Here is a 288,358-nt window from a genome sequence, read left to right on the forward strand (position 1 = left end):
GTCCACTTGAGGAGGATCTCCTAGTGAGTAGAGGACCTGGAGTGTCTGTAACCAGAGCTCCTGTGGTTCTAGAGTCTGGCAGTACCGCTCCGGTAGGGAGGGTACAGGAGTCCAGAGTGAGGAGTGATTGGGGGAGTTCCCCAGTGGAAGGACCAGTGGGTCAGGGACTACCCAGTTGGGCTAGGTTCCCGTGTAGTGACCATGGTAACAACACTTCTGGTCTGGGGGATCGTCACGCACTGTCAGGTGGACAGAGGGCGGGAGATCTGCGCCAGACAGACAGTCACACAACAGATGTGACATTTGTTAGCCTCAGGGGGATGGAGTGTAAGTCCCCAGAAGTCCTGGAGTGCCAGGCAATTGTTCCACCGAAGGTTTTAGACCAGAGGTTGGAAGGCCAGGTTCAGGGTCAGCCTGACCTGAAGGGTAGGACGACTGTAACCAGTGTCCTGACCGGTTCTTCTTCCAGAGGAACTTCTCCAGGTGGGAGAGGGCAGACCTCTGGAAGGGGGTGCAGAGGGTGGGAGAGCCCACCTCTGACCACGGTGCAACCTGAGTGGATAAGTCCTGGGTTGGAATGGCGTTCTAGGGGTACCCCTCGCAGGTGGAGGAGGAACCCTAGAAGAAGAGGTAAGGGGAGGAGAGCCTTCCCTGAGACTCCTGGTCCGCCTGAGGTTGTAGGCCTTAGGCTGGAGAACCAGTGGCAGTCTAGTCCTGTCTTGCAGACAGGAAGAGTGGAGAATGGCTCCTATGTGCCAGGGGTTACTACCCCCCGCTCTGCGAATTGGCATGGACCAGTGGCACCTGGGTGGCCCAGGGCCTGGTCCTGGCCGCGGACAACTTGGGAGTACCAGTGGGGTAGCCCAGTTGGTCCAGACAGTGTGTTTAGAAGGAATCCCCTGGGTTCACCATGGCGTAGAACAGGAGGGTGTCCCTGCAGTTGTGGGCCCGCGTCCGTGTTCTATCGCCCCAAGCAGGGAAGTCCATCACGGTGGTGATTGGTCTCCCCTGCGTTTTGGCTGGAAGGGGGTTATGTTGGACTTTGGCCCTTAGGGCAGGTTCACCCCTAGACTTTTTGCTGGAAAAGGGTGACCTGGAGATGGTGATTTTGGGATTCTGCGCACTTTCACTGTGTCCCAGGGGAAAGTGCGTGCGCACTCTGAGTGCATGTGCTGAGCTAGGCCTGCCCGCCCATAGGAATGCATGGGGAATGTATGTGTCCCTGGTAGTTCCTGATGCGTGGGGTGTACAGGCTTGAGTCTGGTATGTGTGAACTCGTGAGAGTGAATGCTGCGCAACGGTGTATGCAGCATGTATGTGTCTAGTAGCGAAGCGCCATTTCTAGACATGGCTGTACGTGTGCTGTGAGGGTGCTGGCGTGTGATTGGCTGGAGCTGGCTGGCATGCCAGGCTCCAGGAAGTCTGGATGGGTCTGCCCGGTGGTGAGTGGGAGATTAGCATGAGTGATGTGTGGGAGGAGTGTACCTGTGTCCTGGATGGGCTGGGTTTTCCCCACACAATGCTGGCTCCGCCCCCCTGTGGTGTGTCTAATGACCCAAGCCCTGCCAGTGAATAGAGAGGGTGGTTGAGGTAAACAGAGTACTCAAGAACCAGCTGCGACTGGTTCCGCCCCCACTCTACACCCTTGAACAAAGGAATGCACTGTATAAAAATGGGGCTGTGTCCCCACTGAAGTTGTTCTCTTCCAGGATCCTGAGGGGGCTGCTGCTGCTGGGCCAGAGGACCGCCACTTGGGGTGTCTCCCTGCCTGGAGACCCAGTGTGCTGGCTCTGGGCCCAGCCTTGCCCCCCCTGCCTTGCTGAAGGACTGTGGGGGTCTGAACTTTCCTCTAGCGCTTGGGAGCGCTTGATTTCGGCCCCGAGCGCTTAATAGCGCTTTATTTGCATTTAGCGCAGGGAGCGCTGCACTTTTTACCCTGTAGCGCTTGGGAGCGCTGTGGTCACCCCTCTAGCGCTGAGAGCGCTTTGTCTGCAGAGGCCGGTGCCCACCCGGCATTGTCCGTCCCAAGCGAGTGCCACCTCGCTTATTTTTGATTAATTTGCCCCTGGCAGGAGCCCACCCTGCCAGGGTCCTTGCCGCTGTATTTGGAGTTTATCTCGAGGGAGCCCACTCCTCGGTAAACTCACCCCCCGCCTAGAAGTGCTGGACACGGGCCGCCGCGCTGCCCGCGACGACCCGGAAGTGTTCGGCGTGCCGGCCAATCACAGCGCGGCCCCGGGAGAAGAAACCGGAAGTCCCGCCTCGCCGCCGGGAGAGGAGAGCCCAGCAGCGAGGAGAGGCGGCGGAAAGGTGCAGGCGGGGCCCCGTGGCGGAGAGGAGAGCCCCGCCGCCCGCAAGAGGAGAAGTGTGGGAAGGGAGCCCCCGAGGAGCGGGAGCTCCCGTGAAGAGCCGCCGGACAGAGGAGGCAGCGCGAGCCCGGTGAGTGTCTGCAAAAGGGGAGGGGGCAGTCGGGGCACATTGACGGTGCCCGCCCCTCCCCTCCAGTACGAGGCCCCGAGTGTTTGTGAGCCCGTGAGGCTCCAGGCGGCACTTGTGCAGAGCCCCGAGGGGTTCAAGGGGGGCACTTGCGGAATCTCGAGTCCCCCAGAGGGGGGGACTCCCACCAAAGGCTCCCCACGTGTTCGCGGGTCCCCGTGAGGGACCCCTCTGCCCCGAGAGCCCTAGTGAAAGGCTCGTGGGGGCCTGACCTGTGTTGTTGAGCCCGGAGAGGCTCTAGAGACAGCGCACTTGTGTTGAGCCTAAAAGGCTCAAGGGGGCATTTTTGAGAGCCCACGAGGGGCTCAGGCGCCCCCATTGTTGCAGGAGCCCAGAGAGGCTCAGGGGCCATTTGTTTCACGAGCCCAGAGAGGCTCAGGAGACAGTCAGTTGGGCAGAGCCTAGAGAGGTTCCCACGTTGGCCCCATCCTCATCTCCAGCTGCCCAGCACTTCGTGGGCAGCTGCCACGTTTAGGACCCTGACATTGGGACACATGGACAGTCACAGGTGGTGACTTGTGAGATTGGCGCAATTATTATTGTTTTTACACCTCTGAATGTATTGTGATGCATCATGTGTTTTCATCTTACACCCCTACAGGTATTGTAATACATAGGTGGTTGTTTTCTCCCTAGTACAGGTGGTGCTAGTGAGGTCCTGGTTACCAGTGATTACTGGTTGTGTGCTATTTTGTGCTATATTCTATGTACTAAGTGCTATTTCTGAAAGTGCTACTTCTGATTCCTGACAGTGGTCCAGGTGGCCCTGTCTTGTACATATCCCCTGTAAATTCTGCCCGTGCCTCTGGCACATTGTAAAGTGTGTGTTTTATCTAATGTGTTTTGGTGTAATACAAAGGCTATTTTTATATAACCTTGTGTGGAGTTTCCTTTGTGGTGGGCCTTTGGTTGTTGTTGCTGGGGTGCGTGCGCAAATACTTAGCCTACATCGCCTCCAAGTTTAGCCTTGCTGCTCGCGCCACGTTACCTAGAGGGTGAGTAGGGGTTATCTTGGCGTGTAACTCCCTTGCCCTGACTTGGGGGTGGTGGTCTCTGACTGACTTTGGCGAAAGCCCTGGTCAGCCGGGGATCCCATTTCCAACAATCACTTTGAGGTGGAAGGGTCCACCGCTCATCTGTCGTTTTGATCTTGTTCCTATTGGACTGACGAGAAGCTCTGCAGAGCAAGGGTTGCAGGTTCCCTAAGTAGAGAAGTGGTGGGGGGCCCGGACGGCGACGGTGGCCGCCGGCCGGGCTGTGGCGGAGTTACAGGGCAATCCGGAAGCAGAGAGGTGCAACACTGTACTTTAGCGGGCACATAGGGGTGCCAGAGCCTAACCTAGAACCTCATGGGAGGTCCAGGAACCCGTGTCGGCGCCCCAGTAGTCCTTCGGGCGGTTGTGGGCCTGTGCAACCGGGGGTTTGCCTAGATACGCTCCGCAAGGGGCGTGAGGAGTGTGATTACCATAATGGTCAGCAGTTGGGTGGTTCGCCACTGTGCTGATTGGCTCATCAGGCGGGCAGGTGGTGAGAATGCGGCCTGCCCTTGGATCGCCCGTAAGATAACCCACCGTGATTACATAATGTTGTATGTAATAATAAACCTGCAGCAACTTTCCCCGATCTTAACACTTGTGTCTGTGTGTTATTTGCGGGATGTTGTATATGTTGGGGCGGGGGGTTCCTGTGGCCCTGAAGTGACTATGAGCACCGGTGCTTATCGCACCAGTTAGGGACACCCTCATTTGGAAGGCACGTGATTTCCCCCCAAATCACAGGATATTGAGCCACGCCGAGACTAGAACCCGCTTCCCCAGCTCCGAAATCATCAGCTCTAGGCATTAGGCTACATCCTCTCCAGAATAGTAAGTGCCGGGGCTCTAGTCAGGAGGCAGTTTGCACCTGCACATTCCTTCTGTTAGTGCAGCCTCCTGAGGGTAGCCCCGGCACTTTTTATTTTACAAATTAACCACTGGGCGTGCTTGTGGGTGGCTGACAGGGAGGGGCTGCAGCCCAGGAGGGTCATCATTGAGGTGCAAGCAGGGCTGAATGTGTCAGGGTAGTATGCAAATTAGAGGGGCCTCGCACTTTCCCTTTCTGACGGGGCCCCAATACATCTAGACCCGTCCCTGGCCTGGCATGGCGCTCCGTGCCAACCTGGGCAGCAGCTACTGGGGTGTTCAGGTCCCACCCCCTTGCGTTCTTTTTGTAACGCGACAGATCTGGAAACTGCTGTGCAAGCGATGACGTGTTTGCCGAGGGTCACACCGTGCAGGTAAGTGGTAAAGCTGTGATTTACACTCCGGTTCAGGATCGATACACTGGCGAGGAGCCCACGCCTCGTGCAGGGGCCCCTGCAGGGGGAGGGGTCCTTCTAAACGCACGCGTGAACGTGATCATTAACTACCCGCCACCCCCTGAACTACCCGGTGACCCTGACATTCCGTGGCCCCTCTGACCCCAGGACTCCCCGGGCCGCCCCCGCCCCCGCCCTCAGCGTCACTCAGCAATCATTGACAGATCGGCTCAGTGCAGGCAGGGGTCGCCCCCTCCCTGCGGGGGTCGGTGGCGGCTGGACTCTGGCAGTCTGTCTGTCAGTCCCTCACACATCAGACCTGGGGCCCAGGCGCGCGCTGGTGAGTCCCTGTGCACGAGCCTTCAAGTTAAATGTTTACAGGTGGTGAAGGTTGACGCCAGTGACGTGCCTGTGAATGGGGGGTGGGGGGGGGACTGGTACCTGCTGAATCCACGCCTGCCCAGCCAGCATAAGGGCGAGGGTCACACCGTGTATCAGATTACCTTTCAGCAGCTCTCCTATACACAAGACATGCCCCGGCAAGTGGCCCTTAAGCCTTCCATCACCCGCTATATTCCCCCAGGAGAGGCCAAGTATTGAATGGGCATCACCATTCCGATCTCTCTGAACCTTGACTAGGGTTTCCTACACAGAGGGGGTTTAGTATGAGGTGGACATGACGTTTGCTTCTCCCTAACCAGTTCCCTGAAGCCGGTCACCGCCCCCCACCCGCGACCACCTTCAGTCTGACCCTGTTTGCCCTCCTCCAAGGCTTCCCCACCCTCCTCTCAGCGGCACCGGACTGCGAACTGCTGGCTGCCTGCTGGGGCTCGCCCCAGGGCTCCGAACCCCTCTCCCACCCCAAGTATCAACACCGGCGCTTGACAACACACCCTAGTGACGTCAAATAAAATCTCACCCCTGACCCCTTCCCTCCCTCTCCCGGTATCCCCTGCTCCCCGTGGGTGCCCTCATGTTTGCTGTCTGTGTCTGTATCCGTGTTGTGTATGTGCCTGTCTTTCTTTCTTGTCTCTGCTCACAATGCGTGTATTTGTTTTTGTGCGTGGGTGGCTGTGTGTCTTGGACTGCTTCCACGCGTGTCCGCGAGTGAGGGTGGGTGGTCCGTCTGGACACTCGCCTGTACAACTCTTGAACCTGTGCCTGATTGTCTGTGGGTCTTTGTGTATGGCGCTGCCTACTGGCGAGTTGTTCTGGCTGCATGTGTGTTTACATGTGTGCTTACATGTGTGCTTAGATGTGTGTTTACATGCATGCCTATGCGTTGTCCGGGCCGGCTTTAGCGCTGGTGGCGCCCGGTATGACCATCTTTTTGGGCGCCCCCCCCCCCCCTCCCATGACCACCTCCCCAGATTCTCTCACTACGACCTGGGAAAAAATACCCCTTATCTCTCCAATCATAAGGTATTGCTAAACCCAGAGCCCCCCCCCCCGACCCCCCCTCTGGGGTCGGCGCCCCACTCTGAGGTCAACGCCCACCTCCCCAGGTCAGCGCCCTGTGCGGTCGCACTGGTCGCACTGCCTTCAAGCCGGCCCTCTAGTTTCCCTGTGCAAAAGACAAACCTTGGGGCATACCAACAAGCGGCAGCGATAACTGTCGCTGGCCATGTTTAGCGTGAACATTTCTATCGCCGGATTCTATCGCGCGGTTAGCGCGCTATCAACAACGCGCATCGCCGAGGCGATAGAAATCAGGCAATAGCGGCTTAAATTGGGAATATCGCTTGATTTCCAGCGATAAAGAACAGTGATAGGCAAATCATTGTTGATAGGGAGATGTGGATTTAGCTTCACTATCCACTTCCCATGATACATATAGGTAAGTCGGAAAATTAGTAGGTGTTAGAAACTGGCGATATAGGCGGTTAGCGCAATTTTTCATGTCGCTAGGCGGGTTAGCGATATCCTTGTTGATAGTGAGAAGCTGTGTTAGCGACTATTTTCGCTGAATTTCAGTAGGGAACGCCTACCTTGCATCTCATTAGCGAGGCGAGGCGCAAAGAACATGGCCGCTAAGGCATGGATTCACGTGCTAGCGTGACCTTGCTGATAATGCGATAGAATTATCGCCGCTTTTCACCTGAAAACAGACGCAAAAGCGGTGATGATTCTATCGCGGCCCCTTGATGATATGCCCCCTTGTCTTTGCCAGTGTTTGTGTCCCTCGCCAGGCAGAGGAGGACTGTTTGATGTAACTGCTGTGATCCCCGCTCACCACCCATAATCCTCATCACCCTGAGTCCGCCTCTTCCTCGCCCCAGTCTTTAACCCCTTGGCTGCGGGGCACATTCCCCTGCTGTGCTGGGGGGAGGAGGGGGCGCGCACAGTGCCCCGGTGCTCATGACGACCTCAGCTCGTCATGCGCCACGGTTCTCGTGTGCTCATGACGAGCTGAGCTCGCCACGACCACGCCCGTTTAATGGAACGCTCAGCACAGCGGGGGAATTAGCCCCGCGTGTGAGCGTTCCAATGGTCCTAGCTCATCATGAGCATGGGAGGGGTTAAGTACAGAAGATTACACCTCCTGAGGCGGAAGCCGGGAGCAGTACGAAGCGAGCACTTTAAGTCAGAGCCTCTATTCCGAAAAAAACTCAAGACCTGGCTCTTTTCCCTCATCTAATTTATCATCTCCCTACTTCATCCCACTGACCCTCGGTGAGGGAGTATCTTCAGCGCCGGGACACCTCCGTTGGAGGTAGCTGAGCGCTCTACAAACGACTAAATAAATAAATAAATAAGTACAAGGATGGCCAAGAAGGAAGGAAGGCCCTGGATGAAACCCCGCCAACACCACTACAACTCCTGTGGGAAGTGTTTCAGCAAACCTTTCACACACCCTTGAGATGATCGATCGAATCAAGGAATCCATCAAACCCAAAAAACAAACAAAATACCGGGAAATAGTAAGAGTTGTCCTCAGTGCAGGTATTCTAATAATATTTACATCTATTCAAGGGAAGTGGAAAGAGTTTCAAAACCAATAACACATAAAGCACAGTATCCAACGGATGTTTTACAATAGAAAAATCCCAAATCTTATCAAACAGTTGCATACAATTTCCTTGTAGGATCACGCAGAGGTTTGTAAATATTTCCATGAGTGTGTCTGAGAACACGTCTTGCATTATTGAGAAGAAACACTCAACCAAAGCACAAAGGACTCTGGGGCATATTTACAAGAAACAGGTGTGATGCGGCACCGTGAGCCAGCTTGCTGTGCCATAAGGAAAGTGCAGGGTTGCGTCATATTTACGGCACTACGACGCATCCCGGGCTTTTCCCCTGCGCTGGCGCGCAATTGGCTGCCAATTTTTGTTTTTGTGCAGGCTTCCGGCAAACAAAAAAAACCAAAAAACAATCAATGGAGGCGTTTTCCTCCTATGTGTGTTGTTTTCTCCTATGTGTGTTGTTTTCTCCTATGTGTGTTGTTTTCCTCCTATGTGTGTTGCAGAATGCAGCACTCACAAAAAGGAAAAAAACGAGGATAAATAATGAGATTGCTCCTCGTTAAGCCTCCCCTGGAGAGGCGCAGGCTTCTGACACATCCCCAGGTTTACAAGGCCTTGTATACCCGGATATGCGCCAAAATCCATGGGTGTTGCGTGTGAACACCCACCGCAACGCCCATAGAACGCCTCTTTGACGCAGAGCAAGGTAACACAGCGACTTGCGCGGCTTTGCCGTACTCCAGATCTGCCAGGCCATGAAAAGCCACGTCAAGTGGCTTTACATGGCCTCGTAGATATGGGTCTGCATTCTGCACCGCTGCTGCGTAAAAAAAAAAACGATGCAGCAGCGACGCAAGCTCCTTGTAAATATGCCCCTCTGTGCCTAGAGCATATGTGGTATTTTTGTCTGAATTGTAAAGATTGACCTGCGGGAAAAGATCGACATTTCGGTCTCCCAGCGGATCAAAGCAATGAGACCATCTTCCATTTAATAGGTCTGTGCAAAAAACAAATGTTTCAGTGGCATAAGCTGTGGGCACAGTTCCAGAGGTTTCTTAGATGGACAAGGTATGCCTCTAAATCAAATGGAAAGACCAGAGGGACTTCTCTTGAATACAGAGTTAACAGGCGCGTGAAATCGCTGTGGTAACCGGAGCTGAGTAGTCGGCTAACAGCAAGGCGCAGGAGTCAATGGATCACAACACAGTCAACGGAAGAGATGCTGCCCAAGAGACATAGTGCATAAAAGGAGGACCGACAACAGAAATCACACAGCGACAGAGCCCAGCAGAACCGAAAGCTGTACCAGGGCCAGATCTTGGAGCCGGGATAAAGTAACGAAGATCCCTGGAGAAGATCAGGTGAGGGTGAAGCAGAACAAGACGCACTCTCCCAGCCCCATCCGCAGAGGCAGACACTCTTCCGGGTGGGTAAGCCAGAACACAGAAGGGAAAGAAACACCCTCTTACCACTAGCCACAGGTTGGGGAATCAGCATCTGAACTCAGGGAACCAGCCCCACCATCAGCCACCCTGACCCAAAGTTGTCAGCCACGCAGGAGCGCAGTCATAGCCTAGTGGCCCTGAAGAAGGCAAGAAAGAGGACAAAGGCGAAACATGAACACCCAAAGGAACCCAAGGGGCAAGCAAGGGTTTGTATATTTACAACCCTCGAAGCAGTGGAAATGCTACTGGCAGTGGAACAAAGTCCTGGCATTCAGGTCTAACGTCAACATGAAGAAAGCTAGAACCGCGGAAACAGTAAAACAGGGTTTCAGAAAACACGTTACATACAACAGCACTCCTACAAGAAGGACGGACCAGGCCCACATAGAACAACCAGGAGCTAAGAAGAGAGCAAGACCACACAAATCGAAAGGAGAAGCAGGAGACTATTGAAAGCACCGGTACAGAAAAAAGCAGTAGACACCAGGGCGAATAAATGCCTAAATCACAAACACCTGCGCAGACACTGTGACCTAGCCACAGACTGCGCCAGGATACCACAGACAACACAGGGCAAAAGAGGGCACGCAGAACATGAGACCACCACCACACTAAAGAAGTTTATCCAACTTTAGCATGGCCAAGTGGGGACACAAGGATGTATCCAACCTCCACCCAAAATCATGGAGTTCAGAGGGCTACACATAGGAGGAGGTACCAAAGACAATTGGCCAGACTAAAGCCCCAAGGGACCAATGCCAAGGCCAGTACCATCACCAGCCAACACAGTCGGAAAACACCATCAAAGGAACAGTGGACAAAGTAAAGGGACTCCAGTGGAACCGGACCAAGCGAGCTGAAGCAAGAGACACTGTCAGTGGCAGGGGCATCCGAGCTGGAGACCAACAAGTGCATTCAGAGTGCAACCATAGCACGTCAACACACCGCTGCACGCCAACACACCGCTGCACGCCAACACACCGCTGCACGCCAACACACCGCTGCACGCCAACACACCGCTGCACGCCAACACACCGCTGCACGCCAACACACCGCTGCACGCCAACACCTCACTGCACGCCAACACACCACCGCACGCCAACACACCGCTGCACGCCAACACACCGCTGCATGCCAACACACCACTGCACGCCAACACACAGCTGCACGCCAACACACAGCTGCACGCCAACACACCGCTGCAAGCCAACACACCGCTGCACGCCAACACACCACTGCACGCCAACACACCACCGCATACCAACACACCGCTGCACACCAACACACCACTGCACGCCAACACACCACCGCATACCAACACACTGCTGCACGCCAACACACCACTGCACGCCAACACACCGCTGCACGCCAACACACCACTGCACGCCAACACACCACTGCACGCCAACACACCGCTGCACGCCAACACACCACTGCACGCCAACACACCACCGCATACTAACACACCGCTGCACACCAACACACCACTGCACGCCAACACACCACCGCATACCAACACACAGCTGCACGCCAACACACCACTGCACGCCAACACACCGCTGCACGCCAACACACCACTGCAAGCCAACACACCACCGCAAGCCAACACACCACCGCAAGCCAACACACCACCGCACGCCAACACACCGCTGCACGCCAACACACCACTGCACGCCAACACACCACTGCACGCCAACACACCACTTCACGTCAACACACCGCTGCACGCCAACACACCACTGCACGCCAACACACCACTGCACGCCAACACACCACTTCACGTCAACACACCACCGCACGCCAACACACCACTGCACGCCAACACACCACCGCGCACGTGACATGGGGGAAAACACAGAACACTCCAAGACTTCATACAGGTGGCAGGAAATGGTTGTAAGTCCACATTGACCATCGTCGACAGGAAGATAGCCCAAAGATGCAGTGGCGTCACAATGGTGTAAATGCCCCTATTGCAAGCAAGGAAAATGGGGCCCCCTGTTTCTGATTGGGTAGTAAAAGACAATCATAACTGGAGTTCAGGAGTCGCTCAAACACCCCTGCCCCGGTGCCACTGCACTTGCTGCACTAATGATAGCTACACCCCTGCCAGAAATAATACACAGATTTAGTGCTTGCGTTTAGTAAAAAGCATCCTCAGCCTCAGATACAGATTCCTCTCTCTCATAATCATAAATATCAAGGGCCGGATTCAGAGTTTGGCACACAGAGTCCACTGTGACAAGCGTAACGGAGTATCCTGTCCACCAAACCTTCGGACCGCCTGCTCTATTCTGAGTCAGCAAAAGATACACAAATGATGGATAGAATGCGGAACAAATCAAACATTCACCCCCCAGTCAAGAGATCTGGGTTAAACCCATCATTCTCTTGCTCACTCTGCCACCCCAGTTCAGACACAGCCATATGCAAATCAGCCTTGACCCTGTGCCTCATGGGAACTGTCCAGCCCGAACTGCCGGGCCATGTCCTCCCTGGACCGGAAACAAGCATCATGGGACCGGTTTCGGGGCATCACACCTTATCAGCCAGGCTAGCTTGAATTCAGTGGCACAGTGAGCCCTGAGCACACGTCTGGGCATATGCGGTGCACTTAGGGCGAGAAAGCAAAAGACAAATCAGAGCAAGAATACTGCACTTATCCTCCTGGACCTCTCAGCTGCCTTCGATATGGTTGACCTTACAATTTTGATCAACATATATCGGAGGTGGGGATGTGAGGAACGGCATCTAATGGCTTAGGTCATCCTAAGAAAAATACACAAAATCAGTGAAGGTTGGCAACTACCTCTACCTCGTAAGAGTGCACAAAAGGGGCTTGAATGTTGCGGACGAGGGGTGGAAGACCGGGCTTAAGCTGCCCCTGGTGGCCAGGTTGCTGTCCGTTAAGCCCACGGCCCAACCTCAGAAGGGCTGGGAGACCTCTTGTACAGGCGGAGGAGCCTGGCGTCGCCGAAATGCCAGAATTCTGGCATAACTCAAAAGGATGACATTGCTGAGCCTTTCAGTCGTCTGGAGCTGAAAGGACCAGACAGTGGGTCATTGGTCAGCTTTCCTTAAAGTGTCTTGGTCTGAGTCTGCCTTCTAATGAAACAAGCAGGAACTGTCGAAAGGCATATCTATCAAAGAAACCTGACATCTCCCAAGAAGCCAGTAATCCTCGTCTAGGTGTGGTGTTGAAGCACCACGCTAGTTCATATATCCATACCTAGACATTCCGTGGTGTACAGGCCAGAGTGGATGACATATTTGGCTGCATCCCGACCATCCTGAATAGTTTGGGCTAGAGAGGTACCTAAGCAGCGGTAATTCCTCTATAGGAGCATTATTCAAATTCTCCAACCCAGATGTCTTGAACAGCTGGGTTGGAGAGCAGGCACAAGCCTCCAGTGCCTTTCGGAGCTCTGAGGCAGCCTGCTCCAGCCAATCCAGACGCTTCACCTATGCATCATGACAGCAGCGCCTGGATTAGATAAGGTAGGTGGCTGATCTGACGTCACCTCGTGCTTGGAGTCTGGAGTCAGGAACTGTAGAGCATCATTGTAGTGCTGTAGATTTTTCTTTCTTGTAATTTTTTTATGAAATGTAATTTTATGAGGTAATGTAATTTTATAATGTATGTATGTTTGTTTTAATTTATGTTGCACCCACAGTTTTTTTAAGTCACCAACTGCCCCTGCACACAAGTCTTCAGGGACTGTAGGCAAGATCTCACCTACCATGCCCCACACTGCATGGATGTAGTGGCCAAATAAACAGCTCGTGTTGACCGGGCCCAAGGTGAAGCTGGCTGAGGAGAGCATATTTTTTTCCAAATGTGCATACTTGTTTTGACTCTGTCCGGGTGCGAGGTAGACTCTCAGGGGTTTAAAGCTGTGTGTAGAAGACCCCGCACATGATACCGGGTCTGGGAATCCCTGCGGATCAATGGGCCCGAAGCATGCCAGAGACGCTGAAAGTGTACCAAATATCGGCAGCATGGCCTCACAAAAGTCCTCTACCTGCAGTGAGGCTGCCGGTGGACCTGGGAACTATGGGTGCATCAGGACCAGAGATGGAAGCGTCTCCTCGTTGGAACAGGAGCGAGACCTGGAGGCACGGTGAAGCCCTCATGCCTTCTCCGGAGCTCGAGAATGGCGTGAAGGAACACAGTACTACTTTAACTTCTTGTGTTTCTTCTTCTACTTACTGAAAGAGTACGACTATGAGCCTCTGGAATGATTACGGGACTGGGTCCTCGCCTTCAACCTGGAACGTGACCGGTGGTTCCTTCCAGTGTTTCGCTACTTAGAGCTCTTCCTTACGCTTGCTGATGACCTCTGGTTCATTGAGGTGTAGTCGTGGTAGGCCTTGTATTTGAATTAAAACCACAGACACTACAGGCACACTTTGTGGGGAATTGTCCCAGACTTCTGTTTACGACAGTACTTACAAGGTCTGAACCCTGTTGTTTTAGGGGACTGGAATGTCGGGCTAGAAGTATCCATCAGAACAATTTGAATCTGAAACGAAGGGGAGAACAGAAACTATACAAATGAACTGGACTTTCAATATGTAAATGAAACCAGTGTATCCCAGCGTTTTCACCACTTACACTATCAAACAAGCATTGCCAAATCCAATAGGTCTTGCCTCTGCAAGAGCTGTATTGTTTTTGGCAATGTGTTTGAGCCATGTTGTATACCAGTAGGGCTGCTGTTCAGCATGGCTAAATGTTAGTGGTGTGCGGTTGGTTAGAGTGGAATGGGGTAGATTGGGGTAGAGTGGAATGGGGTAGAATGGAGTAGGATGGATTTGTGTAGATTGGGTGGTGGGTTTGGGTACATTAGCAGGGTAGATTGTAGTGGAGTAGATTGAATTGGGGAAGACTGGGGGAGTGGGGTAGACTGGGGTTAATCAGAATGGGGTACATTGGAGTGTGGTAGATTGGGGTAGAGTAAAGTGGGATATGTTATGGTAGAGTGGAGTGGGATAGAGTGGAGTAGTCTGGAGTGGAGTGGAGTCAGGTAGAGTAAAGTCAGGTAGATTGGCTTGGCGTAGATAGGAGTAGGGTAGATTGGAGTCTGAAATATAATGGTAGATTGGAGTGGAGTGGGGTAGACTGGAAAGGAGTGGGGTAGACTGGAAAAGAGTGGGGTAGACTGGAGTGGAGTAGGGTAGATTGGCTGGCCCATAGTGGGGTAGAATGGAATGGAGTGGGGTAGATTGGAATGGGCTAGATTGGGGTGGAGTGGGGTAGATTGAGGTGGAGTGGAGTAGGCTGAGGTAGATTTGAGTAGGAGAAGGGCAGATTAGAGTGGAGTAGATTGAGGTGGAGGTGAGTAGATTGGAGAAAAGTGGGGAAGTGGGCTATATATTTGGGTAGCGTGGAATGGGGTAGATGGGGAAGAGTGGAGTGCAGTCAATTGGGATGGAGTGGGGTAGATTGGAGTGAAGATGAGTAGATTGGAGTAGAGTAGGGTGGAGTGGGGTAGATTGTGGTAGATTAGATTGGAACGACGTATATTAGAGGGGGTAGATTGAAGTGGGAGAGTGGGGTAGATTGGGGGAGTGGAGAAGAGTGGGGTAGATTGGAGTGGGATATATAGGGGCAGAGTACCTAGCATGTATGTATGTGTATAGCCAAGAATACCCTTAGGATAGAGCCAACCCCATTTCCTGATGGAGAGCAAATGACCCCGTCTTGGTCTCGAGATGGACACCCCGCGAGGGATGTCAGACCACTGCGTACTGGAGTGTCTGCGTGCAGGGACCTCAGCGTTTCGTGTCAGCATGGAAGTCTTTTCTACTCTGGTTTGCCCAAAAGGTACCCTCAGGGGTTTCACCTAGAAGAGTACTATGGGCATGTCAGACAAGGATGACGACAGTAGTGACCCTTAGACAAAGTTATTATGCAGAAGATCGTAATCCTGCTTTGATACTGAGAATCCTCATGCATAATAAATGAGGCTAGTTTTTGGAGAAAACCACACAACACTTGTGTAGCACCAAACCCGTTATGTAGAACAATGGTAGGACAGCTGTAGGTAAAGGGTCGTGCAACTACCTAGGCCTATATTGGGGTAAATTGCGGTTCAAAACATGGGGTAGAATGGGAAAGAGTGGAGTGCAGTGGATTGGAGTGGGGTAGACTGGAGTGAAGAGAAGTAGATTGGAGTAGAGTGGGGTAGAATAGAGTGGCGTAGAGTAGGGTGGAGTGGGGTAGATTGCGGTGGTGTAGATTGAGGTAGATTGGAGTGCGGCAGTGGGGTAGTGTGAGTGCGGTAGATTGAGGGAGTGGAGAAAAGTGGGTAGATTGGGGTGGGTAAGGTAGATTGGAGTGGGGGAGATTGAGGGAGAAAAATTGGGGGAGATTGGAGTGAGGTGAAGTGCGTTGGATTGGGGTGGAGTAGAGTGGGTTGGAATGGAGCAGAAACTGGTGGAGTGGGATGAATTAGAGTAGATTGGGGTGGAGTAGAGTAGAGTAGATTGGGACTAAGTGGGGCAGATTAGGATGGAGTGGAGCAGAGTATGGTGGATTGGGATGAAGTAAACTGGTGGATTGGAGCAGATTGGGGTGTAATGGGGTAGATTCAAGTGCAGTGCGATAGACTGCGGAGGAGTGGGGTAGAGTGGAGTGGGAGATATTGGAGTAGATTAGAGTGGAGTGGAGTGCAGTGCATTGGGGTACATTGGAGAGGAGTAGATTAGGGTGGAGTGGGTAGAATGGAGTGGGATCGATTTTGTGAATTATGGTAGGGTAGATTAGAATGAAGTTGGGTAGATTGGAGTGAGATAGATAGGAGTGGGATAGTTTGAAGTGGGGCAGACAGGGGTACAGTGAAGAGGGGAAGATTGGAGTGGAGTAGGTTGGAGTGGAGTTGGATAGAGTGGTGTTGGATAGAGTGGTGTGGGATAGAGTGGTGTGGGATAGATTGGAATGGGGTAGATTGGGTTAGGGTAGGGTGGATTGAAGTAGATTGGGGTAGGTTGGAGTGGGTGGATTGGATGGGGTAGATTAGAGCAGGGTAGTTTGGGGTAGGGTAGATTGGATCGGAGTGGACTGGGGTGCAGTTGGTTAGATTTGACTGAAGTGGGGTAGATGTGAGTGCCAGGTGGTAGTATGGAGTAGGGTAGATTGAGTAGAGTACAATGGAGTGATGGAGTATAGTGAGGTAGATCGGGTGGACAGGAGTGGCATGGTAGAGTGAGGTTGGATAGATTGGAGTGGAGTCACAAACAGAGTGCAGTGAGATTGACTGGGGAAGAGAGGAGTGGGAAAGAGTGGAGTGGGGTAGATTAGGGGTAGTGGAGTACCCTGGGTGGATTATAGTAGGGTAGATTGGAATGGAGTGGGGTGGATTAGAGTGAGGTAGATTGGGGTGAGGTAGTTTTGAGTGGGGTAGATTGGGGTAAAGTGGGGTGAAGTAGGGTAGATTGGAGTGGAGTAGATAGCGGTAGACTGGTGGGTGTTAGGGTGGAGTTAGGTGGAAAGGGGTGGATAGGAGTGGAGTGGGGTGAGGTAGAGTTGAGTAGAGTACAGTGGGCTAGAGTGAAGTAGGGTAAAAGGTGGATTGGAGTGTGGTAGATTGGATAGGAGTGGGGTGGAATTGTAGTAGATTGGAGTGGGGTAGATTGTGGTGGAGTGGGGTGGAGTATAGTGGAGAGGGGTTGGACAGACTGTACTGGAGTGATAATTTGAAATGGAGCAGGGTAAATTGGAGTGAGGTAATGGTAAACTGGGGTACACTGGAGTGAGGGGAACTGCAGTAGATTGGAGTGGGGTAGACTGCAACAGAGTGGGGTAGATTTGAGTGGAGTGTGGTAAATTTGATTGAAGTAGGGTAGATTGGAGGGGAATGTGGTTGATTGGCGTAGATTGGAATGGGGTAGAGTGGAGTAGGGTAGACTAGGGTGGAGTGGGATAATCTGGGGTAGATTGGGTTAGATGGAGTGTGGTGGAGTGGGATAGATTAAAGTGGGTCAGATTGAAGTGGGGTAGATTGGTGTGAGGTGGACTGTGGTAGATGGAGTATGGTAGAGTAGATTGAGTGGGGTAGATTCGAGTGGGGTAAATTGGATTGTGGTGGAGTGGATTTGGGTAGATTGGAGTGTAGTGGGGTAGATTGGGTCAAGTGGGGAAGATCGTAGAGGGTGGGGTACATTGAGGTACACTGGAATTGAGTGGGGTGGAGTGGAGTGTTGTGAAGTGGGGTAGTGGTTGTGCAGTGCTGTGGAGTGTTGTGTTGTGGAGTAAGTGGCATTGATTGGAATGGCATGGAGTCGAGTGGTGTGTCGCAGATGGTTATAGGTGCCCCCTTCTCCCTGTAGAACCCGGGAAGTTCCAGAAGAATTGCTGGCAGTACTTTGAACCTTCACCCACGACTATTCCAAATCCAAAATGTGAACCCCTGAAGCAGACTCTACTTACCTTTTATGCATCCTTGACTTTTCCTCCCATAGGGTTGCATTGTGTGTAAAAGTGCACAGGTTTAAATGCTTTACTTACTTGTGCATTTTTTTTATTGAAAACCTGACTTACAGAGTTCTTGAGTTTGAAATCTATATAAAAAGAAGTGTTCTTTTTTCTAAATTGGTCTCTGATTTATTCTTCGAGTGTCTCTCAATTTATGCCTCTGTGAGTACAATAAATGCTTAGCATTACCCTCTGATAAGCCTAATTGCTAGCCCACATTACCACAAAAGAGCATTAGTATTATCTACTTTAGCCTCTGTAAACCAACTGGGGGCCCACTGGACTCCCTGCACAGTGTACTTTACTTTAGTACACTATATAGAAAGCCAGCTTCCTACTTTGGTGGATCAGCGGTGGGGTTTAGGACTTTACGTTTGCTGATACCACTTGGTCAATAAGCGACCACACGAGTAAATCCCAAAATAGTTTTTAGTTAAATTGTATTTCTTACAATTGGTCAATTTTTCAACATTTCTAAAATTACTCTGTTAGGACATTGGTTAAATCTCTGAAGTTTAAAACTGTTTACTATTTAAACACGTACTATAGTAAGGACTAAGAAAACTTGTGTCAGGATTTTTTTTTTGCTCCGGTTCCCAACGTTAGTGTGATAATGGATCTTGCAGGGGGTTGTGGCTAAACAGCTCAACCTTACCTCTTATCTGCAGCTTACCTTTAAGCAGCTAAGGACCCTCTGCAAAGGGTGCACAATAAAAGCTGGCTCTAACCCTACCACTGTAACGCTTCAGAAGCTGTTGGCAGAGTATGAGCTGGCCCATCCCAAGGATGTGGCCACCGACCCTGAGTCCCAGGGCGGAGCGAGTGAGGGAGAGGACACTGTACCTCAAAACTGGCCCAGTGTGCCACGGGCACCTGCCTCTAGCGAGCGCACAGGTTGCTCAAGGTACACTGAAAAATTCTCCAAAGAGGAAGCTCTTCTAGAAAGATTGGCCCGAAGACCCTGGAGGACAGGATAGGGTAGATTTGGGTTTAGGACCCATAAATGGTAGCAGCAATATTATTCCTAAACCTGTGACCTTAAAATCCCCAAAGGGATTGTTCCAAAGTATACAGAAGGTGACATCATCAGAAAACGATGCACGGCATTTGAGAGAGCCTGTAGTGCAAGGAAAGTCAGCCAAAAGTATTGGCGCTCTCTCCTTTGGGAAGTATCCTCTGGGAAGTGCAGGGCTAGACTCCGGACACTGACTGACTGACTGAAATATTTATAAAGTGCTCGAATGCCGCGGCGTCTTGGCGCTATAGTAACAGAAAGAGCTGTGAGAGCAGGACTTAGTGCAGAGAGAAAAGCCAAGTTTTCAATGCCTTTCTAAAGCACATTTTAGATATTTGTGAGCGCAGTACAGGGGGCAGAGAATTCCATAATCTGGAAGCTTGATGCGAAAAGGATTTACCGCCCCATCGCGCTCTTTTTATTCTTGGCTGACATATTAAGTCATGATTGGCTGATCTCAAAGTACGCGATGGCAAATATCGGGAAAGGAATTTGGTAAAGTCGTCTGGTCCCTTACCATACAAGGACTTGTGGCCCAGACAAAGGGCTTTAAACTGTATTCTGCACCTAATTGGGAGCCAATGAAGTTCCCGGATGACTTTGGACGTTGGGTGACGATGTGGTAGATTCAGCAGAACCCTGGCTGCGGCATTTTGGATTGCCTGCAGTTTGTTCAGCTGTTTTTCTCCTGTGCCCAAGTAGAGTGAGTTGCAATAATCCACTCGGGACATTACCAGGCCACTCATCAGAGTTTTTTTAACGTAGGCAGGATGTATGGTAGGACTTTTCTAAGAACCTTGATGGTATAGAAGCAGGTGGAAGTTACCTGGTTAATTTGCGCCCTACAGGAAAGATCTTTATCCAACAGGAAGCCAAGATTCCTAACCTTGTCTGGACTAGGGCAGGAACCCGCCTCAGGAGGCCACCAGAGGTCGCTCCAGACGGACGGTTTCTGGGCGAACTCAATTATCTCGGTCTTATCGGTGTTCAGTTTTAGAAAATTACAGCTCATCCAATTTTTTACGCCGAGAAGGCATTTCTTAAAACGCTCTGCTGTGGCTTCGATAGACTGGGATACTGACACTACAATTTGAGTGTCGTCGGCGTACAACACTAATTGCAGGCCGTGAGATTGAATTAAGGCAGCTAAAGGAGTGACATATAAGTTAAACAAAGTGGGCGATAGCGCAGAGCCCTGAGGGACCCCTCCTGGGAGGGAAAATTTGTCAGATTGAAGACCTTCCCAGTGCACTTGTTGGTTTCGGGAATCCAAAAAAGATGTTAAAAGGGTTAGAGCGGTGCCGGCAAAGCCTAGGGTTCTTAATCTGTTTAACAAGACCGAATGATTCACGGTGTCGAACGCCGCTGTTAGATCTAATAAAATCAGGGCCGTTCTACCACCCTCGTCCATTGTCGTTCGTATATTTTCAGTTGCCATAATCAGGGCAGACTGTTGAGTGGGAGGGACGAAATCCATGTTGTGAGGGATCTAAGAGCTTATTATGATCAACATATCTCATCATTTCTTGGTTCATGGCTTTCTCCAGAATCCTGGCTGTAGGGGCAGGCAGGATATTGGCCGGTAGTGCTTAGGTTCAGTGGGGTCCAGCGTGTCCTTCTTAAGGATGGGCCGAATACAAGCTTTCTTCCAGCTGCTGGGGAAATCACCAGAGATGATAACCTTGTTTAACAGGGGAGTCAGGACAGCTGCCACCGTCTGTGGAATCATATGCAGTACACGCGGCGGGCAGGGATCTAACGGGGATCCTGACTTCATCTGTATGATTAGATCCATCACCTGCGTCTCCTCTAACAGAGGGAAACAGGAGTAGCTGGAACCAGTCAGGGTGGCAGTCTCATTGTTTTCAATATGTGAGTCTAGTGCACAGGAGCTAAGATCATCGTAAACTGCCTGAAGGCAGCAATATTTGTCACAAAGTTCTGGTTGGGACTAAAGACAGTATCGCGGGGGCTCTTTGTCAAATGAGTAACGGTTTTAAATAGTTCTCTGGCGGTGTTGGAAGCTGCTTGAATTTTATTTGTAAAATAGGCTGATTTGGCCTGAACTATTGCTGTCTTATATTCCTGCAGGGCTTTGGTATATTCTAATTTGTTTTGAGAGCTTTAATCCGAACGCCACAACCGTTCCAGTCGCCGGCATTTCCGTTTTATAAGTTTCACCTCTGTAGACTACCACTGCGCAGTGGCAGACCGCCTTCTAGATTTTTTTATTTCCACTGGAGCCAGCTGATCAACTGCCTGACTAATCCAGTTTTGGAATTTTATCGCTCCATCTTCAGTGTTACCAGGCTCGAATGCAGGGGGATCCTTAGCAAGTGAGTCGGCCAAGAGAGCAGGTTCAAGTTTCTTCCAGGGGCGTATTTTTTTAGGAAGTGTAAGACCTCTTCGATGATTTGGTGAATTATTTAAAAGCAGGTTAAAAAAGATAACATTATGGTCAGACCAAGGGACTGATTGAGTCGAAATAACTTTAATATGACCATTGTTTGTAAAAATGCCATCACGGGTGTGTCCTGCAGTGTGAGTGGGATTTGAGATTAATTGATTCATGCCAAAACTAAGAAAATTGTCAATTAAAGTGGTTGAATCAGAGTCATTATTTGCTTCTAAATGAAAGTTAAAATCACCCAAGATAGTGTAGGTGACAGAGTCAGAATTAGATTCTAGATAGGTGTGTAATGCTCTAATAAACGGCGCTCTCAGACCGGGGGGGGCGATACACAAGCAGGCCCGCAAATATCAGGCAGTTATTGTCTTTAATTTTAAAGCTCATGGCTTCCGCTTCTAGGCCCTGTTGGGGAAGTGAGGATACTTTTAAGTGGGATTTATAAATAGTCCCAATTCCACCGCCCACTGCTCCTGATCTATTTACAAATTCTACAAAGTGTCCTTCAGGAACTGCATCATTCCAATCCGGTCCTGAGGCATCCGATGCCCATGTTTCTGTTAGAAACATTAGGTCAACAGCATGGTCAATGATCAGACCTGCAATTTCATGTTTATGTTTAACCATGGATCTAGTGTTCAACAGAATACACTTTAAAAATCTTGTCCCACTCGCCGGGCGACCTGACCCACAGTTATGGTTATTATTGGCCCACAGATGATTATTTACAGTAGGGCACTTACTCGTGGCTGGGAGCGAGTTACACAGTTTATGGGATTGGAAGGGAGGATTATTAAGTGTCTGCAGGCCACAGGAGGCGCAGCTAAAAGTTGAGGAGGGATCTGCTGGGTTTGCTCTTTGCAAAGGTTCACAGGGGTATTGGTACATCCCGAGCAACTCCGCTCTTGAGTACTGTATTTTTTGATAAAGGCCATAGTTTCCCGCGCTAGGCGTGGGTCTGGCGCGGACTGGCGCAGACAGCTTTGCCGCCGGCGCGCCCACTGCGCCCGTCCGCTGCGCTCCCTGAATGTGGTAGCCATTTTATACCCCCAAGGGTGTGAGGGGCCGAGCACTAGACTGCTCGTCTGCTCCTCGCCCAAGATGTCGGCGTCGGAAAAGGCAGTCCCCAGCAGCACCTTAATCGGATGCAGAATGTCAGCCAACGGAGCAACGAGCTCACGAGGGGCACAGGGCGTTCCGGTACTCAGGTACACAATAGTAGTGACAGAAAAAACAGTGACTATAATAAAATACAGGCGCGGTGAGTTTTTTAAAAAGTTAGATATTCTAACTGCACAGCAACTCTCTAGTCCCGGCTTCCGCCTCAGGACACATACACTCTAACAATCAGAGGCATGCGAGAGAAACGAAGGACTTTATACCCCAAGGGCGTGAGGGGCCGAGCACTAGACTGCTCGTCTGCTCCTCGCCCAAGATGGCGGCGTCAGAAAAGGCAGTCCCCCAGCAGCACCTTAATCGGCTGCAGAATGTCAGCCAACGGAGCAACGAGCTCACGAGGGGCACAGGGCGTTCCGGTACTCAGGTACACAATAGTAGTGACAGAAAAAACAGTGACTATAATAAAATACAGGCGCGGTGAGTTTTTTAAAAAGTTAGATATTCTAACTGCACAGCAACTCTCTAGTCCCGGCTTCCGCCTCAGGACACATACACTCTAACAATCAGAGGCACGCGAGAGAAACAAAGGACTTTATACCCCAAGGGTGTGAGGGGCCGAGCACTAGACTGCTCGTCTGCTCCTCGCCCAAGATGGCGGCGTCGGAAAAGGCAGTCCCCCAGCAGCACCTTAATCTGCTGCAGAATGTCAGGCAATGGAGCAATGAGCTCACGAGGGGCACAGGGCGTTCCGGTACTCAGGTACACAATAGTAGTGACAGAAAAAACAGTGACTATAATAAAATACAGGCGCGGTGAGTTTTTAAAAAAAGTTAGATATTCTAACTGCACAGCAACTCTCTAGTCCCGGCTTCCACCTCAGGACACATACACTCTAACAATCAGAGGCACGCGAGAGAAACAAAGGACTTTATACCCCAAGGGCGTGAGGGGCCGAGCACTAGACTGCTCGTCTGCTCCTCGCCCAAGATGGCGGCGTCGGAAAAGGCAGTCCCCCAGCAGCACCCTAATCGGCTGCAGAATGTCAGGCAACGGAGCAACGAGCTCACAAGGGGCACAGGGCGTTCCGGTACTCAGGTACACAATAGTAGTGACAGAAAAAACAGTGACTATAATAAAATACAGGCGCGGTGAGTTTTTAAAAAAGTTAGATATTCTAACTGTATAGCAACTCTCTAGTCCCGTCTTCCGCCTCAGGACACATACACTCTAACACTTACAGGAACAGAAGCGGAGTCCTAGGACCAGATGAAGAGTACCCTGATTGAGGGCTTTAGACTCACCACTGTAGAATCTACAGCTCTACATGCCAAGAACAGATGCTTACTGGCTAAGTAACATAATCCGTTCGAGGCATGTGTGCTGTAGATACACATGCTTTGCATAGAATATATAGCAGTATTCTCCCAAACGGTGGCTAACCAGTAGATGTTGCAGTTGTCTGAAAAAGTGTCTTTAGCACTGCTTGGGCTACATTGGCTGGTTGGCGTGCTAACACATCCACACAATACTGTTTGGTAAATGTGTGTGTGCTGTAGACCATGTTGCTGCCTTATATATGTCAGCTACAGAAATGTTACCTAAAAAGGCCACTTAAGCCCCAATTTTGCGAGTGGAAATGCTCTCTAGGGGGTATAGATAAAGTTCTTTTATATTTTGTATAGCAAGTTTGATTGCATTTCACAATCCATCTTGAACTACCTGATTTAGAGATGGGATTGCTTTTGTGATGTGGTGCAAATGCAACAAACAGCTGCTTTGTTTTATGAAAATCTTTTGTCTGTTCGATATAATACACTAACTCTCTTCTGACATCAAGTGTGTGAAGAGCTTGTTCTGCTACAGAATCAGGTTGAGGAAAGAATACAGGTAACTCAACTAATTGGTTAAGATGAAAAGCAGAAACTACTTTAGGGACGAATTTTGGGTTGGTGCGAAAAACGACCCTATCTTTATGAAGCTGAAGGTTACTGCCTGACGCTCGCCAACTCCCCTTAATGAATGATTGCAATGAGGAAGGCAATTTTCCAAGAAAGGACTGTAAAGGACAGTTGTGTAATGGTTCAAAAGGTAGACCCATGAGTCTCGCAAGTATAATGTTGAGATTCCATACTGGTGCCGGAGGTATTCTGGATGGTATTATACTTTTTAAGCCTTCCATAAAGGCTTTTATCACAGGGACTTTGAACAAAGATAAATGCTGTCTATTTTGCAGGTGGGCAGCGTCTGCTGCAAGGTGCAATCGAGGAGATGTGTTTGCTAAATTAGATTGCTGTAGGTGCAGAAGGTAACAAACAATGTTTTGAACAGAAAAATCCAGAGGATTAATCTTGTTGTTTTTACAATAAACAACAAATTGTTTCCATTTTGCTGCATGACAAGCTCTGGTAGTGGGCTTTCTTGCTTATTTTAGAATAGTCACGCAGTTTGGTGGCAAATTTAAGTATCCAAACTCTATGACTTCAGGAGCCAAATCGCTAAGTTGAGCTCCTTGGGGTATGGGTGTCTGATTTCTCCATGGTTCTGAGTGAGAAGGCTGGAATTGAGGTGTAGCCTTTGATGTGGGACTACTGAGAGTTCCCGAAGTGTGGTGTACCATGGTTGATAGGCCCAAGTGGGAGCTATCAACAACAGTGTTAGCGATGTTTGCCTGAGCTTTCGGACCAGAAACAGGAGTGGGAGAGGAAGAAAAGCGTAGGCAAATATCTTTGACCAGTTGATCCATAGGGCATTGCCTTAGGAGCGAAGGTGTGGGAACCTGGAGGCGAAGTTTGGGCATTTTGCGTTGCCCACTGTGGTGAAAAGATCTATTTGTGGGAATCCCCACTTTTTAAAGTATGGAAGAAGAACTTGGGGATGAAGTTCCCACTCGTGTATTTGCGGTCTCCTCCTGCTGAGATCGGCAATTTGATTGTTGACTGCTGGAAGGTGTGCTGCCAGAAGATGAATGTTGTGATGAATTGCCCATCTCCAGATGGTCTGAGAGAGGCGTGACAGCTGGAGAGAGAGTGTGTTCCCCCATGTTTTTATATACAGTACGTGGCTGTCATGTTGTTCGTGTGGACTAGGACAACTTTGCCTATGAGATGAGACTGAAAAGCTTTAAGTGCTAGAAATAGTGCGTGAAGCTCTAGATAGTTGATGTGGAGAGGTTGGTGCTTGTTGTCCCACACACCTTGAATTGTGTAATTGTGGAGATGGGCACCCCAACCTGTGAGAGATGCGTCTGCTGTTAGCATTATCTGGGGAACAGGGACAAAGAAAGTTCACCCTTTTGATAGGTGTTGTGGGTTCCACCACTGAGGAGCATTGGGTGCAGCTGTCTACCAACACTAGATCTGACAATTGACCCTGTGACTGATTCTACTGACGTACTAAGCATGTGTAGTCTTGTATGAGGCACTATTGCAATGCATGAGGCCATAATTCCTAGCAGTTTTGGCTAGCAAGGTTTGATTGTCTTGAAACTATAACAACTGAGTTTGAATATATCGAATTCTGGTTGTTCTGGGAGGGGCTAGAGCCGTGTGAGTGTTGAGAGTCGCTCCCAGATATGATTGTATTTGGAAAGGCTATAGATGAGACTTTTGCGTGTTGATGGTGTAGCCCAATTGGTGCAGTAGGCTTAACGTGGTTAGAGTGTGTTGTAAACACTTTTGGTGTGAGGCTTTGATGAGCCAGTCGTATAAGTATCGGAAGACATTAATTTGTTGTCTTCTGAGATAAGCTGCCACTACTGCTAGACATTTGGTAAAGACTCTGGGAGCAGTAGTTACTCCGAATGGGAGTACTTTGAACTGATAGTGTTTGTCTGCTATTACAAATCTGAGATATTTCCGATGAGATGGATGGATTGGAATGTGGAAGTATGCGTCTTTTAGTGTGGACATAAAATCACCTTGCTGCAGAAGTGGAAGCACCTGTTGAAGCGTTACCATATGGAAATGTTCTGACAGAATGTCAAAATTGGTCTCAAGGAACTGCCCTTTTTGGGGATTACAAAGTAGAGAGACTAAACCCCTGAACCGTGGTACTGTAACGGCACTGGTTCTATGGCTCCTTTTTCCAAGAGAGATTGGATCTCTTGTTCGAGTAACTGTAATTTGTCTAACAGTTTGAGTGCGGGGTGGAATATTTGGAAGATTGGTGATAAGCTCCAGGCAATAACCATGTCGGATAAGATCTATCACCCATTTGTCGGATATTATGGATTGCCAAATGGGGAGAAATTGTTGAAGTCTTTCCCCCGACAGGTGTTAAATAATCAGGGGGGAAGTATAGGCAAGTCACTGTTTGTTGGGAGAAGGGGAATTACATGCTGAGGAACCTGAACCCCTACCTTTGAAATTGTTCCCTCTACACCCTCCTCTATAAAAACTTCTAGAGGGAGAGGATTGGTTGTTGCCTTTACAAGAGGAAGCATTCAGGTCTGAGGATGTGGTCTCGGACCCTCATCTGTAAAAAGGAGCCTCTATTTGATGGGGATTGGAGCGCTCCCATGGACTTTGTCACTTCTGTGTCCTTTTTCATTTTTTCCAAATTCTGATCGACTTCAGGACCAAACAAGTGTTGTTTATCAAAAGGGGTGTTTAAAACAGACACCTGAACCTCAGGTTTCAACCCTGAAATTCTAAACCATGCATGCCTTCTGAGGAGTATGCTGGTATTTAACTCTCTAGCCGCAGTGTCAGCAGCATCTAGAGCACATCTAATAGAAGAGTTAGAAATTAGTTTGCCCTCTTGAACTAACTCTTGTGCTTTATTTTTGTGTTTGTCTGAGATAGTGGAGTGATTGCTCCATCTCATCCCAGTGTGCCTAGATAGTAGGCCCTGTGTGTTTGCGGTGTGCCAATGGTTAGCGGCTTGACTGGCCACTCGCTTCCCCAAGGCATCTATAAGTTTAGATTCTTTCTTCTGGGGGAGGTGCATCACCAGAGGTTTGTGAATTAGCTCTTTTGCAGGCATTTGACACTACTAGAGAGTCGAGAGGTAATTGTTTTTTGATAAACACAGGATCAGATGGAGAAGGTTTATACTTTTTATCGACTCTGGGAGTCAAAATAGGTGCTTGCTTAGGGTCTTTGAAGATGTCATCTGCATGCCTCATCATGCCCGTTAGCATAGGGAGTTTGACTTAACCTGTGTGTTGAACCAAGTGTTTCAAATAAAAAGTCTTCTTCTAAGGACTTTTTATGTAATGCCACACCATGATACTATGCTGCTCAAGAAATAAGTTCTTGATAAGCCACATTATCATCTGGTGGTGAGGGCATTGCGGGGTAAAGGTCTGGGCCGGTATCCCCTGGAGGGTCAATGGTATAATCATTTCATGGGTCTACAGGTAAATGAGTGTCTTCATCAATATCATCCCCTTCAGGCTGTATATGTGGAGAGCCCTGAGATGTTACGTGTAAGATCTTGAATTGGTAAATGTGGAGAAGATGGTGGAGGTGTAGGAGATTACGGGGCAGGATATGCAGGGCTGGTAGCCATGTCCTTTTTCTTCTGCAGGGTCCTCTGAAGGAAGTCTACATTTGACTGGCGTTTTGGCAGAAATATGTCCTTTATCAGGATGGCTATAAATCTTTTTCTGTTTTGGATCCAATTTAGCCTTGAGAACGTCTAAAATTGGTTCGGGAGGCTCGGAGAAGCGGTCTTGATTTCGGCACCAAAATAAGTCTGCTTTTGGAAGCGGAAGGTTTCGGCTCTGACGCATGTTTTTGTTTCGAAGCAGAGGGTTTCGGTTCTGAACCAGATTTGTCCTTGGACCCGGAATGTTTCAGCTCTGAACCAGATTTGTCCTCGGAACCAGAGGGTTTCGGCTTGGAACTTGATTTTGGCAGACTCGTTCTCGAGCCAGAGGGCCTGACGATTTGTTTCGATGCGGAGCCAGAAGGTGGGGCGTTAGAAACATTGTCTCGCTGCCGACCTTGGCCAGAAGGCAGATGAGGTGCAGTAGCCTTATGTTTTTTGGAAAAGGTTTTAGCGGGCAAGGGGTCTTCAGTACTCATAACACCCTGTCCCAGAGGCATGTCTTCAGACTTTAAATCGATCTCAAGTTCAGAATTCGACTCTGGATGGAGAAGGCGTCTTCTTCCTCTGCCGCCTCGACATCTTCATGCTCAGATTCTTTGCCGATGATATCTGGAGTGTGTTGAATGTTTTGATGTTGCATTTTTCGTCTTCGAGCTGATAACGTAGAGTTTTCTTCAACCGAAACGACTTACAGGTGTCGCAGTCTTCCTCCTTGTGCTCCGGTGAGAGGAACAAGTTACAAACGTGATGTTGGTTGGTGCGAGGGGACTTGGCGTGGCACCGAGGTCAGAATTGGAATGTAGTTTGTTCCATCGGCGGAAGGGTGGACCGGCGCTGCTAGGCCCGAGAGACGACCCCATGTTTTCCAACCAAAAATAGAGTGTTTCCTGATCGATTTGGTAACCAGCGAACAGGGAAACATGTATGAGAACAATACCGTCGAGGGTAGAATGGATTGTGCACTGAGGGGAACCCGAAGAACGGTTTCTAACCGGAGCACAGCAATACACGTCTGAACCTGATGGGGGGGAAAAAACAATCTAACAATGGAGTTGATGCCCACCTGCACTATCACCGGAAGGATGAGTCACCTTACCTCGTGACTGGAAAGACTACTTCGACGAAAAACAACTTGCAAACATCCAGACCCAATGCTAGATGGCAGGAGTATGCAAAGCATGTGTATCTACAGCACACATGCCTCAAACAGATTATTTCTGAATGGTGTTCCCTATTTTGTTTTTGACCAGCTTTGTATTAAAATAAAGGCTGGGGAAACAGTGGTGAAATATTGATAGCGTCTTGGCTCTAGCGATGACTGAGTGATGTACCTCTTCTCAGTACCTGCTGGGAGGTTTGTCTAGCATACCCTAATCACTGCAGAATAAGGGTAGATCCGTTCTACCCAAAAGTGATCAGGCAGCAGTCATTACAGTTATCACCAGGTGTCCAGGCCCTTTCTAGAAATCACTGGAATATGATCACTTAAGAAATGCAAAATCAGTTAGTGACCCTCCATTCCAGGAGTTTACAGCCATTTATAGTCGTCTTTTGGTGGGCCTCTCTTCTGCTCAGAAGGCAGCAATTTCTTATATGTATCTCTTTAAATGGACATTATTCCTTAGTTTCACGTGTGAGAAAGAATCAATCGAAGTGTCACACATTTGGCACTACAATGTCAGTCATAAGGGCACTTATTTCTTGGAAAGGTCACCCTTTTGCAATCTGAAAACTTGTCAGCTATGTTTGCTGTGTCCGACACTGACCGAGCAGACAAGGAGCACTGATCTCGTCCATGCCCGACCCCTCAGTGCTGCTCGACCTGTTGAGCTGGTCATGCTCTAAGGTCGAGCTGGTCATGCCCTAAAACAGCGACAGATCCATGTTGACCAGTAGCTGTACACTCCTGTGCTGCTCGCTACAGAATAGTATTCGCCACTAGTATATTCTCCAGTCCTTTACTTTTAGCATGTCAGGAGCCTAAGTTAACTGGGCACTAGGTTAGAGTTTCTTGTTACTCAAAGGCGTGTAATTTCTGATAATGATGCGTTTCCCTAATTTTCATTGCTTGGAGAAAGCGTCCCTCATAAATACACTGAAATTAGGAAAACATCACACGTAAGCAATCTGAAACCTTGGCAGCTATGCTTTAAAGTGAGGCGTATAGTATTCCGACGCTTTCTAACGCTGTAACAGTTGGGCAGTTGCTTACTTGAATATTTGTCACAAGTTCTTCAGTTTATTATTTTGTTGCATATTTGCTGCTTTTAAATGCATTCATGTTTTATTGTTTGCCTTTCCTGTGTGTCCTGGTCACTGGCAGCAAGCCAAGGTATTAGGAAACCCAACACATCAGTCATATTGTATTGTAATAGCATTTATATAGCACTTACTACCTCAGATGATGCATCGAAGCGCCTTTTCGGAGAGTAGCACGCTGCTCCAGAACCCATAAAGGATTAGTGTTGAACTAGTATAGTGAAATATGAAATTAATTTGAGTGGTTTTCATTATGTTGTCAATTTAATCGTCGTTTACAGGAAAGCGGCTGGGTTTTAGGCAGCACCACAACCCTGCTTGTTTCGTCATTCTGCAGAGCTCCATTCTTGGCAATTGATGCACACTTTTAGAAAACAATTGCATTGTTAAAATGGGAATACTCCCTCAGACAATTGCATACTCACAGCTTCTGATTCAGTACTTCAGAGGTAGAAAAGGATGCAAGGTGAATAGTGTCCCTTGGACAATTTACCTCCTGCTGTACAGCCGTGGTATTTCTCTCAAGCAAACTGCATTCACATCAAATAGGACCAATATGAATAGGTATTGTTTTGTACAGCGTTGTTCTGTTTCAAAGCTCTTTGCTGGGAGGAAGGAATATGCTACTTACCAGTATGCATCTGTTCTTGGCATGTAGGGCTGCTGATATTCACATCTTATGCATAGATCGCCGCCTATGCATAAGATGTGAATTCAGCAGCTCACATGCCTCGAACAGGGAGGGTTACAAGAATTCAAGGTAGCAGCATCTGCCCCTGTAGATGCTTCTAATGAGGCGGCAGAGAGAAGGCGGGACGCATGAGAGCACAACAAACGCCACTATTATTATATGTGGCTTTTTTCCAGAGTTATTGGTAGTGCAGCAAATACACTGGCACCAGAGCCGAATGCTGTAAATGGGCAGTTGCACCTTAGAGGTGGTTGTCTTTAATTGCCCAATTGAAGGGGGGGGGAGGGGGTTTGATGGAATATAGCACACAACCTGCCTGGATTCATGTATTTGAAGGTGCTCTGATGTATGAAAATGAACAAAAGGAGACTCAGTGAAAAGTAAAATAAAGTATTTGTCTGGGATCAGACAATTTAGTCAAGCAGAGTAGATGAGATTGATCACAGATTTTCCAGTTTCCCACTGTGCAATTTAGTCACTAGATTAGTATCTCTTTCGGACATCAACATGTTAATGGTTTGTCCTGAATTGTTGGAGGATGAGATCAGAGCACTGGACAAAAGACACACCTTTGATGGCATAGAGATTTGCCAGGGTTCAACATTGCTTCTGCATGTGGCCTGGCTGGCAGCTGTAGCCACTAAGCCACATCACCTCCTGTTTTTTTAACCCTTTCACTGCGGCGGCTATTCCGCCGCAGTGCTAAGGGGCGGGGGGGCCGCGCAGCGCTCCCGCGCTGGTGACGGAACCACTCCGTCACGCCCCTCGGATGAGCTGTGCTTGTGACGGAACGGTTCCGTTACGGCCCCGCCCGCTCAATAGAACGCGCCGCGCAGGCGCAAAAGCGCAGGCACGGCGAGCAGGCCGTGACGGAACTGTTCCATCACCAGCACAGCCCACCCGAGGTGCGTTACGGAACGGTTCCGTCACAAGCGTGGGAGGGGTTAAATATGAACTTAGAAACATACGCCTCCCCACCCCGATGACAATTCCATTAGTGAACTAAAAGGGAAGTCTGTTGTAATGCCCACCTTTATTTGACCCTAGATTCTCATTACACATGTAGCAACATTATTATAGAGTCTATTAAATCTAGCATGAGAGGTTTTTGTGCAGCGCACATCCTGAACGTAGGTACTTGAAGGTGCTCCCACATGTGATAATGGAAGAAATGGAGGGTCGCTGAAATAAAATATTTTCATAGGATCACATAATTTGGTCAAGTGGGGAAGCCAGGATTGATCCCGGGTTTTCTAGTTTCATATTGTGCAATTCATCCACTAGAGGAGTATCATAAAACTAGAACGTGGGTGGCAGGAAGAAGCCACATGAAAGCATTGTTTGTTTTAGGCTTGAAGGTCAAAGAAGGACCCAATTCAAGCTAGGCATCTGGCTCAAGCCTGCAGTGGCTCGGTTACCATCTAGATTTTCACGTCAATGGGTGAGATAATTGGGATGTAAAATGCTCAATTTGTTTGGTACAACTTTTTTTCCAGAGAATTTTCTGATCCCCAAACTCACCAGAAGAAATATAGACTGTCTTGTTCAGTCAAAATCAAAGACATTATTTACGCCTCTCTACCTTCTAAATTCACCAGCCGCCACTACATTCTGTCCTGGATAATGTATGCTTTTGTGGAATTTCTGAAAGTTTACACTTCTCCAATCTAGAGCTTTCTGGATCATGAAAGGGAGACAATAATCATCCTTGTTCCAATAAGGAAAATGCTACTTACCAGTATGCATGTGTTCTTAGCATGTACGGCTGCAGAACCACACACTATTGCATTAGATCACCATCTGGTGGTGGGCCCGGATGATTACACTTTGTTGTTGTCTTGAAAGAGTCTTTGTCTGTTGGATGACTCCTCCCTTAGATCGTTGTGCGCATGGGCATCGACTCCATCTTCAGATTGTTTTCGCCATTGGATAAATGATGGAGTTGTAGAAGTACAGATAAAAATGATCATGTGTTGGGTATCTAAATAAGATAATACTGGAACAGATACAGGTAGCCAGGGAGGTGGGTGGGCGTGTGTGGTTCTGCAGCCCTACATGCCAAGAACAGATGCATACTGGTAAGTAGCATTTTCCGTTCGAGGCATATAGGCTGCAGACCACACACTATTGCATAGATTGCACAGCAGTTTCTCCCTTAGCGGCGACCACCCGCATCTGTTGCAGTAGTTTGAAATAATGTTTTGAGTACAGCCTGGTCCACACTTGCTTGTTGTTTTGCCTGCACATCTACACAGTAGTATTTTGTAAATGTGTGCGGAGTAGACCATGTAGCTGCTTTACAGATGTCATTTAATGGTATATTTCCTAGGAATGCCATAGATGCCCCTAACTTACGGGTAGAATGTGCCAAAAGGGAAATGGATAGAGTGTGTTTTGCTTTTTGGTAACAAATTTGAATGCACTTAACAATCCATCTTGCAATGCCTGATTTTGAAATAGGATTGCCCTTTTGTGGAGGAAAAAAGGACACAAACAGTTGTTTAGTTTTACAAAATGGTTTTGTCCTATCAATGTAGTAGAGAAGCGCTCTTTTTACATCTAATGTATGTAGAGCTCTTTCCGCAACTGTTTGCGGTTGGGGAAAAAAATACTGGCAACTCAATGGATTGGTTGAGATGGAACGGTGAAATGACCTTTAGCAGAAACTTTGGATTTGTTTTAAGAACCACTTTATTGTGATGAAGTTGTATAAATGGTTCTTGAATAGTTAGTGCCTGGATCTCACTCACTCTTCTGAGTGATGTAACCGCTACTAAAAAAGCAACTTTCCATGTAAGGAACTGTAGTTCACACTTATGTAATGGTTCGAAAGGAGGACCCATAAGTCTGGTGAGAACAATATTTAAATTCCAAACTGGAGAGGGTGGTATCCTGGGTGGAATTATTCTTTTAAGTCCTTCCATAACGAATAGTTTTCTTACCTGTCGGTGTAGTTTTGCAGCTTGAAGATCTTTCTGGATTCACTATGCTGTGTATTATTCCGCGGTCTTGTGGTTGGGTCCGGATTCGTGGTCTTTTCTTTTTTTGTAGCCCAGGTGGGCGTCGGCGTCACACCTCCTTGGGTGCATTTCCGGTGACGTCGGCATGCTTCCTGCGGAAGCTCCCACTCTTGGGCGCCATCTTCGGGTTCTTTTTTTCCGTGTTTCTTTCGTTTCCGAAGTAATGGCAATGTTCTATTTAGGTGATATTTTACCGCTTTGTACTTTTAAAAGTCCTTTTTTTTTTTTTTAACCACCTCTTCTCTCTCCAGCCTCATCTTTCTGGCGGAGGTGGGTGGGATCGCTAGTGAATCCAGAAAGATCTTCAAGCTGTAAAACTACACCGACAGGTAAGAAAACTATTCGTTTTGCAGCGTGAATCTTTCTGGATTCACTATGCTGTGCATAGATTTTGTTGCGGTTCCTCATTTCTGTGGCGGCTGGGTGGAAGATGAGCGTTGGTTATTGAATATGTGCTGGAGCACCTTTTGTCCGACTTGTGCTTCCTTGTTCATCTGTATATCCACACAGTAGTGCTTCGTGAACGTGTGCACCGAAGCCCATGTTGCCGCCAGGCATATGTCTTGTATGGGTGTGTTAGCCAGGAAGGCTATTGTAGCACCCTTTTTCCTAGTGGAGTGGGCACGTGTCCCCTCTGCTAGCTCTTGTCCTGCACGTTTGTGGCAGAGTTGAATTGTTTGTGCGATCCATCGTGCAATAGTCTCTTTGGTTACTGCCTTGCCCATGAAACTGTTGGCGAATGACACAAAGAACTGTTTTGTTTTCCTGTGTCCCTTCGTCCTCTCAATGTAGTGCATGACTGCCCCTCTGGCGTCCAGGGTGTGCAGAGCTCGCTCTGCGCTAGTGGTTGGTTTTTGGAAAAAACTCGGTATCTGTATATACTGGTTCATGTGGAATTTGGACACCACCTTCGGCATGAAGTGTGGGTCAGTCCTCATCACAACCCTATCATTCTGTATTTGTATGTAGGGTTCTTGTAGCGTCAGCGCCTGAAGCTCGCTTACTCTGCGTAAGGACGTTATTGCAACCAGGAAAGCTGTTTTCATAGTTAGCATCTTTAGGGAGGCCTTGTGAAGTGGTTCAAAGGGCTCTTTCATGAGTTCCGTTAAGACTATGTTCAAGTTCCATGCAGGTGGCGGCACCCGCTTGGGTGGTGCGATCCTTTTCGCTCCTTCCAGGAATCTCTTCACCACCTGTGATGTGAAGAAACTCCTGCACGTTTCTCCCCTTGTGTAGGCGACTATCGCTGCCAAGTGAACTCTTAACGAGGATGAGCTAAGGTTCTTCTCCAGCAAGTGCGTCAGGTACTTTAGCACTGTGGAGTCCTTCTTCATTTTATTGTGAAGTCCTTCTTTCCTGCACCACATTGTGAATCTTTTCCATTTCGCAACATAGCACTTCCGAGTGCTGGGCCTTCGTGCCTCCCGAAGGACCCTCAGGGTGCTTTCTGGCAGTCTCAAATGTGTGAACTCTATGTTCTCAGGAGCCACGCTACTAGGCTCAGGCTCTCTGGGTGTAGCACCTCTCCGTTCTGCATGGAGAGTAGGTCTTTCCTCTTGCCGAATCTGTGGGGTGCACACTGTGTCATCTCCATGATCTGCGAGTACCATGTCTGTCTGGCCCACTGTGGCGCGACCAGTATCAGGGTCATGGTGCTCGCTCTGCACTTGCTCAGCACTCTGTGCATCAGTGGTGTTGGGGGAAAAGCGTAAGCAAATATCCTTGACCAATCTATCCATAGGGCATTCCCCAGGGACCCCTCCTCGGGCTGTCTGTATGCGAAGTTTTGGCATTTTGCATTCCGGCGTGTGGCAAACAGGTCCACTGATGGCGTTCCCCATCTGTCGAACAGCCACCTTGTCTCCTGAGCGTTGAGCTCCCACTCGTGGGATGCCGATGTCTGTCTGCTGAGCCAGTCTGCCTGTATGTTGTCCTTCCCTGGTAGGTGTATGGCTAGCAGGTCTATCTTGAAAGGGATGGCCCATCTAGATATCTCCTGCGCCAGCGTTGAAAGCGGGGCTGACTGTGTGCCACCCTGCTTGTTGATGTAGAACATCGCGGTGGTGTTGTCTGTTTGTAGCAACACCTTGTGCTTGTACAGTCTTGTTTGGAAGGCTTTCAGTGCAAGGAAGATTGTCTTCAATTCTAGGTAATTGATGTGCCTTGTCGCATCTGCTGGCGTCCACAGTCCCCTCACCTTGAGCTCCTCCATGTGAGCGCCCCATCTCTTTAGGGATGAGTCTGTGGTGATGGTCACTGTTGGCGTTGGGGGCATTAGAGGCTTTCCCCTTGTTATGTTCTCCATGGTCCACCATGTTATCTCCTTCTGCACTGCGTGCGTTACAACCACTAGATCCTCCCAACTGCATGTAGCTTGTGACCATTGTTCCTGCAGCCATTCTTGAATGGGTCTCATGTGGAGACGTACATTTGGTACCAGGTGGGTGCATGATGCTATCATCCCCATGATCTTGCTCGCAGTCCTCACTGTCCGAGCTTGTCCCTTCCGGTAGAGGCGAGTTTCCTTCACCAGGGCCCTCGCCCTCTTGTCGCTGGGGAACACCTTGCCCTGTAAGGTGTTGATCTGTACCCCCAGGAAGATCTTCACTTGTTCCGGCTCCATTGATGACTTCTTCCAATGGATGGAGAACCCCAGGCTTATGAGCGTGTTCGTCACTGTATGTGCGTGCTGCTTGCATTTCTGGTATGAGTTTGCTTTCACCATCCAGTCGTCCAGGTAGGGGTATACGTGTATTCCCTGCCTTCGTAGGTGCGCTGCGACTGCTGCGAGGCACTTTGTGAAGACCCTTGGTGCCGATTTTAGCCCGAAGGCTAGTGTCGTGAACTGGTAGTGGCTTTCTCCGATCCGATGGTGAACCTGAGCATATGCTTGTGCTTTCTGTTCATTGGGATGTGCAGGTAGGCGTCCTTGAGGTCTATCGTGACCATGAAGTCCCCGATCTGCAGTTGCAGGAGCACCTCTTGCAGGGGGGTCATTTTGAATTTTTGTATTCTTATGAATTTGTTCAGGAACCTTAGGTCCAGAATGGGTCTCATTGTCTCGTCTACTTTTGGTACCAGGAAGTACGTAGAGTATATTCCTTTGTTTCTTTCCTTGAAGGGTACCCTTTCTATGGCCTGCTTCTGCAGGAGTTCTTTTGCTTCTTCCTGAAGACGCTCTAGCTGTTTGCTTGCTAGTGGTTTTCTTTTTGGTTTTCTGCTTGTTGGCCTCCCCTCCAACTCTATGCAGTATCCGAATTGGATGATGTTGAGGATCCATTTGTCTGATGTGATTTCTCTCCATTCCTGGAGGTAAAACCTTAATCTTCCTCCCACTGGTGTTATGTGGTCGTAGATGTCTAGCTTGTCTTGACCCCTCTGTACGTGCTGCCCCCTGGGATCTTTTCTGTGGGCGGGCACACGGAGTTTTTTTAAGTCACTTAGAGGCGGGCTGCTGTCCCCCTCTTCTATTCTGTCCACGTCCATTTCCTCTCCCTCGAAAGGACTGGCCTCTTTGTTGGTACTGCCAGGACTGCTTCTGCTGACCCTGCTGAGCCTGCGAGTCTGCCTGGTGCGTTTGTTGGAAAGCCTGGTGTGATGTACCTGGCTGGTTTCCACCTCTCCCGCCAGGCGTCCGTGACGGGGTGCCCCTTTTGTTGCCTCTGAACTGCTATGCTCCCATGGACCTTGCTGTTTCGTTATCCTTTTTTAGTTGACTCAGCTTCTCATCAACTGTTGTTCCGAAAAGCGTCTCGCCGTTGAACGGTGTGTTCAGGATGCTGTGTTGCACCTCGGGTTTGAAACCTGAAACCCTGAGCCAGGCGTGTCTTCTTTCAGTGACACCCATCATCATGAGCCTGCTGGAGGTGTCTGCTCCATCCAGGGCCGTCTTTAGGCAAGAATTTGCCGCGTTCTTCCCTTCTTCAACCAGTTTTTCGGCCTTCTGCCTGGCATCCTGGGGCAGGTCCTTCACCAACTGCTTCAGCTCCTCCATGAGCTGGTACATGTGCCTGTTTATCAGGGCGTTGGAATTAGCCATGCGCCAGTGGGTCGCGGCATTCGGTTCGATCCTTCTGCCCACCAGATCCATCCTCTTGCTCTCCTTATCCGGTGGTGGTCCAGAAGTAGTGGGCACGTTAGCCCTCTTTCTTTCTGTGGCCGTGATAATGGAGTCTGCGGAGACCGTGCCCTGAATGTAGGGTGGGTCCTTTGAGGAATGCTGGTATTTCTTCTCTGTTCTGGGAGTTACAGCCTTGCATGTTGCGGGTTCCCTGAATGCTTCCTTCCCCTGAGCCAAGACGCTGTGGAGCATTGGTAGGTACTGGCTCCTTGTTTGTGTGGGGAGCAATGTCTCTAGAAGGAAGTCTGCTTTCTGCTTCTCTTCGTCGAGCTTGAGTTTGAAAGCTGCTGCGACAGACTTTATCACTGAGTTGTAGGCCCCGATGTCGTCCGGCAGCGAGGGCCTCGAGGGATATGTGTCGACTGCCTCCTCTGGGCTGTCGGTGTCGACATCTAGGTAATCCACCTCCTGTAAGTCAGAGGGGGCCGACTCGGCGTCCGTCCTGCTGTCCTCTTCCTCCCCATAGTTGTAACTATAGTAGGGACACTCGTCATCTTCCTGGTCGTCGACCACCTAGACGTCTTGGTCTTGTTCCTCGGCGACCTCGTCGTCCTCCTCGACCACCTCCACCACTGGTGGCTTGGTCTTGTGTGGAATCGTGAAGGTTTTCATCTTTGCGTCGAATTCTTTCTACCGCTGCAAGATGTTTTCCATTTCGGCCTCGAGGCGCCTTCTCTTTTTCTCCATCTCGGCTGCGTGTTCCGCGTCGGATGGTTCGGCCGCTCTTTTCGGCGGTTGGCTCGGCGCCGTGCTTTTCAGTGCCGGAGGCTTCGACGCCGAACCAGGTTTCGGGTCTCTGGTCGGCGTCGGTGCTTCAGGGTCCTTCTCCCTCGGCGTCGATCGATCCTTCTCAGGGACGATTTTCGACGACTTTTGCTGTTCAACAGCTCTCGGCGCCGGGGACTCCTTCTCAGAGGGCCTGTGAGTAGTCGCGGGCGCCAGGTGTTTTGGCGCCGGCACTTTCGGGACCTTGCCCTCGTTTTTTCGAGACTCAGAGTCTCTCGGGTTCTTGGGGGCCGGAGAGTCTCCTACCTTATCAGAAGTCTTCGTGTAATCGGTATCTGCGACCGTGTAGCCGTCGTCTTCGGCGGCAGCGTTGTCCTCTTCCTCGGAGGACATCCCCAGCTCGTAGAGGGATGGAGTCGGGGCCTTCCCCTGCAGGGTGGCGTGCGCTACCCTCTGCCTCTCTCTCACAAGAAGGGTCTTCGGGGTGAAGGCGGAGCAGGCGTTGCAGTCCTCGCTTCCGTGATTTACCGGTAGGCAAAGGTTGCAAACCGGGTGCTGGTCTTTCTGCGCGTACTTGTGGTGGCAGTTACGGCAGAACTTGAACGGCGTGTTGTCCATCATCGAGCGCTCAGGGCCTCCCTGGTCGCGTGTTCGTCTACGTTCGTCGAAGATCTCGATGAATTTTCCTTCTCCTTTGCTGGATCTTGGTCGATGAAGTCTCCTGGAGTCTTCAGATGATTTTTCTTTCCAATTTTCGTATTTTCCTTCTTCTTTCTCCAAAAATGTCTGGAGCCCAAACGGGAACGATCCAGACCCGACCGCGGAAAAAAAGAATCTGAAGATGGCGCCCAAGAGTGGGAGCTTCCGCAGGAAGCATGCCGACGTCACCGGAAATGCACCCAAGGAGGTGTGACGCCGACGCCCACCTGGGCTACAAAAAAAAAAAAAAAAAAAGAAAAGACTACGAATCCGGACCCAACCACAAGACCGCGGAATAATGCACAGCATAGTGAATCCAGAAAGATTCACGCTGCAAAACTGCTTTCATTGCAGGTACTCTAAACAATGACAAATGTTGTCTGTTTTGAAGATATGCTGCTATAGCAGCAAGATGTAACCTGATTGAGGAATACGCTAAGTAAAATTTTTGCTGATGTAACAGGTAACATATGATGTTTTGTATGAAAACATCTAAAGGGTTGATATTATTTGTGCAATATACAACAAACCTTTTCCACTTTGCTGTGTAGCATGGTCTAGTGGTAGGGTGTCTTGCTTCTTTTATGACATTCATGGAATCAGGTGGTAAATTTAAATATCCAAATTCTAAGACCTCAGGAGCCAAATCACTATATTGAGCTGCATTGTGTCTGGATGCATAATCTCTCCATGGTTCTGTGTGAGTAGATGTGGGGAGAGTTTAATTTGTGATGTGGTACTACTGAGAGCTCTAGTAGTGTGGTGTATCAGGGTTGTCTCGCCCACGTTGGTGCTATGCGAATCAATGTGAGAGAATGTTGCTGTAGCTTGCGTACCACTAATGGAATTAGTGGGAGAGGTGGAAAAGCGTACGCAAATTTGTTTGACCAGTTCATCCATACCGCATTGCGTTTGGATAATGGGTGTGGGTATCTGGCGGCGAAGCTTGGGCATTTGGAGTTGTGGTGTGTAGCAAACAGATCTATCTCTGGTTGACCTCACTTTTGAAAAAATGGCTGAAGAACTTGATGATGAAATTCCCATTCATGTATCTGTTGTCTTTGACGACTAGATCTGCAACTTGATTGTGAACTCCTGGTAGATGTTCTGCTAACAGAAAAATGTTCTGAGGAATGTCCCACCGCCATATGCTCTGCGCCAGCCGGGAGAGCTGTTTAGAGTGTGTTCCTCCTGTCTTTTGAATGTAGTACATTGCTGTCTTATTGTCAGTTCGGACTAGTACAGCTTTGTTTGATAGGTAATGCTGAAACGATTTCAGAGCTAGAAAAATCACTAGTAACTCCAGATAATTTATGTGGAGTCATTTTTGTTGCATTGTCCATGTACCCTGTACTGTGTGTCTTTGTAAATGTGATCCCCATCCTGTGAGAGATGCATCTGTGGTTAGTATTATTTGTGGAACAGGTTCTATAAACTGCCAGCCCTTGGAAAGGTTTTTGGTGTTCCCCCATTGCAGAGAGCGATATGTCCGGTCGTCTACCACCACCTGTTCTGTTATTTATTCCTGAGCCTGATTCCACTGACTTGCTAAGCACTCTTGTATGGGGCGCATTTGTAGTCTTACGTATGGTACTATGCAAATGCAAGATGCCATCATTCCTATTAATTGCATGAACACTCGAGCTGGTAGTTAGTGTTGTGGCTGGAGTCTTTTGATGAGATTCTGCATACTTTGTATTCTTGTTGGGTTGTGGTACGCTACTGCTTTGGAGGCATCTATTGTGGCACCTAGATACTGCTGAGACAGTGACGGTTGGAGATGCGACTTCTTTTGATCTATTGCGAATCCTAATTTGTGTAGCAGGCAGATCATTTGATGCGTGTGCTGCACACATTGGTTGTAGGACTTGGATTTTATTAACCAGTTGTCCAGATATGGGAAGACATGAATGTTGTCCCTTCTTAAGTGTGCTGCTACTACTGCTAGACACTTTGTGAACACTCGAGGTGCTGTAGTTACTCCGAAAGGGAGTACTTTGAATTGGTAGTGTTGACCTTCTAGTATGAACCGTAGGTACTTTCTGTGCGATTGATGGATGGGAATGTGGAAGTGGGCGTCCTTGAAATCTAATGTAGCAAGGAATTCGCCTTTCTTTAACAACAGTAGAACCTGTTGTAGTGTGACCATATGAAAGTGGACTGATTGTATGTACAGGTTTAGGGGCCTTAAATCTAGAATAGGTCTGAGGGACCCGTCCTTTTTGGGTATGAGAAAGTACAGAGAATAAACTCTGTGTTTTGAGACTGGTTCTATTGCATTCTTTTGCAGTAGAGATGCCACTTCCTGTTTTAGAAGTATGAGGTGTTCCTGTGACATGAGACGCTGTCTGGGTGGTATTGTTGGAGGAGTGGAAGTGAGCTCCAGGCAATAACCTGACTGAATTATTTGTCTTACCCACCTGTCTGTGGTGATGGAGTTCCAGACAGGTAGGAACTGTTATAATCTCCCCCCGACAGGAGTGGAATGGTCTGGGAGGATGTCACTGTTTGAAAGTAGAGGCGTTGCGATTATTGTTGCCTCGAACGTTGCCCTTATTGTTGCCTCGAACGTTGCCCTTATTGTTGTTTCCTCTATACCCTCCTCTATAATATCCCTTACTGGGCAATGTTTGATTGGGTGCTTTGTAAGAAGAGGAGGTATTGTCAGTTTGGAAACCCCTAGAGGCGCCCCAATATGAGGAGCGACGATAGGAAGGTCTATGGGCTTGCGTTTGTAAAGCTCCCATGGATTTTGCCGTATCTGTATCTTTTTTTATTTTTTCTAGTGCATTATCGACTGCTGGACCGAAAAGGTGTTGCTGGTCAAATGGTTGGTTTAAGATACAGGCTTGTACTTCTGGTTTGAACCCAGAGATGCGTAGCCATGCATGTCTACGCAACAGTACTCCTGTAATTATTGATCTAGAGGCTGTGTGTGTGCAGTGTCTAGTGCACATCGTATGGAGGTATTTGTAATAACCTTGCCTTCCTGTATTAGGTCAGAAGTCCTAGTCTTATATTGTTCTGGTAAGTGTTGCATGAGTGACTAACTCATCATAATGGGCTGTCATATCTTGCTAACAAAGCCTGAGTGTTGGCAATTCTCCAGACATTGGCTGCTTGCGAAATGGTGCGTTTTCCTGAAGCATCCAAAAGCTTAGACTCTGTTAGGTGGTGGAGTATCCCCTGTTGTCTGCGAGTTCGCTCTTTTCCTCGCATTTGACACTACTAATGAGTCCAATGGCAACTGTCCTTTAATATATGCTGGATCAGTTGGAGTCGCTTTGTACTTTTTTTCTAGTCTGGGATTAATTACCCTGGCTCTGACGGGGTCTTCAAATATTTCAGGTAAAAGTCTTACCACTCCACTAAGTATTGGTAGTGTGGTTGTGGTCTTATGTGACGACAGTCATGTGTCCATGAGGAGGTCTTCTTCCACTGGATCTGTGTGCAGGTCTACTCCATGGAAAGCAGGTGTTTAGGCTAGCACTCCTCGGCTGGAAGGTGGTGGAGCTAGGCAAGGGCAGTCTATACTTGGCCTTTATAGATCTGAGGACTGCCTTTGACCTAGTTCCTCGGGAGGAGTTATGGAGGGTGCTTTATGGGTTGGGATTGCCTCCTTACATCTTGTCCCTCCTTATTAGCCTTCACGCCCATACCTTTGCTCAGGTTCGTTGGGGGAGAAATGGAGAGATAACTGAGAAAATCCCAGTGTCTAGGGGTGTGAGACAGGGATGCGTACTAGCGCCCACCCTCTTTTCACTATACGTAAATGGGGTGGTGGAATATCTCCAGCAAGAACCAGCCAATGCTCCTTGTCTAGGGGGAGTGCGGATTCCAACCTTACTTTTTGCGGACGATACGCTCTTGATTTCTAAGACTCCGCAAGGCCTCCAGAAGTTGCTTACCCGTTTCCAGAACTTTTGCGTCTCAAGGGGCTTAGTAATCAACGTGGATAAAACCAAGTTTCTAATTCTAAACCCTCCAAGGAAACTGGGCCGCCCACCCATTCTCAACTCTGTTCCCTTGGAGAAAGTATCCGAATTTGATTACCTTGGAATGCGGATTACGGAGAGCATGAACTGGTCACCTCACATTGCCAAGATGGTCTTGAATCACAAGAGAGTAGGAGGGGCCCTTCTGAGGGAATTTCGGGCCTCACCGAGGAGGTCGCTTGCCCCGGCAATTGACATTTACAAGGCTAAGGGAGTAACATCAGCCTTGTATGGGGCAGAGCTGTGGGGGCATTGCTGCCTGGATTCCCTGGCAACAGCTGAGAGCAAGCTTTTGAAATCTTTAATCGCCCTCCCTTCGAGCACTCCAACAGTGCCTGTGCTGCTGGATACAGGCTGTAAGAATATCAAAGATCAAGCCCGGCTTCGTCCACTCCTCCTATGGGCACGTATTTGGAGGGGTGAAGAGCTAAAATCATATGCTGAAGGGCTGGCTGAGATAATGAGCCTGGGCGGTTGGGCGAAGATTAAGTGGTTGAGAGACACCAAAAAGCTTTTAGAGGAACTCGGGCTGGGGGACTGTTGGCCATTAAGAATGGCCCCACCAAAAGATGTTCTGAAAAGTCTATACTGGAATTGGGTTGCGGAACACCTAGTTACAAACTCAAGTCATTGTAAAGCCACAGCTGCCTTTTTAACAATAAAAGATGTAGTAGCTTACGAACCTTACCTGGACCTAATTACCCTTGCAGTTGATCGAGCACTTTATTTTAAATTCAGAGTGGGCTCCCTACCAGTTGGTGCCCTGGTGTCAAAGTGGAAATCAGGTGTCCACACGTCCCCCTTTTGTGCCCGTTGTATTACTAGGATAGAGTGTATACCGCATATCCTGTTTGAATGTCCGGACTATGCTAAACCCAGGAGTTTTTGGCTCAAACCCCTCTGTTGCAATATGGGTACGCGTAGTTATCTGGTAGCCCTTCGCATCCTAATGACGGACACTTCCCCTCCCATTGTTTGTGCTGTAGCCAAATTTTTAAAACATTTTTGGTTGATTCGCTGCAAGAGATTGTCATTAGCGGTTTAATTCATTTTTAGTTAATTTATTCTGGCATTACCTGTCTTTTTATCTTTCTTAAATGTACACTCAATATTGCTTCTTAAAAATGTCTTTTTTCTAGTTTTGTAAATGCTGTATTTGTGTACGCTTTCAAGATATCTTGCATATCGAATAAAAGCTTCAACCAACCAGTACTCCATGGAAAGTGGCTGCTCTATGAATGAGCTGCGTAAACCCAATAGTATCATCTGGGGGAGATGGTCTAGTTGGGTATACATCATCTTGGTGCAGATCTGGTGCATTGTAATCATCCCATGGGTCACCTGATGGCCCAGGAATATCGTCTGGGTCATTAATGTCGTCTAAGTGACGTTCACTTTCTACCTCCTGTGAGTAACTGTCCTCATCATCCTCATCTTGTGGTATAAGACTATGTGTACTAGATGGTGAATGTACAGAAGAAATATCTATTGGTATTTCTACTTCTGGTGAAGGAAACCTTATGGGGGAAGTTTGAGCATGCTTCTTTAGAGGAACTGGCATTGGTTTAGGATAGTCCATCTTCCCCTTTTGAGGCACTGTAGTGACATGTCTAGTCTTTGGATTAATATGAAGAGTTTTTTGCTTTGGGTCAGGTTGGAAAAGCTCTTCTACTGGTAAAAACTTTTTCGGGGCCAATTAATCTTGTTTGGGGCCAAAATGCTTATGTTTTACAGTGTCTATTTTCTTTGGATCAGGTTTTGGTTTCGGTTCCTAAGACTTGTTATGTTGTTTTTTCTTAGGATCCGTGTTCTTTGGATCAGAGTGTTTTGTTCCCGGAGTACGTTTGGACTCATCTACATTCGGAGCCGAAGTTTGTTTCGTTACTGGAGCGGTCTCCGGGTCCACTTTTTTCGGAACCAGGGTGGTCTTCGGTTTGGTACCTTTTGGAAACCTCTTTCGGTGCCAAGCTTGCTTTCTGCTTGACCGCTTTTAGTACAGATGAATGCTTCGGTGCCTGGGTTAATTTTGGCTTAAGGACCTTCTGCTTTTCAGGATCGACAGACTGACTCGAGCCCGAGTCGACTGGAGGCTTTTTTATATTCTTTGCTGCCAAGCCAGAAGGCGGGGCATCGGAAGGTTTTGGTCGGTGTGCACCTGGACCGAAAGGTGGAGGTGGAACCAAAGCCTGTCCCGGTATGATGGGGTAAACAGTGTCGACGCTTGTACTCACGACCTGTTGACCAGCTGGAAGATCGTCATCTTCAGATTGATCCTCTGCTCCGGAAGCTGAATCCTCTGCTTCGGAAGCGATGTGTTCGTGCTGCTGTTCTTCGGTGTCTACCTCGATCAGAGCCTCGTCTATGATGAGGTCTGGTGTGGATGAAGATGACTGCGCCATTACTCTTCGAGCTCGTCGGTCCCTGATAGTTTTCTTGGACCGGAACGAAGCACAGGCCTCACAGTCTCGACTCTCGTGCTCTGCAGAGAAGCACAGATTGCAAACCTCATGAAGATCGGTGTGAGGGAATTTGTGTCCACACCGAGGGCACTTCTTGAACGGTGTTCTTTCCATGAGCCAAATGCCCAATGGCGCCGTTTGGGCCCGACGGCCCCAATGAATGCTGGAATCGAGAATTGAAGCTTTTCTTCTACGCGGGTAACCAAAATCACTGTCGAAGACGATGCCGATGGTATTATGATTGTTTATGAATTCGAAGAGATCGGTAACGGGCCTGAACTATGAACACATCCGAGCCTGATGGCAGAAAAAAAACTATCTGAAGATGGAGTCGATGCCCATGCGCACTACGATCTAAGGGAGGAGTCATCCAACAGACAAAGACTCTTCCAAGACAACAACAAAGTGTAATCATCCGGGCCCATCACCAGATGGTGGTCTAATGCAATAGTGTGTGGTCTGCAGCCCATATGCCTCCAACATTACGTTTCTGCATATAATCTCTGCTCCTTTCTATTTCTTCAAACTTTCCTTCTAAAATCACTTGTGGTCAGTTGGCCATTGAGGGTTGATTCACCCAGTGTTTTTCCCACCAGAGGCAAATTGTCTCATGATGCCAAAGTTCTTTACACACCGTACACTTGTATTCTGGGTGCTTTATTGATCTTTTCAAGGGTAGCCGCTACTATAGGATGGACAAAAAGTTTAAGTGCATTTTTCATGTAAAAATCTGAGGAATCTGTCTCATATTGTCCTGTGGCTCGGTCTGGAAAGCAGACCTGGCATCCATTATGGTAGCAATGGTTTAAGGATTATGCTCCCTTTTTGGTTTCTAGTATTGAGTTTTAGTTCTAGGTGGCAATAACTGTGAACCAAGTAGCAGAAAATGTAACAGGCGGAGTCTTTATCCCTCCTGGCGTGTTTACAAGTCGAAACTAAAGACTTCCACAAACCCAACTCTGGATGTTTGGAGAGTCCACAGCATGTGAACACTCCTGTAAACACGTAAAAACTATACACCGTATGGTAAGCAATTTTCCAGATTACCAGACAAATACAATTTGCAACTTTTAGGTATGGGATATAACTTTTCAAGTCACCAACAAAATAGTCAAGCAGTCAAACTCATCTTGCACCTCAATACCCCCCTCTGGTTTGAGAGGTAGATAAACTGGGAAATAATGAATTGCATTGGCACAGTACACACATTCTCAGTTGTAATTCGACAAATTATTTCATTGCCGACAGGCTTCTAGAAAAACAAAATCCACAGCACACCAAGCACCGTGTCAAACATAGTTATATTTATAGCAAAAATAGTCTTTTTTCCAGTAAGTTCCAAAACGATAGTCTTTTGGCTCACTTTTTTGTGTTTTTCTTGTTTTTTTTCTTTTACATTTACGTGGTAAACAGTAAACGGGAAGGTGGAGGCTATACAGCTCGTACCCACTTCACAGATTATTTTATTCTTTCCCCTTCCCCACTTTCAATATAAGACCACTGACACCAGGCACGAAGTTTCCATTTGTTCTGCTTTACAAAGTTCTAGTACCTTAGCCACCCCTCAATGTGGAGCAGCCCTCTCAGTGCAATCAGATACTTTCTTCAAACAAAAGGGTCTTCTTCACTACATTCACAAGTTGGGACCCAGGTTGCACGAGTCCCGCCTCCCCTAATGGGAGCTTTTAGGAGGAGCAACATGGGAACGCAGGTTTCAGTCAGTTTTCTGCGAAAAACATGCACCCAGGGATCAGAGAAAGGAGTGTTTGGCAAAGAGAACAGTCAATACTATAATAGGAAAGTCAACAGTGACGCAAGGGCTACTACGGGGCCAGAGTAGAGTCCATAATTTAGCTTCCTCTGTCATTCTGGAGGAAATGTTGTTTCAAGACAGTCTTAAGTGCATGGGTATGCTGAATTGCCTCATCGGAGGCACTCATGAAATGATGTACTTCGCCCAACCCGCCATGTTCTCTCCCTTAAGGTGTCTCTCCAACTGCTTGTCACTACATTCATACTTTCAAGCCGAGTGTGACACTTGGCCAGCAGGCCACAGTAACTCTGTAGCACATCACAATTGTAAAGTGGCGGAGAGTCAGAGGAAGCCGGGATACACGTCTGCCCGATGTTGCAGGCTACATGCAGAAGCCCTGCACCCCCACTATTAATTGCCACAGAAAGAGAGAACAAAGAGGGATGCATAGATGGGAGCACTTTGGGCACAAGCACTACTACTGCAGGAACAAAGTACCTACACCGAGTAACAGTAAAGAAATGGAGATATAACACAGTTGCATCTTCCTCAACAGGAGTTGCACGGCTGACATTTGTGCATTCATTAGCAGTAAGAAGGTTGGAGTCTTGTGCTCATACTTGACAGTGCACACACATGTACAGACAAATCCCTCCAGACTGCACCTCGGACACCACTCCTCAGCAATGCCTCACTTCAAAGTCAACATTCTTCTTCGTCTGCCTCCGAAGCCCTCCCTGCCACCCTGAAATGCTACGGCACACATAGGGTCACCATGTGAATAGTCAGTCTAAAAAGCCATTGATACCTTTGCCATCTCCAGAGACCAGCTCACCCCTCAGGTTTAGATAAGCAGTGCAGGCCTGAGAGCGTTCGCGTGGCCTAGGAGACGCTTGGAGCTTTGCAGGACTATGGCCAGTCGATAAGGAGATATGCTAAGCTGTCCAAGGTACCAGTACCAGAACTGCTTCAGAAGCATGAGTTTTTATGAAATATATCTGGTGGTTAGCGGGAGAGCACCACACTCAGTTATCTGGATCAGTGGATTGCGCAGCAGACAAGAAGGTGATACTGGTGTTCGCTCGCAGAAGATTCACGTTTCCAGGTCGGGCTTCCTTCAGGTGTCTCCATCAGTTCAGAAGAAAACTCACTTTCTGTACCAAGCTGCCACATTTCATATTACAAGGACGTCATGTCAGTCTTTGGCTGTCCTCTGGAGTGATGGACGCTTATAATCATGTCATCTTTTCGCACCACAGTTCAGTAATTGCACATATGAGGCCAAATAAGCATTGGCCCAAAAATAAAAGTACAAATAAAAAAAAAAAAAAAGGAAAAAAATATTCTTAAGTCAAAATTCCTGTGAAATCTAGTAAGAAGTCTGTGTGTGCAGAGGTGGGCTGCCAGGCTCTGGAGCAAGCAGCCTCTTCAGATCATGTACTGAGTGATGGCGCGCAGGGCGTAGAGCAGCTCCACCTGCGTTCGGGCTTCCAGGATGAGCAGGTTCACATGCACCTGTGAAAGATACGCACACTGGTTACACTCTTAACACACCAAGACCTGAGAGAAACTGTGCCTGTGCCCACTGCTGCTCAGCCCTTCATCCAACTGAGTCACGCACTCACACATCCCAAACACTAACATTCCATCACATACTGCCCTCAGAAGGCACTAGTTATTATATTAAAATCAAACTCAAACAAAGACCAAAACTGATTTCATTTTGGAAGTGTACTGGCTGAGGTAGTTGCTCTGCCTACTCTTCATGGTGAGTCATGACATATTATGACCGGTTTTCAATGCAGGCCAAGAATGAAGGGCAGCACCCATTGTTTTCTCATCTCCTGCAGCCATCAGTGCCCACCTCCCTGTGACTGCTCACCTTTTCAGAATGCTTGAACTGTTTCCAGAACTGCTGAAACATTTCCGGGTTGGTCTTTTCTGGATAGCAGGTCACAGTTTTGATGTAAACTTTCAGTGTTCTCTCCAGCAGGTGATTCACTTCTGCGTAATCGTAGTCGTCGTACCTGCGGAGGGAGGAGAAAAGGAAGATTAAAAAAAAAAAAGTCTACCAAAGCTTTTGATAAGCGGACCCAGAAAGATATGGTCTGGCGGATTTATTGTAAGACCTGGAAACAATAGTAAGCCACTTTAATATAAAACAGAGTGGAACAGACCCCAGGAGTTGTAATCTAGGCTTCCCAAGTTGCCAGACTGTCTTATACTGGCAACATCACTGTACTGTTTTCTGCTTCTGTCCCTATGTCAAGCTTGGGAGCACTTAAAAACGATGACGAGCACAGCTTTAATGCTACATGTGGTCTAGACCAGTGGTTCCCAAACGTTTGACTCCTGAAGACCCCCACTGAATCAATACTGGAAGCCGGGGACCGCCATGGAATTTGTACAATTTAAATTTCTTTTTAAAAACACCTTTTGAAGCAGAGGCAATTTCAAGAGGGAGACAGCCTGAATTGGGTCTATTGACATGGACATGTATGCATACAGCAGTGTATTATTTAGTGGTACCCAAGGGCTTTAGGAAAGTGAGCAATCAGACAGCAGCACGTAAATACTACTGCTGATCCTGGCTGCATCTATTTTTACCTGCCGGCCAAGTAACGGTAACCCATACACATGTGCCTTTCAACGTTTTATTGCTTATATTGTATTGCCTGTATTTTCATTGTTGTGTCTTTGACTGCTGTTGTCTGTTTCCCCCCGCTGCCTGTACGTGGTCCGTGCCCCTTTTTCTTCCCTCTGTTCCCCTCGCTGTCCCTTTGCTCTCTCTGCCCGGTCTTTTCTTCTGTACCCCTTGCTGCCCCGTGTCTCTGCCCAGTTTTCCCTTCTGTTCCCCTCGCTGCCTCCGTGCCTCTCTGCCTTCTGTTCTCAGCTGCCCCTATATTTCTGTATTCTGCCTCTGTGCCATTCGGTTTTTATGCCCGTCTGCCCTCTGTGCCACTTGTTTTTCCCTCGTTTTTGTGCCCCTTTTGCCTTCTGTTCCACTCGTTTTCCCCTAGTTTTTTGTGCCTTTCTGCCCTCTGTTCCACTCGGTTTTTGTGCCTTTCTGCTCTCTGTTCCACTCGTTTTTCCCTTGTTTTTTGTGCCTTTCTGCCCTCTGTTCCACTTGTTTTTTGTGTCTTTTTTGTGCCTTTCTGCCCTCTGTTCCACTCGTTTTTCCGTCGTCTTTTGTGCCTTTCTGCCCTCTGTGCCACTTGTATTTCCCTCGTTTTTTGTGCCTTTCTGCCCTCTGTTCCACTCGTTTTTCCCTTATTTTTTGTGCCTTTCTGCCCTCTGTTCCACTCGTTTTTCCCTATTTTTTTTGTGCCTTTCTGCCCTCTGTTCCACTCGTTTTTTGTGCCTTTTTTGTGCCCTTCTGCCCTCTGTTCCACTCGTTTTCCCCCCGTCTTTTGTGCCTTTCTGCCCTCTGTGCCACTTGTATTTACCTCGTTTTTTGTGCCTTTCTGCCCTCTGTTCCACTCGTTTTTCGTGCCTTTCTGCCCTCTGCTCCACTTGTTTTTCTCTCGTTTTTTGTGCCTTTCTGCTGTCTGTTCCACTCGTTTTTTGTGCCTTTCTGCCCTGTTCCACTCGCTTTCCCCTCGTTTGTGCCCTTCTGCCCTCTGTTCCACTCGTTTTTTTGTGCCCTTCTGCCCTCTGTGCCACTTGTATTTAACTCGTTTTTTGTGCCTTTCTGCCCTCTGTTCCACTTGTTTTTCCCTCGTTTTCTGTGCCTTTCTGCGCTCTGCTCCACTCGTTTTTCCCTTTTTTGTCCCTTTCTGCCCTCTGTTCCACTCGTTTTTTGTGCCTTTCTGCCCTCTGTTCCACTCGTTTTTCCCTCATTTTTTTGTGCCCTTCTGCCCTCTGTTCCACTCGTTTTTTGTGCCTTTCTGCCCTGTTCCACTCGCTTTCCCCTCGTTTTTTGTGCCCTTCTGCCCTCTGTTCCACTCGTTTTTTTGTGCCCTTCTGCCCTCTGTTCCACTCGTTTTTTGTGCCCTTCTGCCCTCTGTTCCACTCGTTTTAGGTACCTTTCTGCCCTCTGTTCCACTTCGTTTTTCCCTCGATTTTTGTGCTTCTGCCCTCTGTTCCACTCGTTTTTTTTGTGCCTTTCTGCCCTCTGTTCCACTCGTGTTTTGTGCCTTTCTGCCCTCTGTTCCACTTCGCTTTCCCCTCGTTTTTTGTGCCCTTCTGCCCTCTGTTCCACTTGTTTTTTGTGCCTTTCTGCCCTCTGTTCCACTTCGTTTTCCCCTCGTTTTTTGTGCCCTTCTGCTCTCTGTTCCACTCTAGTCCTGCGGACCCCTGGGAATGTCTCACGGACCCCGGGGGGGTCCGCGGACCACAGTTTGGGAAACACTGGTCTAGACAATCAATTGCACATGTGACCTATAAGACAGTATGGTCTGTCAACTATTTGGTGCGAAGTCCATCCTCCTGTGATGTCAGAAGGAAACCAGGAGACCTCTGCAAGTGGTCCCCATCTTCAGATTCTTTTTTGCCCTTCTGCAATACCTCATGCTACCTATTTCCTCACACCCAAACCATGTGCTTCCAATTCAACTCATTTCTTGGGGAGGTGGTAGGGTCGCATGTGAATCCAGAAAATTCTTCAATCTGCAAAACTATTTCTACTGGTAGAAAACCATTTTGTTTTGATACACAAATTTTCTCTGGGTTGACATGCTGTGTACGGATTTTGTAGCAGTATTTTCCCTACTTGTGAGACTGGTTTGAAAATAATGTTTATTTTGCTAACAGGTATTATAGTAGAAACAAGTTACTTACATGGAAAGATGGTTTTGCAGCCTGAGCTTTTCTAGATTCACATGCAGTGCATATTTTGCCATCTAGTGTTTGGAGCCAGAAAGTCCTACTTGTTTTAACTTTTTTTCTCTTTCTCTCCTCTTGGAGATGGGTGTATCTGGTGAAAGCAGGCCCTTCCAGAGTAGGCTATTAAACCCCCTTTGTGAGGCCAAGCCTTCAGATTATTTTTCACTGCATGTGACTGTGTATGACATAGTAATAGCTGTATGGTTTACTTTCCTTCTTTAGCTGTAAGCGTGTCTGTACCGCAAGTCTACTTTTTCTCATTGCCTTCTGACAGTAAGTGTAAAATGCTGAAGCAGTGATCTTGGACTCTGAGGCGATTTGGCATATTATATTTGAAGTCAATCTGTTGTCATGTTCCTTTACAAGGCAAATATACATTTTGCAAATATGATCTTTGCCATATTGTATGTGTGACCGTGTGCACACAAACGCCCTACAGCAGTCGGACCTGTTTGGCAGCAAGTGCCCTGCCACATCCCGATACTGATCGAAGACAAGAGTATTTCAGTGAGGCAGTAGGGTACGAGTGACTTTATATGGGCCTTTTCCCCTTTGTTACAGTAGAATGAGTGTGAGCTTGTGTAATGGTGCTTTTTCTTGTTGAGAACCTTGCAACAGATTCTCCCAATTTTACCTAGTGCAACTAGCCCTTTAGTAGTGAGGAGTATTATTTTAAGTAGACTGGACTACTGCAATCCGTTATTTTTAGGAGCACCGCAATCAGTGCTACTGAAACTGCAGAGGATCCAGTCTCTAGCAGCCAAATTAACCTTGAATAGGCAGCGCAGGTCTTCATCAAGGGCAGCACTGAAGGATCTTCATTGGCTGCCCGTTAAGGAGAGAATACTGTTCAAATCCCTCTGTACTGTGTTTAAAGCAGTTCGTGCTCTAGGCCCAATAGCTATGCAGGGCAAATTCACCTGGTATAAGCCTGGGCAAAATCTCCGCTCCTCCAATGCACGCCTGGTAACCTTTGCCAGGTTTATGAAGTCCAGGTCGGGCGGAAGAGCATTCCTGGACACGAAAGTCTATGTAAATAATGGCCAACTGGAAACAACAGTCCACAGGAAAATTACTGCCACGAACAGCATCCTGCATGGACAGAGTTTTCACCCTGAAGCACTGAAAAGGAATATACCTTATGGTGAATTCATCAGGATGACGAGAAATTGTTCGAATGAAGGAGAAATGGATAAAAAATTCAAAGAAACGGCAGCCAGATTCAGCAAAAGAGGATATAAACAACGGGATATCGAACAAGGTGAAAAGAGAGCAAGAGAAAAAAGTCAAAATGAAACATTGATCCCACAAAGAGAATCAGAAAAAGAACCAACTACAAGGGAACCAATCAGAATGATACTTACGTACACTAAGGAGAGCCACAAAATACGAAAGACACTACAAAAATGTTGGTATGTTCTGCAAAAAGACCCGGACATAGGTAAAGAACTTGGTCAATACCCACAAATGACATTTAGAAAGGCATCATCATTGTCGGATAAACTGGTTAATAGCCATTTTGAAGAAAAAAAGAAAAAATCAAATAACTGGCTAGATGGTAGACGAAATGGCTATACCAAATGCAGCCAATGTAAGGCTTGCCAAGTGGGACGCAATCTATCTAAATTAAAGGATCCTAAAGGGAAAATCTTTACTGTGGAAAGTACAATTACCTGCAAAACAACACATGTGGTATATTTGTTACAATGCTTTTGTGGCTAAAGATACATCGGAAGCACCATCTGTCCTCTGCATAAAAGAATATTGGAACATATTCGAGCTATTGAAAATCGTGATCAGAGCTATGCAATGGCTAAACACATGCTGACCCATGACAATGAAAAAAAGACATGGAAAAACATTACATATAGCGGATTAGCAACAGTGCCGATAAAAGAGAGAGGTGGAAACAGACTGATTACCTTACGTCGACTTGAATCGAGACTAATCATTCGATTTAAAACAAAAAGCCCTTATGGATTAAATGGGGACGAAGAACTTTATGTGCACCTCTGAGCAACTAGAAATTATTTGTTCAATGTAAAGTAAAATAATGACTAATATGGTACAAGTGTGTAAATGTCTTAGAAATTGGGCACTAAGTCCCTATACAATTCTAAATGCGCAATCAACGGTCTAACAGTCAATGTGTAGACAAAGAGATATATATGATGCATTATAATATTGATGCATGTGGTAATGTAACTCACTGAGAGATTACGCACGAATTGCGCTGTGATGCTTTAATAATTATAAGTGTTATAATTGCGAAAAAGTTAAGACATACACATCTGTGCATATCATTGTCAGAAACTAATATATAATACCACACAACTTTTGCTACACAAGTAACTATGTATTAACTGAATAGTAACTACCAGAACCATAATGCACCATAATAGTGCTGCTATGACAAACTGGTATATAAGACTGAAACTAAAGAAGGACAAATGTTTGTAACCGTGAACAAGATCGTGAGATCGAAACGCGTAGGTTAAAGGCTGTGTGCTGTAATGGCACATTGAGAAAATAAAACCTGCTATAATCGATACCCTGGTGGAGTGCGAGTATAATTCTTTTGGTGGTAAATGAAAATACAGGGAAAGCCCGTCCCTGAAACTCGCACCAGCTGTACAAAGTGTGCCCTCGGTAACGGGATTGCTTTGGTGATTAATATATATATATATATATATATATATCCAAACATCACAGGAAGCCCCAAGTGAAGTCAGGCCTCAGACACGCAGCTTTGCTCAAGAATCTTTATTGGCGGCTTGCATGCTGGCAGCGGACAAGAAACAGCATCATAGTCCATATAACGCCAGACGCGTTTCAGGAGTGTTCATCCCTTCCTCAGTGGCGTGGACTCGAGAAGATCAGCAACGTTAATCACACACCCATCAGATCTTTAAACAACCCGCCTTAGTAGGCGTGGCCCTCCCACGGCCTTCTGGTCGTTGTAGTGTGGAATTGTCCTTTCCCCAGTGGGCATGCTGGTTATCACGAAAATAAAACCCCCAATTCAAAGCCCAAGTGGGTTGATGTCCGCACTTGCCAATTGCCAGTCCCGCTTTCCAGGCGCCAATATGAGCCCCAAGGCGGCACCACCCTGCAATGGCGACGTACTTGTGTGTCTTCCAGAAGTGACGGTAATGACTAGCACCATCACGGATCTGCTAGGAACGCAGCGGGCCCGACTTCGCGACCGAGCAGCAGCCGCTTACATCCAAACATCACAGGAAGCCCCAAGTGAAGTCAGGCCTCAGACACGCAGCTTTGCTCAAGAATCTTTATTGGCGGCTTGCATGCTGGCAGCGGACAAGAAACAGCATCATAGTCCATATAACGCCAGACGCGTTTCAGGAGTGTTCATCCCTTCCTCAGTGGCGTGGACTCGAGAAGATCAGCAACGTTAATCACACACCCATCAGATCTTTAAACAACCCGCCTTAGTAGGCGTGGCCCTCCCACGGCCTTCTGGTCGTTGTAGTGTGGAATTGTCCTTTCCCCAGTGGGCATGCTGGTTATCACGAAAATAAAACCCCCAATTCAAAGCCCAAGTGGGTTGATGTCCGCACTGCCAATTGCCAGTCCCGCTTTCCAGGCGCCAATATGAGCCCCAAGGCGGCACCACCCTGCAATGGCGACGTACTTGTGTGTCTTCCAGAAGTGACGGTAATGACTAGCACCATCACGGATCTGCTAGGAACGCAGCGGGCCCGACTTCGCGACCGAGCAGCAGCCGCTTACATCCAAACATCACAGGAAGCCCCAAGTGAAGTCAGGCCTCAGACACGCAGCTTTGCTCAAGAATCTTTATTGGCGGCTTGCATGCTGGCAGCGGACAAGAAACAGCATCATAGTCCATATAACGCCAGACGCGTTTCAGGAGTGTTCATCCCTTCCTCAGTGGCGTGGACTCGAGAAGATCAGCAACGTTAATCACACACCCATCAGATCTTTAAACAACCCGCCTTAGTAGGCGTGGCCCTCCCACGGCCTTCTGGTCGTTGTAGTGTGGAATTGTCCTTTCCCCAGTGGGCATGCTGGTTATCACGAAAATAAAACCCCCAATTCAAAGCCCAAGTGGGTTGATGTCCGCACTTGCCAATTGCCAGTCCCGCTTTCCAGGCGCCAATATGAGCCCCAAGGCGGCACCACCCTGCAATGGCGACGTACTTGTGTGTCTTCCAGAAGTGACGGTAATGACTAGCACCATCACGGATCTGCTAGGAACGCAGCGGGCCCGACTTCGCGACCGAGCAGCAGCCGCTTACATCCAAACATCACAGGAAGCCCCAAGTGAAGTCAGGCCTCAGACACGCAGCTTTGCTCAAGAATCTTTATTGGCGGCTTGCATGCTGGCAGCGGACAAGAAACAGCATCATAGTCCATATAACGCCAGACGCGTTTCAGGAGTGTTCATCCCTTCCTCAGTGGCGTGGACTCGAGAAGATCAGCAACGTTAATCACACACCCATCAGATCTTTAAACAACCCGCCTTAGTAGGCGTGGCCCTCCCACGGCCTTCTGGTCGTTGTAGTGTGGAATTGTCCTTTCCCCAGTGGGCATGCTGGTTATCACGAAAATAAAACCCCCAATTCAAAGCCCAAGTGGGTTGATGTCCGCACTTGCCAATTGCCAGTCCCGCTTTCCAGGCGCCAATATGAGCCCCAAGGCGGCACCACCCTGCAATGGCGACGTACTTGTGTGTCTTCCAGGCGCCAATATGAGCCCCAAGGCGGCACCACCCTGCAATGGCGACGTACTTGTGTGTCTTCCAGAAGTGACGGTAATAACTAGCACCATCACGGATCTGCTAGGAACGCAGCGGGCCCGACTTCGCGACCGAGCAGCAGCTGGAAGACACTAAGGCGGGTTGTTTAAAGATCTGATGGGTGTGTGATTAACGTTGCTGATCTTCTCGAGTCCACGCCACTGAGGAAGGGATGAACACTCCTGAAACGCGTCTGGCGTTATATGGACTATGATGCTGTTTCTTGTCCGCTGCCAGCATGCAAGCCGCCAATAAAGATTCTTGAGCAAAGCTGCGTGTCTGAGGCCTGACTTCACTTGGGGCTTCCTGTGATGTTTGGATGTAAGCGGCTGCTGCTCGGTCGCGAAGTCGGGCCCGCTGCGTTCCTAGCAGATCCGTGATGGTGCTAGTTATTACCGTCACTTCTGGAAGACACACAAGTACGTCGCCATTGCAGGGTGGTGCCGCCTTGGGGCTCATATTGGCGCCTGGAAAGCGGGACTGGCAATTGGCAAGTGCGGACATCAACCCACTTGGGCTTTGAATTGGGGGTTTTATTTTCGTGATAACCAGCATGCCCACTGGGGAAAGGACAATTCCACACTACAACGACCAGAAGGCCGTGGGAGGGCCACGCCTACTAAGGCGGGTTGTTTAAAGATCTGATGGGTGTGTGATTAACGTTGCTGATCTTCTCGAGTCCACGCCACTGAGGAAGGGATGAACACTCCTGAAACGCGTCTGGCGTTATATGGACTATGATGCTGTTTCTTGTCCGCTGCCAGCATGCAAGCCGCCAATAAAGATTCTTGAGCAAAGCTGCGTGTCTGAGGCCTGACTTCACTTGGGGCTTCCTGTGATGTTTGGATATATATATATATATATATATATATATATATACACATAGATATATATACACACATATAGATATATATACACACATATATGTAACAAAACCCTTTCAGGCATAGAGTGACATAAATTATGCAATAAAAGAAGCAGAGAACTCTGGGTAGTTCTCAAGTTCAGGTGGAAAGCAGCTCCAATATAAGGGCATGAAATGCAATATATGTAATTAGTATGCCCACATGGGCGGACAATTCATTGTTCAATTGTTCAATAACAAGTTTTAATGATGAAGCGCCAAAAATGAAAATGAGCTTAAGAAATGTATTTTTAAAAAACTATAAAGACAAATGTCAGAATGTCTATTGGTACTGAAATTCTGATTACATTGAAAAAGGCAAAGAAGAAATGTATTGAAAGGAATTATATACTACAAGGTGAAGCTGATGTTTAACTTGAATGTGATAGTCCTTTGTTTATGTAAATGCTAAAAAAAGCAAAAGAAGTGTTTAAATGCCCTTTTGACGCATTGCGATCAGCGTCATTACTGAGGTGTTCAGACACAGAAATGTGTTGATGTGTCTTCCGTATTTTGAGCAAATAAACCAAGTGGATTATACACGGCATTGGAGTGCCGTGGTTTTGTTTTATATGAGAAAACCGACTAAGGGATTGAATTTTTAGCACACACATGCACCATTGGCGATCAGGAAGGTAACAGGCAGAACCCTTAAAGTAATAATATATATATATATATATATATATATATATATATATATATATATATATATATATATATATATATATATATATATATATATATATATATATATATATATATATATATATATATATATATATATATATATGGAATATGCTACTTACCAGTATGCATCTGTTCTTGGCATGTAGGGTAGCTGACATTTATATTTTATGCATAGATCGCCGCCTAGTGTTGGGTCCGGGTGATTGCACATTGTTGTCCTGGAAGAGTCTTCGAAGTATCACGAGATAGGTGGCTCCTCCCTTGGACTACAGTGCGCATGGGCATCTTCTCCATCCTCAGATTGTTTTTCGCCATTGTGGCAAAGATGGAGTATAGAAAAGTAAGAGATGGCCATGTAAATGTATGTAGAAAATTACTGCAGCTGTGGGTGGGCGGGAGGAGGGTGGGCGATATGAATGTCAGCAGCCCTACATGCCAAGAACAGATGCATACTGATAAGTAGCATATTATATTCCGTTCGAGGCATGTGGGCTGCTGAATTCATATCTTGTGCATAGACTGTATAGCAATATCTCCTCTAGTGGTGGTCAGCTGTACCAGCTGCAGCAGTTTGAAAAAGAGTTTTACGGACAGCCTGGCCTACAGCAGCTTGCTGCTTTGCTTGCACGTCTACACAGTAGTGTTTGGTGAAAGTGTGTATTGTAGACCATGTAGCTGCCTTACATTTGTCTTCTAGTGGAATGTTTCCTAGGAATGACATGGATGCCCCCATTTTACGCGTGGAGTGTGCTTTTGGGGGAATTGTTAGGGTGCGTTTAGCTTTTTGATAGCATATTTGAATGCATTTAACTATCCATCTGGCTATTCCTGCTTTTGAAATGGGATTTCCTTTATGTTGTGGAGCGAAAGCAACAAATAGTTGCTTTGTTTTTCTGAATGATTTGGTTCTGTCAACGTAATATAGCAGAGTCCTTTTTACATCTAGTGTGTGTAGGGCTCTCTCAGCGACTGACTGCGGGTTTTGGAAGCAAACAGGCAATTCTATTGACTGACTGATATGGAAAGTGGATATAACTTTTGGCATAAACTTAGGGTTAGTACGAAGCACTACCTTATTGTTGTGTATTTGCATGAACGGTTCTTGAATGGTTAATGCCTGTAGCTCACTCACTCTCCTGAGAGAGGCAATGACAATTAGAATGGCCACCTTCCATGTTAAGAATTGTAATTCACACGAATGGAGTGGTTCGAAAGGTGGCCCCATAAGTCTGGTAAGTACAACATTTAAGTTCCAGACTGGCGAAGGTGGATGTTTTGGAGGGATGATTCTTTTGAGACCTTCCATAAAAGCTTTGATAGGTGGTATCATGAACAGGGACACGTGTTGTCTGCCCTGGAGATATGCTGCTATAGCAGCAAGGTGTAGCCTTATGGAAGAGTATGCGAGATTGCATCTTTGAAGATGTAGTAAGTAACATATTATGTTTTGGATAGAGGCATCTAATGGATTGATTTGGTTGTTATTGCAATAAATTACAAATCTTTTCCATTTAGCTGCGTAGCAGGCTCTAGTAGTTGGGCGCCTTGCTTCCTTGATAATGTTCATGCAGTCTGGAGGCAAGTTAAGATATCCGAATTCTAAGACCTCAGGAGCCAGATCGCTAGGTCCATCTGAATGGGATCTGGGTGCCTGATTTCGCCATGGTTCTGAGTTAGTAGCTGTGGCGATAGGCGCAGTCTTTGATGAGGAACTACTGAGAGTTCTAGGAGTGTTGTGTACCATGGTTGTCTTGCCCATGTGGTAGCAACCAGGAACATTGTGAGAGATTGTTGCCTTAGTTTGCGTGCCACTAATGGAATGAGTCGGGTTGGCGGAAAAGCGTACGCAAATCTGCCTGACCAGTTCATCCATATCACATTGCCTTGTGACGACGGGTGTGGGAACCTGGCGGCAAAGGACTGGCATTTTGAGTTTTCTTTTGTGGCGAACAGATATATTTCTGGATGTCCCCACTTTTGGAAGAATGGTTGGAGGACTTGAGGGTGAATCTCCCATTCATGTATCTCTTGGCTGTGTCTGCTTAGCAGATCTGCAATTTGATGGTCTTTCCCTGGTAGGTGTTCTGCTAGGAGAAAGAGGTTTCTTGGGATTGCCCACCTCCATATGCTCTGTGCTAGGTGAGACAGCTGTGTCCCTCCTTGTTTCTGGATGTAGTACATGGCTGTTATGTTGTCCGTCCGGATCAACACAGCCTTGTTGTTCAAGTATTTTTGGAAAGCTTTCATTGCTAGAAATATTGCTAGCAATTCTAAGTGGTTTATATGCAGTGTCTTTTGCTTGAGTGTCCAGAGCCCTTGGACGGTGTATTGAAGTAGGTGGGTGTTGGACCCGGTCCTTTGGGCAGGTTCACCCCGAGACTTTTTGCTTTTTCCTAGCCTGTTTCTGGAACCTGGGTTGGTGATTTTAGGCCTCTGCGCACTTTTTCACTGTGGTACAGTGTAAAGTGCGTGTGCTCTCTGTGTATGTGTGGTGAATGTCCTGCCCTCCCATAGGAATGAATGGGGAATATGTATGCCCATGGTAGTTCCTGATGTGTGGGGAGTGCAGGGTCGAGTTTGATATGTGTGAACTCGTGAGAATGAATGCTGCGTAATGGTATATGCGGCATGGTTGTGTCTAGTCTAGAAGCGCCACTTTTGGAAGTTGGCATATTTGTGTAGTGAGTCTGCTGGCACGTGATTGGCTGGTGAGCCTGGCCCAGGAGTGCCTGGACCTGCTGGTGGATGGACTGTCTGGTTTGAGTAGGACACGGTCTGCAGGGCCCCGGAGGAGGGGGTCTGAGTCAGCCGTAGATGAAAGGCCCCATCTGCTGTCAGGGATGGGAGGAAATAGCGTCTGGTGGTGCCGGGCTCTGCCTGCCTGACCACCATGCTGGCTCTCCCTCCTGATGGCCCACTGTCACCTCTGACCTGAGGCTGACAGGAGAGGGAAACCAGAAACACCCAGGGCTCAGGGCCGGCTTACACAAAGACTTCAAAGGCTTTTCTGTGTATAAGAAGGGGCTGTGTCCCCTTCCAAAATCTTCTTGTCTTGTTCGTGTTCCTGACTTGAATCTACCAGGGGCGGGCGCTGCCCAGCCCCTGGATGCCTGGAGGACTCCTGATGGACTCTCCTGGATTCCTGGACTCCTGGGGGACCCCTCTGCCCTGCCTGGGCTGATGGGGGGACTTGGCTTTGCCCCCTGGGAAACTCTGGCAGCATGAAGGAGCTGCATTTTTTCTGTGGAGAGCGCTGGAACTATATTTCTAGCGCCTGGAGGCGCTGAGCTTCCCCCTGAGCACCTGGGAGCGCTCGGCCTGTTGTCTAGCGCTTTGGAGCGCTTCATTTCCCCCAAGCGCTTGAGAGCGCTTTCTCTGGACTTTTCTAGCGCTTAGGAGCGCTTTATGCCCGCTGATAGCGCTGGACGCGCTGAGGTTTCATGCCCGTATTTATTTTAGTATTTACGAGTGCCCACCTCGATTTTCCGCGGAGAAAAGCAACCACGAAGGGGCCGCGACCGGATTGGCCGAGACCCAGGAGAGCCGTGCTCCGATTGGTCCTCTGAAGGGGGCCTGGTCCAGGAGCCGCGCTGTGGTTGGCTGGCTCCTGGAAGCTGAAGGAGGTGGTGTGAAGACCCCCCGGGAGATGGCGGCCTTTCGCTGGGCTCCTCTCGGCTGAGGGAGCCCCGAGTAGAGGAGGCGGCGAGGAAGAAACGTGGCGGCCAGTTAACAGGGCTCCCGTGTGCCGAGGGAGCCCTGCAGAGTGAGGAAGTCCGGCCGGCTGAGGAGAGGAGCCGAGAGAGCAGCGCCGGCGAGAGAGAGAGAAGGCCGGCGCGAGGCTCCCCGCATGGAGGGAGAGCCTCCAGTGAACAGAGACCTGCCGTCGCCCCGCCCGCGATGGGCTGCCGGTGAGTCTGGGCTGGGCCGGGCAGAAGAGAAGGGAGGGGCGCCGGGACACATTGTCGGTGTCCGCCCCCCCCCCCAGTAGCGCGAGCACGCGCTAATTGGCAATATGAAGCCATGAGGGCTTCAAGGGCGGCCCCGATTGGCAGTGGGTCACCCCAACGTGTGTTGCGAGCCCAGAGGGGCTCAAGGGGCCACATCTTGTTTCGCGAGCCCCGAGTGGCTCGTAGGGGCATATTTAACTTTGGTGCGTTTAAGGGCGGCCCCGGTTGGCAGCGGGTCGCCCTAACGTTGCCCACAGCCATGAGAAGGCTCGAGGGGCCATTGTTTGCAGAGCCTGAGGGCTCCCACGGCCATAGATAGTTTTCAGAGCCTGGGTGGCTCCGTGTGGCGCAGTTGATGTTCAAGGGCTACTGAGAGCCCATGCCACAGTTTTGAAATTCTCCAGCTGCCCAGCAATTAGTGGGCAGCTGCACCGTTTAGGCGCAATTTCAGGAGAGAGTCCCTGTGTGGGACAGCGAGGGCACAGTGGTGCCAGGCCTTCACAGCTGCGCAGCACTTAGTGCCAGCTGCTACGTTTAGGCTTTCTTTTCTTGAGACTGGTGCTGCATGGCAGCGCACCCTGCCATTGAGACTCAGGGCATTCTAGCCCCAACAAGGCCAGTTGGCCTAGGGACTGCCACAGGTGGTGGCTTATGTAAGGCTGTGCGCAATTGTATGGTTTTTATTCCTGCACCTCTGAATGTTTTTGGACATCATGTGACTTTTGCGCTACTCTATTGTTATGATACCTCTGAATGTATTTTTATTGCATCATGTGCTTTATTCTTAACACCGCAGAATGTGTAGGTTTATACATTAGGTGGTTTTCCTTTACTACTCCTCTGAATGTATATTTATGCATCATGGGTAATGTGTTCTTCCTTAGACCCCTAAATGCTGTGTGATACTTAGGTGGTTGTTCTTTTTAGTACAGGTGGTCCTAGTGAGGTCCTGGTCCCCGGCGTGACATTCTCCTAAGGTGTTTAGGGTTGCGTAGGAGGTACTTACCTGTTCCCAGTAGTTACTGGATGTGATCTATAACTGTTACTTTGTGTTACAGTGATTTTATATACTTTTATTCTAAGTTCTATAAGTACTATTTCTATTTCTAAAAGTGCTGATTATGACAGTGGCCCATGTGGCCCTGTCCTGTGTAAATAATCCCATGTGAATATTGCCCGTGCCAGTTGGCACAATGTATATGTGTGATTTTATCTGATATGTTTTGACAATACGAAAGTTATTTTAATATAACCTTGTGTGGATTTCTTTTTGTGGTGTGCCTAGTATGTTGTTGCTGTTGTGCGCTGGCGCAAATGCTTTACACATCGCCTCCGAGTTTAGCCTAGACTGCTCGTGCCAAGCTACCTAGAGGGTGAGCAGGGGTTATCTTGGCGTGTGACTTCCTTGCCCTGACTAGAATGGTGGTTTCTGCCTGGCTTTGGCGTCAGCCTTAGCCTACCAGAAATAGCCAGTTCTAACAGTGGGCTCCCCAACCTGTCAGTGATGCGTCCGCTGTTAATATTACTTGTGGAACTGGCTCTTAGAACAGTCGCCCCTTGGAAAGGTTTTGTGGGTTCCACCACTGCAGAGAGTTGTAAGTGCGACTATCGGCAACACTAGGTCTTTCAGTTGTCCTTGAGCTTGGTTCCACTGTTGCGCTAAGCATTCTTGTAATGGACGCATGTGAAGCCGGGTATGAGGGACAATGAATATGCAGGAGGCCATCATGCCTATAAGCTGCATGAACACTCGAGCTGGCAGGGAGTGTTGTGATTGAAATCTTTGAATGAGCGTCTGCATGCTGGCAATTCTGGCTGGATTTGGATATGCCTTTGATATCAGTGTATTTAATGTTGCTCCCAGATATTGTTGTATGTGGGAGGGTTGCAGATGTGATTTTGGGTAATTGATAGAGAATCCTAGACTGTGCAGTAACTGGATTGTCCGAGAGGTATGGTTTGCACACTGTGTGTATGATTTGGCTTTTATGAGCCAATCGTCCAGGTATGGAAACACGTGTATGTGTTGCCTTCTGGGGTGTGCTGCTACTACTGCTAGGCATTTCGTAAAAACCCTTGGTGCTGTAGTTACCCCGAAGGGGAGAACTTTGAATTGGTAGTGTTGACCTTCTATTGTGAACCTCAGATATTTTCTGTGAGCTGGGTGTATAGGTATGTGAAAGTATGCATCTTTTAGGTCTAATGTAGCAAGGAAGTCGCCTTGCTGGAATAACGGAAGTACCTGTTGTAGAGTGACCATATGGAAATGCTCTAAGAGTATGTATTGGTTTAGAGGTCTGTGATCCAGTATCGGTCTGAGGAATCCGTCTTTTTTGGGGATTAGGAAGTAAAGAGAGTATACTCCTGTCCCCTGGTGTTGAAAAGGGACTGGTTCTATGGCTCCTTTTTCTAGCATGGATGTGACCTCCTGTTGTAACAGCGTGCTGTGCTCCTTGGACATTGGACGGTGTCTGGGTGGTATGTTGGGTGGAGTAGAAGTGAGTTCCAGGCAGTAACCATACTTGATAAAATTGTCTCACCCACCTGTCTGTGGTAATGTTGTTCCAGACTGGTAGGAATTGTGTTAGTCTGCCTCCGACCGGTGTTAAGTGGTCTGGAGGGAGCGTGAACAAGTCACTGTTTGTTGGCGGCTGAGGTTCTGGTGTTGTTGCCGCCCCGTCCTCTTGCCCTTGTTATTATTTCCTCTATAACCTCCTCTGTTGGAGCCTTTATTAAAAGTGCTCTGGGTGTTACTTTTGAATGTAGAGGACGTTTGGGAAGTGTTGCCTCTCCCTGAGCCCCTGAAGGAGGAGCGACGAAAGGAACTTCTGGATTGCTGAGACTGAAGTGCGCCCATAGACTTAGCAGTGTCTGTGTCTTCTTTCATTTTTTCCAAGATTGTATCTACTGCAGGGCCAAACAAGAAATCTTGGTTAACTGGTTGGTTTAGGATGGTTGATTGCAATTCATTTTTGAAGCCGGAAATGCGGAGCCACGCATGCCGGCGTATTAAGACGCTTGTGTTGATGGACCTAGCTGCTGTGTCAGCTGCGTCAAGTGCACATTTAATGGAAGCATTTGTGATAAATTTGCCTTCTTGTATGAGGTCATTAGCTTTAGCTTTGAACGGTTCTGATAGGTGTTATAGTAAACCCTCCAGTTGGTCGTAATGTGCTCTATCATAGCGTGCTAATAGGGCTTGTGTGTTTGCAATTCTCCAGGAGTTTGCTGCCTGGGAGGCTACTCTTTTGCCTGAAGCTTCTAATATCTTGGACTCCTTGTCAGGAGGGGGAGCATCTCCGGTTTGTGAATTAGCTCGCTTTCGAGCGTTTGATACTACTAGTGAGTCCAGTGGCAATTGTGACCTAACATAAGTAGGGTCTGCAGGGGCAGATTTATATTTTTTCTCTATCCTAGGGTTGAGGACACGCGCTCTGGCCGGATCTTTAAATATGTCAGGTGCGTGTTTTAGTACCCCTTTCAACATAGGAAGTGTACGTACACTTTTTTCTGATGTAGGAAAAGTGTCAAAAAGGAAGTCGTCTTCTATAGGATCGGTGTGCATGTCTACGCCGTGAAGTTTAGCTGCCCTACCCATAATTGGTTAAATACAATGGTGTCGTCTGTAGGCAACGGTTTTGTAGGATATGTAGAGGTGTTGGGGATGGGTTGTGGGTCATAGTTATCATAAGGATCATTTTGGTCCTCCCATGTGTCATCCTGTACATCCTGATCCACAGGTTCGACAAAGTCATCCTGAGGATCTCCCCCTATGTTTTCAGTGTCATCATAACCTCAAGGTGTAGGAGAGTAAGGTACAAAAGGCATGTTAGGAAAGAAAGGAGATGGAGTGAAAGGCCTTGAAGGAGACGTGCCAAAGTCTTTTTTCTTTGTAGGAACAGGTGGAAAAGTATCAGTGTCTAGCGGTCTTTTCTTCTTCTTGTAAACTGTTACGTGTCCAGTTTCAGGGTCGATATATAGTTTAGATTGTTCAGCGCTTAATGGATCAGGATGTAAAAGTTCTTCCTCAACTGTCCGCGGTTTTGGCGCCAAAGCTTTTGGCCTAGTCACTTCTTTGGGGTGGAGGGCCTTTGGCTGTGGAGTTGTTTTTGGCTCGGTCGCTGCTTTCGGCTCGGTGACCTTTTTAGATTGGACGACTTTGTTTAGTTCGACATCCTTTGTTGGCTGTTTTGCCTTTCTTGGTTCGACGACCTTTGGTTCGACGACCTTTTTCGGGTCGACCTGTTTTTTTCGGACTTACCTTTTCCGGATCAACCAGTTTTTTCGGAGCGACCTTCTTCGGATCGACTGGTGTTTTCGGGTCGACCTTTTACGGATCAACATGTTTTTTCAAATCGACAGTTTTTTCGAATCGACAGTTTTTTCGGGGTCAATGACTTTTTTCAGTTCCCCGTGTTTTTTAGGCTGAACGACCTCCTTCGGCTCGAGGTTTTTTGCAGGCTCGATGACCTTCTTCGGGTCGATAGTCTTTTTAGTGCGATGCGTTTTTGTTGGATCAACACTTATTTTAGGCTGGACGGCCTCTTTCGGGTCGACTGTCTTGGGCTCCACAACTGATTTAGGCTGTATGGCCTTTTTGGGAATAGTTTTACTGGTTCCCCGGGTCTCGGAAGGCTCGGGTTTTGTCTTCGGGGCTGAGCCAGAAGGCGGGGCCTCTGAAGGAGTTTGTCGATCTCGGCTAAGGCCTTTAGACGATGCTTCGACCGGAGCCTGGTCTTGGGTTGGAAGCAGGGTTTGGGGCTTGGTACTCACAGTTTGCCCCGGTGGGATCTGGTCATCGGAGTCCGACTGGTCCTCCACGGTGACAATTTCTAGATCGGAGTCAGCCGCTTCTGGGAGGTCATGTTCGTCTTCGAAGATGTTCTCCGGTTCCAGTGCCTGCCGCTGCATTTCTTGTCTCGCGGCTCTTCGGTTCCGGATAGTTTTCTTCGACCAGAACTGAGCACAGGCTAGACAGTTTTCCTCGTTGTGCTCGGGTGCTAGGCACTTGTTGCATACTGTATGTTTATCAGTATGTGGGAACTTGGAGTGACATTGTGGGCACTTTTTAAAGGGGGTTCTTTCCAACGGCAGCAGGGTCACGTGGCGTCAAAAAGGCCCAACGGCCCGCGTCGACGACCGGATCGAGATGGAAAGTAAGTTCTAATGGAGGGGTACCGAACGAGAACAATACCGTCGAGGTAAAAGGCCTTTTGGGCTTAGGAAGTTGAAAAGTTTTGCTTCCGAAGTTGGAGTTCAGTAGCATCCGAACCCAATGGCGGAAAAAAACAATCTGAGGATGGAGAAGATGCCCATGCGCACTGTAGTCCAGGGGAGGAGTCACCTATCTCGTGATACTTCGAAGACTCTTCCAGGACAACAAGGTGCAATCATCTGGACCCAACACTAGGCGGCGATCTATGCACAAGATATGAATTCAGCAGCCCACATGCCTCAAACATCTTGTTTTCTTGCACAGTAAGAGTAGAAGGCAAGAGTGACCCATATCATGTCTGGCATTCGTGTTCTAACACATCATAGTATGGCTATCCCCAGTGTGGAAACAGGACTGATTTATCACAATGTATCACTATACGTACTGGCTCAAGTCCACATTCTCCAATGTTTCCCCACCCAAAATGTCTCGCACAAACAAAAGAGTACCCTCAACAACCTAGTTCTCCGAAGCACTCAGGCTGGAGAAACAAGCCTGCAGGAGGCAGGAAAGGTGCTGGTACAGCCATTATGATATGTATGAGAAACACACTTACAAACTAGCCCTGCCCAAGTACAAAAAGGTTTTAATTAAAGAAAAAAAGCATTATTTTACCCAGCGAATAGAATCAGCTACAAACTCTACGAAGGAGCTATTTCAAGAAGTAACTGCACTGTCCCAGTAACAATGCTGTTGCTAATAACCAATATTTCCGTGAAAGCTTGGCCTTTAGCTTCGGAGACAAAGTTAAAACAAGTTTCCAGAACTTCAACAACTCCTTTAAGGTAGAGGTCAAAGACGGGACCCCTTGTGAAAAACCAACCTACGCTCCTCTCACCGAATGCCAACCTATGAATCCTGATCTAGTTCCGAAACACCTAAACAGCTCAAAATCAGGCTCTCTGCAAGATCCTTCCCCCACCCCGGTATACTTAAGCTGCCACCTGAAGTGATAGCACCCAGCGTCTCGTCCCTCTTTAACTCCATGTTCTCCACAGGAGTATTTCCTTATATTTGGAAAAAAAGCCTCTATTCGTCCCTTACGAAAGTAACCTAGCCCGGGTCCAACAGACCTCAACAATTACACTCCCTCCTCCCTCCTCCCGCCTTCCCCCTTCTGGCTAAAATCGTGGAGAATATATTGAACATGCAGCTTGCTCAATTCATCAACATAGCAAAGAAACAGCCTTAATCAAAGCCACAGAGAAGTTAAGAGCTGCATTAGATAAAGGAGGCTTGGTGGCTCATATCCTTCTTGACCTGTCCGCAGCCTTTGATACTGTTGACCATAAGATCCTAATCAACCGTTTAGCTGATTTAGGTGTGAAGGGCAATGCTTGTCCCTCCGGACCTCTTTCCTGTCCAATAGGAAACAATCTGTGACCTTAGGCTGCTATGAATCCTCCCTTTTCCCACTTCCTTGCGGGGGGTTCCCTCATGGACCCTTGCTTAGTCCTACACTTTTAAATATTTACGTCTCTGAACAAGCTACTCTAATCAAACGCTTTGACTTCTCACTTACCACCTGCGCTGATGACACTCAGTAGTGTCAGCCTTCAACGACGATCCTGCAGTGTCCACAAAACTTCCAGGACAATACGACAGCAATCCGCTCACGAATGAGCATTGTTTGAAACTTAACTAAGGAAAAAAATGAGGTGATAACCTTTGCCAATCTTTCTCCCGCCTGGTCCCCTTCCTGGTGGCCGGCTGAGCTAGGTCTTCCCCCCCACTCCTGTGCCCAAGGCTAAAAACCTGGGCATAATAATTGATAACATGCTTGACTATAGTGCTCAGGTGTCGGCTGTTGACTTCTCATCCTTCTCCACCGTCAGAATGATCAAAACATTCCTTCCTTACATTCCAGTAAACACCAAAAAAACCCTGTCATCACCGCTCTGGTGCTATCCAAGCTAGACTATTGGAATTGCCTTCACATGAACCTGCAGGAAAAACATACTAACAGACTTGAGATAGTACAAAACACTGCGGCCAGAGTGATTGTAGGCCTGCTTAAATTCCACTCAATTTCCCCTGGAATCCGGAAGCTTCAGTGGCTTCCTGTGAGAAGTCGTATTAAATTCAAAGCACTTTGCAGTGCTCATAAGCCCCTGCACAACTGAGGCCGAGTGTCTCAGACATAGCTTTCAGTGGTACACCCCTGTGCTCCTTGGGTGTGAAACCTTTCACAACCTCCAGATGTAGGAAATCTAACTGGGGTGGAAGAAGGTTTGCCACAGCTACAACCAAACCTTGGAACAGTCTGCCTCCCTTCCCTGTGTCTCCCAATATCAGAGCCATCCCCACCTTACTTTCCTTTAGGAAAGAACTTAAAACATGGCTTTCCGGAAAATAAGGGCGGTCGGTTCGTGCTCTAGTGCAGTTAGCACCGGACACCTTTCGGATAAACGTGCGATTTACACATTTTTATACCATAACGAGATGCATTGTATGCTGACCTTCATGTTACCTTTCCGGCATGTATAGCACACGTACGTGGCCAATGGTTTATTTCTTAGCCATGTTATCCCTGTATTTACTTAATTATAAATTTGTAAGTGTACCCTTAGCAGTTCTCTCCAGAAATTACTCTGGATAACCATTTTTCTACATGTTTCTGCCTTCAAATATAATTTGTAAAGAAAACTGATGTGAGCAATGCATGGTGTAAAGTAACAGAGCATGCCTTGGCATGCACACTCTATAATTTTATGTTTTAAGTTTTGTGCCCTGCGAAATAAAATTATTCACACTACAATTGCTTGATAAGGTTTTATGAAGTAAGTGTTTGACATCCACAGTGCCCCCTTAAGGAAATTATACTATCCCGTCCTTTGAAATAACTGCATACCTTATGATATTTTCATTTAAAACAATTAAACACCGCATTTTCTTTATTTTCTCTTTTGTAACTCAAAAGGGCTGTAGTAATGCAGGAGTTCCGAAGCCCAGCTATGGTTAACCTTATTTAAAGTTGTGCAAACCCTCTTAACTGGCCACTTGGTATAAATTTAGAACTGTAAATGGCCAATGTTAGTGAAAGCAGTGAACACAGTGGAATGATCATTGTGTGCATGAAAGTAGCAGGACAGTCTGTACTAGTTAGGACACTGTGTGTAACAACGCTGGTGGCTTTTTAATTGCACGGTAGATTTGTACTTAAGCCAGTAAAGGCACCCATGGCTGTGCTGTGCGTCACACAGTGCCGGGGTTCACCAGAAGGCAGCCTGCTTTGTAAGGGCGATGCAGAAGAAACACGAGCCCTTTGTTTCACTTGGCTGCTTCGCTTATTGTTGTTAGAGAAGGGAACTGAAAGAGCACGTGCCCAAATGTATATGAATGTGTGCTTGTATAAATATATATGCTGTGGTGTACATACATGTAGATTCATTTACACATAGAAACACGCACATACATATAGTGTGAAATCTGTGTTTGCCTGTCTGCATAAAAAAGACCTGCCCTGGCAATCTTTTCCAGTATTTGCTGCATCTACATGGTGAATGAGGATCACAGCAGACGTGTGGCCATTAAGCTGCTCCAGAGTTTCTGTTCTGGCCTCGTTTGAACTCACTTCCCCTTTAGAAGTGCTTCCGGGCTCCCAACAGAGCAGGGGAGTGTCTGCTTCATTTTAGATAAGGCTGCTCTGGCACGGACGATTGATTAATGAGGCTATAAAACCCTCTAATAAAGAACCTCTTGTCTTGTGTTGAAAGAAGCACATGTGGCAGTGCACACTGATGCCAGCCGACATCATTGAGGCACTAGAAAAGCCTAAGTTAACTTTGCTGATTCAACACAACTAAAAACATCCTTCAACTTCTAACATCACACAAACTGCCAGATTCATCAAGCTTAATTGCGCTCGCAAAGGGCCAGATTCTGAGAATCTGGCCCTTTGCGAGTGCAATTTTTGCATTTGGGATTCATCATTCCAAATGCAAAAATTGCTAATAAAGAATTCGCACATTTGCGAGGAATTGCATTTAAGGAATCTCTATTTGAGATTCCTTAAATGCAATTCATGAACCATTTTAAAATTGCGAAATCGCAATCTGGGGCCGCTATTTACCGCGAGGTCAAACCTCGTGGTAAATAGCGAAAACTTAGAAAAATGCATTTAAATGCATTTTTCTAAGTTGCATGTTACACACACACCTGTCCTTTGGACATGTGTGTGCGCAACACCAATGTAGATTACATTTCAGGGGTGCTACAGGGTGTCCTTTGGACACCCCTGCACCCTTGAAATCGCATCCTTATTTGCGATTAGCAATTTGCTACTCGCAAATAAGGAATGTGTAGGAATCGCAATTTATTTAGCAATTCCTACATGAATCCCGTTTTGCAAGTCCTTAATAGCGATTCCTTAATAATCGCTATTAAGGACTCGCAAAACGGGACAATGATGAATCTGGCAGTTAGACAATCAAGTCAGTTACCTCTAAAATGCTTTTGAGCAGCGCTTGACAGAACCTCGCCACTGGCCTAATAAACACCACAAGATGCACAATGGAAATAAGTTCTAATAAGTTTTAATTATCCTTATTTTCTGTTAACGCAAAGCCGGCTGCTCTACCACAGATTGTTGCCATGTAAACATGCAAAGATCAGAAACCTATATTAATTGTTGCTCGAGGGCTGCAGAGTCCGAGCGCAACCTCAAAAGTATTTATGGCAGGCTGCACGTGACTAACCATCCCGAACATGCAAGATCAGGACGCCCCCCTCCAACAACGTTATTCCTCCCACCCATGTTAATGTGGTTAGTTCCAGGGGTCTTCATCCCTCTGTCTCCTACTGCAGCGTAGCAGGCCCCTACGAGCTCCATTGCGGAACAACATATATATAATCTGAAGGCCTGGCCATACACGGGGGGTTCAATAGCCTACTCTAGAGAGATCTGATTTCACCGGACACACCATCTCCAATAGGTCTGGGCGGCAAATTCCGTTCCGCTAGCAGAATTTGGGTAATTTCGCATAGATCGCGAAATTGACCAAAATTCTGCGACTTAATGACATTTTTTGCTTGTTCGCGTTCTCAAATGCATGTTCGCAAGATATTTCCCCCCCCCCCGAGCATGCAAACAGCGATTGCGAACAGTAAAAAATCATCGCGAACAAGCAATTCCGTGCGTTCGCGGAATTTCTGCGTGTGTGCGGAGATTTTTTACCGTTTTGCGGAGATTTGCGTAACGCAATTACGCAAATTCCGCCAACCCCTAATTTCTAAGAGGAGAGAAAATCAGAGAAGAAAAAAAAAGGTTAAAACAAGTAGGACTTGCAGTCTCAACCACTAGATGGCGGAATATGCACAGTATGTGAATCTAGAGGAGATTTCATGCTGCAAAGGGAGGAGTTCCACCTGTGCTTTATTGGCCGGAAGATCATTGAGGGCATGAACTGATGCCCATGTATCTGATGCCATGCAGTGGTCGCTCACAGAAATACAGGGAATCCATGCCAGCTTTGCTCCTTGTCCCTTTGAGGGGTGCGCTCTGCATGCTTCACCTTGCTGTTCGAAGTCAAAGTCCTCAGGAGCCACACTGCTAGGCTGAGGCCCTCTGGTTCCGGGCGGCACACCTGCCCCCTTTGGATTCACAGCAAGCCATAGTGGACTGGTAAACTCATTACATCCCCTCCACCAGGCAGGGGGGTTGGAGAGGTAATATCAGGGTCTTCCAGGTCTACGCCCACTTGCTTACTTACCATTAATGGAAGTAATCGAAATGGGGAAAGCACATGCCAGGGGCTACTTTGCTACGGATCTATAGGAAGAGGAATGTCCTGCAGGAATGGTGGGACCAGCGCCTACTTTGCTACGGATCTATAGGAAGAGGAATGTCCAGCAGGAATGGTGGGACCAGCGCCTACTTTGCTACGGATCTATAGGATGAGGAACATCCTGGCAGGAATGGCGGGAACAGGGCCTACTTTGCCATGGATCTATAGGATGAGGAAAGCCCTCGCAGGAATGGCGGGACCAGGGCCTACTCTACTACGGATCTATAGGATGAGGAATGTCCTGGCAGGAATGGCGGGACCAGGGCCTACTTTACTACGGATCTATAGGATGCGAAATGTCCTGGCAGGAATGGCGGGACCAGGGCCTACTTTGCTACAGATTTATAGGATGCGAAATGTCCTGGCAGGAATGGCGGGACCAGGGCCTACTTTGCTATAGAAATCTCTAGGATGAGGAATGCCCTGGCAGGAATGGCAGGACCAGGGCCTACTTTACTACGGATCTATAGGATGCGAAATGTCCTGGCAGGAATGGCGGGACCAGGGCCTACTTTGCTATAGAAATCTCTAGGATGAGTAATGTCCTGGCAGGAATGGCAGGACCAGGGCCTACTTTGCTATAGAAATCTCTAGGATGAGGAATGCCCTGGCAGGAATGGCAGGACCAGGGCCTACTTTAATACGGATCTATAGGATGAGGAATATCCTGGAAGGAATGGCGGGCCCACGGCCTACTTTGCTACGGATCTACAGGATGAGGAATGCCCTGGCAGGAATGGCGGGAACAGGGCCTATTTTACTACGGATCTATAGGATGCGAAATGTCCTGGCAGGAATGGCGGGACCAAGGGCCTACTTTGTTCTAGGAATCTGTATGATGGGGAATGTCTTGGCAGGAATGGCGGGACCAGGGCCTACTTTGCTAAAGAAACCTCTAGGATGAGCAATGTCCTGGCAGGAATGGCGGGACCAGGGCCTACTTTGCTAAAGAAATCTCTAGGATGAGCAATGTCCTGGCAGGAATGGCGGGACCAGGGCCTACTTTACTACGGATCTATAGGATGCGGAATGTCCTGGCAGGAATGGCGGGACCAGGGCCTACTTTGGTATAGAAATCTCTAGGATGAGGAATGTCCTGGCAGGAATGGCAAGACCAGGGCCTACTTTACTACGGATCTATAGGATGCGAAATGTGCTGGCAGGAATGGCGGGACCAGAGCCTACTTTACTACGGATCTATAGGATGCGAAATGTCCTGGCAGGAATGGCGGGACCAGGGCCTACTTTACTACGGATCTATAGGATGCGAAATGTCCTGGCAGGAATGGCGGGACCAGAGCCTACTTTGCTATAGAAATCTCTAGGATGAGGAATGTCCTGGCAGGAATGGCGGGACCAGGGCCTACTTTGCTATAGAAATGTCTAGGATGCGGAATGTCCTGGCAGGAATGGCAGGACCAGGGCCTACTTTGCTATAGAAATCTCTGGGATGAGGAATGTCCTGGCAGGAATGGCGGGACCAGGGCCTACTTTACTACGGATCTATAGGATGCGGAATGTCCTGCAGGAATGGGGAGGGGCCAGGGCCTACTTTGCTACGGATCTATAGGATGAGGAATATCCTGGAAGGAATGGCGGGCCCATGGCCTACTTTGCTACGGATCTACAGGATGAGGCATGCCCTGGCAGGAATGGCGGGAACAGGGCCTCCTTTGCTACGGATCTATAGGATGAGGAATGTCCTGGTAGGAATGGCGGGACCAGGGCCTACTTTAATACGGATCTATAGGATGCGGAATGTCCTGGCAGGAATGGCGGGACCAAGGGCCTACTTTACTACGGATCTATAGGATGCGGAATGTCCTGGCAGGAATGGCGGGACCAAGGGCCTACTTTGCTCTAGGAATCTGTATGATGGGGAATGTCCTGGCAGGAATGGCGGGGCCAGGGCCTACTTTACTACGGATCTATAGGATGCGAAATGTCCTGGCAGGAATGGCGGGACCAGAGCCTACTTTGCTATAGAAATCTCTAGGATGCGGAATGTCCTTGCAGGAATGGCAGGACCAGGGCCTACTCTGCTATAGAAATCTCTAGGATGAGGAATGTCCTGGCAGGAATGGCAGGACCAGGGCCTACTTTGCTATAGAAATCTCTAGGATGCGGAATGTCCTGGCAGGAATGGCAGGACCAGGGCCTACTTTGCTATAGAAATCTCTAGGATGCGGAATGTCCTGGCAGGAATGGCGGGACCAGGGCCTACTTTGCTATAGAAATGTCTAGGATGCGGAATGTCCTGGCAGGAATGGCAGGACCAGGGCCTACTTTGCTATAGAAATCTCTAGGATGAGGAATGTCCTGGCAGGAATGGCGGGACCAGGGCCTACTTTACTACGGATCTATAGGATGCGGAATGTCCTGGCAGGAATAGCGGGACTAGGGCCTACTTTACTACGGATCTATAGGATGCGGAAAGTCCTGGCAGGAATGGCGGGACCAGGGCCTACTTTGCTATAGAAATCTCTAGGATGAGGAATGTCCTGGCAGGACCAGGGCCTACTTTACTACGGATCTATAGGATGAGGAATATCCTGGAAGGAATGGCGGGCCCACGGCCTACTTTGCTACGGATCTACAGGATGAGGAATGCCCTGGCAGGAATGGCGGGAACAGGGCCTACTTTGCTACGGATCTATAGGATGAGGAATGTCCTGGCAGGAATGGCGGGACCAGGGCCTACTTTACTACGGATCTATAGGATGCGTAATGTCCTGGCAGGAATGGTGGGACCAGGGCCTACTTTAATACGGATCTATAGGATGAGGAATGTCCTGCAGGAATGGGGAGGGGCCAGAGCATACTTTGCTACGGATCTATAGGATGAGGAATGCCCTGGCAGGAATGGCGGGAACAGGGCCTACTTTGCTACGGATCTACAGGATGAGGAATGCCCTGGCAGGAATGGCGGGAACAGGGCCTACTTTGCTATGGATCTATAGGATGAGGAATGTCCTGGCAGGAATGGCGGGACCAGGGCCTACTTTACTACGGATCTATAGGATGCGGAATGTCCTGGCAGGAATGGCGGGACCAAGGGCCTACTTTACTACGGATCTATAGGATGCGAAATGTCCTGGCAGGAATGGCGGGACCAGGGCCTACTTTACTACGGATCTATAGGATGCGGAATGTCCTGGCAGGAATGGCGGGACCAAGGGCCTACTTTACTACGGATCTATAGGATGCGAAATGTCCTGGCAGGAATGGCAGGACCAGAGCCTACTTTGCTATAGAAATCTCTAGGATGAGGAATGTCCTGGCAGGAATGGCAGGACCAGGGCCTACTTTGCTATAGAAATCTCTAGGATGAGGAATGTCCTGGCAGGAATGGCAGGACCAGGGCCTACTTTACTACGGATCTATAGGATGCGAAATGTCCTGGCAGGAATGGCGGGAACAGGGCCTACTTTGCTATAGAAATCTCTAGGATGCGGAATGCCCTGGCAGGAATGGCAGGACCAGGGCCTACTTTACTACGGATCTATAGGATGCGAAATGTCCTGTCAGGAATGGAGGGACCAGGGCCTACTTTGCTATAGAAATCTCTAGGATGAGGAATGTCCTGTCAGGAATGGCGGGACCAGAGCCTACTTTGCTATAGAAATCTCTAGGATGAGGAATGTCCTGGCAGGAATGGCAGGACCAGGGCCTACTTTACTACGGATCTATAGGATGCGGAATGTCCTGGCAGGAATGGCGGGACCAGGGCCTACTTTACTACGGATCTATAGGATGCGGAATGTCCTGGCAGGAATGGCGGGACCAAGGGCCTACTTTACTACGGATCTATAGGATGCGGAATGTCCTGGCAGGAATGGCGGGACCAAGGGCCTACTTTGCTCTAGGAATCTGTATGATGGGGAATGTCCTGGCAGGAATGGCGGGACCAGGGCCTACTTTAATACGGATCTATAGGATGAGGAATGTCCTGCAGGAATGGGGAGGGGCCAGAGCCTACTTTGCTACGGATCTATAGGATGAGGAATGACCTGGCAGGAATGGCGGGACCAGGGCCTACTTTGCTATAGAAATCTCTAGGATGAGGAATGTCCTGGCAGGAATGGCAGGACCAGGGCCTACTTTACTACGGATCTATAGGATGCGAAATGTCCTGGCAGGAATGGCGGGAACAGGGCCTACTTTGCTATAGAACCTCTAGGATGAGGAATGTCCTGGCAGGAATGGCGGGACCAAGGGCCTACTTTGCTATAGAAATCTCTAGGATGAGGAATGTCCTGGCAGGAATGGCAGGACCAGGGCCTACTTTACTACGGATCTATAGGATGCGAAATGTCCTGGCAGGAATGGCGGGAACAGGGCCTACTTTGCTATAGAAATCTCTAGGATGCGGAATGTCCTGTCAGGAATGGCGGGACCAGGGCCTACTTTGCTATAGAAATCTCTAGGATGAGGAATGTCCTGGCAGGAATGGCAGGACCAGGGCCTACTTTGCTATAGAAATCTCTAGGATGAGGAATGTCCTGGCAGGAATGGCAGGACCAGGGCCTACTTTGCTATAGAAATCTCTAGGATGAGGAATGTCCTGGCAGGAATGGCGGGACCAGGGCCTACTTTACTACGGATCTATAGGATGCGGAATGTCCTGGCAGGAATGGCGGGACCAGGGCCTACTTTACTACGGATCTATAGGATGCGGAATGTCCTGGCAGGAATGGCAGGACCAGGGCCTACTTTACTACGGATCTATAGGATGCGGAATGTCCTGGCAGGAATGGCAGGACCAGGGCCTACTTTACTACGGATCTATAGGATGCGTAATGTCCTGGCAGGAATGGCGGGACCAGGGCCTACTTTAATACGGATCTATAGGATGACGAATGTCCTGCAGGAATGGGGAGGGGCCAGAGCCTACTTTGCTACGGATCTATAGGATGAGGAATATCCTGGAAGGAATGGCGGGCCCACGGCCTACTTTGCTACGGATCTACAGGATGAGCAATGCCCTGGCAGGAATGGCGGGAACAGGGCCTACTTTGCTACGGATCTATAGGATGTGGAATGTCCTGGCAGGAATGGCGGGACCAGGGCCTACTTTACTACGGATCTATAGGATGCGGAATGTCCTGGCAGGAATGGCGGGACCAAGGGCCTACTTTACTACGGATCTATAGGATGCGGAATGTCCTGGCAGGAATGGCGGGACCAAGGGCCTACTTTGCTCTAGGAATCTGTATGATGGGGAATGTCCTGGCAGGAATGGCGGGGCCCGGGCCTACTTTGCTATAGAAATCTCTAGGAAGAGGAATGTCCTGGCAGGAATGGCAGGACCAGGGCCTACTTTACTACGGATCTATAGGATGCGAAATGTCCTGGCAGGAATGGCGGGGCCAGGGCCTACTTTGCTATAGAAATCTCTAGGATGAGGAATGTCCTGGCAGGAATGGCAGGACCAGGGCCTACTTTGCTATAGAAATCTCTAGGATGAGGAATGTCCTGGCAGGAATGGCAGGACCAGGGCCTACTTTGCTATAGAAATCTCTAGGATGAGGAATGCCCTGGCAGGAATGGCAGGACCAGGGCCTACTTTACTACGGATCTATAGGATGCGGAATGTCCTGGCAGGAATGGCGGGACCGGGGCCTACTTTGCTATAGAAATCTCTAGGATGCGGAATGCCCTGGCAGGAATGGCAGGACCAGGGCCTACTTTACTACGGATCTATAGGATGCGAAATGTCCTGGCAGGAATGGCGGGACTAGGGCCTACTTTGCTATAGAAATCTCTAGGATGAGGAATGTCCTGGCAGGAATGGCAGGACCAGGGCCTACTTTGCTATAGAAATCTCTAGGATGAGGAATGTCCTGGCAGGAATGGCAGGACCAGGGCCTACTTTACTACGGATCTATAGGATGCGGAATGTCCTGGCAGGAATGGCGGGACCAGGGCCTACTTTGCTATAGAAATCTCTAGGATGAGGAATGTCCTGGCAGGAATGGCGGGGACAGGGCCTACTTTACTACGGATCTATAGGATGCGAAATGTCCTGGCAGGAATGGCAGGACCAGGGCCTACTTTGCTATAGAAATCTCTAGGATGAGGAATGCCCTGGCAGGAATGGCAGGACCAGGGCCTACTTTACTACGGATCTATAGGATGCGTAATGTCCTGGCAGGAATGGCGGGACCAGGGCCTACTTTAATACGGATCTATAGGATGACGAATGTCCTGCAGGAATGGGGAGGGGCCAGAGCCTACTTTGCTACGGATCTATAGGATGAGGAATATCCTGGAAGGAATGGCGGGCCCACGGCCTACTTTGCTACGGATCTACAGGATGAGCAATGCCCTGGCAGGAATGGCGGGAACAGGGCCTACTTTGCTACGGATCTATAGGATGTGGAATGTCCTGGCAGGAATGGCGGGACCAGGGCCTACTTTACTACGGATCTATAGGATGCGGAATGTCCTGGCAGGAATGGCGGGACCAAGGGCCTACTTTACTACGGATCTATAGGATGCGGAATGTCCTGGCAGGAATGGCGGGACCAAGGGCCTACTTTGCTCTAGGAATCTGTATGATGGGGAATGTCCTGGCAGGAATGGCGGGGCCAGGGCCTACTTTGCTATAGAAATCTCTAGGAAGAGGAATGTCCTGGCAGGAATGGCAGGACCAGGGCCTACTTTACTACGGATCTATAGGATGCGAAATGTCCTGGCAGGAATGGCGGGGCCAGGGCCTACTTTGCTATAGAAATCTCTAGGATGAGGAATGTCCTGGCAGGAATGGCAGGACCAGGGCCTACTTTGCTATAGAAATCTCTAGGATGAGGAATGTCCTGGCAGGAATGGCAGGACCAGGGCCTACTTTGCTATAGAAATCTCTAGGATGAGGAATGCCCTGGCAGGAATGGCAGGACCAGGGCCTACTTTACTACGGATCTATAGGATGCGGAATGTCCTGGCAGGAATGGCGGGACCAGGGCCTACTTTGCTATAGAAATCTCTAGGATGTGGAATGCCCTGGCAGGAATGGCAGGACCAGGGCCTACTTTACTACGGATCTATAGGATGCGAAATGTCCTGGCAGGAATGGCGGGACTAGGGCCTACTTTGCTATAGAAATCTCTAGGATGAGGAATGTCCTGGCAGGAATGGCGGGACCAGGGCCTACTTTGCTATAGAAATCTCTAGGATGAGGAATGTCCTGGCAGGAATGGCAGGACCAGGGCCTACTTTGCTATAGAAATCTCTAGGATGAGGAATGTCCTGGCAGGAATGGCAGGACCAGGGCCTACTTTGCTATAGAAATCTCTAGGATGAGGAATGTCCTGGCAGGAATGGCAGGACCAGGGCCTACTTTGCTATAGAAATCTCTAGGATGAGGAATGCCCTGGCAGGAATGGCAGGACCAGGGCCTACTTTACTACGGATCTATAGGATGCGAAATGTCCTGGCAGGAATGGCGGGACCAGGGCCTACTTTGCTATAGAAATCTCTAGGATGAGGAATGTCCTGGCAGGAATGGCAGGACCAGGGCCTACTTTGCTATAGAAATCTCTGGGATGAGGAATGTCCTGGCAGGAATGGCAGGACCAGGGCCTACTTTGCTATAGAAATCTCTAGGATGAGGAATGTCCTGGCAGGAATGGCAGGACCAGGGCCTACTTTACTACGGATCTATAGGAAGCGAAATGTCCTGGCAGGAATGGCGGGACCAGAGCCTACTTTGCTATAGAAATCTCTAGGATGAGGAATGTCCTGGCAGGAATGGCGGGACCAAGGGCCTACTTTGCTATAGAAATCTCTAGGATGAGGAATGCCCTGGCAGGAATGGCAGGACCAGGGCCTACTTTACTACGGATCTATAGGATGCGAAATGTCCTGGCAGGAATGGCGGGACCAGAGCCTACTTTGCTATAGAAATCTCTAGGATGAGGAATGTCCTGGCAGGAATGGCAGGACCAGGGCCTACTTTGCTATAGAAATCTCTAGGATGAGGAATGTCCTGGCAGGAATGGCGGGACCAGGGCCTACTTTGCTATAGAAATCTCTAGGATGAGGAATGTCCTGGCAGGAATGGCGGGGACAGGGCCTACTTTACTACAAATCTATAGGATGCGGAATGTCCTGCAGGAATGGCGGGACCAAGGGCCTACTTTGCTATAGAAATCTCTAGGATGAGGAATGTCCTGGCAGGAATGGCGGGGACAGGGCCTACTTTACTACGGATCTATAGGATGCGGAATGTCCTGGTAGGAATGGCGGGACCAGCTAAACATTACTCTGTGCATGTGCTCTGCCCCTTAAAATGGAGAATGCTTAATTGGCTTGTCCAAAATTGGCATAGCCTAACTTACCTGTAAGTCCCTAGCATATGGTGCCAGGGCCACCCAGGGCCTATAAGTTCCCTCAGCGACCTGCAGAACTTGTTTTGCCACCCAGAGTGAGACAAATTAAAACATGGGTCCCAGGCTACCACTGCAGGCTGGAAAGGCAGTTTAAAACTGATAAGAAAAATGCTACTTACCCAGTAATTTTCTGATCTTGGCATGTAGAGCTGTAGATCCACATGATTTCCATACTCCTGCCATCTGGTGTTGGGTCCGGATGTTTGCACTTTGTTTTTCTTCTTAGAATGGAGATAGTAAGAGTAGAATAGAGATGTCCATTCGTATGTATATAGAGTTCGAGAGAACTGCAAAAGGTATAGGTACCCGGGGAGGCAGGCGGGCGCATGTGAATCTACAGTTCTACATGCCAAGAACAGATTCATACTGGGTAAGAAGTATTTTCCGTTCGAGGCATGTGAGCTGTAGATCACATGCTTTGCATAGACTATACAGCAGTATTCTCCCAAAGCGGTGGCGCACCTGCAGCTGTTGCAGTCATTTGAAAATGTATTTTAAGAACTTCCTGGCCTACATTAGCTTGTTGTCTGGCCAACACATCTACACAATAGTGTTTGGTAAATGTGTGTGGTTGCAGCTTTTACAGATGCCAGCTATGGGAAGGTTTCCTAAGAAAGCCATTGTAGGCGCCAGTTTATGTGTGGAATTCGCTCTAGGGGGTATTGGTAAAGTCCACTTTGCTTTTGCATAGCATGTTTGAATACATTTAAGTATCCATAGAGCAATATTGGATTGAGAAATGGGATTGCCTTTGTGTGGTGGAGCAACCCTACATTTGAAAGAATGGGAGGAGAACTTGAGGGTGAAGTTCCCACTCGTAAATCTGTTGTCTCTGCCTGCTGAGAAGAAGATCTGCGTTCTGATTATTTACTCCTGGGCGGTATCCTGCTAGGAGATACATTTTGTGATGTATGGCCCACCTCCAAATGGCTTGTGCAAGGCTCGACAGCTGGAGAGAGTGTGTACCCCTCCTGTTTTTGTATGTAGTACATGGCTGTCGTGTTGTCGGTGTGTATCAGGACAGTTTCGCTTGCAATAGGAGTCTGGAAAGCTTTGAGCGCTAGAAATACTGCTAGCAGCTCTAGACGACTCATGTGAAGTTGTTTTGCTTTTGACTCCACAAACCTTGAATCGTGTGAGTCTGCAGATGAGGTCCCCATCCAGTGAGCGATGCGTCTGCTGTTAGGACGGTCTGTGGCACTGGGTTGATGAAGGGCCGCCCTTCGGATAGGTTTTGTTGTTTCCACCACTGCATAGAGGGATGAGGCGACAGTCAAGTATTGAATATGGAACTATTCTGATGCAAGACATCATCATTCCTAGTAACTGCATATATACTCGAGCTGGTAATGACTGGTTGGGCTGAAACCATGAAAGTAGAGCCTGAGTATTGCAGATCTTGGCTGCATTGGGATAGACTAGAGATTTCTGAGTATTGAGAGTGGCTCCCAAGCATGTTTGCGTGTTGGATGATTGGAGATGGGACTTCAACACTTTTACTGTGAACCCCAGATCGTGCAGTAATTGTACTGTTATCAGAGTGTGCTGGAGACACTGTGGGTAAGAACTGGCTATGATGAGTCCAAGAATGGGAAGACTTGATTTTGTTATCTTCGCAGGTGAGCAGCGACTACTGCCAGGCATTTGGTGAATGGTCTGGGAGTAGTGGTGACTCCGAATGGAAGCACTTTGAGCTGGTAGTGTTGTCCGCTGTAGGAGCGGGAGCACTTGTTGAAGTGTCACTATCGGAGTGAATATATGGATTTAGTTCTCTGAGGTCCAGTATAGGCCTGAGAGAGCCGTCCTTTTTGGGCATTAGAAAATATAGGGAGTACACGCCGGATCCCAGATATCGCAATGGTACGGGTTCAATAGCTCCCTTTTGCAGAAGACAGCGAACCTCCTGTTTGAGGAGGTGTATATGCTCTGGTGACATTTTGTGTGAACGTGGAGGAATGTTTGGGGGATTGTTGGTAAGCTCCAGACAATAACCAGATTTGACAATTCCTAAGACCCATCTGTCTGAAGTTACTGTATGCCAGACAGGGAGGAATTGAGCGAGACATCCCCTAAAAGGTGTGGAATAATCGGGGGAAGAGGAGGCAAGTCACTGTTTGTTTGTTGCGGGGTGTGGAACCTTTACCTCTTACCTTGCCATTGTTGCCTCTAAACCACCTCAAAAGTAACCTCTTGAAGAAGGTACTGGACTGTTGCCTTTATGTAGTGTTGAGGTGTTGGCTGTGGATACGTTCCTGAAGCCCCCCACCCCTGCAGAAGATGCGATGAAAAGAACCCCAAATTGGATGGTGAATGGGGATTGTAGGGCTCCCATGGATTTTGCTACATCTGTGTCCTTTTTCATCTTCTCTAAGGAAGTGTCTACCATAGGACCAAAGAGATGTTCTTTATCAAAAAGGTAGATTTAAAACTAAAGCCTGGACTTCGGGTTTAAAACCTGAAATTCAAAGCCAAGCGTGCCTTCTTAGCAAGACACGAGTGTTGATTGCGTGAGCGGCAGTGTCAGCTGCATCTAAAGCACATCTAATCGAAGTGTTTGAAATTAGTTTCCCTTTCTGAACTAGGTTGTGTGCCTTAGCTTTATGCTCATCAGGTAGGAATTGTGGCAATTGTTAAAATTGATCATAATGCGCTCTGTCATATCTAGCTAAGAGAGCCTGGGTATGGCAATACGCCAACTCTTTTTCCTGAGGCATCTATTAGTTTAGATTCCTCGTCTGGGGGAGGGGCATCCCTCAAGGTTTGTGAGTTTGCCCATTTACAGGCATTGGAAACAACTAGGGAATCTAATGGTAATAGACCCTTGATGTAAACTGGATCTGTTTGTGCAGATTTATACTTTTTATCTACCCTTGGTGTAAAGATTAATGCGCGAACATGACCTAAAAAAATATCGATCTCATGTTTTAGCATAGCCAGTTTTGGGATTGATGACAAGTTATTTTTGTTTTGGGTCCGGGTTTGAATGTAGGATGTCGAAACGATGCTCCTTTGATGGAGTAGGAGCCGTTTTGTGTTTCAGTGTCATTTTGTTTGGAGCCGATGTTTTTGGCGTAGAAGTGTTCGGATCCGAATACGATTCCGGTTTCGGAACCGAAGGGATTGTCACCACAACATGCTTTGATCTTGGTGCCGATTGTTTTGGCTCGGTGCCCAAATGGGGCCGACTCGATCCAGAGCCGGAAGGCTTTGATGTTTGTTTCGGTGCCGGGCCCGAAGGCGGGGCGTTCGAAACTGGTTCTTGGTGCCGACCTTGGCCCAAAAGGCAGAGAAAGGACCAGAGCCTTTTTCTTGGGCAGAGGTAGAGTTTGGGGCAGGGGAGGATCGGTACTCACGGTACGCTGACCCTGCGGAATGTCTTCGTCCATGTCGGAGTCTGCTTCTGAATGAAATGTGTTTGTCTTCTTCCTCGGCCCCTTGTGAGTCATCAAAGTTTTGTTCTGAATCTTCTCTGGAGAGATCCAAAATGGAGCAGCTCTGTTGTTGTTGCATTAGGTGACGTCGAGCCAGACGGTCACAGAGCGTCTTCTTGGATTGGAAAAACCTGCACGAGTCGCAGTCCTTTTTCTTTGTGTTCCGGGGAGAGGCACAAATTAAACACTTCATGCGAGTCCATGCACGGGTACTTGCCGTGGCACCAAGGACAACATTTAAATGGAGTCTGTTCCATTGACTGCGAAAGCGCTCAACGCGGCTAGGCCCGACAGCCTTCCACAAAGCTTCCTATCAAAAGAGATACGATGCGCGGAGAATGGCAAAAGTGATCTAATAACAATACCGTTGAGGATAAGTGGATGCGCACTGAGGGGAACGAGAAAAAAGGTGTAGAACCGGAGTGCAGCAATTCACGTCCAAACCAGATGGCGGAAGAAAACAATCTAATAATGGAGTTGATGCCCATGTGCACTACCACCGAAAGGAGGAGTCACCTACCTCATAAGTGGAAAGACTTCTTTGAAGAAAAACAACTTGCAAGCATCCAGACCCAACACTAGATGGCAGGAGTATGCAAAGCACGTGATCTACAGCTCACATGCCTCGAACATATGGTTATCCAACAGATTGGATTTCAGAATAGAAAAGAATCATCTGCTGAAACAAGTTTTATAAAGCTTGAGAAGAAATTCTAAGAAATATTACATGAAAGTGCTATTGTTAGGAGTTCTATCAGAGTGCAGTTGTGCTTATGGAGACACTGTTACAGGTGGGCACTGTGCTTCCTAGAGACAGATAGTGGTGGTGGTAGTGTTCATTCTACTAAGGGTTACAGGTCTTTATACTTGTAATTTTGTCGTGTGAATCCACCATGGTTACATGGAGGACATTAAGCAAGCCAAAAAACTTTTTCTTCCAAATCGAATAGACAAGGCAAAAAACTCCTGTAGGGAGGTTTATTTTAAAAGAATTCACACCCCTTTCCAATCAATCACAAACTCTTAACTCTCAAGACTGGACCAATTCTCTTTCGAAGTTTTTCGAAGATGTTATTTCTATCATTCACTGTTCTTTTCCGCTTGTGCAAATGATGACCTACTAGAAGATGCGTCTAACCCACTTTTTGTCCTCCCGTATATCCTGGACAAATGTGCAAGTTGTAGCATTGAGTCAGTTGAAACAGCTATGCAGAAAATAAAATCTGGTTCTTCCACCGACTCTGTGCCTCCTAAATTCTTTCTAAAGATTGCACCGGTAGTAATGGAAATCCTAACTAACCTATTTAATAAATCGCTATCAGAAGCAGAATTTACAACTCTATGGAAAGCGGCACTGGTTAGGCCCATCTTGAAAAAACCCACAGCTGATCCTAAACTATGTCTAAACTATAGGCCTATCTCTTTGCTTCCCTATTTTGGGAATATTATGGAGTCATTAGTAAACAAACAACTTGTCTCCCACTTAGAAAATCATGAACTACTGGATCCCTCACAGTCCGGTTTCAGGGCGGCCCATAGTACTGAGACAGCATTGGTAGGAGTAATTGACAATATTAGATTGGCGCTGGATAGGGGCAAGTCAATAATCCTGGTTCTGCTGGACCTATCTGCGGCCTTTGACACCATCTACCACAGTATTCTATTACATCGGCTCTGGGAGATAGGTGACAGGGGCACGCTTTAAAATGGTTCCAGAGCTATCTAACTGACCGTGTTACAATGGTCCAGGTCGGAAATTCTGTCTCAAGCAGCAGGCCGGTTAAGATGGGAGTGCCACAGAGCTCCATTCTGAGTCTGACTCTTTTTAACTTGTATATGACCTCTTTGGCCGGGGTGATCAGATCATATGGCTTTGATGTCGTGTCATACGGTGACGACACGCAGATCTTGGTCACCCTGGGCCCAGATCCATCAGAAACTAAACAGTGTTTTAATAACTGTATGTCTCATATCGACAGGTGGATGAGCACAATCATCTCCAACTTAATGGAGGTAAGTGTGAGATCATGCTCTTTGGCAAAGCTGCCGAGCATTGGTCTCATGACTGGTGGCCTTTCAACCTCGGCTCATGTCCAATACCCAAATCAACGGTGCGAAACGTAGGCTTCTATATGGACAGTCAGTTGTCTATGAAAAATCAGATCAGCCGTATAGTTGGCTCCTGTTTCGGAGTGATGCGCCAACTTCGGAAGGTTTTCAAACGGATCCCTATGGATGCCAGGAAACTACTAGTACAGGGCCGCGATTATGGAAATGCCTTGCTGTCATCGATAAATGAAAGCAATCTAACTAAACTCCAAATCCTGCAGAATCCAGCGGCGAGATTGGTTCAGAACCTTCCGCCTAGATCCTCGATCTTTACACTGGCTCCCTGTCAGACAGAGTACAATTTAAGACCCTCTGTCTGACGTATAAAAACATGTACGGGAAAGGCCCTAGTTATTGGTCAAAAAAACTACGATGGTACCAGCCGGGTAGATTGTTTAGATCAAGTAACTAGTCCCTCCTAATGCCCCTTAGAATATGCATGGCAAGATATGGAGGAAGATCCTTTTCCCGTCTTGCCCCTGCACTCTAGAACAAACTCCCTCTTCACCTACGCACCATCTCAGATCACAACTGTTTTCGAAAACAATTTAAATCTTGACTTGTTGGTAAATAAGCAAGTATCTTATCTGAGCCATCTGCAGGTGCCATGAGACTTCCATGTGATATGTGCGCCATACAAATGTCCCTGGTTCCTGCAAGTAAAATTCTTCTCACTACCCCAGAACTGGAGTTATGTCTCCGGTGTCTTGGATAAGTATGGTGAGGTTGCCACACTGTAGAGCTCACATCTGCATCTCTGAAACCAGATGTGCCTCTGGTGAGTGGGGAGGGGATGCCGGGGGCAATGCAGGAGTTGAGGGAAGCAGCCACTTCCCCTGGTTTGATCTAACTGGCCTCCCTTTCTGCTAGAGTGAGAACAATCCCTCCTCTATGCTGGACCATCAGCCCGGTGAGATGGCTTTCCTATCTGGAGCCATTCACATATACCTGATCCAGCCTAAACTGATCTTATATGATACTACCAGGGTAACCCTATGAAGACATTGCACTGGGAATATGCCCCTCCAGGATTTGTTGGGCTTTCAAATATTCAAAAGGTGTAACCCGTTGAATGGTCAAGGTTGATTCCTAGAAGATAAGTTAAAGGTTTTGTATTTGTAGCAACTGGCTTTCAGCTTGTAGTGCTACAGATTAACATGTTGTGCACACTCTTGTTACTTGGTGTTGGACTCTGATGTTGCAACTTGTTTTTCTTCAAAGTAGTAGTTTCAGTTTTTGGGTGATTCGTGGTACCTCTGCAGAAACACCTCAGCATGTGACATTTCCCAGTGCTTAAGTGTTTGAGTGGAGAGCTAAAATTATTAGGTCTATGACTTCAAGTAAGATCATATGCTATTAAGAGAAATCATATTTAAATAGACCATACAATCCACCTGGCAAGACCTTATTTTGAGATCAGTATGCCAGAGTGTGGCTGAACAAATGCAACAGAAATCTTTCTGTTTTGTGAATTGGCTTTGCATGTTTAACATAATACATACCGGTTCTTACATCTAGATGATATACAGCCCTTTCCACAAGAGACTGTGGCTGCACAAAGTAAGGAGAAAGCCTAAAAGATTGATCAACATGAAAATGAGAAACTGTAGGCAAGAAACGAGGGTAAGCTTTAAGGACAACTCCTTGTGTACCCGAATAAAGCATTCCTTAACAAAGAGACAAAAGCTTGTACTTCACTTACTCTACATAAAGTTGTTACTGTGACAAAGAAAACTGCATTTCATGAAGAGGTGAGTGAAAACTAAGTTGAGATCCCATGAAGGAACTGGTGGTAGTTATGCTAATGTTATGTAATTACAATTTTAAAGCACACTATCATGAGGCGTCTCTAGGCACTTGTGTACGTGATAAGGGAAACTCGTGCCTGTTGGAGCTACTGATATACCCATTTGCACACCAGGTCTCGAGGTTGCACCTAAACCTCAACAAAGGAGATTCAGCACGCGTATGTGCCAGCATGTAATGCCACAGCCGAGGAGGGCAGACTGTGAAGCAATGCCCTCCTAATCTGGCTTTGTGGAGTTTAGGGGGATTCCAAAAAGTGACCTCTTGCTGAACTAAGTGACCTAGTAGGAAGGCAATGAACCAACTGTGCTTTGGTAAAACTAGAACACGGACGTAAAGGGATCTATAGACACAGCTGAAGGTACTGAATGTATCTTAGGTAGTATTCAAAGCGAGTGCAACTGAGACAGGCTAAGAATCATGTGGCCCGATTTTGAAAAGCCAGGCGCAAAGTAAGTCGCTGAATTTTGCATCACCTGCAACCTTTTAAGCAATGCAAACAGCATATCCAGGTATGTTGTGTTTGCATAACTGAGTCTAAAGCAAATCAAAGGTCTGGACACTAGATATTTACTGTCCAGCCCTAAATATAAGGAACATTTTTCGCATAATGCTCTAATGGCTGACTACTTTTCTTCCTTGATCTGTAATGCCGCTAATAGCTCCAGGAGTATCTTTAACATACTGAATAGTCTCACAAGTCCAGACTGTTCTAAGAACTCAATATCCCCCTTTCAGAGAAAAGATCGAGTTAATCATCAAGGATCTTGAGGATTCCTCTGAGGCTAGTAGTTTCCCTGCCTCTGGGGGAAGGACCTCGGAGGATGTGGATAATGGCCCCGCCTGGTAGCTCAATGATCAACTATCCGAGTTTCTGCCTCTAACGGAGGAGGCTTTTAGCCGGCTGGCACGGAGTATTTCCTCCGGCTCGCCCATGGACCCTGTCCCACACAAGATCTGGAAGGAGTATGAGGAAGAATTGTTCCCTCAGGGCGCTCAGTCTTGTGATCTGGCCCCATTGTCCTAGAATTTGGGTGTCTTCAGCTTCTCAAAGCATCTATGGAAATAGTAAAGGAAGCTAGCAACCCAACCACAAGAGCATGTTATGCAGCTTGATTGTGTCGTTAGTCCAATTTTTGCTATAAATTAAACATTCAGGCATTAACGGACAGTGCACTAAATATCATCTGTCCTCTATTACAGCTGCAAAAGTCATCCTTTGCGTACTCTTTAGAATGTGAACACATAATGCCTATGCTTGCAAAACAGGCATCTGTCCATTTTTTAAATTCCTTTTCTAACAAACTGTATGGCAGGATTCAAAGGGTAATTCTACGTAAACTACTGGAACTTGAGGTTCTCTCCGAATCGGTTGATCATCTGGCCATGGATGGGGAGTGATATGCTGCAGCTTAACTCTAGTAATAAACAGAGGTCCTTGTTGTCAACAATCTGGTAAACTCTGGCCTAACAAGTTTTGGTCCTAAGAACCAGGTTTCAGCTACAGTTTCAGTCGGTTATTTATTTATTTATTCAACTTATAAAGCGCACTATCACCTTGCAGGTATTCTGGCGCTGGTAGCTCAGGAGAGGTAGGAGGGTATGTCAGGACAAGGCCAAACAACTGGGACTTTGGAAACAGCCACGTTTTTACACTTTTTCTAAAAGGGAGAAGCTCAATAATTTGCCTAATCTCCCATGGGAGTCTATTCCACAGTTTGGCCGCTGCCATCCCAAAGGATCTTCCCCCTGACCTAGCTTTCCTAAACCTTGGTACTCTCACCAGTCTTGCCGATGAAGAGCGAAGCAATCTGGTTGGAGTGTACCAATCGTATTTTGATTGCATTGCTGTGGGTCCTATCCCATGAAGAGCTTTAAAGACGAGGCAGAGGGACTTAAATTGTACTCTCTGCCTCAGAGGGAGCCAATGGAGTTCTGCCAGAGTTGCAGACGCGGACGATCTTCTGGGCAGCCCTAAGACTAACCTAGCTGCAGCTGATTAAATTATTTGAAGCCTATCCACAAATTGGAAGAGTGGGTGTGCTGCGCCACCCCATAAGGGATACCACCTGTGGCGCTGGGTAGAAATACAACATTCCCAGTTAGGCGTTTTGTTTCCATCATTTGCATTAGGGCAGAGGACTGGGATATGCCAAAACAAGATCTCCTCATGCTCCAGTCTCTTTGACCACTGTATGGGGAGATACTCCTGGGACACGTGTCCCCAGTACTAGCGCAATTCAGGACATGAATATGCTACTTACCAGTATGCATCTGTTCTTGGCATGTAGGGCTGCTGACATTCATATCTATAGCATAGATCGCCGCCTAGTGTTGGGTCCGGATGATTGCACCTTGTTGTCCTGGAAGAGTCTTCGAAGTATCACGAGATAGGTGGCTCCTCCCCTGGACTACAGTGCGCATGGGCATCGACTCCATCCTTAGATTGTTTTTAGCCATTGTGGCAAAGATGGAGTGTAATAGTGTAAACGATGACCATGTCTAAGAGTATGTGTAAGAAGAAGAAGTCTGCAACCGCTACGGGCGCCGGGGAGGAGGGCGGGCGATATGAATGTCAGCAGCCCTACATGCCAAGAACAGATGCATACTGGTAAGTAGCATATTCAGTTCGAGGCATGTGGGCTGCTGAATTCATATCTATAGCATAGAATACATAGCAGTCCCTCCACTAACGGTGGCTGCCCGTGCCAGTTGCAGAAGCTTGAAAAAGTGTTCTAAGAACAGCCTGCCCTACAGCTGCCTGCTGCTTGGAATGTACGTCTACACAGTAATGCTTAGTGAACGTATGTGGTGTAGACCATGTGGCTGCTCTACATATGTCTTCCAAAGGAATATTGCCTAGGAATGCCATGGAGGCCCCCAACTTGCGAGTGGAGTGGGCCCTGGGGGGGACCGTTAAAGTGCGCTTAGCCTTGTGATAGCAAATTTGAATGCACTTAACGATCCATCTGGCAATTCCTGCTTTGGAAATGGGGTTGCCTTTGTGCTGGGCTGAGAAGGCAACAAAGAGCTGTTGTGTCTTTCTGAAATCTTTTGTTCTGTCAATATAGTACATTAGCGCTCTTTTGACATCAAGAGTGTGGAGCATTCTTTCGGCTACAGTTTAGGGGTTTGGAAAGAATGCGGGCAGTTCTATGGTTTGATTGATATGAAACTGCGACACCACCTTTGGAAGAAACTTAGGGTTAGTGCGCAGCACAACCCTGTTGCAATGAATCTGAATAAATGGCTCTTGTACAGTGAGCGCCTGCAGCTCACTGACTCGCCGTAGAGAAGTAATGGCAATGAGAAAAGCTACTTTCCATGTCAAGAATTGAATCTCACAGGAATGGAGAGGCTCAAAAGGTGGGCCCATCAACCTGGTGAGGACCACGTTGAGGTTCCACACAGGAGCTGGCGGGGTTCTGGGAGGGATGGCGCGCTTCAGGCCTTCCAGGAAGGCTTTAACGGCTGGCACTCTGAAAACAGAGAGATGCTGCCTGTTTTGGAGATAAGCCGCTATGGCGGATAAGTGTATCCGAATGGAAGCATATGCTAGATTGCATTTGTAGAGATGTAACAAATAGCAGATGATATCTGGGATGGATGCATCTAGCGGGTTGATATTGTGGTTAGTACAGTAAATGACAAACCGCTTCCATTTAGCAGCACAGCAAGCTCGGGTAGTGGGCTTTCTAGCCTCCCGGATGATATCCATGCATTCAGGAGGCAGATTAAGGTAGCCAAACTCTAAGACTTCAGGAGCCAGATCGCCAGGTTGAGCTGTTGCGGGTCTGGATGCTGAATGTCGCCATGGTTCTGCGTCAAAAGCCTGGGTGTGAGGCGCAGCCTTTGATGCGGCACCACGGAAAATTCTAGAAACGTGGTGTACCATGGTTGGCGTGCCCATGTTGGAGCAACCAGGATGAGGGTCATCGAGTGTTGCTTGAGCTTTCTTGCCACCAACGGGATTAGAGGCGCTGGGGGAAAAGCGTACGCAAATTTGCCAGACCAGTTCATCCATATCGCATTGCCCTGCGACTGTGGGTGAGGGAACCTGGCGGCAAAGTGTTGGCATTTTGCGTTTTCCTTTGTGGCAAACAGGTCTATCTCTGGATGACCCCACTGCTGGAAGTACGGGCGGAGTACTGATGGATGTAACTCCCACTCGTGCATCTGGTGGCTGTACCTGCTGAGCAGATCCGCCATCTGATTGTCTTTGCCCGGGAGGTGTTCCGCCATGAGGAAGATGTTCCGCTGAATGGCCCACTTCCACATGCTCTGAGCCAGATGAGACAACTGTGGAGAGTGTGTACCTCCCTGCTTTTGAATGTAGTACATGGCCGTCATGTTGTCCGTCCGGATCAACACGACTTTGTTGCACAGATGTACTTTGAATGCCTTCAATGCCATGAAGATTGCCATCAGTTCTAGGTAGTTGATGTGCATCATTTGTTGCTGCGTCGTCCATAGTCCCTGCACCGTGTAGTGGAGCACATGAGCTCCCCACCCCTGGAGAGATGCGTCCGTCGTCAGGATAATCTGTGGCACAGGCTCTTGAAACGACCAGCCCTTGCAAAGGTTGTGTGGAGTCCACCAATGCAGAGAGCTGTATGCCCGACCGGTCACCAACACTAAGTCTTTCAACTGCCCGTGAGCCTGATTCCACTGAAGTGCCAAGCACTCTTGGAGCGGACGCATATGTAGCCTCGCGTGTGGGACTATGAAGATGCAGGAGGCCATCATGCCTATCAACTGCATGAACACTCTCGCAGGCAGTGAGTGTTGTGGTCTGAACTTTAGGATTAGCGACTGGATGTTGCCTATCCTTACTGGGTTTGGTTGAGCTGTAGCCGCCAAAGTGTCTATCGTCGCGCCCAGATACTGCCGCACATGTGCTGGCTGAAGGTGCGACTTTGGATAGTTGAGCGAGAACCCCAGACTGTGAAGAAGGTGAATGGTGTGGGACATGTCGGCTGCGCACTGCTGGGCCGACTTTGCTTGAACAAGCCAGTCGTCCAGGTAAGGGTAGACATGGACGTTCTGTCTCCTGAGGTGCGCCGCCACTGTCGTCAGACATTTCGTAAACACTCTGGGGGCTATGGTCACCCCGAAAGGGAGGACTTTGAATTGGTAGTGCTTGTTTTGGATGGTGAACCTGAGATATTTCCTGTGGGAGGGGTGGAGTGGGATGTGAAAGTATGCATCCTTGAGGTCTAAGGTTGCGAAAAAGTCTCCCTGGTTCAGCAATGGAAGAACCTGTTGCAGTGTCAGCATGTGAAAATGTTCTGAGAGGATGTACCGGTTCAGGGGCCGTAGGTCTAGAATTGGTCTGAGCGTCCCGTCCTTTTTTGGGATCAAGAAGTACAGGGAATATACCCCCGTGCCTTCTTCCTCCACTGGCACGAGCTCTATTGCGCCTTTTTGCAGCATGGCCAGAACCTCCTGCTGTAATAAGTGCAAATGCTCTTGTGACATAGGACGGTGTTTTGGGGGCATGTTGGGTGGAGTGTCTGTCAGCTCTAAACAATAGCCGAACTGGATAAGTTGCGTGACCCACCTGTCCGTGGTGATGGACTTCCACACTGACAGGAACCGCTGGAGTCTCCCCCCGACAGGTGTTGGGTGGTCGGGGGGCAGTGACAGGGAGTCACTGCTTGTTGTTGGCAGAGGAACGGGAACTGTTGTTGCCTCTGCCTCTGCCCTTGGAGCTGTTGCCCCGGTATCCTCCTCTACTCTGCTTGGGGTAGGATGACTGCGCCCCACCTTTGTTGAACTGCGTCTGCTGTGACATTTGGCCTCTGGTAACACCTCGATTGCCTGAGCGACGAAAAGTGTTCCCTCGAAACTGCTGTGACTGGAGGGCCCCCATGGACTTGGCAGTCTCAGTATTTTTTTTAATTTTCTCAAGGGTGGTGTCCACCTCAGGACCAAATAGCCGGTCCGGGTTCACTGGTTGGTTGAGGATGGTCGTTTGTATCTCGGGTTTGAATCCGGAAATTCGGAGCCAAGCCTGCCTCCTCAACATTACGCTAGTATTGATTGCCCTTGCCGCTGTATCAGCAATGTCAAGAGCACACTTTATAGCAGCGTTGGAAATGAGTTTGCCCTCTTGGACAAGCATCTCAGCCCCTTCCTTGTATTGCTCTGGCAGGTGTTGCAATAGGGTCTCTAGGGTGTCATAATGTGCCCTGTCGTATCTGGCCAATAGCGCCTGTGTGTTTGAAATGCGCCAGATGTTGGCCGCCTGTGCTGCTACCCTCTTCAGCACTTTTGACTCTTTGTCCGGGGGAGGAGCTTCACCCGTGGTTTGAGAGTTCGCTCGTTTGCGAGCATTAGAGACCACCAAAGAGTCCAGCGGCAATTGGCCCCTTATGTATGTTGGGTCGCCAGGTGCCGGTCTGTATTTCTTCTCAATCCGAGGGTTAACAACCCTTGCTCTTATGGGCTCCTTAAAAATTTCCGCAGCATGCCTTAGGACCCCCTTTAGCATGGGAAGAGTTTTCACTGTTTTTTCTGCAGTCGAGAAAGTGTCAAAAAGGAAGTCAGCTTCCACAGGGTCAGCATGCATATCCACATCATGGTTCTTAGCTGCCCTTCCTATCAAAGCATGAAATGCTGTCGAATCCTCGGTGGGAGACGTCTTGATGTGTAACACCTGAGGGTCAAGGGTTGCCTGCTGATCCCCCTGATCACCTGTGTCCACCCACGAGTCCTGTTGCTCATCAGGCTCAGTGTGGGCTGGGAAATTATACTCCTCATCCTGCTCCTCCCCATCTTCTCCATCTGAATAGGTGGGTGATGGCGTTGCACCCCGTGCAGGGTGTTGAATTCTGGGTTCAACCAGTACAGGAGTGTCTTCTGCAGGCCTTTTGCGTTTCAGAGGAATCCTATAGGTCTCCAAAGGCTGTGACGCCGTAATCTTCCTCTTCAGAAGCGTCAGCTTCCCGGTGTCGGCGTCGATATACTGCTCCGACTGCTCTGACAAAGAGTGTTGCGGACGCGATACACCCCCAGCCGGGGGAGTCGACTTCGACCTCTCCGGGTCCTTGGGCACCGATCTCGGTGCAAAGGCCTTCGGCGCCACCTTAGGTGGTAGCGTGAAAAGGATAGGCGTCGAAGCCTGGGGTGTCTGGACAGCCTTCTTCACTGCGGAAGGGATCTTCTGGTCCGACGCGGAAGCTCTGTCCTCAATACATTTGAGGGAGTCCGAGACCTGCTTCGTGAAAGAAGCGGACGGCTTCGTCGACCCGACCGATGGCCTCGGTCCACCCCCAGAGGAAGACTCAGGCGTCGACACCTTCTGCGGTTCCGATCGAGGTGCCGGAGCATCCTTCGGCGGTGCACTGCGATCCCCGACCACAGCAGTGGACGTGGACGCCGACGACTTCGCCTTGGCAACCGTGACCCTCGGCGTCGTCGTTCCAGACTTCGGCTCCGCGCCCTTGGTAGCCGTTGTGTCGACAGGCCTCTTGGATTTCGGCTCGACGGCCTTGGTGTGAACGGCCTCAACCGCCTTCTTGGGCTTCGGGTCGACCGCTGTGCCCGATGTCGAATCGACGGTCTTAAGTGAGCGGTGCTCCTTGACCACTTTCGCCGCCGTGGAGGGTGCGACAGTGCTCTTCGGCTTCAATGCCTCCGAAGACGACGGCGTCGATGGTGGAGCAGACGTCTTCGGTTTCGATGGTGCGTCGGCCATCTTAGTTTTCATCGATACCGAAGGTTTCGGTTTCGATATTGATAATGGTGGCTCCGCAGAAGTGTCCGTGGGCATTGGTGTAGGGTCTAGGGTAAGGCCATGTGGCGATCCTTCGACCCGAGCCATAGTAAAAGTACGAACGGGGTATAGCTATTCCTCCGAGCTATCTTCCATGGCCCCGTAGGCCTCCTCGTCGTCTCCTACCTCGTCGACGAGTACTTCCACGTCTTGGCCCTCGGCGTCCGCTTCGTAGTTGGACTCGACGACCATCGAAGGAGGTGAAACTTGAAGATGGACCTGTTGCTCGTCCGCTTCTTCATTGATGAAGATGTCCACTGGTGCTGGAGCCGGGCCGGGCCTCGAGGCGCGCCGAAGCTTGATGGTTTTCTTCGATCTAAACCTGGAACAGGCCATACAGTTGGCCTCGTTGTGGTCTGGCGACAGGCATTTGTTGCAAACCGGGTGGACATCGATGTGTGGGTATTTGGATCCACACACGGGACAGCATTTGAACGGACTCCGTTCCATGCCGTCGAAGTCTTGCTGTGTCGACTGGGCCTCGATCCTCGAAGTTCCACGATTCACGGGATATCTGACTCGAAGAGTTGGATTAAGTGAGGCACCGAACGCGAACAATACCGACGGTTAAAAGAAGGCCTTTTGGCCTCGAAAAACTATGTTTTGATCGATTCCGAACCGGAGTTAACGAAATCACATCCGAACCCAATGGCGGAAAAAAACAATCTAAGGATGGAGTCGATGCCCATGCGCACTGTAGTCCAGGGGAGGAGCCACCTATCTCGTGATACTTCGAAGACTCATCCAGGACAACAAGGTGCAATCATCCAGACCCAACACTAGGCGGCGATCTATGCTATAGATATGAATTCAGCAGCCCACATGCCTCGAACCCTTTATTCCTAAAAGCTTCATTAGTGGTCTCACGGTCAGATAAAGCAATGGCCGTTAAAGGGGAAGGCGGCTTTGGAATGACATCACTTTCTCGTTGCTTTGCTCATTACTGTAATTAATGTCTCTCTTAAGAACACTTGTGTCTATTAAGGACAAAGGTGGGACTTTCACAAATTGGGCTTTACAGTAAATGTAAGAAAGTGCCAAATGGTTTCCTGGGAGTGCACTGGACACTGCAGATGACTGATGACTTTATCTGTCAGTCATCGTGGTATGGAAACCCATGAATGAACTGCTCTGTAAACGTGCGGCCATAACTGCAAAATACATTCTGGGGCTGTTCTAACCTCAGAGTATTAGCTGAAATTCTTTCTGACCTGTATTATGTTAGGCCTTTTCTTAGGAGTGTCAGGTAGGTGTTGTAACAGCCTCTTGATCTCCTCCCTTTGATTCTTGTCATACATGGACAGGAAAGCCAGTAAGTTTTCGATGCGTGACTTCTCCCACTAATACAAGCATTACTGCTGCATCTATCCACTTGCTTCTCATCGAGTGTCAGGGAGTCACCTATGCACTGCATAAGCATTACTTACCTTGCTCTGTGGAGAATAAGTAAGTCAGGGGTTACGTGCCCTTGTAGGATTAATGGATGCTGTATTGCAGGTTGGAATTTCTGGTCTATTCTGGGGGTTACTACCTTATTTTTCACAAGGCCTTTAAAGTCTCAGTGGCGCACCAACATGATTTTCAACACTAGAAGAAGTGGAGGGTTTGCTTTGGCTTAGATAGGGCTTTGATGAAGAAATCCTCTTTGTCCACATGTACTGGAACAGTATGATTTTGTGAAAAGTAAAGTGGCCTACTAGGGATTTATTTGAACAGAGAATCATAAAAAAAATCAAAGAATGTTTCTCTGCTGGGGGTCGCGTAACTAGTTAGCATGGAGGAGTCTAGCTAGTTATTGGAATTAACCAGACAAATCGCTCCATCAACTAAGAACGGCCATTCACCACCACCCACAGAATCGAGAAAGAGATCAATTTGTCAATCCTTTCCGAGCTCTGGGAATAATGGCATGATATGTAGATGCATTATCCGGAGGTGATGCCTGCATTGGGTAAAGCTACAATCAGTAGTCATCCTGTGGATCGGTTCTATAAACATGGCAGGCTTTGTCCTGCTGCTCGTGACTTCTGCCTCTTCATGAAGTGGCAGTGGCTCTTTGAATATGTAGTGGCCAGAGGCCGCATGAAGTGACTGTGTAGGTGACATTTGCGTGGTGGGTGTGGGTGGTATGGCCTGAACTGTATTTGGTGTAGGTGGTGCGGTCTCTACCTGCTTCTTTTCATGGACAGAGTATGCCTGAATGCCTTTAGAGGTGGCTTTTTCAGATGTGAGCCTCTGCTTTTTATGTGTAGGCCCAGTAGCAGAAGGAGGCTAAGCTACCATATGTCCCAGTAGAGAATCAATATTTCTGCCCCTCTGCCTGTGATCAGCTGTGTGGCGGGCCTTTTTGACCAGCTTTTGTTTGTAGGTGGTTAGTTGGCGAAGGCACAGCGATCTCAGAGGTATTCCTTGCCATGAAGCAGAGGCTCCTTTGGCGGTAGATTAACCGTGGGAATGAAAATCCTCCGGAGCATAACTAGTGTCTTTTCGAAACCGGAGGCGCTGTGCTCTGTCCAGTCTCCTTTTGGTGCAATTTTCTGTGGGGGTCCTGGAGATTTTTGTCTCTGAAGTCGGGAGTTGTTTGAGGACATATAAAAATAGTCTACACTCCTGCTCGTCTACCGGATGGACCCACTCTTTCATCAGAACAGAGTCCTTTAACATTCGCAAAGATTGCAACAAATGGAAACCTGGTACAGTCCTGGTGCTGCATCATGGAATAATGCGCCCTACAGCAGTTTCTTCGGCGCAGGTCCTTTTGTACTCTAAAGTCGATACAGCAGCCTCGGCGTGGTTCCTCAGTAGACAGAGGTAACAGACCTGATGCTAGTCTGACTACGGGAAATTACTATTATAGAAAGAGCAACATTTAATTGGCATTTCTCCAAACCCTCCCCTGGCAATAGTCATCCTTATATAAGCTAGCCACAGCCCTTGGCCTCAATATGGTTGACACGTGTATTTGATGTTCTGTTGAATGCTCAATGTTTGAGTGTGTATGCATGTAAGTTTGCATGTATGTAGGTTCTCTGGTTGTCCAGTGCTACCTTGTCCACGAAGCCTCAGCTGGTCGGCCTCACCACCCTGAGAACTGCAAGTTCCCAAAAGAAGTACATTGATAAGCCGATTTACAGGAGTTGGCAACCCAAAGATGCGAGTGCAAGGCAATATCTGGGGAAAAACTTGCTGAAATAATGTATTGTTAATACATTTAGCCACATTGTCAACACATTGCTGATGGACTGAGTTTTACCAATGTCATTGCTGGTGTGTCCGTCTGGAAGCCTTGGCTTGCAGGTCATTCTCCAGGGGCGATATCGCTCGGTGCTCACTGAGCGCGGCTGCAGGTAGCAGATAAGTATAGCATTGGAACATACAGCGAAACCAACTTTTGCAAAGTTACTTTTGTCTTTCTAAACTCTCCTTGTTAAGTGGTACATGGTTTCAGCACAAAACTCTCTAGCTTATTTGTATTACTAGACAATCTATCACCTTGTGTCGTATTTAGACACTGCTTCACCTGCAAAGCTTTCCTTTATGTGTTAATCAGTTTATTTAAAGTAGATTAAAGACAACCGTAACATGTGGTCCCAAAGGTTTCGGTTTTACTTGAAACTAACATTTTGGTAGGATCTCAATATTTATTAAGCGAATGGGAACTATTCGGGAAGCCTACGTGAAACTGTAATGGATTTACACTGGTGTTTTCTACTTAAATTTGGTATGATGATGTTTTTATAGGCCCTACAATGGAAAGCAGAGTAAACTGGCTTTCCTTGTAGGCCGAAGTATCTGCTGATTGGTCACACAAGCTCTGAACAGAGCTGGAGCGGTCGGGGAAGGATGGATTTTGTGGAATCTTCCTAATTTTAATTTCTGATGATGTAGATTAAAACTGTTTAAAGAGCTGATACTAAGTGTATACTAGTGTACCTGTTAGGCTCTAGTTATTACAGATTTTATGAAAATCCCGATTTGCCTGTTAACCAGCACAGTAAGAATTACATGCGCTGTCGAAAAACTGCCAACAGCAGGATTTTCCTACAACACTTCACATAGTTATCCCAGCTATAAATGTATCAATGATCAGCCTCAAAACGACCTAAATAATGTGGGAAGTGGCGCACAAACAGAGCTTCTCACATTTACTGCCCATTCCTCAGGATAATCGGTGGTACCGCACCTGGGAATTACTGCAGCCTTTCTGTATTTCTGGGTGCACTTTTACCGATGCAACTTGCATGTACTGTTCGTAATTGCGTACTAAACTGAGCAGCAAAAAGCCATACATCCCACAAGTGTTTGGCCTTTAGGTCTATGCTCTATGATGAGTTGGTTATAAGCATCATGTATAAGGGCTGGAGAGATCCAAAAATCAAAACAATATGGGGCAAGGAAAGGAAAATGCTACTTACCAGTATGCATCTGTTCTTGGCATGTAGAGCTGCAGAGTTGTACCCTTAGCATTAGATCGCCACCTGGTGTTGGGCTCGAATGATTGCAGGTTGTTGTGTTCTTGGAAGAAATCTTTGTAGTCACGAGATAGGTGACTCCTCCCTTGGACAATACTGCGCATGGGCATCAGCTCCATCCTTAGATTGTTTTTCGCCATGATGGGAAATGATGGAGTTAGTATAAGTAAAGAAAAAAGGCTGTCCATGCGTGTGCATCTAAGTAAGAGGAAAAACTGGAACGGATACAAGTCCCGGGGAGGCAGGAGGGCGTGTACAACTCTGCAGCTCTACATGCCAAGAACAGATGCATAATGGTAAGTAGCATTTTCCGTTCGAGGCATATGAGTTGCAGATTGTACACTTAGAATTGATTGTACAGCAGTGTCTCCCCTAGCGGTGGTCGCTTGTATCCGTTGCAGTGGTTTGAAAGAGAGTTTTAAGGACATCCTGGCCTACTGCAGCTTGCTGCTTGGCTTGCACATCAACACAATAGTGTTTAGTGAAGGTGTGTGGTGTAGACCATGTTGCTGCCTTGCATATGTCCTCTAGGGATATGTTTCCTAAGAAAGCCATAGAGGCTCCTAGCTTGCGAGTGGAGTGCGCTCTAGGAGGAACTGTTCATGTACGTTTAGCCTTTAGATAGCATATTTGTATACACTTTACAATCCACCTTGCGATCCCACCTTTAGAGATGGGATTGCCTTTGTGTGGAGGAGAGAAAGACACAGACAGTTGTTTTGTTTTTCTAAAAGATTTAGTTCTATCTATGTAGTATAGAAGAGCTCTTCTAACATCTAGAGTGTGTAAAGCCCTTTCCTCTACAGATTCTGGGTTTTAGAAAAAAAAAGGTAACTCTAAGGATTGATTTAAGTGAAAAGGAGTGATGACCTTTGGAAGAAATATTGGATTAGATCTAAGAACCACTTTGTGAGGCTGTATTTGAACAAAGGGTTCTTGTACAGTGAAAGCTTGTATCTCACTTACTCTTCTAAGAGAGGTAATAGCAACAAGGCAAGCTGTTTTCCATGTTAGGAATGGCAGTTCACATTTATGTAGAGGCTCGAACGGGGGTCCCATGAGTCTTGCAAGGACAATGTTCAGGTTCCACATAGGAGAAGGTGGCAACCTGGGTGGGATTATTCTTTTTAATCCTTCCATGAATGCTTTGATTGCAGGCACTCTGAAGAGAGACAGATGTTGTCTGTTTTGTAAATACGCTGCAATTGCTGCAAGGTGCAGGCGTACGGAAGAATATGCTAAATTAGACCTTTGTAGATGTAAAAGGTAACAAATGATATTCTGGATGGAAGCATCTAGGGGATCAATTTGATTGTTTCTGCAATATATTGCATATCTTTTCCATTTAGCGGCATAACACGCTCTGGTAGTGGGTTTCCTAGCCTCTTTAATGATGTTCATACAGTCTGGTGGTAGGTTTAGATAACCAAACTCTAAGACTTCAGGAGCCAGATCGCTAAATTCAGTTGTTTTGGGTCTGGGTGTCTGATTTCTCCATGGTTCTGTGTTAACAGGAAGGGTGTGAGCTGTAACTTTTGATGTGGAACCAGAGAGAGATCCAGCAGTGTGGTGAACCACGGTTGGCGTGCCCATGTGGGAGCTACCAGGATCCGTTTGACGGACTGTTGTCTGAGCTTGCACACTACTAATGGAATCCGTGGGAGAGGCGGAAAAGCGTATGCAAATCTGCCTGACTAGTTCATCCAGATGGCACTGCCCTTGGACAATGGGTGTGGAAACCTGGCGGCGAAGTTTGGGCATTTTGCATTTTCGTGGGTGGCAAACAGATCTATGTGTGGATGACCCCACCTCTGGAAGAATGGCTGAAGAACTTGTGGATGTAGTTCCCTTTCGTGAATCTGTTGTGACTGCCGACTTAATAGATCTGCTATCCGATTGTGAACTCCTGGAAGGTGTTCTGCCAGCAGGTGTATATTTTGAGGAATGGCCCATCTCCAAATGTTCTGTGCGAGCTGGGACAGTTGCAGAGAGTGTCCCCCCCCCCTCCCCTGTTTTTGTATATAGTACATGGCTGTCATATTGTCTGTCCGGATTAAGACAGCTTTGTTTTGTACTTGTAGTTGAAAAGTCTTGAGTGCTAAGAATATGGCTAGGAGCTCTAGATGGTTGATATGGAACAGTTTTTGTTGATTGTTCCATTGACCTTGAGTTGTATGATGTAAGAGATGGGCTCCCCATCCTGTGAGAGATGCGTCTGTTGTGAGCACTAACTGTGGAACAGGTTCGAGGAACAGCCGCCCCTTTGTCAAGTTTTTGGTATTCCACCATTGCAGAGAGCGATGCGTGCGGCTGTCCACCAACATCAGGTCTGTTAGTTGACCTTGAGCCTGGTTCCACTGTTCTGCTAGGCACTCTTGTAACGGGCGCATTTGCAATCTTGCGTGTGGTACTATGAAGATGCAAGATGCCATCATGCCTATTAGTCTCATGAACACTCTGGCTAGCAGAGATTGTTGTTGTTGGAAGATTGTGACTAAGGCTTAAATGCTCTATATCCTTGCTGGACTGGGATACGCTAGAGCTGTAGATGTGTCTATTGTAGCCCCTAGATACTGGTGTACATGAGAAGGCTGCAGGTGCGACTTGGTGTAGTTGATCGTGAACCCCAAGTTGTGCAACGTTTGAATTATTTGATGTGTGTGTTGGACACATTGATTGAATGACTTGGCTTTTATGAGCCAATCGTCCAGATAAGGGAAGACATGTATCTGCTGCCTTCTGAGATGTGCTGCTACTACTGCTAAGCACTTTGCGAACACGCGTGGTGCTGTTGTTACCCCAAATGGAAGGACTTTGAACTGATAGTGTTGTCCTTGTATTACAAACCGTAGGTACTTCCTGTGAGCAGGGTGTATAGGAATGTGAAAGTAGGCGCCCTTTAGGTCTAGTGTTGAAAGGAAATCGCCTTGTTGCAGTAGTGGGAGCACTTGTTGCAGAGTGATCACGTGAAAATGATCTGATTGTATGTACTGATTGAGGGGCCTGAGGTCGAGAATTGGTCTTAGTGTCCCGTCCTTTTTGAGAATTAGAAAATACAGCGAGTAAACCCCTGTTCCCTGTTCTTCTAAAGGAACTAATTGAATGGCATCCTTTTGTAAAAGTAACAGAACTTCTTGTTGGAGCAGAGTCAGGTGGTCTGTAGACATTGGACGCTGCCTGGGAGGTATGTGTGGAGGGGTTGCTGTAAGTTCTAAGCAGTAGCCATGTTGGATAATCGGTCTCACCCACTTGTCTGTTGTAATGGAGTTCTAGACAGGCAGGAACTGTTAATCTGCCCCCTACAGGAGTGGAATGCTGTTGGGGGAGCAGAGGGAAGTCACTGTCTTGTGGCGGAAGAGGATCGATTGCTGTTGTTACCGCGACCTCGTCCTTTGTTATTATTGCCTCTGTATCCTCCTCTAAAATATCCCTTGTTAGAGGATGCTTGTGTGTGAGATTTGAAAGATGTTGTAGTGTCTGCTCCAGTTTGTTTGGAGCCTCCTCTGTAGAAGGAGCGACGAAAGGAACCTCTAGCTGGTGTGGACTGTAAAGCCCCCATAGACTTGGCGGTGTCCGTATCTTTCTTCATCTTTGAGTGCAGTGTTCACTTCTGGGCCAAATAATTGGTTCTGATTTAATGGTTGGTTTAAAATGGTAGTTTGCACTTCCTATTTAAACCCGGAAATGCGTAGCCACGCATGTCCCCTAAGTAGGACACTGGTATTCACAGCTCTAGATGCGGTGTCTGCCGCATCTAGTGCACATTTTATTGAGGCATTTGAAATTAACTTGCCTTCCTGTATGAGGTCAGTTGCCTAAGCTTTATACTAATCTGGTAGGTGCTCAAGTAGTTTTTCTAATTGATCATAATGAGCCCCATCGTAACGAGAGAAGAGGGCTTGTGTATTAGCTATACGCCATATGTTAGTGGCATGTGCAGCTATTCTTTTACCTGACGCATCAATTACTTTGGATTCTTTGTCAGGTGGGGGTGCTTCGCCAGAAGTTTGAGAATTTGCCCTCTTCCGAGCATTGGACACAACTAAAGAATCTAATGGTAGGTGTCCTTTAATGTAGACTGGGTCTGTGGGTGCAAGCCTATATTTTTTCTCAATTCTGGGGTTCAAAATACTAGTGCGTACAGGGTCTTTAAATACCTCTGGAGCATGTTTGATGACCCTTTTAATCATGGGAAGAATTTGAACAGATCGTTGAGACTGTTCAAAGGTATCTAAGAGAAAATCCTCCTCGGCCTCATCAGAATGCATAGTGACTTTGTGGTAAGCAGCAGCTCGGTTTAACAAAGGCCAAAACCAATGTTATCCTCTGGAGGGGAAGGTTTTGAAGGGTATAACTGTGGGTCAGGAATATCAGGCGCATTTTGTGGGTTTGGCAAGTCCCATATAACGTCATTCACGTGGTATGGGAAAGGCTCATCTATATCATCCCCTCCACCCAGACTATATTCATCATCATCATGTTGAGGTGAATGTGATGATAAAAGTGGAGAATATGCAGGAGAGATTTGAGGTGATATGTGAAGAGGAACAGGAGGAGGAGGTATAGGAAAGTAAAGTGCATAGTCCTTTTTCTTGGCAGGAACCACAGGTGTGGGCGGTGCATCTGCTGGTCTCTTTTTGTGTGGTGTGGCTTCTACATGGCCTGTTTTTGGGTCGATGTAGATCTTCTTTTGTCGAGGATCTGGCAAGAAAAGTTTTCCTCCTCATGTACAACCTTCTTGGGCGTCGATTTTTCCAGTTCCAGCCGAGGTTGTTTTGTGTCTTTAGCCTTGGGAGGTGTTAAAACGTCCTTTGGAGTAGTTTTCGGTGCCGAAGGTGTTGTTTTCGGCTTGGTAGGCAGGTTCGAGGGCTCGGGCACATCGGAATCAGGCCTTGTGGGCTTCGGCACTGAAGAAGGTGTTTTCGGTGTGGGATCTGGTGTCGTCGGCTTCGAGGCGTCGGACGATGGCTTCACACTTTTAGGTTTAGAAGTGGACAGCTTTGGAGCCAGTACTTCTTTTGGTTTCTGTGCCGATACTTCTTTAGGCTTCGGTGCCGAGAGGTCTTTCTGTTTCGGTGCCGAGCCATCCTTTGGTTTCGGTGCCGAGCTTGCTTTGGGTTTTGGTGCAGATGGAAGAGGTGGAATCGGCACGTGCGGCTTGCTCGGTGCTGAGGCACTAGAAGGCTTAGTTGTTTTTTTCTGAGCCGGGCTCGAAGGCGGGGCTTTTGAAGCGGGTGTTCGGTCTCGACTGGGCCCAGCGGGCAGAGTGCTGACCTTTGCCTCCGGTTTGGGAACTGTATGTGGTGCAGGGACAGTAGTACTCACGCGCTGACCCGATGGAATGGAATCATCTGAGTCGTCTGCCTCTGATACGATCTGGAGATCAGGTGAATCTTCTTCGGGAACGAGTGGGACCTCTCCATAGAAGATATCTTCCGGTTCCGGAGCTGATCTCCACATTTCGTGTCGACGGGCCCTCCGATCCCAGATGGTTTTCTTTGATCGGAAAGATGCACAAGCTGTGCAGGTCGATTTGTCGTATTCTGGAGATAGACAGAGGTTGCAGACCTCGTGGTGATCGCTATGTGGAAACTTTGCTCGACATACCGGGCATCTTTTGAACGGAGTTCTTTCCATGAGGTGTAGGCCGCACAGCGTTGATAGGCCCAACGGCCCGCGTCGATGACCGGAATTGAACTGATGGCGTCGAAACTATTGTAGTCGATGTCGAAGGTAGTTTTTAGAAGTTTGAGGACGTTTTGCGCTTCGAGGTGATTGAAAAGTGTTTTTCTGGCCGGAGCGGAGAAACTTTCATCCGTACCCAGTGGCGGAAAAAAACTATCTAAGGATGGAGCCGATGCCCATGCGCAGTATTGTCCAAGGGAGGAGTCACCTATCTTGTGACTACAAAGACTTCTACCAAGGCAACAACAACCTGCAATCATCCAAACCAACACCAGGTGGCGATCTAATGCTAAGTGTACAATCTGCAGCTCATATGCCTCGAACACCATGTTAAGTTTACAGGAATTATTACTGTAATTTTTAAATCGTAAACATGTGTATGCTCACTACACATTTACCTGCTCACTCCTTCAATACTACATCAATCCACCAATACTTATTCCTCATTTGCAAACTCTAAAGAAAACATTCAGGGGACAGGTTATTCTGGGTGTAAAAAATCCGTATTTGTAAAGCGCAAACTACTCACCCTTATGGGTCTTAAGGCGCAGGGGGCCGTTGTGGACATTAAGTGAGCTATTTCCCAGAGTCACATGGTGCTGAGCTGAGCTGCCTCCGGAGCCAGGTATCGAACTGTGAACCCTGTGCTCCGACGTCAGCTGCCCTGGCCGCTGCACCACACCTCTGTGTTCACCTAACATAACTTCAGTATTAAGCCCCGCCCAGCCCAGGACCTACTTAATGCAGGCCACAGCATGACTGCACCCAATTGGTGCACTGCTGGCGTGCCAAAGGCAGGCCCACTGGTGTCCGACCGCGCCAAGTGCCACTACCCCTTGCCCTCCCACCCTCCAAAGATACACGATTGCCGAGCTGTACACGCTCGAACCCAGAAATCGCAATAAACACTGCCGCCGCAGCGACCGACGCTCCACAGTCGCTCACCTGCACCCACTGCCACTGCACACACACCAGTCCACTTACAAGCTCCACCATGAACACACCAAAGACACCAACTGAACAAAAAAACAACTCAAATGCACCCTTCTCAACATGCACTCACTATGCAAGCATTCCAATGAATTATGGGACCGCATCCCCACCCATGCACCGGACAGTGTTCCTCACTGAGACCTGGCTCAAACCAATCTCTGCCCCAGACATTGCCACAGGGATCCCTGATAGATATAAAATCACTCATCAGGACATCACCAACAAGCCAGAAGGAGGAACAGCCATCATCCACAAAGAGAACATACAGTGCACCACCACCACCACCACCACCACCACCACCACCACCAATACCACCACCACCAATACCACCACCCCACATGGAACATCTCTACTTCAAGCTCCACACAGACGACAAGACTACAATCAGAGGCACCCTTGCATACCCACCCTCAGGCCCATGCTCCAGCTTCTGTAACACCGACGCCTGGAAAAATGCCTAAGTCAGACCAGTACTCAAGAAACCCTCCGCCGACCCCAGCGAACTCAAAAACTACTGCCTAATTTCCCTGCTCCCATTCCCAGTGAAGGTACTGGAAAAGGAAAACAATCAACTCATGACACACCTGGAGCAGAACCAGCTACTGGACGCCTCCAAATCCAGCTTCCACAGCAATCACAGCACTGAAACCGCCTAATTGCAGCCTCCAGCGACATCTAAACCCTCCTTGACTGAGGAGAAACAGCAGCTTCGATCCTCACTGACCTCTCCGCAGCCTTCTACACAGTATCCTACCACCCACTGATCGAAAGACAACCACATCGGCATGCAAGGGGACACGCTCAAATGAATCACTTCCTTCTTCACAGGAAGAACTCAAAGGATTCACCTCCAGAACATTTCACCTCTGAACCCTAGAAGAGCACCTGAGGTACCCCAGGGTTCATCTCTCAGCCCCACGCTCTTCAATGCAGGCCAACATTGTCATATCCAACGGTATCAACATAATTTCCTACGCAGACACCAAACTCATTCTCTCACTCACCGACGACCCCACCACCATCAGAACCAACATCCACTGCTGTATGACAAACGTCGCCAATTGGATGAAAAATAACTGCCTGCAGCTGAACACAGACAAGATGGAAGTACTGTTCTTTGGCAACAGCAGCAACACATGAAACGACTCCTGGTGGCCATCAGACCTAGGACCCACACCCACTCCCTTCAACCATGCCAGAAACCTTGGACTCATCATTGACAACAAGCGGACCATCAAATCACAAATCAACACAGTCTCCTCCGTCTGCTTTCTCACTCTGCGCATGCTTTGTAAGACCTTCAAGTGACTACCCCTACACATGAGACACACCGTGACAAGCCCTCATCACCAGCCGACTGGACTACGGCAATGCCCTCTACGTAGGAATTGCAGCACACATTTTACCGAGACTTCAGACCATACATAACATTCAAGCTAGACTCCTCTTCGGCCTTCCCCGACGAACCCACATCACACCTCATCTTTGGAAATTCCACTGGATCCCTGTACAGAAGAGATGCCAATTCAAGCTGCTGACCCATGCACACAAGGCTCTACACAACCAATGTCTGAACATACACCAACCATCGAGAAGACTATCCTCCGCCTATCTTTCACTTGCCCATACACTCCGCATCTACCAAAGCAGAAATGGAGGCTGCTCCGTCTACATTTCAGCAAAGACCTGGAACAGCCTCCCTGTGCATCTCCGGGCCATCACCTCACTTCTGGAATTCCGAATGGCCCTCAAGACCTGGCTGTTTGAATAAACCTCTGGGGCCTGCAAGCGCCTGGATACCCTACTGGGTGATTAGCGGTGCCTTATAAATCCTGATTGAAGCTTCCCTGTAGTAGAGACATGTCACATGAGGTCTTAGCAGCAGTGCTATTCAGGCATAAACCATGCAACAATCTCGACTTCCGGACCTCTAATGTGAAGGCAACCATCCTACCTCTTACAAAGGGACTATGTTGCCCCATTAGATTTTGAACAGAATTTGTAGAGCGCACAGCTACCCAGAGGGGTTTACCGGCACCAGCCCAGTAGGAAAGCTGAGATCTAGCAAGAAGGATCTAAGAATTGAAGAACCAAGTCTTCAAACTTTAGCGGAATACACCATAAACGGTTTCCTCACATAGTGAGATAGGTATAGAATTCCACAGGGTTGGTCCTAAATAAGAAAAGGATGGGCCACGCATGGGAGAGAGTTTGAATATCAGGACAGAGAACCTCATCTGGTGGGCAGAGAGCAGAAAACGTGTGGGAAGGTAGCATTGAACTAACGTTAGCAAATATTTGGGGGACAATCCAATTTTGATTTTAAACATGTAGCAAAGGGCTTTGAATTTTATACGATTCTCCACCGTCAGCCAATGAAGGCTATGGAGGAAGCCAGTGACTGATGAGGATTTAGGCACCTGACAGTAGTCTAGCAGCCACATTCTGCACCACTTGAAGTCTTTGGATTATATCTTTACTGGTGCCCAGATAGAGAACATTGCCATAGTCCTACCTAGAAGTGACTAGGGCATGGACTACCGTTTTCTGGGCAGAGAGGGGAATCATCCATAAAAATAAACTTTCAGCCATTTTAAAATAGTAAAGCAGATGGCAGATTTCCAAGTGACTTGTTGTTTCATAGAAAGATGCTTGTCAATGATGAAACACAAATTGCGAACGTGGTGTATCGGGAATGGCAGTGTATCCATTTCGGGAGGCCAATGCTGAGGACCCCAAAGATAATGTTTTTTCCCTAAAATCATAACTTCAGTCCTTCCACCGTTCAGTTTGAGTAGATTGTTTTGCATCCAAGACGCAACTTTACTCAGACCTGACTGAAGAGCAGAGGGGTCCGACCCCTTAACAGAGGAAAGGGTAAAAAAGGATCAGAGTATCATCAGCATAGGAAAAGAGGAAGAGACCAGCCTCTTCCACAACATCCGCCAAAGGACGGACATATACATTAAACAGCAGTGGGCTCGGCACAGACCCTTGAGGAACACCATAACGGGACGGATAAAAGTTGAAATTAGCTGACGCAGAAAAATCCTGGAAGGTTCGGTCAGCTAAAAAAGATCCGATCCACTGCAAGGCTAATCCAGCTAAGCCCACAGCCTGCAAGGCTCTCAACAAGACGGAGTGAGACACTGTCGAGTGCGGCGCTAAGGTCCAGTAAGATAAGGGCCATTGTATCACCCTCATCTAACCTGTGCCTTATCATTTCCGTGCCTCCAAGAAGAGTTGATTAGGTAGAGAAGCAAGCTCTGAAACCTGATTGAGAGATGTGGAGCACGTTCTGAGATTCCACATAAGAGGTCAACTGACCGTTTATATGCTTTTTCAGAATTTTAGAGAAGGCCGGGAGCAGCAAAATGGCTTTGTGGGGTCAGCATTGGCTTTCTTCAGAAGAGGGAGCACCATAGCATGTTTCCATTTGGCAGGTGCAGCTATTTAATCACATGAAAGGGGAGTATGTCACGGGAGAGCCCAATTTCATGTTTGCCAAGAGGTGGCCGAAGGAACTAGGGTCCAAGAGGGTCCAAGTTTCCAATTTATTGGAGGAGATGCTAATAATGTGTGACCCTAGTCCCGCAGACTCAGGGGTGACAGTAATGGTGGTCTCGGACTCCGGTGAAACAGTTTGAGTGTGTTTAATAAGCAGAGTGTATTTGTTCAACAAACAAAAAACACTGACAGCGGAGCCTTCTAGCTACCAGCACCTATCCCAATTTTGTACTCTAAAGATAATATACCCACTTTATTCTGTGGGAGCTGTGTGCACACTGTTCAGTACCCACTGCCACGATACTTGTTCCCAACAGGGACTTAACAATTTACAAAAGAAGCAAAGGTGCACCACCCAAAGGACTTAATCAACACGAACAAATCAATTGTCCATATCCAAAAAAGAAATATCTTCAATATTTTCTTTTTTTCTTCTTTCTTTATTATTTAATTTTCATTCTGGATAAAACACTGCGTTCAACACAAAGAACGGCCGACGCGTTTCGTCCTTATACAGGACTTCTTCAGGGCACTAATATAGGATGGAATCAAGCCCCTCCATATGCTTTTTGAAATAACGCAATCCCTTCTGGGAACAGTTCCCCGTCCAGTAAAGTATTGTGTTAGTAACGTTGCACTGTATACATCTAGGCAACAAATAATATCCAGTAGGGGCACTTTTCACTATGATGGCGTCCAGTCCAGCCAGATTCGAATGTAGTTCAATATGAGAACTTCACAAACATATTATATCCCGCAGCGCTGCGAGGAACACCCCTTTATGCAGGATGAAAACCTTATTGTGCAAGTGCTCTGTTGCACCTGCGTGGGTCAGCTCGAACCTTTCACAGTAGTGTTAAGATCCACCCGGTCACGAATTCAGACGCAGAGCCGTGACTGAAAACTTGAGGTCTCTTCTCCTGAAGTGCCATAAATCTGATTTCTGGGAAACCGGAAACAGCCTGGAAACTGCGTGCCCCGGGGGTAAGGTGTGTTGGTGCAGCCGGTTTCACTCCGGTGGCGGCTGCAGGAGATCACACGGGATCAATTTGTTTAATTTTATCATTAAAGTAGAGGGCAAGTTCTTCACATTGGGCGCCAGTAAGAGCAAGGGGGTTAGTCTGAGTTTCTGCATCAGATAGTTCTTTTACCACCTTAAAAAGCGTTTTGGAGCAGTTTTGGGACTGAAAGATTTTATGTGTAAAGAACTCAACTCGAGCTAATATAAAAAGAATTTGGTATTCCTCAAGGGCTTTATTATATGCCAGATAATTTTCTGCATGATAGTGTTTCCTCCAACTTCTTTCCAAGATTTTACATTTAGATGTTTCACTCTTCAGCTCCTTTGAGAACCAGGGAGCTGGTGGCAGTTTTCTTTTAACACGTTTATTCACAGTGGGAGGAAGGAGTCTACTGCTTGAGCAATCCAATTTTGGATGGAACCAAGATCAGTTACAGTAATCTGTTGTGCTACTGGTTTACTGTTAACTAAAAGCTTATTTAGAGCCGGGGTATCAAGCTTAGCCCAATTGATCCTTTTTTGCTCAGGCATCTGACCGGTCGCTGGAGGGGAAAAACAACTTTCAATGAGAAGGCTACAGCAAAATTATCGGACTAACATAGGCGAAGAGCAGGGACACAGCTAAGATCCGGTAGATTGGAAAAATTAGGATCCAACTAATGACCCGCTGTATGGGTCAGACCCGAGTTGCATAGATGAATGTTCATGGTTTCTAAGTCAGAACTGGCAATGGGAAGCAGACTGAGGCAGCATTACATTGGGGAGAGCACATTATGGGTGGGTTCAGGCGAGGACTGACTCAAGACGGTGGGTGGGGGTGGGGTGGAGAGTAGCTGGGCGACGCGGCTCTGGAGAAAGGTCCATGATCAATGAAACCCTTACAGAGGCTAATTATGCGGCACCTACATTGGGAAGATACAATATGCTCCAGTGCAGGGTTGGTCCTCGGTAGCCGGTGTGGAATGCAAAACTGGGCTTTTAGCCTTCAACACAATGTATTAGGAAATGTAGTAGCAGGCTAAACTCAATCCATGCGGATAATTTGGTCCATGGGATGGAGACATAGTACCAAAAAATCTGCAAAGCGCCAGCTTCTCCTCTTCAACTGGGGTGTTAATGTGATGCACAACAGATGACATGTAGGTCATGGCAGACCCATACAGTTTCAACCTTTAATGTGGGGAATTGAATATGCTACTTACCAGTATGCATCTGTTCTTGGCATGTAGGGCTGCTAACATTCATATCTTAGCATTAGATCGCCGCCTAGTGTTGGGTCCGGATGATCGCACATTGTTGTCCTGGAAGAGTCTTCGAAGTATCCTGAGATAGGTGGCTCCTCCCCTGGACTACAGTGCGCATGGGCATCGGCTCCATCCCCAGATTGTTTTTCGCCATTGTGGCAGAAGATGGAGTGAAAAGTGTAAAGGATGTCCATGCTAATGAATAAATACAATAGTATATCTGCAGCTGCGACAGGCACCGGGGAGGAGGGCGGGCGATATGAATGTTAGCAGCCCTACATGCCAAGAACAGATGCATACTGGTAAGTAGCATATTCAGTTCGAGGCATGTGGGCTGCTAAATTCATATCTTAGCATAGAATACATAGCAGTCCCTCCATCAGCGGCGGTTGCCCGTGCCAGCTGCAGAAACCTGAAAAAGTGTTTTGAGAACAGCCTGTCCTACAGCAGCTTGCTGCTTGGAATGCACATCAACACAGTAGTGTTTTGTAAAGGTATGTGGTGTAACCCACGTGGCTGCTCTGCAAATATCCTCTAAAGGAATGTTCCGTAGGAAAGCCATGGATGCCCCCAGTTTGCGTGTGGAGTGCGCCCTTGGGGGTATCGTTAAAGTGCGTTTGGCCTTTTGATAACATATCTGGATGCACTTAACAATCCATCTGGCTATTCCTGCTTTGGAAATAGGGTTGCCTTTGTGTTGTGGTGCGAAGGCAACAAAAAGTTGTTTTGTTTTTCTAAAGGGTTGTGTCCTGTCTATGTAGTACATCAACGCCCTCCGCACATCTAAGGTATGGAGCATTCTTTCCGCCACCGTTTGTGGGTTTTGAAAGAATGCCGGTAAGTCAATAGTTTGGTTGAGATGAAACTGTGACACCACCTTCGGAAGGAATTTGGGGTTAGTGCGTAGCACTACCCTATTTGGATGAATTTGAATGAATGGCTCTTGGATTGTGAGCGCTTGCAGCTCACTAACACGCCTTAGAGACGTAATAGCTATTAGGAAAGCTACTTTCCACGTTAGGAACTGGAGTTCACACGAGTGCAGTGGCTCAAATGGAGGTCCCATCAGTCTGGTGAGAACGACATTGAGGTTCCACACCGGAGCTGGCGGTGTTCTTGGGGGAATGACTCGTTTCAGACCTTCAAGGAAAGCTTTAATGGCAGGCACTCTGAAGACAGAGAGATGCTGCCTGTTCTGAAGATAAGCCGCTATGGCGGATAGATGTATCCGAATGGAAGTGTACGCTAGATTGCACTTGTAAAGATGCAACAGATAGCAAATGATGTTAGGGATAGACGCATCTAGCGGGTTGATGTCATTGGCTGTACAGTAAATGACGAAACGCTTCCATTTTGCAGCATAGCATGCTCTGGTAGTTGGCTTCCTTGCCTCCTTGATGATGTTCATGCATTCCGGAGGTAGATTAAGGTATCCAAACTCTAGGACTTCAGGAGCCAGATCGCCAGGTTGAGCTGTTGCGGATCTGGATGCTGAATTTCTCCATGGTTCTGCGTCAAAAGACTGGGCGTGAGGCGCAGTCTTTGATGCGGCACCACTGAGAGTTCGAGGAACGTGGTGTACCATGCTTGGCGCGCCCACGTTGGAGCAACCAGGATGAGAGTCATCGCGTGCTGCCTTAGCTTTCTTGCGACCAGCGGTATCAGAGGGGCTGGCGGAAAAGCGTACGCAAATTTGCCTGACCAGTTCATCCATATCGCATTCCCCTGCGACTGTGGGTGAGGGAACCTGGCGGCAAAGTGTTGGCATTTTGCGTTTTCTTTTGTGGCAAACAGGTCTATCTCCGGATGACCCCACTGCTGGAAGTACGGGTGGAGGACAGATGGGTGTATCTCCCACTCGTGCATTTGATGGCTGTACCTGCTGAGCAGATCCGCCATCTGATTGTCCTTTCCTGGGAGATGTTCTGCCATGAGGAAAATGTTCCTCTGAATGGCCCACTTCCACATGCTCTGAGCCAGATGAGACAGCTGTGGCGAGTGGGTGCCTCCCTGCTTTTGAATGTAGTACATCGCGGTCATGTTGTCTGTCCGGACTAACACTACCTTGTTGCACAGATGTACAATGAAGGACTTGATCGCCATGAAGATTGCCATCAGTTCCAGATAGTTGATGTGCATCTTCTGTTGCTGCGTCGTCCATAGTCCCTGCACTGTGTAATTGAGCAGGTGAGCTCCCCAACCCTGGAGAGATGCGTCCGTTGTCAGGATAATCTGTGGCACCGGCTCTTGGAACAGTCGGCCCTTGCAAAGGTTGTGTGGATTCCACCAATGCAGAGAGTCGTACGCCCGACTGGTAACCAACACTAGGTCCGTCAATTGTCCCTGAGCCTGTGTCCACTGACTTGCTAAGCACTCCTGGAGCGGACGCATATGCAAACGTGCGTGAGGGACTATGAAGATGCAGGAGGCCATCATGCCAATCAACTGCATGAACACTCTCGCTGGAAGCGAGTGTTGCGGTCTGAACTTTTGGATCAGAGACTGCATGCTGTCTATCCTGACCTGGTTTGGCTGAGCCATGGCCGTCAGGGTATTGATCGTCGCGCCAAGAAACTGCCGGACATGTGCCGGTTAAGGGTGCGACTTTGGGTAGTTCAACGAGAAGCCCAGATCGTGAAGGAGTTGAATGGTAGTCGACATGTCCGCGGCGCACTGTTGTTCCGACTTGGCTTGAACTAGCCAGTCGTCTAGGTAGGGGTAGACATGGATGTTCTGCCTCCTGAGGTGCGCCGCTACTGTCGCCAGACACTTGGTAAACACTCTTGGGGCTGTGGTCACTCCGAAGGGTAGGACTTTGAACTGATAATGCCTGCCTTGGATAGTGAATCTGAGGTATTTTCTGTGGGATGGGTGTAGTGGTATGTGGAAATAAGCATCCTTGAGGTCTAAGGTTGCTAAGAAGTCTCCTTTGTTTAGCAAGGGAAGAATCTGTTGCAGCGTAAGCATATGAAAGTGTTCCGATAGTATGTACAGGTTGAGGGGACGCAGATCTAGAATGGGTCTGAGAGATCCGTCCTTCTTCGGAATAAGGAAGTACAGGGAATATACCCCTGTGCCTTCCTCTCCCACCGGCACGAGCTCGATTGCGCCTTTTTGCAGCATCACCACTACTTCCTGCTGCAATAAGTGCAAGTGCTCTGCGGACATAGGCCTTTGCCTTGGCGGGATGTTGGGTGGAGTGGATTTTAACTCTAGGCAATAACCATACCGGACTAGTTGTCGCACCCACCTGTCTGTGGTGATGTTTCCCCAGACGGGCAGGAACTGCTGCAGTCTCCCCCCGACAGGTGTTAAGTGGTCGGGGGGCAGCGACAGAGAGTCACTGTTTGCTTGGAGTAGAGGAGCGGGAGCTGTTGTTCCCTCTGCCGCGACCTCTGTTGCTGTTATTTCTGTAACCTCCCTTGTTCTGTTTTGTGAACGAGGATAGTGCTCCAACTCTCGAGAACTGAGATTGTTGACCCATTTGTCCTCTGGTGACTCCACGTGCACCTGAGCGACGAAAATTGCTGCCACGAAACTGTTGTGACTGTAGGGCCCCCATGGACTTAGCAGTTTCGGTGTCTTTTTTTATTTTTTCTAGGGTGGTGTCAACATCTGGACCAAACAGACTATCAGGATTGACTGGCTGATTAAGGATGGTAGTCTGAATATCCGGTTTAAACCCCCGAGATGCGGAGCCACGCCTGTCGTCTCAGCATAACGCTAGTGTTGATAGCTCTAGCAGCTGTGTCTGCGGCGTCAAGTGCACACTTGATGGCTGCGTTTGAGATCAGCTTCCCTTCCTCAATAAGCAGTTTGGTGCCTTCTTGAAACTGTGGAGGCAGGTGTTGTATAATCTGGTCTAGGGTGTCGTAATGCGCCCTATCGTAACGTGCTAAGAGTGCTTGTGTATTGGCAATGCGCCAAAAGTTTGCGGCCTGTGCAGCTACTCTTTTGCCCCCTGCCTCTAGCACTTTGGACTCCTTATCCGGGGGAGGAGCTTCACCCGTCGTCTGTGAGTTGGCACGTTTCCTGGCGTTGGCGACCACAAGAGAGTCCAGTGGCAACTGTCCCCGAATGTATACGGGGTCTGCAGGTGCTGGTCTGTACTTCTTTTCAATACGTGGATTGACCACTCGTGCTCTGGTAGGCTCCTTAAATATGTCCGCAGCATGCTTGAGGACTCCTTTAAGCATAGGCAGCGTTTTCACTGTCCTTTCAGAGACTGAAAATGTGTCGAAAAGGAAGTCTTCCTCTACCGGGTCAGCATGCATGTCCACATCATGATTGGCTGCCGCCCTCTCAATTAGTGCATGAAAACCTGCCGAATCCTCTGTTGGGGAAGCACGTGCATTAAAAGGCTGCGGGTCAAGCCCCACACTTTGGGTGCCCTGGTCACCAGTGTCATCATATGAATCCGGTTGTGCATCTGGTTCATTGATAGGGAAAGTGTATTGCTCGTCTTCATTATACCCCTCACCCTCAGAGTGTTCTGGTGAGGGAGTAGGGCTCCGTCTTGGAGGAGGCTGGATTGGTTCCATGAGACCTGAAGCGTCTAGGGGCACCCTCTTCTTCTTCAGAGGGATGACATATGAGTCCACTGGCTCTGAAGTGATTTTTCTCTTATAGAGGGTCAATTTGCCTGTGTCAGCGTCGATAAAATGCTCTGAATCATCTTCTGATTCGAGTACCCGACGTGGAAGTGGGCCAGCCGTTGAAGAAACCGTCTTCTTTGGTGCCGATTTGGTGGAAAAAGCTTTCGGCGCCTCCTTCGGCGGCAAAATAAAGAGAAGTTTTCCAGAAGGCTTTGCTGGAGTGTCTTTCTGCGCCTGCGGCGATGATATCGGAGCCGACGTAGCAGAGGCCTTCTCCCTGATTCTCTGTAGTGATTCGGCGATGGGGGACGCCTCACTCACCGTGGGTTTCGGCGTCGACGAGGATGTCTTGACCTTACCCTCGGATCCGACGTCTTTGTGGGCCTTGTGCGCTTTGGACTCGGATGCCGCTGTCACCGACCCCGACTCCTGGGACCGGTGCGCAGACGTGCCAGTCTTCGATCCGTGCGCCTGTGTGGCCTCCGCGGAGCCGGCTTTGACGGCGGCGCAGCTGTAGACCCGTGCCGACCATCTTTTTTGGAGGACCCCTCCTCTGGCGTCGATTTTGATTTTGCAGCAGCGGAATCGACGGATTTCTTCGACTTCTGCGGACCGGAGGTCGACGGAGTCGATGGAGTAGCGGGTACAGTCGGTTTCGTCGGTACGGCAGCCATCTTAGGGACACTCGAGTCCTTAAGTTTCGGTTTCGTTTTCGGGTCGGCCATCTTAGATGTAGTCGAACCTGATGGTTTCGGTTTCGGTTTCGATACAGTTTGCTCAGCAAGTATGTCCGTGGCCGGGCCAGAAGGCGGGGCCGTGGCTTGCGGCACTGGGTCTTGGGTAAGGCCTACAGGCGATCCCGTGACCTGGTCGGTATCTTCGTAACCTTCGGGGCAGAGCTCGTCCCCTGAGCTATCTGCCGCGGCCCCATAAACCTCTTCGTCGTCTCCTACCTCGTCGACGTATTCAAGGCCTTGACCCACGACTCCGTCGTCGTCTGCCGGATCCGCCTCGACCTCCGTCTCGGGCGGGGAGATCTGAAGATGATGACCCTGGTCCTCTTCTTCTTGGTCGCCGAAGAGGTTTTCCGGATCCGGGGCCGCTTGTCTGGCTTCCATGCGCACTGCGCGCCGAAGCTTGAGAGTCTTCTTAGACCGGAACTGTGCACAGGCCTTGCACTTGCCGTCGTCGTGGTCAGGCGAAAGGCATTTGTTACAGACCGGGTGTAGATCGATGTGTGGGTACTTGGACCCACAGAGCGGGCAGTACTTAAACGGGCTCCGCTCCATGTTAGAAAGTTTTGCAGTCGTGTCGCGATGAGAAGGCCTCAAAGTCCGAAGAGCGAAAAAGAACTCCGCTTATTCCGGCTCTAAGAGACGGAAGACTCGAGACCGTGCGCAGACAATACCGACGCAAACAAAAACGAGGCCTTTTGGCCGCTAAAAGTTAGTTTTTCTCGGTTTCGACAGAGAGACGTCGAGACCACATCCGAACCCAATGGCGGAAAAAAACAATCTGGGGATGGAGCCGATGCCCATGCGCACTGTAGTCCAGGGGAGGAGCCACCTATCTCAGGATACTTCGAAGACTCTTCCAGGACAACAATGTGCGATCATCCGGACCCAACACTAGGCGGCGATCTAATGCTAAGATATGAATTTAGCAGCCCACATGCCTCGAACACTTCATATATCCCACCAGCAGTAGGCATACCAGACACATTGTTACCAATTCAGTGTAGCAGTATGAGATTCACACTTCCTAGGTGAACGGAGCCTCAAAGTGAAAATCCGGACCTGTTTTGTGGCATAGGCAGAGCAACTGGAATTAAGAATCAGTGGAGGACATAGTTATGCAGAAAGCACCCAAATGCCAGCACTGTGAACTGGTAGTTAGTCTGGTTTACCACAAACCTCAAGTGCTTTTTGTGTTTTGCATTCATTGGAATGTACTCCTAGGTACCTTTTAGATCCATAGTTGACATGTAATCTCCTTTTTGCAATTGTGGGACAGCATACTGTAAAGACGGTCATTTTGAATCTGTCTGTCTTTATAAACTTTTTTATGAATCCCAGGGCTAGAGTTGGTCGCAGAGACCTGTCTACCGTTGATATTAGAAAATATGTTGAGTAACTTCCTTTCTTTAACTCGGTTCTGAACACCTTTTCTATTGCTCTTTTTTTCCCCAGCAATTCTACAACCTCCTTGAGTAGACGTTGGGTTTCTTCCCTTGAATGGACCATTTTTCGTCCCCTTGCTGGAAGTATCTATTCCCATTCTATGCAACATCCAAACTCTATGACATTTAAGATCCTTTGGTCAGACATTTTTTTCCTCCAATCCTGAAGGAAGATCTTGATTCAGCCTCCCACTGGTGTCGTGTGGGAGAGGCCGTGTGTTTTTGAGAAGTCACTTATTGACAGGGGATGTGCATCCCCTATGTGGCTGTCCTCCTACCCATGTTCTTCCTCGAAAGGACTGTCATCTTTGCTGCTGATACTGTCAGTGCTGTTGTGGTACATAAGATTGGCTGCTTCCCTGGAAGGCCTGGTGTCATGTGCTAGTTTGGAAGCTACCTCTCAGAGAAGGTCTGCGTGTTGTCCCTCATTGGATATTTCCTCTAAACTACAACGGCCCCATAGACTTCATAGTCTCATGATCCTTTTCGAGCTGGTTTAGAGAGTCATCGACAATGCTCCCGAACAACTGTTCTCCAGTGAACGGAGTACTTTTGCCTGTATGTTCTTAGCCACGTAGGACTGCATAGTGTAATCCCGGTCAGTTGCCAGCTAGCTGTGTCTGCCGTACACAATGCCGATTTCAGGCATTTATTGGCAAGTTTTTCCCCTCTTCGGCCAGGATTTCAATATTGTTCTGGCAGGTGCTTCATAAGTTCTGCAATCTCCTCCCAGTGCTAGTACGCCGTTCTGTTCAGGAGGGCGTTTCAATTTGCTATGCACCACTGATTGGCTGCGCTGCGTTAAAATCTTTTACCATGGAGGTCCATCATTTTGCTCTCCTTGTCAGGAGGTGGGCTAGATGTTGACGGAATGTTGGCCCTCTTCTGTGCTGTAGAGGTGATAATGGAATCAAACGGTACTGTACCCTTGATGTATATTGGGCCCTTTGATGAATATTTATATTTCTTCTCCGCCCTTGGAGTCACTGCCCTACAGGTGGCAGGTTCCTTAAATGCTTCCCTTCCTTGGTCTAAGACATTGCATTGGCAGGAATTGGTCCCTGGCTTGGGATTGGCAACAAAGTTTCCAACAGGAAACAAGCCTTTTTGGTGACTTGGTTGTACATACCAATGTCATCAGGAGGCGAAGGCCTCAACAGATAACATTCTACCCATTCCTCAGGGGAGTCAGTCTCCAGTTCCTGCCACTGAGATTCTGCGTATTCGACTCTTCTGAGTCCTGAAACAACCCCAGCCCTTCTTGCTCCTCTTCTTCATAGACAAGTCTTCCTCCTGTGGTATAGGTGTCAAAGGAGGTTTGATATCTTCGACGTTCTTCTTGCCCTGCTCTTTTCAGCGTGGAGGAATGCGATATTCATTCAAGGATGCGTCAAAGTCTTGAGGCGCCTCTTCTCCCTTTCGATCTCCAACAAGAGTTCTAGATCGAGGGTCGACGGTGAAGAATCCTTCGACAACGTATCGGTCATTGAGCTTCTTTGCTCGTCTCGAGACCTTTCTTACTTCGACATCTAAGCGTCTTAATCAATCTTTCGACAAGTTTGTCTTTTCTGGAGACGTACCTCCTGCATTGTCTCTTCGAAGGATATGAGAGGTTCTTTGTCTGGTGGTCGGCGAGTGTCTTGACAGTGAGGCTACTTTAGACGCCTTTGAGTCTGTTTTTCCAGACTCCCGTCAATTTTGTTTTGAAAGTCGGTGTGTCTTTTACCTGGGGTCTCTTGTCTTTCTTGGTCGCTTGGGTTCACCTTCTACAATTCATAGGTCTGCAATGGATGTTTCCCCCTTGTCACCCTCGGCAAGGTTTTCCTCCTGGTCATTCAGCAGACACAGGTCTCTCAGGGATGGAGTTGGTTTCTGTTCCTGCATGCTGCAGTGTGCCCGTCTCTGCTTCTCCCTCGCCCTCAGCGTCTTTGCCTTGAACCCGCAGGCGTTGCAGGCGCTATGATGATCTATCAGCAGGCAGAGGTTGCAGCTGGGGTGTTGGTCCTTCTGAGCAAATTTGTGGTGGCAATTCAGGCAACACTGGAACGGAGTCTTCTCCATTATGTTGAAGAGGGAGCCCCCTATCCGGGCACTCTCAAAACCATCGAGGAAATCTCCTTTACTCTAGGAGTCTCTGCCGGTAACTCTTCTTCGATTTTCTTGTACGAAATCGAAACAATACTTCAACTAACTTCCCACAAACTTCTCACAATTTGTGTTCTTCCTCATATTGGAGAGCCTGCAGCAAAGCATCCATACCCAACAGTGGAAAAACTGAATCTGAAGATGCAGACCAAGAATGGGAGCTTCTTGGAGAGAATGTACAACGTCACAGGAAGCACTAAATGGGGGATATGTTGAATCCAACAACAAAAAGGATAATGTTACTTACCCAGTAAGCATCTGTTCTTGGCATGTAGAGCTGTAAATTAACATGCTTTGCATTCACCTGCCATCTTGTTTTGGGTCTGGATGTTTGCACTTTGTTTTTCTTCGAAGAAGTCTTTTCCAGTCACGAGGTAGGTGAATCCTCCTTTCGGTGATAGTGCGCATGGGCATCGACTCCATTGATTATTTTCCCGCAAGAGGGTGAGAATGGAGTACGTAAGTGACGAATAGAGATGCCATGCATATGTATGCAAGTAGGAAAAACTGCAACAACTACAGGTGTCCGGAGAGGCGGGTGAGGGCATGTGAATCTACAGCTCTACATGCGAAGAACAGATGCTTATTGGGTAAATTACATTCTCTGTTCGAGGCATGTGAGCTGTGGATACACATGCTTAGCATAGACTATAAAGCAGTATGCTCTCCAGCGGTGGCTAACCTGTAGGTGTTGCAGTTGTTTAATAGTGTCTTAAGCACTGCCTGGCCTACATTAGCTTGTTATCTTGCTAAAACATCTCCACAATAGTGTTTATTAAATGTGTGTGGTGTAGACCATTTAGCTGCTTTACATATGTCAGCTAAAGGAATGCTGCCTAAAAAGGCCATAGTAGCCCCTATCTTGCATGTAGAATGCTCTAGTGGGTATGGATAAAGTTCTTTTGGCTTTTGCATAGCATATTTGAATGCATTTAACAATCCATCTTGAAATGCCGGATTTAGAGATGGGATTGGCTTTGTGGGGTGGCGTGCAAATGTAACAAACAATTGTTTAGTTTTGTGAAAATCTTTGGTCCTTTCTATGTAATATAATAAGGCTCTTCCAATGTCCAGCGTGTGGAGAGCTCTTTCTGTCACTGAATCAGGTTGAGGAAAAAACACAGGTAACTCAACTGATTGGTTAATATGAAAAGGAGAAACAACTTTGGGAAGGGATTTTGGATTGGTGCGAAGAACAACTATCTTTGTGGAGTTGAAAGAAAGGTTCTTCTAGGGTTAAAGCTTGTAGCTCATCAACTCTCCTCAATGAAGTGACAGCAGTGAGGAAAGCAACTTTCCATGAAAGAAATTGTAGAGGACAATTATATAGGGTTCAAAGGGTGGCTCCATAAGTCTTTTAAGGACAATATTGAGATTCCACACTGGTGGGAGTGGAACTCTTGGTGGTGTTATTATTTTCAAACTTTCCAAGAAAGCTTTGATTACTGGAATTTTGAATAGAGATAAATGTTGTCTGTTTTGCAAATATGCACCCAATGCTGCAAGATGTAAACAAATAGATGTGTAAGCCAACACTGTTTGCTGTAAATGCAACAGGTAACAGATAATATTCTGTACAGAAGCGTCTAGAGGATTGATCTTATGGTTATTACAACAGATAACTAATCTTTTCCACTTTGCTGCATTGCAAGCTCTGGTGGTAGGATTTCTTGCTTCTTTTAAAGTAGTCATACATTGTGGTGGTAAATTGAAATAACCAAACTATGACTTCAGGAGCCATTTCGCTAGGTTAAGCTCCTTGGGTTTTGGATGTCTGATTTCTCCATGGCTCTGAGTGAGGAGACTGGAGGTGAGATGTAGTTTTTGATGTGGAACCACGGACAGTTCTAGCAGGGTGGTGTATCAAGGTTGACAAGCCTATGTGGGGGCTACTAATATCCGTATGAGGAATGTTTGCCTGAGCTTCCAAACTAGTAATGGAAGCAGTGGAAGAGGTGGAAAAGCATAGGCAACTCCGACCAATTCATCCATAGGGCATTGCCTTTGGATAGATGGTGTGGGAACCTGGATGCAAAGTTTGGGCATTTTGCGTTGTGCACTGCTAAGAACAGATCTATTTGTGGAAATCCCCAGTGTTCGAAGTAAGGAAGAAGAACTTGGGGGATGAACTTGCTGCCTCTATCTGCTCAGGAGTTCGGCAATGTAATGGTCTACTCCAGGAAGGTGTTCCGCCAAGAGATAGATCTTGCCCAGTTCCAAATGATTTGTGAGAGGTGTGACAGTTGGAGAGAGTGTCCCTCCTTGTTTTTGTACATTGTACATTGTTGTCATGTTGTCTGTGCGGACTAGGACAGCTTTGCCTAGAAGGCGAGTCTGAAAAGCTTTGAGTGCTAGGAACACCGCCCGAAGCTCTAGGTAGTTGATGTGGAGACTTTTGCGATATTCGCTCCACAGACCCTGGATTGTGTAATGTTGGAGATGGTCACCCCAACCGGTGAGAGATGCGTCTGCTGTTAGCACAGTCTGTGGAATAGGGTCTATGAAGAGCCACTCTTTTGAGAAGTTTTGAGGCTTCCACCACTGCAGAGAGCGATGGGTGCGGCCGTTTACCAACACTAGATCGGTTAATTAATCGACCCTGAGATTGATTGCACTGACGCGTTAGACATTTTTGCAGGAGACGCATGTGAAGCCTTGCATAAAGTACCATGCAAGATGCCATAATTCCCAGCAGTTACATGAAAACTCTGGCTGGTAATGTTTGATTGGATTGAAACTGTAGTACCATAGACTGAATGTTGTGAATTCTGGCTGCACTGGGAGACGCTAGAGCTTTGACAGTGTTGATAGTAGCTCCTAGATAAGACTGCATCCGTGCAGGACACAGGTGAGATTTCTGTGCATTGATTGTGAAGCCCAATGGATGAAGTAGGTCTATTGTTGTCCGAGTGTGTTGCTGACAGTTTTGGTAAGCGCTGGCTTTGATGAGTCAGTCGTCTAGGTAGGGGGAAGACATGAATATGTTGTCTTCTGAGATGAGCTGCTACTACTGCCAGCTATTTGGTAAATAATCTGGGAGCAGTGGTGACTACAAACGAAGTACTTTGAACTGGTAATGCTTGCCGGCTATCACAAATCTGAGGTATTTGCAATGAATTGAAAATATGCGTCTTTTAAGTCTAAAGTAGACGTAAAATCACCCTGCTGTAAAAGAGGAAGTACCTGCTGAAGGATCACCATGTGAAAGTGCTCTGACATTATGTATCGGTTCAACTCTCTGAGATCTAGAATAGGTCTTAATGAGCCATCCTTTTTGGGGATCAGAAAGTAGAGAGAATAGACCCCTGGCCCTTGGTACTGAAGTGGAACTGGTTCTATGGCTCCTTTCAGTAAGAGAGATTAACCCTCTTGTCCGAGCAGGTGGTCTGGGGACAATTTGTGAGAGCGAGGTGGAATACTCGGGAGTATTGGTGGTGAGCTCCAGGCAATAACCATGTTGGCTAATTCCAAGCACCCATTTGTCGGTTGGTATAAATTCCCAAATGAGGAGAAAATGTTGAAGTCTTCCTACGACAGGTGAGGAATAATCGGAGGGAAGCCTGGAGAAGTCGCTGCTTATTAGGGGAAGGGGAGTTACAGGGTGTGGTGTTTTTACCCCTGCCTTTGGAACGGTTTCCCCTATAACCTCCTCTTGGAGAAGAGGATTGGTTGTTACCCTTGTAGGAGGAAGTGTTTTGATCTGAGGATGCGGACTTTGACCCTCCGTGGTAAAAGCAGTGCCGAAAGGAACCTCTGTTTGAAGGAGACTGAAGCGCTCCCATAGATTTTGCTACTTCAGTGCCCTTTTTTCGAGCATTTGATCAACTTCAGGGCCAAAAAGATGTTCTTTATCAAAAGGTATATTTGAAATGAATTGTTAGACATCAGGTTTAAACCCAGAAATCCGTAACCAGGCATGCCTTCTGAGTAGTATGCTAGTATTGACTTCTCTAGCTGCGGTGTCAGCAGCATCTAGAGCACACCGTATAGAAGAGTGGGAAATTAATTTCCCTTCCTGGACTAAGTCTTGCGCTTTATGCTCCTCTTGGAGATATTGTAGTAATTGCTCCATTTCGTCCCAGTGCACCCTATTGTATCTGGCTAGAAGGCCCTGCGTGTTAGCAATACGCCAATGATTAGCAGCTTGCGCAGCTATCTGTTTTCCAGAAGCATCAATGAGTTTTGATTCTATAACTGGGGGAGGAGCATCCCCCGAAGTTTGGGATTAGCTCGCTTGCGAGCATTAAGAGACTACCAAAGAATGAAGTGGTAACTAGCCTTTAATAAATACTGGATCTGTTGGGGTAAAGGCTTGTATTTCTTGTTGACTCTAGGAGTCAGGATTCGTGCACGTACAGGATCTTTAAAAATTTCATCTGTGTGCCTCATCATTCCTTTGAGCATAGGGAGTGTCTGGCTCGACCTGCGTATGGATCCTAGAGTCTCAAATAGGAAGTCCTCTTCTAAGGATTCTCTGTGGAGCACCACCCCATGGCAATGTCACACAATGATTTCTTGATAGGACACATTTTCCTCAGGTGGAGATGGCTTGGCAGGGTGAAGTCTGGATCTTTATCCAATGTATAATCCGTCCATGGATCCACTGGTAAGTGTGAGTCTCCCTCATCAGTATCGTCTCAGTCACGGTGAGATAGTGGAGAGTTATGAGGTGTAACATGTAAAGGATCTAAAGGTGGGGAGGAGGAGGTGATGATGGAAAAGGCTAGTACCAACATTTTTGTTTTCAAAGTATTATAATGACTGTTGTCATCAGGAAGCTTGTGCTTGGATGGCGCCTTGCCGTGAACATGTCCTGTGTCAGGGTTAATATAGAGTTTCTTTTGCTTAGCATCCAATTTGGATGGCACAATTGTCTATTTTTGGAACGAAGGCTGCTGAAAGGACATTGTTGGTTTTCTGCACAGAAGGTTTCGGAGCCAAGATGGAATGACCTTTCGGTGTGGAAGATTTCGGCTCTGAAGGTTGTTTCTTGGGGTTCAGTGTCGAAGGTTTCGGCTCCGAAACAACTTTGTGCTTGGAACCGGAAGGTTTTGGCTCCAAAGTGGATTTTGGCCAACTCGGTCCCGAGCCGGAAGGCTTGACAGTATGTTTCGGAGCAGAGCCGGGAGGTGGAGCGTTAGAAATATCATCTTGGTGCCGACCTTGGCCAGAAGGCGGTGCTGAATCCTTTGATTTTTTAGGGATGGGTGGATGGGGCAAGGGGTCTTCTGTACTCGCGTCACCCTGTCCCTGCGGCACATCATCGACGTCGAAGTCTATCTCCAACTCGGAGTCCGACACGGCAAAGGCCTGTTCTTCCTTGGCTGGTGAGGGCTCGTGGTCATTTTGCTCTGAGTCTTCACCTGAAGATATCTGGCGTGTAGTTGATATGCTGGCGCTGCATCTCCCGACATCGAGACAAACAATCGAGCAGAGTTTTCTTTGATCGAAACTAATTGCACGCATCGCAGTCATGTTCTCTGTGACCTGGAGACAAGCACGAGTTACACACCTGGTGCAAGTCGGTAAGCGGGTACTTGGCGTGGCACAAGTGGCAGAATTTGAATGGAGTCCGGTCCATCAACGAAGAGCCGGACTGACGTGTTTAGGCCTGAGGGCCGCCCACAAGACTTTCTGATCGGAAATGGAGATTTCGTTGACCGAATTGAAACGCGGAGAAGTGGAAAACGTGTTCAAAACAATACAGTTAAGGGTAGAGTGGATTGCGTACTGAGGGGAACCCAAGGAACGGATCCGAACCAGAGTGCAGCAATACACGTCCGAACCCGATGACAGAAGAAAACAATCTAACAATGGAGTCGATGACCATGCGCACTATCACCGGAAAGGAGGAGTCACCGTACCTCGTGACTGGAAAAACTTCTTCGAAGACAAAACAACTTGCAAACATCTGGGCCCAACACTATATGGCAGGAGTATTCAAAGCATGTGTATCTACAGTACACATGCCTCAAACACAAAAATAGAAGGATTACAAAAAAGTGAAGAATTCCAAACTCAACCACTAGATGGCGAAATAATGCACACAGGCGAATCTAGAAAAGATTCACGCTGCAAAACTGCCTGTAGAACAGCAGAGTACATTACATTTGTATTATGTACATGACTCACTACTGTGTCCTAGGTTATAAAATGTTATTTGTGATTTTTCTAATGTGTGTGTATCATGTTGAAATACCTGAGGCTTTGAGAACAGTGTGTAATATGAACATGAATTTGTGTTACTAGTGAATAAAAAATTGGAACAAAAAAGGAATAACCTAACCCACCCTGTTTGGATTACTTTTAAGTATTTGAGTTTTTTCTTCAGTAGACAAAAGCCCTCCCTGCAGTCCAACAACTTTTTGCCACAATGTTTTTGCCGAGCAACCTTCAGGGTCTTTCAGTCTCCTCTGCCTCAAGCTGTGTTGCCACTAGTTACATTCCAATTTCTCAAACCTTAATCTCAGCTCACATGTGCTTCCCACTCCACTTCAAGCTCCTGTTTAACCTCTATTACCTTATTCTTCCAACTTGCTAGAAGCACTTCCTGTCCTTACTCATAAATCAAAGCTCAAAGCTCCCCCTCCAATGAATGCAGCACATCCTATCTGGACGTTGCTTACCTTATTCCGAACATGCAGTGGATGTAATTCCAGATGCCACGTTTGAAGACGGAGGCTTCACAACCTTGGCGTTTGGCCATGTTGCAGTTTTGGAGGCTGTCCACAGAGCGCAATTTCTCATCCAGCAAAAGCCCAATATCCGAGTACAACCGGTTCACCAACGAAAAGCCATGGTCCTCCCAAGAGTAATCCTACCAATGACAGCAGAGATGTGTGGTGTAATCAAGACAGCCTGCTATTTGATGTGCAGAGTACCAGCTTACTTTACAATTTATGCCGTCGCAATTCAGACGCTTACCTGGATTCGGAATATCTGTGTTTGCTCTTCATCTCGGCGTGCAAAGTCCTGGTATCCAAACTCTGGGTCCTGGACATAGCAGGAAAAATCAGCAGCTACAATTATGTCGCTGGCCAAATCTGCAGACAGAGGTACAAACTTGTGAAATCAGTAAGAGGACGGTGTGTATGAGACACAGTACATACCATTTATATGTAATATAAAAACTCTGAATCTTCTTGCCACTAAGTGAGACTATTTATAATTCAACTCCGTGACTAACATCGTCATATGGCCCACGCAGTCGTGCCTTAAGTCACAGTAAACCAGTCTGTCTTCCTAGCACAGAGAAGGACCTCATACTGATAAAGGCACTCCATTAAGCAGGACCTCTTTCAACTACATACATTGCATCCACTTAGGAACCATACATTCTGCTGTACTGTAAAACTAAGAAGATATTTTTGTGCCACACACCAAACACAAATTACAATTGCAAGCTCGTGACTAGACAAATAGCAAATCCTTGTCTATCCTCATATTCTCAATGATGCCTTTACCTTCCTCTCGCTCCTGCATTGAAGATGGAGGTGTTAGCCTGGTGTGCTCCCGGGACCGCTCATCTCGGTTCTCATTCTCCAGGTGAATCCGGTGAATGCGCTCCCGAAGGGACTCCAGCTCCACGCAAGAGTCCAGTGACTGCAATGCACACAAAAGGAACCAGGGTAAACAAATCAAAAAAGGGAAGCACCATCGGATTTGTAATGGTTATCTAGCATACGCAATCACAGAACGTGCATAAGGGAAACAATACTAGAAGTATTGCGCACACCTAACACCTACTGGTATCCGAGCCCCTGGAAGCATCTGTTTGTAGCATTTAGTGTTACAGTTTCACATGCTCGGCTCGGAGGTTTGCAAGTTGTATTTCTTTTGCATCATGGGATCCTCTGTCACTCTACCCTTAGGTAATGTGCATGGACACCCACTTCATGCTAAATTGTTTTAGGCAGAGAGCGTGAAAATGAGGGTAAGTGTGAGTGGCAAGTGAACGTAGCATGGTGCACTATGCGTATCGTGGAAGTAAGCTGAAAAAGATTCAAAGAGATCTGTAATAGAGCCACACAGTTCCAGGAGGGAGGGCAGGAGCATGTGAATCTACAGCACTATGTGCTACAAACCGATGCTTTCATTTTCTGTTTGTAGCATGCGTCACTGTAGATACATATGCTATGCTTAGACTGTAAAGGGGTACCCTAAAAGAGCTGGCTAGATGGATAATGTAAATGTCTGAAATAAAGTACGAAGGACTGTCTAGGCAACTGTAGCCTGCTGGTGGGCTAACATGTTCACACAATATCGCTTAGTGAAAGTGTACAGGGAGAACCAAGTAACTGCCTTATATATGTAAACTAGTGGGATATTACCAAGGAATATGGTAGCAGATCTGGATGCAGATGGCAATACCAGTGTTAGAAATAGGCTGCCCTTTGAGAGGTGTCGCAAAGACTACAAACAACTAGTCAGACCTGCAAAAGGGCTTGGTCCGGTCAATAGAATACATGAAGGTGCATTTAACATCTAGGGTGTGAAGGACTCTCTCTGCTACAGAGTCGAAAGGAAAAAGACTGGCAGCTCCATAGTCTGGTTGACGTGCGAAGGGGAAACCCCTTTAGGGAGAAACTGTGGGTTAATTCTGTGAACAACATTGTCCCTGTGCACCTCAATGAAAGGTTCTGTGAGGGTCTGCAACGGACTGCTGCATCTGAAAAAGGTTAGGGCTACAATGAAAGCTGCTTTCTAGGAGAGGAGCTGGAATGCGCCAGAGTGCAAGGGCTCAAAGGGGGGGGGGTCAAAGAGTCTGGTAAGGACCACGGTGAGGTTCCATACAGGGGTGCGGGAATTCTGGGAGGGATGACACTTGAGGCCCCTCATGAAGGCCTTGCTTACTAGCATGCGAAAGAGGGAGGAGTGTTCCCGCTTTTGACATGTATGCAGCCATAGCTACTAGATAAAACCGTATAGAAGTGTGGGGGATGCTTGACTTTTGCCTATGGAGATAACAAATGTCCTGGACATTGGGTTGAAAAGGCTCCAGGTGATTGGAGATGCAAAGATGCAATAAAGGACAACCCTCTTCTATTTTACAGCATAACAGGCCTGTGTTGCAGGTCTACGAGACTCACGCAGGATGTCCATGTATTCTTGAGGGGAGGCTAAGGTAGCCAAACTTTAAGACCTCAGGTGCCAGATTGAGCTGCCTAGTGTTTCAGTATCGGAATTGGCCTTTGTTCCGTTTAAGAAGGTCTAGCCTATTGGGGAGGTACTCGTGTGGTTTAATTGCCATCTTGAGGCGTGTAGATTATCAGGACTGTCTGGTCCATGTGAGGGCTATCAGAATAGGCAATAGTAATGTTTACCTTATTTTCTGAAGCATGTATGGAATAAGTGGAAAGGCGTAGGCAAAGATCCCTGACCAGTTTATCCATAGTGCACTGCCATGGGTCTGTGGGTACCCGAAAAGGAGGCTTGAGCATTTTGCATTTTTGAGAGGCGCAGACAAGTCTATTTGTAGGGGGCACCAATGCTGGAAGTACTGAATCAGGACTTGTGGATGGACTTCCCACACTAGGACTTGATAATATGTCTTAATAGGTCTTGCTGAACAGGTCTGCCAAGTGGTTGTCCACTCCCGGAAGGTAGCCCGCCAGAAGGATATGCGATGGCAAATAGCCCAGTGCCAATTCTAATGTTCTAGTGCTAGGAGTGGGGAAGTAGTAGGTGCCTCTCTGCTTTTAAAGATATACATGGCGGTCATGACGGCCTTGACAGCAAGGTATATGGCTAGTAGCTCGAGATAGTTTATTTAGCAGCACTGGTGTGGGAGCCGGGGGAGGGGGTTGGTGGGGGGAGCTCAGACCAACCTATATTGTCATATAGTCAAGATGTGACCCTCCTCCAGCCAGTGAGTGGGCAGAATGAAGTCTAAGAAAGACCTGCATGCCCTGCAAAACGTTGTTGATGTTTCACCAGAAAGCAATGGGCACTGTTCTTCCCTTCCTCGAGGTCATGTTTCGGGTGTGTTCAGAGGATAACATCTCCAGGGTACATTGTGTTTGTACTGGCTTTTTCGCCTGCTTCCAGAGCCAAGGACATCCTCTTGATCGAAAAGACCTGGAGTTTCAAGCGGCTCCTGGAGCAGCATTTTGTGATATGTCCACGGCCACTCTTACAGCGAAAGGCTTTGTAAGCAGAGCAGGTCGCCTTGTTGTGCTTCAAGGACAGGCACAGGTTGCACACCTGGTGCTGGTCAGAGCAAGGGCATTTAGTTTGACAGTTAGGGCAGAATTGGCTCCATAACAGTCTCACATCCCCCAGAGCATCACAACTACCCTAGAGTCATTTTCCAAATATGATCTGAATCCTTGTGGGCTGTCGACATTGGTCCATGGTGAGAGTCCTCAGTCAGTGTAGTGGAGTGTGTCAGTGGCGGTACATCAAAGATGTCTGGCCCGGAATTAAGGTTTTCACAGGCAGTACGGAATAGTATGCTTGCTGCTGAGTTTTCCCACAACAAACACTAGATAGGAGTGTGAAGAGCATGTGTATCTACAGCCACACATGCTGTGAACAGATTACTACATTCTTGATGGTAACAAGCATTAGGCAGTGTGTTGCCATCAATAAAAGGTATTTCAGTGAGTGGTAGCTAGTACTGATGACATGCATGTGAACTGAATTACAAGTTCATTAGTAAACAAGGTGTGGGGGATAAGAGAGTCCATGAATCCGGAATTGAACAGTTTTGTATGGACCTCACCCCTTATTGCCTTTCTGCTGTCTGCCAGGACAGATGTATGGACAGTCCAAGCTTTGTAACACAGTTCAACACACAGAAGATAACATGCACACAGATAGATGCAGGTGCATGAAGACATGCGGTACGAATGCACAAGCACACGCTTACCCTATTTCTGTTAATCCGTAGGATTTCCTGGTTACTGTTCCCATTGGCAGCATCGCAGAAACACTGGCTTCCCACCACAGAAGGCTTCAGCACGCTGCGGCCGTCTGTTCGCTCCTCCTGAGCACAGCCGAAGACAAAGCTCGCCAGGGCATGGTAATGTGCAAGGAGTACCACCGCGTGGACGAGCTCCGCCAGCGACCAGCACTGCTCTCGGATCTTCAACAGGTTCTGCAGAGAACAGCACACAGCATTGAGCGAAGGAAAGAGCAAAGACGCGGAGAGGGTCACAACAAGAAAACAACAGTGAACCGAGTACAGAGGGGACGGAATGGGTATGCATGGCATGGGAAAGATGCCACAGAGGGATATAGGATAAGTGAGTGAAGAGGTTACGCAGTAGATGAAGATAATTGAAGGGGGGGGGGGGTGCAATGGCAGAAGAACAGAGAAGGAGGATGTGGAAAAGCAATGAACCTAGCAGGAGATGACCAAACAGGGAAGAAAGTAAAAAAGGGAAGGGGAATATGGTGAGAGAGAGAATGAAGAGAAGGGGTGATGAAGGGAAGGCAGGAGGAAAAACAGAACAGAAGGCACAGGTGGGTGGACAGTAGGATGGGAGGAAAAAGAGAAAGAGTGGACAGAACAGGATGAAAGCAGAAGTAGGAGAACCAAGAAGGAAAACAAAGATGTACAAAACTGAGAAGGAGAGAACAAGAAGAGTTACAAGAGACAAAGTAAAGATCTAAAGTTCACTAAGTTTTGAAAGCATCTGAAAAGTACAGTTCCGATGGTGGGTTAAAAAAATGAAAATGGGCTGAGCAGCAAAGACAAAGGTGGGGAAAAGCAGGGCAAGAAAAAGGAGAAAAAAAGAAATAAAAAAAGGTAGCTCTGATACTAGACATGGAGGATAGACCAAATGTTTCACACCACCAGCAGAGCTGCCAAATCCTAGGTGCCACTCCCAGCCAGAACTCAAGGAAGCTCTTGACAACTTGCAAGATTACAATGTATTCATTTACCTTTCTCTGTACTAGCCCTGTGAAAATTGGTGTTTTGAGGGCTACAAAACACTGCTCTTTCAAGTTGCACTGGTGTTTTCACTTCTAGGCAGCGCTTTCAAGTGAGAGAAAGCTTTGTACTCATTGCCTGTGATGAATTTGGTACTATTGCATTTTGCCAAACCGCCCCATTTTAGTGCCTCAGCTATTGAATAAACATGAGTTTTATTAATTTGTAGCACGCTGCACAAGTACCCTCGTACTTGGTAACCACAACATCATCCATGAACCCTTTACCCCACTTCCCTCACTTACCTCTATGTGCAGCCGGTTGATCAACCATGGACGATGGGCAAGGATTTTGTTAATTTCGTTCAGGTTACGGAGTCTTGCAGGTACACACTCCAAGCCCCGCAGCCACTGCGGATCCCCACCCACTCGTAGGAAGTGAAAACTGTGGAGATTCACCAGGTACCAACATTGATGCCGAGCTGCAGCCTGCCAGGAGAAAGGACCACAGCGGTCAAAGAGATCAAAATAAATCAAGTAAAATCATCCATCAGTAATAGTGCCATTGACTGCCAGGAGTGTGACCCTCCACAATCTGAGGTCAATCCACTGAAGTCCATCTTTCTGCCTTTTGCAATTGATATAATAATAATAATAATAATAATACAGCATTTTATAAAGCGCGAACAGCTACCTCACAAGGAGGTGTCCCGGCGCTAGAAAAACAGGTTTGACCATGAGGACCAGAGTTGAGCGCCTAGCGTGGTTGGGTGAAAAGCCAGGTCTTCAGCATTTGCTTAAAGCAGAGCTCGGATGGGGCCTGCTGAAGCGCTGGTGGCAAGGTGTTCCAGAGTGCCGCCACATTGGCCGAGAAAGTTCGTCCTCCCAACTGAGCCCTTCTAGCATGTGGAACTACAAGTTGAACGCGGCAGTTGGAACGGAGGGGGCGGACATGAGTATATCTTGGCAACCGAGTTTTCAGATAGTTTGGGCAGGTGCCATACAGTGATCTAAAGGCCAGCGTTAGTGCTTTAAATTTAATTCTGCTGGCTACTGGTAGCCAGTGAAGTGAGAGAAGGTGCGGAGAGTCCGAATGCTTAAAAGGAATACGCATTAACAGTCTCGCAGCCGCATTTTGAACCAGTTTGAATCAGTTCTACATATATACCTGTAGCTTTCAAACTAACACTGCCACGGCGCCCTGTCAGTGATGAGATGCTGTCTGCCAACATGATGGATTTAAAAGTGATCAAAATGAATAAACAGGGTCAGGTTTATACCCTCAGCTGGTTAATATTTAATATGTGACTACTGGGAATGAGCACTCTGTCCCAACTAACTGGGACTGCAGCTCCTCGCCTCGCGCCTATCCTCGTTGCTAAACGTTTGACTGGACAGACACCGTTGTGGGGGCCTGGACTACTGTAGAAATTGGAATCCTGTACAATGGCTATTAAAAAAAAACTCTCTCGTTCTAGGCATTAATTCACTTCCAGCAGTCAAGAGATTATCCCGCTTTTTAGAGGCCTCACTGTCCCTACTGACTGGGGTTGGATGAAACAGAAGCAAGTCAACAAGAATGTAGTCGATGACAATATGGTTGACAAGAATGGTGAAGATAGTCATTGACAAGATGATGGTTGATGAGGAGACAATGATTAGAGACGACAAATTGGCCAGAACCTCCTTGACAAAAAGGGAGATGAACGCCTTTTCTTAAAATTCACTTTTGGGGTTCTTTTTAGCAATTGATGTTCAGACCAAGGCTTTAAAGGGGAAAGGCATGAATTCTAGTGATGTCCAGTCCAGGATACCCTTTTATCACCTAAAGTAGAAAGTTGCACATGCTTTGCTTTTCTGAGCCAGTGTTGCTTGAGATGGAGAAGCAACACACTTGATGGATTGAAGCCAGACTCTTTGTTGACACTTTCCTAGGGGTGGAAGAAAAGGAAATTTTTCTTGGTCTCAAAGTATGATGGAAAAAGACATGCAGACCTTCTTCAGGTGAAAACATTGCATGCAATCTTCACGGTCACAGGTTTTAGACCCTGATAAGAGACGTCTTCACCTCTGCAGAGAGATTAGCCATAGTCGAAGTAGAACTGACCTTTCACTGGCCAATCCTCCCCATGCTTATTAACTGAGAATGGTCCAGGGAGGGAAACTCAAGGAGAACAAAAGCCTCCAAAATAAACCTCAGCTCGAACAAGTGATCTGAAGTAAGCAGCGGTTTCCTATGCTGCTCGAAGTAAGAGTTCTATGTGGCCTTTGATCAGGTGTAAAGTTCTCTTGTCACTGGGGCTTAGTGCTCAACAACTGACACCAAAGCTTCCAGAGAAGAGGTGATCGGTCCTCTAGTTCCCACCCCCTCAGAAAAACAACCAATACGAACTATCCTGAAAAAAATATGCCACAATGGAGCTCCTGGCCCTAACGGCCTGCCTGGCTCCCTCTTCAGAGAGGAGATCAACTTCTGGGCTGAGAATTTGGGACAGTTGTATGCAGGTTTTTGGAGGATGTCCCAGATTTCTGGAGGGGATCACTATTATACCCAATTTACAAAAAAGGGCCAAGTACGGACCCCAGGAACCACTGTATGATCGCCTTATTGGACATCAAGGGCAAGGCTTATGCTAGCACTCTCCTGACGGAACTAGCAGACTGGGTCAGCAAGGAAGATCTGCTCCCTTTCTATCAGACCGGGTTCTGTTCAGGAGGCTCCACCTTAGACAATTGCCCTAGCTTACTAAGTACACCAAACAATGGCTCATGGCAATCAGCCGCTCTTTGCTTGTTTTAGCGATTACACAGCAGCATTCGATGGGGTAGATCGCAATATCCTATGGAAGAAATTAGCCTGTTGAAACATCTGCCCAAAACTGTTACAAGCCTTCAGATCATTATATACGCAAACTTGGGTAAGAGTTAAACTCGCGTGCGAATCTGCTACAGCAAAAATCCTCACAGATCACGGGTTACAGCAGGGCCATCCAAAAAAGAAGCTTATGAAATGGAGTTTGGGACCACTAATACTGAACAGTACACAATCGTACAATTATCTTGAAGCCTGGTTCAGTGAAACTGGCCGGTCACAGGCCCACCGCCACAAACTCCAGCTGAAAGGAAAAATGGTTACCTGCGCCATCTGTAAACTTAATGCCACTTTGGAAAGCCCAACAACTACGGCTATCCAACGAGTCCTGAAGGCAAAATTATTACCTTCCCTCAATTATGCGATATAGGCGTACTCAGGCAAATTTTGCACAGAACATTGAAATGATCCACTGCGCAGCATACAAAAAGTTATTCTGTCTTCCAGCATGCACTAGGAACACTTTAATTCGATTGGAATCAACCTTAATCGACAATCTTTGGAAGAATTGGCAAGTCTGGTAAAATACTTTTATTTAACCACTGTTGCACCAGAGAATTCAATGAAGACGGTTATAAACAAAATATTCCAAAATCCGGGTAATCCGTGGTCAACTGGTCTTGCCTCAGCCAAAGATCTCCTGAATCTAGCCATAGAGAACCGGGATCCTAATATAATTAAGTATACCACTATTAAAACATCAATATAAAAGCAAGTAAGATCATGCTCTCGTGAATTGGACATCGAAGCTCTGACAGTTCGAGGCTTCCCTGAGACCCAAAGTTCCCCTCATGCATCATATGGCCTCAAATGACATCTCACACAGCCGGTGGAGAGGCAAGCCCTACAAAGGATTCTTGCAGCCAGACTACACCCGCTCCCTCTAAAATATCTCTACCCTACAGTGAAAGTAAGGCCAGCGATCACGGAGTGTCGTCTCTGCTACTACAAGCGTGAATCATTGGCTCACATCTTACTATGCTGTCCCACTCTGTTGCCAGTCCGCCGAATCCATCTAAGGCCCATTCTTATCCAACGGGGCACGCGGACAGCAAAGGAGGCCGTCCTTCAGTTATATGTGCTGGACACACTGAAGCATATGGCCAATTTTGCTAAGTTCATCTATCACGCCTGTCAAGCCCTAATGGACAGGTCAACCTTGGTACCGCATGGAACCCTTCTGGATGAGGGTTCTATGCAGTCTGGCTCCCACTGAAAGTTCGCCCGGCGCATTTAAAGGACTAACATTAATTGCATTTTATAAAACAGAACACCAAATGGTGGTTTTAGGAACAAGACATGTATTTATATTATTTAATTTTAACTATCGCTTTTATACTGATCGTTCTTTTGTATTGGTTTTTATTAATCACACAAATAAAGAATCATTGTCATTGTCTGTAGTTGGAACATCCAAACTGGACGGTGGGAACAAAGCATCAGCTGTGGAGTCAGGGGTCTGGTGAAATGTGGACTAAGAGCAGAATCACAAGATATTTTATGACTCAAAAACCTCTGCAAAGTAAATCAACTTGCAAACATCTGTGCCCAACACTAGATGGCAAAAGTATGCAGAGCATGCACATGAGCAGGAACACATGCTATAAACACACGCAGTGATGGTCACGTAGGTCTGTACTGTGGGCCCACGTGCTTGCCGTAGAGAGGTCACGCATTCTTGGTGGATTTAAATAGCTGAATTCTAGGACCTCAGGGGCCGGTGCCAATAAGCATTACCCACTGAAAAAGTACTTTGAAGAAAAACAACTTGCAAGCGTCCGAGCCCAACACTAGATGGCAGAAGTAGGCAGAGTATGTATCTCTACAGCTACACATGCTTCGAACATAGTTTTAAATACAGATTTTCTTTCTAGAGTTTCGCAGGTGTGCAGAAAATCAAACTACAGTCTTTGTTGCTTCCTACTTCTGCTGTGGAAAACGTAACTATTTAGTGGAAGCTAAATATTCTGTTAGTCGGTTCCAGAGTCCCGAGTGCTGTATCACACCCGGTCAGTGACTTAAAGCACAAGGAACTAAATGTCACATCTCACCTGGTCATCAACAAAGTATACGGAGCAATATCGTTCCTTACCTGCAGGAGCTGCAGCTTTCAAGGTTTTCTGGATGTTTTTGTGCCCCACCACTGCATTTCTCTTTGTATCTTTCTCTGTGACAATCCCTAGATCACCAGATCTCCACCTCCTGGCTGTCTGTGACCATGAACACTGTATCGAGCTCAAGTACAACCTTGAATGCAGTTTTGTAGGAATGCATCATGGCATTATTGTCCTCAAAGTCAGAGACCATCCCTTCTAGTAAAGGGGAGTTTGTTCGGTCAGTGTTCTTTTGGAGTTTGGTCTTGCCCCTAAGAATGTCTTTTCTTTTTGTAGCATCAGTGATGACGTCTCCACGTGTAGGGAGAACCTCATTTGTGGAGTTTTTGTATGACGTGGTTATGCTCTTCTGGAACTGCTTGGATAATCTTGCCTTTACTAGTCAGTCGTCTAAATAAAGGTGGACAGCATCCCCGAGTGCTGCTCCTACAGCGAAGCGCTTGGTGCAGACTTTACACCACCCTGAACTGATAATGCACAATGTCAACGGAGAAGCTCAGGACATTCGTGTGTTTGTCGCTCATCGGCACACGTAGGTAGACAGACTTGAGACCTATGGTTGTCATATAGGGTAGACTTCCAGGGATATATTGGGACTTACCCCGACCGCGCCAATGATTGCCGCCATACATTGGAGTTAAATTAAAGTGAACCCCCTTTCTGGGAAGGGCGGGCTTGCACCTCTGGCCGCGCTGCCATGCAATGCTGGAAAGAGTGAGACTATGCAACCCCCTCAGGTGTCGCGCTTCGATCCTCTTACTGTCAGTCACTAGTTAAACACAAGTTGGAAATGTTCGATTATTTGATTATTCACCTGAGGCAATTGTTCTATCAGAGACATGGCTAACTGAAATCTCGGCACCCAACATATCATCCCCCCAAGGATATGATAATGTTAGGTTGGACATGCAACCACAAAAGGGGAGGGGGGAGGGAATAAATCACAGTCATTTTTAAACAGGCTTTTCTCTGTACATTTACGGAAGCTAAAATTGCAGGAAGTGAGGCAGCTTTCTTCTCTTGCCCTCTCCAGCCATTTTGCCTTAGCTGGGCTTTTTTTGTTCAAATCTGTTTTTATTGTGAACACAGCGATAAGCCTACAACCCCATTTCAGGGCCGGCCGCGCAGATATAAAAGGAAAAATCAATGGGCAGTAGTAACCGGGGGAGGTGGAACCATTAACACAGCGTTCTGCCTACAACCCCTGGAGGGGCCGGCCGCGTGGCTTAGGGGATAGAGCAACAAGAGGTGGTCAGATGACGGTAATGCATCGGTGCACGGGGGAGGTGCGTACGTAAGGGAGAGCAATGGTGCCACAGGTTCAAAGGCCCAACAGGGGCCGAACTGCCCCAAAGAGGGGTGGAAGCCAGAGTGGCAAGTAGGAAAGAAGAAAAGTCAGAGGAGGAGTGAGCTGTAGCGAGGTGGAGAGGGGGCCGGGGTGCGCGGCTGCAGTCGCCAATATGGGATGGAAAGCGCAAATTGGCACTGGGGGAGGCGACTAGGCGGCTAGTCTGGTCGGGTCAGCAGGGATGAGGGCATCCTCAAACAATTGCAGGGCGCGGAGCCTGGGGGGCATGTGGCGGGCATAGCTGATGGAGCACAGGTATCGCACGAGAGGTTCCCACACTGCCTTGAAGCGTATCCCCCGTGACTGTATCCGCGCCGTGAGTAGCTCCATGGTCAGGACGTGCCAGAGGCGCACGAACCAAGAGGCTATCGGCGGTGCCTCAGCCCGCTTCCAGTATAGAGCAATGAGTTGCCTGGCTGCACCCAGCATGTGGAGGGAGAGGATCCAGTCGCTGCGCGTGAGGGCCCTAAGTGTGGGGGGGTCGTATGCCCAGCAGGAGTGTGCAAACCTCTTCAGGGAGGGGAAAACCCAGCACCTTCTTAATGTGACTAAGGACCTCCTTCCAAAAGACAGCTAAGATAGGGCACGACCACCAGATGTGCACGAAGTCTCCAGTCGCAGTGCCACACCTCCAGCACAGCGGCGAGGAAGCGGGGAACATTTTGCTGATTCTCAGGGGAGTGTAGTACCATTGTGTTAGCATCTTGTACGCGTTTTCCCGCTGTGGTATGCTGCGGTAGATTTTGGGGATGTCGTTCCAGAGCAGAGTCCATTGAGATGGCGTGATATCAGCGCCTGTCACCGACTGCCACTGCCTCTGATAAGGATGTGTAGGCGGGGCGACGGGGTGTTGCAATATGTTGTAGATCTGGGAGACGAGCCGTTTCAGTCCCCCGAGGGAGCGCGCCAACTTCTCAAACGGGGTATATGCCCTGGTAGCAGCCTGATACATGTCGTCTCCCGAGAGCCAGTGGCGTAGCTGCGCATACTGTAAGCTAGCGGTGAGAGGAAGGCCAAATTCGTCTCTGCAGTCCCGCCACGATTTAGGCGACCCACCAAGAAAAAGATCTCCTGCGACCCTGCAGTCTCCTTGTACCCAACTCTCGAAGGCTCGGGTCTGGGCAGCAGGGGGAAAGTGCGGGTTACCTGCAATGGGGGTGTGTGGAGAGGGGAACGTGGTGAGACCCTTGGGCACTGCCACTCTGTCCCATACTTCAAGAACCGTCTTTGTGGGGACCGCCATATACGCACTTCTGGAGCGCGCCACGCGCGGTAGCCATGGTAGGTCCCATATGGTGCGTCCCGTGACCACTCGGTCCATGTGGAACCAGTGCTTGTCGCTTTCGCGTGCACCCCATTCGATCACGAACCGGAGATGCGCCGCCCAATAATAGTGGAGGAGATTCGGGCAGGCCACCCCTGTCTCTCGGCTCCATTAGGACTTTCTGTGAGAACCGGGGCCGTTTGCCCCCCCATACGAAGGACGTGAGGTCGCGTTGGAGGGTCCTGATGCAGTGAATCGGGATCGGGGTGGGGAGGCACTGGAAAACATACAGGATGCGGGGGAGGATCGACATCTTGACAGCGTTGAGCCGCCCCAGCCAGGAAATCATCAAGGGTTTCCATTTCCGCAGGTCCGCCAGGACTTCCTTGCGGCAAGAGGCCCAGTTCCTCGGGGACCACGAGTCGAGGTGAGGTGTGAGGTCGAGACCCAGATATTGAATGTGGTCATCCGCCCAACGGTAGGGTGTGACCCCCTTCAGGAGGGAGACCTCCTCTTCGGGGATGGTGAGGTTAAGTGCCCAAGATTTGGTGTGGTTAATTTTAAGGCCGGACGCCTGCTCAAACAGTGAGAGGGCTCCGTGCACCGCTGGGAGGGAGACCCGGGGATTCGTAAGGGTAAGAATCAGGTCGTCCGCAAATAGCGCTACCTTGTTAGAGCGTCCTCCGTGGGGGATACCATGAATATCAGGAGTGCGCCTAATCAGCTCCGCCAATGGCTCGACCGCAAGAGCGAACAGGAGCGGCGAAAGCGGGCATCCCTACCTCGTGCCCCTGTGAATCGAGAGCGGCGATGTCAGCTGACCGTTAACCCGAATTCTGGCCTGCGGCCCAAGGTAAGGGGCCATGCACCTGGAGATCATGGTAGGGCCAAGACCAAGTTTCGCGAGGACCGCCCGTAGGAAGGTCCAGTCGACCCGGTCGAAGGCCTTTTCTGCGTCCAGCGAAAGGAGGCAGGCCGGGATTTTCCAGTGGTGCACCTTTCCCACTAAGTGTGCCAGCTTGCGAACGTTGTCGGCTCCCTGACGGTCCCGTATAAATCCCACCTGATCCGGGTTGACTAATCCCGGCATATGCGGGTCCAGCCGCTTGGCCAAGATCTTAGTGTAGATCTTGAGATCAGTGTTAAGGAGGGTGATGGGGCGGTAGGAGGCACACAGGACAGGGTCCTTCCCAGGCTTGGGGATCAGGGCAATTTCCGCCAGGCCCATATCAGGGGATGGGCCGACGGTATCGGAGAAGGAGCTGTAGAGCCGCAGCAGATGCGGGCAGAGTTGGGTCAAGAACAGGCGATAGAAGGTCAACGGCAGGCCGTCCGGTCCCGGGGTTTTCCCCACAGGGAGGTCTTTGACCGCTTCTGTTATTTCCTCCTCCTGTAGGAGCTTAGCTGGGCTTTTGACACATTGCCGTCCGGGATGGACTTCTAGCTTCACAGCTACTTTGGCAGATATATTGCCATCTCTTGCTTTACAATACTTTAACTTTACAGTTATTGTTGGCTGTAACCTCCATTTCGAGGAGGCTGCATTCCCGATGGTGGCCCTCCAGTTAGTTCAGCTAGTTAGTGCGCCGAAACATAAGCTGGGACACAGGTTAGACCCTATTTTTTCAAACATGATCAGTTTGGTAGTAGATTCTCTCCTCCCTCTTCCTTGATCAGACCACTTTGTCATACCTTTTTAGATCTCTATGACCACACCAGAAGATGCATGTAACTCTAGTCAGTCGCTCTTGATACGGAACTTGTATTGTAATGTAATTGCATCTATATAGCGCTTACTACCCCAGATGAGGCGTCAACGCTTTTTTCGGCTAGTAGCACGCTACTCCTGAACCCATAAAGGATTAGTGCTGAATTAGTAAAGTGAAATATGAAAGTAATTTCAGTGGTGGATATGTTAGTCAGTCATTTTGATAGAGAAGGGTAGCGGAGGGAAAAGGTTTGCATTTATATAGCGCTTGTTGCCCCTGATGGAGTGTTGAACCACTTTTTGGCGAGGAGCACGCTCCTAGATATATCATTTTTAAAAATCATTCCCGCAGTTGGGCTCAAAGAGAAGACCAGATCAATTGCATAGAAAAACTTCGACTGCATAGATTTGTTACGGATTAACTCCACATGTTAAGTAGGTATGGTCTTGTGACAGACTAGGTTGGTGTTTCTGCATCTAGTAATGTGTGCATTCCATAGGTAACAGGGCACAGCCGTCTTTTGGATGACACGCCTTCCAGAGAATAACCCACGGTTCTGTAAGGATTTTAATCTACACACAAAAAGGAATCTCAGCAAGAGGAATATCAGTGGCACCCTGACATTTAGGCAACAGTGTTTTAAGTGGATCCGAATAATAGCAAATTTAAGAGCCCAGACAGAACCCTCATGGATCAAAGTGACTTCTACAGCTTTAGCCCTAGCTATGAATCGCCCTAGTCTTAATAATGAATATGCTACTTACCAGTATGCATCTGTTCTTGGCATGTAGGGCTGCTAACATTCATATCTTAGCATTAGATCGCCGCCTAGTGTTGGGCTCGGATGATTGCACATTGTTGTCCTGGAAGAGTCTTCGAAGTATCCTGAGATAGGTGGCTCCTCCCCTGGACTACAGTGCGCATGGGCATCGGCTCCATCCCCAGATTGTTTTTCGCCATTGTGGCAGAAGATGGAGTGAAAAGTGTAAAAGATGTCCATGCTAATGAATAAATACAATAGTATATCTGCAGCTGCGACAGGCACCGGGGAGGAGGGCGGGCGATATGAATGTTAGCAGCCCTACATGCCAAGAACAGATGCATACTGGTAAGTAGCATATTCAGTTCGAGGCATGTGGGCTGCTAAATTCATATCTTAGCATAGAATACATAGCAGTCCCTCCATCAGCGGCGGTTGCCCGTGCCAGCTGCAGAAACCTGAAAAAGTGTCTTGAGAACAGCCTGTCCTACAGCTGCTTGCTGCTTGGAATGCACATCAACACAGTAGTGTTTTGTGAAGGTATGTGGTGTGACCCACGTGGCTGCTCTGCAAATATCCTCTAAAGGAATGTTCCCTAGGAAAGCCATGGATGCCCCCAGTTTGCGTGTGGAGTGCGCTCTGGGGGGTATTGTTAAAGTGCGCTTGGCTTTTTGATAACATATCTGGATGCACTTAACAATCCACCTGGCTATCCCTGCTTTGGAAATTGGGTTGCCTTTGTGTTGGGGTGCGAAGGCAACAAAGAGTTGTTTTGTCTTTCTAAAGGGTTGTGTTCTGTCTATGTAGTACATCAACGCCCTCCGTACATCTAAGGTATGGAGCATTCTTTCCGCCACCGTTTGCGGGTTTTGAAAGAATGCTGGTAAGTCAATAGTTTGGTTTAGATGAAACTGTGACACCACCTTCGGAAGGAATTTGGGGTTAGTGCGTAGCACTACCCTATTTGAATGGATTTGAATGAATGGCTCTTGGATTGTGAGCGCCTGCAGCTCACTGACACGCCTCAGAGACGTAATAGCCACAAGGAAAGCTACTTTCCACGTAAGGAACTGGAGTTCACACGAGTGCAGGGGCTCAAATGGCGGTCCCATCAGTCTGGTGAGAACGACATTGAGGTTCCACACCGGAGCTGGCGGTGTCCTTGGGGGAATGACTCGTTTCAGACCTTCAAGGAAGGCTTTAATGGCAGGCACCCTGAAGACAGAGAGGTGCTGCCTGTTCTGGAGATAAGCCGCTATGGCGGATAGATGTATCCGAATGGAAGTGTACGCTAGATTGCACTTGTAAAGATGCAACAGATAGCAGATGATGTTGGGGATAGATGCATCTAGCGGGTCGATGTCATTGGCCGTACAGTAAATGACAAAACGCTTCCACTTTGCAGCATAGCATGCTCTAGTAGTTGGTTTCCTTGCCTCCTTGATGATGTGCATGCACTCCGGAGGTAGGTTAAGGTATCCAAACTCTAGGACTTCAGGAGCCAGATCGCCAGGTTGAGCTGTTGTGGATCTGGATGCTGAATGTCTCCATGGTTCTGCGTCAAAAGACTGGGCGTGAGGCGCAGCCTTTGATGCGGCACCACTGAGAGTTCGAGGAACGTGGTGTACCAAGCTTGGCGCGCCCACGTTGGAGCAACCAGGATGAGAGTCATCTCGTGCTGCCTTAGCTTTCTTGCGACCAGCGGTATTAGAGGGGCTGGCGGAAAAGCGTACGCAAATTTGCCTGACCAGTTCATCCATATCGCATTCCCCTGCGACAGTGGGTGAGGGAACCTGGCGGCAAAGAGTTGGCATTTTGCGTTCTCTGCTGTGGCAAACAGGTCTATCTCCGGATGACCCCACTGCTGGAAGTACGGGTGGAGAACAGACGGGTGTATCTCCCACTCGTGCATTTGATGGCTGTATCTGCTGAGCAGATCCGCCATCTGATTGTCCTTTCCTGGGAGGTGTTCTGCCATGAGGAAAATGTTCCTCTGAATGGCCCACTTCCACATGCTCTGAGCCAGATGAGACAGCTGTGGCGAGTGGGTGCCTCCCTGCTTTTGAATGTAGTACATCGCGGTCATGTTGTCCGTCCGGACTAGCACGACTTTGTTGCACAGATGTACAATGAAGGACTTGAGCGCCATGAAGATTGCCATCAGTTCCAGATAGTTGATGTGCATCTTCTGTTGCTGCGTCGTCCATAGTCCCTGCACTGTGTAAGTGAGCACATGAGCTCCCCAACCCTGGAGAGACGCGTCCGTTGTCAGGATAATCTGCGGCACAGGCTCTTGGAACAGTCGGCCCTTGCAAAGGTTGTGTGGAGTCCACCAATGCAGAGAGTTGTATGCCCGACTGGTAACCAACACTAGGTCTGTCAATTGCCCACGAGCCTGTGTCCACTGATTCGCTAAGCACTCCTGGAGCGGGCGCATGTGTAGCCGTGCGTGAGGGACTATGAAGATGCAGGAGGCCATCATGCCTATCAACTGCATGAACACTCTCGCTGGAAGCGAGTGTTGCGGCCTGAACCTTTGGATCAGAGCCTGCATGCTGTCTATCCTGACCTGGTTTGGCTGAGCCATGGCCGTCAGGGTATTGATCGTCGCGCCTAGAAACTGCCGGACATGCGCCGGCTGAAGATGCGATTTTGGGTAGTTCAGGGAGAATCCCAGATCGTGAAGAAGGTGAATTGTAGTCGACATGTCTGCGGCGCACTGTTGCTCTGACTTGGCTTGCACGAGCCAGTCGTCTAGGTAGGGGTAGACATGGATGTTCTGCCTCCTGAGGTGCGCCGCTACTGTCGCCAGACACTTGGTGAACACCCTCGGGGCTGTTGTGACTCCGAAGGGTAGGACTTTGAACTGGTAGTGCCTGCCCTGAATAGTGAACCTGAGGTATTTCCTGTGTGACGGGTGTAGTGGAATGTGGAAATAAGCATCCTTGAGGTCTAAGGTTGCTAAGAAGTCTCCTTGGTTTAGCAAGGGAAGAATCTGTTGCAGTGTAAGCATGTGGAAATGTTCCGATAGGATGTACAGGTTGAGGGGACGTAGATCGAGAATGGGCCTGAGAGAACCGTCCTTCTTTGGAATAAGGAAGTACAGGGAATATACCCCTGTGCCTTCCTCCCCCACCGGCACGAGCTCGATTGCTCCCTTTTGCAGCATCACCACTACCTCCTGCTGCAATAAGAGCAAGTGCTCTGCGGACATAGGCCGTTGCCTTGGCGGGATGTTGGGTGGAGTGGACTTTAACTCTAGGCAATAACCATACTGGATTAGTTGTCGCACCCACCTGTCTGTGGTGATGTTTCTCCAGACGGGCAGGAACCGCTGCAGTCTCCCCCCGACAGGTGTTAGGTGGTCGGGGGGCAGTGACAGAGAGTCACTGTTTGTTGGGAGTAGAGGTGCGGGAGCTGTTGTTTCCTCTGCCGCGACCTCTGTTGCTGTTATTCCTGTAACCTCCCTTGTTCTGTTTAGTGAACGAGGTTTGTGCCCCACCTTTTGTGAACTGGGATTGTTGACCCAATTGTCCTCTGGTGACTCCACGTGCACCTGAGCGACGAAAATTGCCGCCACGAAACTGCTGTGACTGTAGGGCCCCCATAGACTTAGCAGTGTCCGTGTCTTTCTTTATTTTCTCTAGGGTGGTGTCAACATCCGGACCAAACAGACTATCAGGATTGACTGGCTGATTAAGAATTGTCGTCTGAATATCCGGTTTAAACCCTGAGATGCGGAGCCACGCTTGTCGTCTCAGCATAACGCTAGTGTTGATAGCCCTAGCAGCTGTGTCCGCAGCATCAAGTGCACACTTGATGGCTGCGTTTGAGATTAGCTTCCCTTCCTCGATAAGCATTTTCGTGCCCTCTTGGAACTGTGGAGGCAGGTGTTGTACGATCTGTTCCAGGGTGTCATAGTGCGCCCTATCATAACGCGCCAAGAGCGCCTGTGTATTGGCAATGCGCCAGAAGTTTGATGCCTGTGCAGCTACTCTTTTGCCCCCTGCCTCTAGCACTTTGGATTCCTTATCCGGGGGAGGAGCTTCACCCGTAGTCTGGGAGTTGGCACGTTTCCTGGCATTGGCGTCCACAAGAGAGTCCAATGGCAATTGTCCCCGAATGTATGCGGGGTCCGCAGGTGCAGGTCTGTACTTTTTTTCAATGCGAGGGTTGACCACTCTCGCTCTCGTAGGCTCCTTAAATATGTCCCCAGCATGCTTGAGGACTCCTTTAAGCATAGGCAGTGTCTTTACTGTCCTTTCAGAGACCGAAAAAGTGTCGAAAAGGAAGTCTTCCTCCACAGGGTCGGCATGCATGTCCACATCGTGATTGGCTGCCGCCCTTTCGAGTAGGGCATGAAAACCTGCTGAATCCTCAGTTGGGGATGCCCGTGCATTAAAAGGCTGCGGGTCCTGCCCCGCACCTTGGGTGTTCTGGTCACCAGTGTCATCAAATGAATCCGGTTGCACATCAGGTTCATTGATTGGGAAATTGTACTGGTCGTCCTCATCATACCCCTCACCCTCAGAGTGGTCTGGGGAGGGAGTAGGGCTCCGTCTCGGAGGAGGCTGGATTGGTTCCGTGAGGCTTGAGGCGTCAAGGGGCACCCTTTTCTTCTTTAGTGGAATGACATAGGGGTCCACTGGCTCCGAAGTTATTTTCCTCTTATAGAGGGTCAGTTTGCCTGTGTCAGCGTCGATGAAATGCGCCGAATCGTCTTCGGATTCGAGCACCTGACGTGGAAGTGGGCCAGTCGGTGAAGAAACCACCTGTTTCGGTGCCGATTTGGTTGAAAATGCCTTGGGCGCCTCCTTCGGCGGCAAAATAAAGAGAAGTTTCCCAGACGGCTTCTCTGGAGTGTCCGTTCGCGGCTGCGTTGAAGGTATCGGAGCCGATGGGGCAAAGGCCTTTTCCCTGATCCTTTTCAGTGAGTCGGCAATGGGGGACGGCACACTCACAGTTTGTGTCGGCGCCGACGAGGATGGTCTGATTTTCCCCTCGGATCCGACGTCCTTGTGGGCCTTGTGCGTCTTGGGCGCGGATCCCGTCTGTATGGCCTCCGATTCCTGCGTTCGGGGCACAGACTTCTTTCCGTGTGCCTGCGTAGCCTCCTTGGAGCCGACTTTGGTGGGTTTTGACGGCGTCGGAGCCGCTGTCCCGTGCCGACCATCTTTCTTGGAGGACCCCTCCTCTGGCGTCGTTTTCGATTTCGCAGCATCGGAATCGACGGACTTCCTCGACTTCTGCGGACCGGAGGTCGACGGAGTCGATGGGGTAGCAGGCGCCGTCGGTTTCACCGGCACGGCAGCCATCTTAGGGACACTCGAGTCCTTAACTTTCAGTTTCGATTTCGGGTCGACCATTTTAGGTGTTGTCGATCCCGATGGTTTCGGTTTCGGTTTCGAAACAGTATGCCCAGCAAGTAAGTCCGTGGCCGGGCCCGAAGGCGGGGCTGTGGCTTGCGGCAACGGGTCTTGGGTAAGGCCGACAGGCGATCCCGTGTCCCGGTCGGTATCCTCGTAACCTTCGGGGCAGAGCTCGTCCGCTGAGCTATCCGCCGCGGCCCCATAAATCTCATCGTCGTCTCCTACCTCGTCGACGTATTCAAGGCCTGGACCCGCGACTCCGTCGTCGTCTCCCGGATCCGCCTCGACCTCCGTCCCGGGTGGGGAGATTTGGAGATGATGACCCTGGTCCTCTTCGTCCTGGTCGCCGAAGATGTTCTCCGGATCCGGTGCCGCTTGTTTAGCTTCCATGCGCACCGCGCGCCGAAGCTTGAGAGTCTTTTTCGATCGGAACTGTGCACAGGCCTTGCACTTTCCGTCGTCGTGGTCAGGCGAAAGGCATTTGTTACACACGGGGTGTAGATCGATGTGTGGGTACTTGGACCCACAGAGCGGGCAGTACTTAAACGGGCTCCGCTCCATGTCCGAAAAGGCTTGCAGTCGTGTCGCGATGAGAAGGCCTCAAAGTTCCGAGAGCGAAGAAAACTCTGCTTATTCCGGCTCCAAGAGACGGAAGACTCGAGACCGTGCGCAGACAATACCGACGCAAGAAAATCGAGGCCTTTTGGCCGCTAAAAGTTAGTTATACTTGGTTCCGACAGTAAGACGTCGAGACCACATCCGAACCCAATGGCGGAAAAAAACAATCTGGGGATGGAGCCGATGCCCATGCGCACTGTAGTCCAGGGGAGGAGCCACCTATCTCAGGATACTTCGAAGACTCTTCCAGGACAACAATGTGCAATCATCCGAGCCCAACACTAGGCGGCGATCTAATGCTAAGATATGAATTTAGCAGCCCACATGCCTCGAACATGTGTTGATGTAGCTAATTTCTAATTAGAGGGGTGCATAATGGGCGCACTTGATGAAATCCCGTTGTGGACTGCTCACACTTTCAGAAGAACTAAACCTGTGGTGGAATGGTTTAGCAAAGAGTATCTTGTGTGGAAAGAAAAGAGTAAATGTTTGGAACGCATCTGGCGCAGAAATCTGGACCCTGCTGAAAAAGCGAATTATCGAGTGCCCTTGAAGGATTATCAGACAGATGAGGGTTGCCCGTCGCAACTTTTATGCTGGAAAAATTGAGGCAGCTCAAGACTCCTCTCGTGAACTCTATTAGATCGTGAAGTCACTGTCAACCCTTGAGCAAATTTCAGTGACCACTCCACCGTCACAAAAACAGTGCAATGTTATTGCTCAGTTCTTCTTCGACAAAGTAGCCTCCATCTATTCCACCTTGCCTGAGAGAGTTAGAGAGGCTTCTTGTCTCGAGGTGTGGTTTGCTTCCTCCGATGACAGCTTGAGGCTCTCCATTTTCTGACTTATTTCCACTGAGGGACTGCTTTCTCTAGTAACTCCTGTTAAAACAGGTGCCCCGATTGACCCGGCTTCTTCTTCAGTCTTAGAACGAGGAACGGACGCAATATTACCCATGCTCCGTGAGCTGTTCAATAGCTCTTTTAAGATGGGCCAGGTCCCCCAGCGCTGGAAAAACGCCACCATTGTCTCACGGACATCAGATTCCACCAAACCTAAAACTTTTGGGGCCTTTCATTGCTTTTTTTATTTTCGAAAGTAGCAGAGAAGTGTATTAATCAATTGCTGTTGACCATTATCGAGGTTAAAGAGCTTCTTCACAGGCCCCAGTCGGGCTTTGGCCCTCACTATAGCAGAGTCTACGTTATTGTTTGCCTGTGAATCCACTCGCCAAGTTATTGCCGGAGGCGACACTGCTGCTGTGCTGCTGCTGGACCTCAGCGCAGCCTTGGACACCGTCTCCCACAATCTTGTACTCGAACGACTGTGGGGATGCGGTGTCGGCTCTAAGGCTCTGTGGTGGCTTGCCTCTTATGCAGAGCCGTACCTTTACATCCATGATTTTTTCATTGCAGCGGGGGGTACCTCAGGGCTCCTAGGTGACCCCTACTCTATTTAATCTTTATATGTGCCCCATTGCTGACATCGAACGTTACGGCTTTAATATCATGTCATACACCAATGACACGCAACTAATCCTCACTTTATCTCAAGAGGACATCAATACGGCGGCTCTACAACAGTTGTGTCTGTCGGAAGTTCTGAGTGGATGGACCTCAGTTGTCTTGAGGTGAATGCTGGAAAACGGAGGTCCTCATCCTAGGTAAGCAGCCTTCGATGTGGTCCTCTGCCTGGTGGCCTAACCCGATAGGGCCATTCGTTACCAGTCCCTAAGTAAAGCTACAGTGGTTCTGTCAGGGAGACAGTAATTACATTATCAATTAAACCGAATCCGGTAACGAAAATTTCATATATATGACTGACAAGTTAACAAATATGCTGGAAAGTAAAAAGTGGGCTAAATCGGGCAAGGAAGTGATGATGGTACTGTCCCAGCGATCTTCTTTTGGAAGTGAAATCCATTTGTATACTGCTTCACTCTTGTATATATGCACTGCACTACCAGCACTGAGCACTCACTGTCACTTTCAAACACTTGTCACTATATAAATATTCCTCACCTTGACAGCTTTTAAGAATTTTTTTTTTTTTAAATGTGTAAAAAATGAAAAATAAAAAAATAAGTATTTTTGCAAGCATATTTGGAGTCTCTTGTACTATTGTGTTCCAATATACCATTAATCCTTTGTTGCGTACTGCGATTTAGCCCACTTTTTACTTTCCAGCATATTTGTTAAGCTGCGAGTCATAAATAATAGTCATATATATGACATTTTCATAACAGGATTCGGGTTTGTTGATAATGTGATTGCTGTCTCCCCGACAGAATCATTGTAGCTTTACTTAACTTACCCAGGTTCTGAGGGACACAGGGTTCCCCCAATGTATCTATACTACGTTACCAGTCCATTGGCTTAAAGTGAAGACCCTTGGCATCTGGTTTGATGCAAAGTTTTTGTTTGACAGCCAGATGTTCGGAATCTATAAAAAAAATCTTTAAAAAAATAAAAGATACTTGGTCTTCTTCCAGAGGCTACTAGAAAGACAGTGGCCAACAAGCTAGCTACACCCAGTCTGGATTATTGTAATATTTTGTATCTGGGAGACATACAGTCTCGACTATTGACACTCCAGTGCGTACAGAATGCGGAAGATCGGCTACTGTTGAATCTTCCTAGGCGATCATGTTCGGGTCCTGCTCTTGCTAGACTTCACTGGCTGCCTGTGGAGGAAAGGTTCTTTTTTGAAGCAATGTGTCATTGTCAACGAATGATTAACAAAGCCCACGTTATTTGCATTCTCTGGTTAAACTCTAGTCTCCCAGAAGAAACGCAACGCCATCAGGAGCTTATCTGGTCTGTATTTCCGCTGTAAAAAGAGCACGTATCGGGGCTGCTCTTTCAGTCTCTTGGCATCTAAAATGTGGAATTCTCTTCCCCTTTCTCTCAGACAGGAAAAAAATGGAACTAGTATTTCACAAAAGTTTGGTTATTTAGATCGATCTAATTAGGGAGGTTGTGGTAAGGTACCTGTACCTGTTTTCGGGAGCTATTCGTTAGAAGTTACTAGGCGTTTTACAAATCACTTTATTACTATATAGCCTCTCTTTTGCAAGAGAAGGATGACCTCCGGAAGTGAACATTTTGAACTTTTGTGTCCTATGAATTTGCTTAAGGAATGAAGGTCCTGGATGGGTCGGAGTGTGGCGTCTGGCTTTCGTACCAGGATTTAGACCCAGTAGACTCCTTGGTTTTTCCCTTTGGTTCTCTTTTCATTGCATGTTTGGACCTCCTGTAGTTGTTGAGATTTCTTGCCTTTATGTTTGGTGGATTTCTTTGGAGTTCCATACAATATCCATGCTCTACTATGATCATTTTCCATTCTTTGAGGAATCCTCAGATCCTGCTCTCTACCGGTGTGAAGTGTAGGGAGGGGTCCAGATTTAGGTGCTCCTCAGCTCAAGATGCCTCTTCCTCTAGTCCTTCCTCGAAAGGGCTTTGAAGCCTTGGCTCGGTGTCGGGCAGTGGTGCACCAAATGGTGGTGGCAGTTTCAGCACTGGGCATGAGGCCCATCCCCCAGAGGGGCAGTGCTAGACTCAAAGTGCAGTCGCTTATGAGGGATGGTAGGGGCTGAGGCATTGACATTACTCAGAAGGGAGCCCGGAGCACACGGTGGCCCTAAGGACTCTGAGGTGCCGAGAGGCCCAGACACTTGTTATCAATGGATTCAGCACCACAGGCTGAAAACACGAAGAGACTTCTTGCAACAGGGTGAAAGCCAGCGGACTCGAGGCCACAATGAAAACCAACAAACTTGTAGAAACCGGGAGCATGCTGGATCACACCCAACTCAAATGGTGGAGAAAAACAATCTAACAATGGAGTCGGTGCGCTTCTAAATCCAGGGGAGGAGTCACAGAGAACTCCCAACTCGAAAGACTTGTACAAAGAAAAAAAACGTACAACGTCCGAGCCCAACACTAGATGGAAGGAGTATGCAGTGTGTGTGTCTACAGCCACACATGCTACGAATATCTTCTTTTCTCGACATCTGTGCTGTAAGATTGGATTTTCTACTGGTTTCTCAAGTGTTTTCCGGAGATTTCCTCAGTGAAACAGGCGCCTGACATCAAAGAAAGAAGACCAAGGCACCAAATGGATGATGCTTGCACTCGAGGGGTCATTAACTAAGAGAAATGGCGCCTATAGAGTTTGCGTCAATATTAGATCTGATTATTTTACCCGGTGCAAAAGGTGATGGAAAACACCCTAGACCCTCCAGTCGTTGGATGCTGAGGCCAATATTGTGACAATTCTTATCCTATCCACTCGCTCTATTCAAAAGTGAAATTCACAAAACAGATTAATCCAAAATATGGCGAAAATTCTATTAGTCCAACCTTATCGTAAGGACCGGAAGGCTTCCGGTTCAGAACGTTAACCCGGCGTCAAGTCTCCGTTTTCGTCAGCGTACTCGCTCAAGGGAACCACCACATATGGGTATATATGTACTGGAGCATTCGGACATGCCACCACACTCAGGATATTTCACCGGTCCTTACGATAAGGTTGGACTAATAGAATTTTCGGCATATTTTGGATCTCGGTCTAATTTTGATTTATTGACCAGCCGAGTCGTAAGTATAACCGGCAGAGGAGATAGAGAATTTAGGACTTAAAGAGCCATACAGCCCTGAAGAAGTCATGGGGTCTCCCCCTATCGACCAAACACGTGTTGGCTGGGCGTTGTTGGATTAAAAGAAAAAGAAAAGACAAGAGAACTTTACTCCTCTTTATTGTTTGCACCTACTATTTTGTGAATTTCACTTGTGAATAGAGCATGTGCATAGGATAAGAATCGTCACCAAATGGATGATTCTGCTGGTTTGCTTTCCATTATAAAAGGAAAACCATAACTGCACTTGAGGATTTAAGCACTGTGCAAAACCAACAAAACATGGAACTAACAATCACTTGAAGCACCCAATTCCAGCTGCCTAACTACAGGCATGCCTTTCTTGTTACACGGATAGTTACAAAAAGAAAATGTTACTTACCCTGTAAGCATCTATTTGCGGCATGTAGTAATATCAATTCACATCCTCTGCACACTCCTGCCATCTATTGTTGGGCTCGGCCAGTACAACTTGTTTTCAAAGAAGCATCAAGCCATAGGATTGTGCAAGACTCGTCCTTTAGTCCACAATGCGCATGGGCACGGACTCCAACGAGACTGTTTTTGTTTTGCTTAGCAGGTGGAGTGTAGAGAAGAGTAGGTATATCACTGCATAGTATTAGTTGATATGTATTTATTGAAAACATGTGCCATCACTGCCTGCCTCAGGTGAGAACGGTGAGTGAATCTAAATCAGCAGCACTAGACATTACAAGCATAAGCTTACGGGCAAAGTCATTTCCGCTCATAGCATGTGTGGCAGTATATTGGCATGCTTTGTATACCTCTAAAGCAGTTTCCTCCTTGGAAAAGCCAGTGGGGAGATGATTCAGATGTTTGAAACAAAGTTTTGGAACACAGACTGGCTAACTATCTCTTACTGAGGAGCCAATACGTCCACACAGTAATGCTTGGTGAAAGTGTGTGCTGATAACCTGGTGGAAGTTGGACAAATACCTGCCGTTGGCATGTTACCCAAGAAAGCCATTTTGGCTCCCTGTTATGTGTAGTATGTCCCCTGTGAAGCATGGGAGTATAGGTGTCCCCGTAGCACAGCAGGTTTGGATGAACTCAACTATCCACTTTGCAATACCTGCTTAGGAAGTTGGCTAACTTCTATTAGATTTTGCAAAGACAACAAACAGTGGATTATTCTTTTGAACAGTTTGGTCCTTTTAACATAGTACATAAGCACCTGTTTAACATCTAAAGTGTTTAATGCGGTTTCCTGTGCAGATTGAGGTTTTGTAAAAAACATGGGTAGCTCACCTGTCCGATTAACGTGAAAAGGTGACAATACTGTAGGTAGGAACTTCTGGTTTGTTCTAGGTACTTCTCTGGTCCCTGAGGACTTGTATAAATGGCTCTAGAGTAGTAAAGGCTTTCAACTCGCTGATGTTCTTGAGCAAGGTTTTTCCCACAAGATTTGTAATTTCTTTCATGGAAAATAACCTGTCACATAAGTGAAAAGGTTCAAAAGAAGGCCCTTACATTTAGTGAGAACCACCTTGTGGTTTCAGACAGGGGTAGAAGGTGTGCTTGGGGAGTATTACTCTCTAAACCCTCCATCAATATCTTTTCCACAGAAATCAGAAAAAGAGATGTGTTCCCTGTTTTGCATGCCTGCGGTTACAGCAGTTAAATGAAGGTGTATAAATGTGTATCCTAGACTTGCATTGTGTATCTGTAAAAAAATAGGAAAATATATTTTGAACCCTAACTTTAAAGGGAGATGCAGAAAAGGACAAATCCTTTCCATTTGGCTGCGGTGCATGCATAAGTAATAGTGCCAGGTTCCTAATGCCAGATGGTAATACACTCCCTCGGTTGGTGAAAGTATCAAACTTGTAACACCTCAGCAGCCAGATCTGTGGGTTGAGCTGCCTGGGGTCTGTATATGTGTTGTTGAGTAAGAAGATCTGGCCTCAGTGGAAGCTTCTAGGGGGGTCTGAGTGATATCTCCAAGAGCATGCAGTACCAAAGCTGCCTCCCCAAAGTTGGATCCTCTACGATGAGGGTTGAGGATACATGCCTAGTCTTCCTGACCACATTCTGAATGAGTGAGAGGGATAGAAAAGTGCAGGCCAATATCCTTGACTGGTTCATCCATAGTGCATTGCCCATGCACTGTGGGTGTGGATATATATGGGGCAAAGCATTGGCATTTTGTATTTTCTGTGGTTGGCACATAGGTTGGCAAAATACCTTTGAGACATTTGTGGGTAGAGTTCCCACCTGGGAACTTGCTGATGTGTCCTGCATTAGAGGTCTGCAAAATTATTGTCCACCTGTATTCCGCACGGAGATGTTGTGGTGTACTACACCCGGCCAAATGTGTTGATCTAGTACAGATAGTAGTGTGAAGTATGTATCCCTAGACTGTGTGTAATACCATGCAGTCATACTGTCCGTTTGTACAAGTACCCCTTTGTTATGGACAATTCAGTAGAAGGCCTTAAGGGCCAGGAGAATGGCCATGTGTCCAAGTGGTTGATGTGGCTTCCTCGGTGAAGGGAGTCATAGTGCCAAGATGTGCACCCAAACCCAAGAGCGATGCATCGGTGGTAATGGACACCTGCAACAGAGGGCCCACAAAAGGACTGCCTAGCAACCGGTTGTTGCTGTTCCACCATTGTGGAGTGTGCTCAGTGCTGGCCTTTATCAACACTGGATCCTTCAACGGACCATCCTACAGAAACCACTTACTGGAGAGTGACTGCTCAAGTGGGCGCGTGTAAAATCCAGGGTGAGGATTAACTGCTGTACAAGATACCATCATGCCCAAGAGCTCCAACACTAACCTCACAGTTACTGGATGAGTGGTGTAAAAAAGAAGCAGCATCTGTTGAAATGCCATCACCCTCTGTTGACTGGAGTATGCTTTCCCCGTGACCGCATTTAGCATCGACCATAGAGCGCGATGGACCTGCTGTGGGCAAAGGTGGGACGTTTTGGCATTTACTATGAAAGCTAAGTCAGAGAGCATGTTAAAAGGTGTATATGTGTGTGCTAGATATAAGAGTGTGCTGCAGGTCTTGATTAGCCAGGTGTCAGATGTGGGAATACCCGATTTCCCACTTTGTTTAGAACAGCCACAATTGTCAAACCCTTTGCAAAGGCTCTTGGAGACATAGGGCCCGATGTAGGTAAAAGGGAATTTCCGATTCCAAAATACCGAGGCGGGCCGATTCGGTATTCTGAAATCGGAAAACGAGATGTAGGAAACAAACAGCGAAATAATAAGGAATCGGTCGGCATCGGTAATGTGAATCGGTACGTACCGAATCAGCACGGACCGAATCGGAAAGTACCGATTCGCCTACCACCGAATCGGAACTAGCCGAATCGGCTACCACCGATTCGGAACTAGCCGAATCGGCTACCACCGAATCGGAATTAGCCCAGTCGGAAAAATCAGAATCGGCTATTACCGATTCGGAGGTATGAAAACACACCCATGGCCAAAAAGCCCATAGGAATGCATTGAAGAAACCGATTCGGCTATCTCCGAATCGGATGATACCGATTCGGATTTTACCGAATCGGTAATATCCGATTCGGAGATAGCCGATTCGGTAAAAGCCGCTTCAGCCAATGAGGTGGCTCCCCCTCCCCCTCCCAAACAGGGAGTGGCAACCCTGGCAGGTGCAGCCAATTAAGAACTTTCTGGAGAGCCAGCCTGAGCTGAGCAGTCACAGTTAGCAGCAGTGGGAGTAGGAGGTAGTGAACTGTTCAGACCAAGATGGCAAACCAGAGTGAGAGCCAGAAGTCCAGCCAGAAGAGGAAGCCTAAGTTCAGCAGCACCGAGCTGCAGGTGTTGGTTGAGGAGGTGGTGAGGGTGCACCGGCAGCTATTCGGAAGGCTGTCCCTCAATGTGCCAGAAAGCACCAAGAGGAGGCTCTGGAGCGATATCGGTCAGAAGGTCAACGCTGTGGGTGTCACCCCCAGGTCCCTGGATGAGCTGAAGAAGCGCTTCTACGACATCCGCAGCCTGACCAAACGGAAGATGGCAGAGATCCAGAAGCAGGCTGGAGTCACTGGTGGTGGCAGGAACCCGGCGCCACCCCTCACCGAGCTGGAGGAACTGGTCTCCAGCACCATTGAGAGGGAGAGCGTGACCGGAATTGGGACCCTGGACAGCTCAGCCAGAGCTACAGCTACAGGTAAGAGGCATGCGCATCAGGACACACCCTACCAGACACCTCCCCATTAGACACAATGCATAGCCAAACCCCAGCACAGTACTGCAACCAACATACAAGAGACAAGCATCATGGTACATCCAGTCAGCAGTAGGTATCAAAATATGGCAGTGCAGAATCACAAGACATGAAACAGTGGAACACATTCTACGGAGATGCTAGGACATGTGGAATGCTTTAATTGTACTGACTGTAATACATCGGTACTCTATTTACAAATGCTTCTTTGTACCTAGGGGCACCATCAGGCGGACAAACACTGCCAAAGGAGGCAGCAGCACCATCTACCACTGCACTCGCAGGGCCGAGCACGAGTCAGGCTGCCGAGGAGGAGGAGGAAAACACCATAGGCCTGGATATTGAGGGAGACCTGGAAATTGACTTTGATGCACTTCACTCCCCACAAATGCAAAGCACACCCTCCTTGCAATTCTCCCCAGAGAACTCCCCGACAAGGGAGCTCTTTCCACCTACACCAGCTCCTGCCACTGTGGCTCCAGTACACCCTGTCCTCGGAGCAGGGGCTCAGGCCCCGGCCAGCACCACACCCCCACCAGTGGCACCCCAGCCCACGCAGCAGGCGGGCAGCAGCAGTACCCGGCGCCGTGCCATTCCCACCACTGCAGACCCAGCACGGGAGGCCAGTGTGTTCCGGGGCCTCGAAGGCAATATGGTGAAGATCCAAAGGCAGCAGGCGAAATCCATCATGGCATGCCAACGCCAGCTCCTGCAGCACAACCTGCAGATGGGGGAAATGGTGAAAGGATTTCAGGCCTTTGTGGCTTCCAACAAGGAGGCAGTAGCAGGTTTAGGCAGGCTAACCACTGCCATCACACAGTTATGTGGCAGAATGGAGGAGCAAGAGGTGGTGCGCAGGCGGGATGCCCGGGTGCAGAACCGCTCCTTGAGCCGCCTTGCTGCAGCAACGGCACAACTCTGTCAGCGTGGTGCCAACATGGAGTCTAGTCTCGCTCAAAATACCGCAGAGTTGACAAGGGGAATGGCCCGCATCACGACAGCAATGGAGGCCTTGATCATCTCTAACACTGCCGCAAATCCTGCCCTGGACCTGGGGGATGCTGGGGACAGCAGCAGCCGCAGCAGCCCGGCCAGCGCTGCGTCAGAGCCACGCAGGAGCACCAGGCGCTCCGCAGATGCCGCTGGTCATTCTGAAGGGGGTGAGGGACACCACAGTGGGGCTGCAAAGCGCTCAAAGAAATAGCCTAGCAAGGGCGGGTGAGGCAACCTGGACCCTAGACTTTTGTTTTCATTGACATTACACCTTTGTTTTGTTGCACATCAGTGCAGTAACTGTGTAGCAACAGTATTAAAAATTGCTTATTCAACACAACCATTCACCTGTCTGTGCATTTGTACTCGCTCAGAAATAGTTTGCTGTTATCTCCTCACGTCTATGTCTCCCATCACTTGGCGTACACACCCCAGCTGGCTGTGTTAGTGGCACAGCTTCGTCGTCATCATGGTCCTCGTAGTCACTCAACTCCACCTCAGTGCCCTTCTTCACCGCAAGGTTGTGTAACATTGCACAGACAGCTATGATTTTGCAACAGGTGATGGGGGTGTACTGCCTTGCACCTCCACTCTTGTGCAGGCATCTAAACCTGCTTTTCCAGATGCCGAATGTCCTTTCCACAACATTCCTGGTGCTTTTGTGGGCACGGTTATACCTCCTTTGGCTGGGTGTAGAGGGGTTGAGGTAGGGGGTGAGAATGAATGAACGGAGGGCATATGCACTGTCGCCTAGAAGGAAAAGGGGTAAAATTACTTACATGCATACATGTATTTCACTTTGCTGTTTTTGGTTATGGGGGGCTGATGATGTGTCTCACCTAGGAGGTATCCTTCTCCAAATTCCCCAGCCATCAGCCGTGCATAGATGCCGCTCTGTTGGAAAATGTAGGAGTCGTGGGTACTACCCGGAAATTTTGCTACCAGGTCTGTGATGATGCATTTCGCATTGCAGATCACCTGTACGTTGATGGTGTGAGTGGACTTCCGATTGCGGTAGATGTATTCTGTGTCAGATGGTGGGCAAATCGGAATGTGTGTGCCGTCTATGCAGCCAATGATGTGGGGGAATCTTGCCATCTGGTAAAAGTCTGCTTTGGTCTGTACAAGTTCTGCCTGGGTTGCAGGGAAGGAAATGTAGTGGGCCATCCTCTGGATCATGGCATCAAGGAACTTGTGGAAGAACCTTGACAGGCTGCTCTGGGTCACCCCTCCTGCCACAGCGACTACACTTTGGTAGCTGCCAGACGCCAGCAGGTGTAGGCAGCATAGCACCTGCACCTGCACAGGGATTGCGTGTGCCCTTGGGGTGGGGTGCTGCAACAGGGGTTGGAGGTCCCTAATGAGGTCTGTGATGGTCTCTGAGTCCAGCCTGTACCGCTGTAGGATCTCTGCATCTGTCAGCATGACCAGGGTGATACGTTGTCTGTATACCTGCTCCTCTCTTTGCCATTCCCTCTCTCCTTGCTGCTGTAGCCGTAGCCGCCTCGCTATGACATAAAAAGCTGCCATCCTGCAAGTTGCAATGCATTTTGGGGCTGTTTTTATGGGTTGGAGTTGGTTACCACCTGATCGTAATCCATGGTAATTGCCGAGTGGATTCTACCGATTTTGAGCCAAAATCGGTGTTTCTGTGTCTCCCTACATCTCCCCATCTGTCCGAAGCGGGGATTTTCCCGATCGGTGAATCTACCGAATTGGTAGGTTCTCCGATTTGCCTTCTGTCCGATTCGGTGTCTCTACCGAATCGGTACATGCACCGATTCGGCTTATGTCCGATTCGGTGTCACTACCGAATCGGTACATGCACCGATTCGGCTTATGTCCGAATCGGTGTCACTACCGAATCGGTACATGCACCGATTCGGCTTATGTCCGATTCGGTGTCACTACCGAATCGGTACATGCACCGATTCGGTGTTTGCATCCGATTCGGTGTGTTACCGATTCGTACTGTATCCGATTTTCGGTATGTACGTATCGCATTCTTTTACATTCGGTAATCATTCCGATTCGGTTTTCGCTCCCATTTGTACTTTTTTTTGTGCCCTACATCTCGATGCCAGTATACCGATCGGTAAGGGCCCAGATTCGGTATTTTCGGCCGTTACCGATCGGTAACGGCCTACCTACATCGGGCCCATAGTGAGCCCCAAAGGGTAGAACTGAGATGATACCACAAACCGAAGGTATTTATGATGAGCAGGGTGGATAGGAATTTGAAAGTAAGTGTTCTTGAGATCCAACGTGGCCATGCTGTCTCCCGAATGGAGGAGTGATATGACATCTTGAAGACTTGTCATGTGAAAATGCTCTGACAAGATAAATCGATCGATTGAACAGTCTAATAAGGACTAGAAGGAGCAGTTTTTAGAATGGGCAAATACTGAGTAAGCGTCCTGGCCCCACTGATACGAGGGCACTGGCTTTATTACACCCTTTCAGAAGAGCCCTGTGACCTATTCCTTCAAGAAAGTATGGTGGCCTTGGCTGAGAATGTGATGGCGTGACGGTATGTTGGATGGGGTGGTGTGGAGTTTTAAGCAGTAACCCTGCTGGACCTCTGCTAACACACTGATTAGAGGCGATTTCCAGACAGCGAGGGTGAAAAATGACTAATCTCCTCAAAAGGTGTTGAAATATTTAAGGGAGGGGAAATATTGGGGAATTAGTGCTAGAGAGCTGGGGCTCCTTGGCGAGAGCCATCTCCAACCCTTCCTTTGCCATGGTTCCCTCCCTGTATGAAAATAAAAGCCCACCCTTTTGCCCCCATTGTTTTTCTTCTAGCTACTAGTGTAATGGCTCGGAAATGCCCTGAGCCCTGCTAAACAGGACAGCGTGCATGTGGGCTAACCCTTAAAATGGTGCATATGAATTGGCTTGTCCCCGATTGGCATAGCCTAACTCACTTGTAAGCTCCTAGTATGTGGTACCGGGTATCCATGGCCTGTAAGTTAAAGTGTTTCCTCCAGGGACTGCAGCACTTGTTGTTCCACCCTGATTAGGACAAGGTAAATCCAGACGCAGCAAATACCCTCGTCCCCCTCGTCGCCCCTGCAACACCTCACACAACTACACCTCCCCGCCCAACGGGTCCTCCATCCTTCCGTCGAACTCTCTCACTCAACCTTAATCATTTTTATTAACTGTCTGATTCCCACATGTTTAACTTTGTAGCCATTTACGTGTGCCATTTATTTGTACTATTTTGTACATAGGTTGGCTTGTAGCCACCTATTTGTACCATTTATACTATGTGACCTATTGATTTATCTGTCTGACTATGCGTCCCCAGGTACTCCTCCTTGTAAAGCGCTCTGATATCCGCAAGGATCTTGTCCGCGCTATATAAAACTTTCAAAATAAAAATAAATAAATAAATGGCTCCCAGTCTACCACTGCAGACCGGAAGGGCAGTTCTAGACTGCTAGCTCGAATTTGCCATTTAAGGTAACGGCAGTGCCTAAACCTCCCTTTTTTAAATATATGTAAGTCACCTCTAGGGTAGGCCTAATGAGCCCGAAGGGAGGGGTGCATGTGTTAAAAAGTGGAACGTACTTTCACATGTTTCAGCAGTAAGCCTAAATTGTTGTTTTCTCCTTGGAAATGCTTGTAGCTCCATTGGCAAGTACAGAGTTGCTGGCTGGCACAGCAGCCATGCTAACTTCTGAATGTCTGAATGGGACTACTAAGGTTGGCATTATTTGGCATTAAAAGAATCAGTGTATTAAATCTGATTTAATGGTTAAACTGAATTTAATGTCACCGGTGGGTAAAGTGCAACTTTAGAAGTTACCACTCTAGTTGCCCAAGGTTTTCAGTGCCCATTTACTGATGTACATGGGGCTTCCCCTACATTCTACTTTCTGCCCTCCTGGGGAGATGTGCTAACAACTCCCAGGCAAGACAGAGGTATAGCATAAATTAAAAAAAAGTACAAGCAGCAGGCAGCCTACTGTTGTCCCTGTGGAGTCCCCTACTTGCTCTCTTCTTGCAAGCAGTCTACTGTTGTCCTCCGCTTGCGCGGTTCTTGCAAGCAGGCTACTGTTGTCCCAGTGGAGTCCCCCACTTGCGCGCTTCTTTCAAGCAGTCTACTGTTGTCCCCCGCTTGCCCGCTTCTTTCAAGCAGTCTACTGCTGTCCCCCGCTTGCCCGCTTCTTTCAAGCAGTCTACTGCTGTCCCCGTGGAGTCCCCCGCTTGTGCGCTTGTTTCAAGCAGTCTACTGTTGTCCCCCGCTTGCCCGCTTCTTTCAAGCAGTCTACTGCTGTCCCCGTGGAGTCCCCCGCTTGTGCGCTTCTTGCCAGCAATCTACTGTTGTCCCTGTGGAGTCCCCCGCTCGCGCGCTTCTTGCAAGCAGTCTACTGTTGTCCCTGTGGAGTCCCCCGCTTGCGTGCTATTTACAAGCAGTCTACTGTTGTCCCCGTAGAGTCCCCCGCTTGCGCACTTCTTACAAGCAGTCTACTGCTGTCCCCGTGGAGTCCCCCGCTTGTGCGCTTCTTGCAAGCAGTCTACTGTTGTCCCTGTGGAGTTCCCCGCTTACACGCTTCTTGCAAGCAGTCTACTGCTGTCCCCGTGGAGTCCCCCGCTTGTGCGCTTCTTGCAAGCAGTCTACTGTTGTCCCTGTGGAGTCCCCCGCTTGCGTGCTATTTACAAGCAGTCTACTGTTGTCCCGGTGGAGTCCCCCGCTTGCGCGCTTCTTACAAGCAGTCTACTGTTGTCCCCGTGGAGTTCCCCGCTTACACGCTTCTTGCAAGCAGTCTACTGTTGTCCCTGTGGAGTCCCCCGCTTGCACTCTTGCTTTGGTGATTGTGGAGGCAGCGTTAGGAGACTGGGGCGATACACAGATTCGCAAGAGCTTCAGTGCCAACTAGTGTCAGAGAGGAGGAGACGGAGTGCTCTCACGCCACAGGTGCTACACCACTATTTAATTCCTTCCACAAAACAGACAGATGGAAAAAACTCTATCCGAGCACAGCACAGGGAATGCTGGAAATTTACCATGATAGCAATGTAGTGCCTGCAGTCGAAGGGGAGTGGCCCATCCATGTGAAGGAGGTAGTGCTGCATTTTCAGGAAGCTGTCCAGGTATTGGGGGTGGTACCCCATCTGTTGAGTCACGGCATCCAGTCTTCCCCGGCTGGCCAACGCCTTCACCAACAGGTACTGAGGGCGCTCGTTCTCGTTGTTAGATTTTTTCACTACCTAGGAGGGAGGAAAAACAACATATACAGTCGTCTTAGAGAAGCAGTCCCATGCATCGATAAAGAAGCACCACAGTAAATAACAAACCGGAATCTACATAACCAATAAATGTGCACTGCCTATTAAATGCAAAAGGAACCCAGAGAGGTTCTGTTGGTGTAACTGCACTCAGAAGTGTAAGCATCTTCCAACAGTTCCCTGTTAAGTGCTTTCGGGCCCCAGCAGTGACTTACAGAACCCAGCAGTGTGCGTTTCCTTCAACAGTGCCCCTGAAGGTGCATCTAGACCCCAGCAGTGTAGGCTTCTTCCTGCAGTGCTCTGCAAGTCCTGTAGGGCCCAGAAGGGCTCGGTTGGTGTTACAGGACCCAGCAGTGGGCACTTTCTCCAGCTCTGCCTGGTAAGCACAGCAGGACCGATGGCAGTGCCCTGATGCAGTGATAGGACCAGCCGTGTGAGCATGTTGTACAAGAGCCCTGTAGTTGTAGAAGGGGCAGTGCCCTGTACATGCAGTATGACCCCAGCAGTGCCCTGTTAGTCCAACAGCTTTCCCTTTTTTTTAACTAAAAGCTTAGAATGAGTCACACACATTTGGACTGGGAGCAATGCTCTCACCAGACATTGACGCTGGCAGCCAGCATGGGTCGCGCACTTGGACAGGACAGGGGCACCTGGGGAGAGGGGCGGCACAGCTCCAGCTCGTGCCAGTCTTACCCTACTGACTGCACCCTGCTGCCCAGGGAATCTTAGGCCCTGCTGGAAAGCACCAGCTCAGCACATTCTAACTAGCACAGCTTTCCAAGATATGTGTGGACACTAACTGTGCTGAGGGCGGTCCCAGGACCAAGAATACTTGCCTGCAGCGGGGGACAGGCTAAAAATAGAGCAAACTTAATACAGAGGGCAAGACAGGGCAGGACTGGACAGAAGGCGGCATGTGGGACGGGCCAGACAATGCTGGCTTCTTCTTAACATATCGCTGGTCAGCAGCGAACTGCGGCTACGTAGTACTGTACAAAGAAATAATTATTTACTCCGGTCAAGGAGACGCAAGTAAAATCGAAGATTTCCCTGTGCTAATTAAACAGGAAGTTGGAATAAAAAAACTCTTTAAAATCCTCTAACAAAAACAAGCATTTGCAAAGCAATCGGTCTCGCCTTTGGGACTTATATGGATTTAGCTATGCAGCACATTAGCCTGGGTGATTATAGCATCTACTGTTTTTTAACATGGAGGGAAAATAAGCACCAAACTGCGTGACAACCCAGGTATGGAAACACAGAGAGAAATATTGCCTTTCAGCGGGAAAGGTATAGTCCAAAGCTTGGTTTTGAATATAAAATCAGGGCTTTCGGTGGTCATATCACTGAAAATACAAGATTTGAATTTTTTTTTATTGTCTACGGGTGCTTATGGAAGACAATTTCTATGGACTGGAATCTAGAGAATGCTAAAGTGATTCTGGCATTTTACTGACCTCTGCTGGCCGTTTTCTATCAAGAAAGTTAAATAGAGGCAGTTGCCAGAAAAAAAAGTCCCTAAGCAGAAAGCAATTCTAGTACTTTACTGACCTTTGCTGGTCGTTTTCTATCAAAACAGTTAAATAGAGGCGGTTGAACAGAAGAAAAAGTCCCTAAGCAGACAAGTACTAGAGCAGATCTCCTGAGCCCAGAAAGTACATACACATATAAGTATATATAAGTGGTCTTGAATGCTCGACCTAAAAATCTACACATTCCCGACTCTACTGTATTGCTCGTTCAATTGTTTAATACATGTGGAAGAAAACTTCTCAGTTAAACAATTTGAAATACCAGACATTTGATATGAATCCAGAAATTAGTTTACTGTTCTATACAGTTGATATTTCATACTTGATAAAAAAAGTTTGCACATTAACATTTGTTTAAAAAAAGAAAAAAAAAAAGTAGTATTGGGTGCCAAGATAAACACAGCATTTGAAAAGCCAAAGATCTGTTGTTGGATTCAGCCTTTTGGCTTTATCACCGCTTGCTCTGTTTTGTCTTTTCAAAACTTTAATATTGGGGGAAGTTCCCGGGCTCTCATCGAACAAAAAAAAAAGAAGAAAGGAGAAAAAAGAAAAAAAGGTGAACTCTTTTTTTTTTTTATAGGTTGTCAGAAGCACATGTTGCCATAGTAGTCCCTGGCGCTTAAGGGAACTCTTTTTTGTGTGGAAGGGCAGAATGCGACCACTCAGTGAAGTTAGCCAGTAGCCGACGTGGGTTGGACCCCTGCCCCATGCGGTATGTAGAGGGGTGGGCACCAAGGAGAGCTCGTGTCCCCTGATGACCCCTGGGCACCAAGGAGAGCTCTGTCCGAGCCTGGAGGGCGGTGTCCTCCGATGCCCCCTGGGCACCAAGTGGCTTTTCCAACAGGCTTACGCTTAGAACTGTGCCTAGTGTCTTGTACAAACAGCGCCATGAAACCTACGGGTGTACGCGCGCTCTAGAAATAGATATTAACATAACCAAGGAAAGCTCTGTCCGGGCCTGGAGAGCTGTGTCCCCAGATGCCGCCTGGGCACCAAGGAGAGCTCTGTCCGAGCCGGGAGAGCTGTATCCACCGATACCCCGGGGGCACCACGGAAAGCTCTGTCCAGGCCTGGAGAGCTGTATCCACCGATACCCCGGGGGCACCACGGAAAGCTCTGTCCAGGCCTGGAGGGCTGTGTCCTCCGATGCCCCGGGGGCACCAAGGAGAGCTCTGTCAAGGCCTGGAGGGCTATGTCCTCCGATGCCCCGGGGGCATCAAGGAGAGCTCTGTCCAGGCCTGGAGTGCTGTGTCCTCCGATGCCCCGGGGTCACCCAGGAGAGCTCTGTCCGAGCCTGGAGAGCTGTGTCCCCCAATGCCCCTGGGGGACCAAGGAGAGCTCTGTCCGAGCCTGGAGAGCTGTGTCCCCCGATGCCCCTGGGCACCAAGGAGAGTTCTGTCCGAGCCTGGAGGGCTGTGTCCCCCTATGCCCCTGGGCACCCAGGAGAGCTCTGTCCGAGCATGGAGAGCTGTGTCCCCCGATGCCCCTGGGCACCAAGGAGAGCTCTGTCCGAGCCTGGAGAGCTGCGTCCCCCGATGCCCCTGGGCACCAAGGAGAGCTCTGTTCGAGCCTGGAGAGCTGTGTCCACCGATACCCCGGGGGCACCAAGGAGAGCGCTGTCTGAGCCTGGAGGGCTGTGTCCCCCGATTCCCCCTGGGCACCCAGGAGAGCTCTGTCCGAGCCTGGAGGGCTGTGTCCTCCAATGCCCCGGGGTCACCCAGGAGAGCTCTGTCCGAGCCTGAGAGCTGTGTCCTCCGATGCCCCGGGGGCACCAAGGAGAGCTCTGTTCGAGCCTGGAGAGCTGTGTCCACCGATACCCCGGGGGCACCAAGGAGAGCGCTGTCTGAGCCTGGAAGGCTGTGTCCCCCGATGCCCCCTGGGCACCAAGGAAAGCTCTGTCCGAGCCTGGAGGGCGGTGTCCCCCGATGCCCCCTGGGCACCAAGGAAAGCTCTGTCCGAGCCTGGAGAGCAGTGTCCCCCGATGCCAACCAAGGAGAGCTCTGTCCGAGCCTGGAGACATGTGTCCCCCAAACCCCCTGGGCACCAAGCAGAGCGCTGTCTGAGCCTGGAGGGCAGTGTCCCCCGATGCCCCCTGGCACTAAGGAGAGCTCTGTCCGAGCCTGGACAGCTGTGTCCCCGGGGGTACCAAGGAAAGGTCTGTCCAAGCCTGGAAAGCTGTGTCCCCTGGGCACCAACGACAGCTCTGTCCGAGCCTGGAGGGCTGTGTCCCCGAGGCCCCCTGTGCACCATGGACCGCTCTGCACAAAGGAGAGCTCTGTCCGAGCCTGGAGAGCAGTCCAACCCAGATACCCCGGGCGCACCAAGGAGAGCTCTGTCCGAGCCTGGAGAGCTGTGTCCCCCGATGCCCCTGGGCACCAAGGAGAGCGCTGTCCTAGCCTGGAGAGCTGTGTCCCCCGATGCCCCTGGGCACCAAGGAGAGCTCTGTCCGAGCCTGGAGAACTGTGTCCACCGATACCCCGGGGGCACCAAGGAGAGCTCTGTCCTAGCCTGGAGAGCTGTGTCCCCCGATACCCCGGGCGCACCAAGGAGAGCTCTGTCCGAGCCTGGAGAGCTGTGTCCCCTGATGCCCAGTGGGCACAAAGGAGAGCTCTGACCGAGCCAGGACAGCTGTGTCCACCGATGCCCCGGGGGCACCAAAGAGAGCTCTGTCCGAGCCTGGAGAGCTGTGTCCCCTGATGCCCAGTGGGCACCAAGGAGAGCTCTGACCGAGCCAGGACAGCTGTGTCCACCGATGCCCCGGGGGCACCAAAGAGAGCTCTGTCCGAGCCTGGAGAGCTGTGTCCCCTGATGCCCAGTGGGCACCAAGGAGAGCTCTGACCGAGCCAGGACAGCTGTGTCCACCGATGCCCCGGGGGCACCAAAGAGAGCTCTGTCCGAGCCTGGAGAGCTGTGTCCCCTGATGCCCAGTGGGCACCAAGGAGAGCTCCGTCCGAGCCTGGAGAGCTGTGTCCCCTGATGCCCAGTGGGCACAAAGGAGAGCTCTGTCCGAGCCTGGAGAGCTGTATCCCCTGATGCCCCCTGGGCACCACAGAGAGCTCTGTTCGAACCGGAGGCGCTCTACCCAAGCCTGGAGAGCTGTGTCCCCTGATGCCCCATGGGCACCAAGGAGAGCTATGACCGAGCCAGGACAGCTGTGTCCACCGATGCCCCGGGGGCACCAAGGAGAGCTCTGTCCGAGCCTGGAGAGCTGTGTCCCCTGATGCCCAGTGGGCACAAAGGAGAGCTCTGTCCGAGCCTGGAGAGCTGTATCCCCTGATGCCCCCTGGGCACCACAGAGAGCTCTGTTCGAACCGGAGGCGCTCTACCCAAGCCTGGAGAGCTGTGTTCCCTGATGCCCCATGGGCACCAAGGAGAGCTCTGACCGAGCCAGGACAGCTGTGTCCACCGATGCCCCGGGGGCACCAAAGAGAGCTCTGTCCGAGCCAGGAGAGCTGTGTCCTCCGATGCCCCGGGGTCTCCCAGGAGAGCTCTGTCCGAGCCAGGAGAGCTGTGTCCCCCGATGCCCTATGGGCACCCAGGGGAGCTCCGTCCGAGCCTGGAGAGCGGTGTCCCCCGATGCCCTATGGGCACCCAGGGGAGCTCTGTCCGAGCCTGGAGGGCTACTGAGGACAGAGTGCAAGAGCGCCTTCTCAGAACAGGAGGTGCACTCCCCAAATGGAACTGGTGCCACCATAACCAGCCTTTATCCTTCATATCGCTTTACTGAGTACAAACATTAATAACAGTTAACAAACTTAACCCACGCTGAGTGTTTGTTTAGGGCTGAATCCGTGTGAGGTGGGCGAGTTGCCAATGAAAATATCAGACAAAAAAACCTGAAGTATTGTGTAGGTAAGTGCCCCATTTTGACATAGTCACCCCCACTTTTTGCCGACTGATATGTATGTTCTTGACTGGATGTGCTCTGGGTCCCTGCTAAACAAGCCCCAATGCCAGTAGTCTTTCCCTAAAAACCGCAACATGGTCAACTGTACCCAATTGGCAAGGACTTTAGCACCCTTGTAAGTCTCTGTTAAATGGTGCCTGTGGTACCCAGGGCATGGGTACTAAAGAGGGACCCTATGGCCTGCAGCATGTATTATGCCACCCAAAGGGACCTTACAAAAACTACATAAAGAATGCCACAGCAGGATGCGAGAAATGGCGCAAGCCATTATGAAAATTAAACATTGCACTCTCCCTGTGTGCAAGGCCCAGTACACTGTATGTCTTACATGTAAGTCACCCCTACAGCAGGCCTTAGAGCCTTAAGGCAGGGTGCATTATGATACATGCGAGTGCATATCTGCATCACCAGGTATGCCCCTGTGATGCCTAGTTCCATTACTAGGGCACTGAAAGTGATCAGGAAGCCATCTTAAGTATATGTACTGGGCACTGGTTGTTACAAGTTACCCAGCTACATAATAGCTTCACTGAAAATAATGATGCTTGGTATAAAACACCTCTTCTCAACATATCTATACTGATGCCAGTATCAGATTTATATCAACGTGTACCCACAGGGGACCTTAGTGGTGCTCCCTGAAACCCTACAAGTCCTCTAATGTGTTGGCTGGCTGGTATCGTCCAGCCTGACACCACAGAAAAGTTTCTGCCCCCCTGTGGGTGAGAGCCTGTACTCTTAGAGGCCAGAAACCATGTCTGTGCCAGAGAAAGTTGGTAACATCTCCTCCAGCAGGATAGCTAGCAATTTAGCATATCAAGGCCAGAGGCTTCAAAGACTCTGACGCCTTTGAGACAATGGCTTCCTACCACCCAGACCTGGCGAACGATACTCCCTGTTCTGTGCCCATTTGGCACCAGAGGAGGCAGGAAATTAGATAGTCATGTGTTGCACTTTCAGGCTAGGCACAACCCTAAGGTGGGCCACCTGAAGTGAACAGCCAAGAAAAGGTTTCACCATTTTGGACGTGGTAAAACTAGGAACTCTGGATAATGATTATGCCCACTATCCACATGAAGAGGTCATACAGGGGGTGTGTAGTCACCCTAGGGGTAACTAGCATATTGGCTACTATCCTACACTCCCCTACAAAAAAAACTAGATTCAGTATTTAGGGGTCCCCCTGGCACCAGGAAATCAGATTAGTCTACCTGGGAACCGAATGCAAAGAAGAGCAGTTACAGTGAGAACTGAGGACTCACCCTAAACTTGGCGCCAAATCCTGCCTTGTTACTGGAACCTCAACAATTGCACTGACCCTGCTCGTCCAAAGGCTGTACATCCTCCTAAGTCTGGGGAGGACGATCAGCGCTTGGCCAACCACAGAGCATCTCCCTTGGGGTGGAGGAGCCATCCCCCTGCATCTGCAGGCACCGACCGCACTTACCAGATTCTTCATTTTGCTGGCCATCGGGCCCACTGAGGAAGCATCTTACCAGAAGGAGGTTATCGTGGTTTCCAGAGATCATCCCCATCTCTCCAGCGAGTTAAGAGGTACTGGACCCTCCTGGAGCCTCCCTGCACCACTACCCTGGGTACCAGAGTTTTTGCCTCAACCTAGGCTTGCTGAGTGCCCAGCCTGGATACCACCGCTGCCACAGCAGAGCTGCCGTCGAAGGACTTCAGGACCAACAAGGCCTACACCGAGAGTGGCCCTGCTGTCCTGTTGTCGTTCCCTCGGACAGGCCCACCCAGAAACTGTGAGTCTCCAACGCAAATGACCAGCTGGCCAAACACTTCTGCACTTGAGCCCCACAGCCTGGGTTCATGGAAACCAACTGCGTCCCCTTGCTCCAGAGACCCTTATGAGCTGAGCCCCCTCTTTGGGTTCTGTCTGACTTGTCCTTAAGTCCCCCTCAGAGGCCTCTGTTGCTTTGACAGGTACCTTTAAATTGTAACCATGTTCGTGCTCGGGGCTACTATTGCGACCTGCATCCGAACACACCAGGGCGGGTAAACCCGAACTCCTGGTGGTACTTTGGACCTTGAGCCCCACGCACCTCAAATCCTAAAGGGCACCTTTTACAACCGCTTGAAAGTATATGTTTGCAGTACACGTCTTTTCCTCCCATAGGATAACATTACCACGTTCAAGGCTCATGCCTCAAATCTGGCAGCTCTGCTATTTTTACTGTTTTCTCTGTAAAAAACAAAATGGTAACATCTAAAGTACTTACCTGATCTTGGTATTGAAACTATATAAATAGTCTAGGTTGTTTTTCAAAATTGGCCTCGGATTTCCTTTTGAGTGCGTTTCTCGATTATGGACTTTGTACAACAAATTCTCAACACTCCCCTCGGATAGGCCTAAGCTGCTCGACCACACTACCACTAATAGAGCACATGGGATGATTAAAGAAGGCCCTGGTAAACCAATAAGGGTCACAGGAACGGTTTGCATGGTGTACCCCCACATTGGTACACTTCATAAAGGCCAGCCTCCTACATGTTGCAGTTACCCTTTAAAGGGCAGGCAGCGCGCTCACGTCCTCCTCTCTAAACGGCAGGGGCTATGGCTCCAGCCAGAGAAGGCGCTCCTGCGGTCCACCCCAGTGAACAGGCAGAAGGGCGATAATGTGAGAACAATGTCCCGACCACACTCACAGAGGGGCATTAGAGCAAGCAGCAAGAGCCTGGCCGAAGGGTCTGGGTTCCCCAAATCCTGGTGGACATATGTGGGTGCTTCAGTAAGGCTCTGCATCTGTCCCGGAGACCAGTAAAGGGTTCAATTCCCACCGGTCCCATGGTCTCCCATGGTCTTCAGTTGTTTGAGGTTACTCACCGACAACAGGTGTGCACCTGAGCTCCCACAGATTCACATGCTGGTGACTTGCACCACCTAGTGCCAGGCACAGAAGTCCTCTGCACTGCCTAGAGAAGCCTTCCAGCCATGGTCATGCTCCACTTGATGACCATCTGAAGCCTCTTTTACCAACTTTCAGGCAGAGGAGCTGGGTGTCATACATTTCCTCTACACCTCCCTAAAATATGATACATAGGGGCGCTAAAGGTCCCATTCATGAAAGTTGATCTACAGTGTGGTGTACTCCCCTTCTCTGCCACCTCAAGGTCTGGAGTTCAACCTTGGTTCCCACCTCTCCAGCTGGAGGTGGACGCCCTGATTATGGATTGGTTGAATCCTCATTCTAGCAGCTGCAGCTCCAGGGAGTCACTGGATTAATCCTCATTCTAGCAGTTGCTGCTCCGGGGCCTCACTGGATTAATCCTCATTCTAGCAGTTGCTTCTCCGGGGCCTCACTGGATTAATCCTCATTCTAGCAGTTGCTTCTCCGGGGCCTCACTGGATTAATCCTCATTCTAGCAGTTGCTGCTCCGGGGTCTCACTGGATTAATCCTCATTCTAGAAGCTGCTGCTCCGGGGCCTCACTGGATTAATCCTCATTCTAGCAGCTCCTGCTCCGGAACCTCACTGAATTAATCCTCATTCTAGAAGCTGCTGCTCCGGGGTGTCACTGGATTAATCCTTATTCTAGCAGTTGCTTCTCCGGGGCCTCACTGGATTAATCCTCATTCTAGCAGTTGCTGCTCCGGGGTCTCACTGGATTAATCCTCATTCTAGAAGCTGCTGCTCCGGGGCCTCACTGGATTAATCCTCATTCTAGCAGCTCCTGCTCCGGGGCCTCACTGGATTAATCCTCATTCTAGCAGTTGCTGCTCCGGGGTCTCACTGGATTAATCCTCATTCTAGAAGCTGCTGCTTCGGGGTGTCACTGGATTAATCCTTATTCTAGCAGCTGCTGCTCCAGGGCCTCACTGGATTAATCCTCATTCTAGCAGCTGCTGCTCCGGGGCCTCACTGGATTAATCCTCATTCTAGCAGCTGCTGCTCCGGGGCCTCACTGGATTAATCCTCATTCTAACAGCTGCTGCTCCAGGGCCTCACTGGATTAATCCTCATTCTAGCAACTGCTGCTCAAGAGCCTCACTGGATTAATCCTCATTCTAACAGCTGCTGCTCCAGGGCCTCACTGGATTAATCCTCATTCTAGCAGCTCCTGCTCCGGGGCCTCACTGGATTAATCCTCATTCTAGCAGTTGCTGCTCCGGGGTCTCACTGGATTAATCCTCATTCTAGCAGCTGCTGCTCCGGGGCCTCACTGGATTAATCCTCATTCTAGCAGCTCCTGCTCCGGAACCTCACTGGATTAATCCTCATTCTAGCAGCTGCTGCTCCGGGTCCTCACTGGATTAATCTTCATTCTAGCAGCTGCTGCTCAGGGGCCTCACTGGATTAATCCTCATTCTAGCAGCTGCTGCTCTGGGGCCTCACTGGATTAATCCTCATTCTAGAAGCTGCTGCTCCGGGGTGTCACTGGATTAATCCTTATTCTAGCAGCTGCTGCTCCAGGGCCTCATTGGATTAATCCTCATTCTAGCAGCTGCTGCTCCAGGCCTCACTGGATTAATCCTCATTCTAGCAGCTGCTGCTCAAGAGCCTCACTGGATTAATCCTCATTCTAGCAACTGCTGCTCAAGAGCCTCACTGGATTAATCCTCAATCCAGCAGCTGCTGCTCCAGGGCCTCACTGGACTAATCCTCATTCTATCCGCTGCTGCTCCGGGGCCTCACTGGATTAATCCTCATTCTAGCAGTTGCTGCTCCGGGGTCTCACTGGATTAATCCTCATTCTAGCAGCTGCTGCTCCGGGGTCTCACTGGATTAATCCTCATTCTAGCAGCTGCTGCTCCGTGGCCTCACTGGATTAATCCTCATTCTAGCAGTTGCTGCTCCAGGGCCTCACTGGATTAATCCTCATTCTAGCAGTTGCTGCTCCGGGGTCTCACTGGATTAATCCTCATTCTAGCAGCTGCTGCTCCGGGGTCTCACTGGATTAATCCTCATTCTAGCAGCTGCTGCTCCGTGGCCTCACTGGATTAATCCTCATTCTAGCAGTTGCTGCTCCAGGGCCTCACTGGATTAATCCTCATTCTAGCAGCTGCTGCTCCGGGGCCTCACTGGATTAATCCTCATTCTAGCAGCTCCTGCTCCGGAACCTCACTGGATTAATCCTCATTCTAGCAGCTGCTGCTCCGGGTCCTCACTGGATTAATCTTCATTCTAGCAGCTGCTGCTCCGGGGCCTCACTGGATTAATCCTCATTCTAGCAGCTGCTGCTCCGGAGCCTCACTGGATTAATCCTCATTCTAGCAGCTGCTGCTCCAGGGCCTCACTGGATTAATCCTCATTCTAGCAGCTGCTGCTCCGGGGTCTCACTGGATTAATCCTCATTCTAGCTGCTGCTGCTCCGGAGCCTCACTGGATTAATCCTTATTCTAGCAGCTGCTACTCTGGCATCTCGCTGGATGACTCCTCACTCTAACGGCTGCTCCTCTGGGGCCTCACTGGATAAATCCTCATCCTAGCGGCTGCTGCTCCGGGGTTTCACGGTATGAATCCTCATTCTTGTGGCTGCTGCTCTGGGGTCTCACAGGATGAGCTGCTCCATTACCCAGGGTGATTGACTAACTGGGACTCGAGATTTAGCTACCTGAGCAGGTATCCTTAGCCCTGGCAATGTCTAATGGGCACCTAGGGATTGGTACTAGTACCTGAGTCGGTCACTACCCTCAACTAAGAGCCAAGAACTGCACTCCCACCGAGATACCGGTGACTGACACAGCTTGGCCTCCCAGGGCTTCACGAGAAGAATCCCTCTGATCCACCTCTCTAGCTGCAGGGTGGATCGCACCAGCTGGGAGTCCTTGTATTCTATAGGAATACATCAACAATCACTGCAAAGTCTATAGAGGGCCAGATATATATGCAACTGATCTCTCTCGACTCCCCTAATCCAGCCACCAAAAAAGAACCATCACGCTTCCAGTCATAACCTAGCTTGACCCTAGGAGAGATCCCTCTGTCTGGTAACACGGGCTGTAGGGTTGAAGACATAGCACTTAGTGGAAGGGTGTTAGAAACACTGGTAGGGTGGCAGCTTTGGCCCATTATATACTAGGATCTACTTTTTTTTTTAGATCTGTGTCTATTGTGTAGAACGGTATCTCTCTAGAATTAAAGTCCCTTTCCTCAACAATGTTAAGAAACACTGGAATCTTCAAGTTATTAGCTAACATTTAAAGAGTACCAATGTTTGGGTTTCAAACTCATCACTTCAGCAGGCCCCCTCTGCGATTCATCACCGCTACAGAAGGGCCTGGCATCAGTGGACCTCTACCTAGCAGAAGGTTTCTGGCTATTTCCAAAAACTGCAGGACATTCCGTGCAACCACACTGCATAGGTCTAAGAACAGAGACGGACTCATAGCGTTCACCCAACTTCACGACTCGGATTTAAAAATGTTCGCTAGCTACAAGGGACCAGTACGCAGCAGTAAGGTTTTATTCTATGACCGGTCTAGATTGTTCGGCCCTCATGTCGAGTTGGTGGATATAAAGAACAGGGGAAAGGGGGGCGACAGAGTCTCTTCAAAGGTGGACCTCAGAACGAAAACAAGGTTCAATAACTAACAAACGTTAAACTAGGATCTACAGGGTCATGGATGTGTGGTATAGTCCATTTAAATGTTTCAAATACCTTGTTCCAAAATAAGAAACAGGGCCTTGGATTGTGTGTAAGCAGACGTATTGGAACCCACCCCAATGCACAGAGAGACAGGGGTGTGACTGGACCTCTGGGCCTACTGATGTGTCAAAGCAAAAGCATCAACAAGGCAGAGGCACCTACTAAAGGGTCTTTAGTGCTAGCAGGCAATTCTTTCAGAAAAGCACCCAAACTGAGCTTAATCTGCCTACTATTAAGGCTCCCAGAGGCATGAGCAGACGCAGCAGCTCACACTCCATTGAGGGGCATCATTCTAAGCTTCACCAACAGCATCAAACTCTCAAACAAACATTGGCATAGCCAACAGATCTCACCTATGTAAGAGTTATTTGCTTTGCCAATGTATTTTAGCCATGTTGTTCAGAAAGGTGGCTAAACGTTAGTGAAGCAGAGTGGAGCAGAGCAGAAAAGAGCAGAGCAGTGGAGCAGAGCGGCAACGAGCAGAGCAGCAGGGTCAACAGCTGGCAAACTTTTAAAATGAAACCATGGATTGCACACACTGCCTCGTTATAACTAGTGTTCTCAACAGCAAGTCAAGGAGGTCTCCCCAAGAGTGCGGTGTGCATATGGCAGTATATTCTGGACCTTCTAGAGCCACAACACTAGCCATTTGGGGAAGTCCACAAACCAATGGTTTCATTAACAAACGTCAACAGGTATGAAAGAATTTAGAGAGGACAATCCTTAAAGAAAGCCAGGAGTAGAGGGACTCCGGTGAAAATCCACAGGAGACACCAATGTGCCTGGTTGCTGCATTCAATGAAGATCTAGGTTCAAGATGGAAGTTACAACTTTCACAGTGCCCCTACAGGTAGACGCCCACAGCAGCAGGCCACAGGAGACATCGGTCTGCCTGGTTGCTGCATTCAATGAAGATCTAGGTTCAAGATGGAAGCTACAACCTTCCCAGTGCCCCTACAGGCAGACGCCCACAGCAGCAGGCCACAGGACTGCGGTCCAAGAGCAGGCCTGCTTTTGGCTGAAGATCATCACCACTCTTTCCATGGCATAAGGGTTAGGTGTGTTGGTGCACATGCATCAGCCAACTTCCTTCAGAGAGCTGGAGGTGGAGCTGGAGCTGCACGGTTACTTATTGTTCATACTGTATTCTTTATCCGTGGTTTGCTTACTTACTGTCAGCCTTCTAGGTAATGTAAGGTCCTTCGGCTTTGCACAATATGTATGTGAAGCGCTCTGATACCTACGGGTCTAGCTAGCGCTATACAAAACTTTAAAAATAAATAAAAAATAAAATGTAGGAGGGCATTCATAGACATTTATTTATTTATTTATAAAGTTTTATATAGCGCAAACTTGATCCTGAAGGATATCAGAGCGCTTTAGGATACCGACCGCAACTGGGCGGTAGAACATGACTCGGCATCACATTAGCTAGAAATCAAAAAATATAAGAATACAAACGTACAAAAATATACTAAAAAGCTTATAAAGAGGGGCATGGGTGCACTAGATAACACAGCTCATACTGCAGTCTAAGGCTGTAGAGAGATCAAACAGATCAGGGCACAAACACACCCTGTTTGTCACCATCCTACGGGTTACGCAGAGGCCCAAACAACACATGCTCTGGGTCTGTAAGGAAAGGAGCTGTCGGGATTAGCACCACATCTATGGTAGATTGCAGATTTGGCAAAAATAGGTCAATTCTTCTAAACAGAGAGGACTCTTGATGATAAGAAGTTGAAAGTGTAGAAGAGAGGTGAGAAAAACATGTAGCTGGTCCTGGAGAAGGATCCACAGGAGAAGCTGAAGGTCTATGCGAGCCAATCATCTGCAACCCTTTACAAAACATGGAGAAAGGACTAGAGAACAGGTCTGGCAACTGTACAGGTAAGAGTTCGAGGTCTGTCAGGACAAGGGTAAACCGGTTGACACCCGAGTTAGATTTTAAATTACATTTGAATAATACATCTTTCTGTTTTTCGCGTGAACTATTGCATTATATGGCTGCAACTGACTCACTTGTCCAGTTTGATCTTGCCTAGCCAGCGGTTTATTCCACTTCCTTGCAAGCTGAGATTATTTTCTTACTGCCACCAAGACAGGAAATAAGCCATTGGCCCATGTGTCCTGTGCCTGGCAGAGGCTGTTTCCTCCCCAGACTGCTCGATAAAATTCTGACAGGCAGTTACATTCAAGGTCACAAGAAAATAATGTCTTTTTATTATAAATGTTTTTCCGCTAAATGTATTCTACCGCTTTTTTCAAGGCATCAAAACATGGACACAAACGAAATCAGTTTTGGACTCCTCGAAGTAGGTCTGCGTCAGGATAGGTTTGTTGAGGGATTCCTGTGACAACGAGTGAGCGCCCCTCAAAGACAGGGGACTGAAGCTCTGACCAACCAGCTACAGGGGGGGGGGGGGGAGTTAGTCCAAGTCACTCATGGCTACCAGAGGTTAGGCCCAACACCTGGCATCTGCTACACCTCTTGTTTGGACATATTTTCACTTCAATGCCAATGTAGGGATTTTTGTGTGAAAAATAGACTCTGTAAAGATAACCTCAACTCCAAGGTGATACATCAATCAGGAGGAAACATTTGATTGTAACAACATTTAGTAAACATGAATACTATATGACCCACAAAGGTGAAATCAAACTGCTGTGACGGTGGGAGGGGTGAGAGGGTCACATATCCCCATCAAACTCTGTCAATCAAATATCTGTGCCAGTGCAGGCTAGAGACACTATTTGCGAGTTGTCCAAGCCTCCCCCTGTGGGGGCTAGAACTAGTTTGTGGCTCTGAAGACCAGTTGCAAGCAGTAACTGTGTCCAGTACCACCTCCTTCCCCTCGCCACTAGCCAACAGAGTCTGGAAGCCCTGTCGGGGCCAGTGCTTTATCATCCTCAATCCATCGTGAATGTCTGGATGGGAATCCCAGTCATCTGGGGAACTCTCACCTACTTCCAGAGGATTACTTTGCCCATCAAGGCCGATATATAGCGCCTGTTATCTAAGGACTATATATCGGCTGCTAAGGTGACAGGTCATATATATGCGTCTGTTCCTAACTTTAAGTTCCATGATTTCCCACATGTAAAACAGGCATTTCACCGAGACAGAGCTCTGACTGGACATACAGTGCAAGTGTGTGCTTTGTCGTAGAACACACTAGTTCCAAACTCTATACCACTGCTCTGAGGGCCAAGCGTATAAAAACATCAAACTCACTTAAATTGCAGAAGTACCACATGCCAAGAACACTAGTAGTAAATGACTGAACCAACTACAATTCTACCCATCCCCCACTAACTGAGAGAAGGCCTAAGAGTAGATGTTGGTATGGAGACTGAGTGACGGTAAAGCTACAACTCTCCAGGATGGTGTTTAGCAAAGAATAGTGAACCTTAGGGGTCTCAAGAGTGCAAGGAGGGGAGGCCGGAGTGATCACCTTACGTCTAGTATTCTGTGTAGACGCTGCCCACCCAACCTTATACCACACCAGCATTACAACGGGATGACGCAGTGTGAGTGGTGAATACTGCTGTTTTTAACACTGCCACTTTGAACAAACAGATTGATTCATGTCAGAGGACCCCTGAGGCTCCAGGTTACCATGGGAGGAATAAAAATGCTCAAAAATACAGATATGGTGGCCGCCTCACACCACAACATTACAATTATATGATGTACTGCAAAAGGCCAATGGCGATTACTACAATATTAACTCTGTTACTCTGAACAAATGCATATTATTCATATAGCTGCATTACTTTTCTCCGACAGACAGACCCAAGTGGCTCCAATTATAAAAAGAGCAATAACAATGCAAAAAAAGTATCTACGACACATAGCAGACCTCACCGCCTTCACGGATGTCTCTGCTCGCGCCACGACTCGCCGCCCACGTCAATGTGAAAGCTGCTGCTCAGCTGTTTGTGGTTGGACTCTTCGCAAGAAGCTGATAAAATAAAACCCAAAGCTCTATTCTGGGGTGGCCCCAGTGACATTACCACAGCTGCCCCATTCACTTCCTCCTTTGGGGTCTCAGGCAGCCTGCGCACAACCCACTGCCAGGGCTGATGCCCTCAAGCAAGCCTCAGACTGGAGGCGGTACTCACACCATGGGTGGTGATGACACAACAGAGTGACCTCCTGGCGAGGATGCTGGTCTGAACACAGAAGGACAGAGTCATGTATGACTGGGAGTAGAGAGTGTTGGCAGGTGCAAAGACCAAGGTCTGCGACTTGCACAACCTCTAGACTGTCTATGCGCCCACAGCAAGGACAGTCTTACCACAAGACCCTCCAGAGCGTCCTGCATGCAGAGCTGACCTCATCACAGACCTGTAGGAGACCTCAACCAGACACATGTATCACAGCCTTATTTGCAATGATAACACTGGTCCTACGTTCTGCCGCCAATCTAGTAACAGCTGCTATTATTACTAAACTGAAAGGTATTCAGCTTTTCAATTCAGAAGATTGACAGGAGGTGAGCACAGCAACTGAATTCGTAGGGCACACAGATACCCCAAGGGGTTTCCCGGCACCAACCCGGTAAGGAAGAAAGGACAACAAAAGTAAATTAAAGGTTGAAAAACCAAGTCTTCAGGTTTCTGCACAATGTACCATATACTGTTTCCTCGCAGATTGAAATAGGTAGAGAGTTCTATAAGGTAGGTCCTAAGAAGAATAAGGAGCGGGCACGCATGCGACAGTTTGATGTTTGATTTTAGAGATATTAAATCTAGTCTGCTGGGCAGAGCGAAGAGGGCGTGATGGTTGGTAGTGTTTGACTAGATTTTGCTAATATTTAGGGGTGACTCAATTTTTAATTTTGAACATATAGAGCAAGTCTTTAAATCTGACTCGGTTCTCCACCGTCAATCAATGAAGGTCGCGGAGGAAGCCAGCGACTAGGGACAACTTACATGACACAGCAGTCTAGCAGCCTTATTCTGCACCACTTGAACTCTCTGGATCGTCGCTTTGGTGGAGCCCAGATAAAGGACACTTCCCTAGCCCAGCCTAGAAGTAACTAGGGCATGGGCTACTGTTCGCTGAGCAGAGAGTTATCATCCATAACATTTTCTTCAACCATTTTAGAATTGTGAAATAGTTGGGAGGACACCTTGCTGACTTGTTGTATTACCGAAAGATGTTCGTCAACGATGAAGCCCAAATTGCGGACATGATGAACCGGCAAGGGTAAGGCACCCATATCAGAGGGCCAGTGTGGAGGTCCCCAAAGGTTATGGTTTTTCCCCATTTAATTTGAGCAGGTTGTTTTGCATCCAGGACGCGATTTTACTTAGACCTGACTGAGGAACAGAAGGTTCCGACCATTTAGATGAGGAAAGGAAAAAGATGATACGAGTGTCGTCAGAATAGGAACAAAGAGACGGACCTACCTCTTCAGCAGCATCTGAAAGAGGACAGTCATGCACAATAGCAGAGGGCTCAACACAGAGCCTATGGGAACTCCATAAGGGGACAAATAGGAGTTGGAGCTGGAGCTGGCCAATGCAAAATGACTTGAAAAGTTCTGTCCGTTAAAAAAAGAGCAGAGCCACTGCATGGCTGAACCCTCCAGGCCCAAGGCCTGCAAAGCTCTCAACAAGACAGAGTGAGACACCATGTCAAATGCAGCGCTGAGGTCCAGTAAGATAAGAGCCGCCATGTCGCCCTCTTCTAACGGGTGCCTCAGCATTTCAGTGACTCCGAGTAGAGTTGACTCAGTAGAGAAACCAGCTCTAAACCCAGATTGAGAGGTATGAAGAAAATTCTGAGATTCAACAAAGGAGGTCAGCTGACCATTTACATGCTTTTCTAGAATTTTAGAAACAACCGGGAGCAGCAAGATGGGACGAAAGTCAGCGTTGGCTTTCTTTAAACAAGCATTTACAATGCAACGGTTTCGCCTTTGGAAACGTTAGAGCTATTGGCAATGTAAATGACAATGCCATTTATTTATCTGTTTTCAAAACCAACACATAAATACAAATGTTGTCATTTACAATGCCAATAGCTCAAACTTTTCCAAAGGCAAAACCGTTGCATTGTAAATGTTTGTTTAATTTAGGTGCTCACAAGTTTCAGGTGGCAAGCATCTAATGCCTTCACCAAACAATATATTTTGCCATCAACAAGGGTGCTAGAAAAAGGAACTAAAAAAATTAAAGAACGGAAATAAGGAAGTTTGTGTTAAATTACATTAGGGAGGCACAAGTAAAAAAAATCATAGAATGCAATACAGTGGGACACAGAAGAGTACACAACGATATAGATGTGATCGTGAAATGTGTACATGAAACGATAGTAATGAATAAAGAGAAGATAAATAATGACACATTGAAAAATGACAAATGCGCAGAACAAAGGTCGAAATCCATCCACCGGTGGGAAAAGCACGTCCGTTCCGGACCTAGAAACGCCAATATATAGTGGATTTCCACTGGTAATGAACTTCTACATCCTGTTTATAACCACACGTTTTTGCCATGGTGCATCATAACAACCCTCTCCAGCCTCCACATCAATTGAAAGACCTACGTGTGCGTACGGAACTATACTTCATAAAGCTAAGAGCGTATTTAATATGAACAATGTAAATTTCGAATAACAAAATAAATGGAAAAACCTAAATGAACGTAAACAATCACGTGTGTTGTGTATATTGTAAGAGACAGGCGTGAGAAGAGGCAGGGTCTGCTGTCTACATACGTCTATTAGACTGCAGCCGAACCAGCCTTTCCGCGCCCTTTCCTGTTTCGCGGGAGATTACAACTGCATTTAGACCAATTTTCCCAACGTAACAGGTCTATATGCCAACCCACCGGCGCCCGGAATGATCGTGAACTCACGTCTTACCTTCCGTCAGAAGATCCTGAAAATCCGAGTGCCTCTACTATACCAAGGACCTTTTCTGAATTCAATGTATTTGAGGACCCCGGGAGTAAATTCAGAAAGCGGGCTTTAAAACTGATTGACGGGCAAGGGGCGGTCTGAGAAGAATTTTAGCCGCTGTCTTTCTCAGTGATACTTGCTATTGGGTACACGAATGAGCCCGCCCCAAAAGAGACGGCCCAACCATCGCTAGCATACCTCGCTTGCATGCAGCACCGGAAAAGACCTTTCTGCTGCACCGGAAGACGTGGTCCAATGGCAACAGAGCCGGCACCGCTGACTGAGCGCATCCACCTAGTATTTGCGCACTACTGTCAACCTACTATCCTGTAATGTGCAGATACAGTTCTTATAGCACATGTCCGAACTCTGATCAAGGTATTGTGTGGTTAATTAAAGTAATATAAAGGACGATAAGAATACAACGTACGGTTGTCAGAGTGCCTTTATTCTGCATGTATCCAACATCAGCTCCTCGCACATTAATAACAAATCAGCTGTCAGTTTCAACTGTTAGCATTAGACCACCTCAAGACATCAAAATTAAGGGAGGGAGGAGGCACGGGAGGGCGAGGACAGGGGAATGAATGGACGGGGGTGGGATGGGAGTGCGTGTAGGGATTCGGGGGCGTGCTCTCCCCTTCCCATTGGCTGGAAGGTAAAATTCCAGCCAATGGGAAGAGGAGAGGGCGTGACTTAAAAAAAGACACGGAAACGCCCCCGAATCGCGTCAAGGCGGGCCCTGAACTCAGTGACGCTCCTCTCCTCCAATGGCTGGCCAGCATTTACGAGGCCAGCCAATGAAGAGGGGCGTGTTCAGCCCCCATACTACAGACAAAAGATTTCGGCTCCGCCCACTGCTTACGCAGTGCGACGGTAGCCGAAACCTAAAAAGAGGAAGCACCATAGCAGGTTTCCATTCCGGCAAACCCTCCTGTAAGGAGGCATTGAGAAGTTCCATAATTATGGAGAGTATAGGGGCGTCTAGATGTTTAATCACATGAGTTGAAGTAAGTCACAAGGGGAACCAGATTTAATATTTGCCAAAAGATGGTCAAAGGAGCCAGGTTCCAGGAGGGTCCAGGTTTCCAATGTGCCAGAGGGTGTAGTATTATTGTGGGGCCAGTCATCATAGGATCCGGGGCAGCATTAGAGGTGGTCTCGGTATCAGGCGGAGTATTTTGTGACTTTTTACTAAGCAGCGCAGAGTGTATCTTTTCAACTTTATCTTCTGTCTGCAAACTCAGCTAGGGCCAGGAAGCCTTTCAGGTAATTGAGTGCTCTACAAAAAATGATAACATAGTATCTCTGTATTTATAAATCCAATACAGCAGTTTAGAGTACATCCTACATGTATGTGCCGAAGACCAATTTTACAAACTTGCCCATTTCTGGCGTGACCGGGAGATTGTTCTGGAAGATGGAGAGAGCTAGAGGCCAACTAGGAAAATGCACTTTTCAGATTGGCAGAAACGCTCACATTTAACAAAAGCCTTCACTTTGGTTGGCTCAAGCTAACTGCCTGTGCTTAAAGGGACACCACTGACTTGGACATCCAGGGGAGCCTGCACCTGCACTAAGAGGACCTGCACGTTTGCTGGGGCGCAGTTCTCCTAGACAACCTGGGGGGACAGGCAGGATTCTTGGAAGAAGCTTTGCTGCTGTGACAAGAGGAGTGAGGAGCAAGAATCCCACAAACGCCAGGTCCTCTTTGTGCATTTCTTGACAGTCCCTGGAACTGGTCAAGATGTTGGTGTACCTCAGTACATGCTGGACAAAGGCAGCCGGGCCAACAGCAACATCCTGAGCATCCCTGCACCTGGTGTGCCAGTGCAGTCCACCATTCACCCAGATTGCCCCCCCCCCCCCCACACACACACACACACACACGTGGCCCCTACACATGTCCCACATGTGAAGAATTGACAGTAGGAGGGTCTCACTTGGCACTGTGTTCAGGGGCGTGTGAGTAAAAAAGGCCACACACCCACTCGGCCCCTGAACATCCCACACAGAAACGTAGTCAAGGACCCCAGTGATGGAGAATGGATGATAGTAGGAGGTTCTCACTAGGCACTTTCTTCGGGGAGCGGGAGGGATGTCGGTAAAAAGGCCTGTGTCTCTGAACAACAATGACGCCATCAATACCTTTAGGTTCCTCACACTGGAAAGAGCGCATTAGTCTTACTGGACATCTACACATGGTCTCCCTTGGTCTGAGCAGCTTCTCTGCTATGATCTTTACAGAATCTTAAACTGGGTGAGCAAATTAGTCTTCATCCTCCATACGTCACTGCAGTGAACCCAGTGTCCAGCCTTTCAACTGGATTTGTGGCAAGTCTTTGGCTTTCTTGTTTGTAAGGTAAGAGAGGTTCCCCAATTATGATTCCTAAATCGGGGTAAGTAAAGCAATTGTAAAAATATATATATAGGAAGAACAAATACATATGGACCTAGACACATTAACATGTAATACTAACAATGTGAATCTTCTGTAATAATAAATAATCCAAAGAATATTTGGAGGACAAAAACAGTAGACAATGATTTCATGGCTCCATGAAATCATTGTCTACTGTTTTTGTTATAATATTAATGTTTTCTACCAATAGGCATCTTTTGTATTGATTTCTGAATTGTGATTATATGTATCTTTGGAGTGACATTGAGTAAATATAAATATCAGTCATCCAGTATAAAGATAATATATTTTTTATATATCTAAATCTGTTAATATATAAAAATACAACTGGCAACTATCTGTGACTTTTGTCCTCCAAATATTGGTTGAAATATTTATTATTACAGAAGATTCACATTGTTAGTATTACATGTTAATGTGTCTAGGTCCATATGTAATTGTTCTTCCTAAATATATTTTTACAAGTCTTTGGCTTTCTTCCAGCTCACCGGGAAGCTGTCTGGAGCCTTGTGTGGCCATCTGCCCAGACATACATTTTAGTAGGCTCTTCAGGACAGTGAGATCCGGTGCTGGACACAAGACGCAAACATTTGGTATGCTCCTTACTGAACTGGAAAAACTGCTTTAGGTGCCCACTACGAGTGCAAACATGGTATGATTGAGGTCAAGAACTGTGTTTGCAAGATGCACAAACAAATCATACCATCAAATAAGTCTGAAGTACCTGCAGCATCAGTGGCGTGCTGAGGAACATGCCCTCTCCAAAGATCCAACTCTTACACGCTGGAGAAGCAAGGATTTGCCGGAACCAGTGCATGTTGGGGCTGATAATGAGGTTGGATGGCCGGTATGCAAGAAGAGCATGGCACAATGCAGGAGTACCTTGGCTATGCCTGGTGAAAAGACCGATAGCTGTTACTGACCGGCTTCCACAGCTGGCACACCCTACTGCATCAGCCGGAAAATTCTAACGAGTGCTGTAAGGAAACCCTTCTTCTAACCAACAGCGACCAGTTCAACCAGGCACAGGTTCTTCTGCATACTTTCAAGCGGCCTGACTGCAAAAACAGAAAAGGAGGAGGAGAGCAGTTGGCCTAGAACAACCACTGTCCTTCGCATTCACATACCCACCAAGAGAAAGCCTCAAACTAAATAACCTGCATTGGTAAATCAGTTCACCGCTGTCATCCAACCTCAGTCCAGTTCCGCAGAGACTAGCTTCTGGTTAGTCATGTCTTTATTGCTCGTGTGGGCAGGTACAGTCCACCCCATTTTCTCCGGTGACCACTCTGGTTTCGGATGATTTATTACAACAGTAGTTAGGTTAGAGAGTTCCAACGGGACGGATCAGATGACGCATCACCATGAAAACTCAAGCAGCACTACATGACACTTGCCCAGTGCTGCTTCAGACCCCAAAACAAAAACCAGTGGAGCACTTTACAGAGAAGTGCATGGTGCAAGTGAGATGCAACCAAGGTAACCGACTAGTGATATTGCAGTGATGAATACAGTATGCATCAAGGCCGCGACTGGTGACATTGTGGTGATGTGTACACTATGCATCAAGGTCACAACTGGAGATATTGGGGTGATGTGTACAGTACGCATCAAGGCCACGACTGGTGACATCACGGTGATGTGTACTGCATGCATATCATCGATGAGTGAAGGGCCGGGCAGGGATATAATCTGGGATACACAAGTCTGCTAGTAGCAAGACACTAAAACAAGCTGTCTGGTGCATTGCCACCCACCGACATCTAGGCCAATGATCGACGGATATGGGCAGTGGGGAAAAAGTTGTGTGCAGTCAAACCTGACCACATTCACACAGTGGTAGAAGTAATAAGATATCTTTCCCAGCAGTCAGCAAGGCCAGAGACACTGGTGCATTACAGTCACTATAAAAAGGTACTCACAAGTATTATTACTCCAGTGGTTGGTATATGATCACTGTGGACTAGCAGAACTTTCCCACAACGAGAACCTCTCGGCTATGCTGCTATTCGACTACACTACCCTATACTCTGCTAAGGTGCACTGCATGCTGGTTCCAACCCGCAGGCGTTCTCCGGCTTCTTCTCACGCCCCTTACTGAGCCCTCTCCCATGAGAGACCACCCCTCCTGACCTCAGAACCCTCCCCTCCACATAGAACTGAGATAATCCCCGAGTCCCATCTCCTCAATCCTGCCACCCATCCCGTTTGATACAACTCCGAACCTAGACGGTTTGCAGTGCATATCTGTGTATACTCATACCCTATATCATGAACGGTCACTCCTATAGCCATTATTGCACTAAGGCTCGCCAATCTCTTTGCAACCGAGACTGCATACGTGGTATATCGGAACACCAAGAGCGCAAACCTGCGGAATCTTTGTCATTAAATCAATATATCATGCTGTAGTCCCTCCGGAAGCCACCAACAGTCCGTTAGAAAGCGATCAGGTATTTTAACATACTTCAGTGGGTTCTTTGCATGCCATAAATGTACATATTATGCTAGCACCAGGATCTCCAAAAAAGTGCCTTGCGGGACAGGGCCCTCTTCCATTGTGCAAGCCCAAGCAAGATTCCTTAGTTTGCTTTCCATTTCAAAATGGAGTAAACACATTTTTGGACCAGCAGCCCAATGATACAAGATCCTGGTTCAGGAAGATAAATGGCCTGGTTCCTAAACACAGACAGCAAACTAGGTCACAAAGGTAGGGGGTTCCTAGGTGCTTCTCTAAGCAAGCCACCTCAGAACTCTTGGTGGCAGACCTCGGCCGCAGCACGTCGCAGACTGCCACACAAAGGTCTGTTGGATGATGCAATGATATTCTAACAGCTTAGTCCCTGCATGCCTGTGCTCAGGGGAGACGTACAGAGTCTTGGCTAGATCCAAAGGATTGAAATCTGCTTTCACTTAGTCATCAAATGAGGCTAGCCTGGAGCCTTGCCCGAGAGCACCCAAGTCTGGCACAATCACATAAAGAAGGGGGAAGGGATACCACGCAAATCAGAACACCGCCCTCTGAAAAGATCTTCTTAAGGGCCTCTTCTCATACACCACGTTTCCTTTTGCGGATTTGCTGTTTTGCTGAACAGTAACAAGATAAATGGCTATAATCCGAATCTCAGGTCATCAATGTATCGACCTCTGATGGACAAAGGGCCAAGATGAATATGTGAAAGATGGACAGATCTCAGGAGTGGCACTTAACACACAGCTACCTACCGGCTGTCTGATTCCCGATACCTATTCAAATACTGTACAAGTATGTGAATCTACAAAAGATCCAGATTGCACAAGCTTAGATTTCCTCCATGTGACTCTCTGGCTGGATCTTGAAGCAGTCATTAGAAACTAGCATCTACTGGCACCTTCAAAGCATCTTGGCAACAATGTCATCCATCAGCAGATTTCATAAGCCACACAGTCCACTTGAAGATCTGTGGGTACATCAAAAACCAGCCACTAGTCACAAAAGGTATGCACAGACTTCCACATAGCCGCTTCCAGTGATAAATTAACTCAATACCACCCAACAGTGCCTCGTGTAGTCTTACGTTTTGAAGAATGTGCCCAATATTTCCTTTATGTTATGTTATGTTATGTTATGTTACTGGGGGTTTTGTAAAGCGCTCAGCTGCTCATAGAGCGTCCCGGCGCTATAGATCCTCACACAAATACCAGCAACTAACAACAACAGCCATGCGGCACCAAACAACACAGGCGGCTTACAGAGCGAAGAGATAGGTTTTGAGTCCCTTTCTAAAAGCAAACAGATTCGAGCACGTTCGCAGCGTCAAGGGCAGAGTGTTCCAGAGACGGGGGGCAAGGTAGCTGAAAGAGCGGCCTCCACACCTCACACGTCTCACTGACGGCACGATGGCATTGGCCAGGGCAGCCGACCTCAAGGGTCTAGATGGTTTATTTAATGGATGTATGTTATGTAATGGTTTAGTAATTGTCAATGATAGTAATGCATGTCAAAATCCACAAAGATAACCGTTTGAACAAATTACTGCTTTTCCAGAAGCCACGAAACACTGGCAGGCCAAAATAACCGAAAAATTGGATGAATGTGGCCTGAGTTTGCCTAACAAATCTTGGAAAGTAAGGTAAACAGGCATAAAGAAATCAAAAAAAGTCTGAAATCTGATACTAGTTTAGGGAAGAAAATTAGATGTAGTCCATGGACCACATGATCTCTATGGGGTATTGTATAGGAGTTGTCGGGGACAACAATTTTAACCCCTATACTTACCATAGCAACTGATAATTTGATTGTATTAACCACTCAAATACTCGAGGGTGTCCTGGTGCTGCTCAAAAGAAGGAAAAGAGAAAATCACAGTTTAAACAGATGAGTTTTGAGCAGCCTACGAATTTCACCAAATAAAAAGAAGGCAGTCTCCTGTCTGTGCTGTGACTGTGGTGAGATTGCAAAAAACACAGTTGATGGACAGAATGTAGAACAATGTCATACATTCACCCCAGTACAAGGATCTGGGCCTAAATTCATCTTTTTTTGCACTCCACACCACCCTGGGTTAGACACTGGCTATATGCAAATCAGCTCTGACCCTGTGCCTCATGGGAACAGTCCAGTCCGAACTACCAAGCCATGTCTTTCCCAGACCGGAATCAAGCATTCAAGGACCGGTTTCTGGCTATCAGCCTTCATCAGCCTGGATAGCTTGACTCCAGTGGTGTGGAGAGCCTGGGACTCACGTCTGAGCATACCCATCCCACTCGGGGTGACAAATGCAAAACAACAGTTGATGGACAGAATGTAGAACAATGTCATACATTCACCCCAGTACAAGGATCTGGGCCTAAATCCATCGTTTTTTTGCACTGTGACTGTGGTGAGAGCACGACCACTCAAGCGAGATTTTTTTTAAACAAGCAACTGCCACAAGAAGAGTTAGAAGAACGCAAAAGACGGGCAGGCTCATGGAATGAGAAAAACTCATTTTTTGGATAACCACAAAAAGGAGCCTAAAAGCAGATGCAAAGAGCCTTAAAAATAACACACAGCCAATTTAAAGAATAGAGAAATGCCCTAGAATATTTAGTAGCTCCTCCTGTATTGATGGAACGACATTCCTTCAGCAAGCTAAGCCAATCTGATCCACTTCAATAGGAAGCCTACACTGCACGCATAATTTACATTTGTTCTTTTCAACCGCGAGAACTCAGTCGATTTACAGGACTTTCTGCATGGGCGACAGTGGGCGAATCAAGCTGTAGTACAGATCTGAATGGTATTTATCAAGTGTAGAAAATCTGAAATGAAAAAAATGCCAATGGAGAAATGATAACCTATCATTCCCACCATCGATAAAGAACTCCTGTCCTTAGATCAAAGGTGGCAACTCGAAACAAATCTTTTGCCAAAAAAACAAGAATTGATTTTTGAAATGTGACTCGAATCCAATAGAGTGGAACCCGCTAAGAGCTTGAAGCGGTGTAGGTGACACCACCATGGGTGGGTTCAAAGTCTGTGGTATGTATCGGTCGAGGTGCCCACGCGCCTTCATTCTGAAGTAAGGCTCAGAAGTTGAGGCAGAAGCAGGATTCCCACCGGATCTCTTCCCACCAATGCCTGCACTCGATTCTGCAAGGCTGGATAAGAGATGCTGGCTGCAAAGTATAGAGGTTAACAAACAAGCAGTGTCTGAGGCCACAGGGAAGCTGCCATGATGAAAGCAGGTTTAAACTTGCATGTGTGTACTGAGGGAACAGCACTGAGCATTACCCACCTGCAAAAGCAGGAACCCAAGCGAGGGTGCAATGACATGCAGCTTCCAAGAACTGACCAGCAAAGTCCAGCAACAACAGGGAACAGAGGAAGCAACAGAGAGACGATGGAAACATTCAAGGAGAGGCAGTGAGAATAAACATGAGAAGTCCTTTGCAGAGCAAATGTTGGAAACAACCTGAAAGGTTGCCAGAAAGACTAACCAATTGCAAAACTGGTGACGACTTCCTTTGCAGTGGAAAAGACACAGGATATACATGAGCTCTTCCGTAGTGCACAAGATGAAGGCAAAAGAACTGTTGCATCTCAAGTGCAGAGTTCGAGAATAAGGTGCCTCTGGAACTGTGAAAGTAGAACTGAAAACCTGAAACACATCACAAAAAAGGAACTACAGATGAGAGTACACCCAGAGACAGCCTAGCCTATGGCGACCACAGAAGCGGTCTCACATCTGAACATTTCCGTCCCCACCAATCCGGAGTAGTTGCTCAAACCCACCGACAGGCAGTGTGCCCGGGGCTCAACCCCACTGACAGGCAGCGTGCTCAACCCCTAAGGACAGGCAGGGTGCCGGGAGCTCAACCCCCAAGGACAGGCAGCGTGTCCATTTGGCTCAACCCCTAAGGACAGGCAGCGTGTCCATTTGGCTCAACCCCTAAGGGCAGGCAGTGTGCCCAGGGGCTCAACCCCACTGACAGGCAGCGTGCTCAACCCCCAAGGACAGGCAGCGTGTCCATTTGGCTAAATACCTAAGGACAGGCAGGGTGCCGGGGGCTCAACCCCTAAGGACAGGCAGCGTGTCCATTTGGCTCAACCCCTAAGGACAGGCAGGGTGCCGGGGGCTCAACCCCCAAGGACAGGCAGCGTGTCCATTTGGCTCAACCCCTAAGGACAGGCAGCGTGCCCAGGGGCTCAACCCCTAAGGACAGGCAGCATGTCCATTTGGCTAAATACCTAAGGACAGGCAGCTGTGCCCAGGGGCTCAACCCCCAAGGACAGGCAGCGTGTCCATTTGGCTCAACCCCTAAGGACAGGCAGCGTGTCCATTTGGCTCAACCCCTCAGGACTGGCAAAGTGCCCGGGGGCTTAACCCTCCCGACAGGCAGCGCATCCCGGGGGCTCAAGGCAGCCTGCCAGGGCTCAATCGTAAAGACAGGCAGGCTCAACCCTACCAAAAGCAGCGTACTTAGAGCCTAAACCTACCAGCAGACTCCTGACTACAAAGCTGCTACGCTCCTAGACATCTGCTTTCTGATCTGGAAGTTGGGTTCAATAGTGGGATGTAGTAAACATCATGAAAGTGATCACTCACTGCGACACACCTAGTTAAAGTCTATCCCAAAAGATCCCACAATGTGCATTATTTGGAGATGAAAGAACACAAACGTGGATTTGTAAAGGACAGACCACGATCTGAATGGAGTGCAAGTAAAATCAAACCCTGAAGGATGAAAGGCCGAGGAGCCATATTACATACAACTGGACCACCTGCACATCTCTGCAGTGGGACCATCTGGTCTAGCCGGTGTCAAGCCAGTGGGTTGGTGGGCCTGCTGCAGAGGGGACTTTGTATTCGGAAGAACACAGGGCACAATCCTGACAATTTACTCCGCCTTTCCTCTTCCCCAGTTAACAAAAGGAGTACCACTGGGCGGGTAAACTGTTATGATAGAAGTCTTTGGGGGGTCCTTCCGAGCTCTCGCAGAGAGGCTGCTGGTATCCAAATGTCCACTGGGAGCGTGCACACTGGGTTTAAAGAGCCCCCGCGGCGGCACCGCAGGACATCAACACAGGGTGCAAGTGATGGCAGGGCCATGACAGGGGGGAAACGGACATTCGGGCGGGTTGTGTGTATCCGTTTATTGCACTTTGCTGCGGGACACACTAAATAGTCAGAAAAAATACTTATGCGGTAAATATCTAAAGATTTTAGTTGCGGTCAGTGGAAGCGCCCAGCAAAGAAAAAGACTGTCGCCCAAAGTCCTGGGGGGGGGGGGGGGGCTGATTAAACATGAACCATTAAACACATCCATGGATTAAAACGACATTTTAAAAATATCTGTACTAACAGTATGCGATCTGCTGAGAGCCCGGGAGACGAGCAGAGACACGCGGCTGTATCTACGAAAATACCCCAAAATGAGGGGGGGGGGTTTAACTCTGCCCCCTCCCCACGCCAAGGAAGCCGTGTGTAAGAATGCAGCAAGGGGAGGCTGGGCACCGGGTCAGCAGAACACACACACCATGCAAAACAGAGCCCAAGAAGTGGCAAAACAACCCCTTCACCCCCCCTCCTCCCCCTCCTCCACTGCCACCCCCCTCCCCCCCGGATCCTGCAGAAGGAGCCCATTGTTCTCCAGGCTGCAGTAAACAAGGTGCAGCGCCCTCCGGTGGCCAGCGCCGGGCACTGCAGCCTGCGCTGGAGAAAAACAACTTTGATTGGCAGTGATAGGACAGCGAAGGACCGAGGACCCCAGGACAAAGGAAGGGAGGCAGGGATGGGGGGGGGGGGACCAATGCGCCTAGAAGCCCACACCTGGCAGTCAGCAGCTACAACACGCAACAACCGTGCATTCAAGATCTACCCGCCGCTGGAAGCTCGCTCACTAACACCGAAAGCAACCCCCTCCTACCGCCCATCTAGAAGGACTGCTCGGCCAATGCAATGCAGAGCAGTGAAGCCCATCCATCCATCCATCCAACCATTCATTCATTCATTGGGAAACTAGGGTCTAGCGGCAACACTGCCGACAGTGGGTCTGGGGCGGCTAGGCTTTCCCCGCGCTGTGTGATCTTGGCTAAATCAATATGCAACTGTGTTCCTGTGCTTGCTGACTTATCCAACACATACAATTGTAAATTGATACTTGTATAGCGCACTACTCACCCGCAAGGGTCTCAAGGCGCTTGTACGAATACCGCTGTGGAACCCATCCTGGCTTTCCCTGTGAGGCGTCCACTCCTGGGAACCCCCAAGGTGGAGGCCAGGCACCCTTAGTGTTGTGGGGGCCGTTGTGGAGATTAAGCAAGCTATTGCAGAGTGGGACTCCATGATTAGAATAGGCACCGAGGCGAGAATTATCAGGTCCGTGGAATTTTTTGAGCCCAAGACCCGCCGAGGCGGGAATTGAACCCTTGTCCCGGGCTAGACCTCTGCATCAGGGTCTGCCGCTCTAACCATTGAGCCACACTTCTCCACGGACGTAAACCATTTTAGCGTCACGTGAATGGAAATAATAGAACATTTATGCGGCAAAGATCTTCGATGAAGGGCAAGTAGCAAGCAATAGCAAGTAGGCACTACAACAGGCAGAAACATGCGGCTTGTCGTTCTTCTGCTGCTTGGTATTCTATCTATAACCAGCAGTGCATCTCAGTGGGTTCAGCGCTCGCTACGGTGATGCACGAGCGGGGCCCAGAAAGAGTCCACAGACCCTTTCCAACCAAGCATCAAGAAGGGTAAAGATGGAACACAGACTTGAATCCGCTTGAGACCTTCTGGACTGAGCGAGTCATGTCACTCACACTAGACATGGGGTAACAGGGTATTCCTGGATGATGCACGCTACTAAAACTTTTTATTTTTATATTTTAAAAGTTTTGTATAGCGCTAGCTAGACCCGTAGGTATCAGAGCGCTTCACATCCACATTGTGAAAAACGGAAGGGCCTTACATTACCCAGAAGGCTGACAGTAAGTAAGCAAACCACGGATAAAGAATACAGCATGAACAATAAATAACTGTGCAATGGAGGGGGGAGAAAAAAAAAAAGAAAACAAGGTGATTAGCATAGTCCGCTCACCAACAATCCTTGAATGGGAGTCAACTCGGAATATTGAGGTCTAGGTTAGTTGACGTTGTTCAGGAAAGTATTTAAGGAGATGGAGTTTGTTAACTTGACCGGAGACATCTGTAGACCTATAAACTGGATGAGCTGCACACAGTTGTGACAACTCACACTGGCCGAGACATCTCTTCTCTGAAACTAGTGAGCCATTCGCACCCGACCAGCGAAAGGTTGTAAACCTATGAACTCGGTCTCTTCGCACACCTGGTACGGGACAGCCAGAGGTCTGCAGATCCGAGGAGTCAGCTGAGCGAGGTGAAATACTTCCATCAGAAAAGGGCCCGATTCAGATCTGGTGTCTGAATCGTTTTGGCCACTATAGGAGTGGCAGGGTATACTCAGACGTGGTTCCCTTGCTCACTGCACCATCAGGATTCAAGCAAGCCGGGCCGAAGACGGCTGTAATGCCAGAAACCGGTCCCCGGAAGCTTGTTTCCTTTCCAGTAAAGAATTGGCTTGGTAGTTTGGTCTGCCCTGTTCCCATGATGCACTGGGCCAGGGTCAGACTAATTTGCATATAGCCAGGTTCTGAGCTGGGATGGTGCAGTGAGCTAAAAAACGGTGATGGATCAAGCCCTGATCTGTTGACTGGGTAGGAGTGTTCTGCTTAATTCAGATACTCTGTCCATCACCACCCCCTTTCTGAACCATGAGGCAAGGGGCACCTTGAAATCCTAAGACTGGCAGAGGAGTTCTCACCGGGCATACATTACAACACAGGATCTCTGTCCTGGGTGAGCAACATCCACCTGGCAGGAGACCGCTTGAGGACTACTGAACAGGGAAGTTACTCACACCGGTCATAGGAATGCTGGCATTTTTGGAATTTTTACTAATACTCTTGTGAGACTGTCTTAAGGGGATAACAGAGGGCGGACGTTATGTTCCTTTCCAAGACACCGGTCCCTATGATATGGAAGCAGCCGGGTCTGAGGACGGTTGTCACTGCTTTGCGGTTGCTGCGGTGCAACTCCAAGCATTCTTGGTCTATGTCAAAGTAGTGTGGGGTGGGCTGGTTGAGATTGGAGTCACCATGGTGGGAGATATGGTCTCTCCTAGCAGCCAATCTGGATGTCACTAGTCCAACAGGGAATTATGCCAAAAGCCATCATGCAGTGTCAGCCAGAGGGGGCCAATACTCAGATGTTCCACATTTGAACCTCACCAACCAGGTCATTCAGAAATCAACTCAAGGAAAACGTGCTCCGATCTAGAAAAAGGAAGCGGATAATGTTTGAACAGAGGGGGATGAAATGTGTACAAACCCATGGAGCTTCTAGTCTCTTCTGATGATCACAATTCAGCCAACATTTGATCACCGGGCGACCCTTGACGCTGGAGCCACCAGTGCACCAAAATTAGGCAGACAACCCGCCAGAAGCAAAGGCTCAGAAAGTCAAAACTCAAACACAAGGTGACAGTTTATACACAATCGCCTCCACTGAAACAGAGTGGAACAAGACAGGAGAAAGCGAAGACCCCAGAAGAAAAACCATGCAAGCACCTGTTATAGTTACCATAAAAAGTACTAAAAATCCAGCACGCTCATGAAAAAGTGAAGCAGGGATCCAAACGGCCATAAACATATTGTTGGCCATAGCCGACGACTCAAAGATCAGAGAGAGTGAGCATGGGAAGCATTAAAATGGAGGTAACACAATTCACCATCAGAGAAGGTTATCAGGCCTCCAAAACAAATATCATAATTTATAATCAAGAACAATCTTGACAAGCATCACAAAATCAACTTCCCACAACAGATCAATTCCAGGTCTCGATGAACAGACGAGGAAGCACAGACGTGTGACTTGCCTTCAATGGTCCACCCTAAAACCACTTGTCCACGTCCCCCTTGTCATCTCCCATCCCTTCCCACCCCATGACCGAGCCACTCAAATATTGCTGAACTACAACAAAGACACTCAAATTCAAAACTAGGACCATGCCTGGGAATGGAGGGGCCCAAGAAGAAAAATAACCACATTGAACAAGAGCAATCAGAGAATGCAGATTTTCTCAGCTGCAATCGAAGTACCTTTTTGTGAAATAAATGGTTTATACTGCAAATAAATGATATAACAAACATGGTGATCACTAAAGTGTCTAAATTAGAAATAAGTGCGCAGCAGTCTGCGCTACCCACGCCTCAAGAACCTTACGGGCGAGTAGCTGCGCTTTACAAGCCACTTGATTGATTGATTTTTAAATGCATTTTGTGTATTTATTGTTGAAGAGACATTTGTCTTCAATAAACATTTTGGACTGAAAAGCTGCTCTCCACTCGCTTTGGTTTCAGTTCCGCGCCTTCATAGATGTGCTCTACTAGATCATACCTCAAGTGTGAAGATTTGCACCAGGCACGGAAGACACAGGGGTCTTTTCCATACCAACAGTCTTCTTTAGTGACATTAAGTGATTCACCTGTTTAGGTCGAGCCTCGCGGCAGCACGCATGCGCTGCTCGCTCTGCGAGGCATGCTGTTAATAAGCCCCATCCACTCTCCTCTCATATTTGTAATTGGCTTGTGTCATTGTCCATGGTAAACGCTGGCTTCAGATTCATTATGAGGCTTGTTAGCCCCGCCTTGGTTTCGCCCTGTCTTTATTTGGTACCGCCCATAAGGACTGGAGCTTTTACTTCGCTCGTTACACGGCACGCTTTATCTAGTGTCTGAGCACTGTTTCGTTTATTGACAATGGCGGCTGCTTTTTTTTGTTGTATGTGCATGCTGAGATCGACGCCCGCTTTAGGGACACCGCGCTCAGTTTACACTTTATTTTTAAAAGTTTGAAAACGAGCGTGGCACCCGCTTCAGGGACACCACGCTGTTTTTTTTAAACTTTAATCCGGAGCGCGGCGCCCGCTTCAGGGACACCGTGCTCCATTTTTTTTTTTACTTTAATCCTCTGTGGGTATCTTCTGTGTGTCCCAACATGTTAGTAGTGTATGCTTTACTGCCAGAAGCAAGTGGGACAGGAGTTTGCCTTTGCTTGTGCGTAGTGGGTAGATTGACTGCCAGTGTGCACTGTGCGATCACCTCTAGATATCAACCACTTTAAGACCTCTTTTGAAAACCACTGGGTCACCGGTCAGGACCACAGCATGTGTGTCAGTGTCCAATCATCCCCACTGCCCCTCTGGGATCTGGATGGGTCGATCCCATGTAACTTGCTGGAGTGTAATATCTTCGGTACAACATTTTTAACAACGTCTCGATGCTATTTGTGCATGTCGTAAAGTGATTTGCTATCGTCATAATAACGTCCTATTGATCGTCTAGGTGTATACAACATTTATTCTTCCATGCTGCCTGATACAGCAGTCTCTTCCCCACCTCTGGTTCAGTGAAGAGTCTGTATGGTGGAAGTTGTGTGTTGTGAACTCTCCCCTTTAAGGAGGAACCTCTTTAAGTGTGCCAGCTCTCTAGCCCCTCCTTCCTTAATTGGAGGGTGCATAACCCAATGCCTTCCTTGCCGTTCATGGAAAGGTGTTTTTTCAGCTCAAAGTCATTCTTGGCTAAGGAGGGACTTCATCATTCCTGTCTGAAACTTCTACGGATTCTAGTGGCATCCTCACTCTCTCTAGGTCCTAAAACACGCACTGTCCGTGCCGGGGGTGGAGTCTAGATTAACCCACATCAGAGTGAATTGAGATAGGAAAGAGATCAGGCGTCTTCTGATCTCCGCCTGGCCCCGTGCTCTCACGGTCAACCTTTGTACTAGGGAGGTGTGTAGAGCTAGGTGCCACCACACTTTTTCTGCAACCTGGCACAACTCCCAAATGGCTCTTCTAGATAGGTTGGGACAACCACGCACCCAGCTCGGTCTCTCTTTTGGTCCACTATCAAACATCTCAGTTGTGCTGCCTGATAGAAGCCGCATAGGTCAGGCATTCCCAGACCTTCCTCTTTAGGTCCCAGGAAGCTTTGTCTCCGGCATATTGTTCCCTTCTGCTCTTTAAATATGTATTTGTGGCACAAGAGTTGCAGCTTTTTATTTTCACCTTTCGCATCACACAGCGGAAAGACCTGAAAACTGTTCAGTATTCTTCTGACAACTCTCAGTTGAATAGTACGCTAGAGATCACTAGTATTCCACTACTAAGATTCCCCACGTCTTCCTGCATGCAATCTTGAATGAGACTCTATACATTTGAATTCAATGAAGCAAATTCAGAAATAACCCTTGTACCCTTTGGCTGCAAACCAGACCACTATTTTAGCTGGACATATTAGACATACCTAAGCCAATAACTAACCAAGTATTAGACCTCTCTGGGTGCATGGTCCAAGGCTAAGGACGGACTTGAGCCTTAAACCATGGGCAGAACCAAACCACCCGAGATTCAGGGAACTCCTGAAAACAAGTTGTCATGTTGGCATGTGACTGAGTGTATGTGGTAACAGGCATTTGTATTGCAATAGGTCTCGCATAAGTTCAAGCTACTGGCATTGTAACTGACAATGCCTTTTATTTTTATTTTGTTTTTTAAAAACAAATAAAAGGCATGGTCATTTACAATGCCAATAGCTTAAACACTCGCAAGTGGGAGACCTATTGCATTGCAAATGCTTGTTTTCTCCTTCCCTCACTGATGACATCTTACATTATTTTTATACTCATTTTACATTCTTCATTTCAGAAGGCACTTTTTTTGTAATTTTCTTTATTGGCATTTCGAAAACAACAAACAATACAAACAACTTAGCCAGTTGCACGTGGTAATATCTTTTTCCATACATTTGGGAGATACGGTACTGTGTCACTGAAATTATCTAGTACTTACAACATCTTGTAATAAATATCATACATAGTACAACAGAACGGCGGAAGGCATTACATTGCGGATTAGTCCAGAACACACCAGGATCTATCAGTCGGGGCAGGGTCTATGTGGGTGTTCTAATACGGATAGTTATCATGGGATCAGTGCATCTCCTAGTTCAGGGCGTTACCTGTAGTGAGGGCATACCTACAAATCGGCGGACGCCACTTGAGAGCCCACCCCTTCGTTTTGTCGTGTTCGCGCCAACTCCAGAAATGGACCCCATATGTCCTTTGGCCTGGATGCCGACGGCATCAGCTCCCAAAAGGTAGGTAGTTAGTTGTGCGTGGCTGAAGGTTACGCCTTGGATTCAAGCCTCCAGGGATGGGGCTCCCTTTCTCCCCCAGCTCCTGGTTACCCGGCGTTTGGCAACAAGTAATCACAGACGCGTAGCTTATGGTTCCCAACCGGTGTGTCTCGAACATAACCCAGTAGTCCAAGCAACGGGTCTGGGTCATCCGCCGTGCCAATGATATCATGTACTGTGGTGAGGATCTTGGACCTGTATGAGGCCAACCGGGGACGAAGTAGAACGCTACACCGGATTATTATGGACGGTGATAGATAAGGCACAAGATCGTTCTTCTTGTAAATCGAGGACAATCTATAAATTGACCACGGTTCAGCTTATCAATAGCTAACCTGACGATATAAAACGATTTCGAGCACATAGATCAGATCATACAGAAATTGGCCCCTGATGAAGGTACCTATGCGTACCGAAATGCATAGGGCTGAAAAAAGAAACTGCAATGTTCAAACTATAAGTGAAGGAATAGAAATGATGTAGATGTATGATTTGAAATGCATTCATAATGTCATTGTATATGTCGATATGATGCAATAATCGATATCGTGGAAAAATGTACAGTAAATAATGAGGAATATGTATTAAAAAAGTGAACAGATTATTGGTTGAGTATGTGAAGGACATTTCTTTTTTAAGTAGTTAAGGTGAAGACACACCAAGTGCACAGTAGGTAGGTAGGTTTGTCGACCTGCCATAACTATCTAAACCGGGGACAGCGCCATGCCATGTGCAGGAACGTAGCTGGGGCATAGCCACATCTCCGTTGTATTTCAGAAGGCATTTGATGATGCTTTTTCTTTGCTCTTTTGTACATATTTTTAGAATTAGGCTCAAAAAGGTCAATGCACAATACACCTAAACACATGCAGGTGAGCTGGGATGGCCCCTCCCACCTCCTCCATCTACCAGCCTTGTACACCGGAAGCGAGCCAGAATGACAGTTGGGGGCGGAGTTTTCCAAAGGAGGCCAGGGTCGCTGTAGGACGGTGACCTTTACGTCGGGACGTAGACTCTTACCTAGACTTTTATCCAACAGTCAATTGAACATGGCTATTTACATACCACCTACCCACATCTGAACTGTTTTTTCATTAAAGAAGCGCTTTTTTAGCAGAGTACTCAAAGAGGTACTAATGAAACGAGTACATAAGGTTAGGTATACTCATGACCCAAGTACTCAAAGTTGTAGCTATCACCCAAGTACTTAGGGTATACTTATTATCACCCAAATACTTTACAGTGTACTTATGAACAGCGACGTTCAGATATACTTACTACCCAAGTACTAAACGGTGTACTCATTAAGCAAGTCTTTAAGGTATACCTATTACCCAAGTACTTAAAGATGTTATGTTATTTGTTTTTATACAGAGTTCACAGACCTGAGGGTGCCTTGGCGTTGCCTTCATGGGTGAACCGTTTAAGACTGTGGATGTCCCCTCAGAGTTTAAATTTAGATGAATTATGGAATGAAAATGCATGTTTTAAGAGCTTTCCTGAACTGCAAAAGGCGGTTCCGTTTTTTGAGTTCAAGAGGGAGAGAAATCCAAGCTCAGCTGTGCTGACCACAAAGCCTCTGCCTCCCCAATGGGATTTTCTAACTTTACGAACTACATTTTAAGCAGTCATGGAGCGTAGAGATCTGGGGGGGGGGGTGTACCAGGAACATTTTTTAATACAACAATCTGGTCCTACATTGTACAAGGCCTTTAAGGTGGTGCACAGAGCCTTAAAGGCAATACTTTTTTTTTATAGGAATCCTGTGCCCTTTTTTTTGCTAGGGCTGCTGAATGATGTGTAAGTAGTCCCCACACCAGACGAGCTGCTGCATTTTGCAATTTAGTGAGCAGCTTCGATTGCATGTTTATCAACAGTTCATTGCAATAGTCCAGTTTAAAGTGCAGTAATGACTGTTTTTTACAGACTGTTTGGTATGGAGGGTTACACGTTCACAATTGTTTTTAAGATGTAAAAAACGAGGAGGCATTTTGATTGCCCTGGCAGGTGAAAGTCAGTTGGTTGTCAAAGAGGAGGCCCACGTTACTTACTTCTTCGACTCGTTTTGATAAAGTAATCATATCCTGGGGCCACCGGCTGGATTACCCAAGTATTTAAGGTATACTCATGACCCAAGTACTCAAAGGTGTAGGTACGCATTAACAGAGTCTTCAAGGTATACTCAGTACCCAAGCACTCAAAGGTGTAGGTACGCATTAACAGAGTCTTCAAGGTATACTCAGTACCCAAGCACTCAAAGGTGTAGGTACGCATTAACAGAGTCTTCAAGGTATACTCAGTACCCAAGCACTCAAAGGTGTAGGTACGCATTAACGGAGTCTTCAAGGTATACTCAGTACCCAAGCACTCAAAGGTGTAGGTACGCATTAACAGAGTCTTCAAGGTATACTCAGTACCCAAGCACTCAAAGGTGTAGGTACGCATTAACAGAGTCTTCAAGGTATACTCAGTACCCAAGCACTCAAAGGTGTAGGTACGCATTAACGGAGTCTTCAAGGTATACTCATGACCCAAGCACTCAAAGGTGTAGGTACGCATTAACAGAGTCTTCAAGGTATACTCAGTACCCAAGTACTCAAATGTGTAGGTACACATTAACAGAGTCTTCAAGGTATACTCAGTACCCAAGCACTCAAAGGTGTAGGTACGCATTAACAGAGTCTTCAAGGTATACTCAGGACCCAAGTACTCAAATGTGTAGGTACGCATTAACAGAGTCTTCAAGGTATACTCAGTACCCAAGTACTCAAAGGTGTAGGTACGCATTAACAGAGTCTTCAAGGTATACTCAGTACCCAAGTACTCAAAGGTGTAGGTACGCATTAACAGAGTCTTCAAGGTATACTCAGTACCCAAGCACTCAAAGGTGTAGGTACGCTATAACAGAGTCTTCAAGGTATACTCATGACCCAAGTACTCAAATGTGTAGGTACGCATTAACAGAGTCTTCAAGATATACTTATTACCCAAGTACTTAACGGTGTACTTATTTATTTATTTATTTATTCAAAGTTTTATATAGCGCGAACAAGATCCTTACAGATATCAGAGCGCTTCACAAAGACAGGGTAGGGGCAGTAGGAGTGAACAGAGATAATGGGAGTAGTATGGTAGTCAATAACATGGTGGGATAATAGTAACATACATAAAACATATCAATATACAATCAGGTAAACAAGTAATATAAGACGGTACAAGTCATTGATCCCACTATAGAGGTGCACCTTGGGTGTGTGGATGGCTTATACCAAAGTCTTAGTGAAGCGAGAACACTGAGTGGGGGCATCTGGAGAGTGAATCAGCGTGTGTCATATATTGGTAGTGACAACATCAAGTTAGAGGTAAAGTGCCAGAGGACAAGGTGAACAGTGATACAAAGCAATGCAGAGTCTCTGATACAGTACCACTCATGTTCAGGAGATCTTGGCAAGAAGGATGGTTTTCACCTCTTTCTTGAAGAGTGCCCAGTGGAGGAGATCAGCCTAGTTTCAGGCGGGAGCGCGTTCCAAATCCTGGGTGCCATTCCAGAGAAGGAGCGCTTGTATGTTTTCTCTTTCCGGAATCTACGCGGTTTCAGGAGTAGGTTTTTTGTACTTCTATTGGACCTCGAACCTCCTGAGATAGACAACTTTTGAGCGAGGTAGTTGGGTGCATTGTGGTGCACGGCCGCGTGTGTCATAACTGCAATTTTTAGCTGTATTCTGGCTTCAAAAGGCAGCCATTTTAGAGACTTTAAGTCTGGGGATATATGCGAATGTTTTCTTGAGCCAGTAATGAGTCTTGCTGCAGCGTTCAGGGAGGCTCTTAAGGGTGCAGTTGTGGATAGCGGGAGTCCGCTGAGGGCCACAATTCCGTAGTCTATTCGCGGGATGACTAGAGATTGTACAGCAGTTTGGAAGTCTTCGGCAGGGAGGAAAGGTTTAACTTTCCTCAATGTGTTGATTTGGAAATTAGCTGCTTTTGTGGCTTTGCTAACGTGCTGCTGCATGTTGAGCTTGGCGTCGAGTGTGATGCCTAGGGATTTCGCCGAGTCCACATTGGTAGGTTGGACATTGAGTGCTGTTAGGTTATTGAGCCATGTTTGGGTGATGGAAATTTTCGCCGGGGGTGAGATGAGTAGGAACTCGGTTTTCAGAGCATTTAGTTTGAGGTGATTATCTGCCAGCCAAGATTGAGTGTTAATAAGCGTGGAGTTCAGATGTTTGATATCTTCTGGGGATTGTAGCTTTAGGTAGAGTTGTGTGTCGTCGGCGTACATATGGAATTGGACATTGGAAGCTTGGAGCAAGGTGGCGAGCGGTTCCATGACGAGGTTGAACAGTGTGGGGGAGAGGGAGGATCCTTGTGGAACACCTAGATCTGCAGGCACAGGTGTGGATAGCACATTGTCGATCTTGAACTTCTGTGACCGGTTGTGAAGGAAGGACGAAAACCATTTGAGAACAGTTCCCGATAGTCCCATTCTAGTGCTTAGCAGCTCCAGCAAGTTCTCATGTTTGACCGTGTCAAATGCTGACGAGAGGTCAAGAAGGATGAGGAGGCAGGACTCATTACGATCAAGAATTTGGAGGGCGTCATCAATTATGTGTGTCATAGCTGTTTCCGTGCTATGTTTAGCTCGGAAGCCTGATTGATGAGGGTTGAGGAGGTCAAATTGGTCAATGTGTTTAGTTAGTTGTATTTGGACACATTTTTCCAGCAGTTTGGCCAGGGTGGGGATATTGGTGATGGGCCGGTAATTGTTTAGGTCAGACGGATCAGCTGTAGGTTTCTTGAGTATAGGCGTGACTTGCCCCACCTTGAGGGAGTCCGGAATGAGGCCTTGTTGCAGGGAGCTGTTGATGATTTTGGTCCTGAGAGGGAGGAGCAAGGGGATGAAGTCTTTTACAGCATTAGCAGGTAGAGGGTCCGTGAGGTGATTAGAGGGCTTCAAGGTGCAGAGCAGTTTGCGTATTGCTTCTTCCGAGTAGGTATCGAAATGCAGCCAAGATGCCTTGTTTTTAGGTTGAGTGTAAGACATTCTGGTGGCGTTGGGGAATCGACTTACATCCATGATGAGGTCATTTCTTATGTTGTCAGTCTTTAGCTTAAAGAAAGCAGAGAAGGCTTCACAGTGTGGGATGTCGCTTGTTGTGCTGTTTGATTGTAGTGGTTGAGTCTTTGTTTGGGTCTTGATTAGTTCGAACAGCTTTCTTGGCCTGTTTTTTGCTTGGTCCAGCTGGCGGCTAAAGAAGTCCGCCTTTGTGCGCTTTATTTTCCTGAAGTAGGCGTTTCTCTTGTTCTTAAGCCTTTTGAGGTGTAGTGCTGAAGGGTCCGATCTCCAGGTGCGTTCTGCCATTCGCATAGAACGCCTGTCGTCATTGAGTCTATCATCATACCAAGGGTTAGAAGTTTTGGTGGAGACTCTCTTCAGTTGCAGTGGGGCGACTTCATTGACTACTGTGTTCATAGAGTCAAGGTAGTGGTCCATCAGTGATTGAACATCCGAGGTACCTGAAGGGGGAAGGAGGAGATTGCCAATGTGGGGAGGCAGGGTAGAGGGGTTAAGGTTCTTCAAGTCCCTTTTCCATGTTTTGGTTTTGATTGGTTGAACTGGGATAGGTTTAACTTTTTCATTGATAAAGAAGGTGATAATGTGGTGATCAGACCAGTCGCAGGGTTGAATCGCCTCCAGTTGTGTTGAGTTCTCTTTGGCAATGATGAGATCGAGTATCGAGCCTTTGTCGTGTGTTGGTCTATCGCATATTTGGGTGAGGTCAAGCGCATTAAGGAAAGTTTTGAGACTATTCACCACTGTGTCTTTCTGATCGTTCCAGTGGAGATTGAAGTCCCCCAGGTAGACTTGGGTTGTCTGCTGACCGGCATTGGAAGTGATCATGTCCATGAGTTGTTGGGTGAATATGAGATTGTCACCAGGCGGGTGATAGATGAGATGTAAAGCACAAGCTTGTTTGCCGTCGCTGGTGATGTCGAGGCAGAGGAGTTCACTGGAGGAGAAGGAGGTGGGGGGTGATTTTAGTAACGGAGAGGTTGCTCCTAAAAATGCATGCAATTCCCCCGCCCGTCTTGCCAGGAGGCCTGTCCAGCCTAATGATGTGATAATTGGGGGGGACTAGTATGTCCATAATCGGGGTAGAGGCTTCAGTAAGCCACGTTTCCGTTAGAATGGCCAGGTCCAGATCCCTAGCTGAGACGAGATCAGCGATGTCGGAGGAGTGTCTCTGGGCCGATCTGCAATTGAGTAAGATGCATTTGAGTTTGGGAGAGTGAAGGGTGGTCGAGCTTTCTAATGTGAGGGGAACTTTTCTGAGGTTGTTAGGGTCGGAACCTCTGTTGTTGAGTGTTGGGAGCCTCAGAGGGTTTGTAGGAATTGTGGGTATGGGGATGTGTGGGTTGGGTATGTGTTTTACCGGACCTGGGCCATAAGAGCGTAGTAGAGAGCATAAGTCACGGTCCAACAAAGGGTTGAGGACACGCCGGGGGCGGTGGGCGTTAATGCGAACGGGGATAGTCGGCCAACGCGGGCGTCGTTGGAGGCGAGGGTATGTAGGGAGGGTGCGTCGTTTGTAGGGTAGAGGGATGGTGGGAGGTAGACTGGGCTGTGAGGAGAGAAGCTCTTTGATTGCGTGGACATCTTTTTTGATTTGTAGAATATCCTCTTTGACTTGCTGGAGGGTGGATAAATTCTGGTCAGGAGGTGGGATGGGGTTTGTGGTGAATCATTGAGTAGTGAGCTGGAAAGCGGGCAGGGTATCGAGGGGGTGGATATACTAGCGTTGTTGGAGGGTTCTGCGGTGCTAAAGAGTGGAATGGCATTCAAAGTGGGGGCCTTTTTGTGGGCGTGGGGTGTGGGTGAAGTAGGTGAAGTGGGCGGAAGGTGGGAGGCATAGGTAGTGACGTCAGTGGGAGACGGTGTCGGTGAGTGGAAGGCGGTGTCGGTTATTACCAGAGCATACTTATTACTCAAGCACCCATTGACTTTAGTACACTTACCACCCAAGTACTGAAAGATGTACTTATTAACTGAGCACTTAATGTCTACTTATTACCCAAGTCCTTATTACCCGAGTACTTGAGACGTACTCATTACTCTAGTGTATCTCAAGGGAGAGGCTAAATTTGCCTCCCATGGCTTCCATCTGTAACCTGCAGAGTAGGCCTGGGCAGTAAATTCCGTTCTGCTAGCGGAATTTGGGTAATTTCGTGTTCTGCGGAGAACGCAGAATTGGCCAAAATTCTGCGTTCCGCTGCTTCGCTGAATTTTTTGCTTGTTCGTGTTCTAAAAATGCGTGTTCGCAAGATATTTCTCCCCGAACACGCAAACAGCGATCGCGAACAGGAAAAAAGGATTGCGAACAAGCAATTCCACGTGTTTGTGGAATTTCTGCACGTTCGAATTTTTTTTACTGTTTTGCGGAGCTTTGCGTAGCACGCCTAAGCAAATTCCGCCCACTCCTGCTGCAGAGTACCTTGCGTGGGCTGAGATATACAAGGCCCGCAGAAAGACATGCAATGCTGTGCGAGGAAGCAATTTATGGGGAGACCAGACAGGGGGAAGTACAGGGTGTTTTTTGAGGGGTCCTGCTTTGTTATGTTATGTTAATTTTGACTTATATAGCACCAAATCACTGTCAGGTCTCTAGGCGCTAATAACAGGTGGGAAGAAACAACAGCTGAGTGGATGGAAAATACATGTGGCGGTTAAAAATGCGCAGTGCCTAGGGCTTCTCTAAACAGGAGCATTTTTAATGATTTCCGAAGTGCAACAGATTTGATTCTTTGCGGAGAGGCTCCGGGAGTTTGTTCCAGATCTGTGGCACCAGCACAGAAAAGGATCTCCCTCCCTTGGTGGCCAGTTTGTACCGGGGACAAGACAGCAATTGTGCATTGGAGGACCTTAGTGATCGTTTGGGGTTGTAAACCTCAAGACGGTCCTTGATGTAGGCGGGTGCTTGGCCATGGATTGCTTTATGGGCTGTGCATAAACTTTTAAACTCCACCCTCTGCTTTATGGCGAGCCAGTGCAGTTTGCGCAGCAATGGGGAGGCATGGGTCCGTCTTGGTAGCCTAAAGAGTCAGTCTGGCTGCGTCATTTAGGACCACTTGTAGCCTACCGGTCAAAGTTTTAGGCAAGCCCAGATAAAGGGCATTCCCGTACTCCAATCTTGAGATGATTAAAAATCTAAGTGTAAGAAGGAACTGGCGACCTAGTGGAGACACCAAATGTGGGTGGTTGAGGTGTTATTTTGCGGCTGCTTTGTGCACTGGTGGTTGACTAGGCTTTGTGGCAGTGGAAAACTGAACGAGGTCTACAAAGTTAGTTGTGGTGGCATGGGCAGTCCTGTGGAGAGAAGGAAGTATGCTTGGAGCTGGTGCACACACGTGCAGGTAGACAAAGGAGCAGGGGGTGGGCATAAGACTGGCTGGCACAAAGTCCCAAGCAGTAGTGGATAAAATGCACGACAGAGCTGCATGGTGAAAAACGCTGGTAAAGGAACAAAGCAACCCAGCAGCAGACAATACTGAAGCTCTAAATCACAGCTGTGCCTCGGGAAGCTGCAGTGAAGTGTGGCACCTTTGCTTGGGGGCAATATTGCAGACTCTACTGTGACCCACAGGGGTCGCTGGTTACGGGTCTGGGAGGCCATCAACCACAAGGCACAAGCCTTGCACATGGAATAGTGTCAAATGAGGGAACAGCAGCTAGGCCCGAATCAAGCACTCGCCAAACCAACAAACTTGGAACCCCATGACACTCGAACACTAGCGGCCAGATTCATGAAATGAAAATCGGCTCGCAAAGGGCCAGATTCTGAGAATCTGGCCCTTTGCGAACGCAATTATTGCATTTGGGATTCATCATCCCAAATGCAATAATCGCTATTATAGAATTCGCTATTGTGCGAGGAATTGCATGTAAGGAATCTCTAATTAAGATTCCTTAAATGCAATTCATCAACCAATTTTAAATTGCGAATTCGCAATATTTGGCCGCTATTTACCACGAAGTCTGACTTCCTGGTAAATAGCGAAAAAATAGATTAAAGCACTTTAGTGCATTTTTGTCTTTTGTATGTTACACACACACACATGTCCTTTGCACATGTGTGTGCGCAACAACTGTGTAATGTTGCATTTCAGGGGTGCTACAGGGTGTCCTTTGGACACCCTGGCACCCTTGAAATCGCATCCTTATTTGCGATTAGCAATTTGCTAATCGCAAATAAGGAATGTGTAGGGATCGCATTTCTTTATGCAATTTCTACATGAATCCCGTTTTGCAAGTCCTTAATAGCGATTCCTTATGAATCGCTATTAGGGGCTCGCAAAACGGAACAATGATGAATCAGGCTGTAGATGTCTGGTAACAACCAGCACACAATAAAGAGAAACACAGAGGAAGAGAAGTGAGTGGAGATGTGCTGGGAGCACAACAGGACCTGGTCTAGCGCCCCCAGAAAACTAACAAGTGCCAGTTTCAGCCTAGGAGAATGAAAGCCTGACCGATGAGGCTGTAAAACAAAGGTTGCTGCCAGAGAGCAATGTATGCCCGGCTGGCACGGGAAGGAAAAACACAGCCATAAAGTACCCAACTGGCACAAGAACTGCTAGGTGTAATAAAGGACAAAATGATCAGACTAGGAACTATGAGGAAACAAAGTAACCGAGTGTATACAGCTAAAAGTATTAAAGAACCTTTCTGGGCACACGTGAGCCACATCTGACGCCTGGGTGAGCTGGAGAAGACGGCACTGGAGCAATCTGGAAAGTGCACTAACGAGGGGAATATTCGGAAATCAGTTGTTTTTGACAACTGTGCAGGTCTGTAGCAAGATTAAAAAACAACAAAACACATCTCCTTCATTGAACACTCCATGTAAACGACTATGTGGCCCATGGCTCCGCCCCATCGCCCCTGGCCAATGAATACAAGGATTACGGACAGGTGTATTAATTTTTCAGGTTCATTCAGATCCACATCGCAGGGACTGTTTTACGCGATGTTCTGAGGTGAGGAACGTTAGAAAAATTGAGGAGGCTAGAGCAGGGGGGGTTCAGGGTGGCACACTGAAGCGGATACCATGCTGAGAGTTCCTCCCTGGTCTGTAAGGGTTCAGGGTGGCGCACTGAAGCGGATACCATGCTGAGAGTTCCACCCTGGTCTGTAAGGGTTCAGGGTGGCGCACTGAAGCAGATACCCCCTTGATCCTCTTCCCCACAAAATATGGAAATATCTTGGGCGTAATACCTTTCCATGGCTGAGGCAGATATGCAATCAGTCTTTGGAAGCAGGAATAGTCCCAAAGCGCTGGAAACTGGAGGTGGTGTCTCCACTGATAAAAAAACCTTCTCTGGACCCGTCAATACCGGCAAACTTTAGACCCATTTCACTTCTCCCCTATCCAGGGAAGATACTTGAGAAGGTGGTCAGTAGGTCTCTGTCGCGTTTCCTGGAGGAGAACAATCTTTTAGACATAGACCAGTTTGGTTTTCGCCCCGGACACAGGACTGAGACGGCTCTGGCCACCATGATGGACAATCTGCGGATGCGAGCCGACAACGGAAATACTACAGTTTTAGTACCTCGACATGTCGGCCGCATTCAACACGGTGAACCATCTCATACTAGTGGAAAGATTGAAGAGGATAGGAGTGAAAATCCGGGCGCTGCAGTGGCTTCAATCTTATTTAGAAGGTCGACAGCAGATGGTAACTTTAGCACCATTCTCCTCTGGTAAATCTCTAGTCGCCCATGGGGTGCCGCGGGGCTCTGCGATCAGCCCCATCCTATTCAATGTCTACCGGCAAATCCTGCTTTCCATCATAAAGTCCTCCGGGATCTGTTTAGTCAATTATGCCGATGACACACAACTAGCCTTCTCTTTGGAAGGGGACCGTGCACTATCTCTGGAGGCGTTCCAGCATTGCATGCGGCAGACGACTGAATGGCTCAGGAGGAACTCATTGCAATTTAATAGCGGAAAGACAGAGGTAGTATATTGCTCTGCGGGTAGGATGTCTAGACCTTTTCCATCTGACTTTAGACTCACACCAGAGGAGGAACCTTTAACACTGGTCAGGAAGGTTCGTAATTTGGGGGTGATGTTTGATGACGACATCCAGATGGAATCTCAGGCAAGAAAGACTGCCAGTGTTTGTTTTGCCTTAATTCGTATGTTACGGAAAATACTCCCTTTACTACCTAAAGAGGCTCGTTCTCTGGTGGTAAGTAGCATTGTGGGAAGCAGGCTGGATTATTGCAACTCCCTTTACTTGGGGGGCCCCTGCCTATATTCTCCAGGGACTGCAAAGAATCCAGTCTGCAGCAGCTAAACTGGCTCTTGGCAGGATACGGAGTTCCTCCTCTACCCTGGCTTTGAGAGAGCTACACTGGCTGCCGATCAGGGAGAGGGTCCAGTTTAAGACTCTCTGCTTGGTCTTTAGAGCGGTGCACGAGCTAGGTCCCATTCCTCTTCAGGAAAGGTTCATATGGTATAGCCCGACAAGACAGCTCCGTTCCTCCAGTGCGTGCCTGTTAACGATTCCCCGGTTTAAACGCTCGAGGTTAGGAGGAAGGGCATTCAGCATGGCTGGCGCACGGTTATGGAATGAACTCCCTCAGAGCCTTAGACAAGCCAACTCCCTGCTAGAGTTCCGTAGGAACTTGAAAACCTGGCTCTTCCCTAAGGCGTAAGCTTTGCTCCTCTATCCTGTTCTGTTGCGACCTGGTTTCATTCTGGTCCAAGTCTGTAGTCTGAAGCGCCAGGATACCGTAGGATGACAGTATGCGCTATACAAGTTCCTAATCTAATCTATACCATGCTTCGAGTTCCTCCCTGGTCTGCAAGGGGTTCATGGTGGCGCACTGAAGCGGATACCATGCTGAGAGTTCCTCCCTGGTCTGCAAGGGCTCAGGGTGGCGCACTGAAGCTGATACCATGCTGAGAGTTCCTCCCTGGTCTGTAAGGGCTCAGGGTGGCGCATTGAAGTGGATACCATGCTGAGAGTTCCTCCCTGGTCTGCAAGGGGTTCATGGTGGCGCACTGAAGCGGATACCATGCGGAGAGTTCTCCCCTGGTCTGTAAGGGCTCAGGGTGGCACACTGAAGCGGATACCATGCTGAGAGTTCCTCCCTGGTCTGTAAGGGCTCAGGGTGGCGCACTGAAGCGGATACCATGCTGAGAGTTCCTTCCTGGTCTGCAGGGGCTCAGGGTGGCGCACTGAAGCGGATACCATGCTGAGAGCTCTCCCCTGGTCTGTAAGGGCTCAGGGTGGCACACTGAAGCGGATACCATGCTGAGAGTTCCTCCCTGGTCTGCAAGGGGTTCATGGTGGCGCACTGAAGCGGATACCATGCGGAGAGTTCTCCCCTGGTCTGTAAGGGCGGCACACTGAAGCGGATACCATGCTGAGAGTTCCTCCCTGGTCTGTAAGGGCTCAGGGTGGCGCACTGAAGCGGATACCATGCTGAGAGTTCCTCCCTGGTCTGTAAGGGCGCAGGGTGGCGCACTGAAGCGGATACCATGCTGAGAGTTCCTTCCTGGTCTGCAGGGGCTCAGGGTGACGCACTGAAGCTGATACCATGCTCAGAGTTCTCCCCTGGTCTGTAAGGGCTCAGGGTGGCGCACTGAAGCGGATACCATGCTGAGAGTTCCTCCCTGGTCTGTAAGGGTTCAGGGTGGCGCACTGAAACGGATACCATGTTGAGAGCTCTCCCCTGGTCTGTGGGGGTTCAGGGTGGTGCACTGAAACTGATACCATGCTGAGAGTTCCTCCCTGGTCTGTAAGGGTTCAGGGTGGCGCAGTGAAGCCGATAGCATGCTTAGAGTTTCTCCCTGGTCTGTAAGGGTTCAGGGTGGAGCAGAGAAGCGGATTCCATGCTGAGAGTTCCTTTCTGGTCTGTAAGGGCTCAGGGTGGCGCACTGAAGCGGATACCATGCTGAGAATTCCTCCCTAGTCTGTAAGGGCTCAGGGTGGCACACTGAAGCGGATACCATGATGTTCTTCCCTGATCTGCAGGGGGTTCAGGGTGGCGCACTGAAGCTGATACCATGCTGAGAGTTCCTCCCTGGTCTGCAGGGGTCAGGGTGGCGCACTGAAGCTGATACCATGCTGAGAGTTCCTCCCTGGTCTGCAGGGGTCAGGATGGCGCACTGAAGCTGATACCATGCTGAGAGTTCCTCCCTGGTCTGCAGGGGCTCAAGGTGGCGCACTGAAGCTGATACCATGCTGAGAGTTCCTCCCTGGTCTGTAAGGGTTCAGGGTGGGCACTGAAGCGGATACCATGCGGAGTTCCTTCCTGGTCTGCAGGGGCTCAGGGTGGCGCACTGAAGCTGATACCATGCTGAGAGTTCCTCCCTGGTCTGTAAGGGTTCAGGGTGGCGCACTGAAGCGGATACCATGCTGAGAGTTCCTCCCTGGTCTGTAAGGGTTCAGGGTGGCACACTGAAGCTGATACCATGCTGAGAGTTCCTCCCTGGTCTGTAAGGGTTCAGGGTGGCACACTGAAGCTGATACCATGCTGAGAGTTCCTCCCTGGTCTGCAGGGGCTCAGTGTGGGCACTGAAGCGGATACCATGCTGAGAGTTCCTCCCTGGTCTGTAGGGGCTCAGCGTGGCGCACTGAAGCTGATACCATGCTGAGAGTTCCTCCCTCCTCTGCAGGGGCTCAGGGTGGCGCACTGAAGCGGATACCATGCTGAGAGTTCCTCCCTGGTCTGCAGGGGCTCAGGGTGGCGCACTGAAGCGGATACCATGCTGAGAGTTCCTCCCTGGTCTGCAGGGGCTCAGGGTGGCGCACTGAAGCTGATACCATGCTTAGAGTTCCTCCCTGGTCTGTAAGGGTTCAGGGTGGCGCACTGAAGCTGATACCATGCTGAGAGTTCTCCCCTGGTCAGTAAGGGTTCAGGGTGGGCACTGAAGCTGATACCATGCTGAGAGTTCCTCCCTGGTCTGCAGGGGCTCAGGGTGGCGCACTGAAGCGGATACCATGCTGAGAGTTCCTCCCTAGTCTGTAAGGGTTCAGGGTGGCGCACTGAAGCTGATACCATGCTGAGAGTTCCTCCCTGGTCTGTAAGGGCGCAGGGTGGCGCACTGAAGCGGATACCATGCTGAGAGTTCCTCCCTCCTCTGCAGGGGCTCAGGGTGGCGCACTGAAGCGGATACCATGCTGAGAGTTCCTCCCTGGTCTGCAGGGGCTCAGGGTGGCGCACTGAAGCGGATACCATGCTGAGAGTTCCTCCCTGGTCTGCAGGGGCTCAGGGTGGCGCACTGAAGCTGATACCATGCTTAGAGTTCCTCCCTGGTCTGTAAGGGTTCAGGGTGGCGCACTGAAGCTGATACCATGCTGAGAGTTCTCCCCTGGTCAGTAAGGGTTCAGGGTGGGCACTGAAGCTGATACCATGCTGAGAGTTCCTCCCTGGTCTGCAGGGGCTCAGGGTGGCGCACTGAAGCGGATACCATGCTGAGAGTTCCTCCCTAGTCTGTAAGGGCTCAAGGTGGCGCACTGAAGCGGATACCATGCTGAGAGTTCCTCCCTGGTCTGTAAGGGTTCAGGGTGGCGCACTGAAGCAGATACCATGCTGAGAGTTCCTCCCTGGTCTGCAGGGGCTCAGGGTGGGCACTGAAGCTGAGAGTTCCTCCCTGGTCTGCAGGGGCTCAGGGTGGGCACTGAAGCTGATACCATGCTGAGAGTTCCTCCCTGGACTGTAGGGGGCTCAGGGTGGGCACTGAAGCTGAGAGTTCCTTCCTGGTCTGCAGGGGCTCAGGGTGGCGCACTGTAGCCGATACGAGCCGAGAGTTCTCCCCTGGTCTACAGGGGTTCAGGGTGGCGCACTGAAGCGGATACCATGCTGAGAGTTCCTCCCTGGTCTGTAAGGGTTCAGGGTGGCGCACTGAAGCCGATACCATGCTGACAGTTCTCCCCTAGTCTGTAAGGGTTCAGGGTGGCGCACTGAAGCTGATACCATGCTTAGAGTTCCTCCCTGGTCTGTAAGGGTTCAGGGTGGGCACTGAAGCTGATACCATGCTGAGAGTTCCTCCCTGGTCTGCAGGGGTTCAGGGTGGGCACTAAAGCGGATACCATGCTGAGAGTTCCTCCCTGGTCTGTAAGGGTTCAGGGTGGGCACTAAAACGGATACCATGCTGAGAGTTCTTCCCTCCTCTGCAGGGGCTCAGGGTGGGCACTGAAGCTGAGAGTTCCTCCCTGGTCTGCAGGGGCTCAGGGTGACACACTGAAGCGGATACCATGCGGAGTTCCTCCCTGGTCTGCAGGGGCTCAGGGTGGTGCACTGAAGCTGATACCATGCTGAGAGTTCCTCCCTGGTCTGTAAAGGTTCAGGGTGGCGCACTGAAGCTGATACCATGCTGAGAGTTCCTCCCTGGTCTGCAGGGGCTCAGGGTGGGCACTGATGCCGAGAGTTCCTCCCTGGTCTGCAGGGGCTCAGGGTGGGCACTGAAGCTGAGAGTTCCTTCTTGGTCTGTAGGGGCTCAGGGTGGGCACTGAAGCTGAGAGTTCCTCCCTGGTCTGTAAGGGTTCAGGGTGGCACACTGAAGCGGATACCATGCGGAGTTCCTCCCTGGTCTGCAGGGGCTCAGGGTGGCGTACTGAAGCTGATACCATGCTGAGAGTTCTCCTCTGGTCTGCAGGGGCTCAGGGTGGCGCACTAAAGCGGATACCATGCTGAGAGTTCCTCCCTGGTCTGTAAAGGTTCAGGGTGGCGCACTGAAGCTGATACCATGCTGAGAGTTCCTCCCTGGTCTGCAGGGGCTCAGGGTGGGCACTGATGCCGAGAGTTCCTCCCTGGTCTGCAGGGGCTCAGGGTGGGCACTGAAGCTGAGAGTTCCTTCTTGGTCTTTAGGGGCTCAGGGTGGGCACTGATGCCGAGAGTTCCTCCCTGGTCTGCAGGGGCTCAGGGTGGCGCACTGAAGCGGAGAGTTCCTCCCTGGTCTGCAGGGGCTCAGGGTGGGCACTGATGCCGAGAGTTCCTCCCTGGTCTGCAGGGGCTCAGGGTGGGCACTGAAGCTGAGAGTTCCTTCTTGGTCTGTAGGGGCTCAGGGTGGGCACTGATGCCGAGAGTTCCTCCCTGGTCTGTAAGGGTTCAGAGTGGCGCACTGAAGCGGATACCATGCTGAGAGTTCCTCCCTGGTCTGTAAGGGTTCAGGGTGGGCACTGAAGCTGATACCATGCTGAGAGTTCCTCCCTGGTCTGTAAGGGTTCAGGGTGGGCACTGAAGCGGATACCATGCTGAGAGTTCCTCCCTGGTCTGTAAGGGTTCAGGGTGGTCACTGAAGCGGATACCATGCTGAGAGTTCCTCCCTGGTCTGTAAGGGTTCAGGGTGGGCACTGAAGCGGATACTTCGCTGAGAGTTCCTCCCTGGTCTGCAGGGGCTCAGGGTGGGCACTGAAGCTGAGAGTTCCTTCCTGGTCTGTAAGGGTTCAGGGTGGCGCACTGAAGCGGATACCATGCTGAGAGTTCCTTCCTGGTCTGCAGGGGCTCAGGGTGGCGCACTGAAGCGGATACCATGCTGAGAGTTCTCCCCTGGTCTGCAGGGGCTCAGGGTGGGCACTGAAGCGGATACCATGCTGAGAGTTCCTCCCTGGTCTGCAGGGGCTCAGGGTGGGCACTAAAGCTGAGAGTTCCTCCCTGGTCTGCAGGGGCTCAGGGTGGGCACTGAAGCTGAGAGTTCCTCCCTGGTCTGCAGGGGCTCAGGGTGGGCACTGAAGCTGAGAGTTCCTCCCTGGTCTGCAGGGGCTCAGGGTGGGCACTGAAGCTGAGAGTTCCTCCCTGGTCTGCAGGGGCTCAGGGTGGGCACTAAAGCTGAGAGTTCCTCCCTGGTCTGCAGGGGCTCAGGGTGGGCACTGAAGCTGAGAGTTCCTCCCTGGTCTGCAGGGGCTCAGGGTGGGCACTGAAGCTGAGAGTTCCTCCCTGGTCTGCAGGGGCTCAGGGTGGGCACTGAAGCTGAGAGTTCCTCCCTGGTCTGCAGGGGCTCAGGGTGGGCACTGAAGCTGAGAGTTCCTTCCTGGTCTGCAGGGGTTCAGGGTTGCGGCGCTCCTGTGCGTGGCTGCGGAGCTACGCACAGTGCTTTATGGCACTGTATGCTTGCCTCAAAGCACCGAGATGCTGGCGTGGGTTTGGAGGGGTGTAGGGGTGCGAGGGGTACGGTAGACACAGCACTAGAATCCCAGCACTGCACCCGACAAAGCGCTACGAGTACACTGCGGCCCGGATGGAGGGGCGGCGGTATCAAGCGGGAGCCCTGCTCGGGCATTCAAGGGCCTTGACCCCAGCTTGGCCTCGGCGGCTTCTCGGTGACACTTGAACAGACAGGAAATGCAGCTCCCGTTTGCGCAGCGTTTCTAGGCGCACAGAGGTCACGGGGTGCAGAACCAAACTTTTTCGGTCCAGGAAGATTTGTGGACAACAGTGTGGGGGGAAAAGAATGACAGGATCAGGGTGCTTATGCACCACAGAAAGGGCACACATACACTGGAGAGGGCTCACCGGTGCGACAAGCAAGAACTCTTACTGAGGCCCTGGATTACCGAAAGCGCACAGCCTCACCAGCGGGTGCCCATGAAGTCCTTCTTTTCTATGTGCCCTGGCTCCCTGGTGAAGGCTAGAAACACACTGAGCCCAGATCCACCCGATCGCCTTCTGCCTCCAACACGAGATCTGGCAGGGGCACCAGGTTGCGCGGTTCAGGTATGTCGAGGAGCCTTCATATACCACTGTTAGTATGTTTAGGGTTGCAAAATCCATCCAACGTGACAAGAAGTCCTTTTCCGATCATGGGCTTTCTGTCACAAATAGGTGCATTGTGGGAATAGTAGTTTTATGGAGTCCACCTAATCTGCTGTACGTCGCCACTTGCTTTGATCGGTTAAAAGGGGTGGCGTCCACAGACTCAGGGTCCTTCCAACCCAATGTATGCTGTGGAGGTATCCTGTGGCTCGCTGTAAGTGGACGCAGTATCGGGTGGACTCCATTGACTCGGCGATTTAGCAACCCAAGGCATGGTGTGGTGGAGTCTTCTGGCCCTGTACGCACTGCTCTAGGGTTGGTATGGGGTGATCTTCACTGACTCAGTAATCAGCCCACCCAAGGCATGCTGTGGTGGAGTCTTCTGGCCCTGTATGCACTGCTCTAGGGTTGGTATGGGGTGATCTTAACTGACTCAGTAATCAGCCCACCCAAGGCATGCTGTGGTGGAGTCTTCTGGCCCTGTACGCACCGCTCTAGGGTTGGTATGGGGTGGTCACCCAAGGCATGCTGTGGTGGAGTCTTCTGTCCCACTGGCCCTGTACGCACCGCTCTAGGGTTGGTATGGGGTGATCTCCACTGACTCAGTGCTGGTGCCTGCTACAGTGTTGAGAATGTACTCTGGTTTTGCTTTCACCTGGCCTAAGTACTGCAAATAAGTGTACAATTGTACTTAGGTAGACTATGGTTTATTTTGGCTTAAGAGTTGTGGTATTCATGTTTTGAAGGAAGTACAGGTGTGTGGGTTCGCTTTTAGATTGGTGACCCAGTGTGTCAGGATACTTTGGAAGATTAAGTATACTCAAGTACTGTTAAGAAGCCAGTGTTGGAAACGGTTCATATCTAGATTGTGTAGACGGTAGAGGCACTTACCTGACTCTGCAGCCTCTGGCACTGGTTTCCTCGAGGATATTCCATGCTTTTTGGACAGATGATCATTTTCAGGTTGGACCTGGCAGCCTTGGAGAGATCTTCGTCTGGAAGTTTGGTCACCGTTCCTACCAGACCAGGTCACCTCTCCTCGTGAGCCATGTCACCCACGCAGAGCCACTTCATAGGACCGCTGGTTATTCCAAGGAGTGCCGTTACCTCGCCTCACAAACACCTTTAGCTCTCTTCTGAAGGCCTTGCTTAGCTCTCCTCCTAGCTTCCACTCATCCGTCTACTGAACAACAGGCCAGTAACGTCCACACAAAGGTGCTCTCATGGCCTGGGGGCTAAACCTCTGTCACTAAGAGGAACGGCCACCTCTCAGGATTGGCTTTTTCTTCAACTGGGGATTAGCTCACCCAAGTCAATTCTCCATAATTCCTCAGGCCTTTACCCCCTCCCCCCCTACAGTTTGGGACCCTACTGTACTGGAATATTTGGAAGCACTAACCCAATGACGAGAAGGGGGGGGGGGTTCAATGAAAAGAACCGAAGAAGCTGGTCTTCTTGTTCAGGGAGAGTCACACCCCCTCATCCCTGCTATCACTACACGCCCACAACTGCCTCTCACCCAACCAAAGCACCTACCCCTCTATACTCTCCGCAAGCTCGGTTTTACGACTATGTCTCCTCACGTGGCCTGCCCTCGCCCCCTTAGGATAACTCCTGCTGTCCACCCCACTCACACCTACGGGTCTGTTCCCAACCAGTCAAACGTCGCGGTCCCCTCCTACTCCGATGCCTACTTATTCCCCACTCACGCCCACTTCTCCCTGTACAGATGTAACGGCACCTCTCTCCTGAGGCCTGTCTGCCCTATTCAGCCAGGTCTCACTTGGTGCCTATTCTTTCTTCTGCCTTCTCGCCCTTCCCTGCCTGCTCTGCCCCTTTTACTGCTATATCATCTTTCCTGCCTGCTATGCCCCTTTATTGCTTATCCCCCTTTACTGCCTGCTCTGCCCCTTTACTGTCGTACCCTGCTATGCCCTTCTACTGCCTGCTATGCCCTCTTTTCTGTTGTACCCCTTTACTGCCTGCTCTGCCCTTTCAGTGCTCTGCCCCCTTTACTGCCTGAGCTGCCCTTTCAGTGCTCTGCCCCCTTTACTGCCTGAGCTGCCCTTTCAGTGCTCTGCCCCCTTTACTGCCTGCTCTGACCCTTTTATTGCCTGTTCTGCCCCTTTACTGTTGTGCCCCTTTACTGCCTTCTCTGCCCTTTTCCTACTCTGCCCACTTTACTGCCTGATCTGCCCCCATCTGAAACTGTTGTGTGCCCCTTTGCTGTCTCCTCTGCCCCCTTTACTGTACGGTCCCGTTTACTGCCCCCTTTTCTGCCTGCTCCTCTCTGTGCCCTTTACTGTCCTGCCCGCTCCCCCTCTCCTCAGCCCCCGGCAGACCCCCTTCTCTTACCCCAGTCCTCCTGCCTCCCCTGCCGGAGCTCACTGCCTCTGCGCCCGGCTCGGCACAGAGCCCCGTCCGCGCGCCGCCCCCAGCCGCAGAGCCAGCCCCCAGCGCCCGCTCCGCCCCCGGCCTGTGGGCCTGCACTGCCTTCCGGTCCGCCTCCAATGCCAGGCCCCGCCTCGCAAACAGCTACCGGGTCACGCCTCCTGCGGAAGCCCCGCCTCCACAAAGCGGATCCAGGCCCCTCCGCCGTGACAGCTCGGCCCCCTGACCAATGTTTAACTTCAGGCCCCTCCCAAGCCACGCCCCCTCCAGTCTGGCCCGCCCCGGACTCCACTGTTCTCCCTTAGAGCGCTTCCGGGAGGGCAGTCCCCTGCGAACGCTCTCGCATCCACGCTCGCGCACAAGCCCCGCCCCTCGTACCTAGCTCCACCCACCCCTTACAGCCTTTACTGCAAAAACAACATCCTGGCTGCTGTCTCTCCGTCTGCCAGTAGCCAATCACAGTCCCGGTTTGCTGTCTCCAGGCGGGGACATGTTGAGAGAGCTTACCAATCGACAAGTTAGAGGCGGGGTTGGAAGATAAGGTGACATCACCGTGGAAAGTTACCTGCCAGTCACCAGTACTAGCCACGCCCCGAGGACCGGTGCTTGTTTCCCCTTGAGTTCATGCCTCCAGAGAAGGGGGCGTGGCTGAGGTCAGCACGTGCGTGAGTCATGAACACAGAGGAAGGCGAGAAGCGGCTGCTTGGGGTTCTTAAAGGGACACGCACGGTTTGCCATTGGCATTTAAAATAACACCAGCATCCCCGAGCATGGATATTATTCTATTATCTTATTATTCTATCTTTTCTCATTTTCTTCTTTTACTCTTACTATATCTTATTGACATCTCATTTCTCTTCATATAACTTCTATTGATATGCTGTGTTAGTTCTTATATCAACTATTTTTCTTTATTCTATTCAATACTCTTTTCTTGATATATTTTACAATTTTCGATTTTACAAATTAATTACTCCTCTAGGGCTGAGGAGATTTGTCATGTTACTATTTTCGATATTTGTAGTTATATATAATGTTTAATTTATATATCTGTTGAGTTAGCCTATGATTGATTATTTAAGACTTTTATATCTCTTATATATGTTGCTTGCATTATTTATATATTTAATGTTTCTCACACCATATTTATTCAATAGTATACCTAACTATTTATCTTTATAGTTGTGTTATTTATTTGTGCATAGTATTTATCATATATGCATTCTCATGTTTTCTTTACCATATATTCCGTATATTTATTCATATCATTCAAATTGTAAATTATTATTAACTTTATTGTACTTATGATGCAATTTTCTCAAAATGTCAATAAAAAATTATAACACAGCATCCCGAGCACCCGCAGGTGTTAGTATCAATGCTCCTTGGTGGCAAATTTGTAGCCGTCAAGCGCAGAATACATAAGAACAGTTCAGGTGTGTTAGCAAGAAACTTGTCACCTGTATCCACGTATATTTATTTATATGCACTATGCCATGCATTCTTTTTGTTACTATACAGCCCAAGATTAGGTACAGACGCACGAGGGAAGAGTCCAGCTAATGAAGGGGCCTGGTGTGATTTGGGGATTTGAGTTTAGTTGCAAGTCTCTCCAGTTTTCTAGTTCCATTTGAGAAGTGCAACCATAGGCCAGCTTTTTTTTGCTGTGCATTCTGGGGCCTGCAGTTCGAGTTTAATAATGGGTAAATAGAATTCCAAGTCCCAACATTCAAAGCAAAAACCTGAACTGGCTGAGTCACCCCGACAATGCGCACAGAGAACAGCACCATTATCTGAAAAGATGGTCATTTGTAATGCTTTTGGGCTTTAATAGTAATTGTACAATTCAACTTCACCAGTAAGTAGTATTTTTCGCTATCATTCTAAACATACCAAACATGGCAACACCACTCCTTTCTGAGGAATTTCCACTTAAATGTATATAAAGAAATTCCCAATGATAGCCTATGAGAGGAGTAGGCATCACAGCAGTGAAAAACGAAAAGGGCTGTTTGTCACTACCAGGACATGTAAAAAATAAAGGTACTTGACTTACCTCTTTCTTACACAACACCCCGTCCATAGCTTTACCTTATTGATGACCCATGTGTAATAAAAGAGTTTAAGGCTTGGCAACTAGTTTTAAATGCCAAGTCTAAGTGGCAGAAAACTGTACACACAGGCCCGGAGGTGGTATGTCTAAGATAGGTTTGAAAGGCTACTTCTGTGGGTAGCACACGCAGTGCTGCAGGCCCACTAGTAGCATTTAATTTACAGGCCCTGGGCATATGATGTACCACTTTACAAAGGAATTACAAAAAAATTAAATATCCTATACAGGTGTAAACCAATCATACCATGTTTAGGGGCAGAGCACATGCACTTTTGCACTGGTTAACAATGGTAAAGTGCACAGAGTTCTGAAGCCAACAAAAACAGGGTCAGAAAAATAGGAGGCGTAAGGCAAAAGGTTTGAGAATAACCCTACAAAAAGGGCCAGGTCCAACACTCCTCACTGACAAAGTTGCTAAAATCGAACAATCTCTTATCCATGACACCAGTCTAAAATCCCAGCCTGCCTGCTTCATTGACACTCAAGTCACCACGGAAACCCCCTACAAGGACTTAACTAAAGACCAGAGGGACCCACGAAAAAAGAAAACAATCATGATCTCCTTCAACTGAAAGACAATGCTGAGTGGACAAACTTCAAACCCAGGACTGAAGGAGAAGTCTTCAAAATAATCGGGAATTTGAAGTGTACATCCCACACTACCGATTTCCTTCCCTAGTACAGAACCTCAACCATATCATCTCCCCGGTATGGACCAAAATCATCAATGCCTCTCTATCATCAGGCTGTAATCCCGAATCACTCTAAATGGGCCATGTCACACCCATTAAAAAAAAAAACAGGAGTGGAACCCAATGACGTCCATAACCATAGACCTATCACCAACCATCTCTTCATAGTCAAAATGATTGAGAAGTTTTTCCTGCTTCATCTCAACCTACACATAGAGGAATTCAACCTCCACAACACTTTCCAATCAGGATTTAGGAAAGGCTGTACCACCGAAACTGATATGCTCAATATATCTGATGACATTCACAGATCCTTAGATGAAGGGGACTCCTGCCTCCAATTCCTACTTGACTTAACTGTGGCATTTGATACAGTAAATCATCCAACATTACTTGAGACACTCAAAAACCGCACTGGTAATAATAGCACGGTCCTGAGATGGTTCACGTCCTATCTGCAACATCGCTCTCTCAACAAATAAAAATCAACAATGGTCTCTCGAAACCTGTACCAGTTCCACAAGGTGTACCTCAAGGCTCAATCCTCTCCCCAGCCCTATTTAATCTCTACATGGAAATCCTCACAGTTATTTTGAACCAAGTAGGGGTCAAATATCACCTATATGCTGGCGACATACAACTCTAGTGCGAAATAAAATCACCTAGGGAACTCCAAAATCTCAATACCCCACTAATTAAGATACAAACATGGCTAAACATTAAACACCTTAAACTGAACTGTAGAAAAACAGAACTACTATGCCCCTCCCCCCAAAATAATCCTTTACCTATATGTAGGAATACATCGGACCAAAAGTGCTTTGATTAAATTATGTGGAAGGCTTAGAGCAGCCACAACTCACTCTATTGAGAATTTGTGCTGGAAAGAAATAGAAGCCCAGAGAGAAAAGAAAATACAAGGTTCCTGGGGCTATTACTTAGCACAAGTTATTGAGGGTCTTTGTGTTCAAGAAATTTGGAATTCAGGCTTGGAGAAACAAGCCTTTAACAAAGCATTAAATCGGTCGACAAAAATTCTGTCTAATATAACAGATGAAAACAGCTTATTACAAAGACGGTGATTAATTCATATGGCACCAAGAAACTGCAGGTTCATTTTTCAGACTATTACTCAAAAAAGTTAAAGAACCATGGGGGTTAAACTCATGAATTTGTATCTAAAGGAATTAGAAAGAATTGTGTATGAAAACCAAACAATTTAATATACAGTTTTATGAAGATGGTTTTTAAGATGAGGATGATGTTGTGGTGCAGTATTTTTTGGATAGGTCTTTGCTTTTACGAAGTGTAGAATAATGAACGAAGATTCTATTTTTTTATATATTGGATGTTTTAAGTAATGTTATGATATTATATAGTGTAATGGTTTTAAAAAACCGAACATTTGAATACATTTGACTTTGACTATCTGTAGGAAGCTGGCTCTCTCTATAGTGCACCAAAACAAGGTACACTGTGCAGAGTTAAGGCAACCCTAACTGGTTTACAGGGGCACAAGTAACAAACCCAAATGCTTTCTTTTGTGGTAGAGTGGGTGAACAGGTTAGACATAACAGAGGGTAGTGCTAAGAATGTGCTGTACTCACAGTGACAATAAATGAGACACACACTCAAGAATAATTCTGAGACCAATTTAGAAAAATAACACACATTTGTATATATATTTTGACACTAAGAACTTCGAGATCAAGCAAGTACTTTTCGAGATATTGATTTTTACAGGTAAGTAAAATGTTCACTTAAATGCATCTTTACCCATCAGTGCTTTCCTATGGGAAAAAGGCACATACTTCATACAGTTACTTGCAATAGGTTTCCGCGGTTACCCTTCAGGACTTAAGGTGGTAGGGGGTCAAGGTCTAAAGAACCAGCAGCAGTTAGTCTTTACCTGCCCTGGAGTGTCTGGGTGAAAAGATGCTGGTTGAATTAGTAGCGTTGCGCACTACACCCAAGAAGGGGAAGGGAGGCACCTAAAAACAGGCTGCAGACCCGGACTTGGGGTTAAGCCCGGGAGCTCCCAACAGGTGGCTTGGTGCATGATGACCCTGGGAGCAATATCGAGTAGAGGGTCTAAACGTTGTCAACAGTGTCAAACAAACCTTGTAACTCATCCCTTTAATTGACGAAAGGGATGATTAATACACATGTATATACTTATTTAGGTTGTTTGTGATAATTTTGGAAACCTTCTTTTGATTTATTTTGTCTACATATGTGGACTATTGTACTACGCTTTTGTTTTTTCTTGGTTCCGTCTTTTGTGGGACACGATGTACATTGCACATGTTCGTATGACAATACATCGTGAATAATTCTGAAAATATTTCATGGTGTGGCTTTTTTGATCAACTGTGACTCCTTTGTTTGGCTTCTCTGCCTCATCCTACCGCAACCCCATTTGTGCTATTGTTTTTTTGTTTTATCAAGTTTTCATATATGATGAACGAAATGGACTCGGGTGGTAGTGATGACGAGGGGGCAAGCTTGAAAGTACCCCATGCACTCCTGATACATTGCATTGCCTATAGGAAGCGTGTTCTGTGGTCATGAGGGCCTGGTGAGGAACCCCCTTTCTCTCCATTGGAGTTGTACAGATCCTTCACATAGTAAATGGCAGCCGCGGTCAGCAGTAGGAGTTCCTGTAGGGCGGTGACGTGGGGAGGGGGAGGGGTAGGGTGGGGGGTAGTAATGTATGGATTACGGAGTTTAACAGGTATGTACACATATAAATAAATAAAACGAATTTCGTTGCGCGCACTGCATCGCATTTAGTGATGCAGTGCGCGCCACGGAATTCGTTTTATTTATTTATATGTTTACTTACCTGTTAAACTCCGTAATCCATACATTACTACCCCCCCCCACCCTGCCCCTCCCCACGTCACCGCCTTACAGGAACTCCTACTGCCGACCGCGGCTGGAGTGGCACAGTGTTTTACATGGTCCTGTGCACATAACAGAGGATGACATATCATTGATGTGTTAAATTGCCTACTGCTCTTGTAAATGTATATAAATGTGTGTAACGAAAACTTATAAAGATATGTTTAACGAAAATGTTTACATAAACAATTCTAATGAGAACCGTTATTGTTGATAATGAAGGCCCTGTTTATTACTGAAAAGGGTTGCCATTGTTTTATTTTTTGTAAATACTCTTTTTATTGAACAAAACATACACAAAAACAAAGTCTCAGCACTGCAGCAGGTAACAGAACCACATTTAGGATGCATCACAAGTGTCTCTTGCATTGGGAACGTCCCACAAATGCATTACTACTTTCAAAGTGTTCCTTCCTCTCCATCTGGCGGGTCTTGCAAACCCCTCTTCCCTCTGCACAGTTCAACAGATGGAGACATACAGATCTCACCTTGGTATGTATTCAACGCTGCCCATTTTCGATCCCATTTTTTTTTAGGGCAACCCCTGTTTTTTTCTGCTATCATTGACCTGTCCATATCAGCCTCCCATCTTCCCAATGTCTGCACCTCCCCAACGCCCCAGACTTGCGCTATGTTGGGTTCTGGCCAAAGCCTGGCCCAGGGTAACCCAGGATTGTTCAGTTGTAGTGAGATCGGGGTCCTCCCATATGTTTAGTAGGCAGAGCATCGGGGTGGCAGTAAACTCCCCCCCCACACTCTTTCCATTTGGACTTAATTCGTGCCCAATAAGTCTGAATGACTGGGCACTCCCAAAGCGTGTGAAAAAAAGTTCCCTAGTGTGAGCACCGTCGTAGACAGTCTGAGTCTGCTCTCCTCCCCATCTTGAGGTTTCTGCCGCTAGATAGGCTCTGTGAAGGATTTTTAGTTGGACCAGTTTTAATCTCATGGGAATGGCTATTGCGCGAGGGAAAACCAGCACGTCTCGCCAATCTTCCTCTTCTATCTGCCCCAATTCTACTTCCCATTGTTGCTTGAGGCGTGTTAGTGGCTCAGGCCTGTTGTTGAGTAGTTTTTTGTATGTGAGAGATATGGCTTTCTTGGGCATGGGATCAAGTAGTAGTCTGTCCTCTAGTGGGGATACTTCTGGGAGAGGCTCCCCCACCAGGTTTGCAGTTCTAAGGGCATGTCTGATTTTTAAGTATCTAAACACTTCTGATTGTGATAGTTGATACTCTTTTTGTAGATCAGCAAAAGAGATAAGTCAATTTTTCTTCCACAGGTCACCCACTGTGGAGATACCTATCAGATCCCACCTGTCAAACCCGGGGCACAAGCCCAATCTGCAGAGCCACTCCGGACCCCAGAGAGGCGTAGCCTGTGTGATTCTTTTATGCCACTCTAGTTTTTTATTTATTGTGTGCCTAATTTCTACAGTACGAGCTGTAGGGCCAGTGAGGTGTAAGCATTCAGGGGTTGTGTATAGAGCTTTGCAATATTCCCCTTGCCCCATTAGCCAAATATCTTTTTGGTGAGCCAGGTCAGTGCGAGGGCCATGGACCCAGCGGTTTATTGCGGTCATTTGGGACGCCCAATAATACGGTTTGAGGTCCGGCAGGGCCATTCCGCGTCGTACCATCCCCAGGTCAGCATCAGCAGTGCAATGCGTGGCGACCTCCCATCCCATAACATGGTCCTCACTAAGCTCTCGATGTTTGAGAAGTAGGTGTCTGGGACCTTAAAGGGGGTATTTTCGAGTGCGTATAAGAACTGAGGCAAAGCAAGCATTTTAAAGAGGGCTGCCCTACCAAGGAGAGCCAAGGGAGGGTTCGCCACTGGTGGACATCGGCCTGTAAGAGCCTATGGGGCACCTGCAGATTGGCCTCGTAAAAGAGTGATGGGCTTGGGGTCACATAGATTCCCAACAGGGGCGGCCCTAGGCATGTGCAAGCTGTGCACCTGCACAGGGCCACCAAACCCCAGGGGCCACCACGCCAATATATATCCTTATTATAATAATCCTTTGAGGATGGATACATATTTGCGTGGCAGCCCCTGGCAGGGATTTGGTGGCCTCCGGCTCTGTTCCACTTCCAAACACCCTGACCCCCCCCTCTCCACTGGCCTCCGTGCTCTGCCCCGCCCGGACCCCCTCTTCCGGGGGCCCCTACCTACGCTCCCTGCCCAGGGCCGCCATGAGCCTAGAGCCGCCCTTGTTCCCAAATATTTAAATCCATCTGTGGCCACCGGGACCTCGCATCCCTTAGGCCAGTGTTTCCCTAACTGGGGTCCGCTGACCCCCAGGGGTCCGTGACACATTCCCAGGGGGTCCTTAGGCAACAGTTTTAAAAGCACAGCAAAGTTTCTTGTATAATTAGCAGCTTCCCAGCAACAATAAAAGTGTCAAGATAATGCCAGTGATTAATGTACCTGCTGGAGCCTGAGGAGAGTTTTGTTCAGTGGCAGCTTTGACTTAACTAATGTAGCACAGAGGGTTAATGTGCCTACTGCAAAGAACGTGTAACATGCATTTTAAAAAGCAGTATTTTATGTGCATGGGTTCGTGGTTACTGCTTTTGTCACAGAGATTCTTTCATTACTGTGCACTTCATAAGTGACAATCATAATGTCAAAAAATCAATTGGGGAAGTGTAGAGGAGATGCTGAAGGGTATGGAAAGAAGCCAGATTAGGCATGCGGTCACTAACCAGGCAACTAATCACCCTGAGACGCAGGCTCAATAGGTCCTATCACCACGCTTCAAATAGACTATATTAGGTCATTTTTCATGACAATTTTTCAGGATAATGCCTCACTAAGGGCCAACTCAAGCCCAGAGGCAAAACCTAGCAGCCGATTTTTAGGTCTCGTGACCTATCAATGCGCATGCGCATTGAGAGAAGCGAGACTATAGGGCTTTAAACAAAGTTTAACTAACTGTGGCGATTTGGTGCTGTGCCCGTGCGCTTTTAGGTCAATGCGCAAGCGCATTGACCTAAAATGCGCGTGCACAGCATCAAATCGCCAGCCATCTGTTGCCCAGCTTGGTGCCGCTCCACCCCCTGCGGCATCAAAGGCTTTCACGGCCGGCCGGCCGTGCTTTCAGTTTCAGGAGAGCTGTATTGTTTTCACGGCCGGCCTCCGGCCGTGACTCGCATTTCTCCTTCCTTCCAGCGCTGCCTTTTACTTGTTTGCTTGTTTATGTTGTCGGTGATACTTTCAAAAGCGTTTTGTAAAAAAATAAACATTGTTTGTTTTGTAAGGCTTTCTTGTTTTTTTGTTACATTGTAATGTGAGCGTTGTGTTTGCAACGTGTTTTTAAAAAGCGTTGTTTCCCATTGATCACCATATCCGTGAAGCTGCATTCACTCTCCTCCCGCCCCTCTCCAATCCCCATCTATTCTCCCACCCTGTGCCTGTTCCACACGCATTGTGTATGTCTTTTCTTGCACCGGGCTGACAGTTTAAATGCCAATGCTTTCTCGCTGTCTCTGCCACTCTCTCCCTCCCACCCACATCCATCCCTGTTTACAGTATTAACTCCATGTACTCTTTACTCTCGCTGCGGCTCTCTGTCTCTGCTTCTCATCATGTCTCCTACCCTCCCCCTTCATCTCTGGCTGACAGTAAACTCCATCGCAGGGCGCTCTCGCTCTCTCTCTCTATGCCTCTCCCTCACACCCTCCTCCTCCACACGTCTCTCCCCCCTCCCCCAATCCATCTCCGGCTCAGTTTAAGTGCCCATTTACTCACACAAACGACACCCAAAGTGCTGGTGCCTTCCCCGTGCATACCAAGCGGCCATAATTATCTGCGCTATTACAACAAACACTGAAGGAATTCATAATGGAGGGGGGTGGGGGGGGGGAGGGGATCATGGGCCAACTTTGATTAAACTGCTCCAGGTGGGGTATTATCAACTAGTCTTAGTCCAGACTTTTGGTCTGCAACTTTTTGCATCTTTTTGGGTTTAACATCTCTTTTCAGTTTACAGATTGAGGGGTAGCTAATCCAGTGAGCGTTGCTCTGATATTATTTCCCACGGAATCGCGGTGTTCGTCAAGTCCACTTTAAAAATGCTGCCTGACCCCCGTTTCCTCCCTCTATCTCAGTGTCAGTGTTGCTGCTGCTTCTTTCTTTTTTCCAGCCTGTGCTGCTTCTTTCGTTTTCCTTCTTTCCGCTCACCTTCCCATTGTCTGTGTTAATTCTTCACCCCACCACTCACTCTGCCATTATATGTGCTGCCCCCACCCAAATCAAACAACCACTTGTTTTTTATACTAGCTGGCGCGTCTTATGTTTAAAAAAGTTAAAAGCCATTGTTATTTGTAATATCAATACATCTAAGTCACGTAAATACAAAACATGTTGCATTACAAATGCTATGGGTGTCACATTTGCGAAAGTTATAACTATTGGCATTGTAAATGACAAAGCTATTAATTTAGATATTTTAAAAAACAACACATAAATGAAACAAGCATTTGCAATGCAATAGGTCTCGCATTACGCAAAGTTTGAGCTTTTAGTATTGTAAATGGCATTGGCTATTTTTTTTTGCAGTAGTTACGTTTTGTTTTTATAAAAAGGGACATATAAAATATGTTGCATATTGACATATAATGATGCAGCCCACCTATGACTTATGCAGCAGCAAAATGGAGCAGCATTGAGATCAGAGTGCAGCTCTGGAGGCCACATGTCCACCCACATAAGAAATGTTAGAGGTTGTCCACTGACAAGTTTCCGAAATGGCGCCACCTCCTCTTCGTAACTGAATAATAAACAGATACAGAAAATACACACCACAAGCACTGCAATTTGGCAGCTGCGGCGTCTTCTGCATGATTATAGCCCCTCCCCTCCACATAATTCATCACTTGCCAAATAATGTATCACTTGCCACATAATTCATCGCTTGCCACATAATTTATCACTTGCCACATAATTCATGACACATAATTTATCAATTGCCACATAATTTATCACTTGCCACATAATTAATCGCTTGCCACATAATTTATCACTAGCAAAATAATTTATCACTTGCCACATAATTCATCGCTTGCCACATAATGTATCACTTGCCACATAATTATCGCTTGCCACATAATGTATCACTTGCCACATAATTCATGACACATAATTTATCACTTGCCACATAATTTATCACTTGCTCTACAATTTGCAGATTTTAGCAAAAGCAAACATTCCTTTGTATCTGGAAAGGATCAGAAGTTACATCCTTACGGTTCCCCTACTTTCACTTATTGTAATGCGGTATTTAAAGCACATGCATGCATGTTCCCGTCCATATAAATCCCATTAACGGTTTCACCCATCTTATAATATTCCGACTGCGCATTTTCTACCTGGTGCGCCATACTCTAAAATCAATCCTTTGTATAGTTGACACTCCCAATCCATATATCTTAATACAGACATAAACACGTCATATTGTCAGTTGCCCCAACTCACGTTATTGTTATCTACCTAGATATAAATGTACACGTTCTTTCTGTCACTGGTATTAACGGTTTTCCCCAACTCTCTTTTTACGAACTGCACATTTGTTTGCTCCCAATTGTCACTATTACCTTATGTAAGTAACTTCCGCGCTATATAAAAAAAATGGATAATTAAATAAAAAATAAATACCGCAAAACATCCTCGTTACTCTGCCGGCCTGCGACCAGGAAGTCAGGCAGGCCGGCGCGACAACAGGAAACAGGAAGTAGGAGGGCGGGAGCCTACCCCGCCTCCCACGGAAGAGCCGCGATTGGTTGCAGCACCGGAGCAGGCAGGAGCCTACCCTGCGCCCCGGTGCCGAAGAATGGAGGAAGAGTCCTGCTGCCGGTGAGTGGGGCTTCGCTTGCAGGCCGGCGCGACAACAGGAAACAGGAAGTAGGAGGGCGGGAGCCTACCCCGCCTCCCACGGAAGAGCCGCGATTGGTTGCAGCACCGGAGCAGGCAGGAGCCTACCCTGCGCCCCGGTGCCGAAGAATGGAGGAAGAGTCCTGCTGCCGGTGAGTGGGGCTTCGCTTTGTGGCTGGCCTGCGAGGGCAGGAGGGGGGCATGTGTGGGCGCGCGCGCGGCGGCGGCCTGTGTATGTGTGTGAGCGTGCGTGTGTCTTGGAGTCTGTGTGTATGCGTGTGTGACTGTGGGGGAGGAGGAGGAGGGGGTTGCCTGTCTGGGTGCCTGCGTGTCTGTGTAAGTGCGAGTGCGCGCGCGTGTGTGTGTGTGTGTGTGTGTCTGTGTCTGTCTGTGTGCATGCATGCATGCGCGGTAGGCTGGGAGTATGGGAGGGCGGCGCAGGACGGAACGTGCGCGTTCGCGCACACCAATCCAGCCTGGACTGCGCTCGTGCACCTTCTCGTCCGTCCTTCCCTCGAGACAGCTGACTATACGTCTCCAACCCTGGAAGCATCCTTTGGATGCTAATTCCAGGGCGAGACCTAAAAAAGGGGACATACCTCTGAAGTGAAGGAGCAGATTTACACAGGATGATTGGACCTCCCATGAAAATAAAAGACCGATGTAAACAGAAATAGTGGGACCGGAACTAAAGGAACTCACTTGGTTTGCTAAATTGAAATGAATGAAGAGAAAACATATCTTCCCAAGGAGAGAAAGAAATATTACTCGCGCATAATAACATATGCCTAGTTTACGCATGCAGGATTTTCAAGATTTCCAGGAATGCTAACAGATGTTTTTTGTGAATTATTTAAAAGTCTAACACTTCTTCAAATCAAGCTGTTTGTCGAGGAGGTGGTTCTTGGAGGCCCTGAACTCAAGAACACATTTTATCAGAAGCATGAAATGCCGAGTCAGCCTTGCTAACATTCCATTGCCTGAATATCTTTTACGACAGATTCCCTTAATCTTGAAGGCGCAAATGCAAGAAACAGCAGGCAGCATATTATGCCCGGAGTGGTGTAAGGGGGGGGGGCTCGAAAAGCCTGTGGGACTAAGGACAAGTCAATCACGAACCAGGCTGTGCATGGAGAACACTCACCAGGACTCCGGCCGTACCGACGTGTCAAAATTAAGTCTCCCTGTTCCCCTATGGGGAAGTACTCCTGTGTGTACATCCACGTCCTTTTCATTGTGAACGTCAAGAAACATAAGGTACAGCAATACACAACGACCAATCATTACCAACAGCTCAAGGGACCAAAAGTAATAACCGACTCGACTCCTCAAAAAGTAATAACGTTTTCATCAAAACTACATCCGCAATTAAAGAATTGTATAGTAGAATTTTAAACTCATCAAACTTTATTGCTGTTCCGTTCTATTCTATGTGTCTGCCTCGTCTACTTGCTCCCAGGTCGGATCTAACCGACTGCGGCTCGAGCTCACGTTAGCGCGGCAGGAGCATTAGCCTGTCGTGTATTTCTATAGGTTCTGAATCGATCCCCCTATTCCTGACCCTATTCTGGTTAAACTACCTAGCTAGTTAACTAACAGTCAGCCCATGAGGCAAGAAAACCCCCATGATGCAGATACCGTTATCTGACGCAGTCACACTACGGCACAGGAACGTGTTATCTGATTAGGTCATAACGCTTGAGATCTAATTAGACAAGCGACATTCCTCCAGCCCCTGATAAGGCATACGACGTTCTCATAACAAATCAAACCTATGACAACCTGGATAATCCGTGCGGCCATTGTTTTGATTTCACAGAGAACTTTAGTAAAGAATGTGCTAACGAGCAAGTCGTATGACATCTTTATTGACGTACCTATGTCCATCCTTACGTCAATCCCGGCACCTTTAAGGTATAAATATTGCCGACCTTGCCCTATGCAAACACACGCGTGGTGACAAGACGGAGCAGCCATACTTGCCGAAGCCGAGAGCAGAAGCAGACCCCGCTGGCAGCAGCCCCGCCTTCCTGACGCGCTGAGAGACGCGCTGCTATCTCAAGCCGAGAGACCCAGCACCGGCGCTTCCGGGTAGCCCTCGCAGGCAGCCTGGAATATCGAGAGCAGAGAAAGAGATACCATTCCTCATTCATCCTAAATTCCAGGTACAGAACTGAATAACCCCTCACAGAGAATTCTTTAGTTATTCACTTGGCAAAAACAAACTTAACTTAAACTGTAACTTTCTATTCCCGCCCACGCATTAGACTTAGGTCAGGTACACGGGGTAGGCGTATTTAGAAACACCAGTTGAGTACGTTTAGTCAAATGTATATGTGTATGTAAATATATTTTAATCATTTTAAACATCATATGGCTCAGAAACCATATCAATGTTTTTACAGTATTATTTTATACTATTGCTTCTAATGTATGCACTTTACTTAACTATAAGTATTGCAATAATATCGATCCATTTCTCTTGTACGAGAAAAGAGACTGATCAATAAATAACATCTTTTATTGAACACGCCCGTCTCTTCCTTTTCTCTACATTCTGATGAGACTAAGAATGCACGTACTGACTGAGTAAAATAATTGCCTTCTGCTCACACGACTCTCGAGATTGACTCTTGATTAGGGGAGAGCAAAGTTGTCATGTTCTATGGTTGTCAGAAACTAAATCCCTTCTTGTCTAATCAGGGAAGTTAATCCTTCCTTGAACATTCGAGAAAGTTTCTAGCGAACTCTGAGCTTAGCTGGCAAACCCAAAAATTAAGTCTAGTATCGACAGTAGTAGACCTAGTTAACGTCTGGCCTAGGCCTTTACTGCTGTAGGTACTATTCTAATGCGCAGAGCCTATTGGGAAAATAGGAGCTACACTACAAGCCCAATGAGCAGTTTAACAACCACCTGCTGTGTTTATATCGCGCTACGTTGCGGGTATCGCTATTAACGAAACCAAGGCAGATTACAGCAGCTGATGCAATAACCCGCTAAGTTATATGGACGGATGACGCAGTGGCGCTCAAGAGGCGAGAGTCACTGGCATTTAAACCGCTGGGGAGGGAGGGGCGAGAGGGAAGGGCTTCTGTGACTGTTACTCTGCCGGCCTGCGAGCAGGAAGTCAGGCAGGCCGGCGCGACAACAGGAAACAGGAAGTAGGAGGGCGGGAGCCTACCCCGCCTCCCACGGAAGAGCCGGAAGAGCCGCGATTGGTTACAGCACCGGAGCAGGCAGGAGCCTACCCTGCGCCCCGGTGCCGAAGAATGGAGGAAGAGTCCTGCTGCCGGTGAGTGGGGCTTCGCTTTGTGGCTGGCCTGCGAGGGCGGGAGGGGGGCATGTGTGGGCGCGCGCGCGGCGGCGGCCTGTGTATGTGTGTGAGCGTGCGTGTGTCTTGGAGTCTGTGTGTATGCGTGTGTGACTGTGGGGGAGGAGGAGGAGGGGGTTGCCTGTCTGGGTGCCTGCGTGTCTGTGTAAGTGTAAGTGCGAGTGCGCGCGCGTGTGTGTGTGTGTGTGTCTGTGTCTGTCTGTGTGCATGCATGCATGCGCGGTAGGCTGGGAGGGCGGCGCAGGACGGAACGTGCGCGTTCGCGCACACCAATCCAGCCTGGACTGCGCTCGTGCACCTTCTCGTCCGTCCTTCCCTCGAGACAGCTGACTATACGTCTCCAACCCTGGAAGCATCCTTTGGATGCTAATTCCAGGGCGAGACCTAAAAAAAGTCATTTATAAGACCAATAGCTCAAACTTTCCTAATGCGAGACCTATTGCATTTCCAATGCTTGTTGCTGTTAAGTTTTAGGACCATAGGCATTTTACATTTAGTTTAGAATGGAGCATTTTTGTAGGAATCAACAGAGGTCCTGATGAGTAGGCAGGAGGGGTCTGCCTATGAAACATGTCATGTCGACAAAGTAGACTACACTCGTAATTCTACTCACTAACCCCTTTTTAATGTTCCCAGCTTGCGAAGCCATTAAAATTAATTTTTTCGACTAACCAGGGAATTTTTACCCTTTTTTACACCACCATTCACGTAAACAGGTCCCTACACTCCCTAACACATATCACTATCCTTATCACATCACATAGCCTATTGTCAAAAATAGAAGTGCTCCCGCGTCACTCGTAGGTTGAAGCACGCCCCGCCCCGTAGAGGGACGGGAAGACCCCAATGATGGGCGAATGACACTATGGGATTCATAGTGTGTGAGGGGTATTTTAAAAACACACAGTGCCCTCATTCTGCCACCCGCAGAGAGGCCTAATTTTCACATTGTAGTTTTTCACAAGTTTAGAGAATATCATATAAAATTAGTCACCACTCACATTGATAGAATCCCATTGTTTACAAGGACAATCATAATGTAGCAGATGGACCTATAAACTGTCATCAAACAGCTGCTTGCAAACTGCATGGCACCAGTTAGTAACTTATGTTTTTTCCCAGTTATTCATTATCCTGATGCTGCTAAAAAGATTTATTTGGGTGGAAATACATTTTTAATCTTAAAGTCAGTGCTAGCCACTGTGTTATGTTCTGAATCCTGAGTTTTTCAGACCAAGCACTCTTTAAACATTTTATATACACACTGATTTACATGTATGGTTCAATGTCTCTATATGTGTGTGATGTAAAGTGCTCTGACATCCTACAATAGTATGAGAGATGCTATAAAACAAATGAAATACATGTGACAGAGGGGCTATTTCTTCAATGTAAAATACTAAGGGCCAGATGTACGATCCGTTTTTATAGGCACGAACGGGTTTGTGAACCCGTTTGCACATGCAAAAACCTATTGGGCCATGTACATTGCCTATTTCGCGAGTCGCAATTTGTTCGCGACTCACTAAATAGGTTTTGCAACTTGGTATTTTGAAGGGGCATTCCCTTCCAAATAGCGAGTCTCAAAACCAGGTACAAATGTTTTGCAGTCGCAAAACACTCGCAATTGCCACCTACTTCAAGTAGATGGTAATGCATTCACAAATCGGAAGAGGTCCCCAGGGGACCCCTTCCCCTTTCCAAATGCATGCGAAATTATTTTAGAAAATGAAACGAAAACGTTTCATTTTCTTTTTTTTTAAATGCATGGTAAACGGGCTGCATTTTTTTTAACTGCTTTATTTAAAAGCAGTCCCAGACATGGTGGCCTGCAGAGCCCAGCAGACCACCATACCTGGGAGGGCTGGCATTCCTAATGGGCTCGCAAATTGCTAGAGGCTCATTAATATTAATGAACCTCGCAATATGCGACCCCATTGGGAATCCCAAACAGTGTTAAACACACTGCTGTACATTTCATTTAGCGACTCGTAATTTGCCACTCGCAATGTGTCGCCAATTGCGAGGCGCTAAATGAAATGGTCGTACATCTGGCCCCAAAATCCTGAGTACTTTGAGTATTTATTTTGTGTGCACACATGTGTATTTGTTTCGAATTACTGTTTTAATATTTGAAATTTAACTCATACAAATTGCTTGGGGGTCCCCGGCTTCCAGTGATGACTCAATGGGGGTCCTCAGGAGTCAAACGTTTGGGAACCACTGCCTTAGGCAGTTTTGGTATTGGGCTGAGTGTGAGAAACCATACGGATTTGGCCCACTTTATGGTGTATCCTGAGTGATTGCCAAATATACGGAATATGTGGAGGATACAGTGGATTGACACCGCCGGAGCTGTGAGGTATTGTAGTATATCGTCTGCATAGAGGGATATTCTATCTTCATGCTATTCCATCCATTTAAAACCCCTGATGGGGGGATCCCCCCTAACCCACACTGCCAGTGGCTCCAACACCAGTGCGAAGATGAGCGGAGACAGGGGGCATCCCTGACGGGTTCCCCTACTTAGTTGGATAATTCGGGACTTGTGACAGTTCACAACTATCTGAGCTATAGGGCTTGTGTATGGGAGTGTTATCCATTTCAGGTAATTGGGACCGAAGTCCATGTGTTCCAGTACCCTAAACAGGAAGGGCCACTCAATCGTGTCGAATGGCACTTTGGCGTCGAGCAAGAGTGGGGCCAAGTCCTCCTGTATCGTGTCTGCCCTACCCATCACTCCATGCAGACGATGGAGATTGAGGTTTGTGCTGCGGCCAGTCATAAAGCCAGATTGATCGAGGTGCACTAACTTTAGGATTATGGGAATCAGCCTGTTCGCCAACACTTTAGCAAGGATTATAGCCTCGGTGGTAAGCAAAGAGATGGGTCGGTCCTGGCTTGCCATGTTTGTGGATAATCACTATTGAGGCTAGTCTGGCCTCTTTAGGTAGAGTACCCTTCTGATAGCTATTCAGGTACATTTCGCGGAGTTAGGGCGTCACCTTAGTGGCCATGAGTTTAAAAAGCTCAATAGGGAGCCCATTGGGACCCATGGCTTTGCCCGAACGAATATCCCGGATTACAGCCTGTAGTTTTTCTTCTGTTACTTCACCCTCTAGGGTCTGTCAATCCTCATGTTAGAGGGCGGTGGATGGGATTGTAGCTAAAAGCTTCTGGGGTTCATGGGTGTAGGGTGTGGTATTGAATGTGTAGATTGATTCAAAGTGAGCTGTGAATACCTCCGCAATCTCCCGGTGGTCCGTCAGTTCCTCCCCTAGCCTCCCTAGCAAACGGTGGACCCAGCGACTGGCCTGATCTCTCTTCTCTAGCCAGGACAGTAGTTTTCCTGTCCTTTCCCCATGCTAAAATATCTTATGGTATGTTTTTTTGTCTTGATCTAGCCGACTCTGTCAGTAGTTGCTTATAGATTTGTTTCTTGGCGTCTAGCGTCTGTCGAACCGAAGCCTTGTCAGTTTTTTCTTAGATTCCTTTCAGCTTTTAGAATTTCCCCTGTGAGAAGTTGGCCTGGCATATGCTGTCCACTATTCTAGTGGACACCATGCACCATTACAAACGACTCTTATTGATGCTAGGTTTAAAGACAACCTATATAGAAAGCTATCCTAGTGGTAGCTGTGGAGAGCAGACTTCAGGCTAAGTCTTGAAGGAATATAAAGCAGCTTGTTTTCACCAGTTTATGATCTCATGAATGACCAAATAAAAGGAGACCCACACCAGGTATATATAAAATATATGTATTTATTCTAAAAGTACATACAGTAAACTTCTTTAGCACACAGTAAATTAGCACAATATATGTTGAGCCCTGGGGGTGTACCAAACCATATATTAAGAAAGTGGTATAAGAACCACGACTTGCATAGACACGAGGCCTAGAGCCTTCAGAACTGCTGGGGACACCAGGAACCAAATACCACAAAACGCACCTCTAGTCTTGTTCATGTGTATTAAATCAGTTTATACAGTTTTTTGCCATATCTCTCTCGAAACTAAGTAAATTATATATATCATCAAAGGGGAATACATCTCTTAAGGATAAGACCCCTCACTCACCCGAAGGTGACATGCTTCATCATATGGGGCCTCCTTACCAGAATTGAAAACCTAGTCAACACTGGGAGCTACTACTTCAAGTTTTAAGGAAGGAGCTCAGAGATGTTTTTTAGGAGAAGGATAGTAATCCCATATGTGAGATGATCAGTGTAGTGAGGTTAGCAGCGCTGTGTGAGAAAAATAGAAGGTGAATTAAAACTGCCTAGCTAGACTCCACTGTTACTCACTTTATTCTAGTGTTCTACCTGACAGGATTAAAAATGAAACAGCACAGTGGTATAGATATATAACCACTGTCACTTATATGGTCAACATGTTTCAGCCTATTGATCAAAACCCTTTGTATCAGCGTCTTTCTTCAGGACCAGGTATAATCGTGTAATTGGTGAATATGATGAAGCATGTCACCTTCGGGTGAGTGAAGGGTCTTATCCTTAAGGGATGTCTTCCCCCTTGATGATATATATTATTTTACTTAGTTTCGAGAGAGATATGGCAAGAAACTGTATAAACTGATTTAATACACATGAACACGACTAGAGGTGCCTTTTGTGGTATTTAGTCTATGTTAAGGGAATACACACCCACTAGTCTATAAACTTTTTCCCTTCTGACCCCCAATCTACGGTAGTGTAATAAGATACCAGGAACCACCCAAGGTAGTGACACAGGGGACCCACGGGGGACGCGTGCAGTGTGTAAACACAGCCGCGAATCACCATTAACTTCTATGGGGAAAGTCGCGGTTGGAAAACCACAGATTATGGACACTTTGAAGAGGACTTGGAGCAAACCCCTTTAGAACTAGGCAGTTCTAGAGTTAATACCCACGGGAGCACCGGAGTACTCGAGTTACCTCACCCAGGGAAGCCGGGTGCATAGGTGTCTTTTGATGTCGGGATTCATCGTAGTTTTCAATGGCGATCTGCTGCAAAGTGCTGCCGGCAACCAAGTCGAAAGTGTCCAGATGGATCCAAGGGTGGATCGGAGATCTGAAGAACCTGAAAGCAGAGTCTGGGTCACTTGCCAGTGACCAGGAAGGCGAAGAGCGGATGCCCACCGATGTTGGGTGCTTTCAGATGAAGAAGGTGAAGCTTGACTCTTCAGCCACGAGGATCAGGAGGTGTCGACGACAATCAGGTGCGGGATTCGAGCTGTCACACGAAGGATGTCGAGTGCTGCAGTGTCGGTATCCGGATTGGACCTAACAAGCCTTGGCAAAAGCAACCCACGCAGAAAGCAAAGATTGGCTTCGGTGCAGACCAGCAAGGTCGGAGAGACTCACTGTGAGGAAAAATATATATCTATATGTTTACATCAGCCAAATAAGTAAATCAATCCCACATTCTCCTCCAAACTATCTCAGACCTACTGAGCTAGTTCTGTCTCTGACCAAAGTGCTTGCTCTGTGCTCCTAAAATCACCCCTCCTTTACAAATCTATTCAAGCCTGACCCCAGGACCTTTATTGCCCTCTTTGACACGCCCTGGGTTAACAGCTGTGAAAAGCCTCTGAATCTTGCAGGTTTGCTTAAACTTGCTTTCTGTTGAGCTTCAAACCACGAGGCTGCTGTTCTTGTTTCTCTTTGATGCTGCAAACTCCCAACTCCCTTATGGATTAATCAGGTAACAAGGATTACTAACACTTGAGTACTCTGATTGCTCCACAGGGAAAGGGGAAGTGGAGAGAGAAACAAACAAACAAAACACTGGTCCTTGTGGGATCCAATGATGCTTCTCTTGGTAAGTGTGCCGAGCCTTCTGGCGTCAAACTGGTGCTGAACAATATGCAAGAAGTAATATCACTTACTCACTGAGCACTCACATGAGACATGTAAATCATTAAGCAGATTATGAGGACGTACCTACATTTTTCTGGCCCTAGCTGACACTTGCACAATCATCAGGCTCTTCGTGACTTGTGAAAGCCTTAAACAAAAGTATAGACCATGAATTCTGACAATATCAATACCAACAATAGGTTATTCCACTTGCAACTGGTTAATGTGGTTAGTTTCTTTGGGTTAAGTAACACATGCTAAACTCAGCATACCTGATGATTGTAGTCAGGATTGAAGAAGAGGGATTCTGATCTGCAAAATAAAACAAAAAAAAGAAAACACAAACTACCCTTATGCTTGAGCACCGAGCTTTACATGTGCTCCCTAATGTCAAATAGGTCTGTACCGTTCTCTATTATCTTAACTCAGCACTTACAACAATGCTTCTAATTCTCAGTACAAGCATCACATAATTCACAGCTCGGTAAAACATTAAGCAACAACTTGTACCAATGTTTGTTTAGTCTTTGCACGTATCGGAATACAAAAACGATATTGAAAAGAAAGCTTCTTTGCAGTAGGAAGTAGAGCTTAAACAGAATTGTCTTGGTAAAGAAAGGTTCTTTTTCTACAGGAAGGATGGGGTTAGTTTAGCCTTACTGCATGATCCACTGGAGATGACGCGCTTTCGGAAGGAAGCTGAAGAAGCCCAGCGATGACGGAGTCTGATGCGCAGGAGGCCGACGAGCAGGAGGCCGACGAGCAGGTAAGTCGAGAGAATACTGGTTGCCCTGTGAAGGATACACGCGTGGTCTACACGGAGGTCGGAGCTTCTGCAGGAACCTCTTGAGAAGGGCAGGGGCGGGGGGCCGGGTACTCGACGATGTCCACTGCACTCGCGGTGACGCTCTGATGAAGCGAAGCGTCACCGCGTTTCTCAAGCAGCCTTTTATAGCTGAGGCTGCCAGACTGTTCGTGGCCCGCACGTGAATGCCGAATGCCGGTAAACACTTGCGGGAAGTCAACAACATGAGCACAGGCAAAGGCAAGAGGACCAGCTATAACCAAGAAGCATAGGCAAAGGCAAGAGGCTTGCTGGGATTTGTGTCATGCGTCAACAGGCTAAACATAAGGACATAGCACACAGGCATCGTGTTACTTGCTAAAAAACATTCAAACAATTAGTTGAATCTTTATGTACCCAAGTAAACCACAATAACAAGGTGTAAGCTACTTATGATGTAGTGGCTGCATGCATCCCCTTAACACTTTCTGTTCCCTTGTGCCCTTATATTGCTCTATGTCCTGTGCTTGCATGACACTTCTATTTGTATATGTACAACCGTATTTGGCCTTGTCCACATCCAAGGATTTTAATGATGGCTGCACTTTCTTCCCTATATATTCTCCCCTGAATACCTATGTGGGGGCAGAAGAAGCTTGTTCCAAAACGTGACACTGCTCTGCCTTCTACCTTGGCATGCCAATAAATGGACAAAGGTGCAAGAACATTTCCTGTGTTTTGTGGCAGCTGGCTCTGTTTGCTTGGCATCGCTTTGAGGAGGGTTGGATGATTTATCACCCAACAAAATGGCATTAGAAGTGAGATGCATTGAAGGGCTGTAATGTCACCAGTTGGTAAGTAGGCTGCAAAGCTAAAATAGCTTGCTGGAGTGACCTTTCAGTGTTTCAAATGCTAAGTTAGAACATAGTATTTTTTTTTTTTTTTTTTTAAATCTTTATTAACATGAAGGCATATGTCATACATACATTATTTTGCAGAAGTTGTAATTTTGCAGGTTGTACAGGCATATATTTGTAGAGCAGTAGTATTAGTTTCCATAGTGAAATACGTTCAGCGCAGGCTCAAGAAACACATATATGATCGATTACAATGGACCTGTGTACATCGTCTTGAGGCCAGTGTTAGCGCCTCACTCTCCACAAGGTTCAACTATATAGCCCTCAATCCACAAGCGGTACTCAGCCGAATAGCTATTGAAACAAAAGAAAACAGAAAACTCAACTCTAGTCATCACATTCCCATCGTTGTGCACACATCCAGAACCACTCATCAGTCACATTGCTTGTATTTTTTGTTGTTTGCAACCGTTCCAGAGGATTACAGCATGTTTTTGGTATAGGCAATTCAGCAACTAAGCCATCATCGCTTCAATCTTCCTCCCCCTCTGAATCTATGTCATCATCTTCCGGCAGTGGGTCACAGATGTCCCCTCTATAGATGTTCCATGGCATCCAGACCTTGTTCCATTTGCGGGGGCAGGCCCTGAGTACATACACCGCCCTCTCCGTCACCATAAGCATGTCCATGTTTTTGGTCCATCTAGTCAGTGTAGGCAGTTCCATAGCACCCCATTTCTGCGCAATGTCCCGTCTGGCCACTGTCATGGCCAGTGTAGCCCAGAGCAGGCCATACCTGCCTAGGTCATTGGGGTCCCAGATGTTCAGCAAGCATTTACGGGGTTCGGGTACAATAGAGATCTTGAGGGTCTGGGAGATAGTGCGCATAATTTGCCGCCAGAACTCCTGTATCTTTGGGCAGTCCCACAGCGTATGAAACAACGTCCCCTCCTCCCCACAGCCTCGAAGACAGAAGGGGTGTGGTGCTCTATGAATCTTGTGGAGAAGCGTCCTAGTGTAATAAATGCGGTGCAGGATTTTGAGTTGTACCAATCTAAATTTCGCCGAAATGCCTACCTCTTTCGGTGACGCAAGCGCTTCATTCCACTCTGACTCATCTATCTGCCCTATCTCTTCTACCCATTTTTCCTTAAGTTTCAGTGTGGGGTCTTCCAGATTGTTAACCAGCTTTTTGTATGTGAGAGAAGTGGCACTCTGTGACATGAAGTCTGTCAATAGTCTATCCTCTAATGGCGAGGACTCTGGTACTTCAGTGTCGGCCGGTATTGCTCGCAGCAGGGCGTGACGTATCTGCATGTATCTGAATGTCTCATTGGGGTGGAGATTGTATTGCTGTCGAAGTTGTGAGAATGCAATCACCGTGCCCTTGTCCCACAAGTCCCCTATCGTGGAGATCCCTATGTGGTCCCATTGGGTGAATCCCTTGCATGTTCTGAGGTTTCCTAATGATTTTGTGTCCCATAGCGGTGTCATTTTGGTGAGTTTCCCTTTCCAACCCAGTTTCGTATGCGCCATGTGCCACAGGGTAGCCGTATGTTGCGTTGGACCTATCAGGTTCTTAACCTGTGACGTGTTGTACAGGACGGAAAGCATGCCGTCCGTACCCAGCTGAGACCAGTCCGCCTTGTAGGCTGGATCCTCCCGCGGGGCGTGGATCCACTGATTGATAATTTTAAGTTGGGCCGCCCAGTAATAGAGCTGAACGTTCGGCAGAGCAATTCCACCCTCGTACCAACTTTTGACCAATTTATCATGCGCTATTCGCGCCGGGCCGTTGTTCCATAGTAGGCTGGTAACCAATGCTGCAATACGCTGGAAGTATCGCGGAGTCACTACATATGGGGTATTTTCTAACACATAGAGGAATCTGGGGAGGGCCATCATCTTATATAAGGCAGCCCGTCCAAGAAGGGTCAATGGCAGGGCTGCCCAGTGTCTGATATCTGCCCGCAGGCGATCCATTGGCGGCTGCAAGTTTTTGTCAAAGAAGTCAGTGGCATTATTAGTGATAACAATACCTAAGTACTTAAAGGAGGTAGTAGCCAATGTCAGGGGGCAGTCCTCACGTAACTGCGGACTCGGGCCCCTGAGGACGTATACCACCGATTTGGACCAGTTTATGGTATAACCTGACATTTCCCCATGTGTATTGCAGAGATGTAACAGGGCAGGGATCCCACCGCTCGGGTCAATCATGTATATGAGCATATCATCCGCATATAGGGAGATTCTATCCTCCCAGCCAGTCTCCCATGTGATGCCACGAATCAGCGGCGTAGTTCTAATCAGGATTGCCAAGGGTTCCAGCACCAGGGCAAAGAGCAGGGGCGATAATGGACACCCCTGTCTCGTTCCACGTCCCAACAGGAATGTCGGTGAAATGTGGCCATTTGCTGCTACTTGCGCCACTGGTGACGTGTATAGTAGCCGAACCCATGCTGTAAATTTCGGGCCGAAGCCCATACGCGTAAGCACTGCAAACAGATATTCCCATTCTACTAAATCGAACGCCATCCTGGCATCAAGGGAGAGGATCACAGCCTGTTCGGAGAGAAGGTGTGCACGCGCCAACACTCCATGGACCCTCCTGAGATTCAGTGCCGTGCTCCTATGGGGCATAAAGCCCGACTGGTCCGGGTGTATCAGTGTATGCAGATGTTGCGTCAGACGGTTGGCCAGTAGTTTCGCCAGAATTTTGGCTTCCACATTAAGCAAGGATATTGGGCGGTATGAGGTGCAGTCGGTAGGCGATTTGTTTGGTTTCGGTATGGCCACTATCGTGGCCGTGCGCTGGTCGAGCGGCAGTTCCCCCCTGTGCAGGCTATCTGTGTACATGTGGAGTAGCGGTTTACTTAGTTCCGCGGCCATCGTTTTGTACCATTCTACAGGCAATCCGTTGGGACCTAGCGCCTTGCCGGACTGCAATGCCTGTATGGCCAATTGAATTTCTTCCTCTGACAGGTCAAGGTCGAGCTCTAGTTGTGCCTCGTGCGGAAGTCTGGGGATGATAATATTGTCTAGTGAGGTCGCCGCTGCTTGCGCCGTGACGACATGCTCCGGGGTGTATATCTTTTGGAAGTGGTGTGCCAGGGTGCGTACAATGTGTTCAGGGTGTGTCTGTAGTTGCCCGTCTTGTGTGTATAGCCTCTGTATGCCTCTGGTGCTCCCTCCTCTTCTATCCAGCCACGCTAACATCTTCCCTGCCTTGTCTCCCACATCATACACCCTATGTGCTGTACCCGCCATGTAGCCTTGTTCTGTCGATTTAAGATGTGCCTGGTATTGTTGCTGTCGCAATTGTAGCAAATGTAAGGTGCCTGGAGTGGGGTCAGACATGTGCCCAGTGTTAGCAGTATGGAGTGCCAATTCCAGGTCAGTAAGCACCCGTCGGGATTCCTTCTTGTGTCCCGATATAGTTGCTATCGCGGCACCTCGGAGGACCGTTTTGTACGCTTCCCACAGGACTGAGGGCGAAGCGACCGACCCAGTGTTTTCCTGAAAATATTGCGTGGTCACTAATTTGAGTTGTTTCCTAATCTTGGGGAGTTTCAAATAGTTAGGGTAGACAGGATATATCCTAGCGCGCTTCTTCTCTCTGGTGGTTAGTGATAGGGAGACTGGCGAATGGTCAGATATGCCTCTAGGCAGGATTTCCATCTTGTCTATTGAGCCCATGTCTCTCCCCACAAACAAGAAGTAGTCTATTCGTGAAAGGCTATTATGTGTAGCGGAGTAGTATGTGTACTGGGCCGCCCCCGGATGCAGTTGCCGCCATATGTCTAGAATGCCCATTGCTTCCAGAAAGGCCGGAAGCGTGGAACGCCCCCTGGGGTGTCCTCTTACGGGAAAAGTGTCTAGCGCGGGATCGATTATCGCGTTGAGGTCCCCCCCTATGAATGTGTCACCTTCCGGGAGGTCCAGGAGGAAATTACCAAGTGCCGGCAATGCTGTAGAGTGGAGTGCTGGGGGGACGTACACGGAGACAACATTAATAGGCCTCCCTTCCCATTGGCCATGTATCGCAGCAAAGCGACCCTGATCATCCGTCTTGCAGCTTCCCAACAGAAAGGGCGACGTTTTTTTCATAAGGATGCCAGTGCCCCTGGAGCCTGTCGTGAACGCCGCATGCGCCGCCATCACATATCCTCGTCTATCTAGCGCTTTACAGGTTGTCCCCGCCAGGTGTGTCTCCTGGAGCAGCACAAGGTCCGGGCCCTGTCGTTTAATAGCCTGTAGTACTAGTCCCCTTTTAATTTTATCCCCTAGGCCTCTGACGTTCCAAGTGAGCATGCGCAGGGGGGGTATCATGGTCGTGCTAGGGGGGACCTCGTCTGTTGAGGTGTTCAGTCTACGTGACATTGGTTCGCATGAGCAGTGCATAGGTGACCTGCTGCTTACTCCTCCTCAGGTACGGTGCTGTGCGGGTGTGTATCTGAAGTGGTCGGCAGACGGCGTGCGTGCGTTTCTCAGGACATGAGTGATGACCATTAACAGTAACATTAACATTAGAACTCCCTCTCCATCCCCCCTCCCTGCTCCCCTGCCCCATGGTCCATATCCCTACCCATTTCCCCAACTTGGCAGAGTGCTTTACCCCATTCCTAACCACCTTACTTGCTCGTGGGGTTGGTGAGTCCCCTACAGGCATCGGCCATTGCCCACCCTACTCAGCTTCACCAGCTCCGGGAACCCACATGATGGCCCCGCTCGGACTCTTAGACAATCCGCCTCTCCAACTGGGCCGGCTGTCCGGAGCCAAGCGGGTCCCGCTCCAAATCAGAGTCTAACTCCGCAGTGCCATCTTGAGTCGCAGGAGGGCAGGTCGGTACGTCTGCATGCCCGTTGTTACGATGGTCTGTCCGTTCCCTGTGCGGGCGTCGATGTGTCTCTACCTGCCTCCAGCCATCAATCCAGTCTTGTGCCACTTCTGGCTTGTCAAAAAACCAGGTCTTCCCGTCCGCCACAATCCTCAGTTTGGCGGGGAATAACATTGAGTATGGTAGGCCCTTGTCTCGGAGTACTTTTTTGACGTCAGTAAAGGATTTCCGGCGTCTGGCCACTTCTGCTGTGTAGTCCGGAAAAAAGGCCAACGTTGCGTTTTGTAGCTTGACAGGGGGCGAAACCCTCGCAGCCTGTAGGATCGCATCTCGGTCTCTGAAATTAAAAAGTCTTGCCAACACCGGTCGTGGCGCAGCCCCAGGTTTGGGTGTCCCCCCAGGAACCCTGTGAGCCCTCTCGACCGAGAAGAAGTGAGATAGTCCCTTAGGTTTCAGTTTATTCTTGATGAGGTCCTCGACGTACAGGTCCATCGCTCTCTTCCCCTCCGTCTCCGGCAGGCCAAGAATGCGTATGTTGTTCCTCCGGGAACGCCCTTCTTGGTCGTCCAACTTGTCCTGCAGCACCCTGGTGAGTTTTTCCATCCGTTCCATTGCCACCTGCAGTTCCGAAGTGTCTTCCATCAATGATTTCGTCACCACTTCAACTTGAGAGACTCTTTCGGTCATTTTTTGGAAGTCTGCACGTAGTAGCGTAACCTCGGACGAGATGGAGCCCACTGTCATCTTTACCTCGGAGAGCGTCTTCATAATGTCCTCCAGTGTCACCCTCTTGGTTCCGTCCGAGTCAGGAGGAGAGCCTGCGGAGCTCCTTCCAGTAGTGTGGGAGTTTCCCTGTTGGCTGTAGGCAAACTTATCCAGTTTGGCTTGCGTCGAAGTACTCCTGTTTCCTTTTCCCGCCATGAGTTGAGGCGTAGCCCACCTCAGGGCGCACCGCTGGGTACCTGACGCCTGGGTCTAGGGGTTATGTCCAAATCCGTCAAGTGGACGACGATGCCCTGTCTTTGAGTGGGGACACGTGTATGAGGCTGTTATTTTGCAGCAGCAGTCTTGTATCAGTTCTCAGTGCTAGTGAAAGGTATGGCGCCGGCTGGGTCCACTGGCCGGTTAAATGCGGGGGGTGGATGCCGTCGGATCGGTGCGCAGTTAACAAGACGGTGGGTCCCGCGTTGACAGGCTCCGCAGCAAACCCTTTGCACCGGAGTATGTACCCCGTGTCAGCAATGCGCCACTACTGTGTCCCGGGAGGGTGATGGGAGGCAGCCTGGGGCCCGACCAGAGCGTTAGTCGTTATACCGCTCCCGGGCGAGGCATGTGCCTCTGATGGTACCGCTTGCGTCGCTGATGATGCTCGCAGTCAGCTCGCCAGTGACAGGTTCATTTACTGTCCTTAGTGTGCGCCGCCTCAGCAAGGGGGGGGGGGTTCTAGGCCTCCCAGGATCTCGGGCTCTGTCTCCGGGCACTCGCAGTCAATATGGCGTCTCACTCTGGCGCAGTTTGTTTTCAGTTAGTCGCACCAGCGCCGGTCCACCCAAGAAGTCGCAGCTCCGTCACGTAGCCCCCGGTGGTTGCTCCTGGTGAGTCTCGTCACATCAGGTGCCCCGGGAAGGCAATCCTTACTTGTGTAGGCTGACCTCCAGGGGAGCGGCTGTTGGGTCCGAGGTCAGGCCGGTCAAAGCGCACCTCCGTCGGGGGCAGCAAGCACTCCAGGCCGGTGCTCTCACGCCGATATAGGCCCAGGGACGCCGGGATCTGACACTGCGGTTTCCGGCCTCCGATGCCTTTCGGAGCCGGACCTAGCGCTACCGCTCAGGTCCCGGTGCTGGTTCCGCCGCTTCAGGCGGGCGGTGCGTCGGATAAATGTGCCGGATTACGTGAAAGGCCGATTTGCCTCAGGGAGCTCCCTTCTCAAGCGGCCGCCATGCTCGGCTGCTAGCCACGCCCAGAACATAGTATTATTATATTTTTTTAAAGAGAGGGGGTAGTAACTGGCATTTAATCTAACTAGGGGACTGTAGAGAAGCATTGATTGTTTTTTTCATAATTGATTGACATTTTTTTCATCATTTAAATCTTTCTCTGTATTAATACCTTGCAGTTGATATGCGACAGGGGTCAACGGGACCCCATATGCAACAGGAGAGCCTAGGCAAGACAATAATTTATGACCCAGAGTAGAGGGACAAAGAAATAAAAACAACCCTCCCAGAGTGTAGTGTGGGAGGCATTATTATTATTATTATTATTATTATTATGCATCTTATAGAGCTACCCATAGCACGGCTACCCCCGACGGGAGTGTCCCGAAGCATTGACTATTGGCTGGCTGCAGGACACAAGGAAATGATCTTCAAATTTGCACTGTTCTGTCATTGATCAATGACTGTATTTAATTATGTTTATGTGTTGATCTTTAAAAGTATTGTCCCACTATGTTTCTTTGTAATGCTTCTTTGAGTGATATCAAAACAAATTGCATCAGAGAAGTCAAATTGTTTTATGTGGTGTCTGAGTGGTCCACAACTGTTGATTTTTTATCTCAATCTCTCTATCCAAATCTTAACAAATCTTTCCTTCCAGGAGACAAATCTGTTTATCTTTCAGGGTTTAAAATTGTGAGTGAAGGGCACAATGGGCACCGGCAATTCTAAAGGAACTATGGAGGTGGTAAGGCCTGGCATGGTGAAAAAGACAAAACAATTGTTTAAACAAGTGTCATTAGAGAAGGATTTTAAATTACCAGCAGATAGCCCTGCAGCTCAGGTTGTAATAGATATAAATTGTTTAGAATATGTAACTCCTTTTTGCGCGCTAGTATGGACGTGGAAAGGAAATGAAGGGCTGTGGCCTAGATTTAGTTCTCTTGAGATAGATGATATTGAACGCTTGACAGAAAGTATACACTTAAAGGGTGACCCATCATGGGATTCACATGATGTAAAAGATTGTTTACAGCAGTGGCTTTTAATTGCAAAAAATAAAGCTCTCCTTTCAAAAAATAAAGGCCAGGGGAATGCCTCCACTGACTACAGAGACTGTTCTGCAATAACAATGGTGAATAGTGAGTGCAAGAAGCCGACTAAAAAAGAGCTAGAATTAGAAAAAGATTGGCCCACATCTTATAGCCAGTGTTTATTGGAAGTAAGTAACTATGTGCAAACAGAACAGCATTTGTTGTCACTATAGCAAAAGTGTTGGTTTTCAACAATTGAAGCAGACCGGGTTAAAGAAATACCAAATGCCACTACTTCTAGACGGGCTGCTGCTCTGCTACGTATTTGGACGCACCGCCAAGTTTATATTGACATAAATAAGTTAAAGAAACTGTTTATCGCTTCCAAGCCTCAAGGCCTTTTTGTCAAACTGGGGAAAGGAACAGACAATGAGCAAATAACTAGTAGCGCATTGACTGAGGATCATATTTTGCTGCTTACTGAGGAAGAAATTAAGAGCCAGAGAGTAGATGCAAATAATGAATTTAATTCCTGGGTCTCAGAGCCAGCAAGGAGAACAGCCACCAAACATTGGGACAAAACATCCAGTCTGCAGGGCCTGTTTCTCCTGCACCTCAATTCTCATCCCCTCCTCCAGCAACTTCAATTTACCCATCACTTTCAGGCCCCTACATACAGTGAGAAATACAAAACACACCTGAGCAAGCACTGGCTTCACAACCAAGCTTATCACGTGTACCTTATTTCCAGATATCCCTGGAAGGTAATTTAACTAGGGTGCCTGACATGCCAACTAACCCCAGAGAGGGCAGTTTTAGAAAACCAGCCCTGAATGGGCACTTATCCTTAGGAGGGGACATGCTACATGCTTTTGAATCCCCAGCCCAATCTTCCACTTTTGGTCTGAGGGAAGATTTAGGGCTGAGTGCACAAGAGAGAAACAATGAGGAGGAACACGAGCAGTTGACACACCTGAGGAAAGAGGCAGGTGAGTTCCAAGAAGAAGTGAACACTGATAGGGAGGAAATACAACGCTCCATTTATAAACTACCGGATAAGCTAGAGAGGAGGGAACGGCTGATACATATACGGTCACGAACACGGACCCTAATGGGAAAGGGTGAGAACTCATATACTGTTGACATACTATTGAACACTAAACTAACTGCACCAAAAATAGTGTTGGGGGAGAGAGCCATGCTAAAGCCATGGACCCCCTTGGAGGCAACCCAAATGACTAAGGACGTGCCTGACCCACTCATTACCAGTGTAAAATATTATGAGTGGCTTCATAAAATATGTATTGCCTATATTCCCCTCCCTCGAGATGTAGAAATGCTATTAAAAATAGGAAATGGGAGCAGATGGTCTTTAGTAAAAAGTGCGTTCCAATTTCCACAGGAAAGAGATTGGACCATTCTGACGAATAATATGGATGTCACAGAAAATAGATTGGTTAATTGGTTAGAGTCTATCAGGGACACAATTAATGGCCCAGCAGTTAAACATGGTGATTTTTCTCAAGTCACTGCCACGTTGCAGATGCCAGGTGAGTCAGTGGCTGATTACATCTTAAGGTACAATGAAGCATGGGATAACAGTGCAGGGGTAGCGCGCACCACAGAGGCCTATAAGGTATTGGCTGGGCAAACCCTTATGAATGGATTGCTAGCTTCTGTGGCCCACAGTTGTAAACTGCGCCCCCCTGATTGGTCCACTAAAGGTTATCACGAGCTATGCACGCTTCTCATAACTATGCTATTTTAAGGTAAGGAAGGACATCGCTAAAAATGACAAAGCAATGATGTTGCAGCAAGTACAAAGAGCGAAGGAGCCAGTGGGAATGTACTATCAGGAGTCACAGCAAAGACAGGATAATGGACAATGATACCAGAGGGGAGACACGAGTAGGGATCGGTGCTATATTTGCCAGGGGTATGGGCACTGGAGACACAATTGTAGAAATAATAGAGCTAGAAGGGACTGGAATGAGAGAAGTGACCAGTGTAATAGAAATGATAGAAAAAACATGAATGAAAGGTTTGACAGAAATGAGACCTAGCCATCTGTATCACCCATGCCCAGAGACCTGAAGCAGACCCAGCACTCCCTGAGGAATCCTTTCCAGGAGCAACATGGATCAGCATAGGACCACGCGGAGAGAGAGATGGGACAAACTGCAGCAACCAGAGCCCAGTGCTTTATGATGAAGGTATCAGAGACACCAGAGGAGAATCCCATGTTTCCAAATTAAGGTAGGAGATAAAGAGATCGATTTCCTAATAGACAGTGGTGCAACCCTATCCGCAGTAAGAAACAAGTTGGGTCCTAGTCCTGGTGAAACAGTCACTACTATAGCAGTAAATGGAATGATGATGCATGAAGAATTGTCAGAACCCCTACCAGTTTCTGTTGATGACTTCTGTCACAGTCGTCGCCTCCTCAGGATCAGGGTGATGCTCAAAAGGGGTCCACCTCCTGATCTCCCTACACTCTGACTGATAAACCATACACAGAGCATAAAGGGGATCAAGCGAGGGAAAAGGTAAGGAAGGGTCTGGAACGGGAAAGGACCACTGAAACGAGAAAAAACACAAGGGTAAGTACATATATCTCTAACTACTCTCATTAGAGTCTCGCTAGTAGAACACATACCAAAAGCAGCTTTCTGGAGGCTGTCCTTTTCCCTGTGTGTCAAGTAGCAGATTCGTCTCTCTACCCTGATCTCTTGTATTCTACAATACAAAACTACAAATTAATGATCATTCATGCTTTCTCCACACGGTTGACAATGTAAAGCGCCCCGTGTTCCAGACGTACCTTCCAGTCTCCCTAACACGAAAGTAAAGTAATAACAAAACCCCTCTCCAATAACCGTTGGAAAGGAATGTCATGAAAAAATAAAGACTCAGTAACTGCTCTCAGTTTTCATAGTCTTGCACCAAGAAATCGTACTTCCAAGAAAATAAAGGATTTAATTGTTTTATCCTCCAACATAGATAATCATCCGGGAACAAAAAAAGGAATGATTCTCGGACCTCACTTGAGACTTACCCCATATGTTAGATGTCAAGATCTCTGAAGGTTATGGCAGCAGCTTCTGCCATCAGATCAAATAGGAACAAAGTTCACCAGTGTTTCCCACAATTGGGCAATCCAATCCAGAAAAAGGCTACAAAGCGTCTCTGCCGAGAACGCTGAGATGTCCCACCCTGCTGAATCTTGTGTCTCAGGCGAGAACACGATCGGGCAACCTCCGCCTCACCCGCTGACGGAGGGAATCCAAAGGCCGGTGATTACGTTCGGCAGCCGCCGAACGTTCAGGACTGGAGAAGAAAGGAACTTGTTAAATGCCCCAACACCGTCTCCGCCGAGAATGCTGAGATGTCCCACACTGCTGAATCTCGTGTCTCAGCCGAGAACACGATCGGGCAACCTCCGCCGCAGCCGCAGATGGAGGGAATCCAAATGCTGGTGAATTACATTCGGCAGCCACCGACCATCAGGACAGAATAAACAGGAACTTGTCAACTTCCCAAACAGCGTCTCCGCCGAGAATGCTGAGTTGACGTGGTACTAGTAATCCAAACATGATGACTCGGGTCAGGTTTCAAACAATGAATCACGTACAGCTTACGTTGAGCTGTTTCCTCCCTAAATGTTGTTGTTGGCTCCTCCCAAGCACTGAGCCTTCTGGGACCTGTAGTGTGGAAGGCGCGACTGGCAAATCATGACAGTATGCCCTCCTCCCAAGCTCCTCCTAGCACCAGGCTTCTCCGGATGACGAGCATAAAACCCACGCACCGCACGGGGGGCATGGACCCCTGAGCACGGTTCCCAGGAATCATCCTCCGCAGTGTAACCCTTCCAAGAAACCAGGAACCAGAGTTTGCCTTGTCTGTACCTGGAATCCAAAATCCGACGCACCTCGTATTCCAGTTGCCCATCCTTCAGTACAGGAGGCACCTCCTTTCGACGGGCAGACTGGGCAGGCTTCAGCAAACTACAGTGAAACACGGGATGGATTCTCAAAGAAGCAGGGAGCTTCAATTTGTAGGCCACAGGGTTGATACGACGGACTACAGCATAAGGCCCAATGAAACGAAGATGAAATATGCTGTGGAAACGGAAACGAATGTTCCTGGTGGAGAGCCACACTCTGTCACCCACCTGATATGATGGTCCATCTTGACGATGTCTATCCTCCCTCTTCTTATACGTTATCTTGGCTTTATCCAAGTGCGCCTGAACCCGTCGGTGAATTTTCAAGAGGGCCTTCACCTGGCTGGCCACCGTGGGATGATTCAACACATCGCTCGGAATCGTCACAGGCAGGGTGTCGGCATGGAAACCAGAGTTGGCCCTGAAAGGCGTTTCACTAGTCGAACAGTGCCAGGCATTATTGTAGGACAGTTCAGCCAACCACAACAAAGACACCCATGAATCCGCTGCTTCATCAGCATAATAGCGTAAATACTTCTTGAGAGTCTGGTTCAGCCTCTCTGTTTGTCCATCGGTCTGAGGATGGAAACTGGTCGATAGAGCAGCCGAAATGTTCAAAGCTTTACACCACATGTGCCAAAACCTGGCGATGAACTGTGGACCCCTATCAGATATTATGACCTGGGGTATCCCATGGAGGCGAACGACTTGAGGCAACAGCAATTGAGCTGTTTGCGAGGCTGTAGGGAGATTCCTTCAGGAAATAAAATTACCCATCTTCGTGAAACTGTCCATCACCACTAAGAGGTAGACCCAACACAAAATCCATACTAATAACTTGCCATGGTCGAGAAGGAGTAGGAAGCGGCATCAGCTTTCCCTTGGCTTTTGATTGTTCACTCTTAGCTTGTGCACATGTCTCACACTGATCTATCCACAGTCTCACATCCTTTGCCATTCCGTCCCACCAGAAATGTCTTTGTAAAGCATGAACGGTCTTTTGATGTCCTGGATGACCTGCCACCATCGCATTGTGAGACCAATTAAACGCCATCAACCTAAGGGTGTGAACCGGGAGGAACAGCCGATTCTGATACATTGGCAGGCCATGTTTAAGCGTACGCTGTACGTTTTTATCAGCCCACTCTTTCCAACGTAAAGGAGAATGATGTTTAGCAACCGCTTCCAAAAACGATCTATGGTTACCGTACACAACACGTTCTCCGGGGATAGAATGGGCATTGGATCGTTCTTCGACTGTCCTTCCAAATCCGCTTGTCGGGACAGAAAGTCTGCTTCCCTGTTCTCTGCTCCTGGACGATAGGTTATTGTAAACTCATACTCCGCAAAGAAAAGCATCCATCGCATATGACGTTGAGACAAGAGCCGGGCTGTCTTCATAAACTGGAGGTTGCGATGGTCAGTACACGGTTGTTGGATGTTGCCCCCCCCGACAGATAGTGTCTCCATTCTTGGAATGCTTTCTTGACAGCCAAAAGTTCCATCTCATCTATGGTGTAGTTTGTTTCACCGTGATTGAGCTTCCTTGACAAAAACGCCACCGGATGCAGCTGTCCTGTTTGTTTATCTCGCTGGGACAACACTGCCCCAATTGCCACATCGGATGCATCTGCTTCCACGATGAAAGGAACATCCATTTGAGGATGTGTTAGGATAGGAGCGGTGCTGAATGCTTTATTCAACTGATCGAACGCCTCCATGGCTTCGGGTGTCCAACAAAAAGGAGCCCCTTTTCTCAACAACCGAGTTATTGGAGAGGCTAACTGTGAAAAATGAGAGATAAACCTCCTGTAGTAATTAGAGAAACCCAGGAAACACTGAACATCTCTCACATTCTTAGGAATTGGCCACTGCTGGACTGCTTCCACCTTTCTCTCCGCCAATCTGAACCCTCGTGGATTTAGGATCACCCCCAGAAACTCCACTTCACAGACATTAAACTCACACTTACTGAGCTTACAGTACAAGCTATTCTCCTGCAACCTCTGTAATATCAAGAGAACATGACTAACGTGCTGAGCTGGGGAATCTGAATAAATCAAAATGTCGTCAATGTAAACTACAACAAAACGGTCTAGATAATCTTTCATGATGTCATTAAAAAAATACTGGAATGCCGCCGGGGCTTTGCAGAACCCGAACGGCATTACCAAGTATTCATACAAACTAAAACGGGTCTTAAACGCCGTCTTCCACTCATCACCCGCCCTGATCCGTACCAAATGATAGGCCCCACGCAGATCCAGACGGGTATAGATGTTTGCCTCCCTCACCTGATCCAACAAGACGGGGATGAGAGGAAGAGGGTATCGGTTTCTTACAGTGATTTTATCGAGTTGTCTAAAATCGATGCAAGTGCGCAGCTCTCCGTTCGCTTTCGAAATAAAAAAAGAGGAGAGGCTGTATGGAGAACGTGAAGGGCGTATACATCCAATGGAACAAAAGTGATCCAGATACGCCTTTAGATGGGTGGTTTCTGAAGCTTACAAAGCATAAACTCTACAAGAAGGCACCACTGCCCTTCCACCAAATCAATCCGGCAATCGTAATCTCGGTGAGGTGGGAGTATTTCTGCCTTTACCTCACTTAACACATCTTGGTATCCTGCATATTCTATAGGCAAAACCACTTCTTTCTCTGCCGCTGTGGCAACTGTAAAGGCGTGGGCCAAGGAAAAAGCGTGTGAATCATGAGATTTCAGACACTGAGTCACACAAATGTCTGAATCAAAACAAACAGATTTCTGCTTCCAGTCGATGGAAGGATTGTGTTTCCACAACCAAGGCATTCCTAAAATCACCTCATATTGAGGAGCCTCAATTATGTTCAACACAATCCCTTCGATATGGTCCGTTGGATCACCAGGCATCATTAGTTCCAACACTTCAGTGTGTTCCACAATGGGACCTGATTTTAATGGAGTGCCATCCACCGCCAGGACAGTTTCGGGCTGAAGGGTAGGCACTTTCCCTAGTCCTAACCGTTCAACTAACCCATAATCAATAAAGTTTCTGGTCGCTCCGGAATCTATCATTGTCGATACTGGGTATCTTTGTTGTTCCGTGTTTAGGAACATAGACAATACTATGTGGGTTTACGAACTCTTTCCAGTGGAAACCTCCAATGAAGGAATCTTCCACTCTTGTGTTGGGCAACGGTCCTGCATAACCCTCTTGCTATCAGATGGAGCTTCGGGAACTGAGGCTGCGCTCATGACGGCCACTTGTTTACCAGAATTGAAGGGGTTTCTCTTTTTAGGCTTCAAAGTACATTCCCTAACATAGTTCCCCTTTCTCCCACAGTACATGCAGAGGCCTTTTGCACGCCTGCTCTCTCACTCTCTGCCTTTGTCAAAGGGGGTCGAATAGCTCCTATATCCATAGGCTCAGGACCTGTTTCCTTCGTACCAACAGGTCCTGTAGTTTCCATCCCACCCCCTGATCGATCTCCTCATTTACGTTCTCCACCCCTCTCCGACATCCGGTGATCCAACCTTAAAGTGAGATTAATTAAATCGTTACAGTTGGTGGGCTGAGGGTCTATCTGTGCCAACACATCCTTGAGGTCCTCATTCAATCTTTGATAGTACAGGGCCATTCTCTTTTCCTCCGGCCAGGAGGTTTCTACCACTAACCTGTTAAAGATAGTCATATATGACACCAACTCTTTTCTTCCCTGGCACAACCCTAATAGTTCACAATCAGCACTAAGAGTAGTTGCTCGCCTGTCAAATACCCTTTCAAATTCCTTTCGGAAATCTTCCCAGTCCGTCAACAGAGGATCGTCGTTGCGAACTAATGGTACCGCCCAATTGGCTACATCCCCCGTGAGATATGAAATGGCAAAAGCTACTCTTGACAAATTAGTAGGAAAAGAAGCCGACCTACTAGAAAAGTGTAAAGTGATCTGAGTCAAAAAGGTCTGTATTTTGAGAGGGTCTCCAGCATACCTTTCTGGACTCGCCAAAGGTATACGGGGAGGCACTGTCACCTGTATTTGGGACGCCCCAGTCGAAAGGTCAAAAGGATTTCTGGTATGTCTATCTAATCTTTCTTTCAAGGCGGCAGTTTCTGCACGAGATGTTACCAATTCCTGTTGCACCAAAACTAAGGCCTGTAATACATCTTCTAACGTGGCCATCTTTCGACAACCCCTGACCAGGAGGAGGATATAACGTGGGTATGTGATTCTGTTACGGTCGTCGCCTCCTCAGGATCAGGGTGATGCTCAAAAGGGGTCCACCTCCTGATCTCCCTACACTCTGACTGCTAAACCATACACAGAGCATAAAGGGGATCAAGCGAGGGAAAAGGTAAGGAAGGGTCTGGAACGGGAAAGGACCACTGAAATGAGAAAAAACACAAGGGTAAGTACATATATCTCTAACTACTCTCATTAGAGTCTCGCTAGTAGAACACGTACCAAAAGCAGCTTTCTGGAGGCTGTCCTTTTCTCTGTGTGTCAAGTTGCAGATTCGTCTCTCTACCCTTATCTCTTGTATTCTACAATACAAAACCACAAATTAATGATCATTCATGCTTTCTCCACACGGTTGACAATGTAAAGCGCCCCGTGTTCCAGACGTAACTTCGGGTCTCCCCAACACAAAAGTAAAGTATAAACAAAACCCCTCTCCAATAACCGTTGGAAAGGAATTTCATGAAAAAATAAAGAATCAGTAACTGCTATCAGTTTTCATAGTCTTGCACCAAGAAATCGTACTTCCAAGAAAATAAAGGATTTAATTGTTTTATCCTCCAACATAGATAATCATCCGGGAACAAAAAAAGGAATGATTCTCGGACCTCACTTGAGGCTTACCCCATATGTTAGGATGTCAAGATCTCTAAAGGTTATGGCAACAGCTTCTGCCATCAGATCAAATAGGAACAAGGTTCATCAGTGTTTCCCGTAATTGGGCAATCCAATCCAGAAAAAGGCTACAAAGCGTCTCCGCCGAGAACGCTGAGATGTCCCACGCTGCTGAATCTCAGCCGAGAACACGATCTGGCAACCTCCGCCTCCACCGTAGACGGAGGGAATCCAAATGCCGGTGAATTACATTCGGCAGCCGCCGAACGTTCAGGACAGAATAAACAGGAACTTGTCAACTTCCCAAACAGCGTCTCCGCCGAGAACGCTGAGTTGAATGACTCGGGTCAGGTTTCAAACAATGACTCACGTACAGCTTACGTTGAGCTGTTTCCTCCCTAAATGTTGTTGTTGGCTCCTCCCAAGTGCTGAGCCTTCTGGGACCTGTAGTGTGGCAGGCGCGACTGGAAAATCATGACAACTTCACAATGACCCATCAATTTCTGCTGTCACCAGATGCACCCATCAATTTGCTGGGGAGAGACCTCCTCTGTAAATTGCATGCAACATTAGATTTTTCACAAAATGGGATATACTTACAAGTATCTGAGGACAGGTTAGAATTGGCTAATAGAGCACTTACTGCTTGCTAATTAAGTGAGGACTCTGTGGTATGTGCACCCCCGTCTTGTCTCTCTCTCCAACACGTTACCAATGGACTTTAAATACAGCCCTGACATTGAGAGTGAATTGGTCACTCATTTAGTGCAGTTGACCTTAGTACCTGGGCCCATACACTAGACAATGGAGTTGCTTAAGCACACATTATATGTAGGAAAAGAAGGGTGTGCAGTGAGCATTGAACTAGGACCGCAGGAAATGAGGTTATTTCAAATGCCAGATTCTGAACCACATTTATCCATAGCTGTAGCACCAGGTTACTGCCCTAAGGATTTGGGTACCATGGTCAAACGCCTTCAGGACTTACCTAGAACTAAGGATTTTACATTTCCTTTAGGAATGGTGTCTGTGTTAGGAGATGGAGATGGGTGGTGTTGGACGTTGTGTATGAACAGAAAGGACAGGACTGCAGTTTTTGACAATCTTGAAGGGAATATGGCTTTACAGCTGACTAAAAACAAGGTTCTTGAGCAAGTGAACTCAGAGGTTTGGGCAAAACACAAAAATGAGGCAGGATTATTGAAAACATGCCCTCCCCATAAAGTGACACTTGAAGAGAATGCTGCATTACCTTATGTCAGCCAGTACAGGCTGCCACCTCAGGCAGAGGAGGGAATAAAACCTGTGATTGAATCTCTCCTGCAACAAGGTATCATTAAAAAGACATCCAGCCCCTGTAATAATCCTTTCATTCCATTGCCCAAAGTCAATTCTGGGCACTATAGGTTCATATAGGACTTACGACAGATAAACAACATTGTGGTTCCCTTAGCACCTATTGTGCCTGACACCAATGCTATATTATCTTCTATACCTGTAGAGGCAGAGTACTTTTCAGTCGTTGATCTCTCCTCTGTGTTTTTCAGTATTAGAGTCCTTCCAGAGAGCGAGTACCTTTTTGCTTTCACAGTGAAATATATCATTTTACTTTCAGAAGACTGTCACAAGGCTATACTGAGAGTCCCTCGGTCTATGCGCAGCCAGTAAAGCGAGACCTGGATAGCCTACACCTGGAAGGAGGTAGCATCTTCTTACAGTACGCTGATGATCTACTTGTGGCATCTCCATCCCTTGAAGCTTGTGAAAAAGACACCGCAGCGCTGCTGAATCACCTCCAAGAGAGAGGACAACAAGCTTCATTGTCAAAATTCCAGTGCTGACAAAAAGAGGTGACTTACCTGGGTTATGTGGTATCCAAAGGAACACACCACATATTACCTGATGGGATAAAAATGATTCAGGGCATGCAGCCTCCGTCCACCAAGAAAGGAATGCTGTAATTACTATGGATGATGAACTACTGCTGCCAGTGGATCCCTGAGTACAGATCCTATGATGTCATCCTGCGACAATGTGAACAACAAGATGCTCCAAACAACATTGTATGGACCAATGAACTTGCAGAATGTTTTAAGGAACTGAAAGAGACTTTGTTTACTGCGCCAGCCCTGGGGCTGCCTGATTATAAACTGCCCTTCCATCTCTATGTGTCAGAGCAAAATGGCATTGCAAATGGTGTGCTGACACAGCAGCATGGCTCTGGAAAAAGACTTGTGGCATACTACTCCGTGACTTTGCCTGCAGCAGTAACCGGGCATCCAGCTTGTTTGAAAGCAGTGGCATCAGCAGCTGTGATGGTAGAGAGGACGGCTACCACTGTGTTGGACTACCCTTGTATTATTTATGTGCAACATTCGGTACAGTTTTGTTGTTATCTGCAGCAATGCAACATTTTTCGGCGGCCCGGCAAACAGATTATGAGGTCACACTGTTGTCTAGCACCAATATCACCATTAAAAGATGGTAATTTTACAACATTATTACCTCTACTAGGTGATTCAGATGAGACCCCTGACCATGACTGTGTTGACGTTGTAGAGACATGCACCACACCCAGACTAGATTTGCAGCAAACACCATTAGAAAACACTGACTATGAGTGGTCCACTGATGGTTTCTCCAGCAGACTAACAGACACTGATTACAGAGCAGGGTATGCTATAACAACACTAGACACCATAATTGAAAGTGCAGCCCTCCCACCTGGCACATCTGCCCAGCAAGCCGAGCTGTATGCTGTAACAAGAGCATGCATCCTAGCTGAGGGGAAAAATGTTAACATTTACACTGATTCACGTTATTCCTTTGGAGTTGTTCACGATTTTGGCCAGCTGTGGTAGTATCATGGTTTCATAACAGCAGCAGGACGGCCCATTCAAAACGGCCCCTTAGTAAAGAATTTGCTACAGGCAATACTACTGCCCAACAGAATAGCAGTAATATAATGTGAGGCACATACAGGAGCTAATACTGTGATAGCCAGAGGTAACGCCCTAACTGACACAGCAGCCAAAGAGAGAACATTACAGCCAGTACAGATGGAGCCTTCAATGGCAAAAAGTATTCCAAAAATACTGCTGATTCAGAGACAATTGTTGCTAGCTGATGTGAGAGAAGCACAATCGTCTGCACCTCCAGAGGAAAAAAGAGCGTGGATTTATGCTGGATGCGAGCCAAATGTTGGGGAATTGTGGGTCCACCAGGATGGGAGGCCTGTGGCCCCACGCAGTATGTTCCTGCCCCTTACAAGGCTTGGACCCACTCACATGGCTCAAGGAGGGATAAATGCTTTGATTAGACCAGAATGGTTTGCACCAGGGATAACAGCTTTCACTGTACAATTCTGCTCCCAATGTCTTGTCTGTGCCCAACATGCTAAAGGTTGGTCCCCCGCTACCCATGATCACTTGCCAGTACCAGAGGGTCCCTTTACCAACATTCAAATAGACTTCGCCTATATGCCCCCAGTGAATGGATTCAAATATTTGCTGGTATGCGTGGATCAATTTTCAAAAAGAGTGGAGACTTTTGCCACTAGGAAGAATGATGCAGCAACTGTTGTGCGATGCTTGATGAACGATTTAATACCTCGGTTTGGGGTCCCCCAAAGCATAAACAGTGACAGAGGTGGTGAATTTGTTGCTACCATTGTGGAAAAGATGTGTGACTGGGAATAGAGTAGAAACTGCTTGCCCCTTACCACCCACAAAGTTCAGGCCAGGTGGAGAGAATGAACGCCACAATAAAACATAAATTAGCCAAAACAACTGAGGCAACAGGCCTGAAATGGCCAGATGTACTGCCTTTAGTGCTGCATGCTATAAGAGCAACACCATCTAGAACAACTCTCTTGTCCCCCCATGAGGTATTAATGGGGCGGCCTATGTCGGTGGGGTTGAGGTTGCCTCTCACATCATCCCAAGCAGCACTGCTGTGGACGGATGAGCAGATTTCTGACTATGCTGTACAATTGTCCGTGATCTTGAGGCATCACCATCTCCAGGTGTAGGAAGCTTTGCCCCATCCTTCCTCAGAACAAACACACCCTTTTAAACCTGGAGACACGTCATGGTAAGAAAAATAAAAAATGTTTCTCTTACTTCTGGGTGGACTGGACCCCACGTTGTGCTCCTGGTTACCAGATCATCACTAAAGGTGCAGGGACGTCCCGAGTGGCTGCACGTAACACGATGCAGGGCTGCACCAACAACGCCTGAGGCAGAGGCACCCTTAACAGATGAGCACCGGCCACAAGTGGAGCAGCGGGAAACACAGGACAAGGGGGAGACAGACCAGAAATTTCCTAACAACAACGCTGAGGGTCCATCATCAAGTGTCCCAGGAACGGTGACACCAACTGATTCTGTTGAGTGAAGCACGCAACGCAGTCTATAAAAAGGTGATGGTCTACACCTGCCAAAAATAGTCTGAAGAGGACAACGCAGGGCAGGTCCATGAAACCGCCCCTGAACAAGACGACTACGGACAAGAAGGAGAAGCAGATGACCACGCATCACAAGAACTTTCACTATTGACACTTACAGAAAGTACCCTGGAACTGAGACAGAAAGACACTGCCTAACAATATTTTAATTTCTGAAAGTGATATTTACCACTGTCAAGAAAATGCATTGCATTATGCTGACAATATTTTTTAGTACCTTAAATATGTGTGTGCTACCTGTACTGCAACAACCTGCTGACCATCCCCTCATTGCAGTACATGAGAAAGTTGCCGAGGCTTTAGGTCTTCAAAATTGCTTGATTTGTAGAGAATTATCCCGACACCCCCCCACCCCCCCAGCAACCCAATTGACTTTTATGAAACACTAGTGCCTATACATAATTATGAGCAAGAGATAGGATGCCTCATTTCCAATGTAACCTGGGATTGTGGAGAAGGAAGGATTGGATGGTACCCACGTTGTACCATACTGCCAAATATTCAAGCCCAATACCAAGTGTCTCCTACAGTAGAATACAAAGACAAGGAAACAGCATTTCCTGTATGTTTAAAGCATCATGTTTCAGGATATAACCCAGCTTCCTGATACTTAGGACATTTAAAAAGTAGCCAGTGTCCTAACATATTAGAATTTGATAATATCACAGGGAATTGGAACATAAAAGACAGTAGGAACTGGACAGCTGTGGTACGAGGAAAACAAGTAAACTATACTTTGCATTACTGAAACATCACTGTAGATGGAGAGACACTGTTAATAACACCTGATGGTCTTCTATATGATCCATTTATTGAGCAAAAGAATAAGCGTGCTAGGGCACCAAATGTGATTTCTAAAATATTAGAATACCCCTTATGGTCAGCTCGCTGCTCGTACATGGCACCATGGGCAAATGTTACGCTTATAAATTCTTCATGGATTGATTACAAATGGTGTGATCAATTCCAAAACACTTTTCCTGAAGGGGTAGGCCTTCCTCTCAGTAAATATCACACATTGAACACATAGTTACAGGGCGGAATGTATTTTATTTGTGGCACTAAAGCATACAAGGTGCTTCCCCGGCACTGGGAAGGCATGTGTGCTATTTCATATCTTACACCAAACATTTCAGTCGTGCCACACATTGCAGCCCATGAGCCACTAAAATTGGGGAGTTTTGCTCATAGATATAAAAGAGATATACATGCACCTATTCTGGAAACTAGACAAGATCTATTCTTTGAACTAATGCGTGTATTTATTCCTGGATATGGGGTATATGATTTAGAATTGGCCCTAGTTAATATGTCTGCTGAGCTAGCTGTAGCATTCAATGCAACAAGAGATGCACTTCAACAGTTGTATATGGAAATTAACCCAGTAGCTGCCATGACTATTCAACACCGAATGGCACTTGAGCTACTGACATTACAACAAGGAGGAATGTGCGTTTTGATTAAATTCCTCTTGCTGTTATTTTTTAAACGAAAGTGGAAACATAGCTAGGGATGTGGCACAAATTAAGACTGCAGTTCAAATATTCTGTGGAGCAGGGAAAATTACAAATTCTGATGACTGGTCCTGGCTATGGTCATGGCTGCCAACAGGATGGTTAAAGCATTTACTTTTAGGGCTACTGGGTATCTTTTTTTTCAACAATAGTGATATTTTTGTGTTGTCCTCAGTGTTGCTGCTCCATGGTACAGCAATTGTGTACTAAAAGCATCCATTCGATTTCTGCAGTTAAAATTCAACCTCCTACAGAGCAGGAGCTAGCCTACAAATATCTCCAAATACAACAGGTTGTAGAGAAAGCACACAAAGAAACATTTAAACTAATGGCTATAGAAATATAATATAAATGAATTGAGTATTAGTATATATTTTATCTATGTTGAAAAATGAATACCTCTTGGATGGGTCTACGCCAATATATGCATGTTATTTAAACACTGTGTAATGCTAGTCAAAGATATGTACTTTATCGATACTTTATATTTCTAACATATATATATATGCTTTCCGTACTACACTTCCCAGAAGTCTCACTGGAGCCTCCCATCGACGGGCGAGTTATACAATTGGAGAAGTGTAGCGGGTGCGTACACCGCTTCCGTTAAAGCCCCTGAAGAGAAGCAGATGGAGCTTCGAAACGCGTCGGGCAGATCCATTACGGAGCGGCGTCTACAAGCGGATCCCCGTCCTCACCTACACATAAATAAAGCTGCTGCTCGCGTGCTACTCACATGGTGGACAACCTTGGAGCGTGAATCTATATGCGGCAGTCCAGCCGCAGAGTATGCACCACCCCGTTAACGTGGGGGTCACGGCAGTGAAGTAGCAGCCGTACATGGAATCGAGGACGGGCCCACTTGTGGAGTCCATACAGGACTTGATTGTGTGCTTTCCGTACTACACTTCCCAGAAGTCTCACTGGAGCCTCCCATCGACGGGCGAGTTATACAATTGGAGAAGTGTAGCGGGTGCGCACACCGCTTCCGTTAAAGCCCCTGAAGAGAAGCAGATGGAGCTTCGAAACGCGTCGGGCAGATCCATTACGGAGCGGCGTCTACAAGCGGATCCCCGTCCTCACCTACACATAAATAAAGCTGCTGCTCGCGTGCTACTCACATGGTGGACAACCTTGGAGCGTGAATATATATACATATATCTCTATATTTATATATATATATTTTTTTTTTTCACAAACGCCCTAGAGCTTTTCAGGACACACTCGTGTTCAGCCTGCCATTCCGGCCTCACTGGATTATCTCCCCACTGGCTCACAGGTATATCATGATGCTTGCCTGACGCGTTTCGAGGTCACTCGCCCCTTAATCATAGGCGGCTCAGAATGTGGTGACAGAGATTTCATTTTATTCGTTGTTAACATGCACGCATTCCATTGGTTGAGGGTTAGCGTTTTTGTTCGTGTTGCATGCTGGGAATTGTATTTTTCACAAACTCTGGGTCACAAACTTGTTTTGAGCAATTGTTCATTCCTAAGTGGAGACCCGTGATACCAAGGAGAGTTGCATTCAATCCGGCTTCACATACTGCGTAGAGCGGCAGAGTTCCGTTCCACAGCCCCTCCAGTCCGTTCCCCGCTCCGCGGTGACTAGAGATGGTGCGTCCTGTCGCGGTAAGGACCCCGCGCTGCATAAATTTTTCACAAACGCCCTAGAGCTTTTCAGGACACACTCGTGTTCAGCCTGCCATCCGGCCTCACTGGATTATCTCCCCACTGGCTCACAGGTATATCATGATGCTTGCCTGACGCGTTTCGAGGTCACTCGCCCCTTAATCATAGGCGGCTCAGAATGTGGTGACAGAGATTTCATTTTATTCGTTGTTAACATGCACGCATTCCATTGGTTGAGGGTTAGCGTTTTTGTTTGTGTTGCATGCTGGGAATTGTATTTTTCACAAACTCTGGGTCACAAACTTGTTTTGAGCAATTGTTCATTCCTAAGTGGAGACCCGTGATACCAAGGAGAGTTGCATTCAATCCGGCTTCACATACTGCGTAGAGCGGCAGAGTTCCGTTCCACAGCCCCTCCAGTCCGTTTCCCGCTCCGCGGTGACTAGAGATGGTGCGTCCTGTCGCGGTAAGGACCCCGCGCTGCATACATTTTTCACAAACGCCCTAGAGCTTTTCAGGACACACTCGTGTTCAGCCTGCCATCCGGCCTCACTGGATTATCTCCCCACTGGCTCACAGGTATATCATGATGCTTGCCTGACGCGTTTCGAGGTCACTCGCCCCTTAATCGTAGGCGGCTCAGAATGTGGTGACAGAGATTTCATTTTATTCGTTGTTAACATGCACGCATTCCATTGGTTGAGGGTTAGCGTTTTTGTTCGTGTTGCATGCTGGGAATTGTATTTTTCACAAACTCTGGGTCACAAACTTGTTTTGAGCAATATATATATATATATATATATATATATATATATATATATATATATATATATATATATATATATATATATATATATATATATATATATATTCATATTCATATTTTCCTTACAATGGTATTTTATATTGCTATCAAAAAGGATGGATCTTGTGAGGAAAAATATATATCTATATGTTTGCATCAGCCAAATAAGTGAATCGATCCCAAATTCTCCTCCACACTATCTCAGACCCACTGAGCTAACTAGGTCTGTCTCTGACCGAACTGCTTGCTCTGTGCTCCTAAATTACCCCTCCTTTACAAATCTATTCAAGCCTGACCCCAGGACCTTTATTGCCCTCTTTGACACGTCCTGAGTTAACAGCTGTGAAAAGCCTCTTAATCTTGCAGGTTTGCTTAAACTTGCTTTCTGTTCCCTTGTGCTCTTATATTGCTTTATGTCCTGTGCTTGCATGACACTTCTATTTGTATATGTACAACCAAATTTGCCCTTGTCCACATCTAAGGATTTTACTGATGACTGCACTTTCTGCCCTATATATTCTCCCCTGAATACCTATGTGGGGCAGAAGAAGCTTGTTCCAAGATGTGACACTGCGTCAGCCTTCTGCCTTGGCATGCCAATAAATGGACAAAGGTGCAAGAACATTTCCTGTGTTTTGTGGCAGCTGGGGTCTGTTTGCTTTGCGTCGCTCTGAGGAGGGTTGGAAGATTTATTACCCAACACTCACCACTCGGTGGGGAGTCAGAGCACGTCTGGAGCAGCCCGGAAAGCCCAAGAAACAGAATAGTTACCTTCGTGGGGACCCACCAGTCAATGGACCAGGGATCGCGAAGGAGCCTCGAGCAGAAATGCTAGAAGCGGGCCCACGGAACACTCATGGAGTGTAGGTACACAATCTTCGGTGCAAATGGTGCTCGGGGCTTGGACTTCAAGTAGCCTAATGCACAACTTCGGGAAAGCTCCCAAAGTCAATGCACTTGCAAATGTGCCCGGTGTCCAGGAGTTCCGGTTCCACGTCACTTGTAAGGGCTGCGGGTCTCAGCTTTGCCGGATGTCACGTCGGACTCTCAGAAGTCTGGAAGTCTGTTTCCTGAGTTGCAAATCCGCCAGCATCCGGCGGGAGCCTTGGAAATGCAGACCGGCAAGATGCTTCTTTGGTGCCTGTGTGAACAGGGGAGTCACTCCTTGACCCCAAGGGAGATTCTTCCGTTTTCTAGTCGAAATAGAATGTCGAAGTTCCAGGATATATGTTGCAGAGTTTCGTCCAGGTGTAATCTGAAGTCCTAAGGACTGGGTTCCTATACTTATACTAAGTTTAGAGGTTGGATTTACTCTGAGGATCCACCTATGGGAGGGTCATGGAAGAGCGGTGGTTACACCCATTCCCTTTGTCCAGTTTTGCACCAGAGCAGAGGCTGAGTGCCTCTGCACCCGGTTTGAACTGGGGTATGCACACGGACACCAAGCCTGCCCCCAGCGCTGTCTGAAAAGCATTCTTTGAATGCACCCACCCAGCCCCAAAACACTAAAGGCTGTCTGAGAGGTGGTTACACCTCCCTGTGACAGGAAATCTATTGTCCAGGCCTCCCCTGCTAGAGTTTCGTCCAGCAGCAGGAGGTCAGACTCGTGTCTGTGGCTGCAGCAAACATTTTGTGATGCTGGGGTTCTTTTAAACTATTACCGGTTAGGTTAGTGTGTACATGTCTTGTCCCTCTGGAAGGTTGGTATTCTACCCCCGCCGCCAAGGCTGGCGGGGGGTAGGATTCCAAAGTGTTTGACACCAAACTCGACATGTTTCCATGCAGCCATTCCAAAATTAGCATTTACCGCGAGGTTATAATGTACTTAAGAGTATATGGTCTGGCTGGATCACAGAACAGCCTCAGAGAATAGATTCCGAATGCTGCAGAGGGGTCCTGCTCATGCTTGGGCACCCTCTCACACAAAACCAAGCACTCTGCCTTCAGGATTGATAAGGCCTGTCATAGGAGTGACTTATAGGTGGATATGTGTCAGTGATTAAGGGTAGATATAGGTAACCTATATCTTAGTAAGGGGTGCATGCACCACTTTCCCCAGGCTGCAGTACCAGACCTGTGGGGCCATTTTGGAAGGCTTCCCAGGGGTGGCATAATACATGCTTCAGCCCCGGGCAGGTCTCTGGGGTACCTATGCCATTAGTACTTAATGTACCATATACTAGGGACTCACAAGGGTAACCCAGTAACCAATCTGGAGTGTACCTAAAGTACATGCAACCAATGTAGAGAGGAAGCAGCTAGGCTGGGGTCCTGGATAGCAGGGCCCCAGCCAGACTAAAGTCGAAAAACAGTGAAACACCAGCAAAAAGTGGGGGTAACCATAGTAAGCAGATCATACTCTCCTACATCCCCCTCGAGGGTCTCGACCCATCACGTCAGTTCCTTTATATGCCCTACCATCAGCGCAAGTGCTCTACTTTTTATGACAGGTCTGAACGCCCCCCAGAGGAGTTGTGGTGAAGTCACTGATCCAGTGTTTTCATTAAAGTATATCTTGGTTTTAATATGTTGGATTTTCAATGCCCATGGGCTGATTGTGATGGTTGTACATGTGGGATGGAAGTCCAGCCCCATGCTGGGCCAGGACAGGGAGTGGTCGGAGATACCTGTTGCTAAACATCTGGCCTCAACACATTTCTGGGCATCCATTGTGTGTGTGAATAAATAATCCATCTGTGACTGGGTATTGTGTGCTCCTGAGTGGAAGGTGTACTGGCGGGTTGTGGGGTGAAGTTGCCTCCATATGTTAAATAGCCCGAGGGCCGGGAGGAAGTCTGTCAGCTTTGATCTCCTATGGGGGACCTGTATTGGGAGTTGTCTATCTATAGAGCCATATAGTGTTAGGTTAAAGTCCCCTCCGAGTAACAGCGTTCCCCCGGGAGGTCCAGGGTTAATTTACTCAAGTCTCCGAGTGTGGATTTTTGTAGTGCGGGGGGAGCATATGCAGAAATCACATTTAGGGGTGTCCCTTCCCATAAACCCGTGGCAGCTGCAAATCTACCCTGGCGTCCACCCATGTGTTACGAACTATGAATGGGCAGGTCTTTCGAATGAGGATACCCATCCCACGGGAACCAGATGTGAACCAGGCGTGTGCTATTAGTTGATATCCCCATCAGTTTAGAGCCTTGCAGGTATTACCAACTAGATTGGTCTCTTGTAGTAAAACCATTTCAGACGTATGACGTTTTGAGTATTGGAGTACAATTGCTTGCTTAAGCTTATCTCCTAGTCAATTGACGTGCCATGTTAGGAACCTTATCTCTCTCCCAAGCTTGCTATTCATGTATGTATGTATGTATTGTATTTGTAAAGCGCAGGAATCACCCCCGAAGGGGTATCTACGCACTGTCGAAGGGCGAGAGTCAGACAGGGACGCGTCACCACACTAGGCTTTGAACAATTCTGTCTTCAGGAGTTTCCAGAAGCGAGTAAGACTGGTGCATTTGCGCAAGTTCTCCGGTAAGGTGTTCCAATATTTTGAAGCCAGATAGGCAGCAGTTTTGCCTCCTGGTTGAATATTTCTAAAGCATGGAACCACTAGCAGCCCCTTACCTTTCGATCTGAGACAACGTTCGGACAGTAAATTTGAATCTTGTCAGCCAGATATCATGGGCTCACACCATAGAGAGCTTTATGGGCTAGGCAGCAGAGCTTAAATTTTGTTCTCTGGCGGATAGGGAGCCATTGGAGTGATTTCAACAGAGGCCCGGGGGAAGTGCATGGTGGTTTCTTGAGGGGCCAGGCGTGCTGCCACATTTTGGACAATCTGCAATATGCTAAGCAGAGATTCGTTCGCGGCTGCCGATAGAGCATTGCAGTAGTCCAGGCAGCCGATGATCAGGGCCTGAATTAGGGTTCTGCGTACAGAAAAGGGCAGCCATAAAAACAGTCTATGCAGGAAACTCAAAGTATGGAAGCATGACCCTACAGTGGTCAGAATTTGGTCCTTCATAGATAGCAGGGCATCCAATCGGACCCCTAGATTTTTGGCCACCGCGCAGGGAGAGGTGGCAGGGCCCAGCTCCGTCGGCCACCACTCAGGGGAACAGGCAATTTGTGCAGCGCCAAACAGCAAGATTTCTGTTTTTGTCGCATTTAGCTGTAAGAAATGCTCCGTCATCCACTCTGATATGGCTAACATGCCCTTAGCAAAACACTGATCAACCAACTCCGTGTCTTTATCAAAGGACAGGAGTAGTTGTGTGTCGTCCGCATAAGAGAACGGCGTAAAGCCGTATTCCTGGATTACTTTAGCAAGGGGGGCCACATAGATGTTAAACAAAGTCAGGCTCAAACAGGAGCCCTGGGGCACCCCCTTATTAAGCTTCAGGGTTTGTGATCAAAAAGGGCTCAAATAGATGGTCTGCGTGCGTTTGTCTAAAAAGCTTACAGGCCAGTCAAGAGCTTGTCCCTGCAGACCAGCCTCTCTCAGTCGCTATATAAGTTTTTGTTGAGAGACCATGAACAAAAGCTGCTGTCAGATCCAACATGACCAACAGCACAGCTTTATTATCGTCCAAGGCCAGTTTGATATAATCAGTGACCCGATGAGAGTTGTCTCTGTGGAGTGATTGGGTCTGAACCCAGACTGCGAGGGGTCAAGGATACCATTGTCCTCAAGGTGATTCATTAATTGGGTATTAACATGACTCTCTGCCATTTTACTCAAGAGCGGTAGAAGCGAGATGGGGCGATAATTGGAAAATACTTCGGCTGGCACCAGCTCTTTCTTCTTAATCAGAAGCACCTGGGCGGTTTTCCAGTCAAGAGGCAGACTGCCCTCACTTATGGAGGAATTCACGATCTCAGCAATCGGGGCGGCTAAAAGAGGGGCAAGGATAGCATGTTTATGGGCCGGCATTACATCCAGAGGGGTTCCGAATTTTGCTAATTTTAGCATGGCTTCCACCTGCGTGACCTGAATAGGAGTAAAGAAATTCAGGGCTTTACCTAAGCATTCGAGCGGTACAGATTCAGAGATGGAAGGCAACACGGGATCCGTGATTTCAGAAAATTGGTTGTAAATTGAATTGATTTTATCATCAAAGTACACAGCTAGATTATCACACAGTTCCTGTGAGGGGGTAATCTGTTGGGTGCAAGCAGAGGGATTGGTAAAGGAGTTCAGAATTTTATAAAGCTCCTTAAATTAATTTCCTGCCTGATTAAGTTTAGCGATCATGTGATCTTTACGTGCCTTTTTTAGATTCTTATGGTAGATGGCGAGGGTCAATTTAAATTTAAGTCTTTCATTTTCCCGCTGGGGTTTATGCCAGGATTTTTGCAGACGTTTGCAACTAGATTTTTCCCTGCGCAAGTCAGCAGTGTACCAATCTTCACTTTTTTTACGAGCATTAATCAGCTGATTTGTCACAGGAGCCAGCTTATCTAACACCTCACACACTGTCTCATTGAAAGCCCTGAGTTTCATAGTGACGTCCATACGTTCATTAAAAACTGGAGGGACGTATATATTACTACAGGACTTGTGCGTGACTGTGTACCATCGTCTTTGAAGATTTTTCAAGGAGCGCCAAATGGTGTTTAGGGGAGCTGTTCCTCCTGAAAGGGATCATAGAATGGTCTGACCACATCAATGGACAAGCAGGCTCAGCGACAATAAGGGAAGAATTAGTAAACATAATGTCCAGCGTGTGGCCCCCTGAATGTGTGGGTCCGGCGTTAATCTTATCTAAGCCTAGGGTCGACATGTCGGCTAAGAAACTCGCCACCTCAATGCTCTCCTTCTCTTCACTATGGATGTTAAAATCTCCAAGTAACAAAAAATGTTTGGAAGTGATAGTGTGAGGGGCAATTTTCTTCACTAGTTTTAGATTGAAATCTTTTAGTGGCCCAGGGGGGCGATAGATAAGAGGGATGTATGATGTTACCACACGATCAAAATGATCGCGGTACATCACAACGCAGTTTTTACAACGCAAGTCGTTACCACGACGTGCGCTGTAGGGTGCTGGACTTAGGAATAGTCTAATTTACTATTCCAACTCCAGCCTACGTACAGTAGGGAAAGGTGTTGGAATAGTAAATCTACTATTCCTTAGTCTAGAGCACCCTCCAGTGCAAGTCGTGGCAACGACTTGCGTTCTAAAAGCTGCTTTGTAATGGTACTGCGGTGTTTTGACCGCGTCGTAAAGGTTGTTTACCGATAAGAGCGCCCTTTAAAATTTCCTGAGGAGTCAGCTCAATTTTAAATATACACATTTCCATTGTGGTGTCTAAAATGGAATCAAACACTGTAACTTTCAGTGCCTTCTTGTAGATTACGGCGACCCACCACAGTTCTTCCCTAATTTGTCCAGTCTGAGAATCAGATAATTCTGTGTGTGTGTGTGGTAACCTGTAATAGAGTCTGGGATCTTGTGTGTGGACCCTGTTAGCTCCATATAGGCCCGGGCAGAGAGACTTCCAACTGTTCCCAGTGATTTCCCCGAGCGTCTCAGTGCCCCCCTACCTGCTGCAATGGCTGAGTTGAAACATGTATGTAAAAACAGAATTTTTCACTTAGGGTTATCTGTATATCATGAAACACAATCCACATACAAATTATTCACCCATTCAATATTTGAAACAACCTCTTTTTTTTTTTAAATTTGTTTTTATTGCAGAATTATAGACAATCTTCAATGTCAAACGACCAGTCATCCTCTTACAACGCGAGGCACCACATCGTAACAAAATAGTACACGGCCATTTAGCCCACATCCCGGAGGCCGGGCGGCGTACCAACAATCTCTTTCAGTCTGTTCCACATAGCGGCCAAAAGGACATCCGGTCAACAGCACGATCATGTATCTGCTTTTTATTACCTAACAAACTCCCCCCCCAACGCTGATACTTCCCACATTTTCTTTTATGCTATGTCCGGGCTCCCAGTATCCACCCCGGCAGGTCTACCTTAGTTCTCTACTAGAGCATCTGTCCGATCGCAGCTAATACCATTCATTCTTTTTCGAACCCTACGTGTCTCCTTACCACCGATCGCTGATGAACAGGTGGTTTCCCCTGTCTCGGAAGCCCCCTTCGGTGTGTCAGCAGTGTCCTAGTATCTATCCCCCCCCCAAGCCCCCCCTGCTGCCATAGATGTGGGTAGTATCTGTGGGTTCCAAAAATGACGTCAAAGTGCCCATCGGGGTCGAGCTGTGGTCTTCCTAGCCTCATGGAACCTCCCCGTCCAGGCTTCCCTCCTCTGCATCCCTGGTCAAGTAGTCGTTCAGGGCCTGCACAATCATTTCCCATGCTCTCGCAAGCTCCAAGCTCTTCTCATTACCTGTCTGCGTAGCCTGCCGCATTCTGATCATACTCTCACACTGGGACCATTTGCGCAGCTCATTCGACCATCTCCGAACAGACGGACCCTCCCTGGACTTCCAGTGCCAGGTAATCTCCCTCTGCGCCAGAATAAGTCCTAAGTCGATAAACTTGCTCGTGTTTTTGGTCTTCGCCGTATGTGGGAACCACAGCAATATGCATGCGGCCATGTCAAAGTTCACCTCCCTGTCCGTGACAGCATTCAAAAGCTCTCCCACCTCCGCCCAGTACGTCCCTAACCGCGGGCAACCCCACAGCATATGATCCAACTCAACTGCAGGTGCCAAGCATCTCGGACACGCTGCATCCTGTACCTGAAAGTGCCGTCTGATTTTCCCTGGCGTCAGGTATGCTCTATGTAATATGAAGAAATGGACCTGTTGGAAGCGCGCGTTCCTACAACCCTTCCAAGTTCTCTTCCAAATGTGGCCCCACACCGAATCCGGTATGGGCCTACCTATGCTGTTCTCCCATTTCCCCTTCAGCTCAGCCAATGGTGCCAGCCCCTCGTTCAGCATTCTCGAATGAAGACAGGTCACCGCCTTTACCGTACCCGCAGCCATCACAACGTACTGGCAGGCCATAGTCGTTTCTGGTTCGCCCAGTCCCCCCTGCCAGTGTTTTTGCATCGCCGTAGTCACTGCGGCATGCAAGAGGTAGCTCCCATCCGCAAGCCCAAATTGGTCCTGCAACACCCGATAGGGTACTAGCACCCCGTCCGCATAAAGATCTCCCACCATCTGCAATCCCATGGCCTCCCATTCCGCCAACTGAGACCAATCCCCTCCATGAGGCAGTGCTGTCAGCATTCCCAGGGGGATCTCTGGAGCATAAGGGTGAGCAGAACCTGCTCTCTTCAGGCTCCTAAGCCAGCACGACCTGAGGGTTTTCTCTTCAATCGTGAGATCGCCCAATCTCAGCTTCTGCTTCAGTACAATGTAGGACAGGACGTGCCGCTGAATACCCCTCCCTCGACCCTGGTCGGGGCCCCTGAACTCTCTCGCGACGTTCTGCGTCAAGATCTGGAGCTGGGCCGCTAGGTAGTACAACTCAAAACCGGGGACCGCCATCCCCCCTCAAGCTTGGGCCTATGCAAAGTATGCAACGCCACTCTGCGTCTTCCGTGGCCCCAAAGGAAGGCAACTACCATCGATCGCAACTCTCTAAAAATCCTCAGAGGGATCCATACCGGCAAGGTGCGGAAATAATAAAGCAACCGCGGCAGTGCCACCATTTTCAGCAGCGCTACCCTGCCCTGCACCGACAAGGGGAGAGAGGCCCAAAAAGTCATGCAGCCCCGCAACCCCCGTATGCAACGGCCTACGTTTCCCTCCAATAGGTCAGCAGCCTCATGATAAACCCGGACCCCCAGGTAGGTGAAGCAGGAGCCCTCCCAGACCACGTCCATTGTCAGAGGGGGGTACGTTCCCCTTCAGCGGGAAAATGCAGGTTTTACTCCAGTTTACCCTAAGGCCCGACATCCTGCCAAACCGGGAGAGCATTTCCGTCGCCCCATCAAGGGCGCCTTCCGTGTCCTCCAAGTAGAGCAGCAGATTATCCACATATAGCGAGATGTGATGGAGTTCCCCGTTGCTCCAGACTCCTGGATACAGCCCTCCCGTTCGCGCCTGCGCCGCCAACGGTTCCATCGCCAATGCAAACAGGAGGGGGGACAGCGAGCAGCCCTGCCTCGTCCCTCTACGCACCGGATAGGCAGGAGAAATTGCCTGTCCCAATCTGACCCTGGCCGTTGCATCAGCATAGAGAAACCTCGTCCAGCGGCCAAAGCCACCCCCTAGGCCAAACTGCTCCAGGACCTTATCAAGATATAGCCATTCCAGGCTATCAAAGGCCTTCTCTATATCCACTGACAACACTGCGGATCTACCGTCCATGGCCTGGGCACCATCCAATATACGAATCAGGCGGCGGATATTAAGGGACGTATTTCTCGTGGGGATAAACCCCGCCTGGTCCTCATGGACCAATGTGGTCATGTGCGGCAGCAATCTAGTCGCCAGAATACGGCTTAAGATCTTGTAATCGACCGTCAGCATAGATAAGGGCCTATATGAAGTCACTTCTGTGGCATCTTTCCCTGGCTTCAGCAACGGCACCACTAAGGCTTCCCTCATCGATTGGGGGAGGCGTCCCAAGGTCTGGGCTTCTGAATATACCACCAAGAGTCTCGGAGCCAAAATATCTATGAATTTCGCATAAAATTCAACCGGCAGGCCGTCCACCCCCGGCGTCTTATTCCTAGCCATCTGTTTAATGGCCACCCGAATTTCCGATAGAGTTATCGGACCGCCCAGTCCCTTCGCAGTCTCATCATCTAATGTCGGGAGCTGAGCAGCATCCAGGTATTCATCTATCCTAACTCCTTCCCCGCCCAACTGGCTCTCATATAGAGTCGTATAGTAGGATTGGAAGCGATTCAAGACCGCTGACTGGGTATAGACCACTTCCCCGGTCCCCGTTTTAATGCTCATGATCGGGCTGCCTCTAGGTTCTGGGTTGGCGAGTTTGGCAAGAAGCGTGCCCACCTTATCTCTCTCCCCTTGCACCATGGTAAGGTACAACTTGTAATCAAAGCATCTCAGTCTTTCCGTTTCCTTTGCCACTACCTCTTTCGCCTCTAGTAGCCTGCCCTGTAGCTCCGGTCGCTCTGGCCTGCGCCGCTCTAGGTCCCTTAGCGCACTTTCTGCCTTCTCCAGATCCACCACTACCGTCGTCCTGACATTCGCAAACCTGCCCATACACACTCCTCTCACCACCACCTTCATCGCATCCCATTCCACCGATCTCGCGGTGGACGTACCCTCATTCACCTCAAAATACTGCTCGACGCCCTGCTGGACTGTGGCGCTAAACATTGGATCCTCTAGTGTGTCAGGGCCCAACCTCCACGTCGGCACCGCAGACCTCACCCGCTGCCATCGTACTGTCATCAGTAAGGGGTTATGGTCAGAGATAGTCCTGGCCAGGTACTCCGTATGTGTAACCAGTGCTGCCATATTACCGCTACAAAGGATAGAGTCTATCCTAACATGTAGTGCATGCAGTGCTGAGAAGAATGAGTAGTCCCTAACTTCAGGGTGTTGCTCCCTCCACACATCCACCAGGCCCCACCTCTCCTGCCAATCCTTCCTGTGCGCGGCCAACCTCCGTACCGCAGAATCGGCCAGCGGTGGATGTGATCTATCCCGTGCCACGTCCGTGATGGAATTAAAGTCTCCTCCACTATAATGGGGCCCGCCAGGAAGTGAGCCAGCGATCCGGAGAGTTTGTCTAAGAAACCGGCCTGGTCCACATTGGGGACATAGATACTGCTCAGCACAACCTCCCGGCCATACAGCCTGCCCTCCACTACCACAAATTGGCCCTCAGGGTCCACTAATTGGTTCGTAACCTGAAATGGGACTCCCGATCTCACCCATATCAGTACCCCTCTAGCAAACGCCGAATACGTCGTACCAAACACCTGACCTCGCCATCTCTTTTGCAACGCCGCACATTCCTGCTTGGTCAGGTGGGTCTCCTGCAACAATGCAATCTGAATGCCCCGCCTCACCAAGTAAGCATGCACCCTGCTTCTCCGGGACATCGTACGGAGGCCACGGACGTTCCATGTAAGGGCTTTTAAATCAGGTAACGTTCCCATTGCCTCTATTCCCCCTCCAATTCGGCAACATCAACTGAACCCCCACATCCCGGCAGCATTTTCCCCAACGTAAAACATCCCCAAAAACATTCCCAACCCCACTCCCCAGAACAGGACCCAATAACAAAGCATCAGCCCCCATCCAAACCAAAAACATCACACACAGTCCACTATACTGTGGTCGTCACCACAGAAGGCCTTAAGGGCAATGAGGGGAGGCCCGGGCCGATCCGGGGCAGACCGAGTCCCCGCTCCAAGCCCTAGATCCCTTACGACTGTCACATCAGAGTACCTGCCGGTCTGCCAGACACCCCAGATAGTCCGCTCCAGCAGCAGCCGCAGTGTAGGCCCACTCAGCTATTGTCACTCGTTGAACAGCCCATCCGCCGTCTGCGGGGTGACCTCCGGTCCCACAGCGTTGTCTGCCTCGGACAGTTCCTCCCCAGACTTTCTGCTCTCCACTTCTGAGTCTGAGTCTCCCAGTTCTTTCTCCTGCTGCGAACCCGTGATGAACGCCGTCGCTACCAGCGCCCCCTTTCTGTCCTCCGCCATCTCAGCAGCTCGCTGTGCCTGTTTAAGTTTGTTCTTCTTGCGGATGCGCTGGGACTTCCGGATTCGCACCGGCTGTTGTCGTTCCCGGTCGCCTTTTTGTTGGCGGTCCGTGCCAGCGCGGTACAACTCCAGCCAAGTCCACGCCTCATCGGGGGTCTGGAAGAATTGGGTCGCCCCATCCAGGATTACTCGTAGTTTGGCCGGGAAGAGCAGGGAATACTGAATACCCTCATTTCTCAGCTCTTTCTTCACGGCCAGAAACGATGCCCTATTCCTCTGAACCTCTTGCGTGTAATCTGGAAAGATCATGACCGAGCTGTTATCCACTTTGAAGGGGCCCACCGAGCGTGCCCTTTGTATCAGGTAGTCCCGGTCTTTGAAGTGCAAGAGTCTGATCACCATCGGCCGTGGGGGGCGCCCCTGCAAGGGTGGACGAGTTGGGACCCTGTGCGCTCGCTCCAGGGAGAAGAACGGAGACAAGCCCTCCGGGGCCACGACCGTTCTCAACCAGCCCTCCATATAGGCCACCGCATCATCACCCTCAATTTTTTCTGGCAGGCCCACCACCCGTATGTTGTTCCTCCTGTTGCGGCTTTCGGAGTTCTCCGCCCGTCTCTCCAGCGTCGCCAGCCTCTCCATGACATCAGACAATTTGCGTTCTACAGTGACCACCGCAGGTTTCAGTTCTAGGAGCAATTGGTCATGATCCTTAACTTTGTCGGACAATTTTGCGTGATCCGCCCTCAGCAGGCCCAATCCAGTGGCCACCTGAGCAATGTCCTGGTGTAGAGATTCTTTGGTTGCCGTGATTGCATCCAGTATGCCATCTAGCCGCGCGTTCAGTCGGAGTTCCTGCGCTGACGCATCTTGCAATGCTGGAGACCCCCCGTCCGCGTCCGGCCTGGCCAGCGATCCGCCACCTCCGACCGCACTCCCAGTACTGCCGGTGGCGGCCATCTGGGCGACCGCGTGTATCGACTCTGGGTGGCCCCCGAGTGTCTGGCTAGTCCAAAGGACCCACTGCCGGGCGTCTGCTCCTCGAACCTTTCTCACCCTCCTCAGGCTCAAGCGTCGGGCCCGAGTTTGGCTGCTCCCTCCAGAGGGCTCGCTCCCCGCTCCAGAAGGAACCCCCCCGTTCAGGGCGAACTTGTCCCCGGGCCTCCTGGCGAGCCCGCCCCAACCGGTTCACCTCCACTCAAGGACTCCGTCAGCCAGCGCTTCCCCTCCACACCAGGACCCGACAGGAGCTGGGGCCAATGATTCACCGCTCCCCCTCAGGCTCCCCACGCAACCCAGCCCCCACTGGGCTCGGGTGCTTCTCCTCGATGGTGCAGCTCAGCGGACCCCCACCGCCGTCTAATTCCAGCTCCCTTGGCCGGCCCCACATCAATTGCGCCAGTCCGTACCTTCCCTGCATGCAGGCGCGGTCGGCCGGCCAGGTCGTGCGCTCGCCCCTCCGACCGCTCTCCACCCAGCACGGTCCGGGTCCACCTCCACAAAGCCTCCGTGCCGCGCCGCAACCAGCTCCACAGCGCCTGCTCAGGATCCAGAGCACCGCAGATGCCGTTCCCCGGCACTATGGCCGCCGGCGCCAGCGGTGGGGGGATGGGCTCTCAGTCCGCGAGTCTTTGCCGGGGCTCCCCGTCGCCGCACTTCCCCTGCGGTCTCTCCTCTCCCGCAAACCCGGTTGGGCTGCGCCCGCTTGTGCCTTCAGGCCGCCGCTCACCCCGCTCCGCAGAAGCGATCCTCAGCGCTCTGCCACTCCGGCTCTGCCGCTTGGCCCCATCGCCATCTTGGGCTCTTTGTCTGTCGTCCCGGGGCACCGCAATCCGTTCCTCGCGTTCCACCCCGTCCACGGCCACCTGCCGGCCCACGATCGTTCCCCGTGGTGCGTCCGGCGACCAGACCTCGATCCCTGGGCTTTTGCTTCGCCCAGAAGCGAGGGATTCACAGGATTAATGAGGGATCAGGCACGGAGCTGTGGGCTCACGCCGCCATCCCGATCGGCGTCCAAGCCACGCCCCCCAATATTTGAAACAACCTCAATCAATATTTCTGGGAATAGGAGATGCACTAATGAAAACCAAGATGGGCTAATATTGTCAGAATATCACAATCCCTGTTAAGAATGGGATATGGAATATATATTTGGTTTAAAACTGAAATGAGAATTGTAAAGAAAGTGTGTTTTTGATATGTTGTGCCATTACCAATGGATAAAAGATTGTTTTATTTCTGGATTAGGTGATGCTGACAATAAGGAGAAGTTAATTTGTATTGTCCTGAAGAAGGTGGTTGTAATCTCTCAATACCACCGAAACGCGTCGACGCTCCGATACAAGTTAAATTTGGAGTGGCAACATCAGTGAGGGCATTGGGAATTGAACCCAACTCAATGTTGTACCAAAGGAATCTAGATTAACAGCTATAAGACAGATTTGATTGTCTTTGCTTGCTCTTCTCCTATGTAGTTGTATGAATTCTTAAGTTTTTTTTATATAGGTTTTGTATTTTTATGTGTATTTATTGTACATTCAGTGGAATGTTTTTTAACTTTGTTATAAACAGTCTGTTTTTTATATAAGTTTTTTGTGGTATATATTTTTCCTTTGCAAATGTTTCACTATTGATTGAGGTTGTTTCAAATATTGAATGGGTGAATAATTTGAATGTGGATTGTGTTTCATGATATACAAATAACCCTAAGGGAAAAATTCTGTTTTTACATATAGTAACCCGGTGCTCCATTCCCATCAGTTGAAAGAGAGCCCCTCTCATTTCTTTGAGATGAGCTGAAACATTACTAAAAAACGCCCTACCCCAACTTTGCGAACCCTTGAATCCCCCTTCCTGCCTTTCTGCATGGCGGATCTGGAACCTCCCACCTCCCCAACACTGCTGAGTGCTTGTTGCTCACCCCTAAACCTTGAGGTGGTGTGGTTCAAATCCCAACCCTGCATCTTCAGATTCATTACAAGTAGAAAAGTCCCATGTCTCCTCTGGGCTAGCGAAGAACCAAGTCTTGCAATCTGCCTCGTCTCTTAACTTGGCTGGGATCAACATGGAGTACTTAAGTCCTTTATCCCGGAGTATCTTTTTGACTTCTAGGTAGTTACGACATTGTCACTTTACCTTCAGTGTGAAATCGAGAATTTTTTTTATGGTGCTGTTCTCATATCGGATATATGGAGTTTTGCGTGCCGCCTGGAGGGTGACATCTCTGTCACAGAAATTAAACACGCCAGCCAGAATGGGCATTGGAGGAGCGCCCAGCCTCAGTCTCCCACCGGGCACCCTGTGCGCCTCACTATGAAGAAATATCATGAGAGGCCTGCCGCTTTTAGGTGGTTAGTGATGAGGTCCTCAACAAACAGATCTGTCGCAAGGCCTTCTGCTATCTCCGGCACACCAAGAATTCGGACATTGTTGCGCCTAGCCTTCCCTTCGTAATCCTCCAGTCGTTCTTCCAGTCTCTCCGTGATATTTTATAGCTGGGTGACTTGGGTTTTGAGCAAGGCTGCATCAGACACTAGTGACTTGGTAGTAGTCTCCACTTCATTAATTCTGGCATGTTTATTTCAAATGTCTGCTCTGATTAGTTCCACCTCCGAGGAAACCTGATCTATTCTGGCCTCCAGAGAGGTACGCATCGTCGTGATCGCCGACATTATGTCTTGTAGCGTCAAGGCGTCGTTCTTCCCCTCTCATGGCGATGGTTCGTTTTCGTTCGGTATCTCCCCCGCGCCTTTTGTCTGGTAACCTGGGCCATGCTGCCACGCGTATTTGTCCAATTTAGTCTGCAGCGATATGCCCCCCCCGCCTCCTGCCATTGCCTCTCGTCAGAGCTCTTCTTGGGGGCACCCGGGTGGCCAAAGGTTGCCAGCTGGTTGCCGCCGCCTCCCTGGGCCATTGGATGAGGGCTCTTATCGGCCTATTGGTTCTCGCTGGATTCCTCTTTCCCCAGGGTCACACCCCCCTGTGTCTCTACTGTTGCAGCCTCTCGGTGGATCCTGCCCAAGGATCGGTCTTCTTCTTGCCTCCGGGGCCGGCTTGTATGTCTCTATTTGTCTCTGTATGCCCTCATGCCAGGGTTCAATAGCGCGTCTCTGCCTGGGGGCACTCTTTAAGGGCCCAGTCCGTACTCGATTCTGGGGAGACTCATCGGAAGGCACCAGGCCTGGGCTGCATCAATGTGTCTGTATCTGCTGTGTCAGACAACAGCCCGGCCGTAAGTCTTTTCCTCCACCGCCAGGCCCTGGGATGCGTTCCCTATGTTCAACCCAGCACCCGGGCCTCTGTGCGGCGGGCAGGTTAATGGGTTTAGGTGCCTATGCGGCAGTGCTCCTCAGTACGGGCCCCTTTGGCTGCAGGTCCGCTATTCCCCTATGCGGCTCAGAATCAGTCTTTACTCTTCCATGAGTCTGCGTCTTGGGGCTGCTTTCTTTATGGCCGCCAGCGGCTGCCCTGGTCTGGGCCCGCACGGATGGCCGTCTTACAGATGTCTCAGGAGAGCAGCGCTGCAGCTCGCCTTACTTGTTTCTAGGCAGTTGTTGGTCTTTTTTCCTCCGCCCTGCCGGGATCTACGGGCTCCTCAGGGTGTTCTGCTGCCCAAAGTCTGCTCACTGTTGCGGGTCTTAATGCGGATGGATCGCAATGCCGGGCTTGGGTGCCGGAGCAGCATTAGAGTGCGGCCATTTTCCTCAGCAGTTGGCCACCCCCCGCTGCCATTGTTTTTTTATAGAAACTTTAGAGTGATGGCTGCACCGCAAGGCTGTTATACAATTTTCTAGATTAATTTTATCCTTCCCTGTACTTTTATAGGGTTTAATTCATACTGATCATGGTGGGATGTCAGATAGAGAAGCTCCCTTTATACTCATGAGTCCATAGCTAAAATAACCAGTGGCCCTTCACTTTTCTCATCCCAACCGATTAGACTAGCTATTCCAAAGCAAGTACTTTTAGAAAAGCTTGAGAAAGCAAAGAAAAAGCATGTAAGAACAGGACTGTATTCCTTCATGCTTTGAGAGTTCCTGAAGGCACAGATTATCCCCCTGGGCATAATATTGACGTTCCAGGCATTTTAAGGGACGATAAAAAAATTAGAGGAGGATTCAGCCATATCTCCACCACTTGCTCCAGGCACTGGATGGTGCTTGAGGTAGAAACAGCACTTGAACACACAAAAGAAGAACTCAAGGAGATAGAGGCCCTAGAAAGGGATATCCTAGGGAAAGCTAACATAGCAGAAGCCAAACAATTGCCAGAAAATCTGAATAAAACAATTGATGAGTTCAGCAAGTTTGAGCTAAAAAAAAGGCAGACATGGTTACTAAAAATATTAAGAATTTCTCAAAAGAAAAAGTGTTCCTATTCCTACAAGACAAATACTTTTCTGTGATACCCACAAGGTATAGGCAAAGCTCCTGGGGCCCTTAAAAAAAAAAATCCATCTGTGATCTACTCTGTTTCATCTGCAGGGTAGGATGACTCAGATCCACAGAAGGGTTACTGCAACATTGACGCACATCCAGGCTAGCCTTTTTTAGCTCGATGCCACAGAGGCGAGGAAGGGGTAGATCATGGTAGCAATCTCCAGGGGAATGTCAGACCAGGAGGAAACTGTACAGATGGGTCCCATAGGGACCTTAGATACATCTACTATACTTAATGACAATGGCTCACGACAAATACCCATTTTTAATTTGTCTCAAAACATTCTTTCCTCCTCAGAAATTAAGCTACTCAGTAGAAGTTTATCTTTTGTCATTACAGAAAGAACTGATTTCTTTGTTTGACTGAATTGCTACAATTTTTAGTAAGATTAGATTGAGACTGTTTTTTGCAGATAGGAGTGACCCAATCCCTGATTCAGAGACTGGCTTGAGACCTCCCTCCTCTTTCTATCCTTCTAACTCACTGATGCCACCGGAGTTGCTCGCATTTGAGAGATGGTCCTCAGAGGTCTCGAGGCCATGAAGTCTACTGGGGAATTTGTTCCATACAACATTTCATTTGCTGAAAGACAGGCACTACTAGGGCCCGATTCAAAGAACTAACTTAAGATAAAATCCTAAACGTACTCATTTGGGTATTCACACAAGTTAGGACTCCTAACTTTACTACTCCTAAACTGAGAAAAATCCTTTAAGACTTTCGGTATTCACAAAAGGCATTTGGAAGTCCCAAAGTTAGGAGTCCTAAATTCTGTGAATACCAAAATGAGTAAGTGCCTTCTGTGAATACCAAAATGGTAGTAAGTTTAGGATTTTGTCTTAAGTTAGTTCTGTGAATCGGGCCCCTAGTTCTTAAGTAGGACAAGTCCCTCATTATCAAGCCAGCTGATAATGGAGGTGGCATTGTATTACAAGATCACCATACCTATGATGTGGAACAGCGCAGGCAGAACTTCGACATCAAACACTACTGATTACTTACTACGAAGCCGCTGGATATGATCAGGAATTAGATTCTGAAGGTGACCACAAGACGGAAGGAGCAAGGTTAAATTTCAAAGAAACAATCCCTGTTCCTTAATAACGAGAATCCTCGCACACCAGTTTTGTACACTTTGCCCAATGTGCATAAGGACCTCAACAACCTCCCCGGTAGACCCATCTTGTCTGGGTGTGGCTCTATTTTAGAACTTTTAAGGAAGTACATAAACTTTTTCATCCAAGACATTTTACCACTGCAGAAGACTTATGTAAGAGATAACATCTTTATTGTGAATCTGATTGAGGGCATGCCCTTTTATGCAGACACTGATCTGTTGGTAACATTGGACAAAGCCCCACTGTATAACCCTAAACAAAAGGTCAAGAACTTGGGAGTTGTCTTTGACTCAAAACTAACCTTTGAAGACCAAATAAGAAAAACAGCGGGAAAATGTTTTGGCACCCTAAAGACACTGAGGAAAATCCTTGATCCAATTCCCACCAGATCTGGGAAAACCATAGTGCACTCACTCATTACCTCCCAATTAGACTACGGCAATGTACTTTACTCAGGTACCTCTAAAGGGAATCTTAGATTGTTGCAACATGTTCACAATGCGGCATCTAGACTGATTCTTAATCTCCCCAAAAGATCTTCAGCTT

At 48.2% G+C, this 288,358-nt stretch overlaps 1 protein-coding gene across 1 annotated transcript; it reads right to left on the reverse strand.

Annotated features, from left to right (window-relative positions):
- Positions 1-47,025: 47,025 nt before the first annotated feature.
- LOC144752226 (sestrin-3-like) lies at positions 47,026-221,475 on the reverse strand. Its single transcript, XM_078640205.1, has 9 exons — positions 220,779-221,475; positions 165,786-165,989; positions 135,173-135,355; positions 133,860-134,087; positions 130,453-130,591; positions 129,914-130,032; positions 129,616-129,806; positions 49,378-49,522; positions 47,026-49,010 (listed from the first exon to the last, which is right to left on the reverse strand). The coding sequence occupies exons 1-9, from the start codon at positions 220,842-220,844 to the stop codon at positions 48,924-48,926; spliced, it is 1,362 nt and encodes a 453-aa protein (XP_078496331.1). The 5' UTR covers positions 220,845-221,475; the 3' UTR covers positions 47,026-48,923.
- Between the last annotated feature and the right edge of the window lie 66,883 nt (positions 221,476-288,358).

This window comes from Lissotriton helveticus, chromosome 4_2, assembly GCF_964261635.1.
Source record: "Lissotriton helveticus chromosome 4_2, aLisHel1.1, whole genome shotgun sequence".
Classification (NCBI taxonomy): Eukaryota; Metazoa; Chordata; class Amphibia; order Caudata; family Salamandridae; genus Lissotriton; species Lissotriton helveticus.

Coding starts and splice junctions, on each gene's coding strand:
- LOC144752226 (XM_078640205.1), bottom strand. CDS start 220,844: ATGATCATCTGTCCAAAAAGCATGGAATATCCTCGAGGAAACCAGTGC. Junction 165,990..220,778: donor GCCAGAGGCTGCAGAGTCAG/GTAAGTGCCTCT, acceptor CCTCCCTCCTAG/GTAGTGAAAAAATCTAACAA. Junction 135,356..165,785: donor GGCACTACATTGCTATCATG/GTAAATTTCCAG, acceptor TTCTCCTGGCAG/GCTGCAGCTCGGCATCAATG.